This window comes from Myodes glareolus, chromosome 25 (genome assembly GCF_982192425.1).
Source record: "Myodes glareolus chromosome 25, mMyoGla1.1, whole genome shotgun sequence".
NCBI lineage: Eukaryota > Metazoa > Chordata > Mammalia > Rodentia > Cricetidae > Myodes > Myodes glareolus.
The window spans coordinates 1,955,764-2,244,121 of NC_142050.1; the positions used below are offsets into that span (position 1 = coordinate 1,955,764).

At 38.8% G+C, this 288,358-nt stretch overlaps 2 protein-coding genes across 6 annotated transcripts; one reads left to right on the forward strand and one right to left on the reverse strand.

Annotated features, from left to right (window-relative positions):
* Positions 1-26,295: 26,295 nt before the first annotated feature.
* On the reverse strand, positions 26,296-62,742 carry Hepacam2 (HEPACAM family member 2). Of its 4 annotated transcripts, none has more exons than XM_085683963.2 (10): positions 62,556-62,741; positions 55,238-55,588; positions 50,886-51,170; positions 42,181-42,477; positions 34,275-34,400; positions 34,157-34,181; positions 34,030-34,067; positions 32,737-32,810; positions 31,316-31,425; positions 26,296-27,058 (listed from the first exon to the last, which is right to left on the reverse strand). In XM_085683963.2, exons 1-10 carry the CDS (start codon positions 62,632-62,634, stop codon positions 27,055-27,057), a joined length of 1,389 nt encoding a protein of 462 aa, XP_085540089.2. In that variant the 5' UTR covers positions 62,635-62,741; the 3' UTR covers positions 26,296-27,054. The 4 variants fall into 4 exon arrangements, with proteins under 4 accessions (XP_085540089.2, XP_048292692.3, XP_085540090.2 ...); XM_048436735.3 differs by having other exon boundaries at positions 55,238-55,591; positions 62,556-62,740; XM_085683964.2 differs by lacking the exon at positions 26,296-27,058 and having other exon boundaries at positions 31,312-31,425; positions 62,556-62,742.
* Positions 62,743-67,215: 4,473 nt separating this feature from the next.
* Vps50 (VPS50 subunit of EARP/GARPII complex) lies at positions 67,216-197,659 on the forward strand. 2 transcript variants are annotated; one of them, XM_087901847.1, is made up of 29 exons: positions 67,216-67,375; positions 73,868-73,936; positions 83,735-83,857; positions 85,138-85,209; positions 86,433-86,486; positions 87,780-87,850; positions 88,571-88,688; positions 88,996-89,031; positions 91,203-91,285; positions 106,353-106,395; positions 108,064-108,162; positions 110,743-110,883; positions 110,997-111,017; positions 124,522-124,654; positions 128,061-128,152; positions 131,550-131,644; positions 131,921-132,019; positions 134,471-134,561; positions 136,929-137,105; positions 153,765-153,883; positions 156,917-157,023; positions 170,708-170,829; positions 172,567-172,647; positions 187,169-187,317; positions 188,579-188,675; positions 189,138-189,296; positions 192,517-192,638; positions 194,041-194,230; positions 197,019-197,659. In XM_087901847.1, the coding sequence occupies exons 1-29, from the start codon at positions 67,343-67,345 to the stop codon at positions 197,136-197,138; spliced, it is 2,916 nt and encodes a 971-aa protein (XP_087757973.1). In that variant the 5' UTR covers positions 67,216-67,342; the 3' UTR covers positions 197,139-197,659. The 2 variants fall into 2 exon arrangements, with proteins under 2 accessions (XP_087757973.1, XP_087757974.1); XM_087901848.1 differs by lacking the exon at positions 110,997-111,017.
* Positions 197,660-288,358: the final 90,699 nt, after the last annotated feature.

Genomic DNA, 288,358 nt, shown 5'->3' on the forward strand with positions numbered 1-288,358 from the left:
AGAAACCGAATCCCAAAACCGGAAAAGAGAGGCCGGAAAAGATGCTGGACACATGCTCTACATCAGCATATATAGAATAAGAGGCCACGCCCCGTGGGCTGGTAACCACTGGCTGTAAGACTTTCTACAGCACCTCCTCTCCCTTTTGTTTAAATAAGAGAGTTCTAAGCCTAATACAAAATTATATATAATAAGAACAAATATATTCAATAATTATCCTATCCTAACTAGTTTAAGTCTTGTATAATAAATAACTTGGCCAAGTCAAGAGAGGAAAGTGACTGCAGCTATCTAGTCTTTAACCCCATCAAAGATCCAAGAAGGGAAATAATACTACTTGAGTAAGCAGGAAGCACAATTAAACAACTTCCAAAATGTGCAACAAATGACAGAGACAAGTGGCTACTTGGGCAATCACCCAAAGTCTCATTTGCAACGTTGAAACAACAAACTTTGGCTAAGGCATAGAATAACTGACAGACCATTTTCAGAGGCAGGAAATTTTTGAAAACCATCTTTCCCTGTCTTGGCAAGATTTGTCAGTTCTGTTTATGCATTTCCAGATACCATGTGTCTTGTCAGTGGTAGAAGCATGGGCATTTCTTTGACCAAAGGCCAGTTTTGCCAAGAAGAAAACAAGCTCCAAATAGAATGTCTTCAGTGCTCAACATTCTGTCGGGAATAGATCAGTGCTGTCAGGAGCAATCATATCTCACTACAACAGAACTCAAAGTTATTTAAATGCCATATTCTAAAGCTCTTTGTAATGGTTGAAGATTACCTATCTATGTAGAATATAATCTCTATGTGTCTAAAGAACCTGATTAGTCTAACTGTAAGTATGACAAATTTAGATGACTATTGATATTCTTAATACCTATATAGCTTAAAGACTAAGACTTTATATTAAAATATTACACAATAAACACATGTGCAACAAGTGAGGACAATGACCTCAAAATGTAAACAATGTATAAGTATGTTGATCAGAGGTAGAAATGTGCATTGCAATATGATAAATATATATCAGTATATAAAACTGTTTTAAGCAGAGGTAGAAGGATGCATGCACACAATATTCAATATAATTTAACTTTGCATCAATATGCAAGAATCTATACAAATGCAATTGCCTATAAATAATAACTCACAAGTGTTCACTCTATTACTCACTATTATTATGAGTGTGAGTAAGCTCATACTAATCTATTATTCCATCAAATTTTCCTTTTTTTTCAAAGAGATCCCTGAGTCTATAAAATTTCCCAACACCCAACCCTATACCAATTATAATCAACCCCTAAATGCTGTCCCTAACCCTGAGGACAAACTTTTTTAGGAGAGGGGACGTTATCTTCTAGAATTACTTCCAGCTGTCATGGGGGCGATATTCTTTCTATGGGATTCTGTGAAAGTAAAATGATGGTTAAGTTCCAAGATTACTGTCTGGTATAATTGCAAATAGTCTCTGAGAATTTCGTAGGGTTTTTCTGAGGTTCCTATTTGTAGGTCTAGTCTGAACATTGTAAAAATGTACACCATTTCAGCTAGCCAAGTTGGAATCATCTTGTACAACTAGTACCCAAAACAGGTCTTGTAGTAGGGATATCAGCATCATGACATCATATCAACCAGGTGGAGTTGTTGCTGTGGGGCCCCAACTTCTTCCTGGAAACTTCGAAGATTACTGCAGGGAAATTTATTGTTCATTGTGGAAAATTTAAACATTATTTATATAGACATATACAGACATATGCACTCAATGAAAGATATGATAGAGACAAAATAGATATGAAGAAGAGTAAAATTTTTTCTAAATTTTTTTCTTTCTGTCCCATACCAAATGGCTCTTGACATGAGACAGAAACTCTGAATTTTTCTTTTAACAACATGCTTGGATTTAGAGAAGGACAGAGCCATTGTCCAACTCCAAAACACTATATATGTTTAAATGTATGTATATCAATTACCTGATGTCAAAAATTTTGATCTCTTTTCTCAATGATTCTTAGTGGATAGTTATTTTTCCATCTGTCAGCATTCAAACATCCAGGGTCTCTTGAATTTTTTAAGATGAGTATTTTCCTACAAAGACAAGAACAGAACCCTGCCCCAACCCTTATGAAGTTTCCTTACCACCTGTATGGTTGTCACCATTGTGGATGAGCTGTCATTTCTCTTTTTCAAGAGGTTTCTCCTTTTCAAACCAAATCTTTATTAATTTTGATGAAAAATTTTCTTCTCCTATGGAAATAAGAGCAAAACCCCTTCCGCAACATAATACTTCTCCTGGCTTTCATTGTGAGGTCAACACATCCTTGAAATAAACCGGTTGATTTAATTAAGAAGACTTTTCTATTATCTAATGTCTCTTCGCTGTTGTTGTCCCTTTCTCATTAGCGTTAAGAAAATTCAAGGTTAATAAAGCATTATGTAATCTATTTCTGGGGGTATTTTCCACCCCATTCTGTTTGTTTAACATATCCTTTATAGTCCAATTTAATCTTTCTATAACTGCCTGACATGCAGGATTGTGTGGTATACCTGTAATATGCTTTGTTAAGCAAAAAACTATTTCATTTTCCTAGAGACATATGCTGGATTATTATCTATCTTTATTTGTACAGGTATACCCATGATGGCCATAACTTCTAATAAATGTGTGATCACTAAATCAGCCTTTTCCGAGCTTAAAGCAATTACCCACTGAATTATTGAATAAGTGTCAATGGTGTAGTGTACATATTTTAATTTTCAGAATTCTGCAAAGTGGAACACATCCTTTTGCCAGATTTCATTCCTTTGAGTGCCCTTTGGGTTAGTCCCTGCAGGTAGCAGTGTTTAGTTATAGAAAGAGCAAGTAGGACACCTCTTTATAATCTCCTTAGCTTGATTTGATGTAATAAAAAACTCTTTCTTTAAACCTTTGCTATTGACATGACGTTTTTTATGAAATTCTGAGGCCTACAACACACTTCCAATCAATAATTGATCAATTTCTAGCACAATTACCTTGTGCTAGAGGACCTGGCAGACCCATATGGGATCGGATGTATGTTATGTATATGGGACAAAGCCTATTCCTGATTATGTCTTAAACCTGTATGAATAATAAAGTCAATTCTGTATCATATGGCATAAATTCAATGATTTAAATTATGCAAGATAATTCTTTCTGCATATTGTATATCAGTAACTATATTAAGAGGTTCTTTAAAATCCCTTAGCACCATTGGAATAACATAATTCTACCTTCTGGACAGAATTATAAGGGCTTTGTTCTACCTTACTTAATTCTTCTGATCTGTAGCCTGCTTTCCCTGATTTATTTGTATCAGTATAAAATGTTTGGGCTCCAGTATTTGGAGCATCATGTAAAATTCTTCTTGGGGAAGAATCCAAGAAGTTCTCTTTATAAGGTTAAGTCTATCACTTTTTGGATAATTCCTATTAATTTCTCCCAAAAATTTAGCACAAGCTCTTTGCCATGATTCATTGTCTTCCCATAACTTTTTTTAAATATCATCAGTAGTGAAAGGCCTAAATCTCTGGTGGGTCTATACCTGCTAATTGATGAAGTCTCAATTAACCTTTTATAATTAATTCAGATACTTTTTCCACATAAGTTTTTATTTTTTTACTTGATTTATGTGTTAAAAAGATCCATTCTAAGATAATATCCCTCTGCATTAAAATTACTGTAGGAGAAATTCCAGAAAGCAATATAACTAAAATACAATTAAGATTTGGTTTCACCCTATGCACATGTGCCTCCTGTAATTTCTACTCAACAATTGTCCATTCCTTTTCTGCTTCAGCTGTTAATTCTCTGGGGCTATTCAAGTCTTTATCACCATCTAAGGTTTTGTTTAAATGAATTATTAGATCAGGTGTTATCCCAACAGCTGGTCATAGACTGGAAGTGTCTCCTAACAATCTTTGAAAGTCATTAAGAGTTCGCAACTGGTCTCTCCTAATTTGTGCCTTTTGTGTCCTAATTTTCTGCAAACATATTTTGTAACCTAGGTAATTGACAGAATGGCCTCTGTATTTTTTTCAAGAGCAATTTGTAACCCCCATGTTGGCAAAACTTTCTTTACTTATTCAAACATTCTTTCTAAAGTATCCATGTTTGAATCAGATAGCAAAATATCATCCATGTAATGGTAAATTATAGACTTAGCAAATTGCTCACGTATTATTTCCAGTGGTTGTCTTAAAAAGTATTTGCCCAGTGTGAGGCTATTGAGCATTCCTTGTGGGAGGATAGTCCACCGGTATTTCCTAGTAGGTTGAGAATTATTATAAGTAGGCACTGTGAAGGTAAATTTTTCTCTCTTCTTTTCTTGTAGAGGTATAGTGAAGAAACAATCTTTCAAATCAACAACTATAAGAGGCTATCCTCTTGGTAATAGAGAAGGCAGATAAATTTTAGATTGTAGAGGGCCCATAGGCTGAATTACCTTATTGACAGCTCTTAGATCTATCACCATTCTCCATTTACCAGATTTTTTTTTTACAACAAATACAGAATTCCAAGGGCTGGTTGATTCTTCAATATGGTGAGCATTTAGTTGCTCTTGTACCAGCTGTTCTAAAGCCTGCAAGTTATCTTCAGCTAGAGGCCACTGCTTAACCCATATAGGTTTCTCAGTTAACCATTTTAAAGGTAGGGCTGTTAGTACCTCTAAAGGTTTGCTTGTTGCTTTATGTTCTTGTACAACCTGAATGGCTGGTGACCTTTGTGTATAGTGCCTTATAATATCCTTCCCAGAATTGCGAGTTCCTGGGACTGCAGGAATGTTAATCTGGATATTCCATTGCTGCAGCAGGTAATGACCCCATAAATTTATTGCAATATTAGCCACATATGGCCTCAGCTTCCCTCTTTGACCTTTTGGCCCAATACAGTCAACCCATCTCATGCTTTGTTTAACTTTAGATATGATTCCAATTTCTAGTAATTGAACATCTGCCTCTTGAAGAGGCCAGTTTGGATGTTAAGATTCGGAAGTAATGATACTCACATTTACACCTGTGTCTATCAAACCAACAATTACAATGCCATTAATACACACTCTTAGCTTTGGTCTTTGATCATTTATAGAAGTCTGCCAGAATCTACATTTCCTATTTCCTATTAGAATTTTTGACTTATCCTCCATGTTTATGCCATCATCTAGAACAGTATGACCTTTTACAGAAGACTCTGGATTTTTTAAATTTTTCTGGTGAGACATGTCCTCCACAGTTACTGGGAATGACTGTGCCACTTTTGGCTTGGGGGTCTGTGAGAGGTCCCTCAAGGAGTTTTCCAATGGTATCAGGTTGCCCTGTCTGTCTTTTGTTGATCTGCATTCATTGGTCCAATGCTGGCCTTTGCTACACCTTATGCTATACTCTACATATACCTGAACACTGAGTCATCTTATTTTTGCCATTCCCAGAGGAGATATTATTCCTAGGAATCCCTTGTCCACAATCCCTTCTCAGATGTTCTAGTCTACCACAATTAAAACATTTGGCATTTTGATGTCTCCTCATTCCTTTGGAAATTTTTTTTCTCCTACCCAAGATTTAGTATTATAGTCAAATGTCTCAATGTTCATTGTATGCAGGATCCATTCATCCATAGGTGTTGATCTAACCTTTAAAGGCCCAAATATCTTTCTACATTCTATGTTGACATTTTTGAAAGTCAGAGATTCAATAAGTACTCATCTAGCATCTGGGTCTGTTACTGCTATTTGTACAGTCTTAGTTAATCTTTGTAAAAAGTCAGTAAAGTGTTCTCTCTGACCCTGTTTAAGCCTGGTATATGATTCAATTTGCTTTCCTAGTTCTTCAATCCTGTCCCAAGCATTTAAGGCTGCTTTGTGGCAAGATTTCTTCATTGTAAAGAGCTTGAACTTCTGGGTCAGCATAAGGGCCTTCACCAAGAATTTAATCTTGAGAAGTCTCAAGGACTTTTGCTTTTTCCTGTTGTTCTAAAATTTTTATCTCTTCTCTGAAATAAATTTTAAATATTTATTGAGGTTCATAATCCAGGACTGCTGAAACTAACTGAATCCAGTCATGTGACATTGATGCTAGAAGACCATGTCTTTATCATCTCCCTAAAAAATGCAGACTGCAAGCGATAAGTTACATCAGCTTGTTTAATTTCTTTTAGATCATTCATTCTCATAGGTATCCTTCTACCTTTTATGGATCTTTTTGGACCTTTAGAACTTGATGCTTTGTCAGAGTAGATTATAGGGTAGAAAGCTAAAACCTTGGGTAAGTCATCTCTGACAGCTACTGGCAATCTTGAATCCTGTCCTGTGCCTTCTTTCCCTGTTCATCAGCTCCAATAATCCTCAATTATTTTAAATCTTTTTATTATTGTCTTTTGTAAAGCCTGAATCTCCTGGTTTGTATATATTTCTAGTGATTTCATTGAGGCATCTAGCCTCTGGTCCTCATTCTGCACATGTGATTCCAAAGTTATCTCCTTCAATGATAACATCTCATCTTTGGACATTACTTGAATAGGGTGTAGATTGCCATCCTGAAGAGATAGTCTATCTGCTAACTTATCATAACTTTTAAACAAATTTTGATTGCTAAATTCAACAGTATGAATTCTTTCAGATAATTTCTTAGTACCCTTAGATATGGATTCAATTTTGTCTGTCAAATTAATGTTATCCTTTTTAATAGTATTAATTTTTTTCAGGTAACTTTTGATTTTTTTGATGGTATTAATCCTGTCAACTAGCTGTTCATTATTAATCTGTAACAACTGTATCATTCCTAAAAGTGTCATATCATTTCTTAATGATAGAATATGGAGAAGAAAACTGAGTCCCAATACCCAATAAATTGAGGTATCACTATAACCATAATAACCATATAAGCCTCGCATAATACAATCCATAGTATTAGCAAAAAAGTTACTAAAAGTTTCAATATTAATGTAGTCTGCCATATTTATTTATTAATTACCTGCTATGTGATTCGGTAAACTGTAATTTTTATTTTCCAGCAGATGTGGTTGCAGAGTTGTGACTAGAAGCAATGCAACCTGTGATGAATGGTCCTGGGCTGCTTTAGTTTCCAAGCCGCTTTAGTTTCCCATTTTGGTACTGATTAAATACTGAGAAATATGATTTGCTTGATAAATTAAAAACAATTAAATCAATTCCATACATGGAGCAAGAAACCCAGAACTCACGGGCAGAGTGAGAAACTGGAAACTATACAAGTCGCCACACAGCAAGGAACTGTGCCAGGGAATGTGGGAGTAATGCATATGCTTGGGAAATTTCCAAGTTACCGCATTCATTAAACTCCACTGTGCCAGGGGTTCTACAAAAAACCTCTTAGGTAAAAGCAAGCCAAGCGGACAGGGTTGGGAGACTGTCTAGGCCTGGTAGGCATGGAGTCCGAATCCATGTGCATGCCAAATGTGGCAGGATGCTTAAAAGGAATCTCACACTAGCTCAGAATTGAGAAATAGACAGTTATTTACTTAGAGGTAGAGTCACAAATCAGAATCCACCGCTTACAAGGAAATCAGAAACCGAATCCTGCAACTGGAAAAGAGAGGCCGGAAAAGAGGCATTCCATCGGCATATATATTATAAGAGGCGTTTGTGCACTACATGCTTGCCTGGTGCCAATAAATTCCAAAAAAGAGTTTCAGATCCCTTGGAACTAGAGTTACAGGAAATTGTGAGGCACCACATGAGTTCTGGTTATCAAACCTAGGTCTTCTGGAAGAGCAGCCACTGCTCTTAACCACTGCGCAATCCCTCCAGTCCCTCACAAGTTTTTGCCAAGCAAAAGCTATGATGGTGATGATGATGATGATGATGGTGATGATGATGGTGGTGATGATGGTGGTGATGATTAGCACCACTGACTAACAGTAACAAACCACAGAAAACCATTAGAGACGCTCTTGTTTCTGTTCACTGCCACATTGTTGTATCTTTTTTTTAGTGAGTCCATATCAATAAACACAACCCAAACCAAACTTTATCTTTTTGCCACCAGTTTCTTCTCTAATTGTCCACGCCAACCTATGTCGCAGAGGTTTCTATCTTCACAAAGTCTATTTAAAGGTGTATACTCAGTCACAGTGAATACTAGCTGTAAAGTAAAGCAGAAGCAGGCTGCAACCCACAGACCCAGAAAAGTTAAGTCACAAGGAGGACTCAAGAGGGGAACGAATGAATCTCACTTTGATGAGAAAATAGAATAGGCATTGCCCTTGGGTGGGGAGAAGGACCTGGAAGAGGGAATAGAGGTGGGAATGGGAGCAATCAGCTTGGAGGAGGATGGAGGGAGGGAGTACTGGGGGAGAAACAACTGGAATCTGGGGGCATCTCTGGGATGAGCTAGAAACCTAGTGCAATGGACTCTCCCAGGAATCCGTGAGAGCGACCCTGGCTAAGACTCCAAACAATGGGGATATGGAGTCTGAACCTGACCCTGCCTAAGACTCCTAATAATGGGGATATGGAGTCTGAACCAGCCATCTCCTGCAACCAGGCAAGACTTCCAGTGGAGGGACTGAGACCTCAACCCAATCACATAACTTTTGACCTATAAATTGTGCTGGGGAAAAAGGTCACACAGAAATTGTGGGAGTGACCAACTAATGATTGGCACAACTAGAGACTCATACCCTGAGAGGGAGCTCACCCCTTAGGGCCAGGACCCAGAGGCAGGATACCCCAGAGACCTAAGATAGAACCAAACAGGACTGGCAAAAATAAAGTCAATAAAGTTATTCCTAATGATATTCTGTTGTATTTATAGACTGATGCTTAGCCCAAGTGTTGTCAAAGAGCTTTGCCCAGCAACTGATAGAAACAGGTGTCACAGCCAAACATTAGACAGAGCTCTGGGAATCCTGTGGAAGAGGAGGAGGAGGAGGAAGGATTTGTAAAAGCCAGAGGGATCAAGGAAACCACAAGAAAAACCCACAGAATCAGAAAAAAAGCCACCAAACAAAAAAGTACACTAACCTGGGTTTATTGGGGCTCACAGATACTGAACTGACAACCAAGAAACGTACATGGGACTGGCCTATCTCCTCTGCATATTATATTACATTTCTGTAACTTGGTCTTCATCTGAGACCCTAACAGTGAAAGCAAGGGTTGTCTCTAACTCTGTTGCCTGCTTTTGGGACCCATTCCTCCTACTGAATTGTCTCATCCAGCTTTAATAGAAGAGGAGGAGCCTAGTCTCACAACAATTTGATATACTTTTGCTGACTGATGAGACCCACCTGTATCTGAGGAGAAACAGTGGAGGAAGAGTGGATATAGTGGTGGGGAGTAGAAACTAGGAAGAGGGGAAGGAGGGAAAACTTTGATTGGGGCGTAAAAACAACAGCAGCAACAAATCTATTTAAAGGCATTGGAGCATGATGTGAACATCACAGAATATAAACTCAGATAGGATAAATTCATTGCCAAGGAGACATTCTTTCATGATTCTAGATTTAATGTCCTGGCCCTGATATATAATGTCTTAAAATATGTCAACATTATGGAGCTGCCTTGGAACAATGTTTAAAAAATGATTTCAAGACTCAGAGAGAAGAATAATTTAGAAGAGACACATTTTATCCCATTGCCCTCAGAAATTCTGATAACCCCTCAGAGAATATTCTACAGCAATTGGAGAAGCTAAGTGAATGTCAGTGTCAGTGTCAGTTGTGGGAGATACAGGCATAGAATTAGCCAAGTAAGGATAAGAGTGGCTTAGAATGGCAGTGTCCAAAGTAAGTAAGCTGTGTAGAACAGAGTGAATCACAAGAGCAGATTGGCATCAACAAGCTCGTGGTTTTCTGAGGTTCTACTGTGTTCCTAGAAATAAGAGGCATACAAATCAAAACACATACAAAATCTTTTGAATGAAAAAATGTACAAAAATACAACCAAATTTACTTGATTAAAAAGATTAAAAATTAAAAGTCATTTGACAGAAGTGATGCTATAGCCATTTACAAAATCTAAACTAGTTAATAGACCCAGATTCCATGCCCCAGGAAATCAATATGATTAGACTTGGGACCATAGAAGAGTGGGTAGTGGAGTGCTGGTACCAGTTCATCTCATGGTTGAGATCAATTCACAAATTCACATTGGTTGTTTTTCCTGTTCCTAAGTATGCTGTTGTGACAGATATCATTATTGGCTCACAATATTCTTACTTGATTTTACCACTTATGGGACCAGAGTCATCATAGTAGACAAGACCAAGCAGAAGCTTCTGGAAGCTGAATAGAAGCATCATAACTTCTATTACCAATACAATAAATTAGAAGTAATTCTTCATTCTGAAAAGATGCAAATGTTAGAATTCTTTAAAAAAAAAACCTCCGAGGAAGTGATTATGCTTATAGTATTCCCACTCAAATCACCCATGTAGCTACTGCAAAAATAGGCGAATCAATCATATGATAGTGGGCTACCATCACTGCCATTAATGAAATGGCAGTCTAAGTCACAGCTGCTATGCCTGGTTTGGTATCAGCGTTGAAATTGCTAAAGCATTTAGTTGACCCTCTATCACTAAAGACAGTCAAAACCAGATTGCTTTCACTCTGGGGTGAGCTCATACAAATCCACATAGGTGATAGAGATGCCTGACATATCTTAGTACAGTCTAAAATAATCTAGATCATGTTAACATCCACAGGATGTCACATTTGTCAACTATTAGGTTAGATACATGCTAGATGATATATCACACAAATCCAACATCACCCCAGTGTTGTGTTTAGAAACCTTAAGATCTATGAAGTCCAGGATTTAAAGAGCTCTGTAGAGCCAAATAAGTTGCTTTGATAGTGGATCAGACCTCATGATACCCACTGCGAATGCAAATGCTGTGCACGTTCACCAGAAATGAGACAAGTTGACAATTCTCCAGGAATCTGGAGTAACAACAGCATTTTAATGTAAAAACAAAACAAAACAAAACAAAAACCCACCCCCCAAAACAACAACAACAAAAAATGCTACTTGTTTGGCAAAAGACCTAGAAGAAAAGAAATTAAGTGCCTAACCACAAGGAGTGAGTGATAATTTGTTTAGAGCATCCTAACAAACAGGATATTACCTGTTTTAGAATGTATGCTGTTAGAGTGAGCACAAGACAGAATATTATCAGACCAATGAATCATGAGGTCAATCAGATGAAGTGGCAGCCTGTAAAATAACAGAATGATGTGTCCACGTCACATATGAGCAAGTCCAGAGGTCACAAGCAATGTCAACAACAGGTGGCATGGAGTTCCACATAATTTATTTCAGCTGTCTCTCTCTCAAAGTATTTTTATAGCATCACAGATATCCCTCATGACGACATGAGATAGAAACTAAGAGTAGATTCATAAATAGGTCACCTCCGTGTGTTGACATTGACAGAAATTAAATTATTCTGTGTGAACTATACTTAACAATAATCTTGACAAAAATGAAACAGAATCTTTCCAATGATAGAGTATTGACAGTAATCATTCATTCATATGAAGGAATAAATTATTCAAGATATAAATATTCATAAGATCTTGAGTAATGGTTCTTCAGGAATTTTGAATGAACAAAATGGAAATAGTAAAAATAAAGACATTTAGGAAAAAGGCATACAGAAATGGGGTTTTTGGAATGACTACCCACTTTGAGAATCCCTTTACCTTGTGCTATACTCAGGCAACATCTCCTAAGAAAAGGTGTGGGAACTGGGGAGATGACTTAGTTCTGAGCCCCAAGACACACAGAAAAGTTGGCACTACAGCATGCTTTATTAAGCACTGTACTGGGTTTCTTACAAGGTTCTTTAGATGAGAAGGTATGCAGACTGGGAAATTAAAAGTAGAATTATTAATGTGATTTAAACTAATAAGACTGTTGAGAGCTAATAGTGACCCAGTCCAGTGGAGACTGGAGGGGATGATGATGGTAGTGGAGATATAGAGGGGATGTATCTGAGATGTGTAGAGCAAAATCGACAGAGTTGAAAGATGAATTAAATAATCACAGGAAGACAGGGAGTTGTAGACTTTTCATATTTGGGTTGTATGGTTTGATTGTTATTGAGGTCATTTATAAAATTGGAAGGGCACACTGAAAGAATGTATTTGGAAGGGAAATAAGTTATCATGTGGATTCACAGAAGTGAAGTCTTTAGTACAGTGTGTGTGTGTGTGAAATTATAGTTTAAAACTTATTTGCAATTAATAATTGAAATAATTTCTACAGAGAAGCTACCTAGAAAACGCTTACAGAGCTAAGGAGTCTAGACAGACGTCTCATCAGTTTAGTGTACTTGTTCCTCTCACAGAAGACCTGACTTTGTTCCCAGCACCCACATGATTACATGTGGAGAACAGTGACTTGTAACTCCAGTTAGAGGGGTTACAGTACTGTCTTCTGGATTCTAGGTGCCAGGTATGCTTGCAATGCACTTGCATACATGTCCACAAACGACTCATTCACATAAAATGAAATAAATAAACCTTAAAACAAAGGAGAGGAAGAGTGCCTGAGACTTAACTGATTATTTTATGCCCAATGAAAAGAAGTATAGCCGGGAACACACAGGAGGTCCAAGTCTGGGAGTGTAGACTGCATCTGAGGCACAATATACTGAACGTGAGTTTATACATTGATTTAGTTTATTTAGCTTTTAATACACCTTTATTATTTATTTCTGAGACAGTGTGTTGCAGATCTCAGGCCTGATGGTAGCCAAGACTGATTTTGAACTTCTGATGTTCCTGCTTTCCCCTCCCGAGTGTTGGGATTGTAAATGTGTGCCACCAAATTCGGTTTATGTAGTGCTGGGGATTAGACCCAGGACAGTTGCTAGGTGTACTGTGCTGGGGGTTAGACCCAGGACAGTCATGCTGGGTGTGCTGTACTGGAGATTAGACCCAGGACAGTTGCTAGGTGTGCTGTACTGGAGATTAGACCCAGTTGCTAGGTGTGCTGTGCTGGGGATTAGACCCAGGTCAGTTGCTAGGTGTGCTGGCTAGTTTTATGTCAACTGATACAAACTAGAGTCATCTAGAAAGAGGAAACCTCAACTGAGAAAATGCCTCCATGAGATCTAGATTTAAGGCATTTTGTTAATTAGTGATTTATTCGGGAGTGCCCAATCCTTTGTCGGTGGTGCCTTCCCTGGACTGGTGGTTCTGGGTTCTATAAAGGGTAGAATGAACAAGCCGTGGAAAGCAAGCCAGTAAGCAGCACCTCTCCATGGCCTCTGCATCAGTTCCTGTCTCCAGGTTCCTGCTGTGTTTGAGTTCCTGCCCTTACTGCTTTTGATGATGAACTGGCATAGGCATATGGAACTGTGAGTGACATAAACCCTGTGCTTCCCAGGTTGTTTTGGTCGTGGTGTTTTATCACAGCAATCGTGATCCTAATTAAGGAGCACACTAGGCAAACATTGTACCGACGGAGCCACACACCTGACCAGTCCATATATTTATGGAGATTGACAGAGGCTTTTCAGAAGCTGTGTTGGTGGAGTGATGGAGCCATGTGACACACTAGAATGAATCTAAGGTTGAGTAGAAGGCATGAAAATTGTGACACTAAATAGACAAAATTAACAAGTTCAAACATGATATAAGTTATAGGAATAGGATTATAGTTTGCCAGAAGTGTGGGAGATGGGGATTTGAATGATGAATTCTTTATATTTATTTAAAATGCATTCTCTACAGTGTGTTTTAAGGCAATGGTAAACAGTGAATTGAGAGTAGTGGTTATGCAAAGGAGAGCAGAAGGAATTATGGGTTGTGAAAAGTTCTGGTCAGGTAACAGGACAGAATTTAAAGTTGGGGTACAGCCATCAGCCCCATCTATGCAATAATCAGAAAGGAGGTACAAAGCACAATGTTTTATTTGAAGAAGATGGAATTTCTTCTGGGAGTTGTGTTTTCCTTTTCTTTTCTGATTTTTTTATTATTTAAAACAATTTTAAAATTTAAATATATTGATCATGTTCTTTCCCTCCCTCGAGTCTTCCCAGATCCTCTTCCCTTCCCTACCCACCCAACATTAAGGCGTTTCTAAAATAAATAAACCAAAACAAAAACTCAACACAACAACAAAATCTCTAAACCTACAAAATAAAGAAGCAGTCTCCCAAAAGACCAAACTGTAACCAAATAAAAACCCCATCTCCCACACTTCTGGCTCATGAACACACACACAAAATTGTGAAGTCCATTATTTGTTGGTCAACTACTGAACATAAATTCCTGTCCTGGAGTGGTTGATAGACCCATTATCATTCTGTTGGAATAAACTGATTTTTCCTTCTTTCAGTAGGTATAAATGACAGTTGTGTTGCTAATAGTTACCTTAGTAGCTATTTTTTCTTTTATTCATTAATTCATTTTATTTTAAATATAATAAAATAAAATATAGTAAGATAAAACAAAATCTATCACATACAAATTGAACAAAAATAAACCAAGAGAGGGAAAAAAAGCCCAAGAGAAGGCACAACAGTCATAGATTCACTTCTTCACACACTCAGGAATCCCATATAACAATAAACTGAAAACAATAATATAAACACAGAGAACCTGGTGTAGACTCACGCAAGCCCTGTCTGCCCCAGTCTCTGTGAGTTCATATGAGCTCTGCTCACCTGATTTAGAAGGCCTTGTTCTCTTGGTGTCTGCCACCCCTTCTGGCTCTTACACTGCTTTTGCCTCCTTTTTCCATAGGGTTCCCTGAGCTCTGAGGGGCAGAATTTGATGGAGACATCCTGTTTAGGACTGAGTGTCCCAAAGTCAATCACTCTCTTCACAATCTCTGTGTTTCTTCACATCTGTTATAGGAGGAAGCATCTCTGATGATGTCTGAGCAAGGCACCTGTTCTATGAGTAGAACAGATTGCCACTAGGGCTCATTTGATCATTACGTTTTTTTCTTTTCTTTTGTTCCTTTCCTTTCCCTCTCCCTCTTCCTTCCTTTTTCTTTCTTCCCTTTTTAAAGAACAGTCTTGTTTGTCTTTTCCCTAGGACCTTGGACTATCTAGTCTTGTTTGTCACCCAAACAATTTCGGGTATGGGTTCCATATTGTGCAGTGAACCTTAAGTCAAATTAGTTGGTTACTCCCACAAACTTCTTGCAGGCAGGACACTACCTTAGACAAAGGGTTTGTGGCTGCCTTTGTGTTTACATTTCTCTTCTGATAGCATGTAGAGTAGATTTCTGTAACAAAGATACTGAGACACAGGAATGGAACATTCTATATAGGAATCAACTCAGAATCTCCATATTCAATGAATGGAGAAGAAATTTTCTTTGCAATGGGGCTTTGCTGTTAGTTTCTGAAAGGGCAACCTATAGTCTTTGTAACAGTTTGAATTATTTGGGGATTCCCCTGGTGGCTATTTTGGTCGATAACTATATTAGATGTAACTCAAACCTGGTACTGGAAACTTCATTTGGTGAGAAGAGATGGCCAGTTGGGTCTCCCCCATTATTTGGTGATTTCATTTAGATCACCTTCATATATATATGAAGGTTTCTACAGTATTTGGTTTTCTTTCTTTCATTTTTATTTTATTTTTTAAAAAAACAAATTATCTTTCTACTTTTTACATATATATCCCAGTTTCCACTCCCATCCCTCCTCCCATTCCCTCCACATATCCCCCTCTTACCCCCCCATGCAATCCTCAGAGAGGGTAAGACACATTGCTTTGAGAAAAGACCAAGGCACTCCTGTAGCTCAGTGGTAGAGTGTTAGTCTGTATAAAATGTCCCTTAATTTTAGCTCCTCATCATTGCTGCTCTCGTCAATAATATTTCAGAAACTGGAAACAACCCTTTGGAGGGCGTTGCTGCTTAAAATTACAGTCTGCCATGTCCGAACAGCTCTGAGCTCCATGTGATATGGAGGACTCTCTTGCAGCAGGGCTCCTCCCTCCCCTGTTTGGATAGTGTCTGTAGGTCTAGGTGCCTGACCTTATTTGGAAGCTGTCCCTGAACCTGGATGCCTGACTTTTGACACAGTTTCCCAGACCCCCCAACAACACAAATGTGTCTCAACAGAAGAATGGATAAAGAAAGTGTGCTACATTTACACAATGGAACATTATTCAAACATTAAAAAGAATAACACCATGAAATTTGCAGGCAAATGAAGAGAACTAGAAAAAAAAATATCCTGAGTGAGGTATCCCCGACCCAGAAAGACAAATATAGTATGTACTCACTTACATATGGATATTGGCAGTTAAATCGACCATCATCAAGCTATAATCTATAGAACCATAGAGGGTAGGTACAGAGTAAAGAACTAGAGGGAATAGATAGATCTTTTAGGAAATGGAAAGAGAATAGATTCTTATGGATGAATGGGGCCTCTGCAATGGGAGTTTCAAATGGCTCTGGAGAGGTTAGGAAGAAGGTGTGTGGGAGGGAATAGGGGAAGAGATCTGTGTTTTCTATGTAAGGGACTTTATATCATCTATCTTGAATGGTCAGTATGTCAAACACTACAGTCTCTTCCAGCAATACGAATATTCTACTTCTTGAGCATGCTCCTGTCTTGTTTTGAGGTCATGAACTGTATTGTTCTGAGGTGCTACCGTGTATTGTAGAACTAGATGTGATTTTAACTTTCGATGTTTATAATAGACCTAACATCTTTCTATAAGGAGAAAAATAAGTGATTACAACTGAGTGGATTTTCTTTCTTACAACAAATTTTGAAGAGGTTATGCCATGTTTCATAATTAGTCATTTGTTCTAGATAATACTGTACCAAATGTTTTTGTGCCTCCATCATTTTCTAGACATCTAATAACTGGGTCAAAGAGTCTAAGTACCTTCAAATTTCGTACTGTCAAATCACCTTCCTGAATGTTGTCCAGTTCATTGAATTAAAGCCAAAAGGCAAAATATAATCAAGTGATAAAGTTATTAATTTCAGGCCAGGAGACCTCACAGTATTTATAATTGGCCTCACACAAACCCTTTCTAAGTTGGGACCCTAGGTGGCACTAAAAGATTAAGGAAAGTGAACATCTGGACCTAAGGTTATCTCAGACACTCCTTTAAAGCAGGGAAGCCAGCAGCCATTCCAGAGAAAGATGTTTTTAACGTTGTATCTAGTCTTGGATACACTGTAACTCTTTTCAAGAAAGAAACACATAGGTCACCAGTCAGAAAGGCAAGCCACTCCATCTGGTCATAAAGCTTAGCACTATGATACTGGCCTTGAATCTACATGACATACTTAACTTGGTAAGTTGTCCTGGTTTAGCTTGAAATAAAAATTGGACAGTAGCTTTCATTTTGATTTTGTAATTCCCCTCACTAATAAGTCTAGAAAAAATTTAAACTTTAAAAATGTTCTAATTGACACCAAAGTATATATTTTTATGGGTACAGTATAATAATATTATGTGTATGTAATATATAATGATCAAATCAGGGCAATTAGCATATCCTTTTTAAAGTTCTATTATTTTCTTATACTGAGGATTTTTGAACTCTTTGAAATTCTCAAAAGTTAATTGAAAGTAATAAAATACAAATCTTGAGTACTTGCCACTTACAGTAAAGTTTTTTTGTTTGTTTGTTTTGTTTTTGTTTTTTTCTTAGATGCATAGGCCAAAAGAGTTGGGTCAACTCATTAAAACTGGTTTACACTAATTTAAACATCCATTGCTTCAGAAATCTTTCAGATGCTTCCCCTTGCAGCACACACACACTTCCTCCAGACCTTCAAGTATAAATAAACATTGACTGTCGGTATTTTTGAAACATTTTTGTAGTAGAGACAGGAGCTGAAATCCTGCCTGTTTAATTCTAGAAATGTAAAGACCGTCGTACTCACCTTCGTCTGCGGAAAGAGAAGTTTCTGATTGCTTCACACCCATGAAAACATCATGTGAATGTAGAAAACGTGTGTATATATGTTTATATAAGAGAACAAATGTATGCATATGCATAAATTGAGAGTTTGCCAGCAGAGACATGCATACTCTTTTACAGAAGCATGATTCTGAAAAAGTCCGTCACCTTTGTTCCTTCCACACAGTTGAGGTGTTCTGAGCCTCAGACAAAATAGCACTTGACACAAATTTAGATAGTGGAGAGGCTCCAGGGGCCTTTGTCAGAAAACTTCCAGCTTCAGAAGATGCAACTGTAACTACATTAAACAGAGCATTCTGAAAATGGCTGGCAGGAGCTGAGAGTGGAGCACATATTGTTCGCTAGTTGGTGATGCCTTATGGTTCCCTGGCCTCCAAGAACCTCAGTTCTTCATTTATAAATAGGGATAATTCTACAAACCAATTTAAGGGTTAAAAGAAAAGATTTTCTTTTTAGTACTTGGCAGAGTTTGTTCGTTACTGCATATGAAATTGCAACAATAAGTCAATTAAATAAATTCACGACAAGTCCTTGCATTTTGTGCTTCCATTCAATGTAGTTCAAGACAGTTCAGTGCAATTTCAAGTCATAAGACACAAGACTCCCCAGTTCTTTCTACTGTTCACTAACCCTTTGGGAACACAGAAATAGATGCTGTACCCCAAGGCTAGTTTTTCTTGTGGAAGCTTACTTATTCCAAGTTTCACTTTTTCTTTCTATAGTCCAGTGGGACAGACAACTACAGCATTAAAGCCAATATCTGATGAAGATCAAATATTCTGAATTTTAGTTGAGAGCTTTGTTTTAAACGTCTGTGACCAGCTACTGAATCTTCCTGGCTACGCAGCTCAGAATTCTTCATCCGAGGATTGCTGGCCCTGACCTGTGTCTGACTCTGAGAAACCAGTCAACCAAATGCCACCTACTTACACTCTCAGATTTTAACTTTTCAGGCATTCAGCTTAGGGCATAGAGAAAGGAAATGAAAACACTGTGTAATGCAGGAGAAATTAAACCAGGGCAAAGGGAAAATAAGGAGGAAAGGGATTAGAAAAATGCCGAGAAAACAAAAGAATGTAGATGAAAAGGAAGAAAATACACACACACACACACACACACACACACACATACGAGATGCATGCTTTATAATGCCAAATATCCATTTTATATTTTATTATAGATATGTTCATAACAATGCACTTTAACTTTTTATTTTTTCTTTGGTGATTTCATATAGGAACACAATGTATTTAGATAATATCCACATTCCCCTATCTCCAGCTCCTCTAAGACTCTGCTTCCACATCCCCTCCAATTTTATATTTCTCCACCACACCCATCACTTCTCTCCCTCCTACTCCCCCTTAGAATCCGCTGTACCCAATTACTAATGTCCATATGTGCCTGGGGGTTCAGCACCCTCCACTGGAGCACTGGCAATCTGTCACAGACTACATCACTTGAGAAAACTGACTCCCCCTTAGCACCCATCAGCTGCCAATAGCATGTCAGTTAGGGGTGGGTGTGGTCAGAGGCTGCTCGTTTGTGCCCTGCCACCCAGACTTGAAATAACCACACAGAAACTGTATTAATTAAATCACTGCTTGGCCTATTAGTGTATGTATATCTCTAGCTAGCTCTTACATCTTAAATTAACCCATTTCTATTATTTTATATTGTACCATGAGGCTTGTGGCCTCCTGGCAAGGTTGCAACTAGCAGCCTGCGTCTTTCTCCTTGGGCAGCTATATGGCATCTCATTGATTCCGCCTTCTTTCTCCCTTTAGTTTAATTTTCCTCACCTAACTCTATTCTGCCCTGCTGCAGGCCAAAGGAGATTCTTTACTCATTAAACAATAAAAGCAACACATATACAGAAGGAATTCCCACACAATTTCCCCTTTTCTATCTAAATGGAAATGAAGGTTTTAACTTTAACATAGCAAGATTGCATACAACAAAACAGTTGTCAAGAAATAATTATAGTTACAATATTTATATCTACTTTATATTTTATCATAACTAAGAAAAACTAATTATAACTATCTATTCTTCAACCCCATCAAAGACTCCAGGAGGATATACTATTACCTGAGTAAACAGAAAGTGCATTGTAAACAACTTCCAAAACTCTAGAGTTGACAGAGACATCTTGCTGCTTGAACAGTCACCCAAAGTTCTTCTCTAATATTGGGGTACCCATCCTCAGCCCACAGGCCCATAGTATCTGGCAGATATTTTCATAAAGCAGGAAATATCAAAGACAATTCCACCTATATTGGCAATCTGTCAGTCACTTTCTTCTGTGTCCTGCAGAATGTCTGGCAGACTCTTATGAAGCAGGAACCCTGAAGAACAGTCTCACCTTTTGGTAAGTTCAGCAGTCATTCTCTGTGGGTCCTGCACGTCCAGTTCATACAGCGTAGTATCAAGCAGTCCAGGCCAGAGCAGTTTCTTGGCTAGCAAACTCCGTAAGGAGCCTCCTCGACGCACATCTTCCTCTTGAGGTAGACTGTGTTGCTAGGAGCAGATGTGTCTCATTGTCATGAAAAGTCTTAAGTTCTTAAAACATTTAAATGCCATATTCTGTTAGTCTTTGGAAGATTTGAAGAATAACTGTCCATCTGAAATATATCTCTGTACATTGAAAAAACCTATGCAGAAGGATTTCCCACACAGGTGGGGACTTCTCCATCCTAGAGAACTTAGTGTCAGCACAATTTTCTGTAAAATCAAACTGAAAAGTGGCTAAGCCTCCTCCCTGTTTCTCCTTTATTATTCTTAGAGGTTTTTTGGAATATTTTCTGTGTATATAGAAATAAAATTTTAAGATTCAATGTAAAACTGATCCATGATATTGTTTGATACAAACATTGTTACAATCAAATTTGCCTCTTTCGTTTTAATAGCTGGAGTTTCTTGACTTTATCTAATTGGACCCCAGTTGAAATCAGTTTGCTTTGGTCTCTTCTCTCCTTCCTTTAAACATATACATTTGATGTGTGTTGTATTTAGGAAAAGATATCTGGTAGCGATTATTTATGTGTAATGACTTGATGGTGTCTAGAGTAATCGGTGTTGTTTTGGAATGGGAAAGTACCAGTGAGGTTCTGTGTTAGCCCTCCTTGGGAAAGCTAACCTTTTACATCCAGGTCCTGGTTCAGCTCCTTAAGCAGAGCCTGGAGTTTGGGTAGTATGTGCTTGCTGAGAAGACACTGATCATTTTAGAAATGTAGTCACAGGCTATGGAACTTTGAGGAACTAGAGCATATGTGATCTTCCCACTCTAGTTAGATCAGCACCCAAGAGTGTTTGGGTTTACATGCACATTTACGTTGTTATGGGGATAATGAAATTTATAGGTTTGTAATATTGTAGCTCATATATTATTTTAAATTTATTTTGTAAAATAGGGGGAAATAGACCCATGACTAGCAGTCTAAGGAAGCTTTATAGCGTCAATATGTCATCTCAAATATTTCTGAAGATGCTGTACAACAAAGGTGACCATGGCACAGATGATCTCAAAGAATAAACAAGGGTTTTTCAAATGGAAAAGGAGACAAAAGAAAGTTTTCATGCATTGTCATGATGCAATTTATTGTCCAAATTGGAACACTTCTGGTGGTGAAGGTTTGAATTGCTTTAAGCTTTTCTGTTGGAGCAGTAAGAGGATGGTAGGCAATTTCCTCCACAGTGTGGGAAACTAGGTGAGGTCAGAAGTTATCTGATGGACAAGAGATCAAGCAAACATACTTGTTAGCATCCAGTTATGATTGCCTTCCAGGTCAGCTTCTATTGTCATAGCATTTTTTTCTGAAATATTGAATCAAAATTTCTAGTTGTTACTATTTCTTAATGTGGAAAAATAATGGTCTTAACAAAAGTAATTCTATAATATACATGTATTTATTAAACTAACAAAATCTCACTAAAAAAATACTTGCCTAAGAAAATGGCTTTGCGCGACCAGTGCAAACAGAGGAACCTTATTTTCCTTAAGTATTTATGGCTGCACAGTACCAAAATCAGTATCCCTCCCTGATCTCACTTTAGGTTTCTTCCCAAACTTCTCTCTTGCTCATTTAACTACGACTCCTTAAGCTTTCCTCATTCACTTGGATTTTTGTTGATTTATTCAAGGGTACTTAGGTGTTTCCTTATGACTTGATTTCCACCTCATCCTCTCACATGTGTTTATTCCCTTTCCTTATTTCCATAAAAACACATCCAACTTATCTGTTATTCTACTCCCCAGCACTGGCCACGCACTTCTGGGGATGTTGGCTTTATCTTCATCTCCAAGGACTAAATTCTGACTATTGTTTTAAGCAAATTTGTCCCAATCCTTTGCCACCAGTTGCTTTGGGGAAGGACATTTAACTAGTTTGGTCAAGAAAATACTACTGGAATTCTAGCAGAGGCTGCTGGGAAAAGTTTGCTCATACCCAAGAAAGTAACATAGAGAAAGGTTGAGCATGCCAGTGCCATTGTAATGAGGGCAGTTACAGGACGCCAGTTTCTCCCATTGGTCTTTGCTTTTCTATGCCCCACTTCACTCCCCATCACTATGGTATTATTGACAGTTATTCAGCTGGACCGCCATGCTACTCCAAGACCAAGACTTTACCCAAGCAGTTCTCTTTCCTTCAAAGCTTCCCTCACAAATCCTCACCTGGCTGATTCTTGGTCCTTGGAGATTCCGCTAAACTTTCTTCAGGACTCCATGTTTGAATCTTCTGGACTCTATCTGAGGCACTCATAGAAGTTTCCATGGTGTGTTCTATGTTATTCTTTCGTAGTTAGTATGCCATGTTGTATGTTTATTATTCCTGGTATTACTATCAAACACCCTGCTATTTCTATGATTGATTTTAAGTTTTTAGAAGATAAAGAGTGAACCATAGTTGATCTTTCTCTTTCTTTTGACACATGGAAAATAGTTAACAGAATATTATCAATATAATTAAGATTACATTTCTTACCAGACTTATTTTCCAAATACCTTTCCACATGTTCCTTGCATTGCATATCTGCCTGGAATATTTTCTCATCATATATGACAAACAGTGCTTCATGTCACATGCTCTAAAGCCGATTGACTCTTCTTTAACTGTGATATCATGCATGAGAAAGTTTCCTGATTATCTTGCTATTCTTACATAGTCTTATAGCCATATTTAGAGCACAGCATTGTAATGAACTCTTTATGTCACTGATTTACAGTACAATTGCAGTAAGGTGGCAAGGACTTCAATAGATGGCAATGAGAGCAAAAGAAAGCACATGGTCACTTGGAGCCCTCGAAATGACCAGTTCACTGCGAGGGAAAGCTACTGTTCCTGCTGGTGCCGTGCAGGGTTTTTCACATACCCAGTCGGTATTATACCAGTGAATCATGACCCCAGCTCACAGTATGATAAATTCAAGCAAGGGGGAGACCTTTTAACTTATTTCCTGCGTGTTTTGAGAGCAAAACTGAGGCCCAGTGTATCCGAGTCTCAGTTTTACTATCCATAAAATGCCTGGTGACCAGCAATCTGTATCCTCCAAAGCAGTAAAAGTTATTTTGTAAGTAATGAAAATGACATATATAGATGCAATAACACTTTCAAAATTCCACTTAAAGAACAAACAACTTGAATAGGGTCTTGGTGAACTCTAAGAAAAAAACAGCTCTCACTATTATTAAGTGACCTTGGGAGTCAAAGGAGCTTGGCTTTTGGAAACAAGGTAATTTATCTGTCTCATACAGATGACATTTTTATTAAACATACAGAAGAGATGGCATGCAATTCAGCTCAGTGAAGTTCAAAAGGTACTTAGTGTGTGGGTTCTAAAATGTGTATGTCAGAAAAGAGGCCACAGCCAGCTCTCAGAAGGGCAGGCCTGCAGTGGGCCGCTGAAGCTCCAGCTCCTGAGACAATTATTTACGTTAAATGTGAGAAGAGCTCTGCTGGAAATTTTCTCAGGCATGAAAACAATCTATCAGTTTACCCTCTGTCAAAGGAAAGCACTTGGGCTGTCATCTTTCCTGGGAACATATTGAAATGTGAAAGTTCTTAGACATAAACAAATAAACAAGAGAGTAAACTGTTTCCCAGAAACCCAATTTGATTGCAAGCTAATACAGTTCTTAAGGCAAGGCTGGCAGAAGATAAATTGCTTTGTGCTCTGCTTGTGGATGCCACGTCCAGAGAAACATGTGGTGCCTTGGAAAAAGGCTGTTGCCCCAGGCTGGGAGCCAGACAGAGAGTTACAAGATCAGCTCTGTCACTCATTGTCATTGGGGAATCACTGAACTCCTCAGTCTCAGTTTCTTTCACTGTAAAGTGAACATACTTTAGTCCACAGGTTTGAAGAGCAAGGACATTATGTCTGCAAAAGTGCTTAGGGATATCAAGGTTAAGGGATTGAGGTTGAGTGACAGAGCATTTCCCTAGCATGTACAAGGTCTGGATGTTATTCCCAGCACAGGGCTAAAATAAAAGAAAAAAAGAAAAAAAATCAAGGCTAACATTGTAGTCACAATACACAGTGCATTATAATATGAGAAGATGGATAATAGTCAAATCCACAGCTAATTCCTGTGTCTTTGCCTTTGCTTTCTTATTACCTCATGAAACTAAAACATATTTATGCATGTTTGAATGTCACCTATAGGTGAACAAAAAGAATGACACGAATAAACATGATTATGTACAATAATGTAGAAGCAGAAAACAAGGACTTTCTTAAAAAGAAACTTAGAGAAACACAGTAAAAATAGCTACTCCCTTGTCCAGTATTTACTGTTATTATTCAAATTTTATTATTGTAACAAAACTTTTGAAGTGATGTCATCTGGATTGAAGGTTCATGTGGATCTGATTTCTGAGACTGTGCCAATTTAATTGAAACTGCCTTATTCACATGGAAATACAAACAGAAAACTTTATTTCATATATTTCTACTTTTTTTTGCTTGGAATCCACTCCTAGAAAGTGCCATTTGAAAAACAGTAAGCACTGAGGTCAGGACTCTTCCAAATGATCAGTGGTAACATTAGCTAAAATTCAGAAAGAGTTAAGATTGTGTTTAGTAATAAGAGGAGAACTTTTGACTGTTTTTTAAAGATTAATTTGTTAATTACATGAACATCTGGATTTTGGCTCATCACTTCCCTTGAAAACCTTGATTAATTTATGAGATTTTTATCCCCATTTACTAAAAAAGCAGCAAGTTGTCGTTGGGCGTTCCACACCAGTGAAGGCAAAAGTTAATTGAATTCGAGATCTTTTCCCATTTCTCCCTTCAGCAGTTCCTTGTTGCTGCTTTGAGTGGAACCAGGCACTAAGGGATTCTGTCTGCTTGTGTGTATGTGTGAGAGAGATACAGAAATGAGAATTACAAGTGACTGGAAAGAGAGTTTGAAAAAAGTATTATTTGGTTTGGGTCAGAAAATGTCAAAAGATGAACAAACAAGCTAACTTCAGAATTAGTAAACACATTTTCTTGGTGCACACTTATGAAAAAAAGATTTGATTTGGATATCATGTGTATGCATTACAAGAAAGCTGTTTAAGATTTTCTGTGGATTAAAATGTTCAGGATTTAGAAAGAGGAAGCCAGAAACACACAGAACTCACAGTCTGCTCTCCCACTGGGAGATGTTTCAGCAGATAACAGAAACCCACCACCTTTACACACACACGCCAGGAAGAGGGAGCAGGAGACTGAGGAGGGGGTGGGGCAGAGGTGGCAAGAGCTAAGCTGGCTACGCGACTGCCAGCTGAGAATGCCATTGTGAGGCACGCCTGCGTTTGTCTCTTGACAATCCTCAGGGAAAGGGAAATTCAATGAACCGGTTATAGCCTCACTTCTGCTTTTACTTTGCATCTCATCGCTCCTCTGCTTTTCTTTACAGCATTATTTTCTGAGTTACAGTTGACCTTGTAACCTGCGCATTTATATGAACTATTAGAAACCTTTTCTGGGGCTTGGAGGAATATGATACACATATGAATAATTCAGGGTAGTTCTGAGAAGTTGTTTCTGGAAGGTAAGACAGGGACTTTAATTTCTCCATAACCAGCTGTATGCTTATGTTTGGTGACCATGCATTCATTTTCTAATCAGATAGAATAATTCATGTTTTTACTAAGTACAAAAGAAAGTATTTGTGGTAGCAAGGACTAACTTTTTCATCAGAAAGACCTGTAAATGTTGCAGGGCTAGAAGACAGAAAGGAACTGTGAGATTCAGTTTTCGTCTTACTTTCACCATCTGCCTTCATGAAAATATAGGACGGGGTAGGTATAGGTGTTCACTTCTAATGTTTTAAAAAGATTTTCTATTAGAATGTTTTTTCTGCATAAAGTAGACAACCATGAGAGAATAGGGTTTGATTTTTAATAATTTTCCACAATGTCCATTTTATTTGTACAATGGTAAATAAGAATAAAAAATCTGTACTCTTATCTGACTATAAAGTAGGACCTTACAATCTAAATAATCAAGGTCATGTAAAACCAAAGCAGAATAATTTACTTCAGTTTATTCCTTCTTTGAACAAAAATGAAAATGAGATTCTACCAAGCCTTTTCCTTAAACATTTTGCCTGTCCTTTCAGAAACAGCAATGATAACTAAGTTCATTGCCAACTAGGGAGAAGGCATAGGCTTACCTTTGTGTTAAGCATCCTTAATTTTTTTTGACACAAATAGCAAGGAATCAATTTGGGACAAAAATGGTGTTTGGCTATCATAATAGTAACGAACATTTAACAAAACAAAGCTTATCATGACATTTACAAGATAAAGTCTCCTAGTTCCTGGTGGCACAGGGCAGTATCAGTGTGGAGCATAGGTGAACGCGACTGGGATGTCTGAAAGCCTTCACATACAGAGCACCTGGGAAGTTTCATTGTCTTTTTCCTCCCAGTCTGGCTGATAAGCAGTGTCCACATTCCTCTGTCACACAGCCCTTTGCGTGTGTGTCAGAAAACCTACCATTCAGTTGGCACAGGTGTCTCTACTCTGCATTTAAAAGTGTGACTGAGGGGTGCTGGGGTTTTATTTCTTCACAGATTCCAGATGTTTTCTCTCAAAATGTTCCTTCATTATTTCACTCCAATACACCGTTGTGCCGTAGAATCTCACCTGGTGAAGACACACATGAGCTTTATTAAGTGTTCTGTAGATTTCTAGCTTTGTGGGTAAATGAACTTTAACTGCTTTCTCTTCTTTCTATAGCTGTGAAGATGAGGAGTGTGAGTATTTGAGCTGATCCAAGAAAACTCTGTCACTCAATAGTAGACAGGGTAAGCAATCATTTTGCAAATAATTACATTTTAGAACTCAGGGTTTAAATATTTAGATGTCTAGTTTTCAAGATGATAATAACCATGTGAATAACCAACCACATTTTGAATGGTTTTAAGGTCCACTCCATGAGGCACTGCTAAAGTAGCTAAGAACTTGATACTACATAGATGATGGGCCTGGGGGATAACCTATTACTATTATTCTGCTAAAGGAACATAGCAATAAAATGTATCCTAATTATATATCATTATATCCAAACACAGAACATTGTTCACCCTCATCAGAGATGCTTCCTCTTGCACTAGATGGTAATTAACACAGAGATCCACAAGAGGACACTTGGCACATGGGCGTCAGAGACTTTGAAGAACTCAGTCCTAACTCGGGTGTCTTTATCAAACCCCTTCTCTCCTGGCTCATGGAACGAAGCAGAAGAGGGGACAGAAAGAGTCTAAGAGCCAGAGATGATGAGGCAAACAGTGTCTACCGGACACAGCAGGACTGATGCCTGTAAAAACAGGACCTGCACATGTTCAAACCAGAGGAAATTCTAGCCCTGAGAAGGAAAAGGGGACACAAAGTCCCACCTCTAACCAAGACCGAGAAGCTCTTTGTCACTGATACTGGCTGGAAAGGAATTTCGGTTTTCTCCAATTGTGTGTCAGGAGTGTATTAACCACACTCCATGCCGATGCCCAGAGGTAGTGGTTGGCCAACACAAAACAGTCTTGGTTTTTATTTATTTGTTTATTTTTTTGTCCTATGGATTTTCTATCTTTTTACTTAATTCTTTGTTTTATTGTTTTTTTTTCTTTTTTTTCTGAGAGAGAGAGATTGAGTGATCATGAATTTGGATGTGTAGGGAGGTTGAGAGACTCTAGAAGGGGTTGGAAAGAATATAATTAAGATATATTATGCAAAAACTGAATAAAAAATTTGAAGATAAGAACAATCAAACTTGAGTTCAAAATATTCTGGGCCAGGTCACTTAATGGCATCAATGAATAATATTTCAGTAAATGCAACTCTGTGTTCAATAAGCGAATCATTGTGCCGAGTGCTGGCATATGAACAGAGACCAGTTTACTGATTTGTTAAACAGGAGTCCAATTTGCCACCACGTACTAAAAAACAAACACACATACACACACACACACAAATAATTTAAAGATCAAAGAATGAAATTACTTTCAGTAAAGGTTAGAGAAAGCAGTAAGTTAGAGTTCTTCCCTCAGAACTACCTCATTCACTTTGGGAGAGGAGGATGGCACAGAGTCAGCAGCTTATATGCTCATTATTCATGAAACTGATCTTCAAATGTAATAGGACATAGAGCAAACCATAAATAATCAGAAGACAAAAATCATTCGTGCAGCTACAGGCAACATTTATCCTATGAAATAATATTTACTTTATGAAAGATCTTTCATGCAAAAAGGAGTCTACAAAATTATGAAATTCTTAAAAGACTGGGTGTTATTTAATCCTGCTCATTGGAACACAGCAAAGACCCTGATAATATCTGTGGATTTATGTAAATAGTTATAAGACAATTTTTGATGAATAACCCAAAGTATTCTATTTGTTTTTAAAATTTAAGATAGGTAGCATAAACCTGTGTTAAAAAGAAAATACAAATTTGCAATGTTGGCTTCCCGATTGTATGATTCAGAAGGGAAAACTTAAAAGGGATAATTTATTACTTTGTGTGGTAGAGATGCTGTTTATGTTTGCATCCTTTAAAAAGGAATTATGTGTGGGAGGGGATGATCTTAATGTCTTAGAGAGAGGGGGGCAAAGTCAAAGGTCAAGGGGAGAGAAAGCCATCGGATGACACACAGAGAAACAAAACAAATGACCAGGTCTCAGAAGATGGGGATGTGAGGGGATCCATGGGCAGGGCTGGGGTCTGGGTGGGGCGGTGTAAAGGGTGAGCACAGGCATTGGAGTGAGGGACAGATCTGATGCCCTGCAATTTAGAATAGTTCTTTGCTTGAGAAAGAGTTTTGCTTTGTTTTCAACCAGCAGAAGTTGTTTCTGAAATAAACTTTTATTGGACTGAGTATTTTTGAGGCTCTTTTTCATTTCAGACAGGCATCAAAAAAACTATTTTTTTTGAGAAATTAGTTTTTTGAGATGCAAATTTAACTCATTGACTTTATTTTGTATCCTGGAGTTGTCCTGCTATAATCACAACTTTCCATTTATTTCAGTGTTAGGAGACTTTCTTAAATGACAAACCTTGAGTCTTCATTGCTTTTTTGGCATACTAGTAGTAAAAGTAGATATTTATAACACAGGTTATGTAGACAAACAAGTGAATTTAAATAAGAGAGATTTCAAAATTATCTTAATAATTTTTATGTGTGTGTGTATATGCATGTATGTGACATGTAAATGTGATGTGTTTCTGTGTGTGCACTTGTATATGGGTGCATGTGTAAGTATATGTGTGTGCATGTGTGCCTGCGTGTGTGTGTGTGTGTGTGTGTGTGATCATCAGGTGTCTTCCTCAATTGTTTGCTCTCTCTCTCTCTCTCTCTCATCTTTTATTTGAGACAAGATCTCTCTGAACCTGGAGCTTGCTGATTGGCCCACAAACTCCTGGGATTTTCCTGTCTCTGGTTCGCAGCCCTGTGTCTCCCGGTGCTTGCGGCTCTATCAGGTTTTCTACATGGGCTCTGGGATCCAAACTTAGGCCCTCACACTTTCATGGAAAGAGCTTTAGAAACTGAATCATTCCCCCAGCTCCAAGACAAGTTTTATGTTTACTGATTAATTTATTTATTTACTGGATTCAGTCTTAGAAAGCAGACAGACATGATCTCAGGAGTTCTGGTGAGAAATATGCTAATTAACCTGATTTGATCAATACACAATGTATACATGGGCTAAAACATTATATTGTACTTCATAACTATGTCCAACTAATATTTATTAGCCAAAAAGGAAGGATTAAAAACACACCATTCCCTCACTTTTGCTCCAGAAACAAAGAGGGACAGGGATGAATTTAGTGTTTTATTTTCCAAGAGTCATGGTATTGTGCCTCCTCCTTGAACTGTCTAGCAATACATTGTTTCAAATCATAACTTTTTTTAAAATTTCAAACTAGAAATTCTTAGTTCCACTAGGAAGTATTTCATCTCCCTGACTTCGTGTGTGTTTTCCTTTGATGAGGTTCTCTGAGGGTTCTCGTCACAGCTTTAACAACTGCTGTGTTCCTTGTGTGCTCCTCCTCGTCAGAGGATGCTCACTGCTCTGATGTACTCTCGGTTGCTAGTCTGAACATTCACCCAGGAACTACTTTGTTGGAACTGCTCCATTTGCCAGAGGGGAAGTTCCTGTGTGTGGTTTTTGATGTTCTTTTTAAAGTCAACAAATGACAGCTAAAGAAAGGGTGAAAGGTGATTTGTGGCAGTTAGGCCTCAGGCAGCCACACACACATAAACAGAAGTTGATTCCATTATTTCAAAAAACTATGGGCTTAGCTCCTACATGGCAAAGAGGCAGATCTTCTGGTAATGACCTTGAGTTCAACTGGGTAAGTGGGTTGCTGCCTTTATTCTCAAAACAGGGTTTGTCCTCAGAGGGACCAATTTTATGTACCCGGAAATAGTCTTGAATGGGAGGATGCTAGGCCTTGGATGTGACTGGGCATTCTCCTCTGGTAGGCTTTTGCTGGCCTTTTCTTTAGTCATGGAGGCTTGTGGCCATGACTACGGTCGCTGCAAAGTCGTGATGATGAATAAGATGGCTTGAGTCCTGGCTTGACTGAGCCTTTCATGCCCAAATGTGGATTCCTCTGAGACGTACTGGACATACGCAAACATTCGCAACAGACAGGCAATTCCAGAGCTCTGCCTCTGTCTACCTGCCCACATGCATCTCTCTAGGTGATATTTATATTCTTACCTGTTTCATTTTTCAAAATTATTTTCAAATGAGGATGTATCTTGAAGAATTTTCATGTTTTGAAGCTATCATTTCTTGTGTTAGTATTTTTGGGTTGCTTCACATAAATCCTCAGGAAAGCAGGAGCTAACCTCTGAGATCCTCCACTGCACTCCCCAAATGCAGATTCAGACTTACTGTGGGTTTTCTTGCTGTTGAGCAGGGATGTGCTGAATAACCTCATAAACGGTGCCATGAAAATCTGGCCCTGTCACACCATCAGAGGCTGGGCCGGACCTATTTGGCATCTAGAAAACACAGAACATTAAAAGAAAAAACTTAGCCTGAGATTAGCTGGAAATATACTGCAGCTTGAGGGTGACCGAAGACGGGTGGGCGTTCTCCACCGCTGGAATGTGACTTCCTCCTTGCTACACCTCCTGCTCTCAAGCTATGCTGCTTATTTACTTCAGAAATAGCTGGGAGATCCCATCACACTTTTCATCTTTTAAGAAGAAAGCTGGAAATACTGTACAGGAAAAAAAGGAGGAAGAAAAGTAGCAGAAAGGGAGATGTAAAAACAAACAAACAAACAAACAAACAAAACCAGCCTTACAGTTTAGAACTAGCCAGCACATATAACTGTTACATTATATCTTAATTGCTCTTTTGGACAGATTTTGTCAATCACACGTGCAAGGGTGACTTAGCAGAAAGAATATTGTGAAGCCAAAATCTCCTTACATCTCAAGCTAGTAAAAAGACATTCCATTTCTGCAATAAAGTCTGCAGCCACGAACCTCACTGGATGAAGCACACAGGGTGATAGAATGCTGAGAACAAAGGGACCATTTTCTAATCGCAAGCAGTTCTTTTCTAAAACGTGGAAGAAAGAACACCCAGAAGCAAGCAATTCATTTTTGGTCCCATCCAAGTGGACTATTATAGGGCAACAAGGAGACAAAGGATAACCTGTTGCTTTATAAATCTATGAGTGCTTACAAATTAATAATTCATGAACACATTTTGCGTCAAACTGATTATCTGCAATGTTTTTAAAAAAAGACTGACTGAAAACAAATGGTTTCAACTGTAAAAGACCCTACATTTAGCCTTTGTTTAGAGTAATAAAGATATATACCTGTATATTACTAGGTTTTTACTATACAATAACTCCCTATGACAACCAGGTAGCCTCAAGGATGAAAAAATATTGGGAATTATGAGGAAGAAAGGAAGGAAACTGAGGAACAGAGTGAATTCTGTGAACTAAAAGACTGAGGTCACTGAAACAACATGGAATAATTTGTTAGGGACTCCTGGTCCCCTGTTCTTCTTTTCTCTCTATATTCAACCTAGTTACTTCTTTATTCATAGACTGTATCAGGTAAAGAGTATTTTTTTAACTAGTGTAACTTCCTTATTTGTGTCAGTTTTACTATCTCTATAAGAGAAGAAAACGAGAAAAACACCTTAGCTCCACAAATCTCAGTATAGAGTGAGTCAGCATTGTGGGATGCCTTTAGACATCACCGCCCTCGTTCTTAAATGAATGCTGCTTACACCTCTGGGAAAGCAGAATTCTACTTCTTGGCTAATCAGCCACTAGGAAAACCAACCCTGGGAATACCAGACGCATCTGGAAAAGCCACAAATTCGTATATTCCGAAGTCACCCAGAGCATCTTCGTGGCCTGAAAGGAAAAATAACACTGCTTACAAAAGCAATTCTTTCCTCTGATATTTAAAAATGCATGCATTTATTTTTGTTTCATGGGAATAGCCACAGAACTTATCTTTATTGTCCCTTTTAAGTGATATTTGCAAGAAACCATTTAATATTTCCTAGTACCATATGTTCATATTGGCATTGAATGGTTTTGGGAATAACTTTATCTCAAAAGGAAAAATGAAACTGAACTTGACCAATTATTCTTAAGGTCTGATGTGGACTATTGTTTTCCATATTCAAAAACACATATGTGGACAGGATCATGGATTCAAGATCACTGAGGCCTTAGCCTGGATGTCACAGAAACCTTTGATCCACCTATAATATCTACTGTGCTGTGATAGATCCTACAGAGAACACTAGAAAAGGATGAGCAATAACAGCAGCTGCACAGACACATAAAACCCGCGGCAGCATAATAGGAACATCACCCAAACTTTATCTAGGAAACGAAGAGGGTGAAGGCAGCTGGGAGGAGCCAGATGGTTTGGGACCCTTCCCTCCTGTGAGGCTCAATTACTGTAAGAGAGCAAGGACCGGAGGTGAGTCACACTAGGCTCTTCAAATCGTTTTATCTTAATTCTCTTAGCAGTCCCAGGAGGAAGTTTGTGTCACTGTTATATAGATAAGGAATTTGAGGTCAAGAAAAGTAATTTTCCCAAGAGTAATGTGGCAGATAAAGGACTGAAACCTGGCTCTTGGTGACACCACCATCCTCAAAATAAGCTCCATTGTTAACTGAGAAGAGCTCAGTACAAAATCAACACTGAAGGCAGTGAGGACTGGCTGTGCACACAGAACAGGCCACCCCATCACACTTCCATCCTTGCTCTTCTGCGGACAGGGCTATTGTACATCCTCCAGAAACTACAAAGGCTCCTTTTGCTTTGACAGACTAACGATGAGAGGGCCAATGAGTGAGAATGGAGCAGAACTCACCTTCATTTCTCTGATTTCTAGTTGCCTTGTCTGTATATGGAGTTGAGAGTCTTTCCCTAGCTTATCCTCCAGACCTTGCAGAGGGAAGACACTGAGCAATATAGGGATTGTGACTGTGCTAATATCAGCTTCTATTCATTTTGTTACATTGACAGTCCTATCTGTAAACATCCCTGGTAAACACTGATGATTAGTTAATATACATCGCTATGGATAACAGTCCTTTTCAGTCTGACCATTACCTGAAAAAGTTTGAGCTTTTCTGTATTCTGACTCTGGTCTGAAAAAAAAAACAAGCAGACATATTAATCAAAGGTTATGAATGAGGGAAAATGTTTTTCTTATTTTTCACAGAAACATATACATTACCGGCCTTCTAGCTTCTGCCTTATAGCTAAAAGCAAGAGAGGGGAAAATAGAGTAAGATGATTTTGAAAATTTTTTGCACTGTTTTTAAAATGTGTTTTTTTTTCTAATTTTAACTTACCTTTGTAAGGTTGGTATTTTTTCCACAGAAAAAGAAGACACATGGATATAATCAAAAACAGTGATATTCCAGTTATACTTGCTAATGGGGACAGTGACTTTCCTTTTTGTGCGAGCTTCTCCAGTCCTAAAAAATAGTAATAAATTACTACACAATCTGAAGTGCTTAGACTATTCTCTAATTAAATAAGACACCATTGCCTGTCCCTCTCTCCCTTATTCTTGCCTTCATCCCCAAATGGATGGCATACAGTGATTTAAAAATTAATCTCCAAATGCCCTGGGTACATTTGTGCTTGGAGATGTGGTGGGAAACTTGGGAAATACTGACATGAAGTACTAATCACAGAAAGTTGTTTCTGTCACACTTCACTTGTGTTTGCCACCTTCCTGTATCCGTCTCAGCTCATTGTCTCTACACCCTCGGATACAGGGTGCCCTCTCTGCCTCCAGGCTCTCTACACCCTCAGACACAGGGTGTCCTCTTTCTGTTTTAGTATGATTCAGGGGCGTGATCTTTTCTGGGACACTATGGTATATATTTAAGGATGTGAGAAGAAGGGTGTTTATTTTAAATACACTTTACTATCTTTTTATAACCAATCAAGAAATTCCAATTCCCAAATAACATGTAAATGCAAGTTTCAATAAAATATTTAGTTAGTCCTACCAGATGGCTTGACTCATCTAGTAAAAGGACTCAGAACAGTACAAACTTGAAGACCTAACTAAGATTGATACTGAAACCCACTGTGGAAGGAAAAACTTGTCTCCTGAAAATCATCTTCTGACATCCACGTGTGCACTGTGCGACATGTGCAGCACCACAAACACATATGCACACACACACACGCATGCACATACCCACACACACCAATAAAATAAAATTTAATGCTAATAGCTATAATACACATATTGAGTTCTTACAGTATACTAAATTCTGTACTCAGGATGCATGTTCCATAGTAATTGCTGGATCACCTTGGTAATCTTATTAGAGTGCAATTATATTATCACTTCTTCTGAATGAGGAAGCTGAGGCTTGGAAAAGTCACTTAGGCTATAATGGTGGGGATAATCCCAGGTTTTTAGGATTTTGTTCTGACCCTTTCCAGTGCTGTTTGACACAACTACTTATTGACTGTGATTATGCTACACTATCAGTTTGGGCTCTGATATGCTTAGTCATATATTAACCTATGTAGGAGGAAGTAGTTGCGACCTTTGTCTGCCCAGACTGATGTGGACTAAATCCAGGTAATGCCACTTTTATTTCAGACGTAGCCTGAGAATCTGGGTGTGATGAGGAACAGAGTGGCTAATCAGTTCTGAAATAAATGCTGAGCCAGCGTCCCTTTCTTCTTCCTCCATAAAGGTGTTCAGGTCTCCAGGAGTTAAAATAAGTGAGAGCCTTTTATCACCCCCTTTTCCAAATATGGGGATATCTAAAAATCTCTTGACTTTTCCCTTGTAGAATACTATCATTTAAAATAATTTAGTCTTTTTCTACTCAATATGGCTGGTAAATACCAGGCTCCAGTAGAGAGGTTACGGAAAACCCTCTAATTTGACCATACACTCCTGTTGTCATATTCCCTTTGAGTCTGAGAGACAAGGATGGTTTCTACTAAGAAAAAATCTGTGCCATTTTGGGGTCACTGTGATCCTTTTAACTCTCTACCATTGTTTTTATTAATACCATACTTGTTCATCAGTGATGCAAACAATTTCTCTACTGAACTGGATTTTAATCAAACATTTATCTGGTCTAATTTTCTCACATCATAACTGAATATCTCTATTAACTCACCAAAGTAGAAGTATTCTGTTGGAGGGAGCACTGTCCCTTTGGGAGACTTATTAGCTAGTACTAAGGCCTTAACTTCTTCTTTTGCCATGAGACCCTGGGAAAATTCCAATTAAAAAAAAGATATGTATGTGTGTGTGTGTGTGTGTGTGTGTGTGTGTGAGAGAGAGAGAGAGAGAGAGAGAGAGAGAGAGAGAGAGAGAGAGTCCCACTTCTGTGCAAGGCTCCGTGGAGGCCAGTAAAGGCATCAGATCCCCTGGAGTTGGAGTTACAGGCAGTTGTGAGCTTTCTGGTCTGAACTTGGGTTCTCTGGAAGAGCAGCGAGTGTTCTTAACAGCCAAATCATCTCTTCAACCACAGAAACCTCCAAATTTAACTATCAAACATTAGATGCTTCAACTCTTTCACTTCACAATAGCCATGCTATTATCCTGTTCCAAAAATAATAAATAATATAAATAAATAGAAAAATCCAGCACCTCTAAACGTAATTAAGTGATTATTTTATTATGCAGAAAAACATTTTGGTCTTAGCTGGTTTTAACATCTTCCTTAAAATTGAAAATACGCCAATGACAACTTTCAGACCACTCTTGTTTCACTCTGGCAGCCAAGTTTCTTAAACTTGGCAACAAGCTTACTACAAAATAATTGGCCATCTTACCCTGAGACACAAAGGACACATTTCTCTGTCCTTCATGTTATCTTTTCCTTCCTTTGATAAGTAACCAAGTCTGCAAATCCCCTTCCACAGAGGGTCACAACCTTCCTGTTCCTCATTCCTCCTGTGTCCTTGCTTGCCCTTTCCTCCGGCTTGCCCTTCAACATGTCCCTTTGACTTCTATTCTTCTGCACTCAGAGACCCACCTCATGATGACCAATTCCTGTCACTCTAAAAGCTTGGCTGTAGTGAAGGCCAGCACCCTCTCCACAGAGACTGAGGATGCAAATGGCCCTTTTCTGAAAACAAATGATCTTTCCTTTCTCCCTCATTTAGAGTGCTGTGGGTCTGTTCTTGTCCCTGTTTCTCCATCTAGAATGCATATCAAAGGGCACCGTTGCTGTGGTCTCAGCCCTAAACAAGTGTGTTTTTGGACAGCTAAGCTTCTAGAATTCTGACTTGAAAATAGTAGAGAAATTCTAGTCTTACTGCTCAGAGAATATATTTGGGACGACGAACTTGTTTACCAAAGCTGGAGTGCAAATGGTATTTGCCCCCTCCTTAAGCAAACAAATAAAATGGAATAACATGCCAAGTGTAAATATAGGCAAGAGGCGTGGTATCCATGGTATCGCTACCCTGCTGTTCGAGGCTGCACCCCAACAGTACAGCCATATGCTACACAGGCAGTGTGTCTATTTCTAGAAGAGGATGGGGCCCCGAGAACTCTTCCATCCAATCTGCTCACTACTGATGGCAGCTGCCTCAGGTCCCCACAGAGATGGAGATGACACACTCTGGGCTGTGTGACCGACACACTTCTCATGCCCACTTGACAGACACAGGTGTGACGGGGCAGCTTCTCAAGCAGCTATCATCAAAGGGCTCAAGATCCAGACGTCAAGGCTAATGTTGTATCTCAGTCTGTATCTTAATTTACCCAAAGCTAAGAAACTTGTAGCAACATAGGGGAAATCAATCAATTTCTCTTCCTAGTTCATGCTCTTTCCTACTTTTTAAATGAAAAGATTTGGATTATAATTTTTAATGATTGATTTATCCACATTACATTTACATTTAAAACACTTCTATTCTAGATACCTCTTAAACCTATGTCCACATGCCCTCAGGGAATTTTGAATATTGAATTTTGAAATACACTTTAATATCTTCATTAAATACAAACCTTTAAATTTCAAGCAGATGGCTAAATTTCTATATATATCTCACAGTAGTAATTTAGGTTCAGTTAATACTTTAAAATATGGATATGTGTATTTAAAGATGTTCTTACTTGAGGTGGTAAAATCATCACTTTCAAATATAAACGCTAGTTTATTATTTTAATGCCTATTATTTTCTTGAAACAACTAGACATTACTTTTAGCTATAGATGTTTTTCTGTAAATATGAAATAGTATAGCTTGTGGACAAAGTACCTGCATATTTTTACATTAAATTACCTGAGAAATTATTCAAAGAAAACTTCTTTGAATACAGATACCCATATTTTGAAGTATTTACTGAACCTAAATCACTACTGTGAATTGCACTAAACACGCACTGCTTTATACTCATAATCCTGTATGTGTTGATTAGAAGGGCAATATCCACATCAATAGCTTAATGACCTAAAACGCATAGAATTTTTGAGATTGTTAAAAAGAAAGTCTTTGAATTCAGAAGCTATTTTGTCATTCATTTGCTGTGTGACTCTTTCAATTACCTCTGTTTTCTTTAGATATCTCCACTGAATTACAAAAAGGTCAATTATAAATATCTCAAACTAGCTGTGAATCATAGCCCACAGAGGTGGGAGTCCCCATCTGTCCTGCTTCACGCAGGCTGAAGACAGAGAGTTAATTGTCACCTTCTCCAGTTTTCCTCTCAACTGAAAGCCACCAATAAAACTTTTGATTATTTCCCGACCTTGTTATTTTCTTTCGTGTCTGTGACCCTGAGTCATCTTTGACTGCCTTTCCCTTCCCCCTCTATGTCTTATTCCTGAGACTTCAAAGCAGTTACATAGTTTTGCCTCATTAAAAATAAGGAGATCCATCTATTTTCTGCAAGTTGTGTCTGGTGACACAAAACTTCAACTTGATTCTAGAAATATCTTACAAACTATTTCAAATTCCCTACAAGTCTTAATGCAGCTTGTTTGTCAGAATACATATTCTATAAGTGTTTGGCTGGCCTTGCAAGCAACGGTCATGTGTGTCAGTTCATGCTGCAGAAATTCATTAATCTTTGTCACAGAAATTCATTCATTTTGAAACAGAAACAGTGAACACAACACATCACATCTGCACTAGTGATTTTTCTCCTTTTTTTACTTTTGTTGGAGACAAGGCTCGGTGAGCCTTGAATATTGGAAAACAGCTATGAAAAGCCACAATGAGGCCACGAATGTTGACAATCCAGGCTCACTCTGGAAAATGAGCACCTGCTCTCCTTGTTTACTACAACAGCAAATGCCAGACTTTGTACAGGTCTAACAGGTTTTTGAGTCTTTGCTAAGGACAATTATCTGACATGAAAACTGTATCTGTCTCGGGTAATAAAATCTTGGTCAAACACCGGGGGCTTCTGATATTATGAACACTTACTGACTGAATATTAATGCAGAAAGTTTAATAAGTAGGGAAGTCTCTATTGTAATATACTACTACATAATATACTTATATTTCCACTTGCAGTGAGCATAAAGAACAAGTCTCACCTGATACTAAGATCCCACCAAACAATCCCATATGTGCTTTGGTATTCTCTCTCTCTCTCTCTCTCTCTCTCGCTCTCGCTCTCGCTCTCGCTCCCCCCACACACACACAACACAAAACCTTGTTCTAAACTAAATTTCAGTTAGTTACATGGTGAAAAGCTGCTTGAGCCTATGAAAATATAGTAAATTATAAGGCAAAAGATGTTCTTTAGTTGTCTGTAGGTTTGATATATTACATTTTGGTTAGTGGTTATTATCAGGGGTTGCTTGAGTCTCAGTGCCTAGCTCTTACTTGTCCCATAATAGGTGACAAATAATGCATGCGTGCTAAATTTTAACCATTTTGAACACATGCTTTGGGGGGGTCTACAAAGAAAATATATTACCTTATACTGCCCCAAAAGGGCACAATTTGGGTAAGAAATTTGTAACTACACTGGGCAATAGAAAGATATAGTTATGTAAAATTTAAATTCAAGTGAATAAAGATAAAATAAAATTGAAACTTTAATCCTCAGTTGCATAGCTATGTTTGAATCACTGAAAAGCTAAGCAAGGTTAGTGGCCTCCATGTTGAAAGTGATGGTATTGACAATTTCCTCCTTGCGTAAAATTCTATTGAACAACAATATTACAGGCAGGGTTATCTCCCTCATTAAAATGTTCATCAAGATAGTATATGAATTGCAATATACTTAATTTTACAAATATGGATACCTTAAATCTCAAATAGTTCTAAGACAACACACTTTTCTTCATTACACTGTAGGCTTTGGCTTTGTCCAGTTTGATATGCCTTTGTGACTCTCTAAGATGTTCTTATTGAATTATAAATTCACAGGAGGAACAGCCATTAAATCAGCAGTTGTCATACTTGTACTAAGTGTTATTTGAGACCAAATATCATAGTTCAAGCTCCTGATTCAGCAGGTCTGGGGTGTCTTAAAAATTGGTTTGTTCATCTGTTTATTTGGAGATAAGTTCTTGATTTGTACTCCATGCTGACATTGACAGAGGATTCATTCTGCCTTGGTCACTTGAGCAACTACATTTCAAACTGCCTAGGTGATTTTGATGCAGGCAGCTAAATGACTGTAGTTGGCATGTTTTAGCCTAAGGATTAAAAATATATAAGTATAGTCAGGCAGTGATGGTGCATGCCTTTATTCCCAGCACTTGGGAGGCAGAGGCAGGTGGCTGTCTGTGAGCTTGAGGCCAGCCTGGTCTACAGATCTGGTGCCAAGATAGGCTCCAAAGCTACACAGAATCCCTGTCTAAAAAGCAAGCAAACAGACAAACAAATATCTGTGTAAATTGGAATTTTACAAAGCTAGTGCCAAGACAGGCTCCAAAGCTACACAGAAACCCTGTCTCGAAAACAAACAAACAAACAAACAAACAAATATCTATGTAAATTAGCATTTAGTTTTGCTTCCTTTATTGAACACAATGCACTGAGCTTCTCTGTGCTATGTGTCTTATTCTAGGCACCAGGGATGATGCTATGGACCACAGGCATCTGTGGACTCATGGTTGTGATGCTTCGTGCACTTGTTCCTTCACCAAGGCATCTAAGTCATTGTTTCCTATTCAGACTGTGGGCTTTTCCTCAAGTTGTATCTGGACTGTCTTTTCTCTGTATGCAAGGATAGTGAATGTAACAGAAGAAATAACAATGGAAGATTAAAAACAGGACTAGTGCAGGAGGAAGAGGTAGAAGGGCAATAAGAGGAAAGACAAAGAAAATGTAGGAAAGGAGGAAAGTAGGTAGATTTTGGAGCTAGAAATGTAGACTAGACAGAGTTTGGTGGTTGAGTGTAGTACAGGGCACAAGGATCAGGAAAAAGGAGTTTGAGGTGATACTTAGATTTTGCTAAGCTGGTAGATTATAGGGAAATTCACTGAAAAGTGGGGGCATACAGACAAAATAGGTATGTAAGAAGAAGGAAAGTGGTTCGGTCCTGCTAATTCAGACTTATCTTCTGCTTTTAGAACCTCTGGGAGGCAGATGTGGGTCCACCTGTAGAGCTTTGAAGACAATGATGTGAGTAGGCCAGTGTTGCAAGATACCGTGGGCCTGAGTAGAACGGCACAGGAATGATTCTAGAGAGCAGAACCAAGTTCCACAGAGAAGTTCATGGGATGGAAATTCGCTATGTGTCCCTAACAAGCTGCGGTTAACCTTTTGGGCCATGACATTTCTAAGATGCAAATTTTAGAGCATGCTGAATTTTATAGACTTATAAAAGTTGTTTACAAGTCCATTAGGTTCTTGATAAACACTTCTATTGATTGCAGGTAAGTCAAGAATGAAAAAAGAAGAGGAACCAATGAACACCAAGGAGCAAGCAGAAAAATGGAAACCCAAGACCCCAACTTCTCCGTATTTGTTCTTTTACCCTGATTTAATGGTACACATAAACTTTTAACTGAGAAGTCTATTCCCTTTATGCATCTGATCATAAAATTAGGAATGAAATAACACACCTAGAAGTAATTTACTGACTCTTCATAGCTTCCCAAAGCTGTCATTTAAATTTCGCTCCATTTTGTTTTGAGTTTTCATTCTTGGGTCCTCAAAACTCATGGCTTACTTGACTGAGAAAAGAGACCATTCAAACAACAGTAAAATTATGTTGTCTTCTTCACAGGCATTTGGGAGACTAAGGCTATCAAACCTTTATGTTTTATAAAGGTTTGCTCTTTCACACACTTACCTACAGAAGTGATGACGACAGTAAAGCGAGCTTCATCTCGCCTTCCCGTCATGTTGTTGTAAGCACAACACACGTAGTCAGCAGTCTTCTGGGCCACTTTCTCAGACGTGACTTCTAGACGAGGCCCATGTTTAATGACATATGTTGTATTGTCAGATCTTTGGATCCAGGAGTAGGTGTTGGGGGGATAAGAATCAGCAGAACAATCAAATAGGATGGCTTCACCTAGGTCAACAGTGAACACTTCTCCCAACTTTTGCCCTTTATCAGAATTAACTTGAAGTCCGTAAGGTCCATCTGTATTAAAGCAAAGAAGAGATGGAGGGTGTGTGTCATATGAAGAGTCACAGCACAGTTTCAGGGCTTGAGGAGTTTATGTCTTCATGTAGACTTGAGAAAAGAGAGCCTCACTTAAACCCTCAATTAGATCTTGAGGTTTCATCCTGATATTCTCAAAACTGAAAAGTACTTGATTGGACATATTTGCAATAGTTAAGACTTGAAACTTAGTCTGCAGATTTACAGACACTGACATCAACAGTGTGGGGCTACGCTTTTTGTGCCATATTGATAAATGCACACGGTCACTAGGCAACCTCTGTCTTTCTGAAATAAGAATTACACTTGAAAATACTTTTACAACAAATAGGTACTATTTTCTTCTCGGCAAGCATACTTTAAGAAGAGTCTGTTTTTCTTCTTAATGTCAGGTCATGCAAATATTTATCAAAGAGCATTTCAGAAGGAACAGAGATTTGTACAAATAGGTGTTTCAGATTTTCTTAAGATTTTAACAGATTAAAAAAGTTCTTCTAGCTGGTGGTGGTGGCGTATGTCATTAATCCCAGAACTAGGGTTTCAGAGTCAGGCAGACATCTCAGTTCAAGGCCAGCATGGTCCACAGAGTGAGTTCCAGGACAGCCATGGCTACACAGGGAAACCCTGTTTTGAGAAAAAAAAAATAAAAGAAATCCTTCTAAGCCTTAGATTCCATTTGGAATACACACACACACACACACACACACACACATCACATACCACTGACACATACTCACACACACAGTCACACACACTCACACACACCACATAAACCACATGCACCACACATACACCATACACACACACACACACACACACACACACACACACACACACACACCTTGCACACAATCACACACACACCACACACGCACTCACTCTCACACAGCACACACACCCACTAACTCATCTTCATTGAAAAATTAAAAAGCTACTTAACTATGGCTGTTTGGCTGTGTTTTCCCACACTTCTGCATCTATGAGAATCACTATGGTATTAGACCAGTTGAAGATACATGCCACAGGCCTTCTTGTAGAGAATGAGAACAATATTAAAAATACTTCCCAGATATGAGGTTTCTCCTCTAGTTTAAGTTATTTTGGGCATGGCTATACTCACTTTTCACACGACATTAACTGACACTTACTTGACACTGGCCACAGGAAGGAGCTCCAGGTAATCAGACACATAGATCACATTTTATCTTAAATAAGTTTCACGAGACAAATGTTATTATTTTCATTATTATAGTTTTAAATGTAATTTCCCAGAGTCACATAGCTATTAGACAGCAGTATTGAGACATTTAAAGCAATAAGGTTTATGTTATATACTTTTTCTATGTCAGAATATTGTTGGCTAACCATATTGCTTTATGATAAATTACCATCTCATGTAATTAGTCAAGCAACCATTTAATTGTCAAAGGTTTAAGAGATAATAAGTATAAAATGATTTGCATTTAAATATTTAGGAATATGTGTGTATGTTTGTGACCATTTAACAAACAGGCCATGAATTTTGAAAGGGATCAAGGAGGTGTAGGGGAGAGATTGGAGGTAGGAAAGGAAAATGGGAAGTAATATAATTATAAGAATTATAGTTAGTATGCAAGAGATAAACACTTCACATTGTTAAGAAATTTACAAACTGTATTAACTGCTCAGTATTTTCATTTCCTTTTAAAAGCTGCCATAACTTTCTCTATATGTGTAATCATGTGATGTAAGGATAACACTTTTAGGGTAACATTTTTCTCAGTCATGAATTAAGTGTTCTCTCGAAGTTATTTATACTTTTGGGATCTCTTCATCTTTTAATATGAAAATATAGATTAGCTAACTGCCAAAATTATTATGCTTTTAAAATTATGACAAAATTCTTAATATTGCGCTCTAGCATTTGGGGCTATTGTCAAACCGATCTTAGTTAAGTTTGTAGATTCTCGGAGTAATTCTTCATTGTGCCATAATTTTCTGATCCATCTGCCATCATGAAGACAAGTTTCATAAGATATAACAAAAATTGGAAATAGTGTTTTATAGGTTATATTTAGTTATATAGCCCATTTTCTTTCTGAAGACATAGGAAAATGTGAAGTGTCCCACAGCATTATGTTGCTATGGTTATATCAGTAAACCTACTATCAGGAGGAAAGCAGAAGCTAACTTAGTCAGTCATTGCTATCCTGAGGAATTGGTTACAGGATCCACTCTGGATAGCAAATTGCTAGATGCTCAATTTCCCTATAGAGGACGGAGTGCTAACTGTATGTTATTTACATATATCCCCTTGTAAAATTTAAACATGCTTAAATATGGTTAGATTACTTATAACACTGAATACGATGTAAATGTTCTATAGATAGTTGTATATCAGGAATGAAAAATTGTTCTAATGATTCAGAAAAAAATCAACATCAAGGTTACTTATGCACGATACTGTTCTAGGCATCATGGGAGGAACTGGGATGTTGAAGATAGTGCCTAAGACTGTGTCTTCTGCTCTGTGCTGTAATGGGGGCTCTTTCTTTAGGTTGCCAGCACTTATGAGATATATAAGACAGTGCAGTCAGGGACCACTAACTGCTTCACTTAGAGGAGAGGCAATGGAACAAATGGTGTGTAATTTGGAAGTTCAAGAGACCTCTGTTCATGTGAACAATATAAAATCTGAGAGTTGTTTTAGAGCAATACAGATGTGAAAGGGAACACAGGAGTGACCATAAAAACAGGTTTCTATTCTTATCTTCCCACTGACTTCCACTTCCAGGGTTTACAGAACATGCCTATAATGACACGCTGCTGCGTAATTGATCTCACATGGGAACAACTGTGGTGCCTTTCAAAGTGGACCATGTTCTTCCCAGCTCCAGCAGAAACTCCTCTGGAATTTCCTCAAGATCTTGCAATATATTTGAGTATTCCCAATTAACATTTCTCTAATCTTGGATGGTGGGTTTGACTCTATGGAGGAAGTACATATTTAGAGTCATGGTTGATGAGTAATACCAATAATATAAAAATAACTTGTTGTAAATAAAACATCCTTTGAAAGAAGAGAATCTGATAATGCAGTTTTCTTTGCTCACATGTCTGTTGATTTTGCTACTTCCTTATTTGTTGGGTTTCATGACTGACATCACCTTTCTCTCTGTCATACACCACATCTGGCTCTCTCTGTCATATGCCACATCTATCTCCCCAAAGTTAGTTTCATGTCTCTCAAACCTCTATGCACCCTCCCTGTCAAGCATTTCTTCCAGTTCCCAGAAACTAATACTGTGAGGCATTTGAATTGATTACTTCTGATACAATTTTATAAAATTTATATTTTATCTGATTATAAAAAGGAAATGCATATTCATTGTAAAAAATATAAATTAAAGAAGCACACCAATGAAAAGTTATCTTTTTAAAAATGTTTTTTTATTTTATGACCTTTGGTGCTTTGCCTGCATTTTAAGTCTGTATGAACTTGTCAAATCACTTGAAACTGGACTACAGACAGTTGTGAGCTTCCATGTGGGTGCTGGGAATTGAACTCAGGTCCTCTGAAAGAGCAGCCAGGGCTCTGAACTGCTGAGTCACCTCTCCAGCTCCAAAAAGTTATCATTTATTTTCCTAGAAACCCAACATCTGTACATCTGTATAATCATCTCTTTCTCTTGAGACAGCTCCCTCTTTCCCACTATTCTCTTCCACCTCCTGTTTTTTCCTACTTCTGTTCCTCCCTCACCCCTTTCTCTGTTCCTGTGTTTGGGTCTGTGCCTGTCTTTTCTGTGTGTTTCACCCTCTTACACACAGGCACACACCTTCGTCTTACAGTCTACACACTGTTCACATTCTCTTCTCCCCTGACTGGACTGTGGTATTATTTTCTTTACACTGCTCAGCACTTCAGAGTGAAGATTCTTCTATTTTGAGCTATCACATAGCACATTAGTCAAGTCAATGGGCAGTCCTGTAGGAGACATTTGCAATGACTCAACTAGCTTGACCTCTGATTCAGATAAAAAAAGATGGATAATTCCATTTGGCTTTGGATTATAGTTCACTGTCTTGCCTATGGCTCTGCCTTAGGGATGGCTGTTTACTAAATGACTTGTAAAATCACATGTCATCTGTTCTCTTTAACCATTTATGAGTGGGTGTGAACAGTAGCTAAGTTTCCATCATGGTACTGCTTGCCACCCTGCAAGGGAACAGATGGTAAGTAAGTGTTTACTGTAAATGTTCCTTTTTTCCTTTAATTTTTATCACTTAGAGTACTCCCTGCAGCAGTGTCATGTGTTTCACAGACAATGAAGTGGTTATTGAGTAATTATTTACAGTTGGAGCTAGAGGGCATTTACATTTTGTAAACAATAAATAGATATTTGATGACTTTTTACTTGGCATGGTATTTCATTAAGGTTAACCCCAGATTATGACATCATGGTCAAATGAATATATAGTCAGTCTTGGTAGATTTTGTTATAACTTTATTAGCAATAAAAATAATTCCTGTTCTACATGAAAAAATGTCAGGGAAACAATAAAAACAGAATAGATAATTCATGAAGATATTCTAAATGATGATGTGGATATCTATGGAAGAATATTAGAATGTGATGGCCACTTGATTATTATCTTTGTCTGATCACAGTCATGGAGTAAAAGTGGGATTGGAAGAATGATATGAACAAAATAGTCTCTTCCATTTTAGTCAGGTTAAACTGAGTTCTTAACTGTGTCAAATATTGCCCTATAAAATTAAAGATGCTTAGCAACATAGAGCTCCTATGAGAGTTTATTGTACTGATACTTAGGAGGAGAGAGAGTCAAGGAAGACATAGTGTAGTGGGGAGCAGAGACAGATAGGTACAGGGTACTGTCTTTGCTCAGAGACTTGAGTGTCTCAGTGACACTGAGGATGTGAGAACAGGCAGGACAGATGGGCCTTGAGGTGGGAGATAATGAAGGAAGAGGAGTAGTTACATACAAATGGAGCATTGGGGAATGCATCAAACTAGGCAAATATTCCCAGTGTACAGGGAATGAGAAAACTCCAAACACTTTGATGCCACATCAATAGAAGATCAGTGACAAACTCTTATGCATGCTATTTAAACCTTGTCACTTGAAACCAAGGAAACAAAGCAAAACAAAAGCAAGTAATAAAACAGGGCTGAAGTTGCGATAGCAAAAGAAACTAATAATGAAATTAGTAGATTATTGCCAAGAAAATCCTGATGATATGACTTGCCTTTGATTCAATTTGTTCATATTTTCTTTTCCCTGTGTTAACATATCTTACATATTTAGGTTTGTGCTGCTTGTGTTTGAACTGAAGTTTTAACTTTTGAAAATAACCTGCTTAGTAAAGAAGTACACCTAAAAATGGGTTGCACTCTTTCCAAATCTTCCCTACAGCTCCACCATGGTTGTGCAGCATTGCCGCAGCTTAGACTTTCTTTGTCTCTGCTTTAAAGGCAGACAGAATATTCTCACAAGGCTATCTGAAAATACTTTTTAAAACCTTTAAAAATATAGTTATAAATTAAGCTATAAAAATAATTTGCCACTGGGCAGTGGTGGTGCACACCTTTAATCCCAGCACTCGGGAGGCAGAGGCAGGTGGATTTCTCTGAGTTCGAGGCCAGCCTGGTCTACAAGAACTAGTTCCAGGACAGGCTCCAGAGCTACAGTGAAACCCTGTCTCAGAAAAAAAGGGGGGGAGAGATTTGTCATAGTTAAATACAAATCAGGCATCGTGGTTCATGCCTGTGGTCTCAGTGCACAGGAGGCTGACCCTAAACTCTAGCCTGGGCTATGTATTGAGTACCAGGCCAGCCTGGGATGTGGAACGGGACACTGACTCTAAAACAGATGAGCAAACAAAGCAAGCAATGATTTGTTTCAGTCCTTGGAAAATACATTTACTTCCTCTTTGGGTCTGGTCTCTTGTTACTGTCTGTGCAGGTGATGGTTTTCCAGACCTTTCCACTTGCTCAACCATGCTCACTGTAACACATTCACTCAAATGTAACTTTATGAAAGGAGGCTTTTCTTCAGTAACAGGCAATGTTTCCCACCTTTGTATTCATGCGGGATAACAACTTTATAATGAAATACTGGCGAACTATTCTACAGCGCTGACTATGGGCCAGTCAAGTGTTCTCTCACTTCTCATCCAGAGACAGTTCATTCGCACAATTGCTCCATGAAGTAGGTTCCCGAGGTCAGCACTGATGATGAAGAGAGTATTGCACAGAGAGGAGCTTGCCAGTCCAGGATTTGAATGCTGGCCCATGACTCCGCAGTTCCTCCTCCTATCTGCTCTGCTTCTTGTGACACATATCTAAAACAGCCACGGCATTTGACTCCATACATATTATCATGTATAGTTTCCCCTACTAAAAACATAGGATTCATGGCCAATTTTAAGATCCAGTAATTCGATTTCCTTTAATTGAATTTTGCAGGTTTTCAAGCAAAGCCACCGTGCATATGTGTATCAGTCCTCTGTTCTCCTCCTGGCCCAAGCAGCTCTCTTCTCTGCCTCAGTGCTGCTATTCAGTTTTAATTTAAGCATCATCTGGTTGCAGAAGACCATACTTTATTCACATGCTAGTGCTTTTCTCTAAAGTTTTTTATTTTTTATTTTTGATGCATGTGCTCGAGAGGGCTCTGCCAGTATTCTAGTGGCGAAAGTATGCACATTTATGAAGTAGATGCACATATATGAAGTAGATGCACATTTATGAAGTAGATGCACATATATGAAGCAGATGAAAACAAATGTGTCCATAATAGCACCATATTCTCTTTAGTGAGAGCTTGTTTATATGCTTCTTTTCTTATTTTTAGGACAATATCTCATTTAATCTCAGTAATACCGTGAGGTAATTTCAAATATCTCCTTTTTATAAATGAGGCCCAGAAAGACCAGGGGACTTACTGAGACCACATAGGCCATTATCAACCCCATTTATCACTCCTGTTGTCTGACTTGTGAGCAATAGGTGCAAGATTTAGTGCCTCTTCCACTATTATGAAGACATATTTAATGAGTGAATAGATTTATGTTCCAGGCTCAGTTGTGTTAGAAGGTGAAAACTTCATCCCCATGCCAGACATAACAAGTTTTCCGTTGTCACATCTCACTTTTCCTAGCCTCATAGTTGTTCTTGCAATCTTACATTAAGGCTTCCCAAAGAGGTAGCTGTCAGTTTTCAGCTGAAGAGATGCTGCCCCATCTTCAGAGGTCATACAGTGATGTTCAAAGATAGGTTTTAGTTAGTGCTGGTGTGCTCTGATGGAGGACAGTGAGGCTTCTGAGTACCCTAAATTGTCCAGAACACTCCTATAGCAGAGTTTTCCAATCTTCCAATGTCACTGTTCTAAACAGTGAACAATTTCCATTTTACATTAAACTTTGCATGCAATATTAAGTATATTAAAGGGTAGGTGAGATAATTCAGTGAGTAAAGCAAATTTCTTTCAAACCTGACAGTTTGATTTTCCTCCCCTAGGGAAGAGAGAATTGACTCTTGAAAGTAGCCCTCTGACTTCTACAGACATGCTGTATGCATACCAAAACACACACACATACACACACACTCTAAATAAATAAATAAATGAGATTTAATCATATTAGAGGTAGTGCTATGACCCTAATGACTAGAAAAATACTAGAATAAAGAAAATGAGGGACCTTGTTGGGGCTGTGATTGGAGCCTGACACAAGCTGAAGAGTTAGATACACTTTACTTGTACATGAGATTCCATCTCAACAACGAAAACAACTGAAGGGAATTAGAATTCCGAAGTAATTACTGATCTTCTTGGGAAAACACTTGAGATTGTTCTGTGTAGAATCCTTCCTGAACCCTCCTTTCAGAAATGGGAGGATCACTTTTCAGCCTTCGGCTAAGATCAAATGTAGAAATGGTGAAGAGAAAGGCAAGGGGAGCACCTGTCCTTCAAAGTACTCTCCCACACATAACCCAGGAGTACTCCTTTCTCATGCAGTCTACAGAACATATCCCATCCCTGGATCTCCATCATTTCCTCTTCCTTCTCGGAGATGAATGAATCAGCACCTCTTTGTGGTACTGGATTTTTGGGATTGAGAATTTCACTACACATGAAATCACCCAGTGCTTAGAATCACAAATAACACTTTGAATGCCCTGTGATTAATGTTTCAAGTTGGTCTTCAAAAGGGAAAGTTGTGTCAGTAGATGTATTTCTGGACCAGACAATGCCTAGACCATGTGACTTTGACAGTTACTGAGTTATAATACTGATAAATACCAAATGACCTCTAGGGCTAATATTATCTATATCTACCCCTGTGGGACCTTGTCATAAATATAGACATAAGACAAAGCAAAACTTACAGTATATGGTAGGCATAATGACGTCACTTTCCATCTCACTGACAGGGTTGGACACAAGGCAGCTATAGTTTCCAATGTCCTCCTTTGTCACTGGAACAATCCAAAGGGTGTTGTTTTGGGGAGAAAATGAGTGGCTGGAGTTGATGCAAACAGGTTTCCCATTTTTTCGCCACTGGTAAACTAGCCTGGTACCCCCTTTCACCTGGCAGATCAAGGTAATGTTGCCCACATATTCCACAGCCCCAGAATCAGGATGTGACTGAACCACTGGCTTCATGACGGGATCTGCAAGATCAAGAGACATAGAAACGACTCTTTTCCATTCATGGGACTGCAGTAAAACTATAAGAAGCCTTTCCAATATAGAGTCCTGGGGAAATTATTCCAACATTTTCATATTTTGTAAATGTAGACAGCTTGGGTAACCGAGGACATTAGAAAGTCATAGAAGTTTAAAAATGGTAAAACATGAAATATATTTACACAGGTACAGCTAATAAAATTCTAGAACTTGAATTCAAGAATTGACAATCAATCTGTTACTTTATATATCGTTAGTTTTTGGAAGCCCAGAGTTCCACTTTTGTATTCATCAAGTTTTCTCCACCATCACGCTTCCCCCCTCTTTCTCTCTGAACTTAACGAGTTCACGCAAGTTAAGCAATTGCTTGTCTGCCATGAAGGTACACTCTTACAGGCAAATGCTTGTCTGCCGTGAAGGTACACTCTTACAGGCAAATGCTTGTCTGCCGTGAAGGTACACTCTTACAGGCAAATGCTTGTCTGCCGTGAAGGTACACTCTTACAGGCAAATGCTTGTCTGCCACGAAGGTACACTCTTACAGGCAAATGCTTGTCTGCCATGTCTGCCGTGAAGGTACACTCTTACAGGCAAATGCTTGTCTGCCACGAAGGTACACTCTTACAGGCAAATGCTTGTCTGCCGTGAAGGTACACTCTTACACGCAAATGCTTGTCTGCCATGAAGGTACACTCTTACAGGCAAATGCTTGTCTGCCGTGAAGGTACACTCTTACAGGCAAATGCTTGTCTGCCGTGAAGGTACACTCTTACAGGCAAATGCTTGTCTGCCGTGAAGGTACACTCTTACAGGCAAATGCTTGTCTGCCACGAAGGTACACTCTTACAGGCAAATGCTTGTCTGCCGTGAAGGTACACTCTTACAGGCAAAGCAAAATGTATGCAGTTATTCCCTTTTTGACTTGTAGTGTACCAAAAGCACTTGGCAAGAAGGAATGTGTCAACCTCAAATTTTTAGCCATCATCTGAAAAGTAAATTATAGAGCTCATGTGGGGCATACATTTGAAAGCGTGTTGGGGCATTTTTAAAGAGGGGCATATACACAATTTCATTAACAAATTAAAGTCTACATTTCAGTCAACATTGAATTAATTTGACAGTTGTATATTATATATTATTGAGATTTTATTAAAGTTGGAATATAAAAGGCAAATCCAATAGACGTTCCTGTTAGAAGGTGAAGTAATGAGAAACTAGCTTTATTTTATAAATTTGGCACTCAGTAGGCAAATGGATCAACATAGAAAACAAGAAGACCACATTTCTTCCCTGACTTTTATCTCTAAGTACACAGATAATGTTGGTAATTACATATGCATCCACTATCATTTCAACAAATATCCACCAATCTTCAAAGTTTTCTCCTCTGTTTGATAAAATAGCAACTTGGAAGTCAGCAAGATGGCTCAGTGATAAAGGCAATTGCTGTCAAGCTAGAATTTGATCTCCAGATCCTACATGGTGGAAAGAGAGAAACTACTCTAGTAAGTTACTTCTGATCTGCACATGTGCTCTGAAGCGTGTTCTGGAACACACTCACACACATGTAAGTAAACAGACAACAGACATAAGGAAATAGTTACTGATCTGCACATGTGCTCTGAGGCAAGTTCTGGAACAAACTCACACACATGTAAGTAAACAGACAACAGAAATAAGGAAATAGTTACTGATCTGCATGTGTGCTCTGAGGCGAGTTCTGGAACACACTCACACACATGTAAGTAAACAGAAATAAGGAAATAGTTACTTGTTCAGAGTTAAATGTCCTACACTGGCAAAGAGAAGAGGCCTTTACACTTGTCAATGTATTTTTCCTGCACTTTGGAGAGACAGACATTTAATAGTCTTCATCTCTGTAAGATCACAGAGTACGCAGAGGCCAAGGTTGTAACACATAGGCAGCCTGTGACTGGATCCAGCACTTTAAGCTTTGATTTCTCATCAAGCGTCCAGTCAAGTTTGAAGCTTCTTCCTTAGGCAAATATATCGTGTATTATCCTACAAGGGAAATTGCATCAGGGTGCAAACAGACCTCATTTTCCAGCCCAGGGGAAAAGGAAACAAATGAAAGATTAGGAAAAATGAGGTTGAAGCAACTTGGAGGGGAGCTGAACAACTTGAGAACATCTGGCATTTGTTCCTTTAATTCAATCCTTTGTCTTCTGTGGCAAAAGCAACGGGTTTGCAATAGCAACTTGTGTATGTTATTATGTTTTAAAAAGAAAAATGAACTGTGTACACTGGTCAAGATAAACGCATCACATTCATCTCTGTGTGGGGATGCATGTGGTCGGGATAACTAGGCATCATAGTAACTGAGGAAAGCCAATCACTGGACTTGGCTTTCCGTATCCGTCATCCGTATCAAACACAAAGCTGACATTCCCCTTTTGAAAAGGTTTTTGCTTAGGTTCTTAAAGCATGTTTATTACAGGTTTTGGTTTCATTTCCTTGAATAAATTCAATGCTACAATCCAAGTAAGGGCTGTCCTATTAAAACTTGTATGAAAAACTGTTGAGGGAAAAATTATGAAAATTCTCCTTAGGTATTTCGTCCCTGTCCGTACAATTGCTCTGCAGACACCTGGTCTGGCAGTCACTGTTTTAGTCCCCTGTAGCCTCTTTTGTCTCTCCCCTCCCTCCTTGCTCCATAGGAGTTACTGAGTTTACTATGGCCAGCACAGCTCTGAGCACTGAGAAGAAAGCAGCAAGAATACAGACAGTGCTCATCTTCCCACAGACCTCATGTTCAAGTCAGGAAGAGAAACACTAAAAGTTAAATACAAATACTATTTACAGGTGATGGTAAGTTCGATGGAAGTTTGATGAACAAAGCAGAATTAAAGTCAGTGAACAGTGTGTGTGTGTGTGTGTGTGTGTGTGTGTGTGTGTGTGTGTGTGTTTGGGACTAAGATGATATTTTTATATAGAGTGGAGAGAGGTCAGAAAAGACTTCAGAAATACAACAATTGAGATGCCTAAAAGAAATAAAGAAAGTGATATTTGGGATAGAAACTGTCTAGATATAGTGAAGAGTGAGAACAGAGGACCTGAGACATGAGTGTATCTGTCCTGTTCAAGAAAAAACAAGAGACCATTGTGGCCAGAACAGAGAGTATATTGGACAGAGGTAGAGAATGGAATCAGATGGATTCTAGGTATGCTGGGGTCTGAACATTATTGCTAGTACTTTGACGCCCATTTGAGTGCACTAGGAAGCTGTGACAAGTGTTTGCCATGACAGGAGGAAGCAAGAGCAGAAGCACAGATGGTAGGGAGCAAACTATTGCAAATCTCAGGTCAGGACACAGTTAGAGGCAGAGCAATGCAGCGCCGGAAGCACCTGGAGTGTTTTTTAGGTTTACTGCAGATGGGGTGTATGTGATGAGAGATGGGATTGTGTGAGATGTATGCAAAGCCTTGGCCTGAGGAAGCAATAGACTCAATGTAACACTTAGTAAAATGAGATATTATTATCAAATAAAGAGGACAAAGAAAAAGAAGAAGTTGAATTTTGTGCATAGTATGTTCAAGGTATGCCACTTACAAAATTTCATAAGAAAAAACAAATGCCCGAAGGTTAGTCAACTCAAATCTCCTTTGGGGTGCATTTCCGCAAACTTCTATTGTCCTTACATAGAGTCCTTGGCTCATCTTCCCTTAAATGTTGTACCAAATAAAAATCTTCAAGTGGTAAAAAAAATATGAACCTTCTCAGGATGCAGCCTACAAATAAAATAAGATGTCCATACCTCATTCTCGAGGCAGATTTATTTAAATCTAAGAAAACAGCATGTTTCTCTTATTGCTTAAAGGTTTGTTGCTGGGCACTGGGCACCTCCTTTCCATACAGATATAATTAAATCTCAGGAAACCTTATAGATAGGTAATGGTATTAAGAAAACTTTGAACATTAATTAATTCACTTGGAGTTGGAAGAGCCAGGACTTCAGAGCCTAGGAACCTTGGTATTCTGAGCCTCCACTGCCTTGTCCTAGCCTCTTCCCCACTGTCACAGAGGACTCACCATCAACGGTGACTTGTATCTTCTGACTTGAGGACAGAGTTCCATTTCCCTGAATGTTGACCTTCACAATGTAATTGCCCTCATCAGCGAACTGCAGCGGACTGATCAGGAGAGATGCGTTGGGTGGCATCATGGTGAACTTGTGTTGGTATTCCAAGTCGGGAACGACAGACTTGTTCACAGAGCCCAGCAAGTATTTGGGCATTGTGTGTGGCCTCTCAAACAGCCAAATGATCTGGATGTCAGATGCTGGAATGTGGAAGCCATAGTGCACGGGGAGGTAGAGGGCCTGTCCCCTGATGCCATGGACAGTGTGTGAAGGCACGGTCACCTTCAGCCCCGAACAAACACCTGCTACAAAGAGAAGGAAAACTGTGAGTACCCTGAGCCACATTTCATAATAAAAAGGTACAGTTTCAGTGGGTACTCAGTCAGATGATAATCCCTTTCAAAGAAGAAGGCTTCTAAGTATTGACTATTCCAGTACCAGTTACAGGTAGAAGTAAATATTTGTCTCTGAAACCTTCTGCATTTGAAAGACTACACCCAGTGAGTATACTCGCTGCATGACTTCCCTAAGACAAGGCAAAAAGGAGAAGCAGAAGCTATTATCTCCTATCATTACAGAGTAACAGAGAAAGAAGAACTAAGAAAGATTATGAGCTCTAAAGTTCAATAAATCTATTAAAACAAATTTGAAATTAAACAATGTCAATTTCATATTCTGACGAAACTGCAGTTCCTGAAATATGATGGGATACTTCCCTGCAACAAATTTTTGCAAAGTCTTCTGAAGTAGCTCAATATTCGATTTTTGGAAGTCCCTCCCTGCTTTAGTCAAATCTGAGTAACCTAGTAAATGTCACAATAAACTACATTCAGTTAAAACCAGCACTTCCTTGTCCACAGAGGACTCTGACTGCTGTGTGAGGAACAAGGGGCAGACCTGGATGTAACAGAGTGGAGGAGGAGGAGCTCATAGAGATATGAGGGCAGTGATAACCAGGAAAAATGGGGAACGATGCTAAGACCGTGGGACTTGTGGGCAATTTTACTCTATGCAAAATGAAAATGTAACTGGAGTTTTGATATCAGAGGAGGGATATGACTTTTTAATGATTTATTTGTCTTCCACCAGCTGGAAGGAGAAGGGGCTGAGCAAAGAGAAAAGCAGGAACACCAAGGTATCTCAGGAAATGACTACATCAAAGTAGGCAAGAGATGGGGCTGTACTGAGCCATGGTGTACTGGGAAACATGAGAAAAGACTGGTTCTACCAAACAACAATAACAACAACAAAACCAAAAACACCACACACTAGAGAACTGCTAGTTTTGGCACTGCGGTGTGGAAATCAGAAGTTCGTATAGGACACAAGTACTTTTAGATGCTCACTAGACATCCAAATGGCAATGCTGGATGAATGTAGTGATCACGTTTTTATTATTAACTCATTAATGGTAGTTTAGGACAGAATTAGAGGCCTGAACTGATGTGAAGCATGGAGCTCTTCCCATGTACAGTCTTATGCAGTGCTTGTGTTGTTTGGGTCCATGAACTCACTGCTATGGCTAATCTTAATCTTGTGTTTGTATATTGCCTCTTAGCTTCTGTAACTTGGAGCTCTCTCTCTCTCTCTCTCTCTCTCTCTCTCTCTCTCTCTCTCTCTCCATATATATATATATATATATATATATATATATATACATACATATACACATATTTACCATTTGTAATTTAAAAAAGTCCTTTCAGGATACCATACTTTTAGAATTCTAGTTGAAATCTCTTTGCTTCATTTTATAAGTGGGTGGCGTGGTATGAAATCACCATCAGAGGAACATTTAGATTGATAGGGTTACGTGTATATCTTAAATGTAGACTATCTTGAACACGGAGAGATAAAAAACAATGGAAGAGGGTCAGTGAGGCAGACTAGTGAGTAAAGGTACCTGCCACTGAGCCTAATAACCTGAGTTCAATCCCCAAGACTCAGATGGTGGAAAAGAGAACTAACTCCCTGTGTCATGTTGTCCTCTGGCCCACTCTCACACTGTAGCGCGCTCTCTCTCTCTCTCTCTTTCTCTCTCTCTCTCTCTCTCTCTCTCTCACACACACACACACACACACACACACACACACACACACAGAGAGAGAGAGAGAGAGAGAGAGAGAGAGAGAGAGAGTCAGAGACAGAGAGACAGAGAGACAGAGACAGAGAGGGGGGTCAAAACAAATTTTTAAAGAAGTAATGGTGTAGAAACAGTAATTATAGATTCTTTGAGTAACTTTGTAAAGGGGACAAAAGAAGTGGATGGAGGCTGGACAGGAATGTAGAATGTAAAATCACATCTGCAGGCATTGGGTATGAATCTGTGAGATATGGACGTGGGGAAATAGAAGAGCGGTAGATGCTGGGGGATTGAAACTGAGTAGGCGAGAGAAGATGGGAACTGGAGCCAAACAAAAGGGTGTTTTTTTTTTACTTCCGTTTTCTAAGACACATAAAATGATTATCCTCTTCAATTGCTTCCCATTTTCACTGTTTCCAGGAAGTCTCATCTAAATCAACTTATGGAAGGCAGTTGGAACAAAGAAGGAAAAGGTCTGTTTGTCTTTCATGGTGATTTCCATGGAGAAGCTCAAGCATGCTGCCCCAACCCCATGAGAAATCAAATTCTACCAGCACTAAGTGATCTCACCATTCCCCAGAGCAGTGTGGTCAGGCTCCTGGACCTTTACACGTGCCTGAGATAAACACACACCATACGCTTGCTTTAGGTCACCCATGTCGAAGGTATTATAAGGTGTATGATTTGATTCTGTATGGAAAAGTACAAGAATGTTAAATTTGGAATTTTCTAGTTTGAGAGATTAAAAAGAGAGAATTAGATGCTGGAATATGTAAATCATAGAGTTGCTTGAAGCAAAGGAGAAGTGGAAATTTTGCAAGGAAATTGAAGGAGGGAAAAAGGAATATTGATGAATAAACCAATGTCTTAAGACTAGTGACATCAAAGTTGCATAAAGCAGAGGCTGAGAGGACAGCAGCTCTAACAGCCAAATATTTCTAAAGACACTGGACTAGGAGTGGGAGCTGGAGCAGGAGTAGGTCTCTCCTTGGAGATGCATTTTCTGGGCAAACGATAATGCACTTCTGGGCCTTCAGCTGAAACCAGAGAGACATAGTTTCTTGACAAGCAATAAATAAAAACCAGTTTTTAGCTCAGTATTTCTATTTTTAGGTATGCAAAACGTAACTTTCACTGTGTCTGCTGTGCAGCTCTGTTCATTTTTTTTTTTAAAAAAAAACCCGACTTATGTATGAAAATATCTGCTAGCTATGTGTCAGGCAGGGTTCATGACTAATCTTAGACTCCCTTGTAACTATATTTACCAGTAATTCTTAGATTCACGTTAACCCGAAGTGAATATGGTCAGAATCATGTGCATTTTCTAAACTTGCAGAGGGGATATTTTATTTAACATTTTGATAAAGTTGGAAACGTGAAGTTGTAGCAAAGGACACATATTTATCTTAAAACAGTGTTTAGTCAGCATCCGGAGGTATTTTCTCCGAGTAGCCATTATGTATATTTCAAGAGGAAAGGTTCAAAGGTTTTGAAATAGCGAGTTGCAGCGTTTAGTCGATGAAGTAAGTTGTCTCTAACAAATTGACAAATCTGTGTTTGTTCTAAGCGATCAAGGGGCTATGGTGGGAATCACATCACTGCCTTGAGAATGCACTGGGACGACTTGCATGGCTGCTGACATGAAGTGCAGCGATCGCCTCTGGCACAGAGCAGCAGCATCGCTGACTTACTGTGCAAAATATTTAAGACGTTTCCCAGCGTAGCCCAGGAGTCCCTGCTGGACTGAGGTGGGGATGTGAAGCTTGAATGCAATTTTAGCTGATCCATTTTTCTAATTGGGGAGAGGTTCTTGCTCTTCTGTTTTTGTAATTTAGTCTATGCAATTGTAGTTGGGAAAAAATTAGTTGAGATTACATTAATATGCTGGAGGTGGTTGCTAGGCTGGTGACACTGTCCCTAGAGTGGAAATGTTACTGACTTTTGATCTGGATTTGAATGTTGACTCTCAGTTATGAGCAGGACTCTGAATAAGTTAGGAGGAGAGAATTTTATTTCATAAGACATTAACTGTAATGCAGATATTGCAGCCTGGAGACAAATAAAGCTACTTCCGTAGATCTGCAGTGGTGACACACGACTTTAATCCCAGCACTTGGGAGGTGGAGTGCAGTCTGAGTCGCATAAGTGTAAAGCCAGCCAAGGCTACATAGTGAGACTCTGTCTAAAAACAAACAAACCGACCAACAAACAACTAACCAGCTTGCTATCTAAGCAAGTAACTAACTAACTAACTAACTGCTTTAGTGGAAAAAATTTCTTTTAAGACACAGGTTGCTAAATGGACCTCACTAAAATGCCTTTGCTCATCTGGAACTCAGGGATCTCCTTCCTCAGCTTCCTGAGTGCAGAGGTTGGAGTTGTGCATCACAACAGCAGGTGAAGGTAACAAATTTTTTACATGGCATTTACACTCACCATACAAATGGGGAAAACTAATTCACTGGACTATTTAAAAGAATTAACAATATATTAACGTCTTAAATAATATATATGCCAACCATATTTCTGAATATATTCAATAATTTAATATAAAATGAAAATTCTTTAACAAATATGTCTGGTTATTTTTTTAAAATATGTACAGCATAGAGAGACATAGTGCAACTATTAGATAGTAGTTTGCTTGGAGGTTGCCTATATCATTATTATTATTATTATTATTATTATTATTATTACTACTACTACTACTACTACTACTATTATTATTGACGGGGTTTCACTATGACTAGTATGTAGATCAGGTTGGCCTAGAAATCACAAAGATATGCTTCTTGTCTATGCCTTCCAAGTGCTGGGATTAAGGGCAGGCGTCACCACACCCAATGCCTGTATTATTCTTATGGGACAGTTTATAGGTAACAGGTGTCAGCAAGGAATGAGTTTCCTTGTGTCAGCACCTAAAATCGTCCTGTCGGGAAAGGCACGAATCCACTGTGTGATTCTGAGACTAAACAGCTAACATTATGGGTTTTTTTTGTGATTTTAGAAGCGCACATTCTTTTCATTGATGTGTTTCTTGCTAAAAATGTACCAAACCTATGTCTTCAAACACAGTGGTTTACTAATTTAGAAAAATGAGGTTCACCTTGAAAAAATTTGCTCTTTTCTAATTGCATGAGAAACATAAAGGATAGCACTTTCTCCACTCTCTCTCTTCAACAAAGTTCAGTGATAGAAATATTCATGGACTTTCAGTTTTCTTTTGCTATTCCAAATGTTTGCACATAAATGAAAATTTTGTATTTACTGGATTGATGAATACTTGCTGAGTTTAAGAGAGCCGTCCAGACTGTCTGCTTTTGAGGCACTAGCAGCAACTGGGGAGAGGATTAAAAATACTACTCATAAGCCAGCATCCACAACTGCAGCAATAGCTTCACTTCAGAGAGCCTTAAGATCTGCAATAGCAGTGCCTTTAAAAAGCTAGTAAAGTAAGGGATCCTTGAAAAGACTCTGAAAAAATTACCCATGTTCCAGCAACAGAGGACTCCTGCGAGCAGTTTTACTGTATTGAATACAAACATTAGGTTTTACAAAGTGACCTCTACAGCAGCTCAAACAGTTGGTATTTATTTCCTCACTATCACACACAGTATTAGCAAACATAACACAACTATTGTTGACTGAAAACAAACATTTGCATCTTTAGAAAAAATAGAAATTGGGAATCTGTATTTTGAAGAGACAATTTAATCATTCATTTGGAGTTTATTTTTAAAATATTTTAAAAAGAAAATTCAGTACTTCAAAATTTACAGAGAAAATTCAGTCCTTTAAAGTAAAAGGATCTGCATAGTCCTTGTGTCCTTTTCCACCGCCATCTTCAGAGAAAGTGAATTTCCGCAAGGAGAGGAATCACAATCTATTATATCAGTTTTATTTTTGAACTTGTGATTTATCCCAAGTATATCTTACTTTTCTTTTAGTCAAATTTCTCAAGTGAATTAGTTCCTGAGTTCTTCTTAAGGCCAACTATAAAACATTATTTGTGAAAAGCTAGTAGTTCCACTGTTTGAAAATGAAAAACAAACAATAAACCAATGTAGGATCACTTAATAGGTAAGGATGATATTTAAATATTGTCAGCAGATGTTTTAATAACAATTTAAAAATGTAGACTATATTATAGGCTTGTATTTTATAATATGAACATATAGTAACTGAGATGACTACAGTTTTGGGGAACAGATACCTTAAAAATTTACGGATGGTAGTTTTATTTCAGTGAGATTTATACATATGTGAGTAATAGTCATGTTTATAAAGAAAGCTAACAAACTATATTCGTGAAGATAAAGCTTTAAATACCCCCAAAGCCCAAAGCTCAAACTGCTTTATGTATCTAAGTTAGTCTTTAAGGAATAAAGCCCCCTTTAAGGTACTAAGAGACCAATGTAAACAAACCAAGAAACTAACTTGACCTTTTAGACCATAATAGCAAGGGTGGAAAATGAAATATTCTGTGAAAAGAATATTGAGGGATAAAAGCACTGGTGATATAGAGAGGCAAAGTGTGACAAAAGAGAATGAGAGAAAAATATTAAGATACAGCAAAAACATAGGACTAGTTACTGACGAAGAGAAAACCTAAAGTCATTTTCGGAGCTCCAATCCTCTTAAATATGTGTATTTGTTTTGTCAGTTTAGCTAGAACTTCATGTTGCCCCAATTTATATCAAAGAAGAACAGTTTGTATATGAGCGTTAATTTAAGCAATATCTTTAATTAAAAGAAAACCACTACTATGATTTGCTCTGAATTCATTGTGTGTTTTTAATTTAATGCACTATTATAACATTTTCCAATTACAGCATTCCCTATCAAAGATTATTCAGCCTATCTGTAAGACCGGGAAAAGAAAAAATTCACAAGCTTTTTATACTGCCTTAACTTTCTTCGCAAATTCCATTGACTAAAGCTGTTGCTCCAAGGAAACAAAAGCAATCATTTCTTGAACTTCATTGCTTCTACACGATCCTGTTTCTTTGCTGGAACAGTGTGTTCTTGTTAAAAGGTTCTCAACTGTTCTTCAATTATCTGAGAAAATCTACAGTCCAAAGCAAATATTTACCTTATGCTTACAAAAAATGAGCCACAAAGAAAACCAACAAAACCCCATAACCCAAACCCCACATACCTCAAAGTCAGTTCATGTAGGGCCTTACCTATAAGAAGAAAGTATATTTTGCAAAGAAAGATCCCAACCGTGCTGCTGAGAGGCTCCATGAAAGCATCCTGTCCCATGCACACGGCACCCTGTGCTTAGTGGCAAGTTGGTTCATAGACCAGCAGCTGCTGGTTTATTTGCTAGGGAAATTAGCAGTGAGGTAACAGACCCTATCCTGCCTCTCGCTTCTGTGATTTGAATACAGAATGAATGTGTATACAAAGAACACAGGGCGTAGGAACACCTGTTATATGCTTTGCAAGAACACAGGGCTGTGGCTTTCAAAATAGTTTCTTAGGGATTCTCAGTAATTTTTCAGTATAACTTTATAAATCATACTGAGTTATTAATAATCAGAAGGAGGAGGACAATCTCTTTGGGTGACCTCACGATAAATAAACCCAAATCTGGTTTTCTATCATGAAAAATTATGTAATTGTTTTGAAATTTGAAAAATTACTTTCTACTGAAAATTGAAGTACTTCACGAATTTTCTATGTAGCTATTCATCTTTATGAAGTTACTGATTATCATGTAAAGTATGTACCAAAGAACCAACGCAGATCACTAAAGTATATTTTAAATTTATTTTTTCTTTGTTATATTTTCTATTAAATATGGCTATGATAGTTTTACTGACTCTATTAATTTATATATTTAAAAATAAATCACAGGTATATTTCCAAGTGGGGATGAGACTTGCACTGTGTATAGTTATAATGTACAGAATACACCTGAGGCCACATTTTCTCAGTGGAATCTTAGAAGCAACAAATCAGTAATCCACAAAAATCTTACCTGTGTTCCTCCTTCATCTTCCCTTCTGAGTTCCTTTCATTGCTATAGAATTAGATGGCCTGAGAATCTCTGCTTAATTTGGTAAGTTACAAGTGAGCTACCATTTGTACAAAGGCTCTGGTCCAAGCTTTCTGCACGAAATAGTATATTCATGCATATATATATATGCCTTAAATTAAGTAGAATTTCCAGTATGAACCATTTTTACCAGTGAAGTTCCGCTGAATTCAATGACAAGAGGAGTTAGGAAGGCATAGGATTTCATTTTAACTGCCTAAACGAAGACTGTTGTCCAAGTGTTGTTAAAGACAAAAAGGGGCAGTGTCCATTCTGGAAACCAGCTTTGGAAATACTCTTTGAATAAAGTCTACCAACTTGCTTAGAAAGTGTCTAAAGTCAAAGGAACTCCTGTTGGGAAATCCAATTCCTTTATACAGGTCAGTTACTTTACAATGCTCCATACCTTATTGACAATTGGTACCTAAGCATAATGCTCATTTCTCTTAACATATTTCCACAGAAATAAACTCCTTGTGCTCTTTAGCCTAGCTTCCTTAAGAAATGCACACAAATTTTCATATTAGCTGATGCAACAAACAATTGGAAAGAAACAGGACTTGAAACAGATTATCACACAAACTCTCTTACTCTGGTTAGATCAGTCTCAACAAAGCTGCTCCTATTAAATAAGATCTTTATAGTGTCCTCAAACTAAAGGATGACTTGTTATGAGGGCTCAAAGATTCTAAGCAAAATGTGAGAAACAAAGACAGTACAGTGAGTTTTCCTAGGGTCAAATGTACAGCATTTAAAGAATTTATAAAATTCCAGTATTTTCCTCAGTTTATATATATATATATATATATATATATATATATATATATATATATATATATAGTGATCAGAATAAAATAGTAGGTGTTGTGATAAGAATCGAAATACCAGAAATGAGCCATTCTTGTGCTCTTTTTTCCTGTCATATCCACTAAAAAAATTGCAGTACTTGTTTGATTTAGACAAGTGCCCTCTAGTGGAAGATTCCTAAATATAACTGCTTGCAAGAGTAAATTGTGAATTCAGGAAATTTACATTGAAATCATACAAGCAAATTTAACTTCAAGAGGTGCCAAACTGACAGAATTCTTTTAAAACATAGCTCCAAAGAGTTTTGTTAGTGTAAGAAAATTCTCCCAGACACAGCATCACTTGGAGGCAGAGGTTGAGGCCAACCTAGGCTATAAAGTGAGACCTTGCCTGGGGCTGGGGGCAATGGTGGCATGGGATTGTCTCACTAATGACTTTTATAGCAAGTTGATAATGTACTAAGTGTTTTGGTCTAAAATAGGGGGTCGCATCCTTCCTGTTTACTGGTCTTAGTTATAGTTGCGTTAAAAGTGATTAACCTAAAACAATATCTGTCTATGATTGCATTTCTAGGAATACAAGAAGTCACTGGGAGTGTGTGTGTGGTGTGTGGTGTGTGTGTGTGTGTGTGTGTGTGTGTGTGTGTGTGTGTGTTTGTGGTGTGTGTGGTGTGTGTGTGATGGGGGGATTAGGGCACAACTGCTTTCTAACCTCTCCAGTCACACATAGTTTATTGTCTGTTCCATTTAAATTATTAGGCTACCTTTGTTTTACATAATGAACATCTAATTCTTCCTTCTTTCTTTCTTTTTTCCAAGACAGAGTTTCTCTGTAGGTAACCCCTCCCACCCAAGACAGAGTTCTCTGTAGCTTTGGAGCCTGTTCTAGAACTTGCTCTGTAGACTAGGCTAGCCTCAACTCACAGAGATTCACCTGCCTCTGCCTCCCAAGTGCTGGGATTAAAGGCATGCGCCACCACTGCCTGGCCAACTAATTCTTTAATATAGATGCCTTCAAGGAATTATTTACAATAGCAAAAACAATAGAGGAGAATTGGCGACATACTCAAGAAGACACAAATGGTTGTATATAGGATGAACTGGGGGGGGGCATTTACTATTATAATTAACATGAATTATTTGATTCTGAGGAGCTGTACGGTCTACAGGAAAAGGAGGTTAAACTGCATATGCAGATTTGTGTGTTAATGGGCAAGCTTTTGCACAGTCAGGTTGATGACTGCTGCCTCCCAGAGGACCTAGGCTGTATTTTCCTAATAAATGTTAAACTGATATAGTTAAAAGGCACTGGTGTAATGTTGAGGACAGCCTTGACAAAAATATTTCTTACCAGGGTAGGGGTGTGGGAATTGAAGAAATAAAAATAAGGAATTTGAAGACGTATATTAAATAATAAGAAAATATAGAAAGTATCAGGAGAGCATTTCAGGGATTACTCAGACCCTGAAATCACCTGTGTTTATTTTTCCACAGTTTTCATACCCAAAGTAAATGGGGGGGGTGGGAGAAGGTAACAAAAGACTTTATTAACATGGTACAAAAGGTTAACTCACACAGTCAACTCTGAGACATCCGATCATTAACATTCTGTTTTCCATGTAGCTAGGTGCCCCAAGTCAAGCACTCTAGGTCATCTACACTGAAGACCACCCTTCCTTAGGTGACTTCACAAAAGAAAGGAGCAGAAGTACACTTGCATATACTGACTACCTGTCAGGATGGCATTGGGCTATCTTAAGTTCGAGGCCAGCTGGTCTACAAGAGCTAGTTCTAGGACAGATTCCAAAGCTACAGAGAAACCCTGTCTTGAAAAACAAAACAAAACAAAACAGAACCAAGCAATCACCTCCTGAGTTGGGACATGCAACTATGCCTGTCAATCTCCAAATTCTCTGACTCTCAAGAGAAAGTGGAAATGGGCCTGCATTTTTCAGCCTCCACAGTGTCATGATTTAGGAATCACTCAACACAATACACAAAACCGTTAAGTATAATCAGTTCACACATCAGCAATAGTGTTAGTTAGGCAAGTTCCTTAATTTCTTCACACCTGATTCATCATTTTTAACATGGAGATAATAGCGACTCCATATGGTGCTCATCCATATAGTCTTGGATCTGTGTTTCTTTCTTATTTTTATTTATTTTGCATGTTTGTTTTCTAGAGAGAGAAAGAAAGAAAAAAACGTGGAATTGGTGGGTCCGATCTAGGATGAGCTGGGGGTGGGGAAATCTGACCAGAAAACATTGTATGAAAAAGAATTTGTAATTAAAAAAAGGAGAAAGATTCTCATGTAGCTCCATGAGGTCATACACATAAACTCATTAACAGAGTTCCTTCCAGTTTGTAAAGTTTCAGTGTTATCTATCATTATTATTAGCCCTGAGTTTGCTGCCCCCATAGTCTCATCATATGAAATCCTTACAAAAGCTCCCGTTACTTTCTCCTTTGTAACCACTAATGACAAGAGATGACTTTAAGGTGACACATGCTCCCACAACTTCTGACATCTGTGACGACCTGCCTTTGCTTAAGCAGGTAGAAAAATGACAGTTGGGGATTAGAAGAAATCCTTTGATTTTTATTGGAGCTTGTTTCAGGCAATGGCAAGAAAGAAAAAAGACCCCACGGCTGACCGTCAGCCTCTTAGAGTACCTGCCTCCCACTTCCCCAGGCCATACCCAGCGGCCCAAGCGCTCTTTCCGGAGGCGTCTCCCGGGTCTCATCCCCCCCCCCCCCCCCCCATACTCCCGCTCCAGCCCAGCCCTTCCTCTCCCGCTCGCCAGTCTGGACAGAACACCTAGGTCTCATGTATCAGCCTCGCCTAAGCCGTTTCCGGTACAGGTGTCCACTCGGACCAACAAGATTTGCTGTTCGTTGAAGCATTGCTTCTTGGGAAATGCAGTACTCAGGCTGCCCTCCTTCTTCGACTGCAGCCGGAAGACTACACTTCCCAGCATGCCCAGCAAAAGGAAGGCGGACCCAGGCGGTCAGCTCCACGTGACTTCTCACTATGGCTTCACTGTGTTGTGGCCGGCTGTCTGGTGGTCTTGTGTGATTTGGTACTTGTCTGTGGCAGGGTAATCGTCTCTCGACATCGACATGCAAAAAATCAAATCTCTAATGACCCGGCAGGTGAGTCCTGTAGTCTGAAGCGAAGAGTTCCGTCCTCGGCTGAGGAGCGAAGCGCCCAGTCCCCGGGCAGCGGTGGGCGGAGGCTTAAGTTATAGGGGTTGGCGGGTCTCAGGGGCTCCGGGCAGCTAAATAGAAGCCTGGAAGACTCACTTGATCCCACCTCGACTCTTTGTGGGTACTGTTCACTTAGACACAGTCATTTAGACGAGGCTAGCCAGAGACTTGGGCTGTCTTTGTCTCCCCTCCTTTGCTTTTGCTTCCTTTCCAGGACAGCCCCAGCTGCTTTGCAGCATCCCCGCTTCCTGACGAGCGGCTTTTTGCCAGTAGGTGTCCTGGAAAGGAAGGTGAGGTCTGTACAGTAGTCCTGGAAAGAAAGGTGAGGTCTGTACAGTAGAGAAGATTGGAAAAGAGAGAGGGTGAAGGAACAGGGCTATTTGTAGAGAACATTGGTAGCATTGTGGTTCGGGGGCAACTGTCCAAACCTTGTAGATGTTTTCTGGATGTGAAAATGAGAGTGACAGTTGCTTTTCTGTTCCTCCTATCTTAATGTACCACTGTGAAGGTCATCAGTAAACAAAATAGGCGAGTATATTGCTACTTTAAAAAATTATTGTTTTGGCAAACTGTGTTCTTTTTTGTTTTTGCCAGAATGATAATTTACGAATAAGACAGCTCTGTATCCTGTCTCACATATGTTAGGGTTTCCTAATACTGTCTCTGCTTTTCCCAAGAAGCTGCAGAAACTTATTTTTTAGGTATTTATTGGTCATTTTATTTCAGAAACGTTTGACTGTAGCATATAAATAGAATTTGCTATTTTTTCTTTGTTTTATTAAGAAACAAGCATAGTTAGGTGATCATAGTGGCTTAAAATGTTGATGGAATCCTTTCACTAAAATTTCACTTGTAATTTTTTTCTTAACAAAAGAGAACAGGAATACAGATGACTTCCTTACATACTTGAGAATTAAGAATTTTAGCAATAGTGGGACAGTTTCACATTAGTTCTGATAGGCAGTACATACATGATCCTGGTATAATTGTTTTCCTCTTTCAAGGAAAATATGATTGGTATCAAGAAAATAAGAAAACTGTTCTGTTAATATTACAAAAACAAGTAGGTAAGTAGAGGCACTTAGCAGTCCTTCACACTTGAACGCTGTGGCTGTGCTTCCTGCTGCTTCTTACTCTAAAAGGAGTTTGTGGGCTGCTCCATCTGAGGTGGGAGGGGAGAGAACAGACAGACTAGGAGCTAAATTTCAGCCCCTCAAGTGCTAGACCGTTTTAAGATTACAAGCTGGTTGTAATCTTAAGCTGCTTGGTCTTGTTTGTTTGCAGTGCGCTCATTTGTCTATTGTGCCACTTGTAAGCTGCCTTGGGGCTGTCGACTTTTTGTCCCTAAGGTTGGTGCCCACTTTCATTTGGTGACTGTGTTACCATGGTGTACAGGAACTTTGGTGATTTGATTTTGAACCTTGCCTGAGGAAAATGAATGGGAGAGAAGAACCAACAAATTCTGAATAAGTGATGCTGATATATTTACCGTGTTTGTAAATGCAATGCAGACTGCACTGAAAGTGCTGATTCTTAAGCCTCAGTCAGCTTTTTGAATTATAGTGGGTTATATCTGTGTTTAATGGGAGAGGAAAAAAAAATCTTCAGAACATATACTGGAAGCGGAAGCTATACTTAAAAAAAAGTACGGTAAAGTTAGGAGGTTTATACAAATGTGTAGCCCTCCTAATGATCCATGTTTAAAGCTATACATATCTAAGGTTTCTACATACTTTCTTATTATGTTATTAATGGATATGAAAGTGAAATGAAATTCTGGTTTATGAAATTTCAATTTTATTTGTGTTCTCTCTCTGGCTGTTTTGATCTTTCTTTGCAAAAGATTCACAGGGAAGGATGCGCTCTGTGAGCTGGCCTTATTCAGATGAGATCTGTTACTCATTCCCTGTTACGCTGGCCTCCGTTCTTTCAGTTCAGTCAACAAATTGAATCGAGCATTATGTGCCAGGCACTATTCCAGGTTTGGGAGAGGCATCAGTGAATAGAATAGACAAGTGCTAAAGCAGACATGGTGAGCCGTGCCTGAGGGAAAGAAGGTAAAGGAGTTTTGACAGTTTAGGATCAATTATATCTTTACATACAGGGTGGACATAGAAAGCTTCAGTGGGAAGTTGGGTGGTGGTGGCACACGCCTTTAATCCCAGCACTTGGGAGGCAGAGGCAGGCTCTGTGAGTTCGAGGCCAGGCTGGTCTACAGAGCAATTTCCAGGACAGGCTCCAAAGCTGCAGGAAAAAAACCCAAAAAACAAAAAACAACAAGCTTGAGTGGGCCCGTGGGAAGATGATGCAGAAGACCTGACAGAGAGGATGGCCAGGGAACAGACTGCCATCAGAAGAGCTCATTCAGATGTCTGAGTGAGGAACTCTTGTGATCCAATGTAGGCAGAGTAAAGGGAGTAAGGGAAAGGTCTCAGGAGATGAGGTCAGGATGAGAGCCCAGAGCTGAAGTAGGAAGCAGGATCACACTGAACATTACAGGTTCTAGAAATACCATGACTTTCATTCTGAGTGAATTGACAGAGGAGCCATGTAGTCTGATAGAGCATTCCAGAAAAACCATTTTACTCCTGCTTTAGTCATACACTGAAGAAGGAAAAGAGCAAGAATTGAGGGGCTACTGCAATGACCCACGTGGTGAAGCGTGTGGGCCTTACCAGAGTGCTCGTGTTGGAGGTGACCAAAGAAGTGAACAATTTCCTCATGTGTTGTGTAAATGTTAAAGATGACCCAAGTTGATTGAGAATGACACTCTGAGATGGAGAAAAGTTCACACTAGAGGGGAGTGATTTGAGAGGACGTTTTAAAACCTGATATATGAAGGCTGCCTAGATATTTAATTAGAGAAAAAGTAGAGACTTCACCAAATGTGTCTGAGTTTGTGGGCAGGAATCTGAAGCATAGATAAAACTTGAGGAGTTACAACTCTATAACTGACAAACAGCATTGGCTGAAGTCAAGTGGGGCTGTTGTAGATGTATGAAAAGCCTGGACTGCCTTTTTCACTCAATGTTCAGAGATGGATTGTGCAGAGTAGAATATGAAGGAGCTGTCAGTCTTATGGAGTCTTAGCAGTATGAGTGACCACCAGCATGTAGCAGATGCTTAATAAATGGATGGGGAGAACACATAAAAGCCAAGGGTTGGAAAGCTGCAGTAGACCCACCAGGTAAGACTTGGCTGAGAATCAGCTTTGGGACCTGACAGTAGCGCTTCTTGTTTACTTGCGTTCATAAAAATTATTTAATTTTTATTTTATGTCCGTTGATGTTTTGCCTGTATTCATTCTGTGTGAGAGTGTCAGATTTCCCTGGAACTGGAGCTACAGACAGTTGTGGCTGCTGAGAACTGAACCTGGGTTCTCTCGAAGAGAAGCCTGTGCTTTTACTACTGAGCTGTCTCTCCAGCCTTGACAACAGAACTTAAGAAGTCGTGGGGGAGAAATTCTGGCTAGGGTAGGCTCAAGACAAACATGTGAGGGAGAGAGATGGAGAGAAATAAGTCATAAACATGCAGGTCTTGCTCAGAAGAAAGGAACACAAGTAGCTGCGCTGTCCTTTTGTTCTGGCAGAGCATAGATTGCTGGTCCCATAAGGGGAACACGTTCACATAGCTGATCTGATTTGAACAAAGTGCAAAAACAGGCTTAGTGATGCTGAATTTTATATATGTTTAAATTCTAAAAAAACATTAGAAAAAAATCAAATACTGGATAATGATGATAACAAATGTTATTGTTTATTAAAAGTAGAGCACCAAAGTTACAACAAAGAATTTGTGCCTTAAATGAAAACAACAGAAAACTGACTTCATTTTGAACTTAAAAAAAAACCTTATAATGAAAGGATTAGCAACCTGTGGTCTTACATGACAGTTGAGTGCCAAATATATTTATAGACATCTAGGTTCTTACTTTTTCTTCATTTCTGTTTTCAAAGAAAAGTCATTTCTCTGTGATCCTAATAGTTCTAAGAATAATGATTAAGACTCAAGGAATGTTTACCAGTTTCAAGCTTTCTGGCCCGCTTTGGTTTCTCATGGGGGCTGTCATTCTTTATTACAACCCCTGGCCTGGAGTATATCACAAAGGAAGGCTGGGTAGGATGTGCCAGGCTGCCAGTCAGGGTACAAACCAGGTGGTTTCTTCTGGAATCCACTCCACTCTGCTGGCTCCTGACAGAGTGCTTCCAACTTTTATTATTCGTATTTTGTACATTTGGGAGAATGCTGCCATGCTTACTGTTGATAATTGTATGGTAATTTAGAGGCGAAACCTTTTTCTAGTTACAGGTATGTATCATACTTACATTACAGTCTAGCATCTAGAGAAAGAGAAAGACATGCTGTATTCACTCAAGGATTTCTGTCACATTAGTTAACCTTCAAAACATGTTTAAAGAAATGCTAATTATGGGCTGGAGAGATGGCTCAGCGGTTAAGAGCGCTGGCTGCTTTTCCAGAGAACCTGAGTTCAATTCCCAGCACCCACATGACAGCTAACAACTGTCTGTTTCAGGGCACCTGACACCTTCACACCAATGCACATAAAATGAATTAAAATTTTAAAAAAAAGGAAAAAAATGCTAATTACACTATGAAAATGGTATTTGAGTAACAGTATCATTCATTAATGCTGCTTTTCTTTCCTATATGTATGCTGTATATCTAATATATGTGTTATGGCAGTTTAGTTGTCTAAGTCAGCCTTGCCATTTTTGATGCTGTGCCATCATGTGAGCTGCTGGGGAGAAGTCCAAGATAGGACAAACAGCCCAAGCCTTGCAGCAGATCCCACATACTCCATTGCAAGTCATACTAGACAACTAGACTTGAGCCTACCTAGTAAGTGTCCGGAAGCTGCAGGCTGCAGGCAGGGACGTGCTGCCCTGAGAACAAAGTAGTTGGAGACTGGAGCCCACCCAATAACTCTCATTCTCTCTCTCTCCCTCTCTCCCTCTCCCTATCTCTCCCTCTTTCCTCCCCCCTGTCTGTTTTTTCCTGCCTCCCTCCCTCCTCCTCTCCCCCATCCCTCCCCCCCATCTGTTCGTTCTCCCTTCTCCCTTCCCCCCTTCCTTGTCTGTGCTCTCCTTGGGAACTTTGCTAGCCATTGGGCAACAGAGGCAAATACCATTTGCTTTTTCCTTTTTCCCCGAGACTTAACGTGTGAAAGAAGTGTGTGCACTTAGTATTTAAACTTCACTGATTTGGCCCAGAGATTGTTTTGAAAATGTCTAACTGTGTTTCTGAAGCATTTACAATCTTTGGACTTGAGGTGCTAGTTAAAATGCAAATTACTGATCCTAATCCAGAAGTACCTATTTATTAGATTCATGGTAGGGCCTTGGGATCTTTAAAAGTTCCCTGGATAATATTACTAGTCACAGGCTTTAGTTATGCTGTGAAGTACTGTGTGTCTGAAGCTGATAGTATGTTGGTTTTCTATTTCTTGGAGACAGGAGGGAGAGTGGTAACAGGAAAAAAGGACAAGTGGGGTGGATAGTCTGGGTACAATGGTAGAAAACTTGGTTGTAAACCTGCAGATGTGGCAGGTGCTGCTTCATAGCAAGCGCGGTAAGCGTCCTGCATCTTCCATAGAACAGCGGTTAAGCCTCAAGTAACTGACAGAAGTACACTGTATAGTTCAGTGTGTAAGGAGTCCAAAAGGGCAATGTGGCTATGTTGTAAATTTCTCTTCAAAATAGTGTCTACTTTTCCTAAAGACTATTGTCCACTTCTTTAAATAGCATATTTTTAAGATGAGTCTTTGAAATGGAGTTTAAATGCTGAGTTCTTTCTGTCTTCCTAGTTTTGTTTTTTTTTTTTGGTATATGTAAGGCTTTCAGAATCCTTCAACCAATGTGCATATAGAAGGTACCTCAGTGCAATGAGACATGGAGTTTCTATCTTATCTTAGGCAACATGAATTAGCTACATTAGTGAGAAATAGTCAAGGTTAACAAAGGTCTTATGTTTTAATTAACATTTTTAAAAGGGTTGAACTAGATCAGTTGGTTAGTGTATTTTTTATCTGTAAACCATACAGCTTGGGTCCTTTTAAAGGTGAATTTGTTAATGATTTAAATAAATGTGTGTTTGTAGGAGTCTTTGTTATGATTCCTTTCTCTTGCTTGTTTTAAGGTTGTGGCTAAATTAGGCTTCTGGTTCTGTGCTGACAGTGCCGCTGATACTCTCTTACTTTAAAATACTCAAAGCGCAAACTTACTTGATTTCATAGCAGGCCGTATGCGTCAAGGGATGGTTGTTCTTAGAGTGTATGTTCTCTGTATTTTGAAGAAGGAAAATCTCATTTTAAAACTGTCATGTCTGTATCACTAGGTGTGTTCTAGCCTTTTACGGTTCTTTAGCACATTTAAATTGTGTTTGTCTCATTTTGTTTTTGTTTTTGTTTTTTTTTTAAAGGGTCTGAAAAGCCCTCCAGAGAGCCTCAGTGATCTTGGTGCCTTTGAGAGTCTTCGGGTCCCTGGAAAGGTATTGATCTACATATATGGTGTGACTTTTTACTTCCTCAAGAGCAGACTGACTGCCTCTGGGTACTAATTGCTTTCCTGAAGCTCTGCTTCCCACAGCAGGTGGATACTGGGATAAGCTAGGTGATGTTTTTGCTTTCATTATGAGGGGGATGCAGTATGAGTCACTAGTAAACACTACAGAATTAATAAAGTTAGGGTTTATTATATCAAATTCTTGACTTGAAGGCAAATATATATGTATATTATACTTTTTGCTATAATTTGACAGTGTAAGGCAAAATAATTTACTAACTGACTTTTTAATGCTAAGCATCCCGAGCCCCAAAGTATATTTAATTATGTTTTTCCTTTGGGCAGAGGATTTTGAATAAATAAGTGAAACCCAACTTATACTAAGTCTGATATATTTCAGATTCTAATTTTTTAATCTTCATGTGAACATCTCAGTTTACAAGTTTAATGCATGCCACTTGAAAGCTAGCTGGTTTTCTTTCCCTAGAGACTGTCAGGCATTGTTAACCTTGCCATCAGTGTCTGTGGATTGCGGCTCTGCCACAGATAAAGGCTTGCAAATCTTTTTAATTTGAGGATCATTGTATGGGTCTGATTTTTTTTTAAACAGCTGTTTTTTTTTTTTTTTTTAAATTGAAACCAGGGTCCCCTGCTTGCTCCGAAAGTAATCTACCACTGAATTAAACCTCCAGCCCCTGAGTATTGTAATTAAAAACACTCTTCTGCTGTGTCTGGCATCTCAATACAAGAAGCTTTTGTTTTCTTACTAGAATTTCTTTTATATTTTTAATTTATTATATGGGACTATGTAAGGGTATTTTCGTACACCTTTATAATGTACTTGAGCGAGCACACTCCTCTCCACACCCCATTATCTGCTCCCTCTGCGCCTTCACCCTCCCTGGTTGTCCCTTTTCTTATCCAGATAGTTTAGCTTCTACTTTCATGTCATCTGTGTGCACCCAGTTTTATCTCTTGTTAGTCTTGGACTGTAAGCGAGAGAGTACGCACGAGCCATCTTTGAGACTGAGTTATTGTGCTTAATATGATCATTTTGTCTGGGTTCCTGTAAATTACATCATGACTGAAGAACATTCTTTTATGTACATAAACCACATTTTCTTCATCCATTCCTTGTTGGAAACATCTGTTAGTTCCATAGCTTAGCTGTAGTGACTAATGTTGCAGTGAACATTGATGTGCAAGTGTGTATGTGCTATGTTGCCAGGAGTCTTTTGGGTAAATGCACAGGACTGACACGGGATTGCATGGTAGGTCAGTTTCTAGTTAATTACAGTCCCACCACAGCAGTTCGCACCCTTGTCAGCCTCTGTGCTGTTTCCTTAATACAGGATTTTTCTTGTTCAGTTATTTTTCTTGTTCAGTTGGGGTGTGAGGCTTCTTACACGCCAGTGTTGGTTCCCATCTCCTTCACAGACTTTCACCAATGGAGTAAATTTTGCACTTATTGTTTAACCTTTTTTGGAGTTGAGACACAGCATAGTGTCACAATATGATAAAATGCTAATAAACCTTTTTTATTTACTTATTTATTTATTTATAAAAATTTCCACATCCTCCCCTCCTCCCCATACCCTCCCATCCCCCCTACTCCCTCTCCTCCCCCCCATCCAGTCCTAAGAGCAGTCAGGGTTTCCTGCCCTGTGGGAAGTTCAAGTTCCTCCCCCCTCCCTCCAGGTCTAGGAAGGTGAGCATCCAAACAACTAGGATCCCAAAAAGCCAGTACATGCAGACGAAACAAGACCCAGTGCCATTGTCAATGGCTTCTCAGTCAGCCCCCATGTCAACCACATTCAGAGAATCCGGTTTGATCACATGCTCGTTCAGTCCCAGTCCAGCTGGCCTTGGTGAGCTCTCATTCGATCAGTCCCCTTGTATCAGTGGGTGAACGCACCCCTCGCGGTCCTGAGTTTGTTTTTCATGTTGTCCCTCCTTCTGCTCCTCATTTGGACCTTGGGGGTTCAGTCCAGTGCTCCATTGTGGGTCTCCATCTCTATCTCCATCTATCGTCAGATGAAGGTTCCCTCTGGTCTTGCCTTCCTTGCTCACGTTCTCCCTCCTTCTGCTTCTCGTTTGGACCTAGGGAGTTAAGTCCAGTGTTCCAATGTGTGTCCTGTCTCTATCTCCATCCATCGCCAGATGAAGGTTCTTGCTGCAGGCAGGCTATTAAAACAAAGGAACTCCCTCCTGCCCGGTTGCACTCACCGCCCTGTCCCGGTGCCCACCCAGGCTGGGCTGGGGGATTTTAGGCCCCGAAAAAGGGAGGGGGAAGGAAAGGGTTCCTGGCTCACTAATAAACCTTTTGCATGAAGTAATTCAGACAGAGACTTAGGCATCTATATATGTGTATATGAAATTATAAAATATGTTATGAATGGATGTGGTACAGTTAGGAAGTGAGAACTAACCGTACATTCTAACTGATAGCAGTTGTCTTTATTTGATGCAGAATAAAAGATGATTATACATTGTGGACATACATTGAATTTGATTGTATTACATGCTACAGAATCAATATCATATTGATGAGTGAATCTCATTAAATATACATGAATTTCTTAATAGGAATGGTCTGTTGTCTTTAAACCTCAAGACCTGATGTTTCTTGCAACAGTGGTGGCAGAGGATTTATGCATAGTTTTCCAATGGACCTTTTACTGTATTTCTTTGAGATATTCGGCTCTGGGTAGAGTATACTGTCTGGGGTCACAGGATCAGCAAGTGAAAATGGTTCAGGTAAATGTCTTATCTAAGCACTGGTCTTTTTGGCACATACTGAGGAGTTACTGGATGGTAAAGTAGCTAATAGGAAGTGCTGTCTCTGATGTAAGCTGCAGCTGGTCTTATAGTAAGACAGCTTCCCAAGCGCCTCATGCCTGTTCATTATCTGCTTGCTGACAACATTCCAAGGAGACTGCAGTGCTGCTACGCTCTCTCTGCGTGGCTCTGACACCTAAGAGCCATGCAGTTGAGAATGGTGGTACTCTGGTATCACTGAGTTTGATGTGAATCTGCTGCTGAGCCTGATCACTAAGAGAGCGCGAGTTCTGTGATTGCGCACTCACTGTGGCTTACTTTAACTTCAGTGCAGAGTGAATATATACATCCTGCATTCTGAAGGTTGATGCTTTCTTCTTCTAGTCTCCCCGCGAATTTTCAGTAACAATTTTGAGCACTGACTGTGTGCTAGACACACTCTAGGAGATGGCCTACAGCAGTGGTAAGGCAGGGTCCTCGGCGAAGCACTGACTGTGTGCTAGACACACTCTAGGAGATGGCCTACAGCAGTGGTAAGGCAGGGTCCTTGGCGAAGCTTGTCTTTCCTCTGCTGCATTCACATCAGGGAAGGCCCATGGGAAATGAGGCGATTGTAAATTATGACAAAAACCTTGAAAGAGGTTAGCTGGTGAGTACCCAGTGCGTCTGGGTACTCTACTTGAAGTGTGTTCCCCTCATGTTGTTTTACAGAGGTGATATATGTTCCAGAGATGATTTTGAAATTTGGATTGTGAATTTAGTAATCTGTTGTATGGAAAATACAGTATATTACTGGAATTAAACTTTGAGAATGCAGGATATAGATATTCATTCTGCATTAGAGCTAAAGTAAACTGCACTGAGTGAGCATTCACAGAACTCCAGTTAGAAGCTACTCAATGGTGGGTTAAGATGGATATATCGATACTTACTTATGCTACTTATACAATTTAAATGCAGTGAAGAACCACCTAAATGCTTCCATTTAATGGCCTCCTCACACTCATCAGAATATAGGTAGAACATTGAAAATAATCCCTCTGTTCATGAATGAGCTCATTTCTTTTTGTTTTTTAACACTGTAGCATTCCAAGCCTCAAAGTATATTTAATTGTGTTTTTTCTTTGGACAGAGAATTTGAATAAGCAAGTGAAAATCAATTTATACTAAGTCTGATCTATTGTAGATTTTAATTCCATAATATTCATGTGAACAGTTCAGTTTGCAAATTTAATGCAGGAAATGTTTTCTTCTTTTTCTTTATTATACTATCTTTTAGTTTGGAAGAAGGAACTCTCAACTCAGGAAAGAAATAGATTAGCTTAAGTTGTGGCATACTGGAGGGCTCTAGAATAAAGAACAATGTGTACAGGAGTGGATTATTAGGATGGAACATACTGTCGTTGGTTAGGTTAAAATGATTACTATTTACAGATTTCATGCTGCTAGGAAAAGGAGGGCAGTGAGGGGGAACTGAAGAACAGTGTGTCGCTGTGTATGTCTGATGAGCCAGAGGGCCTTCTTTTTGTTTTTGTTTATTAATTGTATTTTGAGACATGTTAAGTACTGGGTGGTTGGCTGGGAGTCATCTTCATGGTGGAGGAGTGCAGGGTCCTCTGGAATGGTTCAGAAAAGCGATGGTGTTGGTGCGACTGTGTTGGACGGGTGACAGACATGACGTGGAGAAATGCAGAAGTGCTGACTTTGAGGGACATTTAAAATGCAGAGTCGGCGACTGAAGATTGTCCTGGACGTGGGAGCTAAAAGAATCTGGAAAGCACTGAGGCTAGGGGTGCTCTGATGACTTTCCTTGGCACAGATCTTATTATTTTGGAAGGGTCTAGAAAGACATTAAAACTAAAGAAAAACAAGGAAGGTACATTGGATTTTCTCTGATTCTCTGTCTTGTGTCTTCTCTCCAGCATTAGTATCTCAGCAGTGGCAGACAGTTTAATATTCATTGAAGCTGAGAATCATTTTTAAAGATAGCTTAAAAATTTTAATGTGTCTGTCAGGCGGTGGCGGCAAATGCCTTTAATTCCAACATTTGGGGGACAGAGGCAGGTGGATGTCTGTGAGTTCAAGGCCAGCCAGGTCTACAGAGTGAGTTCTAGGACCGTCAGAGCTGTTACACAGAGAAACCCTGCTTTCAAAAACCAAAAAAGATAGAAAGAAAGAAAAAAAAGGAATATTTTATGTTTTCATTGTCATTATCTTCAGTGTTTTTCATCAGTAAATCTAGAAATATAATAAAATCAAAGACTTAGGTTGTCTTTTCTTTTCTTTTTTGGAGTTTCAAAACAGGGTTTCTCCGTAGTCCTGGCTGTCCTGGAACTTGCTCTGTTGATCAATCAGGCTGGTCTTGAATTGGACTACCTCCTGAGCGCTGGGATTAAAGGTGTGCGCTACCACTGACCATGTCTCAACATTAGGTTGACATTTTAACTGTACAAGATATAAGTACAAATGTTTGGCAAAGGGTCAAATATAAAATTGTATGATTGTATGATGTCTCATTTTTGTGATTTTCTTTAAACTATCAAATGCAATACATTTGTATCGTTAAAATCATTTTTATTCATTGCTTGCTTTTTGTATAAAATGATTACAATTCTTTTGTTACCTAATTTTATTGTAAGTCTGGATAAAATAGTCTTATATTAGCAGCCTGGTACAAATGTTCATAAATTATTTAGGTGAGCCCTCCTTTTAAATTGTAATGTAATCAGCACTCCACAAGATGGCGCCGAGAACCCGGAGAAAACGGTTTAAAAGCCTGCTTTATTTAAAGCACAGAAACAAACTGAGGAAGCCACTGCATTTGATAGATTATTACTGTTGTTCTAGTGGGAATATAAGAAATTGTGCCATTTCCCTCTGTAATCAGACGTCTTGCAGTTCATTATAATCTTACGTGGTACATGGTTTTAGGGTATCTGAGATCTGAAAATAGGTTTTGAATTGTTTTATTTGGAAGTAGATCACACCTCTCTCTATCTGTTCAGTGATTTATGACTTTAATAATACTGATCGAATATTGAAAATCGTATTTTTTCTTCCTATTCTCTGTGTATAGGTTTTGGTAACTAAGTTTATTTATTTTTTGCTTTCAGTTAGAGGTTTACCACAATGTTAGCTTTATTAGACTGTAGCTTCTGGCTGCAGCAGTTATAAAAGAATGCCATTGTTGTGTTGCCGTCCTGGCTGGTGAGAGAATGCTGACAGATTAAAGAAAGCAAAGCAAGACAGGGAAACACACGGCAAATGTCTCCTTCCCACTGTCCTTCCAAAATACACGCAGTCTCTTTCCCTCTCCCCGTCTCTCTCTCTCTATCTCTAGTCTCTCTGCCATCTAGGTAGATAATCAAACATAATGTAAACTGTGGTGTAATAAAATACTGAGGTTCCAGTATTTATTCTACTAATTTTTTGCAATTTTGATCCTGACCTATGAACTGAAGAGTTTTATGTCAATTTCCATGACATAAATTATGTAATTTGTTAGAATAAAAGCCTCAAACTGACTGCTAGGTTTTTAGCCCTTGTGTGTTTTAGCTGCGAGGGGGTGTTATGTAAGTACATCTACTTACTTTTGGATTCACCTTGACTCAATTAGTATGGAGTTTTGGATAATTTAAAAGTAGTTGCTGAATGCAAAATTTATAGGTTTTTTTTTTAAGCACAGATTCATTTTCTTAAGAGATGAATCCTTAGTATGAAATTGCTTTGTAAAGTGATTGTTTTGTTCCTTAGAAACCATAAACATCCTGGAAATGTTTTCATAACATCTTTCGAGGGCTTAAATTGTTTATGTATTTGAATCCCCATAAAATCTTTTGTTTTTATGTTGAATGAGATAAGAAGTAGCCTGGCTAAAGCAGAGGTATTGACTGAAATACCTGTTACGATCATTTTTCATAAACTTATATTCATATGCGCATTTCGTGTGTTTGCTCACGCAGCTTTATCTACCTCAGGTAATAAAGTGGAAGAGCAGCTTGGGTGGTAATGTATTCAAGCTGTGTGAGGCTGGGGATGCAGCTCTAAAACATCAAGTACCTGTTTCCTGACAGTCTGCTAAAATAATCCTGCCTGCTGTATTCGGTTAATAAAATATGGAACATTTATGCTTATTGTGGATACAGTGTGGAACACAATGGCATATGTTATTTATTTTAACTAGAGGAAAACAGAATTCTAATGCATGTACATGTATGTTTTGCTTCCTGGTGAGTGCTTTTTTTTTTTTTTTTAAATCAAGGCTCTTTATTGCTTGGTCATGCTGCATAATTTCAGAATTGCATTTTGTTTTGTTCCTTGGTTTAAACTTGCATTTCTCTCTGTTCTTCTGTCCTCTGAGAATGCCTCTTTCTTCTGCCAGGTTGAGAGCACTTATGCCTTGGTGTCTTTGTCTCTTTCCTTCCCTCCAGTCTGCCTTGCCTTGCTGTTTCACTGTTGAGGGTGATGCTGAATTTCACTAATCTCGGATGCTGTCATCTGTGTAGCTCCACTGCCTGAGCAAGGGAAAGCAGTGGAGCTTGTGAGGCAGGCTAGCAAGCTCCTGACGGCAGTGTCGGGCGATTTGATTTGTTCTTCTGCCTTCTCTCCCTGCGTTTCCTCTGTCTGCAGTTAAATCCATGACTTTAATTGTTTCTTTGCACCTTTAATTCTGAGGTACACTGATGTACATTTTCTCTATTTTCAGTGATTAGCAGTTAAGTGTTGTTGCATTTCATAGCCTTGTTGACAGATTAGTTTTGGATTTTCATATTTTAGACAGCATTTACACTACATTAATTTTAATACTCATTTAATCATATACTATAAACTAGAACACTTACTATAAAATAAATCCTTTAAACACTTCATTAATAATATAACAGCTGATAAGACTGAACTATTTAATTCTAAACTTAGTTTAACTATCTCATTATTGTAACCCTTTTTCTTAACATATTTTGAAGAATTTTATTTGGTTCTATTTTTTCCCCAAGTTTGCCTTAAATTTTTTTGTAGGAACTATTTTGTTCATTTGTTAAATTACCTTGTTAGATTCTGTTCTAGATAAATAATTGCATATTTTTACATATCTTCAAGGCTAGAAAGTGAGTTTTTAATTCTAGCAAAATTATGCATCAGTTACATTAAAATATGAAGCTTCTTCTGTTTATTATTCTCATTTGTATACATAAAATACTCTCAAGTCGTCTAATATTTTCGTTCTTTCTTACTAATAGAAGCATTATGTTGCCTACCAAAACCGTTTTTGTTTCCTATTCCTTTTGAATACAGCTGACTGGTCTGTAATTACCGAGTGCTGTGAATCCTGGCCCTGCAGAGCACGGTGACGGAGAGTAGGGAGCGGCTGCAGTCTGAAGTGTGGGGTCTGTCTAAACAGGCAGCCTGATGCTGTGGCAGCTTAGGGGTGGCTGGGGAAACAGAGCCTGACAGACTGCACATGCAGCCGCTGCCTCAGCAGTCTGAGTGAGCTCACCAGCTGGGCTGCAAGGGGGCTATTGTACTGGACTAGGGTGGTGTATCAGGGTATTGGGTTTGGGTGGAGTCCTCCATTGTATGTTCCGTATCTTTTCCTGCCTTTCTAGGTTTCATCCCTGCCCTTCATTTAGGATTGTCATATTAAAGTATGAGGTCCTTCATGTTAGTTCTTCGTGTTCTCTGATGTTGACTGAGTAGATCTCTAGGAAGGAATAGCAGCTGACCTTTGTGTTTATACAGATTGTACTATTCTTATAAATTCATCAAATTTTGAAATTACATTTCTGAGATATTTTTAAATGAAATCACATTTTCCCTTTGGCAATTTTAATAACTTTAAAACAGATGAAAAATTAAAATCATAGGTTTGAAGAGGCTAAATCAAATTTTCAAGGTTGTAGAGATGCAGCGAAAGCTGGAGAGTCCTTGGCCTCAGGTCAGTCTATCTGGTGCTGATGCTGGAGAGCATCAGCATGTTGTTAGTGCTGGTGCCAGTTAAACCCATAAGATGCTACCCTTGATCACTGCATGCATTTGGATTTCTGGCTGAGCTACAAATGGTAGTTTCTAATATTTCTGATTTTGTAATGTTAAATATTTCTTTTTGAATAGTACCAACTGTATTTATTTGTGGCGCTTTGACAATGTCACCTTGAGGCTGGTATTTTAAATTAAATTTAAATTCTTTTTAAAGAATTATTTTAATTTTACATACTAGACCCAGTTCCTCCTCCCTCCTCTTCTTCCCCCTCCCCTATTCTATCCCTCATCATTCCTCAGAGGAGATAAGGCCTCCCTTGGGGAGTCAACAAAGTCTGATATATCAGTTGAAGTGGGACCAAGCCCCTTCCCCCTGTGTGTATCCTTTTAAGGGAGGGAGGTTTGTCAGAGGATTCTGAGGTTCCCTTTCCTCATTTTGTCTCTCTCATTATATTTGCATCGAATGAATGGAAATGGCCTGTCCTCCATAGGTGATGTGAGCAGCACCACACTGTTGAGGTCCTAAGTGCATTATAGTTCCCATCCTCTACCACCACACAAGTGCAGCTGCCCTCCCTCTCTGCCTCCTAGCAGACTGGATGCTTGCTGCAGGCCTTACAAAGCGCTGACTGAGTCCCAGAGGTCACTGAGATGGTGTTTTGTTATGTGTGCTCTGACAGATCGTAGAGTATTATTGACGGTAAAACGTGAGTCTGAGGTGTATGCCCATGACAGGTTCAGGGAGTTACTTGCATTTCTTGCATTTCTTTTCTTAAACATTTAAGCTCTTCTAGCCTTTCTGGTATTCAAACACTGCAGAATACAATCTGAATTCTTTTTTTTCCTCCCTTCAGAAAAGCAGTGTTTTAGTGTTTGGCTATTTCCAACTTTTCTGGTTTCTAATTAGCTTGTGTCCTTGGTCAGAATGGCTCTCAGAAGGTGCATGACTGAAGACACAGGTCATTTGTTTCTGTGTAGATGGATTTTAACAGTTACACATATTATAATTATGACTTTTTTTTTTTTGAAGGAGGAATTCAGGGAGCTTCGAGAACAGCCAAGCGACCCTCAAGTTGAACAAGAGCTAATTAATAGTATCGAGCAAGTCTATTTTTCTGCGGACCCATTTGATATTGTTAAATATGAGCTGGAGGTAAAAAGAAATTTTGATTAAAACACATCTAAAACTTATTTTCTCAGTACATATGAATGAATTTGTGAGATCTGAAGTTTGGAGGGAACTTATACTTTTTAATAACACCAATAGGTCTGTGATTATCACAGTATGAACTTTTAATGAACTGTCAGCCAGTGTTTTGCAGCTTGAGAGTGCTGGCTAGGGAAGCTCGTCTGTGCACTGGGTTTTAATTGCTACTGTGCAGCTTGTTGCTTCACTGCTTCTCATCATATTTCCATATTACCTAAACATGTTCAGAAAATACTAACGAAAATAAAATTTAAAATTTGATTGTTTAAAACTTATATCCTTAGAGAAGCTATGTAGGACTTTTTGTTTGTACACGGGGCCTGACTTGTGTACCTGGCTTCAACTCCTAGGTTTAAGTGACCCTCTGACTTCAGCCTCCTGGGTATGCAACTCTAGCTTGCCTAGAACACCAACTCTTTTGATCAGGAATGTGTATTGTGCTAAAAACTCTTCTGTACAAACTGTCTGAATGCTGACAGTATAAACTTAAGGGGACTCCATAAGAAAAGTCAGAAGAGCAAAATGCATTTAAACGTGGAATCCGTTTCCCAGTGTACACAATTTGCTGCTTCTCTGTGCTGACTTAATTTAGAGTGTTGTCATTGTAGTATTCTGTTTATTCATAAGATCCAGAGGGAAAAGTCCATGATGAGATTTCTTATAATTGAGGTAGCAGGTAGAGTGGGGGATCAACATCAGATTCTTAATTTCTCCTGACCCAAATCATTTGTAAACACTCCCTGTTGAGAGGCCAGGTGGAGTCTGACTTCCTAGAGGAAGAGTGGCAGCAGTGGTGTAGCTGCTACACCAGAGAGAGGATTGTGTACCACAGATCCACAGACTTTTGAGACTGGAGTTGAGGAAGGGAGGTTGTACAGAACCATTGAAGGGGAGTGGGATGTGCTACTGTTGCATGTATGATTTGTATTCTCCACTTAGAAGTGCTCTGGGGGGGCTGGAGAGATGGCTCAGAGGTTAAGAGAACTGACTGCTGTTTTGGAGGTCCTGAGTTCAATTCCCATAATGAGATCTGAGATCTGGTGCCTAGAACACTATATACATAATCAATAAATTTAAAAAAGTGTTTTGGGAAATGAAACCAAATTTAATTTAGTTTTTAGTCTTCATTTATACACACACACATGTACAAACACGTACACACATATATATGACACACAGACACATACATACACACATATAAATATTTTTTTCCTTTTTTGCTATAGAAGCTTCCTCCTGTTCTCAATCTGCAAGAATTGGAGGAATACAGAGATAAATTAAAGCAACAACAAGCTGCAGTAAGTAGAAACATTTCTTTTTGATGAAATTATACATGAAAACATATAATATTTACAGAGATACTGTACATTAATATATACACATTCTGTTGTCTATCATGATTTATATGATATATTTGTATTGTTTTATGTTGTTATACTTTTCTTGCTGTTGCTTTGATAGGTGTCCTGGATGTAACTGAAGCTTTTAGAGTTTACTTTCAGTCTTGTAAGCACCTGTAGATTCCTGCCTTGTGTATATGACTTCCCTACCCAGGATTTTGTAGTGGAGCATTTTTAAATCTCAAAGTAAAAGGCTCACAGTTAAAATATATCTAAAGAGAATGTCGAACTAATCAGAAAGTCATAGTTGTTACTGTATGATAATGGGCAGCTTGCTTAACTTCACTGATTCTTGTTTTACTTTTGTACAATGATAGGTGGGCCCACATTTCCTTTAATGCTATGAACTTTTTCAATTGTAACATGAAGGGGCCTGCGTGTTGAGGGTTTCTGTCCTGCCCGGTTCCCACAGCCGTTTAGCCCCAAAGAAAATCACACAGAAGTCTCCATAAGTTATAAGCTGATTGGCCCATCAGGTCAGGCTTCTTATTAGCTCTTATGACTTATATTAACCCATTATTCTGATCTATTTTAGCCATATGGCTCGGTACCTTTTTTCAGCTGGCAGGTCACATCCTGCTTCCTCTGTGGTCTGCGCAGGACTGGGAGGAATCAGCTTCCTCCTTCCCAGAATTCTCCTGTTTTGATTGCATCACCTCTACTTCCTGCCTGGTTTTCCCGCCTATACTACTTCCTGCCTGGCCAATCAGCATTTATTTAAAACATGATTAACAGAATACAGACGATTCTCTCACACCACTCAATTTCATATTTCCTTTGTGTGATGCAGAACTTAATTCTATGAAGTTCACTGGGAGATTAGTTAATGATAAAGTGGTCTCATTAATTGTTTTAAACTAGAGGAGCATTACTAACAGCCCTCAAGTCCATGGCATAAATGGCTCTCTTCTCTTCCGTGCAGAGAAGCACTAGGAAGTCTTGTTGGGAATAGGATAGCAGTGTTGTATACAGTTCAGACTAACAGCAACTATACCCTCTGTTTTCCTTGAACTCATCTGAGTAGTTAGATGGTTTCTTTCTGCACATTGCACACATTTCTGGCAGATTTTGTGATGTAGAGCTAGAATTTCCTGACTTCATTTAATTGTATGTTCTTTTAGGTTTCTAAAAAAGTAGCAGATTTGATTCTTGAAAAACAGCCTGCTTATGTAAAGGTAGGTAATTCTTTGCCACTTATTGTAGTAAAGTTTTAAAATTGGTTAAGTAATTTACCTGAAACTTAAGATATTACAATTATTCTTTTGTCTGTATTCTATAGCAATATAAGTGTGTCCATGTGTACACATGTGTGTATGTGTATATTTGTGACATTTTACTAAGTTGAATATCGAAGAGCCAAGGAAAGTTGCTTTAATGAACTTTGTGCCAGTTGTATACATTTGTATTCAGTCTGGGTCATTGTAAAAGTATGTTGCTACTGGAACTCAGTCTATATAGCTGGATCTCTGTGCTCACCAGAAACAGAGAGCCTTACATCGGAGAGGTGGTTTGGTTGGTAAGAATACTTTAGGCATATACACAAATTTGGATTCTAGTACCCATGTGAAGAGTTGGGTGTGTTTATGTATGTGCCTGTAACTCCGCTGCTGTGGGACTTGGAGACAGAAGGATCGCTGCAACTTGCTGGTTGCCAGCCTAGCTCTGAGTTCAGTGAGAGACTCTGCCTAAAAGGGACATGGATGAGTGACCGAGCAGCCCACTCAGTGTCCTCTGGCTTCTGTATGCATGCAGTTTCTCATAGTGCACACATACACCGCATTATCCTCTGGCTTCTGTATACATGCAGTTTCTCATAGTGCACACAGACATCGCAGTGTCCTCTGGCTTCTGTATGCATGCAGTTTCTCATAGTGCACACATACACCGCAGTGTCCTCTGGCTTCTGTATGCATGCAGTTTCTCATAGTGCACACATACACCGCAGTGTCCTCTGGCTTCTGTATACATGCAGTTTCTCATAGTGCACACATACACCACAGTGTCCTCTGGCTTCTGTATGCATGCAGTTTCTCATAGTGCACACATACACCGCAAAGGGAAGGAAAAAAAGAAATGAAAAGCTTTCAAAATTCATGGAAACCCCTTAGCAAACAGAAGTCAGGTTTGTCATATTCTTAATTATACTGTAAGGTTTTGTTGGGTAGAAGCAGACATAAGTGGCTGTATTGCTGGTATGCTTTCCTGCCTGAAACAGATTGGGTTTAGATTTCCTTACAATACTGAGTAAATATTTTGTCATTTGTCATTGTGGAAATCAATTGGAAGTAGATATTTTAAACTACTTTTTATGTAATATACTAACAGTTTTCAAGTTGAAGTATCTTTGTTACTGGTTTGTTTCCAAAGCTGACTTTTCTTTGAGAACACTAGAGCCATTGGTAGTGTGTCATATGAATAGGGAGAGAGTAAATCCCTGAGACCATAACCTGTATTTCCTCTTGGCACAGGAGCTCGAGAGAGTTACATCATTGCAGACAGGCCTGCAGCTGGCTGCTGTTATCTGCACAAACGGGAGGAGGTACTGCTTCCATGTGTTTGTTTGCTAATCTCATAGCCTTTGCAAGAGCAGTTGTGAAATCTACTGTGACCATAATTATGTAGAGTACCTTTCAGTGAGCAGAGCGTATATGCCGCATACCCACAGATCTCCTTGTAGGTTAGAAAACTGATGAGACTAGCACTCCCTGCACTGTTCGTAGTGAAGAACCAGTGCTCCCTCTCTTTCTTCTCTCTGTTATAGGCTGTCTTTGAGCATCTGATGGGTTGGCACCAGTGCACCTACCATGTATGAGTGCTACACATCATTTCAGTGGTGACCTAGGCCTCGGCTCATTGCACACCTAACTGCAGTGTGTGGGCGGTACTCCTGTGGTATAGGAAGCTCTCACTGCACACCTAACTGCAGTGTGTGGGCGGTACTCCTGTGGTATAGGAAGCTCTCACTGCACACCTCACTGCAGTGTGTGGGCGGTACTCCTGTGGTATAGGAAGCTCTCATTGCACACCTAACTGCAGTGTGTGGGCGGTACTCCTGTGGTATAGGAAGCTCTCATTGCACACCTAACTGCAGTGTGTGGGCGGTACTCCTGTGGTATAGGAAGCTCTCATTGCACACCTAACTGCAGTGTTTGGGCGATACTCCTGTGGTATAGGAAGCTCTCATTGCACACATAGCTGCAGTGTGTGGGCGGTACTCTTGTGGTATAGGAAGCTCTCACACTGTTGTTCCCACCCGCAGACAATTGAATATTGCAAAGGAAGGTTTTACTCAGGCCAGCTTAGGCCTTCTTGCAAATCAAAGGAAACGTCAGTTGTTGATTGGACTTCTGAAGTCGTTGAGAACTATAAAAACATTGGTATGTATGAATTGCTTTTTAAAAATTAAATCTTGCAGACTAAAGAGATGGTTCACCAGTTAAGAGTGTAAACTGCTTTTCTAGAAGACCCGAGTTCAATTCCCAGCACCCACTTTAGGGGCCTCACATCTGACTGTGACTCCAGGTCATATGGGGTCTAGCGCCTCTAGGTTCTTCAAGCACCTGCACTCACATGCTCATACTGTCCCATTCCTACATACACATAATTTAAATAATAAAAATAAATCTTAAAAAAATAGTAGTTTTGTAGTTGAAACAGATTTGACCTTTGACTTTTCCTTTTCAGCAAAGGACCGATGTACGTTTAAGTGAAATGCTAGAGGTGAGCTAACAAAATTTGTAAATTTCTTGATGCTACAATAATATTAAAAGAAAAATCATAAAGGACAAAATTCTAATCTGTGTTTTCCTTTGATTGTATCTGTCATAAGGAGAATATTTAACAGGAAAGATACTTGAGCTTCCTTTGTTGATAAATTTCCAAAATTTCATTTTGGAAATGAAATTTGGAAAACATTTACTTTTTAGCAGTCTTTGAGTGCTGACTTTTAGGCTTTTGACTTCATCCAAATAGTCAATTTAAATTTCACAATTAACACAGAACTGACTTGTGAAATGGGTAATGTTTTCCTTATATATGGCATCTCATATAGTAATTAGTTCCTAAGCTAGTCATATGTTTCTCTGATATTCTCTGTCACAGTAAAGCTTACTAAAGCATAATGACATATAAAATTAAATATTATTGGAAACTTATTCTTGATCTCTGGGGTGGGTACTTTCATTATCTCAGCGTCCATGGTGTTTGCGTTATTGTTGTGGTTTGTTTTACTCTTGGCTTTTGGGGGTACCCACCAACCAGCTCCCAAATAAATCACAAATGGAGGTTTACTCTTAGTTATGAATGCCCAATCTTAGCTTGCCTTGTTTCTTGCCAGCTTTCCTTAACTTAAATTATCCCGATTACTTTTTGCCTCTGGACTTTTCCCTTTTTTTACTTCTGTATATCTTATTTTCAGTCTTACTCTATGGCTGGCTGGGTGCCTGGGTGCCTGGGTGGCCCCTTGATGTCCTCTTCCCCTCGTTCTCTTGTTGCTCCTTCTCGTCCTCGTTTCTCTTTCTATTTATTCTTTCTGCTGCCAGCCCTGCCTATCCTTGCTCCTGCCTCACTGTTGGCCATTCAGCTCTTTAATAGACCTATTAGGTGTTTTATCCAGGCAAAGAATCACAGCTTCACAGAGTTAAACAAATGCAGCATAAACAAAAGTAACACACTTTACATCATTAAACAAATGTTCCACAGCATCAACAAAAGTAGCACACCTTAAAATAATATTCTCCAACAAATTATCCCTTTTGGATTTATATACATGCATAAAGAAATATTTTTCTGGTTTTCTGTGTAATCAGTGTTACTTCTAAACTGTAACTACTAAACTAAGGTCTGGGTCATCTATGGGAAATACTCATTTGATATTAAATTCCTATTTGGGTAACAACATGCTCTTAAGTTGCTTTGTTAGTTAGTTACTATGACAAAATACCTTAGGATGTAAACTAATAGAGGGATCCCCCAGAGTTTCAGAGGAATACCTTAGGATGTAAACTCGTAGAGGGGGTCCCCCAGGGTTTCAGAAGAATACCTGAGGACGTAAACTAAACTAATAGGGGGGTCCCCCACGGTTTCAGAGGAATACCTGAGGACGTAAACTAATAGAGGGGGTCCCCCAGGGTTTCAGAGCAATACCTGAGAATGTAAACTCATAGAGGGGAGGGCCCCTAGGGTGTCAGAGGAATACCTGAGGGCACAAACTAATGGAAGGGAGGGCCTCCAGGGTTTCAGAGGTCTCAGTTCATGGTCACTTGGATCTGTTGTTTTTAAGGCTGCGGTGCGGCAGTTCATCATGGCAGAGGACTAGCAGATAAATGTCACTCAGCAAGGGGACAGGGGTGGTGAGGGGAGAAGCCGGGGATGGGGGTTCAGTATATGCCTCAGGCACATCCTCAGTGACCAGCTTCCTTTCAATTGGTCCTGCTTTTTGAAGACTGTATTACAGGCTGGCCACCAAGACTGTCACATGGGTTTTTGGGAGACAGTTCAGTTTTAAGCTTGTTTACAGTTACCAGTATTTATTCAGGAATATTTATTGATTGCTTGGTGGTAAAATAATTGAACCTTACTTGTGAATAGAATGTGGGCTGTTGGCACATTTTAGAAACATTCTGAGAAGAAACCATGACATCTAGGGAAACTCTCTGACTTGGTAAGCCATGCTCTTGGGGAAGTCACCAAGGATTTGAAGGTGCAGAGTTGTTGCAGTTATTTTCTACACATACTTTAGGCCTGAGGTTAGCGGTCTCTGTTTTGTCTTATTAGTTATTAGCATTCTGATAGTTGTTAAAGAGGTATATTGTTAGCTTATCAACAACAATGTTTTTATAAGGCCTTTGAGGGACTTGTTTTTAGTCTAAATGGCTTCTATTCTGTCTTAGGAGGAGGACTATCCAGGAGCTATTCAGCTGTGCCTGGAATGTCAGAAGGCCGCCAGCACTTTTAAACACTACAGCTGTATAAGGTATGGCAGTATACAAATTTTAACCTGGTTCTATTTATGTATTTATTTATTTATTTATTAAAAATTTTCACCTCCCATCCTTCCATTTCCCTCCCATTCCCCCTACTCCCCCTCCCCCTCGCTCTCCAGTCCTAAGAGAAGTCAGGGTGCCCTACCCTGTGAGAAGTGCAAGGCCCTCCCTCTGCCATCCAGGTCTAGGAAGGTGAGCATCCAAACAGATTAGGCTCCCAAAAAGCCAGTACATGCAGTAGAATCCAAATCCGGTGTCATTATCATTGGCTTCTCAGTCCGCCCTCTTTGTCAGCCACATTCAGAGAGTCCGATTTGATCACATGCTTGTTCAGTCCCATTGCAGCTGGCCTTGGTGAGCTCCCATTAGATCAGTCCCACCGTCTCTGGGTGGACGCACCCCTCACGGTCCTGACTTCCTTGCTCATGTTCTCCCTCCTTCTGCTCTTCTTCTGGGCCTTGGGAGCTCAGTCCAGTGCTCCAATGTGGGTCTCTTATCTCTTTCTCTGTCCATAGCCAGATGAAGGTTCTTTACCAATGGCTTCTCAATCAGCCCCCCATTTCAGCCACATTCAGACGGTCCGGTTTGGTCGCATGCTCATTCAGTTTCAGTCCAGCTGGATTTGGTGAGCTCTCATTAGAACAGGCACACTGTCTCAGTGGGTGGACTCAGCCCTCGCAGTCCAGACTTCCTCTCTCATCTCCCTCCTTCTGCTCTTCAACTGGACCTTGGGAGCTCAGTCTGTTGCTCTGATGAGGGACTTTGTCTCTATCTCCATCCGTCGCCAGATGAAGATTCTATTTAACCTGATTGTTTTGTCAGTACTTTTTGTTTAGGGCTTGTTCAGCATATGATTTTAGTAAGCATTGAGTCTCAATATGGAGTGCGTGGTTTAACATTGGTGTTCGCTGGGCGTATAGTAAAATCGTGCGCAGCTGTTATGGTGTGCAGAGCAGAGAAGAAGCGTTCATCCTGCCCCTTGTCACCTCTGGAAACTCTTTCCTGTCTTTCCCGTCTGAGTGATGCGAGTTTTGTGCACTAATAGGGTGACAGTAAATCCGCACCCATCCTTCTTGTGTCCTTAAGGACTATTCCTCTAAGCCAGTGGTTCTCAACTTAGGGTCATAACATTTCACAGTGCATATAAGATGCTATGTATCAGATACTTATACTGTAGTTTATTACAGTAACAGCATTCCAGGTAGGAAGTAGCAATGGAGAAATTTTATGGTGGGGTCACCACACCATAAGGAGCTTTGTACTAACGGGTTGCAGCATTGGGGCTAAGCTTTGCCCATCATAGAAATATATGACACTGGGACTTGTTTCCTCTGCATATACTGGATTTTGCGGATCCAGTCTGTCTGGACACTCACCTTCCTGGACCTGGAGGGAGGGGGGAGGAACTTGAACTTCCCACAGGGCAGGAAACCCTGACTGCTCTTAGGGATGGAGAGGGAGGAGGAGGGGGAGTGGGAGGGTGGTGGGAGGAGGGGTGGAAATGAAAACTTTTATAATTTAATAAAATTAAAAAAAAAGAAATTGAGAGTATTATTGCAGTTTGTTTTAAAGGTTCAGATGGTTCAAATAATTGGTCTCTTGGGAATTTTAAATATTATTTCAGTTTATATAATAATCATCTTTGTGGTACTTAATAACTGTATCTTTACCATGTTTTTCCTTTTGCTTGAAGTGGATATTTTAAAATATACAATATTGAACTGACTGGCAACTGTCACTATTAAAAAGTTTGACAACAGTGCTTATACTTCACTTGATTAAGTGAATATAGAATTTCTCTAGTATGTTTACTATAATCCGGAAGGACCTAGAGCCTTGCACAGATACTTGAAAATTTCAAATGTGTTCTAAGTTGCAGATAGAGCCTAGAGCACTTTTCTGGTGTGTTTGTTATGATGGGAATAACTTGGCTTTGGGAGTGAATTATCAAGGCAGTTGTGTGGTTACTGAGTGTTTATACCAGGTTCTTTCTTTTGACTGTAACAGAACTGTGGGGAACCATCCAGAGTGCGGTCAGAGAGTACAGACCTTTCGTGTGCTCTTGCATGGAGCAGCTAGAACTAGAACTGGGCGTGTAAAAGAAGACAATTGCCCGTGCACTAGAAGCACTGAGATCTCACGTTCCTCTGAGAGTCACCTTTGGGGATCTCCTGAGGACCTGAAGGGAGAAGTGGGTGGGAGGTAGTTAGGCCAAAATAAAAGAGTCATGGATGAGAAATTACTGCACCATGAGTGAAATCTTAGTTTTGGAAATGCCAGGCAAAACGAGGACTGAGAATATCTGTTGTATTTATCAACAGAGAAATTATGACCAACCATTTTGAGGTCACATTTAGGGAGGGCTGGCTAAGGGTAGGTGTAAAATGAGTAAATTTTGTGAAAACACATGGAATTAAGAAAGAAACTTGAATATTTGAAAGTTGATGGAAAAGAGTAAGAATTGGAAAGTAAAATAGAACATAAAATGCCAAGACTTGGCGAAAATTGACTTTGCAAAGGTCACTGTCTATTACAGGAGGGAAGAGCCAGCATAGCGTTTGGAAGCAGGAAATTGAAGAAGCTGGTTAGCTGTTGAAACTATACTTTAATTAAATTTTTTTTTTAGTGATGCTAAAGTAAATGTCTTATATAACAAGATTAGGCTGTAAAATGCCTGAAAGTAATTCAGATTCAGGCTTTTTAAAGTTAGCAGGAAGTGCCTTCCAAGAACTTTTATATATTAATGGTTATTGTGATACAGGGAAGAGGTGTTACCAGACATGAAACTGAATGTGATCTGAGTAACAATCTAAGTTACCTTGCTTTGTCTTAGATGATGCGGTGTTTAGAAAGCACACATTGTTTATAGACTTGAGTGCCGGTGATGTGTGGGAGGCTCATCTTTTTCTCTGGATGGGTAGGGGTGCACAGCTCGCTCTAGGTTCCCTGAGAACACTGATGAATGTTCTTGGTTGTTGCCATTTGTAGTTTATCTAAATGTGCAGTTCCGTGGGGCTGTGCTGGTGAGGCAGGCCCTCTGCCCTGTAGCAGCCCGGTCTGCTGTGTCCTGCCCAGCTCTGCCAGGCCTCCGTTTCACTTCATCTCCTTATGCTACTCCTTGTCCTGCTTGGGAAACATGTACGTTTCTTTTTAAGAAAAAGTTGCTCAGTTTTGAGGTTCATTTATAGTTTTATATATTAAACAGTTATATATTCATTGAGTATAAAGTGATATTATGATTCTTTTATATAGCATGTAATGACTAAATCAATCAACTAACTTGTCATGACCTCAAATATCTGAGTTTTATTCCTATAGCAATATTGAAATAGACTGTCTTCAGTTATTAGTGTCATTCAGTCTTTTGTGCAGCAGATCCCTAAAATGCAGAACTTTCTCTATGTTACTAAGGCTTTGAGTTCTGTGATGATTCCATGAATCCCCAGTTTTTGGACCTGAGATTCAGTAAAAAACCATTTGACACTCTGTTAATTTTAGGAATTGTATTTAGTTTACAATTGAATCTTCATACTTGAATTTTAAGTACATGTAAGTTTTTCAATCTTGTTGAATATTAGAGAATACTAATACTGCCATATATATATATATTTCTCTCTCTCTCTCTCTCTCTCTCTCTGTATATATATATATATATATATATATATATATATATATATATATATATATATGATAATTGACCTGGAACTTGCCATGTATGTAGGCTGGCTTCAGACTTGTGCTTCTGTCTCCTTAGTGCTGGGATTGAAGGTGTGTGCCACACACCTGCCCCCTCCCCCAGTAGAAATGTCTTTAAGAGAACTACTTCTTTATTTAAAAACATTTCTGCATTATGGTGGATTTTATTTAAATTTCAATGACATTTGTATGAACCGTGTATCTACTTGGTCATGTCTTAATTTGGTCTTAATTGGTTGAGGGTTCTAGTCACATGACTCCTTTATTTGAAATAAAATGGAAAGGTTGAGGTTGAGCTAAGAGGTCTGCTGGTCTGAGAGGAGGTACTCAGTAACTTTGGGATGAAAGCAGGAAAACTAGAATTCAGACAGCGGCCCTCACCTAAGATACCTGCAGTTTAACATTCACTGTTCCAAGTGACACTCGGCTCTCAGTTGGCTAGCTACAGAAGAAAGGCTACAGGCGTCTCTCCTGTGTTTTTGTTGAGATTTGCTATGTTTCAGCGTCCTTAATAAAATAAACCATAATATCAATTTTGTTCACTTTATGACTGACAGTGAACATTTGCAATGTTATTTGAAATTCTCAAGTTGATTGATTGACATGGAGTCATATAGTTGAAATTTACTGGGAATAAGATTCAGAGTGTATTTATGTTAAAGTGTATCTGAATGAAGCATGAAGCATTTAATTTCTGTTTCACTTGAAATTTATCTAAATTAGTTTCAAGGAAAGTTATCCCAAAAGTCATAACTACTTTATTACTTTTTATTTCATTGGAGAGAAACTTCTTGACAGATTCAGAGAGCTCTGTCTTATGTGCTGGAAAGTTTGTGAGTTTTCAGAACTAGTTTGTTGAGTCCTGTATTTTCATCATAGCACAATGTTTAAAGAATTCTTTATTTTTTTTTTCTCAGACAATGATCTTAAAGGATTTGTGTACTTAAGTTATACAGTCAGTGTCCTTAGTTCTTAGCTTTGGACACATCTGTGCTGAGTTTTTTTTTCTTCTTTGTTTTTCCAAATTTGCTATGATTAAGAACTCATAAAGTTTGGAGATGTTTGAATATTTAGCATCCATAGGCGTGGACTCCAAGCTTTGTGCTGATTGATTGTTAAGTTAGGCAGGGGACTTCTGAACAAATTGAAGACAGAGAGATCCCTATAACCAAAGTCATCTTACTAGTTCTGCTCTCATCCTACCTGCTGTGGAAGGTTGTGGAGACACTCCATGGCATCTCAGGGTTGTTGGTTTGGAAGTTAGGTCTTTGAGGTCTGTGGATAAATTCTCTTTCCCATGAGCAGATTGGAACCCTCCAGGGTGACTGTAAGCTAAGCAGACTAGTATTTTTATGGATCATGGATATAAACTATAAATTAGGAATTTGATTTACTCATATTCATTCCGAAAGTTTTAGCATTTGCCCAAACCATATAGAAAGATGTGATAAATTGAGAAACAGATGGTTGACATGTGTTAGACTTGGGAAATCTTAGAACTGGAAGAAGTCTTTTGGAGTTAGCCTACCTTATCTACAAACTGATGCCCAGAGATCTTAAGGGAATTGACTTGAAACATCTAGTTGTACTACTAGATCAGGCAAGATTCAGCACAATGCTAATTGTCTGTTTTGTATCATCAGATTTGTACATAGGTTTGATTTATTTGCAGTCTTCTAAGAGCAATTTGTGTGTGTGTGTGTGTGTGTGTGTGTGTGTGTGTGTGTGTGTGTGTGTGTCTAGAGCGGTTACATAAAAGCACTTAATTAGTTATTTATGGGTGCATTATCTTTACATTTTCTCCAGTGATGCCTGGACTCACTAGAAGCATTCCTTCATTCTGTTGGGCTTGAAGATAGCTTTTAAAAGCTCTTAGCCTTCCATCTCAGAACTAGTGATTTTTTTTCACCACAATGTAGCTTTTATTTTTCAAAATGTTTATGGGTAAATCTTTTTAATATTCTTTAAGTAACTAAAGTGGCTTGAACTCAACATTTCTAAGTGATACCCGAGGACTTCTTTAAAAGCTGCATAGCTAATTCCCAGTCCTTTATCACTAATTTCTCTCTGTTTATATTTAATTAACAGTCAGTTGTGGTCAAACTGCAGTTGGAGATTTTGAGAGCCTCTAATAAAATGAAATTGATTTCTAGATTTTATATTTATAGTCTTCTACATGCTGTTCATTGGTTAGAGGAGAGTGTCTGGGTTTAGCTCTGTGTATTTCTCTATTGCTGAAGCACCTGCAGACCCAGAGTTTAATGTGACTGTTGTTCTCCTTCTATCTTTATGATTGTAGTTATTAAAGTAGAAACTGGGGGATAATTAATGAGTTTTCTTTGCATTACAGATTTGACGCACAGATTTTTGTTACTGGATGTCCTAGTCAGGTAGTGAGTTTAGTCCTGGGGAGTCACTGAGGAATGACTGTCTCCTGGAGGCTTGCCCCTTGAAGACACAGTCACAGATTCCATTCTTAAGTACCCTTGGGGACGGGAAGTGAGCAGAAGAGGCTCTTTGAGAGAGGACCACCTTACGGTCTGACAACTAGGTGGGTGTTTGCAGAAGAGGTATTCTAGTTGTGAACCCTGCAAGCGGAAATAGAGGTTGGGAAAGTCTGGGGTTTCGTTAGGGAAGTGCATGCAGTCCATATGGATAAAGGACAAAGCATTGAAAGGTGAATGAGAAGTCAAGGGTCTCACACTCCATGCTGACTTTTGCTTTGTCCTTATTTTTCGGGATGTTACCAAAGTGTTTATTGAAAGTGCTGCAATAATGTGATTTTACTTCTGCATTAGGTCCTGCAAACTTCGCTGTGCTTAAGAACCAGGCAGGCAACAGTAATGTGAAAGTGCAGATAAATACCACAGGGCGTAGGGCAGGAGGGTTCATGGGCTTGGGAAAACTTGGCTCTTGAGTGTGCATGTGGTTTTTTTCTTTTAGAAAAATGTACATTTTCCTGTAAGTATTTCTTTAAGCTGTCTTTGTGGGCTCTGCTGTATGTCATCTGTCAGTTCTGGCTAAAGATCTGAACACTTCTAAGTCATCAGCTGGGGGCCTAAAGATCTAGTTTTGCTTCCTGGTTTTTACCAGAAAATTTAACTGCCAGAACAACTAACTTCAGATGAAAATCTACATATGATAAACATTATATGTTTTTTATTTTTTTTTATTTATTTATTTTTTATTAAATTATAAAAGTTTCCATTTCAGCCCCTCCTCCCAACACCCTCCCACTCCCCCCACTCCCTCTCCTCCTCCCTTTCCATCCCTTAGAGCAGTCAGGGTTTCCTGCCCTGTGGGAAGTTCAAGTTCCTCCCCCCTCCCTCCAGGTCCAGGAAAGGTGAGAGTCCAAACAGACTGGAGCGCCAAAATCCAGTATATGCAGAGGAAGCAAGTCCCAGTGTCATTGTCAATGGCTTTTCAAAAAGGCTCCGGGCCAGCCACATTCAGAGAATCTGGTTGGATCACGTCCTCGTTCAGTCCCAGTCCAACAGGCCTTGGTGAACTCTCATTATATCAGTTCCCTTGTATCAGTGGGTGCTCGCATCCCTCGCAGTCCTGATTACTTTTTTAATTTTCTTCATCTTTCTGTTCCTCATTTGGACCGTGGAGTGCTCAGTTCGGTGTTCCAATATGGGTCTCCATCTGTATCACCATCCAACGTCGGATGAAGGTTTCCTCTGCCCTTGCCTTCTTTGCTCACGTTCTCTTTCCTTCTGCCTCTTATTTGGACCTAGGGAGCTAGGTCCAGTGTTCCGCCTCCATCTCCATCCATCGCCAGATGAGGGTTCTATGGTGACATGCAAAATATTCATCAGTATGGTTGTGGGCCAAGGCCGGTTCAGGCACCCTCTCCTCTGTCCAGAGAACCATCTGGGGATCTCTCCTTGGACCGGGGATCCCCTTTATAATCAAGTCTCTTGTAAACCCTAAAATGATTCCCTTAGTTGAGGTATATACTTGCCTGATCCCATATCCATCCTTCCTCCCTCCCCCCCATCCCAGTCCCCCGATCTTTCCCCAATCCTCCCCTACTCCCTTCTCTCTAACCCTCTCCCTTTCCGACAACCCTCCCCCCACCCATGCACCCGAGGTTACCTGGGACTCTTGTCTATTTCCTACCTCCTGGCGGATAGCTAAATAATCTTCATCAGGTTCATCTTCTTATTTAGCTTCTCTAGGATCACGAATAATAGGCTCAAAGACCTTTAATTATGGTTAGAATCCACTTATGAGTGAATACATACCATGTTCCTATTTTTGGGTCTGGCTTACCTCACTCAGTAAAGCGTTTTCTATTTCCATCCATTTGCATGCAAAATTCAAGATGTCATTGTTTTTTACCGCTGAGTAAAACTCTAATGTGTATATGTTCCACACCTTTTTTAACCATTCTTCTATTGAGGGGCACCTAGGCTGTTTCCAGGTTCTGGCTATTACAAATAGTGCTGCTATGAACATAGTAGAACAAATGCTTTTGTAGTATGTTAAGGAATCTCTAGGGTATATTCCCAAGAGTGGAATTGCTGGGTCCTGAGGGAGGTTGACTCCCAGTTTCCTGAGAAACCGCCACACTGATTTCCACAGTGGCTGCACAAGTTTGCATTCCCACCAACAATGGATGAGTGTTCCCCTCATTCCACATCCTCTCCAGCATAGGCTATCATTGGTGTTTTTGAGTTTGGCTATTCTGACAGGTGTAAGATGATATCTCAAAGTTGTTTTGATTTGCATTTCCCTGATTGCTAAGGAGGTTGAGCATGACCTTAAGTGCTTTTTAGCCCTTCGAAGTTCATCTGTAGTGAATTCTCTGTTCAGTTCAGTACCCCATTTTTTAATTGGGTTAATTAGAGTTTTAGTGTCTAGTTTCTTGAGTTCTTTGTATATTTTGGAGATCAGACCTTTATCTGTTGCAGGGTTTGTGAAGATCTTTTCCCAGTCAGAAGGTAGCCTTTTTGTCTTACTGACAGGGTCCTTTGCTTTACAGAAGCTTCTCAGTTTCAGTAGGTCCCATTTATTTATTGTTTCTCTTATTGTCTGTGCTACTGGGGTCCTACTTAGGAAGAGGCCTCCTGTGCCTATATCTTGTAGATTACTTCCCACTTTCTCTTCTATCAGGTTCAAAGTGGATGGATTAATGTTGATGTCGTTAATCCATTTGGACCTGAGTTTTGCGCATGGTGATAGATATGGATCTACTTTCATCCTTCTACAGGTTGACATCCAGTTATGCCAGCACCATTTGTTAAAGATGCTATCTTTCTTCCATTGTATAGCTTTAGCTCCCTTGTCAAAAATCAGGTGTTCATAAGTTTGTGGGTTAATACCCGGGTCTTCTATTCAATTCCATAGGTCGACTTCTCTGTTGTTATGCCAATACCAAGCTGTTTTCAATACTGTTGCTCTGTAATACAGTTTGAAGTCAGGGATGGTAATGCCTCCAGAGGTTCCTTTATTGTATAAGATTGTTTTGGCTATCCTGGGTTTTTTGTTTTGCCATATAAACTTGATTATTGTTCTCTCAAGGTCTGTAAAGAAGTTTGATGGGATTTTGATGGGAATTGCATTGAATCTATAGATTGCTTTTGGTAGAATTGCCATTTTTACTATGTTGATTCTCCCTATCCAAGAGCAGGGAAGGTCTTTCCATTTTCTGGTATCCTCCTCAATGTCTTTCTTCAAAGACTTAAAGTTTTGTCAAATAGGTCTTTCACTTCCTTGGTTAGAGTTACCCCAAGATATTTTATGCTATTTGTGGCTATCATGAAAGGTGATGTTTCTCTGATTTCCCTCTCTGCTTCTTTATCCTTTGTATATAGGAGGGCAACCGATTTTTTGGAGTTGATCTTGTATCCTGCCACATTACTAAAGGTGTTTATCAACTGTAGGAGTTCTTTGGAAGAGTTTATGGGGTCGCTGATGTACACTATCATATCGTCTGCAAATAACGAAAGTTTAACTTCATCTTTTCCAATTCGAATCCCCTTGATCCCCTTATGTTGTCTTATTGCTATTGCTAGAACTTCAAGCACTATATTGAAGAGGTATGGTGAGAGTGGACAGCCTTGTCGTGTTCCTGATTTTAGTGGAAAGGCTTTGAGTTTCTCTCCGTTCAATTTGATGTTAGCTGACGGTTTGCTGTATATTGCTTTTATTATATTTAGGTATGATCCTTGTATCCCCAGTCTCTCCAACACCTTTATCATAAATGGGTGTTGAATTTTGTCAAATGCTTTTTCCGCATCCAATGAAATGATCATATGGTTTTTTTCTTTCAGTTTATTTATATGATGGATTACATTGATAGATTTGCGTATGTTGAACCAGCCCTGCATCTCTGGGATGAAGCCCACTTGATCATAATGAATAATTTTTCTAATGTATTCTTGGATTCGGTTTGCCAGTATTTTATTGAGTATTTTTGCATCAATGTTCATGAATGATATTGGTCTGTAATTCTCTTTCCTGGTTGTGTCTTTGTGTGGTTTTGGTATCAGGGTTACTGTAGCTTCATAAAAAGAGTTTGGCAGTGATTCTTCTGTTTCTATATTGTGAAATACATTAAGGAGTATAGGTATTAGCTCTTCCTGGAAGTTCCGGTAGAATTCTGCATTGAAACCATCTGGTCCTGGGCTTTTTTTGGTAGGGAGATTTTTAATAACAGCTTCTAATTCTTCACGACTGACAGGTCTATTTAGATTGTTCACCTGTTCTTGGTTCAACTTTGGTATATGGTACTTATCTAAAAAAATGTCCATTTCTTTTACATTTTCCAACTTTGTGGCATATAAATTTTCGTAGTAAGATCTAATGATTCTCTGAATTTCCTCTGTGTCTGTGGTTATGTCCCCCTTTTCATTTCTGATCTTATTAATTTGCATGTTCTCTCTCTGCCGTTTGATTAATTTGGATAGGGGTTTGTCGATCTTGTTGATTTTCTCCAAGAACCAGCTTTTTGATTCATTGATTCTTTGGATTGTTTTCTGTGTTTCTATTTTGTTGATTTCAGCCCTCAGTTTGATTATTTCCAGTCTTCTACTCCTCCTGGGTGAATCAGCTTCTTTTTTTTCTAGAGCTTTCAAGTGTGCTGTTAAGTCTCCAATGTGTGCTTTCTCCGTTTTCTTTAATTGGGCACTTAGTGCTATGAACTTTCCTCTTAGCACTGCTTTCATAGTGTCCCATAGGTTTGAGTATGTTGTGTCTTTATTTTCATTAAATTCAAGGAAGACTTTAATTTCTTTCTTTATTTCTTCCTTGACCCAGGGGTGATTCAGTAGTTGACTGTTCAACTTCCATGACTTTGTTGGCTTCCTGGGGGTAGCACTGTTCTTGAATTCTAACTTTAATCCATGGTGGTCTGATAAGACACAAGTGGTTACTAATATTTTTTTGTATCTGTGGAAGTTTGCTTTGTTACCCAGTATGTGGTCAATTTTCGAGAAGGTTCCATGAGCTGCAGTGAAAAAGGTATATTCTTTCCTATTTGGGTGGAATGTTCTATAGATGTCTGTTAAGTCCATTTGATTCAATACCTCCAGTAATTCTCTTAATTCTCTGTTAGGTTTCTGTCTGATTGACCTATCCATTGGAGAGAGAGGAGTGTTGAAGTCTCCTACTATTAGTGTGTGTGGTTTGATGACTGCCTTGAGTTCTAGAAGTGTTTCTTTTACATAAGTAGGAGGCTTTATATTAGGGGCGTAGATATTCAGGATTGAGACTTCCTCCTGATGAATTGTTCCTGTTATGAGTATAAAATGTCCATCTCCATCTCTTCTGATTGATTTTAGTTTGAAGTCAATTTTGTTGGAGATTAGAATGGCCACGCCTGCTTGTTTCTTAGGTCCGTTTGCTTGAAAAACCTTTTCCCAACCCTTTACTCTGAGTAAATGTCTGTCTTTGTGGTTGAGGTGTGTTTCTTGTAAACAGCAGAATGTTGGATCCTGTTTTCGTAACCAGTCTCTTAGTCTGTGCCTTTTTATAGGTGAATTGAGTCCATTAATATTAAGTGATATTAATGACCAGTGGTTGTTGACTCCAGTTATTATTATTTTTTGTTTGTTTGATTAATAGAGTTTGTATGTGTCCCTTCTTTGAGTCAAGCTCGTGAAGGGTCGCTAGATGTCTGAGTTATTGTAAGCAGTGCTGGCAATGTTGGACTCCTTTGGTTGCAATTTTCCTTCTATTACTTTCTGTAAGGCTGGGTTTGTGGCTGCAAATTGTTTAAATTTGTTCTTATCCTGGAATATTTTGTTTTCTCCATCGATAGTGAATGATAGCTTGGCTGGGTATATTAGTCTGGGCTTGCATCCATGGTCTCTTAGTTTCTGCAGTACCTCTATCCAGGACCTTCTGGCTTTCATGGTTTCCATAGAGAAGTCCGGTGTGAGTCTGATAGGTTTACCTTTATAAGTTACTTGCCCTTTTTCCCTTGCAGCTCTTAATATTCTTTCTTTAATCTGTATGTTTTGTGTTTTGATTATTATATGGCGAGGGGATGTTTTTTTTTGATCAAGCCTATTCGGTGTTCTGTATGCTTCTTGAACCTTCATAGGAATATCATTCTTTATGTTGGGAAAGTTTTCTTCTATAATTTTGCTGAATATATTTTCTGGTCCTTTGATCTGCAGTTCTTCTCCTTCTTCAATCCCTATTATTCTTAGATTTGGTTTTTTTATTGTGTCCCAGATTTCTTGAATGTTTTGTGATGAGAATTTATTGGATTTGCTGTTTTCTTTGATCAGAGCATTTATTTTCTCTATGGTATCTTCAGACTCTGAGATTCGTTCTTCCATCTCTTGTATCCTATTGGTTATGCTTGATTCTGTAGTCTCTGTTCGTTTACCTAGATTTTCCATATCCAGCCGGCCCTCGTTTTGTGTTTTCTTCATTGCCTCTATTTCAGTTTTCAATTCTTGAACTGTTTCAATTACCTGTTTGATTGTTTTTTCTTGGTTTCCCAATATATCATTCATGGATTTACTCCTTTCTTCGATGTTTTTTTTTATATTTTTCATCCATTTCTTTACTCATTTCTTCAATCTTTTTGTTATACTTCTCATCCAGTTCTTTAAGGGAGTTATTCATATCCTGTTTAAGGGACTCTATTGCTTTCATAATGGCATTTTTTCCCGCTTCTTCTGAATTAAGAGGTTCAAGTCCTTCTATTGTAGGGTCATTGGGTTCTGGTGTTTTCATGTTGTTTTTTAGATTGTTGGAGGAGTTCTTGCCTTGGCGTCTGCCCATCTCTTCCTTCAAATGCTCTCTACTGGATCTTCTAGTACCAGGTCAGGTTCCCTTGTTGGGCAGGGAATTCACTGACAGAAGGCCTACCTTTCCTCAGGCAGTCTATTGACACACAGACACTCCCTACTACCGGGTTGTACTCACAACCCAGGTCCAGCGAGCAAGGGAGTTGCTCTGGGGAGATTTTGTGGCCCCAGAGGGAAGGGGGGAAGAGAGGAAGGTGTACCTGGATAAAGGCTGGGACGGGATTCGGGAGAACTCCGCAGGGAGGAGTCGCCTCTGCCTGGTGACCAGATTGTCGAGGGGGGCGGGGAAAGGCTGAATTCCTCCTAGAGGAAGCCCTCTGGCCAGGGGAAAACTCACCCCTCCTCCAATGGAAGTCTGCTAGAAGTTCACTCTCTCTTGCTGGCCAGGAATGTGATTGAGCTGAGACAGGGCTTGCCTGTCCTCAGACAGGCTCTCAAAGCACCTGAGCTGCCCCTGCCGGACTGAGCCCACAGTCCAGGCCCAGCGTGCAAGGGAGCAGCTCTGGGGAGATCTTGTGTCTCCAGAGGGGAGGGGGGGAAGAAGAAGCCATTATATGTTTTTTAAAAGGTAAATTTCTTCTATGGGTTTGAACCTTTTTTCTTTAGACCATCAAAGACTTCATGATGCTGGGTTTCCTTTCTTATGAATTGCTTTGTACCAGTATACTTGGCTCCCTGTGGTGTTAACTCCTTAGCTTGCTTTGAGAGACTCTGTAAGGAACTAGAGAAGGAGCCCATGGAGGTCTATAGTATGAGCTTAGGATTGTCAAGGGTGCTTTGCCAATGACAAAAAAAAAAAAAAATTATGAAAATTTCTTCTAGAAGCTTATGACATCAGAAGTAAACTTTCTTCTTCTTTTTTTAAAATATGTTTTTCCTCCCTTAAGCTACTAAAGTGTTTTTTGATCTTATGGATGGTGAACTGTGCATTGTGATCCTCCCTGTTGCCATGGGTTACTAGGAATTTGAGAGTCAAGTTTATCATTAGCAGATAACATTGAAAAGAACCTAAGATTTCAATGTGTTGAGCTAAATCTTTTACTCATTCTTATTTCTTCAAAACGTTTGTCAGTGTTCTTTGAGACTGAATTTATTTTATTGGACTTCAGAGACCTTTTTTGGTAATATATAATTTAAATCGTATCAATTTTAAGTTTTGTCTGTTACAAATAGGTTCCAAGAATTGTGTGCACACGTTGACTAGATGTGTGCACAGCCTTGGAACTGCTGTGAGGTAGCCTGAATGTGAACCACAGTCACATATATAGCTTTCCAAAGAGCTCGTTGGACTGTCCCCTCCCTCGAGCATTGCTTTAGTTTTCCCATTTGTTTTACATCCAGCTAGAGTTTGAAGAGTCAATCTGGATTTAAAATATCTTTTGGCCATTTTGCTTGTTTGCTTTGCTGTTTTTCATAGGTACTTTTACAGAATGACTAATGGACTCAAGTGCCCCCCCCCTTTAAAAATTTTGTTTATTTACATTTGAATATCCCCTTTGCCAGGTGTCTGTTGGAGCCACTTGCCATATGTTCCCTTAATTCTGAGTCCTGTCAGCATCTCAGTCTCCTTGCTGTAACTTTACAGTAAGGCATTTCTAACCTTGTTCTATGAGATTTTCTCAGCTGCTCTTAGCTCTTAAGTTGCCACAGAGATTTAGAAGTCACTTATTAGTTCCTCCAAATAAAAAAGAGTGCTTGCTTGGATTTTGATTGGAGTCGGTTGTTAGAGGATATCACTTTGGTGAGCACAGCATGGTAACAGATAAAATCTCCAACAATATGCATTTCATTGTATTTTTAAAACATTCAATTTCTATTTCTTCATCCCATGTTGTAGAAATTAACTTGTGAAGTTTTACATTTTATTTTAATTATTCCTCTTAATTTTGAAAATGTACCATGAACTTTTGGTTCTTAATTCTCTATAGGTTCTTCTATTACTTCTTTTCTTGTCTAACTGTATTGCTTGTCATCAGTAGCCATATCACTGCACATGCTAAGGGCACTGGCTGGCTGTTTATTCATCACCCATGGTTATTTAGCATTTACTCTTAAAGATTGGCACGTCTAACTCTCTTCTGTTTGATAGTGAGCTGAATTCAAAGCTGCAGGATACTTTGGAACAAATTGAGGTAAGGAGCTTTAAAATAGGTTAAGCAGAACTTTTCCTTTGTGGGTGTTGGTCTAGGCAGGCCCAACATAATTTCTATGTTTGTTTTATTTTTCTTGCTCTAGATCACTATATTCAGATCACTTGTGTTTCATTTGAAATGTCTGTGTATAGTCAGATTAATCTACATGTAAACTAGATAATGTTCTTAGAATTAGGGTGGCTTAAAGGAGAATCTGAAAACATCACTATTTCTAGAAATAGTGACTCTTTAAACTCAAGATAAATGTGTTGTCATGTTGTAGTATAATAGAGACACTTTACAAATAATTGAATTTTATAAATTACTTTTATTTTTGGATCAGTAAGTTGATTTCATTATGATTATTAACTGATAAAAACTTGAAATTGAAATTTATGCACTGACAGTGCTAAAGCATGGATGGGGAGCCTGTATATGGCGGTTCTGTTCAACTTGTCTAAGATGAGGATGACTGACCAGGTCTCTTCCTCAAGAGGGCACCAGTTCTCATTATAGATGGTTGTGAGCCACCATGTGGTTGCTGGGAATTGAACTCAGGACCTTTGAAAGAGCAGGCATCTCTTCAGCCCCTCCTAATATCATGCTCAGATCATTGAAAATGTAGAGGTGAGAAGAAAAAGGTTTATCCTGAAGCTTTCTCCTCCTCCTGTTTATATTCAGAATCTTCCTGCCTTGTTGGCAGTCTTTCCAAAGGAGGGGCTCATTTTAATAAGCAATAAGTTACTGGATTCCCTTCACACCTTTTGCTTTCTTGATTTGGGTACTGTTAATTGTAAAAGTTAGAGTTAGACAATCAAATGACCTTTTGTGAAAGGAGTCCCTGTTGCTAAATGCAGTTGTTTGCTAATTATAACAGTATATGGTTGCCTATCACAGAAGCAACTGACTTGAATTCTGTAAGTAAATAGTGCTCTGAATATTTTTTTAATGAGGGCTTTCTGTTGAGAATTCAGTGTTTATTCAGTTGTTTGGTTTTTTTTTTGTTGTTGTTTTTTTGCTTTTTATGTTTTTTGGTATTTTGACTCAAGGTTTCTCTGTGTATCCCTGGCTGTTCTGGCACTTGTTCTGTGGACCAGACTGGCCTCTAACTCAGTGATCTGCCTGCCTCTTCCTCCTGAGTACTGGGAATAAAGGCTGCACCACCACTGCTGAGCTCTTTATTAATTCTTAGTATAAGATTTTTTTTCTGTGCATGTGGAAAGTTATTTAAAAATGAAATCATTGAAATAGAAACCCGAAGTTCATTAAAGATGGAAAAGCTTAATTCGGTGTATGTTTTCAAAGTCGATGTTTGGTTGAGAATTACTTTTTCTTGATTGTAAAATGATTGTTGTATTATTTTTTGTAATTCCACACATTCAGTTTACATAACTATGCAATTTTAGAAGATGTTTGAGGAAATATAAAGCTAGACGTAGGTTTTAAAGCAGATAAATTGGTAATAATGCTAATTATTTGTATAAAACTTAAATATAAAACTTAATTATAGTGGATAATTTTAATTTACTTATACTTGTTTTGACTGATCTAGTATAATGGTAAATAGATATTAATTATAAATGAAGGGAAGGCAGTTTTAATATTTTTTTCCTTAGCCTTAAAAACAGTTTCCTCATTACCTCTTAACTTTTTCTGTTGATTGCATAGGAACAGCTGGATGTAGCTCTTTCCAAAATCTGCAAGAATTTTGATATTAATCATTATACCAAAGTTCAGCAAGCTTATCGACTTCTTGGAAAAACACAGGTTAGTTCTTGTTGTCAGAGGCTTTTTGTTCATTCCTGGCTGCCCGGATCCAAAATAACCACTTAGAAACTATATTATATAAATTACTGCTTGGCCAGTCACTTAAGCGTATTGCTAACTAGCTCTTCTATCTTTGGTTAACCCCTTTCTATTAATCTGTGTATCGCCTTGTGTCTGTGGCTTACCAGGTAAAGTTCTTTCCCGCATCCAGCATCTGTCTCCTGTGGTGCTACATGGTTTCTCCTTGACTCTGCCTGCTCTCTTCCAGCCTGGCTATATCTGTTAAGCCATTGGCTGAAAGCAGCTTCTTTATTCATTAGCCAATACAAGCAGCACATATACAGAAGGACTTCCCATAGCAAGTTCTGAGCAGATGTAGTTCATAATTAGGAACCTGTCAACCTTCATGATCGAGTGAATATTACCAATGTGATGACCTTACAAAATTTCACTTAACAAAGTGCATTTTAGTGCTTAATTTATAAGGGTAGCATATTCTTAACAGAGTCTCAGGGTGTAAATAATGTAACTGAAACATCCCAAAACTTTGCCAGGTTTGATATTTTCACAATTTTATGTAAGAGTTTTTGAAAAGTTAAGAGGTTGAGACAGGAAGATTGCAAACCCAAGGGAACTTGGGGCTACATAACAAAATATCATACCTGTTTTCAAACAATCAGACAATCACAAAGGAAGGGAAGAAAAGTACAAACTAATTCAGAGTCAATGAGAGATTACATGCAGTGTTCTATACCTTGAGTCTTGGTCCTGTGATGTAGATCTTAATATGGGATGTTGTTTGTTCCTAGACAGGCTAGCCTGATTCCCTCAAATGCTGTATAAACTGTTGCTCATTGGGTATGTTTATCTGCCAGATAGCAGATTTCCCCAATGTTGACGCTTGCCATGTAATGTGCACTTATCATCCACAGTCTCCATGGAAAACACGGAACAAGGGTTGTGTTGTCCATGTCTAGAATTATACATTTATTCACCTAACATTTAAACATGATAGACACAAACTTTTTTCTTTCTTTTAAATGGTGCTATGTTTTGGAAGGAAATTTAAGACTTTTCCAAATGTTTTGAATTGTTTACCATTTAAAATGCCTACTTTTTGTATAGTTAATTTCTGTATCTTAAGCTGTGTTTTGGGAAAACTGTAAGAAGAAAGTCACTTGGCATTTCTCAGTGGCACGTGTAAAGACCTTTGGAAATAGGGTTATGACTTTTAATTGAGTACATAATTGCGGGGGGCGCATCCTGACCAGCAGGAATGAACGCCACCAAAAACGAGAATTCCTTCCCTGGTCACATCTTTATTCGGAGCCCTTTGATTGAGGAAAATTGGGGGAAGGGAAGATAGAGCAGGGACGAGAGAAAGCTTAGAGAGAGGAAGTAGAGTCCCGAGGCAGCTGCTTTTAAACGGTGGAGAGGCTTGAATGCTGTCCTGATTGGTTAATGCCATTCTGCTGTTCTGAGCATGTGCAAGCAAGGGTGCAGGCAAGGGTGCTCAGCCCCACATGGCTAAGCCAGGTATACCTCCAAACTGCAGGACGAACCTGTGCCTCCAGGTGGCTCCCAACACATAATATTGTTTTTGTTCATTAAATATACATTTGTACCTACCTACTATATTGCTCTAGGTGCCAGAATATGGACTATCATATGTGTTCTGTTCTGGTGAGGGATGCTGTCTTAGTTAGGGTTTTTATTGCTGTGAAGAAACACCGTGACCAAGGCAACTCTTACAAGGAAAACATTTAATTGAGGGTTTGTTTACAGTTTCAGATGGTTAGTTCATTATTATCATGGTGAGAATGACAGCACACAGACAGGCATGGTGCTAGAGAAATAGCTGAGAACTTTTCATCCTGATCTGTAGAAGGCAAGCAGAGGGAGGGAGGGGGGAGAGAGAGAGAGAGAGAGAGAGAGAGAGAGAGAATATGAATGACAATGCACCCAGGCCTCAAACCTCACCCCCAGTAACACACCTCTAAGACTACACAAAACCACACCTACGCCAGCAAGGCCAAACCTTCTGATTAGTCTAATCCTTTCAAACAGTTCCACTCCCTAGTGACTAAGATATGAGTCCATGGGGGCCATTCTTAATTCAGACAGCACAGATGCACATGTGAAGTTTGTAGTTTGTAGGGAAAGTGCTGTCGGTGCTGTAGGAAGTGCTTTAGAGGGCTCTACCCAGGGAAAGCGAAAGGTGTGCTGAAATGTACAGGCTTAAATAGGTTAGTCAGGAAGCTGACCCTTGAGAATTCCTGAACAATGTAAGGGGACAAGTACCAGGCAGGACAGGGAACACAGAGATACAACTGTATTTGTTGAGAATGAACAAGAATACCAGAATAAAACAGAACAGGAGTTTCACACTCAGCCTGAGTGGGATGATGCCATGGTTATGTGAAAGTTTTTTTGCAAACAGTCTATACTATAGACTATGACAGTTAGTTGTAAGGATGATAATGATCTATATGTTATAGTTGATGAAGTTTTTCTTCTGTGTTTTGTGAAATCATTTGAAATTTATTTAGTCTATAAAATTACACTGTTTTCTTTTCCTAGACTGCAATGGACCAGCTTCATATGCACTTCACTCAAGCCATTCACAACACCGTGTTCCAGGTTGTGCTCGGCTATGTGGAGCTGTGTGCGGGAAACACAGATACAAAATTCCAGAAGCTGCAGTACAAAGATCTCTGTACGGTGTGCATTACTTTTATTATTGGTCATCTCTCCCCATTTCCTTGTACCTACTGTCTGAAGATGCCACTAAAATAGAAACAAAACATGTTTATCTTTTTTTTTTTCTTTTCCAGTATAGTTCTTATACAGAACAGGTGAGTAGTAGATATATTAGGGTATGCTTTAGTATGAGCTTGACTGACAGGTAGCTCAGAGTGTGAAGAGCCGAGGCTGACAGCTGGAAATGGTAGTGTGATTTGTTTTTTCTGAACAGGCTGGGGAGCAGCAGTACCACAGACAGAAACCAGGCATCTCTTTGCTCCTCGTCCTTTTGGTTTTTTGAAGCTTCTCACTCTCTTAGTCTCCCAAGTACCAAAACTGTGGACACATGCTACCATCAACTTGTTGGACCCTGTTAAACATCAAGTGGCGTTCTTTCTTTCTTTCTTTCTGTCTGTCTTTCTCTTTCTTTCTTTCTTTCTTTCTTTCTTTCTTTCTTTCTTTCTTTCTTTCTTTCTTTAAAATTTCCACCTCCTCCTCACCTCCCTTTTCCGTCTCTCTCCCCTCCTCTCCCTACCTCTCTAGTCCTAACAGCAGTCAGGGTTCCCTGCCCTGTGGGAAGTCCAAGGTCCTCCCCCCTCCATCAGGTCTATAAAGGTGAGCATCAAAACAAACCAGGCTCACACAAAGTCAGTCCATGCGGTAGAATCAAAACACAGTGCTTTTGTCATTGGCTTCTAAGTCAGCCTTCATTGCCAGCCACATTCAGAGTGTCCAGTTTGATCACATGCTCCATCACTCCCAGTCCAGCTGGCCTTGGTGAGCTCCCATTAGATCAGTCCAACTGTCTCAGTGGGTAGACGCACCCCTCATGGTCCTGACTTCTTTGTATATTTTGGAGATCAGACCTCTGTCTGATGAGGGATTGGTGAAGATCTTCTCCCAATCAGTAGGTTGCCTTTTTGTCTTAATGACAGTGTCCTTTGCTTTACAGAAGCTTCTCAGTTTCAGGAGGTCCCATTTATTCATTGTTGCTCTTATTGTCTGTGCTACTGGGGTTCTACCTAGGAAGTGGTCTCCTGTGCCCATGTCTTGTAGACTAACTTTCCACTTTCTCTTCTATCAGGTTCAATGTGGTCAGATTAATATTGAGGTCGTTAATCCATTTGGACTTGAGTTTTGTGCATGGTGATAGATATGGGTCTATTTCCATTCTTCTACAGGTTGACATCCAATTATGCCAGCACCATTTCTTAAAGATGCTTTTTTTCTTCCATTGTATAGTCTTATCTCCTTTGTCGAAAATCAGGTGTTCATAGATTTGTGGATTAATATCTGGGTCTTCAATTCGATTCCACTGGTCAACATCTCTGTTTTTGTGCCAGTACCAAGCAGTTTTCATTACTGTAGCTCTGTAATAGAGTTTGAAGTCAGGGATGGTAATGCCTCCAGAAGTACTTTTATTGTCTATGATTGTTTGGGCTATCCTGGGTTTTTTGTTTTGCCATATAAACTTTATTATTGTTCTCTCAAGGTCTGTGAAGAATTTCGCTAGGATTTTGATGGGGATTGCATTAAATCTATAGATTTCTTTTGGTAGAATAGCCATTTTTACTGTGTTGATCCTCCCAATCCAAGAGCATGGGAGATCCTTCCATTTTCTGGTATCCTCTTCAATTTCTTTCTTCAAAACCTTAAAGTTCTTGTCAAATAGATCTTTCACTTCCTTTGTTAGAGTTACCCCAAGATACTTTATGCTACTTGTGGCTATCGTGAAAGGTGATGTTTCTCTGATTTCCCTCTCTGCATCTTTTTTCTTTGTGTATAGGAGGGCTACTGATTTTTTGGAGTTGATCTTGTATCCTGCCACAGTACTAAAGGAGTAGGAGTTCTTTGGTAGAGTTTTTGGGGTCACTTATGTACACTGTCATATCATCTGCAAATAATGAAAGTTTGACTTCTTCCTTTCCAATTTCAATCCCCTTGACCTCTTTATGCTGTCTTATTGCTATTGCTAGAACTTCAAGCACTATATTGATGAGGTATGGAGAGAGTGGATGTAAGAGTCTGCACTTTCCAATGGATACCCACGCCCTACCCAGGCTGCGCGCTTCCTGAACTCGGGCCCACGAGAAAGGACGATTGTCCTGAGGGTTGGAAAAGAGACACAGACAAAAGAGACCTGGCTCATCTACAAGAGTAAATGGCAACTTTATTAAACTCAAGTCAGGTATTTATACCAGTGGGCAAGAAAGACCGAAAATGCAAAGCCTCCTCCAATCCAGAAGCAGGAGAAGAAGATTAAAGCCTTCCCGGCGCCTGGGGCAGGGTCAGCTGGGGGAGGCAGGCTATCGGCCCACTGCTAAGACCTTGAATACAAGTGGAATCACCATAACAAAGAGAACCAGGTTCTAGCTAGGTTATCCCCTCAAGCCAGAGCTAGTGCAGAGACTCCAGGAAGCTGGAGGTCACACGGCCCTGCGAATCGCCAGGAGAGAAGGGAAGAAACTTTGGTAGCTACAAGTGGACAGCCTTGTCTTGTTCCGGATTTTAGTGGGATCGCTTTGAGTTTCTCTCCATTTAATTTAATGTTAGCTGTCGGCTTGCTGTATATTGCCTTTATTATATGTAGGAATGAACCTTGTATCCCTAATCTCTCCAAGACCTTTATCATAAAGGGGTGTTGAATTTTGTCAAATGCTTTCTCAGCATCTAATGAAATGATCATATGTTTTTTTTTCAGTTTATTTATATGATGGATTACGTTGATAGATTTTCGTATGTTGATCCAGCCCTGCCTCTCTGGAATGAAGCCTACTTGATCATATTGTATAATTTTTTGGATGTATTCTTGGATTCTGTTTGGCAGTATCTTATTGAGATTTTTTGCATCAATGTTCATGAGTGAGATTAGTCTGTAATTCTCTTTTTTGATTAAGTCTTTGTGTGGTTTTGGTATCAGGGTGACTGTAGCATCATTAAAGGAGTTAGACAATGACTCTTCTGTTTCTATTTTGTGAAACACAGTAAGGAGTATAGGTATTAATTCTTCTTGGAAGTTCTGATAGAATTCTGCATTGAAACCATCTGGGCCAGGGCTTTTTTTTGTAGGGAGGTTTCTGATGACAGCTTCTATTTCCTCACGACTTGCAGGTCTATTGAAGCTGCTCACCTGGTCTTGACTTAATTTTGGTATATGGTATTTATCTTAAAAAGTGTCCATTTCTTTCACATTTTCCAATTTTGTGGCATACAGGCTTTTGTAGTAAGTTCTAATGATTCTCTGAATTTCCTCTGTTTTCTCTGAATTTCTGATCTTGTTAATTTGCGTGTTCTCTCTCTGCCATATGATTAGTTTGGCTAGGGGTTTGTCAATCTTGTTGATTTTCTCCAGGAACCAGCTTTTTGTTTCATTGATTCTTTGGATTGTTTTCAATTGAAAATTTTGTTTCAATTTTGTTGATTTCAGCCCTTAGTTTGATTATTTCCAGTCTTCTACTCCTCCTGGGTGAGTCTGCTTCTTTTTTTTCTAGAGCTTTCAGGTATGCTGTTAAGTCTCTAATGTGTGCTCCATGAGTTTGTAGGCTTTCTCGGGTTAGAATTGTTGTTGAGTTCTAACTTTATTCCATGGTGATCTGATAGTACACAGGTGATTACTACAATTTCTTTATATCTATGGATGTTTACTTGTTACCAATTATGTGATCAGTTTTCGAGAAGGTTCCATGAGATGCTGAGAAGAAGGTAAATTCTTTTCTGTTTTGGTGGAATGTTCTATAGATGTCAGGTCCATTTGGTTCATTACAACTGTTAGTTCTCTTATTTCTCTGTTAAGTTTCTGTCTGGTTGACCTGTCCATTGGTGAGAGAGGAATGTTGAAATCACCCACTATTAGAGTGTGGGTTTGATGTATGTTCTGAGTTCTAGTAATATTTCTTTTACATATGTCGGTGTTTTTATATTAGGGGCGTAGATATTCAGGATTGAGGCTTCCTCCTGATGAATTGTTCCTGATATGAGTATATAGTGTCCATCTCCATCTCTTCTGATTGATTTTAGTTTGAAATTAATTTTGTTAGATATTAGTATGGCCACACCCACACACCCACTTGTTTCTCTGGTCCATTTGATTGGAAAACCTTTTCCCAACCCTTTACTCTGAGGTAGTGTCTGTCTTTGAGTTTGAGGTGTGTTTCTTGTAAATAGCAGAATGTTGGATCCTGATTTCGTATCCATTCTCTTAACCTGTGCCTTTTTATAGGTGAGTTGAGTCCATTGATATTAAGCGATATTAATCACCAGTTGTTGTTGGCTCCGGTTATTTTTCCTGGTGGTAGTTTTTGTGTGTTTCCCTTCTTTGAGTTGTGCTGGTGGAGGGTTGTCTGATGCTTGTGTTATTATGGGTGTTTTCTGTAAGGCTGGGTTTGTGGCTTCATATTGTTTAAATCTTTTTTTGTCATGGAATATCTTGTTTTCTCTATTGATGGTAAATGCAAGCTTTGCTGGGTATAGTAGTCTAGGCTTGCATCCTTGGTCTCCTAGTTTCTGCAGCACCTCTATCCAAGACTTTCTCGCTTTCATTGTATCCATTGAGAAGTCAGGTGTAATTCTGATAGGTTTCCCTTTATATGTTTCTTGACCTTTTTCCCTTGCAGCTCTTAATATTTGTTCTTTATTCTGTATGTTTTGTGTTTTGATTATTATATGGTGAGGGATTTTTTTTTTGATCCAGTCTATTTGGTGTTCTGTATGCTTCTTGTACCTTCATAGGAATATTCTTCTTTAGATTGGGAAAGTTTTTGTCTATAATTTTGTTAAATATATTTTCTGGGCCTTTGAGTTGTAAATCTTCTCATTCTTCTACACCTATTATTCTTAGGTTTGACCTTTTCATGGTGTCCCAGATTTCCTGGATGTTTTGTGTTAAGAATTTGTTGGATTTGCTTTGTTCTTTAATCAGTGAGTTTATTTCCTCTACAGTATCTTCAGTGTCTGATATTCTTTCTTCTATCTCTTGCATTCTCTTGGTAATACTTGTCTCTGCAGTTCCTATTCGTTTACCCAGATTTTCCATATCCAGCCTTCCCTCGGTTTGTGTTTTCTTCATTACTTTCATTTCATTTTTCAAGTCTTGAACTGTTTCCCTTTCCTGTTTTATTGCTTTTTCTTGGTTTTCTTGTTTTTCTTGGGTATCTTTGAGAGATTTACTCATTTCATCTACTTTTTGGTTTGTTATCTCCATTTCTTTACACCAGTTTTTCACCTGTTTTCGTTCCTCTATTATTTACATATAGTTCCATTTAGAGTCAATTTCTTGTATTTCTTATGGAGTAGGGTGTTAAATTCTTCTAGTTTCGTGATCCCTGTATTCTGGTGATGTCATGTTGCCTTTTAGGTTGTTGGAGGAATCCTTGCATTGGCGCCTGCCCATCTCTTCCTTCAAATGGAACCAGGAGAGTCTTGGTGTCTTGGTTCAGTCTTTGCTGTGACTGACTCTCTGGGTGGATCTCTTCAGTGCAGGAGCAGGAACTGTTCCTGTCTGGGTAGAACTCCTCAGCACAGACACAGGGTCTCCTGGTAGTCCAAGGACACCAGAGACAAAAGGGCAATTGTGGGGGCAGGGCAGGTCAGGTCAAGTAGAACACAGAAGACCATTCAGCAGGAGCTGGGAAGAGGGGGCTGTGCTCTCTTCCGGGACAGTCTGCCTGGGATAGCACACACTCACCCCTCTGGATGGAACTCCTCAGCACTGAAACAGGGATAGCTGGTAGTCCAAGGACACTGGAGACAAAAGGGCGATCTTTGGGGCCGGGCAGGATCCAGTGGAACACAGAAGACCCAGTGGCAGGAGCTGGGGGTAGGGGGCTGTGCTCTCTTCCAGGACAAAAGGGTGACCGTGGGGGCAGGGTAGGGGCGAGTCTCAAGTGGCCTTCTTGAGGGCACTGGATGAATGATCTTGGGCAGGTCAGGTCTCTAGCTACAGAATTGAAAGTTATATGAATCTGTTTATACTAGAGCCATGAGACCAGATAGGAAGATTGGGGCAAGGGTGAAGGGGAGATAAAACATTAAGCTGTTGGCTTGTGGCATTCTGGCTTAGACTATGGGGAAGAGGATAAAGAGTCTGAAAAAGTAGCTGGCAGTGTAGGAGTCCCACCAAGAAAGGGTGGTGTCCCAGCACTGAGCAGGAAGGGTTTAGAGGATGGCCTAGGGCTAAATGCAGTGACACTTCATGGGCCACATGGTCACTCATTCCAGTTGGCCTCTTTTGGGACATCGTAATCTTCTTCAGACTTTAGGTAAGGAATTGCAAACGCTTCTAGAAAGTAGATAGCAGCTACTTTCCAGGAATTAGCATGAAGAATCAGTTAATCTTCATGTTTCAACAAGTTTGTGAAACCTACAAGACACTCTCTCACACATGCCTGTTGGGAGCTGGAGAACTTTTCTTACTTTTGAATATTCTAGAATAGTGATTCTGAATCTCTCTAATGCTTCAATCTTTTAATACAGTTCCACATAGTGTGGTGACCCCAACCATAAAATTATTTTTATTGCTGCTTCATAATTTTGCTACTGTTGTAAATTAAAGCACTGTTGCGATTGTAATGTAAATATCTGTTTTCTGATGGCCTTAGGTGACCCTTGTGAAAGATTTCTTCTAACCCCCAAAGAGACCTCAGCCCAGCGGTTGAGAATAGCCAGCTGTTTTAGGAGACATATTCGATACACTAGGAAGTTGATAATGACAAGTGTTAATGTATCTGAAATATCTTTTTAAAATAATTTTCTAAATCAGGACTGTTTTACCTATTTTTTGAGTCTGATACAGTTACATGATTATATACTTGTCTACTTTTAAATAAAGCCATCATTTGATATTTCTTAACTTTGAAACATTAATTTTTTTAAATCATGTTTATTTTATTACCAAAATTGTCACCTTTGTTTGTGATTTTATTAGTGTGGCTCTAATTGATAGATGCCTTTAAGTGATGAAGCAAGTTAAAATATTTTGCAATTTCTATTAAGCAGAAAATCTTACTAACTGAAAAGGGTGTTTTAGACAAACATTTAGATGTCTTTTATACTGGTTAGCTATGTTGTTTGTATCCGTTTGTGTATATTGTGTGTTTTTATATGCTTTTTAAAGTCAAGACTCCATGAGATGGTTCGCGACATTCAGTTTATCTAAGGCTGCAGTTTGGGGTAGGCTTATGGATTTTGATGAATGAAAAGTTATACTTAATGTATTCCTTATTGTGTTTCTTCTGGATTATTTTCACTTAAAAACAAGCTGATGAGAGTGATTTTTTTGAAATAGCTGTATGTTTTAAAATTACTAGATAACAAATAACTTATTGTGTATTGCCTCTTGAGTCAATGCTTTTTAAAATTGTTAGTCATAGAAAGCACACACATGTGAAATATTTCTCAATATCCTGTTAGTAGAAATGAAATAATCTACTGGTAAAAAACTGTTTGAAAACTGCCATTCTTAATTCAACAGTGTTCTTATATTTAAATAATTGCTTTTATGGTCATTTCAAACATCATAACACATAACGTAACTTTCTCATTTGAAACTTTGAAAAAAATATATACAAAATGATGCATGCTTTGCCTACCTTATAATACTGGTATCTCTTTAATTAAGACTATTATCAGTAATTAGAAACACTCGAGTCACTTGCTGTGCCACAGTTGTTATTTAAGCAGTACACTCTTATGTTGCTTTTGTTTGTATACCTATGTAACACTAATGACCAAGTGCTTGAGGGTTGAGAATAGCAGTTTTTGTGTTCAAGGCAGGAATATTGTCAGGTGCTGGGAATATTTGTCAAATGTTCTATTTAAAAAAAAAATCTATTGAGTGTCATATTGTTTCTGATGTTGTGTAGGAGTCATGGCTCCAAGCCCAGGCATGTCCTGTCCAGTTCTGTGCATTGTCTGCAACTGCTCACATTGCTGGTGGTTAAAAAGTAAATGTACAGCCTGGCACATGCAAAATCATTAGAGATTTGCAGCTGGCTGGGGTGGGGAAGCATGTCTTTTAACCATGATTCCACTTAGAGACAGTGTTCAGCCCATAAATGATACTTTTAGCTCACTGAGTCTAGTGCTATTTTGACCAAGATTGTCAGTGCGGCAGCATTTTTCAAGTGGCACTAATGACCTTGTGGCTCCAGAGTTTAAGTCTGAATCTCTCTCTCTCTCTCTCTCTCTGTGTGTGTGTGTGTGTGTGTGTGTGTGTGTGTGTGTATGTGTATTTTGGGTCTCTTTAAGGTACCAGAGCATCTGTTCTCTGCATGTTTGTTAGGATGTGAGTAGAGTGCTAAATATAAATATGAACCAACAAAATTGCTGTAAGGCCCCCTAAGAATTCCTGATGCTGTGCTTTAATAGTAAAGCATCTTTCTGATTTTTTTGGTAATAAAACTTAATAATAGAATTTTCTTATACAACTATAAAATAAATCAGAGACTGTCAGTGTCTTTCATATTTATCACTTTACTTTTCACTGTAGCAACTTGGAAAGGATGATATTCTTCCATTGTATAGTTCAAGTTCAGAAAGGTTGCTTATATTTATGGCTGGATTTGCACTCTGCTTTGGAAATCACCTAAGTCACCATTTCTATTTAAGGCTAGCATGTCACTGCTTTTGAGAAGTTGGTGTCTTCATTTGCATTCTGATCAGGTAGGCTACTGGCAGTGGTTAGTAGAAGAGATGGGAGGTCCCAGGCTTTCTCTGAACTGATTGTGGTAGCATAGGAGGCCAGATCTGTGGAATTTAAGCCATTAATCAAGATTAGATTAAGGAGCCTTCATGGTGTTGAGATTGTGTTCACACTTGTGCACTGTGAGAGCCAGGTTTCCAGATCTGGATCCCAGGACAGGGTGCTTATTGCCACTGTGCTGACCTAAGTTAGGAGACATTATCGTTTCTGTGGATGTGCACGTTTTCCTTTAAAGTTATTTAGAATGATCCTCTTCTGTATTAACCCCTGTTTCTCAAGAGACTGCACTGCACCTCTCTTTCCCCTCCCTGTACCACTTTCACTGAAGGTGAATGTGGAAAATAACTGTAGCAGTAAAGAGATACTGAGGATTGCACTTCTGTTTCCTGTCCTTAGGACAGTTCAAGAGGAGGTGTTTTATTGTGTTAGTATTTTCTGAATTGATTCATTCATGATTAATTGCACTTTTCCATCTATGAACATAGAACTGGAATTGCAATGTGGAGTCACACACTGTATACCTGGCCTAATGCAAATGAGCCCTTCAGTCAGAACTTGAGCCAAGCTTCCTTGTTAGACATTTAGTAACTGATGACTGTCTTAAGCAAATGATGCGGTGGGAGGTCTGGGCACCTCTATCTCCTTTATGGAAGGTGAAACAGATCCAAAGTTGTTTCTTGTGTAAGAAGTGACTGGCCAGATGCGGAACTAGTTCCATCTGGAACCAGGGCCTCCATTTCTTTGGCTGGGTCTTTCCTGTCATGCTTTGTAAGGCTGAAGATTTGATTTCTATGTGGAAGTTTTATAGGCTTTTAATCTAGACAGTAATTTTGTCTGGCCATTTTCTTTGCCTGCCTGTTTTATGATAGTATGTAATTATGTCGTTATCTATTCAATTTTCCATTTTGACTATCTTTGGTCATGGTTTATCCATGCCTGTGTAATATAATAAGGTTTCCTGTGAAATCTGGAAATGCTTTTTAGAAACATTTATTCTTTGTCAATTTCATAATATATACAATGTATCTTAGTCATTTACTCACTCCCTTGCTTCCCCCAGACCTCCATTATAAGCCCCCTTTCATATTCTCTCCTCACCACACTCTTGTTTGTGATAATTTGAGGAGTCTGAGTAGTGCTGACTGTGTGCATATGGCCGTCTATTCGTGGCCACAGCCTTGAAGATAAAGGATTTCCTTCCCTAGCAGCAATTAGCCAATGGCCCCTTCCAAAGTTACTTTTCTGTTGCTTTGAATAGACACCATGACCAAGGAAGGCAACGTATGAAAGAAAGCATTTAATGGTGGCTTGTTTAGTGTTTCAGAGGGGACCATCACAGTGGAGAGTATGGTAGCAAGCGGGCAGACATGGCATGGAGTAGTAGCTGAGAGTTTACATCACATTCATAAGTTGGAGGCAGAGAGAAAGCTAACTGGGTTGGGTTTTTGAAACTTCAAACACCCTTCTTATCATGACACATCTCCAACAAGGCCATATCTCTTAATTCTTTCCAGATAGTTTTAGCAAATGTAGGTCAAGCCTTCCAATATGTGGTCTATGGGGATCAATATTATTCCGATTACTACAGCCACTCAGCTAAGGTTGGAAGTCTGTGTGTCCCTCCTTCTGTCCATGTGGGATTATTGACTGATTTGGCTTGCGCAGGCCTTCTATAGCTAATTCTGGCTGCTGCGAGTTTGGTAGTGAAGCAGCCATGTCATGTTCAAAAGTAGCATTTCATACTGAGATCTTTCATCCTGTCTACCCCCTCTCCTGTGATATTCCTTTCAGCCTCTCAGGAATGAATGTAGATGTACCATTTTGTTCTGAGCACTCAGAGTCACTTTTTAGCTCTTTGACCATTTATGAATCTCTCTGTTAACTGCTGCCAGTACAAAACTGAAGCTTCTTTGACCTAGGTCAAATATCTAGAAGGCAAATTGATGACATTCCCAGTTAACAAAACAGCAGTCCTGTGACCTACCTAGCCGTGGGCTTTTGTGTAGGTTCACGGTATCAGGCATGAACTCCTGTGGAACAGGCTCACGTCTAATCAGAAAGCAGTTGGTTACTCTGATAACTGTACTGTCACTATTACTTCTATGGGCACATCTTGCTTGGTAGGTCTTTATACCGGCATGCAGATTTGAGCACAGAATAAGTTCATTGATGACTTTTCTCCCTCAGTGACCGGCATAACACCTTTCAACTCAGTGATATCTAGTCAGTAGACAAGATGTTTTCATATCAATTCCAGTTTAGTTTTAGAAGTACTTTTCATAAACTAATTAGAATATTCAGGTTACAAGTGAATTTTAATTTTTTAATTTTTATTTTTTTACATTTACTGACTGATTTGTGGTTTGAAGACCAGGTCTCGCTATGTAGCTGGAGCTGGTCTTGAACTTGTAACACACTTGCTGCTGTCTCTTTTGTGTTCGGTTATAGGTGTGTGCCACTATACCTGACTTTTAAGTACATGGCTAAGAAGCAGGTTTTTTATTTTTAGAGTAGATGCTAATTGCTTGCACAGTATAGTGGAAATGAATCAATTTTATTGCAAAATGAATCTTATTCCCAGCATATTATAAACATGGAGATTAATATGTCAGAATTTATATACACTGGAAACACCATATATATATATATATATATATATATATATATATATATAAAAATGGTCTCAATTGTTGATATTTTAGAATATAAGCTTAGATGAGAATTGTTTTGCTATGTGGTGTTACATTTATTATTCTTATATGCTTGTAGACATTGATGTATTGGGTTATAATAAAATTTGAGTTCTTTTGGGAGACTTTTAGACAAAATCAGTGGTTTAGTTAGATCTGTGAATTATCTATACCTGAATCAGTGACAAGCAGGTTTACTATAATTTCAGTTGTTTTTGAGAAATATAATAGATATATTATCTCTTGCTTCATGTATCTGTTAAACAGTAAGCTCCTAAGCATAGTATTAGGAGAGGAGACACTCCTCACATCGTGTAGAGCAAAAGGTAGTAGACTTAAGTTTTAATTTTGTGGTTTGATAAACTATGATGTGATGTAGAAATTCATTGCTGGATGGTAATAATTATTTGTGTAGTTCTATTTTTTTCTTTTGGGGTCAAAATTCTTTTTTAATTAATTAATTAATTTATTTAAAAGTTTTTTTTTTTCACTTTACATACCAACCACAGTTCCTCTTCCCTCCCCTTCTCTCTCCTCCACCACCTTCTACTTACCCAGTCCCTCATTCACACCTCAGAAAGGGTAAGTCCTCCCATGGAGAGTCAACCAAGTCTGGTATATCTAGTTCAGGCAGGCCAAGCCCCTACCCTCTATATCAAGGCTGAGCAAGGTGTTCCACCACAGGGAATGGGCTCCATAAAGCCAGTTCATGCACCAGGGGTGGATTCTGATCCCATTGTCAGTGACCCCACAAACTTCCCAAGACACAGAAATGTCACCCACATTAAGAGGGACTAGTTTGGTCTTATGCGGGTTCCCCAGCTATCAGTCCAGAGTCAGTGGGCTCCCACTAGCTCAGGTCAGCAGTCTGTATAAGTTTCCCCATCATGGTCTTGACCCCTTTGCTCATACAATCCCTCTCCCTCTTTTCACCTGGACTCCCCGAGCTTGGCCCAGTGCTTGGCTGTTGATCTCTGTATCTGCTTCAGTCAGTTACTGGATGAAAGTTCTATGAAGACAATTAAGGTAGCCATCAGTCTGTTTCCAGGGGAAGACTAGTCAGAATGTGAGCATCCAGGGCAGCAGCCTGCTGTATCTATGTAACTGCAGCTCTGCTCTGCTAGCCCTCCCCCTTGAGGACCACTCACTCCAGTCCTGATCTTTCTATGCTTGTCGGCAGAGTATTTTCTGGTGGCTCGATCATAAACTTAAAGGATCTAGAAAATCTAACAATGGAGCGAATGCTTTATGCCAGGTGGGAATTTTGCAAGGTAAACTAGGAAAAAGAATGCAGAAAGCCCATTTTTGTAGAATAAAAATATGGGGGCAGGGCCCTCATGCATGTTTCTTAGAGCTTTGCTGTGTTCCATAATCTGTATACCTTGCATTAAAATGTTTTACGGAATATCTGTGAATTCTGGAGCATCTATAGAAGTCAGAGAATGTGAAAGTGTTTACTCATTTTCCACAGATGAAATAATCGAATGATAAGTCCAGCCTCCGTTATGTCACTTGTGACTCTGGTCCAAGAACAAATATAAAGCCACATCTACATGTTTAGACGTGTGTTTGGAAAAGTATATATAGCTGGTTATTTACCATTCTAGTTAGCGTGAACCTGGGAATGGGGCCTGAAATGATGTGGACTAATGTCTCATACAATAGCTAACTGTATCCACAGAATTAGACAGTTTATACTCTGAGGGTTAAGAAAATCATGGGTAAGGTAGTAAGTCACAAGGACAAGCCGCATTAATAACAACAGCTGAAGTGAACTCACTCCTATCCTACACCGTGAAGGACGTGAGAGCATGTTCCAAGAATAACCCATGTTATTCCATGGAGGACTAGAGGTTACAAGGCTGGTTCACTTGGACTTTTCTCATAAGGTCTCAGAAATCTCACATGACTCCATTCTTGGACTGTGTTCTGACACTTGGGGAAGTTAAATGTATGATATGAGAACACTTATCAGTTCAGTAATTTCTTGGATTGGTTCAGGAACTAAAATGGATTAGGACTGTATGGACTGTTAATACTAATGAGTAATAAAGGAACTATGTTGAAATGGGAATTCTTATATTGATTTACTTCTTATGCTACTCCAGTAGAAGAGATTTCCTTACTTGTAGTTTTGCTTGTACTTGATTAATAATAGAACATTTCATTTTGATTAGCTGTGAGTACTTAAGAAAATATCATTCTTAGGAATTGACTTCTTTTCTTCAGCATGTAACACCAGACAGCTATATTCCATGCCTGGCGGACCTGTGCAAAGCACTGTGGGAAGTCATGCTCAGCTACTACAGGACCATGGAGTGGCACGGGAAGCACGACAGTGAGGAGACAGCTGCAGCATCTGGTAGGAATCGGTTTGGATTGCTTTCTCAGAGCTCAGCTGTAACATCGGCCGCACTTCTCACGTAGTGGTGAGAAGGGACAAGGTCCACTTTAGGATTGAGGCATTTTAGTGGCCATAGCTTAAAGGTTCAGCCAAGAAGGTCATTCAGACACTGCAAAAGCTCAGTTTTCTTTGGGGATTAACTGGTCCAAAGAACTTTTCAAGTGGCACTTAATTCCTTTTTTGTGGGTACATGCTGATGACCCTGGTGCTTAATTGTTTTGAAAAAGCATTTTAAACAATATTCTTGTAGTGTTATTGATTGTAAACCTGGTAAGACACTGGTGGTCTCAGATTTGTTAGGAAATACTCCATACTCACTTTAATTTGCAAATTATGAAAATAAAGTTAGGTTCTGAGAATTAATAATTATAATGGTATTTTCCATTTTGAAAATACAGGAAGACAGTGTCATAAGAGATTTAAAACAGGGCTGGATAGATGACTTAGCAGTTAAGAACACATACTGCTCTTCCAAGGACCTGTGTTTAATTTCCAGCAACCACATGGCAGTTCACAATTCTCTGTAAACCCAGTTCCAGGAGATTCAACACCCTCACACAAATATATGTGCAAGCGAAAACCAATGCACATGAAATTAAAAAAAAAAAGACTTTTAAAGCATTCGTTTTTGTAAGGAAAATATACTCTTAAGTAGTTACGATACAATACTAAGTAATAAAGTGGGAACTTCTAATTTTACTAGGTATTCTTTTAAAATCTATGTCTTAAGTGATCCTCTTCAAACAGTAGCCAAGCTTAAGGATTTCAGATAATGGGAGGTTTGTGAGGTGTCTCGACCAGTAGAGGACTTGCCACTCAAGCGCGAGGACCTGCGTTTGGATCCCTGTAACTGTAAAAAGCTATGTGTGTAGCTGTAGTCCCTAGATCATAGTTGGAGTTACTGGCCAGTCAGCTTAGCCAGGTCAACAAATTCAAGGACAGTGAGAGACAAAAAACAAGGTGGAAAACAATTGAGGAAGTTACCAGGTATCTTAGTTACTGTTCTGTTGCTATGGAGAGACACCATGACCAAAGCAGTTCTTATGGAAGAAAGCATCTAATTGGGGAGCTGCTTACCAGTTTTAGAAGGGTAGTCTTTTGTCATCATGGTGAGCATAGTGGCAAGTAGGAAAGTTCTGGAGCAGTAGCTTGAGAGCTATACCTGATGTGAGAAATCCTAGGCCTGACACGCACGTTCCCCACCACGACCATACGTCTTCCACCGAGGCCGCACCACTTATTTCTTCTAATTCTTTTCAAGAGTTCACTCCCTAGTGACTGAACATTCAGATATAGTAGCCTATGGGGCCCGTTCGTATTTAAACCACCATACCACAACAACCTGTGGTTTTCACAAGTACATGCACATGCGTACATGTGCACCTGCACACCCATCCACATTCACTTACATACAGAGTTAGTTTTAAAACATAATTTATTAGCATTTGTTTAATACAGCATAAATCATGCTATGTCATGCAGTTTAATTTTGATGGCCTTTTTGCTGAACTTATTTTTGATAACTTCTAGTCTCTGGGTGCCTGGTTTCTGTGATTGGGTAAAGCAGGAAATACCTAAACCTTCTGTTAAACAGAATTTTGAAGCCATGTTAGAAGACATGTCTTAATCATACATGTAAACAGTAAAATTAAGATGCCAAAAAAAAAATGTCTCATTAGGTAGAAATGTTGTTGAAGAAGGTAAAGGGAGAAGGAGGAAAGGGGAGAGGGCATTGAGGTAAACCAGTATTGCAAACCAGTGCAGCTCAGTGGTCGAGTGCCTGCTGAGTATGTGCAGGATGGGGTGCAGTCAAAACTGGAATTCCTAGGCCCACTGAGCCAGGCTTCATGACACGTATTCTGCTTTGTTACTCTTTTACATTTTTCCAGGTATGGGCAGTGGTAAGATACTTCAGCACTTTTTTTTTAAATTTTCTAATACATTATTTAATGATAAACTAAAGGACAGGTTTCAGGTAGAATCAACATATACATTAGATAAAGAACTGCTAAATATGCATACTTACAGGTCCAATACAAATGTTAAAACAAAAAATATAGAGAATAAGATATGACCTTTGTGGCGATGGACCTTACATATTTAGACTGTTTTGTTAAAATTCCCTGCTCTAACTATATCTTAAGAGAATTTAAGTTCTCTGACTAATCCAGCGGTCCATCAGCCATGTGTAGGCCTAGATAGTTAAATGCAGACATGCAAGAATTCAATGGTAAGAACTGGTGATAGGAAATTCTTCCCAGTCCCTTTGTAAAGCTAAGGACCTTTAGAATTCACTTTCTGTAGTTCTCTAGTGGTACTGTTTGCCGTCCTAACACTTTAAGTCCTAGACAAACCACTAAAGTTACAGTTCAGATGCGTGGCTCAGCTGCTGGTCCACTGCTGGGTCACCACTGCAGTCAGGCTCTGGCAGCGCCCCTAGGTATTTCTGTGGACGGGCAAGGGTGGCCTTCTCCGAGTCTCCAGCCTGGAGAAGACAGAGCACTAAGAGCAGCACACGGAGCTGCGGCCCTTTAGACAGGGTGTGCTTGTATTTCCAGAAGGAAAAGGGTTTTGAGGAACAGTATTGATTTTGCTTGTTGGACTGGATATTGTTAAATATTTTGTGTAGAATGGTTGCTATTATAGTTCATTATAAAAATATAATATGAATTATAAAAATAAAATAAAACATGCAGATATATCTCCTTTTGTCTTCTAGTCTTGTTGGCATGCATCTTACCTTATAGTTGAATTAACAAGTTTTCTAGGGCCCTGGCACCAGCCTGCCACATGGTCGTGAAGTATGGGGCAATACTGCCTTCATTGGACTCCTAGGCCCATTCACATGTATAGTGCATAGCCTTGGGTTTATTTAGCATTTCTCTGTGTTACCTATGTGTCAAAGGGATTTAATCATAATACCTGATCTTACTATTATTTTGAATGCATGTATATTGAGCATATTTTCTTTTTTTTATTTTATGTGTATGTGTGCCTGTACATCACATGCATACCTGGTGCCTGTATATACCAGAAGAGGGTGTGGGATTCCCCCAGGACCAAAGTTGCAGAAGGTTGTGAGAACCATGTAGTTGCTAGGACCCTAACTCTCTGGCAGAGTAGCTCGTGCTCTGAACTATTGAGCCATATCTCATGCCCTGAAATTAATTAATTCTTCCTTCCTTCCTTCCTTCCTTCCTTCCTTCCTTCCTTCCTTCCTTCCTTCCTTCCTTCCTTCCTTCCTTTCTTTCTCTCCTTATTTTTTTTTATCTTGGGTTGGCTTATAAAAATGAGAGAACAGTAACAACAAAAAATTTAGGAAAAAAATATACTAAATTAAAAACATTCTATTTTTTGTTTTCAGAAGGAAGTAATGTGATGAGCACAGAAGAAACCAATTTTGATCGTAGCTATGTAAAAAAGAAGCTGGAGCACGGCCTTACGCGAATATGGCAGGTTTGGTTTATTTTCATGTCTACTTTCGTAGAAGCTGTGATCCAAGCATTCATGTTGTAGTTGTCATAGGCATTGTTTTTTTGAAACTTTGTGTGTTTGTACTCTCTGCAGGATTAATCATATGCTTGCTTATCTTTAGAACAAGGCTATCATTTAACTTAATTTCTATAATTAGTTGATAATTATATCGACTACAATGAGCAATAGAAAAAAAGTCTTAGTTTGAAATTTTCCACTGGGAATATTCATGTGATCCATGACTAAGGAAATTTCCTAAAGAATAATGCCTTTTTTTTTTAAATTGAGCTGTCCTGTTTATTTCTATTTAGTTTTCTTGAATTCCTCTTTTCTTAATTTTAGGAAAAAAGTAAGTAGGTATCATTTGGATCAAAATATAAGGCAGAATAAATAATTTAGTTTTCTGCAAGCTTCTTTGAGGAAAATTGTGTGTGTGTGTGTAGAATTTGGACTGCTGTCAGTGTGCTCCGTTTGAACTACTATAATGACTGGACTATTTCAAGAGAATACGAATTGTTTCTTATAGTTCTGAGTCTGGGAAGTTTAAGGTCAGAATTCTTACAGAGTTTGTGCTGAGTGAGGCTCTGCCTCCTATTTCACAGACGCTGCCTTCTGCTGTGCTTTCCCTTGTGGGACTGGAAAGCCACGTCCCTCGGGCACCAGTCCCAGGGACCCCACCTGCGTGACCTTAAAGCCCTTTTGAGGGCCCTGCTCTCTCTTGCTGTCACCTTTTAGTTTCATGTGAATTATAAATAGACCCAACTGTGAGACTGTAATGCAGCCTTTTTACATTTTCTTTCAGTTGGCTGTTTCAGCGGTGATCGGAAACTTACTTAAGATATGGTTCTTCCTAGATCAAAATTTCTTTGGAATCTTTGAAACCTTGAAAAACTCTACCCACCCCAGTTAGGTTGCCCTTCAGTTTGATTATCTCCTGTAAGGTTCTCTTAAAAAAATTATTTAGGGAAACATCCTAAAAATGTAAATTCCTCAAGAATCATTTATCTTTATAACTTAGTGCTCTGGTTTATGACAGCCATATATTGGGTTACACAATTTGGTTTATTTAACATTTAAATATATTTATGTTGTAGTTATAATTGTTTTGACTTCCTTATTTTCTCTTATGACAATATTAATCTGTTATGTTTTTATCAAATAATTGTGATTTGGGGCTCTTTTTGTTTGAGCATTATATTTGGATATATTTACTCATGCTCATTAAATATACACCCAGGGCCAGTCTCCTGATAGACCTTCATTGTACTTAATTGAAACTAGCATGTTCACGGTAGAGTTTCTGGTATTCAGTGTTGCCATTTACAATGCCTGGCCTCTTATGTAATTAGCCCGTCTGACATGGCAACCTGATGGCATTCCTGGTACATAGAAATCTATTCAATGAGAAATTTAGTATACCATTCCAATTTAAGCATTTGGCCCGTTTGTGGAAGTCATCATACCTTTAAGTATAATTGTTGTGTTCCTTTGAATTGATTGTCATACTCCAGGCTTCAAGTTTAATGTGTTGTTTCCACTGCCCCTTGCTAGCCCCCACATCCTCTACTCCGGTATTCAACCTGTTCTATATTATTTTAATTTGTTTTGTTGAATTATTTGGTTTTTTATTTGTTTTCATAGATTCTCAGAGACTCGTGGTAATGAGTAACCCTTTATCTGTTGTTTTTCTTTTTTTCTTACTTTAAGTGCAGATAGTATTTTTTCTGCCGAATTATGATTTGTGTCTTTTTATCTTATGCTGTACATATAGCCTTTCTCCATGTAGAGCTCAGCTTAGTGCCCTCCTGGCATCTGTTCATCTGTATCTAAACTGCATATTAGCTGTTGTATCCATAGTGCCGAGAATATTATCTGAACTGTTTCATAGACACTCAGGAATGGTTTTGTTTTTTTAAATTATTCTATAATTTCTAACTTTTGCATTTTTGAAAAAATATAGGAATCATTAATTCATTGTGTATTTTGCTTTATATTTGAACAGTAAATGTTTTCCTTCTATTAGTTAAGTTTCTTCTTCACCACTTTCTGGATGATTCTACTTTTGTCTACTTCCTTTGTTCCAGGGTATTTAGAAAAAAATGTGACTTTGAAGGAAGATAGACCTCCATTCAAGACTTAGCTTTGCCGTGAAACAGGCACAGGAGTTTAGAGAAAGTAGTGCTTGACCCTGGTTCTCGTTCCTCTGCAGGGACGTACATGCCTGCTGAACAAGGATCGTTTTAGCCCATAGAGAAAATCATTAGCATAGTGTTTTTGACATGGTTAAATAATCAAAAAAGCAGGATTTTTTTTAATTCAGCAATTGTAAATGTTATATGTATACTGTTTTCTTTTATTGAATTATTTGGATTATTTATCTGAACATTTCATTCTTTTATTTTAAATAGTTTATAATATATTTAATGTATTACAAGTTTTTCGGGTTTACTCAGAACTTTTATTCCATCCTTACACAGTTTCACTTTTTAAAAAGCAATTACTGCCTGTAGGCGAATTTTCGGATAATTGTTCAGAAAAAAATTCTTGTGATTTTGGCTGGAATTTCATGAATTTGGAAAATTGGTCTCTACTGATCATTCATCCGCTCAGTGCCATTACTGTCAATTTACTGGTTTCTTTAAAAAAGAACTACATGATATAATTTCATTAGGGTTTTTTTTTTTATCCTACTAGTGTAGATTTTTTATAGGCCTGTTCAGGATTTAGTGTATTTTCCAGTGAAAGTTCTCCATTTTATAACATTTATGTAGATGATTGTGAAAACTATTAATTTTTATATGATGCTTATTTTACAGTTATTCATTCTTAAATGCATTATAGCTGGGTTTCAAATGAACCAGAGCCATAATAATTTTTCCCCATCTCTCATAAGAATATAATATTTGAATAAAGATTTTATTTACTATTTACTTATGTATTTGTGTGTATATGTAGTTATGTGTATCTGAGAACAGGCATCTTCAGAGGTCAGAGACATAGGCTGTCTTGAAGCTAGAGTCATAGGCAGTTGTGAGCCATTAGAGCACTGGGAATAGAACTTGAGTTCTCTGCAAGAGTAGTGTGTGCTCTTAACTGCTGAATCATCTCTTCAGCCCAAGACACTATTCTTAAGAATTATGTACATATATATGTGTCTTTACATTAAGTATAATTTAGCATAATTATGTCAAGTTTTAGTGAGATTGTAGCCATTACTATTTCTTAAAACATTCATGGGGCTATCCCTATTAGGTTAGTCTTAAAGATACTTGGCTATTGGTCTGTGTAGATAGATGTTATCAGACTAAGAATGATCACTATCTCATTTTAATGTGTACTACAGAATACATTGACTTATTTGTTTATTTGTGTCTTACAGGATGTCCAACTAAAAGTAAAAACCTACTTACTTGGAACTGATTTATCTATATTCAAATACGATGACTTTATCTTTGTTTTGGATATAGTAAGCAGGTAGTGTTTGAGATTCTGTCTTCTGTGGCTTTATTCATTCAACCATAAACATAAAAAAATTAGAAATTAATGAGTTTTCTGTTAACTTCCTAGGAGAGGATATACTTACTCATGGCCAATGGACCGGGCTTGTAGAATCTTTTTAATTGTTTTTTCAAATACCCAAATTTAAATTTCTATGGGTTATACTTGTTGAAGAAAGTACCTGAGCTATTTTTGTTCTTGTTTTCTGTAAGGATCCTCCTGAAACTTACATAGACCTTTCTGTCCAACTAGGTTGATGCAAGTTGGAGAAGAATTTTGTGGCAGCAAATCTGAAGTTTTGCAGGAATCCATTAGAAAACAAAGTATCAATTATTTCAAGAACCACCACAGGTAAAAATTCAAGAAGATATGAATAAATGCAGTAGGTGGTGAGACTATTTATCTAAGGCCTACTTGTATAAAGTTAGCTGATTTAAAGCCATTTTTAACTTTTAATAAATAAATTTATTATATCTCTGTCGGACAGTTGGGGATAGTTCATCACAAATATACTAGAAAGTATTGTCATTATTCATTGTAAATCTTAAATTCTTTGTTTTGAATGTGTTAATTATAGGCAGAATTTCTCTGTGTGCTGGTAGCCACTTCCCAAACAACCACTCAGAGATTTACTACTAATTATAAATACTTGACCAATTGCTCAGGCTTATTACCACCTAGTTCTTACAACTTAAATTATCCCATTTCTATTAACTCTGTGTGCTGCCCCAAGGCTCTTGGCTTTTACTGCTCCTGCGTGTCCTGCTTTCTTTTTGTCTGACATAATTTCTTTATGTTCATGTACTAACAGTTTGCACTCACCCAGAGCTCTCATTCTTCTGCCAGATGTTATGGATAGTCCAAGTATTCTAGCTGAGGCAGTAACAGTCTAGAATGATCTAGTAATGTGTGGTTATCAAAATATCCTAGTTAATAACACATTCATGTGATTTCATCATTGCACTGTCAAAGTTATAAAACATTTCCAAGGACCCTGATAGTGCTTTGAGTGGTATCAGGAAAATTGACACCTTTTTAGAAGAAATAAACTTCTCCCATACCTAAGAAAGGTTTATTGTTTTCAAGATTATGATAAGGGACTGGACAGATGGCTCAGCAGTTAAAAGTATGTACTGTTCTGCAGAGGACCTGGGTTTGGGTTCCTAGCATCTGTTTGTTGGCTCACAGCCTTCTGACCTCTGAGATTATTGTGCACATCTGATGCATATATACATACAATTAAAGGAATTAATATTTTTATGTTTTATGTTATCTGTGTTTGTTCTTTATCCTATCAACTATGGGAATACCTATAACTTGAAGTTAGGGTGCTGATATCCCCAGCAGAACAAGTTCCTGGATGTTTTGTATTTTCGTATGAAATTTAATATCTTTTAAATTTCTGTGAAGAATTATGTTGGAATTTTCATGGGGGTTGTGTAGAATCTTAGATTGCTTTTGGTAGGATGACCAGTTTCACAATATTAGTCATCCAGTTCAGGACCTTGGGACATCTTCCATTTCCTGGAATCTTTTTCAGTTTCCTTTTCAGCATCTTAATTTTTTCATTGTATAAAGTATTCTTCACCTCTTTGGTTAGATTTATTACAATTTTTTTTTGTGTGTGTGTGTTCGGGGTGAGGACAGTGAGTAGTATGTTTTCCTTGATTTCTCCTCGATATTTTTGTCATGTGTATATGTGAAGGCTCATGGTTTTTAAGTGTTAATTTTATAACCTATAACTTTGCTAAGTATATTTATGAGCTGTAGTCCCTGCTTAGTTGTCCCAATATTTGGAAGTGTTCCTTTTTTTTTTATTTATCTTTTTACTCATTCTTTGTCTTCGAATTTCAATTTACTAAAAAGAAGGTCTAGGTTTTGCTTTTAGCATGGTAGCAATCAATATCTGGTGGCATATTAAAGAAAAAGAGGGACTCACCAGGTTTTTATTCATGTGGAAGTAAAGCTTTGTTTTTCTGCATGTTCTGTATAATTTAGCAATGACTTGGAACATGCAGTGAGAGCAGCTGTATGGAAACCACCCCTGTAGTGCAGATACAGGAGACTGCTGCAGTGGGCGTGCTGGTCTGCTCAGCTTCAGTGCATTGTGGAGATAGACACTGCTGAGGACCTTTGCAGAATGACAGTCATCTTGGTATCATCACTTAGCAGCCTGACATATTATGATACACTAATACATAAATATTTCTGATTTTGTATAATCTACTAGTTGTTTCTTTTGGCACTGGTATATGAATAGTTAGGATAAAGTTAAGTATGTTGGTAACAGGATTTAATTTAGTTCTTTAGTAAAAATTGTATTTGCATTTCTTTCTTTTTTCTTTTCTTCTTTTTTTTTTTTGGTTTTTGTTTTTGGTATTTTGAGACAGGGTTTCTCGGTGTAACAAACAGCTCTAGTTGTTCTGGAACTCCCTCTCTGTAAACCAGGCTGGCCTCAGACTCACAGAGATATGCTTGCCTCTGTCTCCTGAGTGCTGGAATTAAAGGCGTGTGCCTGCCACTACTGCCTGGCTAAAAATTGTATTTTTTATACACCACTTTTACACTTTTAAAAATATTTAACTAAGTAAACATTTGACATATGTTTATTATGTTTCTCTCAAGGATCATGGTATAGCTAACAGAATCAAGCTTTTGTAGTTTATTGTGCTAATCTGAATGCTTCAAAAGGGGATTATGATGATGATAATTCTGTTGTTATACCATATTTTGTTTCCTCAGTCCTTGTATTTTCTTCCCTTTTTTTGTTTAGACTGTTTGTTTTCTTTTCTTTTGTTTAAGAATACGACTTGACGAACTGAGAATGTTCTTAGAGAATGAGACATGGGAACTTTGCCCTGTTAAATCAAATTTCAGCATCTTGCAGCTTCATGTAAGTTTTTCTTAAGAACAAAGAAATATGTCTTCTAGTAACTATTTTGAATTTTTTCTTTTAATAACAAAGACATGTATGTGAGAGCTCCTTGAAAGGGATTCCTAACAGATTCTTTACTAAGAATTTACTGCTTATGAACTTGAAGTCTATCTTATAATATTCATCTTACATGCTTAAGTAAATTCTTTTGACTAAAGAAAGTAACAATTACACTGAATTTGCTTTTGAATTCAAAAAAGAACCCAATGTTTTATTGAAGTTTTTCAGAAAGTGAGTCAGTTTTTGTTATCATTAACTTAAAATGCTTATTTGTATATGTTAAGTATTAGCAATTTCCTGAAGGCATGGATGGGCACTTAAGTTATAGCTCAGTTACAGATTTGCTTCTATTGACAAAATGCTTGATAAATGAAAGGCATTTGTGAGAAATACTAATTATTATTAGTTAGTTGGAATCTTTGGAAAGAACAGTTTGGGAAAAACTCTTTAATTGGTTTGATTGAGATGCAATCTAGTAAATATTCCTATGATTATGTTGTGGTTCATGGCCTGAAAGTACATTTTATTTAGTGAGTTTCTTCAGGTGGAATGGCTTTCTAGAATAAGAAAAAAAAATCTGATTATACTTAATATTATTAAGCATATAATATTAAGTATACAATATACTTGATTATTACTATTTTTAAATTTAAATTTTATGTTTGGGTGGTTTGCCTTCATGTTTGTTGGTATACCACCAGCGTACATTGCTAGTGGCAGCAAATGGGAGCATGAACTTCCCTGGATGTGGAATTACAGACAGTGATTAGCTGCCACGTGTGTACTGGGAATTGAACCTAGGTCCTCCAGAATATCAGCTAGTGCTCTTCACTGCTGAGCTGTCTCCCTATGTTTAATTTAATAGAAAGATAGTTTTTATGTTATGTAGTTTCATATCCAGTCCTCTCCTAATATGGTAATACTAAAAACACTTAACAGTGATCATCAGTACATGTTCAAGGACAACAAAAGTAGCATAAATTTTAATTAGCATAATGAAATAACATTAAATTAGCAGTCTGACTTCTAAAGTAGTTGTAATTCCTTAACATTTAAAATTTTTAAGCTTAATATTTTAGAGTATATTTAAATAAGTTTATTGAATTTTATTCATTAGGTTAACTGTTAATAGATTGATTACATGTATTTTAATGTGTACTTGGTATGCTTATAAGAGCACTTTTAATAGAAAGATTTTATTTCTGACTATGCAAGCTTTACTTTTTAAAAAATGGTTGCCTTGAAAACTATTTACAACCTCAGTATTCAAATGTTTTCCTTTAGAATTGTAAAAACAGTCATGTTGTTATATTAAACACTTGTTTAGAGTTATAAAAACAGTGTCATGATTTTCAGGCATTGTGTCAGATCTGATTTAACATGTAGTTGAAGAAAACCTCCTGGGGCTGACATGGTGAAATGGTAGAGTGGACAAGTCAGTGCACTTTGTAGAAATGTAAGATGCGTTTTCATACTGCCCGTGGACCTTTTCAGACTCATACTGTATGACAGAGACTTAAATTTGTTATCAATATTGTTAGGTATAAAAAAATGTTTATTTTTGTGGTAAGTTGTCAAGTCAAGAGTTTTGTGATTCAGATGAACTTTAGAGATTATTTGGACCTTTTCTCCAGTTAGCTATAACCTTGAACTTGGCACCCAGTCTTTCCAGAATCTCTCAGTATGTTCATCTTTTTGATGTGGAAGTTGGGTTAGGTATTGCATCTTTTTAGATCTTTTTAGATTTTTCTTTTTAAAAATAATTTTTTATTTCCGCAGTCTAGATTGTTCCTCCCATTTTAAAGATGAGGAAATTGAAGCAAAGAGATGGCAGGTGACATTTCATAATGTCTTGAATATAGCAGTCTAGGAGCAGAAGACACAGCTGACCCAAATGTAGTGCTTTATGCTTCTTGGTCTCTAAAGGAAATGAAATGATAGTTACAAATACCAATATAATAAAGGTACATATGTACTTGATACTCTTCATGTGTCTGTAAGGATGTCTTACGGCAGCAGACTTCTCAGGACTTCTGCTGTGTCAACAGAAAATGTATCTCTGCCTTTCCTTCCAGGAAGGCCAGAGTTGCTTGACCAGGCCAAGCTGTTGACTAAGCTTTTTTTTTTTTTTTTTAAGAATGGTTACGTGTTTCTAAGATTGTGATCTCAGATGACTTGTAAGATGTAAGGGTGAATAACTTGAAGATCATTCTTTCCCCACTCTTCTAACTCTTTATTTACATTAAAGGGATGTATTTGTATGCTTGGATTTTATTATTTTTATTACTCTTTCTAACAGCTATTTGCTCCTTTCTCAATGTGTAGGAATTTAAATTTCTGGAACAGTCTCGCTCCCCGTCAGTCTCACCTAGTAAGCAGCCATTGGTGACTACTTCAAAACCCATGACTTTGTTTGAGCAGTACTGTAGTGCTGGAAATCCATTTGAAATTCAAGCTAACCATAAAGATGAAGAAACAGAAGATGTATTGGCTTCTAATGGGGTATGTGATGTTTTTAAAATGCTTTGTGAAGCAGAAGTAAGTTTTGCTTTTTAAAAGTATGCTGACGTGAACTGGTAATTTGCTGGAGTGCATGTTCTTTCCACATACTGTGTCTCTACAGAATGACTCTATACTATGCTTCATTCACCGTGGCGTTCTGAAATTCTAGTTTATTCTTGTTGACTTCATATTCCTTTTAGCGTATTTACCTAGTCATGTTTTTTTTATTCTCATTGAAATATTTTGGTGACTAACACAGAGAGACGGCTGAGGGACTAGTGCACCTATTCTTTTGTCATGACTCCACTTCTGAATAACTAAGTTGGTATTCCCAAATTCCATGTCTTTTATCTGAGAGTAGGGCTGTCTTAGTTGTTGTTCTATTGTGAAGATACACCATGATCAGAACAACTCTGATAAAGGGAACATTTCACTGGGGCCGGGTGACAGTCCAGTATCATCCTGGTGTGCAGCATGGTGGCACACAGGCAGACATGGTGCTGGAGAAATTTCTGAGAGTTCTATATCTGGCTCTATACAGGCAACAGGAAGAGAGAGATACTGTGCCTGACATGAACTTTTGAAACTCCAAAGCCCATCCCCAGTGACAGGCTTTCTCCAACAAGTCCACGCCTCCTAGTACCTCTCAAATAGTGCCACACCCTGGTGACTAAGCATTTAAATATATGGGGCTATTCATATTCAAACCACCACAAAACTTTTGTTCAGTAGCCTGACAGGGTATTTAGAATTTAGAGGTATGTTCTGTTAACAGCCCTTTGAGCAGCTTGAGACTATAGGAAATGTAGGGACTGCTTCGTTGGTAGGAAGGGTTTAAGTGCAGTGACGTTACATTGGTAGTTACTTTACATTGTACCTTCTGCTGTGTCTGTATGTACAGGAGAGAGCAGTGCCCTGCCTCACAGTCTTCTGTAGCGTATTTTTGTCTTTTGACCCAGGGTATTATTACCCTTTGCTCTCTGTAATTTTCGGGGGAACACACTGACTTTTAATTTTAGACTTGATATAACCAAATGAGAATTGTTTATGCTTGAGAAAATCTATCTCTTTTATTTTTCTGTTTTAGTTTTAAAGCCTATGTTTTGGGCAGTTTTTTAAAGTTGATTTTATTGAGCTATATATTTTTCTTTTCTCCCCTTCCCTCCTCTCCCCTCCTTCTATACTCTCCTATGATCCTCATGCTCCCAGTTTACTCAGGAGATCTTGTCTTTTTCTACTTCCCATGTAGATTAGATCCATGTATGTCTCTCTTGGGTCCTCATTGCTGTCTAGATTCTCTGGGATTGTGATTTGTAGGCTTTTTTTTGCTTTATGTCCAAAAACTAGTTATGAGTGAGTACATATTATATTTGTCTTTCTGGGTCTGAGTTACCTCACTCAATAGAATGTTTTCTAGATCTATCCATTTGCCTGCAAATCTCAAGATATCATTTTTTTTTTTTTTGGCTGTGTAGCACTCCATTGTGTAAATGTATCACATTCTCCTTATCCATTCTTCAGTTGAGGGGCATTTAGGTTGTTCCCAAGTTCTGGCTATGACAAACAAAGCTGCTATGAACATAGTTGAGCACATTTTCTTGGGGTACAATTGAGCATCCTTTGGGTATATACCCCAAAGTGGTATTACTAGGTCTTGAGGAAGGTTGTTTCCTAATTTTCTGAGAAATCTCTATACTGATATCCAAAGTGGCTGTACCAGCTTGCACTCCCACTAGCAATGTAAGAGTGTCCACTTTACCGTACATCCTCTCCAGCATAAGTTGTCATCAGTGTTTTTGATCTTGTCCATTCTTACAAGTGTAAGATAAAAATCTCAAAGTTGTTTTGATTTGCATTTCTCTGATGCCTAAGGATGTTGAGCATTTCCTTAAGTGTCTTTCAGCCATTTTAGATTCCTCTGTTGAGAGTTCTCTGTTTATGTAACCCCCCTTTTTTTATTGGATTATTTTTTCTTTTGATGAACAATTCTTGAGTTCTTTGTATATTTTGGAGATCAGCCCTCTGTCTGATATGAGATTTGTGAAGATCTTTTTCCCATTCTGAAGGCTTCCGTTTTATCTTGTTGAATGTGTCCTTTACTTTACAGAAGCTTCTCAGTTTCCGGAGGTCCCATTTATTGTTTCTCTCAGGGTCTCTGCTACTGGGGTTATGTTTAGAAAGTGATCTCCTGTGCCAATGCATTCAAGTGTTCTTCCTACTTTCTCTTCTATGAGGTTCAGTGTGGTTGGTTTGATCCATTTGGATTTGAGTTTTGTGCATGGTGATAGATATGAACCTATTTTCATTCTTCTACATATTGACATCCAGTTATGCCAGCAACCATTTGTTGAATATGCTTTCTTTTTTCCATTTGATATTTTTTGCTTCTTTGTCAAAAATCAGGTGTTTGTAGGTATGTGAATTGATGTCCAGGTCTTCTATTCGGTTTCTACTGGTCCTGCTGTCTGTTCTTATGCCAATACCAGGCTGTTTTCAGTACTGTAGCTCAGTAGTAGAATTTGAAGTTGGGGATTGTGATGCCTCCGAAAGTTCCTTTATTGTACAGAATTGTTCTGGCTATTTTGAGTTTTTTGCTTTTCCATATGAAGTTGAGTATTGTTCTTTTGAAGTCTGTAAAGAGTTTTTCTGGTATTTTCATGGCCATTGCATTGAAATCTATATGTAATGTTTTAGGGATGTCTATTAAGTTCATTTGATTCATAACATCTGTTAGTTTTTTTATTTCTCTGTTAATTTTCTGTCTGACAGATCTGTCTATTGATGAGAATGGGCTGTTGAAGTCTCTCACTATTAGTGTGTGGGGTTTAATATGTGATTTAAGCTTTAGAAGTGTTTCTTTTACATATGAGGGTGCCCTTGTATTTGGGGCATAGATGTTCAGTATTGAGATTTCCTCTTGATTGATTTTTCCTGTGACTTATATGAAATATTCTTTTTTGTTTCTTTTGATTTTTTTTTAATTTGAAGTCTATTTTGTTAGATATTAGAATAACTACACTAGCTTGTTTCTTAGGTTCATTTGATTGGAAAATTTGTTCCCAACCCTTTACTCTGAGGTGATATCTGTCTGTGAGCTTTGTAGAAGGAGAGAATTGCTTGTTTGTTCCTGGCCGCCTGATTAGCTTAGACCTGAAATAATCACACATAAACTGTATTAATTAAATCATTGCTTGGGCCATTAGCTCTAGCTTCTTATTGGCTAACTCTTACATATTAATTTAACCCATTTTTATTAATCTGTGTATAGCTACGTGGCTTACCGGCTAAAATTACCAGTGTCTATCTCTAGAGGCTCCATGGCTTATCTCTGACTCTGCCCTTCTTTCTCCCACCATACAACCTTGCTTTCCCTACCTGGTTCTGTTCTTCCCTACCATAGGCTCTAAGCAGTTCTTTATTAATTAGCCAGTAAAAGAACACACAGACAGAAGGACCTCCCACACCATTTCCCGTTTTCTGTTTAAACAAAAAGGAAGGCTTTAACTTTAAAATAGTAAAATTACATATAATAAAACAGTTATCAAGCAAGGATTACAGTTACAATATTTATATCTACTTCCTATCCTTCAGCTCCCTCAAAGACTCCAGAAGGATATAATATTAAGTAAGTAAAAAGGAGGTGCATTGTAAGCAACTTCCAAAACTCTAGAATTGACAGAGACATCTCACTGACTGGACAGTCAGAAAGATTCGAAGAATGCCTATCTAACTGAAATATATCTCTATACATCTAGAAAATCTAACAAAAATGACTACAAGCTTGACTATTATAAACGAGTATTTCTTAACTTATATTTTTAAATTATATGTTACATTTTTAAATGAGCTACACAAACACAATACCTTAATCAAGATCAGAAATACACATACATATAACAACATTGACCTTAAATTTGAATCAATAACAAGATCCATACCATTGCAAATTATTCATATCTATTTCCTATCCTCCTTTAAATGTAAACAAATATTTATAGACAGTGTTTGGGAATATGGGCATAGTTTTCTCCATACTGCTTTGAAGGCGTAAGTCACAGACAATCCCACACCAGTTTGGAATTATGATTAATAGAATGGTTATTTATTCAAAGGGGAAAAAACTTACAGATTACCGTCCCAGACAACAGCCCCTCCGCGCGAACAGGAAAGGAGTCCAGGGGCCGGAAACGGAGCCGGAAGACAAAGAAAGAGTGGAGGACAGCCGCTGCTTTTTTTAAAGGGAGAGACCACGCCCCAATGGGCTGGTAACTCAGCGGCGATTGGCTGAAGGAGCTGAAGGAACTCCCACAGCATCTCCCCCTTTTGTTTAAGTAAGAGAGTTCTAAGCCTACTACGCAATTATATACAATAAGTACAAACCTACGAAATTATATACAATAAATACAAATATCCTATTCTAACTAGCTTAAGTCTTGTATAACAAATAACTTGGCCAAGTCATGAAAGGAAAGTAACTATATTTATATAATCTTCAATCCCATCGAAGATCTGAGAAGGGAAATAATGTTATCTGAGTAATTAGGAAGTGCAATCAAACAACTTCCAGAACATGTAACAAATCGCAGAGACAACTGGCTACCTGGACAAACACCCAAAGTCACATTTGCAGCGTTGAAGCAACCAACTTTGGCTAAGGCCTGATGTAACTGACATACCATTTTCAAAGGCAAGAAACTTCAAAACTATCTTACCCTGTCTTGGCAGGATATGACAGTCTTGTTTTATCCATTTACGGATATTCTGTAACTCTGTCAGTAGTTGAGGTATGAGCATTTCTTTACCCAAAGGCCAGTTCTGCCAAGAAGAAAGGCTCCAGGTGGAGTGTCTTTGGTGCTCAACATTCTCTCGGGCATAGATCAGTGTTGCCAGGAGTGATTGTATCTCCCTACCATAGAACTCTGAATTAGATTAAAGGCCATTTTCTACAGCTCTTTGAAGAGGTTGAAGATTATCTATCTATACTGAATATAATCTCTATATATCTAAAGAACCTGATTAGTCTAATTATAAATGACAAACTTAGATGACTGTTGATCTATATAATTCTCAATATCTATCTAACTTAAAGACTGAGATAATAAACAAGTGTGCAATAAATGAGGACAATGAGACCTCCAAATATAAACAATGTGCAAGTATACATTGCAATATGGTAAATATATATCAATACATAAACAATATATAAGTATCTTAATCAGAGGTAGAAGTGTACAATGCAATATGGTAAATATACATATATCAATACAATATATATATACAAATACATAAAAATGTTTTAAACAGAGGTAGAAGCATGAAGCATGCATGCATAAAATAGTCAACATAATTTAACTTTGTATCAATATATAAGAATCGATACCAATATGTTTGTCTAAAAGCAATAACTCACAAGTACAAATCTATTTATCCCATAATCCAATTATCCCTCTTTTTTTTTTTTTAAGATTCCTGTGCTTATAAAATTCCTCCCCCAACCCTCAACCGTATACTAATTATAACCAACCCCTAAATGATGTCCCTAAACCCAAGGACAAACTTTATTGGGAGAGGGGACGTCGTTCTCTAGAATTACTTCCAGCTGTCATGGGGGCGACGTTCTTTCTGGGGGATCCTGTGAAAGTAAAATGATGGTTAAATTTCAAGATCAATGTCTTTTAAAATTGCAAATAGTCTCTGAGTATTTTGTGGAGGTCTGGCCAGAATGTTGTACAAGATGTGCACCATTTCAGCACGTTGGAACCGTCTTGTGCAGCTGGTACCCAAAACAGGTCTTGTAGTAGCGCTATCAGTATCATGACGTCATATCAACCAGGTGGAGTTGTTGTTATGGGGCCCCATCTTCTTCCTGGAAACTTCAAATGTCACTGTAGGAAAAACTCATTGTTCATTGTGGAAAACTTAAACATTAATTATATAGACATATACATGAATACCTATATTCAATGAGAGACATGATAGATATATTTAATGAAGGTATGATAGATATGAAGAAAAGTAAAGATGTTTTCTAAACTCATATTTCTTTCTGTCCCATATCATGGCTCTTGACATGAGACAGAAACTCCAGAAACTCTGGGTTTTTCTTTAAACAACAGGCTTGAAATTAGAGAGGGACTGAGCCAGAGTCCAACTCTAAAACCAGCTCTATAAATTTAGAAATATGATTTAGTATATGGTACTTACAGAACCTATTCAGTTTTCTTGATAGTCCCTATTGGGCCGTTATTTTCCATCTGTCAGTATTCAAATATCCAGGGTCCCTTGAACTTTTCAAAGATCAGTGTTTTCCTGTGGAGATAAGAACAGAACCCTGCCCCCATTCTATATGCTTTTCTTACCACCTGTATGGTTATCATCATTGTAGATGCTGTCATTTCTCCTTTCCAAGAGGTTTCTCCTCTTCAAATCGAACCTTTATTAATTTTGATGGTATCCACAATTTTTCTTCTCCTGTGGAAACAAGAGCAAAACCCCTTCCCCAACGTAGCACATCTCCTGGCTTCCATTGAGAGGTCAGCACGTCTTTGAAATAAACAGGTTGGTTTAGTTCAGAAGTTTTTTCCATTATCCAATGCCTCTCTGCTGCTGTTGTTCCTTTCTCATTAGCATTAAGAAAATTCAAGGTTAATAAAGCATTATGCAATCTATTTCTGGGGGTATCTTTCATCCCTTTCTGTTTGTTTAGCATATCCTTTATAGTACGATTTGATCTTTCTATAACTGCCTGACCTGTAGGATTATTTGGTATACCTGTAACGTGTTTTATATTACAATAAGCAAAGAAGCGTTTCATTTTCTTAGATACATATGCTGGACCATTGTCTGTCTTTATTTGTGCAGGTATACCCATGATGGCCATAACTTCCAATAAATGTGTGATTACCGAATCAGCCTTTTCTGAGCTCAGGGCAGTTGCCCATTGAAAACCTGAATACGTGTCTATGGTGTGGTGTACATATTTTAATTTACCAAATTCCATAAAGTGGAACACATCCATCTGCCAGATTTCATTCCTTTGAGTACCCTTTGGGTTACTCCCTGCAGGCAACGGTGTTTGATTATAGAAAGAACAAGTAGGACATCTCTTTATAATGTCCTTAGCTTGTTGCCATGTAATGGAAAACTCTTTCTTTAAGCCTTTACTATTGACATGATGTTTTTTATGAAATTCTGAGGCCTGCAGAACGCTTCCAATCAATAATTGGTCAATTTCAGCGTTACCTTGTGCTAGAGGCCCAGGCAGACCGGTATGGGACCGGATGTGTGTTATGTACATTGGACAAAGCCTATTCCTAATTATGTCCTGTACCTCGATAAACAATGAAGTCAACTCTGTGTCATCTGGTATGAATTCAGCGGTTTCAATATGCAAGATAACTCTTTCTGCATATTGTGAATCTGTAACTATATTAAGAGGTTCTTTAAAATCCCTTAGCACCATAAGAATGGCATATAATTCTGCCTTCTGGACAGAATTATAAGGGCTTTGTTCCACCTTACTCAATTCTTCCGATTTATAACCTGCTTTCCCTGATTTATTTGCATCGGTATAAAATGTCCGAGCTCCAGTTATTGGAGCATCACGTACAATTCTAGGAAGAATCCAAGAAGTTCTCTTTATGAGGTTAAGTCTATCACTTTTGGGATAGTTGCTGCTAATTTCTCCCAAAAAATTAGCACAAGCTCTTTGCCATGGTTCATTATCTTCCCATAACTTTCTTATTTCCTCAGTAGTAAAAGGCACTATAATTTCTGCTGGGTCTATACCTGCTAGTTGACGAAGTCTCAGTTTACCTTTTATAATTAATTCTGAAACCTTTTCTACATAAGTTTTTAATTTTTTACTTGGTTTATGAGGTATAAATATCCACTCTAAAATAATATCTTCCCTCTGCATTAAAATCCCTGTAGGAGAAATTCTGGAAGGCAGTATGACTAGGATGGAACTAAGATTCGGGTTGACCCTATCCACATGTGCCTCCTGTAATTTTTCCTCAATCATTGTCAGTTCCTTTTCTGCTTCAACTGTCAATTTTCTGGGACTATTCAAATCCTTATCACCATCTAAGGTTTTGTTTAAATGAACTATTAGATCAGGTGTTATCCCAACAGCTGGTCGTAGACTGGAAATATCTCCTAACAATCTTTGGAAGTCATTAAGAGTCCGTAACCGGTCTCTCCTAATTTGTGCCTTTTGTGTTCGAATTTTCTCTAACCCTATTCTGTAGCCTAGGTAATTAATAGAATCTCCTCTTTGAATCTTTTCAGGGGCAATTTGTAATCCCCACCTAGGCAAAACTTTCTTTACTTCTTCAAACATACTTTCCAAAATATCTTTATTTGAATCAGATAATAAAATGTCATCCATGTAATGATAAATTATGGACTTGGGAAATTGCTTACGAATTATTTCCAGTGGCTTATTAACAAAATATTGACACAATGTGGGACTATTGAGCATCCCCTGTGGGAGGACAGTCCATTGATATCTCCTAGTAGGCTGAGAATTATTATAAGTAGGCACTGTGAAGGCAAATTTTTCTCTATCCTTTTTTTGCAAAGGTATAGTGAAAAAACAATCTTTCAAATCAATAACTATAAGAGGCCATCCTCTTGGTAATAGAGAAGGCAAAGGAATTCCAGATTGTAGTGGACCCATAGGCTGAATTACCTTGTTGACAGCTCTTAGATCTGTCACCATTCTCCATTTACCAGATTTCTTTTTTTACAACAAACACAGGAGAATTCCAAGGGCTGGTTGATTCTTCAATATGGTTAGCATCTAGTTGCTCTTGTACCAGCTGTTCCAAAGCCTGTAACTTATCTTCAGCTAGAGGCCACTGCTTGATCCATATTGGCTTCTCAGTTAGCCATTTTAAAGGTAGGGCTGTTGGTACCTCTAAAGGTTTGCTATTGGCTGTGTGTTCTTGTACAGCCTGAATGGCTGGTGACCTTTTTCCATAATACCTCATTATATCCTTCCCAGAATTGTGAGTTCCTGGAACTACAGGAATGTTAATCTGGGTATTCCATTGCTGTAGCAGGTCACGGCCCCATAAATTTATTGCAATATTTGCTATATATGGCCTTAATCTTCCTATTTGCCCTTCAGGCCCTATGCATTCCACCCATCTTGTGCTTTGTTTTACACGAGATAGGGTTCCAATTCCCAGGAACTGAACATCTACCTCATGAAGAGGCCAATTCGGATGCCAGGATTCTGGAGTAATTATACTTACATCCGCACCTGTGTCTAATAAGCCTTCAATAAAAATGCCATTTATACAGACTCTTAGCTTTGGTCTTTGATCGTTAATATACGTTTGCCAAAATATACGTTTACTCTGTCCTCCTGAATTTTTTGACTCATTCTCCACATGTAATTCATCATTTAGACCAGTATTACTTTTTACGGCAGACATTGGAGTTTTTAATTTTCTTGGTGAGACACATTTTCGACTGTAACTGGGAATGACTGGGCCACTTTTGGCTTGGGGGCCTGCGAGAGGCCCCTCAAGGAGTTTCCCGATGGTATCGGGTTGCCTTGTCTGTCTGTTGTTGACCTGCATTCGTTGGACCGATGTCGGCCTTTACCGCATCTTCTGCATATACCTGAAGGCTGAGATCTCCTACTTTTGTCATTCCCAGAGGAGATATTATTCCTAGGATTTCTTTGCCTGCAATCCCTTTTCAGATGTCCTAATTTACCACAATTAAAACACCTGGTAGTTTGATGTCTCCTCATAGCTTTGGAAATCGCTTCTCCTACCCAGGATTCATCGTTATAGCTAAACATCTCAACATTCATTGTATGCTGTATCCATTCTTCCATTGGTGCTGATCTAGATCTTAAAGGCCCAATTATCTTTTTACATTCAGTATTTGCATTTTCAAAAGCTAGAGATTCAAGAAGTATTCGTCTAGCTTCTGGGTCTGTTACCCCTATGTCCAGAGCCTTAATTAATCTTTGCACAAAGTCAGTAAAGGGTTCTCTCTGTCCCTGCCTAACCCTGGTATATGATTCGACCCTTTTTGCTGGATCTTGTATTCTATTCAAAGCATTCAAGGCTGCTTTGTGACATAAGGACAGCACTTCTTCATCATAAAGAGCTTGGACCTGTGGATCAGCATATGCTCCTACACCAAGAATTTGATCTTGGGAAACCTCCACACCTTTTGCTCTTCCTTGCTGTTCCATATGTTTGGATTCTTCTCTGAAATAAATTCCAAACATCAAGGAAGGCCCATCATCTAAAACTGCAGACACTAGCTGAGAGAAATCATGGGGGGTAGCTCTGACATTAGAAGCCCAAGTCCTTATCATTTCCTTAACAAATGCAGAGTGCAAGCCAAAGTTAACGACAGCTTGCTTAATTTCTTTTAAATCATTCATTGCTATTGGTGTCCATCTAGCTTCTTTAACTCCCTTTGAGCCTTTGGAAGTTAACCCTTTGTCAGAATAAATTACAGGGTATGTTGTTAGGACCCTGGGTAAGCCAGTTCTAACAGCTGGTGGTGGCATTGTATCCTGTCCTTGTGCCTTCTTACTCTGTTCACCAGCTCCAATAGTTTCTTCAATCATTTCTAATCTTTTTATCATTGTATCCCTTAAATCCTGAATCTCCTGACCTACCCGTGTTTCTAGTAATTTCACTAAGGTATCAGTTTTTTGGTTCCCATTCTGGAGGTTCATTCTATCTGTTACCTTATCAAAACTTTGTGGTAACATCTGAACGTCAAATTCAACAGCCTGTACCCTTTCAGGTAACTTCCTAGTACCCTTGGACATGGAGTCAATTTTGTCTATCATAGTATCCACTTGTTCAGATAACCCCTGATTTTCAATAATTTTAATCCTTTCAACTAGTTGTTCAATATTAGTCCGTAAAAATCGTATCTTTCTTAATGATAAAATATTGAAAAGAAAACTGAAACCTAGTAACAAGTAAATTAATATATTCCCATAGTCATATAAACCTTGCATGACATAATCCATTGTATTAATAAAGAAAACAGTAAAATTGGCATTGGAAACAAAAACTGCCATATTACCTCTTGTCTAGTTGGTGGCGCTGTTGCCAAGTTGCGACTAGAACCACTGCAAAGGTGACTTAAACAGGTCCTGTTTCAGTGTCTGCCTTAGTATTTGTTAAAAACTAGGAAATATAAGTTGCTCAAGAAAGAAAGTTTAATTAAATCAATTCCATACACGGAACCAGAAACCCAGAATCCAGGGGTAGAAAAGAGCAACCCGGAAGCCGCGTATGCCTCCACGTGACCGAGTCGTTCTGATTCACGCCACTAAAGTGCCGCACTTACAAGGGAAATTTGAAAACAACTCAGAAAAGAGCAAACCAGGCAGGCAGAGACTGTCCCGAGCCTGTGGAGCTTGGGAGGCGTGGGGTTTAACTGAACTGCTGGCTCCACACACAGGGCACAGGCCGCAGCTGAGGGAGGTCTCGTGACTAGCCGAGCTGGTAGCAAGCAGTTGAGTGGGGGGGAAGGGGGAGTTCTACAACCAAACGTGGGGCGCCAGATGAAGGCGTAAGTCACAGACAATCCCACACCAGTTTGGAATTATGATTAATAGAATGGTTATTTATTCAAAGGGGAAAAAACTTACAGATTACCATCCCAGACAACAGCCCCTCCGCGCGAACAGGAAAGGAGTCCAGGGGCCGGAAACGGAGCCGGAAGACAAAGAAAGAGTGGAGGACAGCCGCTGCTTTTTTTAAAGGGAGAGACCACGCCCCAATGGGCTGGTAACTCAGCGGCGATTGGCTGAAGGAGCTGAAGGAACTCCCACAGCACTGCTTCCTGCTGATTGTTTGGGGTTGTTCATGACAACCTTTGGGGGTGCGGTGTCTTTTTTCCATGAGACCACACCAGTCTGGAAGCAATCCACAGTCTTTCATCCTCTGTGGAAACAAGAGAAGAACCTCTTTTCCAAAGCAACATATCCTTAGACTTAAATTTGGAAGTCATGATACCTTTATAATATACATTCTGGTTTAGCTTAGCAGCCCATACAATGAATTGTCTCTCTGTACTTAGCTCCTTCACAGTCAAAAAATTAAAAGATAACACAATAATCTACATAATCCAGACTCTGTGAATTTTCCATTTTTACTTGGCTTATTTTTCTTTACTCTTTTTAATCTATGACTATCTGTACTCTGTCTCTTTAAAGACTTTACCCTTTTCCTTAAAGCATTAACTTTATGACTCTCTATACTCTTTTTTTTTCTTCCAAGCCTACGTATATTTCTCCAACACTATGACTTATTTGAATTTGTCTTTATTGTGAATCTGTAATTCTTTGCTGTTCAAGAACACTTTTTAAAATGCTAAGCCCTTCTTAAAGCTTAAGTAGTGCCATTACTATGCTATATATGGCCCGCCCAGTCCAGCATGGTGGAGCCTCTGAGTGCCATGCACACAGCCCCATTCTCAGACACACAGCCAGTCCATGGTGCTGTTAAGCATGCTGTAGCAGTCTACTCATAAACCCCATCCAAATCGTTTGTCTCCTGAAAGAGCCAGAAGTCACGCTGGCAGCAAGGCCCAGAAAGCTGGCATTTATAATTGGTCATGGATGAGTCAGGAAAACCTTTCTTAAGGGAGCTGTGACATGCCGCCAGCAAACACCAAGAAGCTGTGTTGAACTCTGTATTTTTGTGTCTAGAATTCCTTTTCAAGCTTTCTCAGGTTTCACATGGATTTTAGCCAACCACATTCACTCCAATTTGTATAAGGAGAGAGCCACTTGTTAGTTCCTGACTGCCTGACTAGGTCAGACCCGAAATAATCACACAGAAAGTGTATTCATTAAATCACTGCTTGGTCCATTAGTTCTTGCTTCTTATTGGCTAACTCATATATTAATTTAACCCATCTCCATTAATCTGTGTATCACTATGTGGCAGTGGTTTACCAGCTAAAAGTTCTAGCATCTGTGTCCAGTGGATCTACATGGTATCTCTCTAACTCCACCCTTCTTTCTCCCAGCATACAGCCTAGCTTTCCGTGCCTAGTTCTGTTCTTCCCTGCCATAGGCGCAAAGCAGTTCTTTATTCATTAACCAACAACAACAACAACAAAAAAACCACACAGACAGAAGAAACTCCCACACCAGAGGTTAAAGTGTGTTTCTTGTATGCAGCAGTAGGTTATATTGTGTTTTCTTATAGAATCTGTTAGCCTGTCTTTTTATAGGTGAGTTGAGTCCATTTATATTAAGGGATGTTAATAACAAGTGATTGCTAGTTCCTGTTATTTTAGTTTTTTTGTTGTTGGTAATGTTATTGTGTAAGTTTTTCACTTCTTTGGGATTTACTGCTGTGAGAGCATTTATTGTGTATGTTTTTGTGGATGTAGCTAACTTCATCGGGTTAGAGTTTTCCTTCTAGTACTTTGGTTACGGCTGGGTTTGTGGCTAGGTATTGGTTAAATCTGGTTCTGTCATGGAATATCTTGTTTTGTGTGTCTATAGAGATTGAAAGTTTTGCTGGATATAGTAGTCTGGGCTGGCATCCATGGTCTGTTAATGTCTGCATAACACTTGACCAGGACCTTCTGCCTTTCATTGTCTCCAATGAGAAGTCAGTTGTAATTCTGATAGGTCTGCCTTAATATGTTACTTGGCCTTTTCCCTTTGCAGCTCTTAATATTCTTTCTTTCTTCTGTATTGTGTAGTGCTTTGATTATTATGTGTTGAGGAGACTTTTATTTTTGATCCTGTCTCTTTGCTGTTCTGTAAGCTTCTTGTGTCTTCATATACATATCTTTCTTTAAGTTGGAAAAGTCTTCTGTGATATTTTTTTGAATATATTTTCTGTGCTTTTGAGTTGAACTTCTTTTTCTACTATCTCTATTATTCTTAGGTTTGGTCTTTTCATGGTTTCCTATATTTTCTGGATATTTTGTGTTAAGCTTTGTTAGATTTTATTGGTTTTTTTTTTTTTTTTTTTTGGGACCGGTAAGTCTGTTTCCTCTATTGTATCTTCATTGATTGAGATTCTCTTGTATTCTGCTCTTTATGCTTGTATTTGTGGTTCCTGATCATTTTCCCCATTATTTCCATTTCCATAAATGATGTGGGACGTCCCTTCTGTCCATGTGTTGCTTTTGTTGGTTAATGAATAAAGAACTGCTTTGTGCCTATGGCAGGGAAGAACTGAACTAGGCGGGCAAAGCTAGGCTGTGTGCTGGGAGAAAGGTTAGTCAGAGAGGCACCATGGAGCCGCTGCCAGAGTCAGACATGCCGGAACTTTGCTGGTAAGCCACGACCTCATAGTGATATACAGATTAATAGAAATGAGTTAAATTAAGATGTAAGAGTTAGCAATAAGAAACTAGAGATAATGGGCCAAGCAGTGATTTAATACAGTTTCTGTGTGGTTATTTTTAGTCCCTAGTCCTACACAGAATTCCATTGGTTTGTGTTTATTTATTGTCTCTATTTTGGTTTTCAGGTCTTGAATCGTTTCTTTTACCTGTTTGATTGTTTTTTTTTTTTTTTTTTTTTGGCTTTCTTTAAGGGATTTGTTGATTTCTTCCTTTTTTTTATGTCTTTTTCTCCATTTCTTTGAGGGAATTTTTCCTTTCCTCTTTAAGGGCCTCAAACATTCTCCTAAAGTTATTTTTAGGTCATTTTCTTCTGCTTCATCTATATTTGGGTATTCAAGTCTTGCTATTGTAGGCCTACTAGTTTTTTGGTTCCATGTTTCTCTTTGTGGTATTGAGTGTGTTCTTACCTTGTCTACCCATCTTCTCCTCTGATTGGTGTAATTGGGGCTGTGTCTCAGTTGCCAGTGGATCCAAGGCTCAGATGGTTGTTCCTTGTGGTCCATTCAGGGCCATGTTTCCAGTTACCCCTAAGGTCTTCTGGTGTTCCCAGGGTTCACTCAGTGCTCCTGGGTGTTACTCTGCAATTCTGGGGTTGTTCAGCCCTGCTCCCATGGAGCTTGCTTGCTTGGGGTTGTTTTTGCTGAGGTCACTGGCTCAGTCCTGCTCTAGTGTAGGTCCCTGATTGATGCCCAGTCAGCAGAGGTCTCTTGCTCAGGCCTGTTCCCTCAGTGTTGGTTCTTTTGTACCTGCTCCTGTGGAAGTCCTTGCCTCAGGCGTGCTCTGTCAGAGGTCACTGGTTCAGACCTGCTGTGGTGAAGGTTGTTACCTCAAGCCTGTTCCCACAGATGTCCCCGGCTTGGGGCCGGTCCTGCCAAGGTCTCTGGCTCAGGCCTGCTACCTTGGATGTCCCTGACTTGCACCCAGTTTGCAGAGGTCTCTGGCTCAGGTCTTAGATCCCTTGTACCTGCTCCTTTGGAGGTTGCTATTTCAGGTCTGCTCTGGTGGAGGTCGCTAGCTCAGGCATGCTTTGGAGGAGCCTGCTGGCTCAGGCCTGTTTCTGCAGCTGTCCCTGGCTTGGGCCTGCTCCCCTGGAGGTCCCTGGTTTGGGCCTTGTCCCACAGAGGTCTCTGGATTTGGCCTGCTCTCTCAGTGGTCACTCCCTGCCTTGGTCATTAGCTTAGGCTTGCTCTGGCAGAGATCGTTCGTTCAGTCCTTGTCAAATTTTTGAGACAGGGTTTCTCTCCATGGTTTTGACTGACCTGGAACTCACTATATAGACCAGACTGGTCTCAAACTCACAGTGATATACCTGCTTCTGCATTCTGAATAGAATTCTTGTGTTGATAGGATCACCGTGTATCTAAATACCGGGAAATGTAATGAATTTTTTAAAAAATAATTATTAGTGTAAAATCTAATCTTTCTAGATACAATATAAATACTTAAGTCTGTGGTTCATATCTGAATGAGGCCTGACATTATCCAAAAGTAGAATTTAGGGCAGAAACTTCTTTCCATGTTGTCATCATGTTTGTCTCCTCAGCTACATATGGGGTTAAGATGTATTTGGAGGCTTAAGGATTCAAGAGATAATTTCTGAGAGATAATTTTTGGCATAGTACATGGTCACAACTGCAGAGAATACCAGCAAATATTTAGTCAGGGTTTGCCTGACACTGATGATGATGAGGTGGTGCTACCTTGCTTTGCAACTTCCTTTCTCTGCTGGCATTGGTCCATAGTGCCATAACAGCAAGAAGGATGTTAGGAAGGAACCCTTCAGGAGTGAGCCTCTCAGGAGGCCTCTTGGTGCTAGTGTTACCTTTTTAGCTGTTTATGCAGCTAAACATCCTCACAGTTAGACGAGTAGTCTGTATGCTGAGTGTATTTATTAAGCCAAAGTAGTAGTTCTAGGACTAGAATGGGATCCTCAACCTTTTAAAGAAGTAACAACTTGAAAATAAATATTGCAAAACCACCAGAAGATCTTTTTAAGTCTTCATTCTTTGCGATCCAGTGGGGTATTAGTTGTGGGTGCTAATATTTGGTTTGTTTTCGTTTGCAAATATACAACACTAATGATATTTTCATTTTTCTTTCTTTTTGAGCTATTTAAAGTAAGATTTTAAAAAAAAATGGAAGGAAATTTGATTCTTCATGGTAAATTTAAAACTAAATTAAGAATTTTCCTTTAGCCATTTCTTTGAAATTATGTATATTTTTGTGCTGAGCGATTACAATGAAGTGATCCTGTGTTCCATTGCTGCATCCCTCACTGTGTCTCTTCAGTATGAATCTGACGAGCAGGAGAAGAGCGCCTACCAGGAGTACGACAGTGACAGTGATGTTCCTGAAGAGCTGAAGCAGGATTATGTGGATGAGCAGACAGGCGATGTGCCTGTGAAAAGGTGACTGCTGTGGGGCTGGGTGGTTCCTTTGATGGTTAAGAGATAACAAAATTAAAAATTTTAAGTGTTTATTGATATGGCAGTAATTAATGTACCTTAAAAAATAATTTCTGAAAGGCTTGAATGTGTAGGTTTCCCCCATAACAGTGAAATTTTAAGAAAAAACAATGTTTATATGAAAAACTTGAGTTAAACAAAGCCTAACTTGGTGTTCCACAAATCAATTAAGTTAATGGAAATTTACTGTTATTGGTTCAGAAAATATTAGTCGATTCTACTTGGGCCTACTGGCTTAAATGTAGCTTTTCTTTTGATTTATACAACATATTTGACATTATAAACATTGCTCTGAAATTCGCTCATTCAGTCAGTGATATTATGGATTCTTCTGTCCCACAGAACACTTTTTTCCACCAATCTGTATTCTTTCTTTTGTACATTAATTCCTCAGAGTAATACACTTTATTATGATTTTTTTTGTGTATGTTTATCATTGCCATTGATTTTTGCAGCACTATTCTAATTTCTTTTTAATTTTTATTTTGTTTTATTGAGAATTTCATATATGAATACATTTGCATCATTTTTAGCTCATCCTCTTTCAACTCTCATGTCCCTTTCTACTCCCTCTCAAATCCATGACCTCTTTTCAGTACTGTTGTCACGCATACTCACCATGCACACATGTACGCAGTACAGTCTGCTCAGTCCATTTAATGTTGGTCATGGGGTTACATCCCTGAGACAGACTGATTTCACTCTCTTAGCACCCGTTAATTGCCTGTAGCAATGGGGTCTCAAAATTTTATTCTTCCATGTTCTCATTTTATTATAAAAGTTACAGTGTCATGCACTGGTGGAATGCCTTAATGGATGAAGGCGTTCGTCACCAAGTGTGATGACCTGGGTTTGAGCCCCAGCTTCCACTTGATCAGAAAGAACCTGCGCCCATTATTGCCCTGTGACGTCCACACATGCACCTTGGCACTCAACGTCACTGCCACCCCAACTCCCAAAAAATGTAATTTAGCGAATAGAAAAATACTATCACAAGCTAATATCTTCTAAAGTCATAAGAGTTACTTTATCTTCTCCTAAAAATATGGAGCCTAATCAAAGAGCTTTCAGTTTGGAGATCAATCATTTCTGCACTGGTCTTGCTTTTCTAGTCTTTTGGTTTTATATTTGTTTTTTTTTTTTATTAAGGCTCCCTGCCAGTAATTAGGTTCTGTTTTATGATAAACTTTACTCTTTAAAATTATGATAATTTTATTAAGAATTATTGTCACTATCCAATTAAATGGGCCTGATATGCTGAAGTGATTAATGTCAGATATTTTTAGTTAATACACACATTTATTTAAATGATAGATTTAAGTATACTTTACACTTAGTTAATAATTGATTAACTTGGAACCTTAGCTGAGGTAATGCTTTCCCCAAGAGTGAAAATCCATATAGTTGTAAATATATTGATTGTAAAGGTTTGATTTTATTGGGTTTCGCATATTTAAGACATTAACATATCTTTGAGCTGAACAGGATGGTTTGTTGTATTTATTAGATATGTTTAAGAAATATTTTGGTGAAAGGAAAGCTTTGTTTTAATTGAAATGTAAGGTCGTGTGGGCTACGCATGGATGTGAATCTTCGTTTTTGTTAGAGTTACTGTAGCTTCTTCCCTCCAGAACTATTCTTACTGTACACTGAGGTTTTTTCTTAGATACGAATTTGATGCAATTCCTGGTGTTTTCCTTGCTTATGTTTTATTGGCTCACCTTTGCAGGTAGAGAGTCCCACAGTCCTTACTTAGGCTGATGCTTTTGGTGGCCCTGTCTCTGCTTGCCTCTTTCCTGGCACTGTCCTCTGCCCACGTATTGTGCATGGCAGCAGACTCTGTTTGCTCTGCCTGATCCATAACCACACCCTTTCTAAAATATTTTTACTGATTTTTCTGAGAATTTCATTCATTTTGATCATACTCATCTTATCATGTTATACCCTTCAAAAAAATGGCATATATATATATATATATATATATATATATATATATATAATTTCTGTTTCTCTTTTGGAAATTGTGTTAACCTGTTAACCTCATACTAAGTCATTATATCTTCTTTTAATTCCAGTTTCATAGAGTTTGCTTTTCTCATAAATTTCTGAAATCCATAGATTTGATACATTTGTGCCTAGGTGTATAACTTCTATAGGAAAATCCTGTGTTTCAGAAGTGTTAACAGATTTTAGAAGGGTTACCACTCCCAGGCCCAGTACACAGCTCCTGTGCTGGCTCAGCCTCACATCAGATACAAATGCTAAGGGCGGATCACAGAAACAGCTGGAATCATCTAGATGAACTTGAAAGAACACTCACTTCATCAGGGGATCCAGATAAGGAACTTAAAGAAGAGAGTTCCCACACAACCACACTGAGACCTAATGTTAATTATGAATGCTAGGTCTGTAGCTTAGTGTTGCTACTAACCAGTTCTTACAACTTAAATTAATGCATAATTCTTATCTAAGTTTTTTCACCTGGCTCATAGGTGATGATAAACCTCATTTTCTGCATTTTCCTCTGCATCTGGCTTGAAACTCCTAAGACTCAGTCGGCCCTTCTTCCCAGTCCTCTTAGCCTGGCTCTCCTGTCCAGTCTTTCTGCCCAGCTATAGGCTATATACCCCCAATGAGAGTAATACATATTTATAGTATACAAAGATTGTTCCACAGCAGAGTGGTGACCAAGAAAACACAGACATAAGTGGAATAAAATAGCTGACTATTTGGGATTTGACAACTGAATTCAGTAGAGATAGAAATGTTGACAAGCAATTAAGGTAGAGTTTTCAGAATGCCTAGACTCAAAGAACTACATTTCTAGAAATTTATTTCTTTGTTTACTGTTTCTCCTCTCACTGGGCTCTGTGTTCGCATATGCATAGGATATATGTAATGGGAGCTAGATGATAAGCTGAATAACTGTTTACTAGTCTGCAGTCTAAGGGCATTTCTTTTGTTTTCCATGTGAAGTGTTTCACGAGAGACCCTTAAGAGCAGGAAGAAATCAGATTACAGTCTAAATAAAGTGAACGCACCAATCTTAACAAATACAACGTTGAATGTAATAAGACTTGTTGGTGAGTAGCCGTATCTTTCTATTTTTAAAAAATTATGTCAGTTATAGCTCGCTTTAGTTGCTGAGTTATTTTTATCTAAATTTCTTTGCATGATTAGAGTCTGCTGCAGTGAAGGATTTAAGCGTCTTCTGTGTCCGCGCCTCTTATCTTGTAAATGTTCCACATAGTAGTATACAAATATCAGTGTCAGTTTCATCTTTCCAGTTAGCTACTTAAGTTATTGTATCTTCTAATTTTTCTGAAGCATTCCAGTTGATAGAGTTAGAGGTCTATATATAAGGGTGATAGTGCCAATTTTACAGCACAATGTTTTTCTGTTTAATTGCCTCATGGAGCTTCCCAGCCACTGTCAGAGAAGCGGAGTGCGGAGTGCCTTCTGCCCTTCTCAGACAGGGTTTCACAGAGGAAACCTTCCAATTGCAGGATGTGTCTTGTTACAGATAAAACGTTTAGGTGAAACAAATGCCATCCTAAACATACAGCGCCAAGGGGGATGTCGATTTTTAATGTTGGTATTTCAGCATCTTGTATTCTTTCAGGCTTTATATTTCACAAATAGATCCATACATTTGAGAGCTAAGTTAAGAGAGCTTCTCTCACACTGCTGGCCACACCAAGCACGGATGTTAGCAGCTGGCTGCAGGATCTCTGTGTTCTATTTGTGAGGTTGCCTTTTATCTACTGCTTTGTTTGAGTAACTTCAGCTTTCATGAAATGCTCTGTTATCTAAGATAATCTCTAAGCATCATCAGTGAATATGATAAAATATACAAAATGCCTTAGTCCTACTTTCTCTAGAGAAAAATATGCAAAAGTCATATTGAAATGAGAAGAAAAGGTATACATTTTCAAGCCCCAGAAAAAAAGACAGATTCAAAAAGCTATTCTGTAGCTAATTATTGTCAGAATAATTAGCTTTTCTTCTTTTATCCAAGAGAGGTAGCAGAACAGTGGCATGAATAACTCTTTAGAATTTGCAGAATCAGAATTGAAAGGGTGCTAAGAGGTCGTCTGGTATAAGTTTCCCCAAATGAGATTTCTTTCAGAGGTGTCTGGAATATGTGGCACCTATCATGCTTTTGTCTCATGACTCAGAGTTGCTCAAAGCGTACTGTAGCACAGAACTACTTACTCTGCTGTAAAACTGAGCTCCTTGCCAGGAATCCCTTCCCATGTTCAATTAGAATAGTTCTCAATTCTGTGTGTCAGAATTAGGCCCCTAAAAGATAGAGCATTACCTGTACTTTTTGTGATCTAGTTTTTCCACTGTCATTGCCAGCTGTGAAGGTAGCTTTCTGGCTGTCCTTTCCTCATGCTTTCCACCCCCAGCCCTGTCTCTCACTTCTGTGATCCTCACTGACAGATACTCTGAACCTTGTAGGGCCTTGTCATCTCTCTCAACCTCATGGGACGTAGAAGTATTTGATGTTTTGAATACACTACTTGAGATAGTTTGTCTGATTTTGTTAAATGTGTTAAATTAGAAGCAACTGTGACATATCAATGACTTTAGCCACATGAAGTGTCTGGGGGCAGTGCCAAGAAATGTAGATACATGATATTCTGATAGGGAATGAGGAAACAGATAATGAAAATAATGCAGCTGGCCACATATAAATAGTCTTTTATTTTTAAACCATACCCACTTCAAGTGACTAGAGGAGTCATATCTTAGTTTGAATGTTTTATTACATTAAAACAAAATGAACAAGGCTGTCATGTTTCCTTTTGTTAAATCCAACACCAAATACAACTCTTAATTTCTTGGTTAGTGTAGAAGTTTGGAGGTTTGTATTCTTCTGTGTCTATTAGAAAACAGTCCTATTCTTATTGCCCCACCCCCATCTCCACTCTGTGGACTTTTCTGTCTCCCTGGGGGTGCCTTTCTCATCAGTTTGTGAATATACATAAAGTAGAATTTGAAGAGAGCCACTCAAGGCTGAGGCAGGAGGTGGAGGGTGAGAGGCAAGAGGTGGGGCTTAGGAGGTAGGGAGGTGAGGAATGTCTTTAACTACTGAATACTTAAGGACTGAATGGCAAAAGTAGTGCTTCTCCTTGTGTAAATAAGAGAAAAATGTTAATGGGGCTCTCAATTTCAGAGGCTGGGAGACTTCCCTCTGATACTCTGTGAGCAGAAAGGCATGAGAGCCCATCTGTCCTACTGGGGATTAGCTTTGGCACTCAAGGGTCTGCTCCTTGAGGCAGGTTTTATTTGAACATGGTTGATAGGTTTGAAGGACAGCAGATACATTAGCAGAGGCCATATTTCTAATAGCTACAGAGCTTACAACAACAAATACACTCAGATCTCTACACTTAAAATGAAAGCAACATATCCTGGTTTAAGAGATCCGGAGGCAGAGCATAGCTGTGGTGTGCATATAGGGGAGGAGATCCCTTCCTTTATTGATACTTTTCTTTTTCTCTGACTTCATTATTTATTCATTTTACTACTGAGAGGCTTAAAATTAAAATGCTTCCAAGTTAAGCAAAGCCTTTGTAGTCCAGATCCCCTTCCTTGGAGAAAGCACCTTTCCTTTGGAAGTCCCCCTATAATTTTCCAAGTGTGTTTAGTGTGTGCCTCCTCATTTGGTTGGTTTTACTTTGGGTTTAAGACTCGCCTTACACTGTGCAGAGTATTCTTTATCATGCCTTTTTCCCATTTCGCATTTCATTGGAAACATATTTGGTGTGGTATATTGCAGTGTGTTCCATTCTCTCTTCTTCATAGTCCTGACGTGTAGTTGCGTGCAGCTTAGCTTTCCACTCTCTGACTTTGAACATTTGTTGTTTCGTTTGACATGACATGATAAACAGGGGCACAACAAATATTCTGGAAGAAATAATTTTGCTCATGTGAAAATATGACTTTAGAACACATTTTCTGAGTGCTTCCCCTGTGTGGATTAAAGAGTGTACACATTGTCCATTTGATAGTCATTCTCCATTCCACTGCACAGGTTCTGTTAGTTTGCCCTGCTGCCAACAATTTGGGAGGATCGGTTTCTCAGTCTCACTACCACATATCTTATAGATTGAGATGCCTGTCTGATAGGCTAAATGACATCTCTTTCAGATATGGATTTGATAATGTTTGCGTTCAAGCATCTTTTCATATGATTAAACTACACTTCTATTTTTGAACTCCTCTCTAACTCATTTTTTTGTTTTAACTTTCGTTCTCTTCTTTTGAGCCTCTCTGCTTTGTTTCAGGCAGTCTGCCTTCTACTGAATATAAGAGTCATGGAAAGGACTACATGGAAAGGTCCTTGCCCTTAAGGAGACCAACATAGGAAATAACACACCAAACAGCAAACAGGCTATCTTAGCTCCATAAATACGCAGAGAAGAGACTGGGAGAAAGAATGATTAATGTTTCCCCTTTTGTTTAATGACTAATTGGCTTGTTGGGAATGGGGTAGACATCCTGATGGACTTTGACAATTGAATATATCTTATAGATGAGGAAGTAGATAAAGTTGTTCTCGATAGAAAGAATGTGTGTGTACAGCACATGGTATGTTTAGCGAGCATGGTGGTTCAGGGAAGATGGTACTGAAAGGTAGGCAGGAACTACTGAAAAAGACCTCATGAAGTGCCCTGTGGAGACATGGGTCTCATTTTAAATTAGAAAGCAGTATTTTCATACATGGTGTGTAAGGAAAAATGTATGATCTTTTTAGGTTGTGTACAATATTAACATTAATGCTGATATTTCATACATGTTATAATATATAAATTTGCTTTATAAATTTGCTTTAAAACAAGTTTAAATTACTTTCAGAGTTGCTAGCTCCATATATAGCCATGTGTATTAAGAGGTTGGCCAAGAAACACAGTCTTTTAGTATCTCTCTCTAGGAAATAATACTGGATCTTTAAGGGACTGAGCTAGAATATTCCAACAACAGAATTAAAATTTACCAGACACACAGGTAATAGACCTGTTAAGTTTTACTCCAGTTCTTGTTGGGTACTTTGAATACATCGCCCAGGTTGGATTCTCTTTGTTTCCTTTATGCCTTATTTATTAGCCTTTCCGTTTTGCCTTTGTATATGCTTCCTACACACACACACACACACACACACACACACACACACACACACACACTGATGACCTTTCAAATAAATGAGGCAGGATAATGAGCATTATCTTAGCTTATATTTTATTCTTGCATATGCTGTCTTATACTATAAGCTCCAACCAATGAGAAAGAAAACAGGTTTTGCAGTAACTATGTATAGCACCCAGCCAAGTAGATCTCCAATATCTATAGAACCTTAATGTTAAAGATATTGTCTCTCAGGGTAACCTTTTCCCAATGGTCATTACTGCAGTGCCAGCAATTCCCTCCACCCTGGGTGCTTCCTTTCACCTGTGTATTTCCTAATCCATATGGGAGGTGTAGATATTGCTTGAGGAAATTCTGTGTTCCTTGACTATGTCATTCAGGAGGTAGCCATGTCCTTCTCTGTGTCTTCTACTGATGAGTTGGCCACGGCAGATGACTTAGGTGTCTTAATTTTTAGGTTCTGTCCATGACTGATATTTGGTTTCTTTTCTGTTCTTCTGTGTCTCTTCTCCAGGTCTGGAGTTGTGAAGAAAAGCTTTTAATTGTTTCTGTGAAAGTTTTCCTTATCTTTAGATTGGACTAGATTTCCATTATACAGTATCCCATGCTCCCTTCAATACATTCATAATAATTGTAATTTTCTTAAGATAACACAACAGATGAGATTTATACTTGTGTATCAACTGTAAATGTTTGATGTCTTGTGAATTTTTTTTAATATCTTTTTTAAATACCTGGAACTCAGAGACCCTATGAGATGCACCTGGAAGGTGGGAGAATCCAGGCTGTCCTTTCCTAAAGCTAACAAGCTCTTCACTTTGGTGAGGAGAAGTTATGAATACTAATTCCCATTTGTGGACAGAGTTAAGTTATCAAAGACTAGAAAGGAGATCATATAGCTTGGCAGAAGACATAAGACTTTCCTGTAATGCATGGCATGGCCTTTCCTGGTCACCTGGGTTGTGTTAGCTAACTGTTCTGTGGCTATCAGAAGCAATGTCCACACTTTCTAAAGCTGGCATGCTAAGTTCAGAGCTGTATTTTCTGCTTCTCTCAAGGTATTAAATCTCACAAGAGTACACTACATACTGTAGCTCCTGAGAAAGAGCAGGAGGTACCTCATTGCTCTCTGACAGCAGTGCAGAGGATTGCACAGGCAGGAGAGCATGGCGGATTCCTGCCTGAGATATTTCCAGGCCACATAGTGCGCTGCATGGCAGATTTAACTTTTACTCAGATAAAAAGGGTTTATATACTGCTTCCCAGAGTTGAGGTGGTGAGGATGGCTCCCACCTGACAGTCTCAGAGATAATGAACATGCCTCTACCATGTTGGATTATTCAGAGCCAAAAGGCAAAGCAGCCTTAGTCTTTCCATACTAATGTGGTTTGATAGACCAAGACTCCCTCCCCCCCGAAAGGTTGCCAAAAACATCCCCCAAAATTACTTCGCCCAACAAAAAGCAGGAAGCAGTTTGGAGAGAACTGTAACATGATGGGCTGGCTTACTTGTTGAGGTTTCTGTCCCGCCCGATACCCCACAGCTGGCAAGCCCCCCCAAAAAAATCACACAGAGTCTACATTAGGTTATAAACTGCTTGGCCCATTAGCTCAGTCTTCTTATTAACTAATTCTTACATCTTATGGTAACCCATAATTCTTGTCTGTGTTAGCCATGTGGCTCAGTACCTTTTTCAGCTGACAGCTCACATGTTGCTTCTTCGGTGGTCTGGGCAGGAATGGGAAAGGAGCTTCCTGCTTCCCAGAATACTCCCGTTCTCTTTGCCCCACCTCTACTTCCTGTCTGGTTTTCCCGCCTATACTTCCTGCCTGGCCAATCAGCATTTATTTAAAATATGATTGACAGAATACAGACAATTCTCCTGCACCAGAGAACTATGCCCAAATTCCCAAATATTGTTTATAAATGTTTGTTTACTTTTAAAGGGGGATATGCTATAGAGATTTTCATTGGTATGGATCTTGGTTTATTGATACAAATTTAAGGTCAATTTCATTATATGTATATTTCTGCTCTTGATTAAGGTATTATATTTGTGTATCTCATTTTAAACTGTAATATATAATTAAATATAGGCTAATAGAGAGTCATCTTTAATAGTCAAGCTTGCAGTTATGTTTGTTAGGTTTTTTAGATGTTCAGAAATGTATTTCAGATGGATAGATATTCTTTAGATCTTTCAAAGACTACAGAATATGGCATTTAAAATATTTTAAGAACTTAGAACTTTTCATGAAAAAGAGACACATCTGCTCCTGGTAGCACGAATTTACTTCCAGAGGATGGGCATCAAAGAGACCTCTCATGGAGTTTGTTAGCCATTTGAGCAAGAAACTGCTCTTGCCTGGACTGTTTGATGTTATGCTCTGTGAACTGGACATGCAGGACCCACAGAGAAATGACTGTTGAACTTGCCTAAAGGTGAGACAATCTTTTAGGGTTCCTGCTTCATGAAAGAGTCTGCCAGACATTCTGCAGGCCACAGAAGAAAACAACTGATGGACTTTGCCATCACAAGGCAGAACAGATCTTCAGATTTTCTGCTTCATGGAAAAGTTTGCTGGATAATATGTGCCTGTGGTCTGAAGATGGGTGCCTGCAATATTACAGAAGAACTTTGGGTGACTGTCCAGGCAGCAAAATGTCTCTGTCAATTCTAGGGTTTTGGAAATTGTTTACAATGCGTTTTCTGTTAATTTAGGTAATATTATATCCTTCTGGAGTCTTTGATGGAGTTGAAAAATAGATAGTTATAGTTTTTCTTAGTTGGTGTGGGAGAATTGTCTGTATTCTGTCAATCATATTTTAATAAAACGCTGATTGGCCAGCAGGCAGTATAGGCGGGAAAGCCAGACAGGAAGTAGAGGTGGAGTAAAGAGACTGGGAGTATTCTGGAAAGCAGGAAGCTCCCTCCGCAGTTTTGCCCAGCCCACCAGAAAGGAAAGATGTAAGCTGCCCCGCTGGAAAAAGGTACTGAGCCATGTAGCTAACGTAGATAAGGATAATGGGGTAACATAAGTTATAAGAGCTAATAAATAGCCTGACCTAATGGGCCAATCAGCTTTATAACTTATAGAGATCTCTGTGTGATTGATTTTCCTTGGGGTATGCCGGCTGTGGGGTACTGGGTGGGACAGATACCCCAACAAGCTGGCCCTCATGTTACACCTTAGTTATGATCAAAAAGTAGCTCTAAATATTGTAACTATAATTCTTGTTTGATACTTGTTTTGTAATGTGTAATTTTGCTACATTAAAGTTAAAACCTTCCTTTTCATTTAGACAAAAAGGGGAAATGGCATGGGAAGTCTTTTTGTATATGTGTTGCTTTTATTGGTTAATAAGGAAGCTGCTTTTGGCCAATGGCTTAACAGAATATAGCCAGACTGGAAGATATACATACATACATACATACATACACACATGTATGCACATACATATATGTATGTATATATCTATCTATGTATAGATATATCTATAGCTATTTATATATCTATATAGATATATGTGTAGAGAGAGATATATCTATATATCTTATATGGGCACCAATTTGTTAGTGGAGGCTGCTTGTTTGTTCCCAGCCATCCAGACTCGAAACAATCACATAGAAACTATATTATTTGCAATACTGTTTGGACAATAGCTTAAGCGAATTTCTAGCTAGCTGTTAAATCCTAAACTAACCCATTTCCATTAATCTCTGAATTACCATGTAGCTGTGACTTAACAGCAAGGTTCCAGTGGACTCCCGAGGAGATGTCTGCCTCCTGTTGGTGACTATATGGCTTCTCACTGACTCCGCCTTCTTTCTCCCAGCATTTAGTTTAGTTTTCCTGCCTAGCTTGATTCTGCTAAGCCACTGGCTGAAAGAGCTTTATTCATTAACCAGTAAAAGCAACAGTTTACAGAAGGGCTTCCCACATCACTCTTGGTCTATTGGCTTTGTCATTTCTCAGAAAAGAAATATGAGAGGTAAATATTTTTCATTCCTGTTAGTCTGAAAATTTCTGTGTTCTGCTTTTGTTTGAATGATAATTCAACTGTGAATAGAACTATAGACTTAAAGTTTGTTTTCTTTGGAACTTTGAACTTCAAGTGTTCTCTTGTTCCTGTGTAGATGAACCCCTATTTCCCACTGTTGTACTAGTGCTCAGCCTCTTTAATTGGTCCTTTAGTTGTACTTTTCCCTTCAGTAATCTCCCACATTCTTATCTGTTTTCAGTACCCTCTAGGAGATTTCTTTTGTCCATTTCATTTGTTCATTTGTTTTTAAAATTATACTTTTATTTCCTAAGAACCATGATTTTCATGGTTATTATTCATCTTCTGTGGCCATATAACCTACTCTTATTTCCTCTGTCACCAGCTTCTCTGTAGTGTCACTCCCTTTATCCTCCTGTGCTTGGTGGTATTTGATTATCTGTTTGTGTCTAAATGTCTAGACAGCTGTCATGGGAATCTTCCCTGTGAATTTGAACTTGTTTTAGCCTAGTTACTGCTACTTAGTAAAATCTGTGCTTCTGCATCGTGCAGAATACAGTGGTCTCAGCTGACTTCCTGCCAGCCTTTGCTTTATGGAAACAACCCTGACCAAGGTAAGGTAGAATGTTATCTAGTGCTTGTATCCATTTCATAAGCCTTAGCTTTCTTAATTTAATATTTTCATAAGTTCAGTTGCTCAGCTGGTTATTTGTCTTGCTTGAGTTTAGATAAGTTTATTATAGACCCAAATTGGGAGCTTAAGATGAAGAAAGAGTCATAATGTTTGGGTTAGACACGGATATCATTCATATGGGAGTTAATCAGCCACATGGAGTGCAAAGGCACTTTAGAGAAAGCGTGAAAAAGTCCAAAAGGTAAACAGGAGAGATAAAAAGAAAAACTTACCTCTTTCTGAGGTAGGGTTCAGAAATGTGGGTGGGGTCCTAGAGCCTCGTGATAGTCCTGAAGTGGCTGTGCTGGGGCATGTGCAGGAGTCATGGAAAGAGAAGTGCATCCTCAGTAAAAGGCTCACAGTCCTCCTGTCTCATTAGCAGTGATTAAAGTGAACCTGCCTTCTTGCAGGATGGGCCCCTTAGCCAAATGATTGGATTAATTCTTATGTTTGGGTGGCTTGTACTATTGGGTCCACACTCAGGCAAGAGAAAGCTTTCCCTTACAGGCCTTCGTAGAGCCCTGATCAAGCCAACTACTACTTCTTCCTTTTGGAGAGGTAACACTGAAATAACTATGAATAGACAGAACCTATTTCCACCATGAAAATCTGGAGATTCAGTTCCAGCACTGCCCACCAGTTCCAGCTATGACAAAGAGCCTCTAGACAGGGTCCTCATTTAGGGGAGACAAGGAAATAGCTCTCGTCTGACTTTCCTGCCCATAGAACCAAAAACATCCATGGAACTGCTGCTCTGGGGGACCCCTTCACCAAATCTGCCTGTCCGGTTTTTAGCCCCTGTTCTCATAAGTCTCCCCTCTGAAGATTTCCTAACTGATTTAGGTGGTCCATCTATCTTGTTTCTTCAAGCTGAGTGGGGTTGTCAGATGTGGCATTTGGGGTACCCTCCAGTGAGGCTGTCTAGGTAACCCTGAAAGTTAGTCATTAGTCCTATTTGTATAATGAGCTGTGTAGGGAACAAAGGAAGCTGTTGACTGGTGCCTGGATGGAGATCTGAGGGGAAGAAAAGGCAAAAGAGGAGTTAGGAGAACTGAAGTTGGAGCCCTTTGCGCAGACACATCACATACACCACGTCACACAATTAGGCATGTGTTAAGACTGCGGCGGAGAACCAGGAGATACCAGAGCTTCCCACATGTCTTAATTAAAGTCTATTCAGATCTCTGGGTGTGCTAGGACACTACCCATTGGGTTCCTTGTCAGGGTAATTTTTCTTTTGACTTCCAAAGTTGTAACTAGTCTGAGAGTGTTAATCTACTTTCAGGCACTTTGGTAGAGTGGCCAGAATCAGAGTAAGATCCCTCAGATGGCATGAAGGGGAGGGGGAGGGGCAGGTTGAGTCATCATTTGAGTTTTAGGTTAAAACAACACAGGCCATGTCTCTTAACTTCAGATGGTATGTAGTGAAATTGAACCAAGGAGCTGATACCCTATATCTCTACAACGTTTTCCTTATCAAAAAGATATTCATTATAATAGTCCCCCCCCCCGCCGTGAATTTAAGCCTCTGTCTACAGAGTGCAGTCCCTTTGTTTTTAAAAATCATAACAATCATTTTAATTTTTGGTTTTACTTTCCTGTTGGGAAAAATTAACATTTCCTTTTTTCTCTTTCTTTTTGTATGCCTGCCTGCCTCCCTTTTCTGTCAAAGTCATTTAAGGGTCTGATTTTCAGGACCCTCTTAGGGTTAGGAAGAACCCCTGGTTTCTCTAGCCTTTTTGTTTGTTTAACCAGTTATTTCATCTACAGAGATTTTCACCTGCTATTTACTTTAATTTTTTTTGTTTGTTTAACCAGTTATTTCATCTACAGATATTATCACCTGCTGTTTACTTTAATTTTTTTTTGTTTTGTTTTTAAGTGAGAAATTTTAAGGACATTGGCTTTATTAGGTGGTTAAACTTGGCATCCTGTTCCTCTACTGCCCACTAGGAGGACATTGCGGGTGTGGACATAGACTAGTGCAGTTGGTCTCACATGGGGCTCTATTTCATCTTTCTCAGCCTGTTCCTCAGTTTTTGTGCCAGCTGGATTCTGAGTAGCTGCTGCCTGGCTGAGTGACTTTTTGACATCTTAATGTTTTCTATCAACCTGTTTCTATCATTTTTAAGATTTATTTTTATTTGCGTGTGTGCGTGTGTGCGTGTGCTCTTGTTTGTGCAAGTGCCTACAGAGGATGTTGGAGTCTCTCTGGGACTGGATTTACAGGTGGTTTTGAGTCTACTGACATGTGTCCTTGGAACTGAACTCTAGCACTTTATATGAGCAGTGCTCACTATTAACCATTAAGCCATTAATCTAGCCTTGGCCATCCATCATCTTTTTTTTTTCTGAAACAGGAATTGGCAAATTCTCACGTGTAAGCCATGTTTATTTTGTAAATAAAGTTTTATTCGAATGTAGACATACGCGTTTGCTTATACATTGTCAACTGTTTCCCCCCCCCCACCTTTTGTAGTAGCAAAATTAAGTGGATAAAAAAGAGAGAGAGGGAAGACTAGTGACATAGTACAGTTGCCATAGAGACTGTGTGGTGTGCAAAGGTGAAATATCTGCCACTCGGTCCTTTGTGGCAACAATTTACCAACCCATTCTGATATTTCCCTCGTCGCTGTGTATGTCTGTTTGTATTTCTTTTCTTCAAACTTACTTTCTTTTGCTTCCTACTCCCTTCTCTTCATAGACATGGGCTTAATTCATTGTAAAGGCTTTAATTTCATTAGATTTGAAGATATATGTTAGCCTCCACAAGAACCCAAACACCATGGGCCTGCTCCGCCCCTTGAATTGGAAAGACAAGAATTTTCCCTGTTAGACACTGGACCACTCTGGTGGACTGCTGGTTCATGCTACCTTTCACTTTCAGCCTTTTGAGATGTAAGGGCTGGGACTCTGTGTGATTCTTAGATTTTAACACAAGGCCCAATGTGTTGTTGTATTTAAAAGGGTTTTGTTGAATTAATGCTTTTTTACATTTTCAGTATTGAAAAAAAAAAGTCGTTTTGCTTTTTTTAGGCATGCATTTAAAATTGCTTTTACCCACCTATGTGTCTTCAGATTATGTGAACACTGTTTCGTGTTAGTAGAAATGAAGAGAAGCTGTTTCTATAGATGTGTGTGCACCCTGATTTTCTAATGAAGCACCTAGGATTTTCTTTAAATGACTGGAGTAATATTCTGTTTTTATACTTTTCATTCCTGTGGTCATGCTGCTTTACTTGTAAACAAGTTGTGGTTTAGGAAATTGTGTGTTTGTACCTGAGTAGATGCTGGCAGAGCGACCTCAGAATGTTCAAGGAGCAAGTCTTTCACGTATTTTTCAAATGTGACTTTTAGGGAAAGGTCTGGATATATGAAATGATTGCAGAGTTATTTTTAAACAAAAGAGTTGCGGACAGGCATAAGAATAGATTGATGGATTTTATTTTACTTTGATATATTTGCATTGTTTCTTCCTGACCATCTGATTTTTAGAACTTTATGTCATAAAAGTTGAGGTAATATTCTCTCGCTTTGAAGAAATGTCATCGAGAATTTAGATGTTAATACCTAACATTTTCTTTTCTTCTACTTCAATTAATATGTGGTTTTTGCTTTTTGATGTTTTTTTTAAATCATGTCATCTTTAATAGTGACAGTTTCAATTTATAGCTAGCTATAGGTTACATGGAGTTGAGCCAAGACCTGAGTTTTTATGAAATTCAACGCATGGTCTGGGTTAACAATTTATATCCACAAAAGAAGTATGGATAAAGCATTTCTCATGGGCATACATATTTCTTGTTAGAAATGAAATATAACTAGAGACTTGGAGTTGTATACTTGATAGTTAAAACTTTCCTTCACACAAATTGGTAAATGTTATTCGTCTCTTAATTTTGAGGGGAAACTCAATCTGATTGTATGTTTAGAAGAGAACATAGGACTCTATCAAAGGAGAGAGTAAGAAGTATGTATTATTGACCCTTTGAGGGTATTGAACTTCTGTATATGTGACATGATAAATGTTCTTGGCTTTTGATATATGATTTCACAGAGCTAAAGTTGAAGGGCATTGTAGTAAGGGGGGGCCGCTAGTTAGTTCCTGGCCGCTTAGCCCCAAAATAGTCACACAGAAACTGTATTAATTAAATCACAGCTTGTCCCATTAGTTCTAGCTCCTTATTGGCTCTTTCATCTTAATGTAACCCATCACCATTAATCTGTGCATCACCATGAGTTTGTGGCCTCCCAGCAACGTTTCAGGTGTCTGTTTCTGGCAGAGGCTCCATGGCTTCTCCTTGACTCCACCAATCTTCCTCCCAGCATTCAGCTTACTTTTCCCCACCTACCTAAGTTCTGCCCTGCTATAGGTCCAAAGCAGTTTATTTATTTATTAATGGTAATCACAGCACACGGGGAAATCCCACATCAGGGCATGGCATTGCTTTCCTTGTAGTTTTCCCTCGCTCAGCTTTCTCAGTTTCCTCACGTTTGCTGTGTGTATGGGATTTTCAAACAAACAAACAAACCTAATGTTATTCTCACAAGTATACTGTATATTACCTTATTGCGGTTAAATATTTCTGAAAAAAATATTTTTAAGTAGAAGCATCTAGAACAAGACTTGTGTGTTTATACAGTGTCATCTGCTCTGCAGAAGAGTGAAGGAGTTCCATCAGAATTTGACAAGCAAGCAATCCAGTGTAACAGTAGGGAAACATGGCAGTAGGAGTGTTCTGAGTGCTGCCTTGGAGGACATTCCAGTGGGTTTTGGAGCTGTTTGAATTCCTGCCAACTACTAGAAATGCAACTCGCGTGACGAGAAATGCAGTATTTCACTATTTAAATTTTGATATGACATTCTTACTTTCAAGAATTATATAGTAACAATTTAATTTTGTTCTAATTAATCTTTGGTTCTCTTTTCTTTTCAGGGAAGTACATGCAGATGATGAACATTCTTAAGCCGATCGCCTTTGACGTTATCCATTTTATGTCCCAGCTATTTGATTATTACTTGTATGCAATATATACCTTTTTTGGTCGGAATGATTCAGTAAGTCAACTTTTGGAGAAAAAAAATTTCTTTTCAAATGTATTCATTTCCTCAAATTTGAAGTTTTTTATTCTGTATGTATACTTAATTTGTGTGTGTGTGTAAGTTTTATATTCTGTAAAACTGGGTAAAACTATCGAGAATTTTTCATCAGATATAGAATTGTTGTGAGATGTCTGTTTGAATGTGTGGTTTATACATTAATTTTAAGCTTTGATATGATAATTGCATATTGTTCACATCTTTGATGGAAAAAGTGAAACAGGCATTTCTAACCTTGATATATTTTGGCAATGAAAAATATTCAGGCTTCTTTATTTAAACCTGGATCTATGTGCAATTATTGCATAGTAATTGAGACAACTTTTTAATATTGGCTCACAACCTTAGCACAGATATTTATTAAGTAATTAGTTTTGCTAACTGGTCCATGTGCCTTCTTCAGAATTATGTCTCCTATACTTACCATACTAATGAGGGATGGGGAAGTGGGGAAAAATGCTCAGTTCATGACATGGAACAACTAGAATTCCTATGCTTCCCTTGTAGGGGGAAAAAGACATAGCTTATTTAGAAATTGTCATGACAGTAACTTATAGAATTACCTTAATTATATGACCCAGGAATTTCACTTTCAGAAATTTACCCAAGAAAATGAAAATTAATGTAACGGTCAAAGACTGGAATGCTCATGGTAGTATTAAACAGCAGCCCACACTGGTGCTCAGATGTTCAGTTAGAGATTGTGTTATGTTTATACTCTCAGATAGAATTAAACAACACAGAATACCAACAGTCTCACACCACAGATGAGACTTAAAGGCACACTAAGTTTTAAAAAGTCTACAAAAATAAAATTCATTCTAATTCTTTTCAGAAAAACCCAAACCATAGTGATACAGGGAGGTCAGAGGTTAAAGGTTGGTGGAGATAGGTGTATAACGTGTGGTGGCATTTTCAAGGGAAGAGAACTCTGCACCTTAGCTTAATTGCGTTGGTTGAAAGATCATCATGGTATTGGATATCACATACTTGCATTGACTGATATATAGTTCATATAAATTTTAAAAGGGGAGAGATGAATTAATGAAGTGTATAAAGCCTAAATAAATAAATCAACTCACATAGTGTGTCATCATCTGCTTTAGTTTGAGCCTTTTTATTCTTGTACTTTGGGTGGGAGGAAGTAAGAATAAAAATGTGTGCATGTTTGTATATGTTCACATAATCACACACTCATCATATCTATGATAGTGACATTGTATTTTATAGTTTACTACTAATAACATTTCAGTTTCTTGGGTCATAGAGGATGGTTTGATTTATTTTTTCCCCAAATACCTGTATGTATTTATTATCTTTAATTAAATTTAATTTCATCAATTCATCATATAATTTCATATGATTCATACAAGTGACTGACTAACTTCATGTTTCAACATTTAAGCGTTCTCATTTCTGGACTGTGGCATGGCATCTGTGAATGCTTTGACTTGTTTTGTAATTCAATGCTGTGAAATGTTTGATAGACCTAAGAGAACCTTCTTTCAGAAACAAAATCTTAACTTTTGTTACTAAGAATACTAACTTGTAGGAAAGAAGTTATGTTGGCATTTTAAAATTTTAAATTCTGGAAACCCGCAGAAGCTAAGTATCTGAGCTAATAAGCTCCACACTTCTTTAGTCTTCTGCAACAGTTCCTGCAGAGCTACATAATGTGGATTTCTTTATTTTCAGCTGGAATCCACAGGACTTGGCCTCAGTAGTAGCCGACTAAGAACAACGCTAAACAGAATACAAGAAAGCCTTATTGACCTGGTAAGTAATGAGCTGGAATTAATTCACTGTAGTTTTTGAAACAGATACTCATAAGTCAACTGTAATAAATGTGCATCTGTACACTCGTGGAGTGTCTGAGTTCTTCAGTGTTACTGGTTTTTAGTATCACAGAAAGTAGGAATCTGTTGGAATAGATTAATCTCTGATTGGGTAAAGACCGAAGATCTGTGTTCAGGGAATGTCAGACTTCACTTTATACTTGAAATTCAAGAGCAAAGTTTGGGTGTGATTTGCTTTGTGGCAGGAGCTACTGGTTCGTGACTGGTCTGTTAGATGGTGGCTTGAGTGGTTTAAGTTATACATTAATATAAAGGTGAGCCTCAGTGGTTTTTAGGCTGTCATAAACATTGAAAACTAGAAAGTAACTTTTTTCTTCTGATTGAAGTCACCGTGGTGAGAAACCACTTGCCAAGACTTCTGTCTGCTTCTACATCGATTCACCTCTTTTTAAACAAGTGTCCACATTCCTGTTTTTTTCATGTTGTATACATCACATGCATACTATTGTTATGGAGATTTTTATAAAGCAATGGTAATATATCTTTTAAGAAACAATAACTTAGTATGGTGTGGAGATGCATGCCTATGATCCCAGCCCTTGGAAGCTGAGTGAGGGCTATTGAGACTCTTTCTTGGAAAGTATTTAGGTGTGTACGTAATGAAATAGTAAAACAATGGAAGAAGAAAAATTGAAATGTTATCTTGCCAAACATTGTTATTGTATTATGATTTTGTCAGTATACAAAAGGAGCAATTCTTATCTCTTGTTCTTGAATTGTATATTTTATTGTTGTGGAGCGGCATTTAGACGAATGTGTTCTATGGTGTATAATTTCATGCTGGGCCCTGATGAATGCGGTGATGAAATGGAATGGACAGTGCTAAGATAGTGCTTTGAGCAGTGAGGGAGTCTCTGATGATCGCTGCTGCAGTAGAAGACATAACTAGTGTCTACTTTTGGGGGATAATTTGGTCCCACATATCTATATCTTGAAGTATTTGTAGGTCATTGGTTACAGGATTCCATATATACCACCTACGTTCATATCCCTTACGTAAAAATAGCATTATATGTGTATATAACCTACACATAGCTATGTACTGTATATCATGTCTATATTACTTATATACCTAGCACAATATAAATGTTTTATAAATGGTAGTATGTGTGTCTTTAGAAATAATGACATTCAGTACAGGTGTGTGTTCTACCCCTTAAGTATTTTTGAACTGTGATTAGCTGAATGCATAGGCACAGACCTGTGGATGTGGAGGGCTGACAGCGTAACTGTAGTATTGCACTTACCTGGACTTCTGGAAGTGTGCATAGACTATCCTAGGGTCTTTGTATCCTGGACTTCTGGAAGTGCGCATAGACTATCCTAGGGTCTTTGTATCCTGGACTTCTGGAAGTGTGCATAGACTATCCTAGGGTCTTTGTATCCTGGTTTAAGCTTGACTTCTTTAGGTTTTGCAGTTTATTAATCTTTAATCTTCATTTTCAGATAATGCCTCCTTTTTGACCTAGCATTTATTTCCTTCCTTCCTTTCTTCTAACCTGCTTCCCTTTGTTTTTGAAAATCCATTAGCTTTTGACTACTTTGATACTTTCCCATGTTTCATTATGCATTCTCTTTGTCTTTGAATAGTGGCTATCAAATCTTATTCTATGTAGATCTTAGGACTCAACTAAAATTTTTCTTTTTTCTGATAGAATGTCTCAAAATCAGTGGTGGTTTGAACATCATCATTAAAATTATTCTGGTATTTCTCTATCGTTCCTGTTTGTTACTAGACTATGATTGCCAAACTATAGTTTTGGATTTGACCCTTAAGGCATGGCTTTATGCTTCAGGTTTTGCCATAAGGTGTATTATGGGATCACACAAAAAGCAGACAATGGTCCCACGCTACTCAGCTTCCGGACACTAAATTGCTCTTGACAATTGCCTAACTCTTGTGGGGATAACTGGGTGAATTTGTGTCCCCAAGTGGTGAAATTGTCAAATTCACAGTCTTATTTCAAAAACCACTATGCTTTCCTTTCTTCCTTCCTATTTTTTGAGCACATTTCTTTCTAAGCTTGTGTTGTTTTATCTTTGGTTGCACCTTATTCTGCTGCTATTTCCGTCAGCCGTTGTGACTCCTTAGGTACTGGATAGCTTCTGTGGCAATGGTCTGGCTTTTCAGGCCATAGCCTGACAGAAATTCTGTTCCCAGAGGCACCGGCTCTGTCATTGATGCTAATGGCCGCTTTAACTAACCTCTATCTTTCTATTTATATATAAGACTTGAGATCCATAGGCTGGGGTGAAAACCTGCTAGCTCAGAAAGGCTGAGTAGCGAGTAGCTAACCTTCTCTCCTTGCTGATGTCTCCTGAAAGGGCCGTTCTTCTGCTCTGGAGAAAGAAAAAACCTACAAGAAAAGAGCCTGGCGGTGTGGTGTCTTTAATCCCAGCCTTTGGCAGGCAGATGCAGGGCCAGCTTAGTCTACAAGAGCAAGTTCCAGAACAGCTAGGACTGTTAGAGAAACCCTGTCTCGAAAAACAAGCAACAATCAAACACACACACACAAACCAAAACCAGAAATAGCTGTACCACTCGAAGACCCTCCCTACTCCTTCTGGTGTGTTTCTCTCTCTTCCAGATGCCCTCTGGTGCTCTGTGATTACTTTCTGTCAACCAGTTGGTAACTCAACCTCCTAACATAAGGATAATTTTATTTAATTAATGCAAATGCCAGTTCACAGTATGATTTATCCCCCAACAAACATGTCTCAACTTTAAGTGTCAGCCTTACCATCTCTCAACAGCAGACTGACTGTAGGGTATGAAAACCACCAAGCCAGCATTTGTTCTTCAGCTGCTAAGGATTGATTGAGAATGCTCTGTTCCCACTTCGGTAGAGCGCTCACTAGAATACAATCAAAGTTTTCAAGACAGTTTATATTTGTTTCTGAGTGTTTTTTTTTCTCTCCCTGTTAGTGTTTATATTTATCTTTGCACTGATAAGCCTTGATTTAATGTTTTAGAAAATCTGGTTTGCAATTTACTATACCTCAATCTAAGATTGCTTTAAGTTAGCATATAAACTTTAATTCACTTCCATGGTGACAGAAAACACAATGGAGTCACTACATTGTTTGGATAGGCAAGTAATAAATAGCTTAATCCATATGGAACTAAGTAGACATACTTTTTATTACATTACTCTTACATGTCAGTTAAAACCTTTGACTTTTTTAGTTTTATTTCTCTATATGTATCTTCTGATTTTCACTTTTAAGTTATAAATGGCAAATGAAACCATTTTGATCCTTAAAAATGCTTCCTGAAGTAACTTATCATACGAATTCAGTTTAAATTTTAGAAAATGTTTTTTACATCAAGGGAAAGTCCTAATAGAGGGAAAGTACATGAGGAAGCAGCAGGTGCTGTTGATGTCCTGCCAGAAATAAGTCTTTAGTCTCCTGTTTAGTGACTGTCTTAGTCACTGTGCTAATGCTGTTAAGAGACACCATTTCCAAGGTAACTCTTACAAAAGAAAGCATTTAATTGGGACATCCTCACAGTTATAGAAGTTTACTCCATTATCATTATGGTAGGGAGCATGGTGTCAGGGAGCATGGCAGCAGGAGGCATGGGGCTGAAGAAATAGCTGAGAGCTACATCTTGACCCACAAGTCAGGAAGAACATGCAGAGAGACAGAGGGGGAGGACAGAGAGAGTCAGAGAGACAGATACTGGCATAGGCTTTTGAAAACTGAGTCCCCCCACCCCTTGTGATACACTTCCTCCAAGGCCACACCTCCTAATCCTTCCAATCCTAGCAAAGAGTTCCACTCCGCGGCATTCACATAAGAGCTTATGAGAGCCGTTCTTATTTAAACCACCACAGCAATGATAACTAAATTGCTTAAAACTTTTGGTCCACTTTCAGTGTTTGCTTGAGACAGGGTCTTGCTGTTAGCCCAGGCTAGTCCCAGACTAGTGATCTAGTCTTCAGCCTCTTAAATCTGAGATTACAGGTGTGCAGTACGACATGCAGCTTAAACATTGTTTTAAAGATTAAAAACATTATTTTCAACTTGCCCAGAAAATCTTTTCATTTAAGTTCTTTTTATAGTAGTGGGGTAATGGCAGCAAATAAGAAAAAAATCTGCTTTATGCTCCTCTGCTCATTGGGCTGCCATAAGCTGCTGCCCCAGTGCATGGTAAACACTCCATTCATTTGTATCAGCCTGACATGTTTTGGGGCCGATGAGTGCAGTTAGTATAATTTCTTTTATGTAAACTCAGTATAAACAAATAATTTCCAGAACTTGATGCCTAATACATCATCATTAACAGGAGCAATGGAAAATGCTTGCATAAAACCCTTTCAGGCAGCAATTCCAGTGCTCTTTGAATTTATCTGTGGGTGCTTTGTAACTGAATGGTGATGTTGTTGGGTTTTCTTTTAGTCTAGCCCACGTTGGAATGCCAAATCGTTGTGTGATTTTTTTTTTTTACCCCTTTGGGGACCCACCACCAAGCTCCCAAATAAATCACACACAGTCATATTTTTTCCTATAAATGCCCACCTTAGATTGGCTTGTTCTTTTTTCTTAATTTATTAAAAACTTTCACTTCTTTCCCACCTCCCTTTTCCCTCTCCCTCACCTCCTCCCCCTCCTGTTCCAGTCCTAAAAGCAGTCAGGGTTCCCTGCCCCATGGGAAGTCCAGGGTCCTCCCCCCTCCATCCAGGTCTAGAAAGGTGAGCATCCAAACAAACCAGGCTCCCACAAAGCCAGTCCATGCAGTAGAATCCAAACCCAGTGCCATTGTCCTTGGCTTCTCAGTTAGCCCTCATTGTCAGCAACTTTCAGAGTGTCCAGTTTGATCACATGCCCCATCAGTCCCAGTCCAGCTGTCCTTGGTGAGCTTCCATTAGATCAGTCCCACCGTCTCAGTGGGTGGATGCACCCCTCGTGGTCCTGACTTCCTTGCTCATGTTCTCCCTCCTTCTGCTCCTCATTTGGACCTTGGGAGCTCAGTCCAGTGCTCCAGTGTGGGTCTCTGTCTCTATCTCCATCCATCGCCAGATGAAGGTTCTATGGTGATATGCAAGATATTCATCAGTGTGGCTATGGGACAAGGCCAGTTCAGGCACCCTCTGCTCTGCTGCCCAAGGAACAAGCTGAGGACATCTCCTTGGACCTGGAAACCCCTCTAAAGTCAAGTCTCTTGCAAACCCTAAAATGACTCCCTTAATTAAGATATTTACTTCCCTGCTCCCATAACTAGCCTTCCTCCATCCCATCAAGCTCTCCCCAATTCTCCCCTTCTCCCTTCTCTATACCCATCTCCCCTTACACCTACCCCACCGCTCACCCCGACTGCACTTAACTTTTGCCTGGCAATCTTGTCTACTTCCAAATTCCAGGAGGATAACTATATGATTTTCTTAGGGTTCACCTTCTGATTTAGCTTCTCTACAATCACGAATTATAGGCTAAATGTCTTTTAATTATGACTAGAATCCACTTATGAGTGAGTACATACCATGTTTATCTTTTTAGGTCTGGGTTACCTCACTCAGTGAAGGGTTATTTATTTCCATCCATCTGCATGCAAAATTCAAGATGTCATTGTTTTTTACCGCTGAGTAAAATTCTAAAATGTATATGTTCCACACCTTCTGTAACCATTCTTCTATTGAGGGGCACCTAGGTTGTTTCCAGGTTCTGGCTATTACAAATAGTGCTGCTATGAACATAGTTGAACAAATGCTTTTGTAGTATGATTGGGCATCTCTTGGGTTTATTACCCAGAGTGGAATTGCTGGGTCCTGAGGGAGGTTGACTCCCAGTTTCCTGAGAAACCATCACACTGATTTCCACAGTGACTGCACAAGTTTGCATTCCCACCAACAATGGATGAGTGTTCCCCTCACTCCACATCCTCTCCAGTATAGGCTATCATTGGTGTTTTTGATTTTAGCTATTCTGACAGGTGTAAGATGGTATCTCAAAGTTGTTTTTTTTTGGGGGGGTAGGTCTCCCTCCATACTCATTACTATTGATTTAGACACATCTTTTTCTTTCTTTATGATTTCTAAAGAATTTTTAAAAAGCCAAAAGATATATGGGAAAATGAAAATGTGTGTTCTAATTGGACTGATTAGATCATGAGAGAAAGTACTGTAGGTATTTTATTTTTTTTTATTTTTTGTATCTTTTTTTTAAAAGTTTATTAATTTATAAAAGTTTCCATTTCCGCCCCTCCTCCCAACACCCTCCCACTCCCCCCACTCCCTCTCCTCCTCCCTCTCCATTCCTAAGAGCAGTCAGCGTTTCCTGCCCTGTGGGAAGTTCCTCCCCCCTCCCTCCAGGTCTAGGAAGGTGAGTGTCCAGACAGACTGGATCCCAAAAATCCAATATATGCAGAAGAAACAAGTCCCAGTGTCATTTTCAATGGCTTTACAGAAAGACCCCATGGCCGCCACATTCGGAGAATCCAGCCACATTCAGAGAATCTGGTTGGATCACATGCTCGTTCAGACCCAGTCCAACTGGTCTTGGTGAGCTCTCATTAGATCAGTCCCCTTGTATCAGTGAGTGAACGCACTCCTCATGGTCCTGCCTTTCTTGTTCATGTTCTCGTTCCTTCTGCTCCTCATTTAGACCTTGGGGGCTCAGTCCAGTGCTCCAATGTGGGTCTCTGTCTCAATCTCCATCCATCAACGGGTGAAGGTTCCCTCTGGTCTTGCCTTCTTTGTTCATGTTCTCTTTCCTTCTGCTTCTCGTTTGGACCTAAGGAGTTAAGTCCAGTGTTCCAATGTGGATCTCTGTCTCTATCTCCATCCATCGCCAGATGAAGGTTCTATGGTGATATACAAAATATTCATCAGTATGGTTATGGGCCAAGGCCGATTCAGGGACCCTCTCCTCTGTCCAGAGAACAATCTGGGGATCTCTCCTTGGACCTGGGATCCCCTTTATAATCAAGTCTCTTGTAAACCCTAAAATGACTCCCTTAGTTGAGATATATTCTTCCCTGATCCCATATCCATCCTTCCTCCCCCCCCACCCCAATCACCCGAGCTTTCCCCATTCCTCCCCTACTCCCTTCTCTCTAACCCTCTCCCCTTCCAACAACCCTACTCCCACCCCCCCCCCCATGCACCCGAGGTTGCCTGGGACTCTTGTCTACTTCCAATCTCCAGGAGGATAACTACATGATTTTCTTCAGGTTCACCTTCTTATTTAGCTTCTCTAGGATCACAAATAAAAGGCTCAAAAACCTTTAATTATGGCTAGAATCCACATATGAGTGAATACATACCATATTCCTCTTTTTGGGTCTGGGTTACCTCACTCAGTAAAGCGTTTTCTATGTCCATCCATTTGCATGCAAAATTCAAGATGTCATTGTTTTTTACCGCTGAGTAAGACTCTAATGTATATATGTTCCACACCTTTTTTAACCATTCTTCTATTGAGGGGCACCTAGGTTGTTTCCAGGTTCTGGCTATTACAAATAGTGCTGCTATGAACATAGTTGAACAATTGCTTTTGTGGTATGATAGGGCATCTCTTGGGTATATTCCCAAGAGTGTAATTACTGGGTCTTGAGGGAAGTTGACTCTCAGTTTCCTGACAAACCGCCACATTGATTTCCACAGTGGCTGCACAAATTTGCATTCCCACCAACAATGGATGAGTGTTCCCCTCACTCCACATCCTCTCCAGCATAGGCTATCATTGGTGTTTTTGACTTTAGCTAATCTGACCGGTGTAAAATGGTATCTCAAAGTTGTCTTGATTTGCATTTCCGTGATCGCTAAGGATGTTGAACATGACCTTAAGTGTCTTTTGGCCATTCGAAGTTCTTCTGTTGAGAATTCTCTGTTCAGATCAGCACCCCATTTTTTAATTGGGTTAATTAGAGTTTTAGTGTCTAGTTTCTTGAGTTCTTTGTATATTTTGGAGATCAGACCTTTGTCTGATGAGGGGTTGGTGAAGATCTTCCAGTCAGAAGGTAGCCTTTTTGTCTTACTGGCAGTGTCCTTTGCTTTACAGAAGCTTCTCAGTTTCAGTAGGTCCCATTTATTCATTGATTCTCTTATTGTCTGTGCTACTGAAGTTCTACCTAGGAAGTGGTCTCCTGTGCCCATGTCTTGTTGACTACTTCCTACTTTCTATTCTATCAGGTTCAATGTGGTCAGATTAATATTGAGGTCTTTAATCCATTTGGACTTGAGTTTTGTGCATGGTGATAGATATGGGTCTATTTTCATTCTTCTACAGGTTGACATCCAGTTATGCCAGCACCATTTGTTAAAGATGCTTTCTTTCTTCCATTGTATAATTTTATCTCCTTTGTTGAAAATCAGGTGTTCATAGGTTTGTGGGTTAATATGTGGGTCTTCGATTCGATTCCACTGGTCAACATCTCTGTTTTTGTGCCAATACCAAGCAGTTTTCATTACTGTAGCTCTGTAATAGAGTTTGAAGTCAGGGATGGTAATGCCTCCAGAAGTACTTTTATTGTATATGATTGTTTTGGGTATCTTGGGTTTTTTGTTATTCCATATACACTTGATTATTGTTCTCTCAAGGTCTGTGAACAATTTCGCTAGGATTTTGATGGGAATTGCATTGATTCTTTAGATTTCTTTTGGTAGAATTGCCATTTTTGCTATGTTGATCCTCCCAATCCAAGAGCATGGGAGATCCTTCCATTTTCTGGTATCCTCTTCAATTTCTTTCTTCAAAACCTTAAAGTTCTTGTCAAATAAATCTTTCACTTCCTTTGTTAGAGTTACCCCAAGATACTTTATGCTATTTGTGGCTATCGTGAAAGGTGATGTTTCTCTGATTTCCCTCTCTGCGTCTTTGTTCTTTGTGTATAGGAGGGCAACTGATTTTTTGGAGTTGATCTTGTATCCTGCCACAGTACTAAAGGAGTAGGAGGTCTTTGGTAGAGTTTTTGGGGTCGCTTATGTACACTATCATATCATCTGCAAATAATAAAAGTTTGATTTCTTCCTTTCCAATTTCAATCCCCTTGACCTCTTTATGCTGTCTTATTGCTATTGCTACAACTTCAAGCACTATATTGAAGAGGTATGGAGAGAGTGGACAGCCTTGTCTTGTTCCGGATTTTAGTGGGATGGCTTTGAGTTTCTCTCCATTTAATTTAATGTTAGCTGTCGGCTTGCTGTATATTGCCTTTATTATATGTAGGAATGAACCTTGTATCCCTAATCTCTCCAAGACCTTTATCATAAAGGGGTGTTGTATTTTGTCAAATGCTTTCTCAGCATCTAATGAAATGATCATATTTTTTTTCCTTCAGTTTATTTATATGATGGATTACGTTAATAGATTTTGGTATGTTGACCCAGCCTTGCCTTTCTGGGATGAAGCCTACTTGATCATAATGTATAATTTTTTGGATGTGTTCTTGAATTCTGTTTGCCAGTATTTTATTGAGATTTTTTTTGCATCGATGTTCATGAGTGTGTAATTCTCTTTCTTGATTAAGTCTTTGTGTGGTTTTGGTATCAGTGTGACTGTAGCTTCATAAGTGGAGTTAGGCAATGACTCTTCTGTTTCAATTTTGTGAAACACATTAAGGTGTATAGGTATTAGCTCCTGTTGGAAGTTCTGGTGGAATTCTGCATTTAAACCATCTGCTAGTAGATTTTTTCTTTTGGTAGGGAGGTTTCTGATGACAGCTTCTATTTCCTCGCGACTTACAGGTCTATTTAAATTGCTCACCTTGTCTTGACTTCATTATGGTATCTAAAAAAGTGTCCATTTCTTTCACATTTTCCAATTTTGTGGCATACAGGCTTTTGTAGTAAGATCTAATGATTCTCTGAATTTCCTCTGTATCTGTGGTTATGTCCCCCTTTTCATTTCTGATCTTGTTAATTTGCGTGTTCTCTCTCTGCCGTTGATTAGTTTGGATAGGAGTTTGTCAATCTTGTTGATTTTTCTCCAGGAACCAACTTTTTGTTTCATTGATTCTTTGGATTGTTTTCTGTGTTTCTATTTTGTTGATTTCAGCCCTTAATTTGATTATTTCCAGTCTTCTACTCCTCCTGGGTGAGTCTGTTGTTTTTTTTTTTTTTCTAGAGCTTTCAGGTATGCTGTTATGTCTCTAATGTGTGCTTTCTCCATTTTCTTTATGTGGGCACTTAGTGCTATGAACTTTCCTCTTAGCACTGCTTTCACAGTGTCCCATTGGTTTGGGCATGTTGTGTCTTTATTTTCATTGAATTCAAGGAAGACTTTAATTTCTTTCTTTATTACTTCCTTGACCCAGGGATGTTTCAGTAGTTGACTGTTCAGTTTCCATGAGTACAAGCTTTCTGGGGTTAGAATTGTTGTTGAATTCTAACTTTATTCCATGGTGATCTGATAATACACAGGTGATTACTACAATTTCTTTATATCTATGGATGTTTACTTTGTTACCAATTATGTGATCAGTTTTTGAGAAGGTTCCATGAGATGCTGAGAAGAAGGTAAATTCTTTTCTGTTTTGGTGGAATGTTCTATAGATGTCAGTGAGGTCCATTTGGTTCATTACAACTGTTAGTTCTCTTATTTCTCTGTTAAGTTTCTGTCTGGTTGACCTGTCCATTGGTGAGAGAGGAGTGTTGAAATCACCCACTATTAGAGTGTGGGGTTTGATGTATGTTCTGAGTACTAGTAATGTTTCTTTTACATAAGTGGGTGCTTTTATATTAGGGGCATAGATATTCAGGATTGAGACTTCCTCCTGATGAATTGTTCCTGATATGAGTATTAAGTGTCTATCTCCATCTCTTCTGATTGATTTTAGTTTGAAATTAATTTTCTTAGATATTAGTATGGCCACACCCACTTGTTTCTCTGGTCCGTTTGATTGCAAAGCCTTTTCCCAACCCTTTACTCTGAGATAGTGTCTGTCTTTGTGTTTGAGGTGTGTTTCTTATTGGCAGCAGAATGTTGGATCCTGATTTCGTATCCATTCTCTTAACCTGTGCCTTTTTTATAGGTTAATTGAGTTCATTGATATTAAGTGATATTAATGACCAGTGGTTGTTAACAACGGTTATTTTTCCTGGTGATAGTTTTTGTGTGTTTCCCTTCTTTGAGTTGTGCTGGTGGAGGGTTGTCAGATGCTTGTGTTATGATGGGTGTTGTTGGCTTCCTTGGTTTGTGATTTTCCTTCTCGTATTTTCTGTAAGGCTGGGTTTGTAACTACGTATTGTTTAAATCTGTTTTTGTCCTGGAATATCTTGTTTTTTCCATCGGTGGTGAATGCAAGCTTTGCTGGATATAGTAGTCTGAACTTGCATCCATGGTCTCTTAGAGTCTGCAGCACATCTATCCAGGACCTTCTGGCTTTCATGGTTTCCATTGAGAAGTCAGGTGTAATTCTGATAGGTTTCCCTTTATATGTTACTTGACCTTTTTCCCTTGCAGCTCTTAGTATTTGTTCTTTATTCTGTATGTTTTGTGTTTTGATTATTATATGGCGAGGGGATGCTTTTATTTTTATTCAGTCTATTTGATGTTCTGTATGCTTCTTGTACCTTCATAGGAATATTCTTTTTTAGGTTGGGAAAGGTTTCGTCTATAATTTTGTTAAATATATTTTCTGTATATCTGTAAATCTTCTGCTTCTTCTACGCCTATTATTCTCCGGTTTGGTCTTTTCACGGTGTCCCAGATTTCCTGTATGTTTGTGTTAAGAATTTTTAAAATTTGTTTTGTTCTTTATTCAGTGAGTTTATTTTCTTTATAGTATCTTCAGTGTCTGAGATTCTTTCCTCTATCTCTTGTTCTGTTGGTATTACTTGTCTCTGTAGTTCCTGTTCGTTTACCCAAATTTTCCATATCCAGCATTCCCTCGCTTTGTGTTTTCTTCATTGCTTCCATTTCATTTTTCAAGTCTTGAACTGTTTCCCTGACCTGTTTGATTGCTTTTTCTTGGTTTTCTTGGTTATCTTTGAGAGATTTATTCATTTAATCTACCTTTTTGTTTGTCATCTCCATTTCTTTATGGCAGATTTTCACCTCCTGTTTAAGGTCCTCTATTATTTTCATAATGTTCTGTTTAAAGTCGATTTCTTCTATTTCTTCTGGAGTAGGGTGTTCAATTCTTCTTGTTGCATGATCCCTAGATTCTGGTGATGTCATGTTGCCTTTCAGGTGTTGGAGGGATTCTTGCATTGACACCTGCCCATCTCTTCCTTCAAATGCAGCCAGGAGAGTCTTGGCGTCTTGGTCTAATCTTTGCTGTGACTGACTCTGGGTGGATCTCCTCAGTGCCGGAGCAGGAACTGTTCCCTGTTCCCTCTGGGTGGGTAGCCTCAGTGCAGGAGCAGGAACTCTTCCTGGGCCAAGGACCTTGGAGACAATAGGGCAGGCTCGTGGGGATGGGCAGGGAAGTGTGAAACAAAGAAGCCCCTGCAGCAGGAGCTTAAAGGGGCCCAGTGCTTCTTTCCTGGATGTTCTGCCCCGCCCCAGGATGGCACCCACTCAAGGGTCTGAAAGGTTGTCCTCAGGACAGGGACAGGACTCTTGGAGGTCGAAGGACCCCGCAGACTGCTTGGCTTGTTTTTAGCCAGCTTCCTTAATTTAAATTGTCCCATCTACCTTTTGCCTCTGAGCTTTTACCTCTTCTTCTGTATCTTACTTTTCACTCTTACTCCGTGGCTGGCTTGGTGGCTAAGTGGCTGTCCCCTTGCATCCTCCTCTCCTTGTTTAAACCTCTTGCTCTTATCTCCTGACAGATTTCTCCTTCAGTTTATCCTCTCCCTGCCAGCCCTGCCAATCCTTTCTCCTGCCTCACTTTTGGCTGTTCAGGTATTTTTAGACCATCAGATGTTTTAGACAGGCAAAGAATCACAGCTTCACAGAGTTGAACAAATGCAACCTAATCAAAAGCAACACATTTTTCATCATTAAACTAATGGAACCCACTTTAAAATAATACTCCACAACAGATGACACTAACACATTTGTGTTGATGAGACCAAGGAAGCAGTTAGGCAAGCATTTTAGCTCCTCCTCACAGTGCTTTGCAATTGTTCATTTATACAGCATATGTTCTATTAAACTATTCTGAATTTCTCTTCTAGGAGCTTTTTCAAGATGTAATAGATGCATGCTATTGCCAAGTCATTGCTAGAAAAGGTACTATAAGCCAGACAAAGGTTATGATTAATTAATACCAGTAACATTGGTGGGTATTATTTGTGAGCCAGGGAGTTCTTTTTAATGCAATTGTAATGTTACTCCCTTGACATCCCCTCAAAAGTACTAAGTGAAATGATCTATCTTTGACATTGAATGTTATGACTACCTAAGTGACTGGTGTGAGGACAGTATTCTCAGCGACAGTTTTTCGTGATTGTCTCATAAAGCTTGTCTACCCAGATGTAACTCTGTTCAACTATTTGGAGTGATAAGAATCCAGGAGAGCCAACTTCTGGTCTCCAGCTACTCCAGGCTGCCAGTCAAGCACTCCCCAGCTAAGCTCTCAAGGCACTTCCCCTCTAGATTGCTTATGATATGCGGTGTATTTCTCTGATGTTGAGGAATGTGTGTAGCTTGTACACCGCTTACTCTGCCTGGCACCTGAGTGCTGGTGAAGATCAGTTAGTAACGAGGAGAAGACTGCTAGTGAGCATGGTGTCAGGTGAAAGTGAAAAGAATTTGAAACCTGAGTGTTTTCCTGAGCACAGATGAACTGTGTCAGTGCTTAGGCTCCAGCGCTGTTTGTCTGTCTTCTGGACAGGGCTGAGGAGTGCAGCATGTCCATTGCCATCCCTTACCTAGATCCACACTGACCATCTTTGTTCTCATAACAGTCTGAACCAGATGTGTACAGTGCTGTTAGTTTGGTTTAGGTTTATAAATGCATTCTAGTCCTACCTTCTTGAGATTGTGCAAAGATTACTTTGGTTAAGTCTTGATTTTGAAGTGATTAATGCATCACAATGTTATCTTTGGTTCTTTTCGTTTGTTTGTTTTTGTTTTTTTGAGACAGGGTTTCTCTGTGTAGCTGTGGTGCCTGTCCTAGATCTAGCTCTTGTAGACCAGGCTGGCCTCGAACTCATAGAGATCCACATACCTCTGCCTCCCAATCGCTGGGATTAAAGGTGTGTGCCACCACCACCCAGTGTTATCTTTGGTTCTTAAGGATCAGTCCTTCATCTTCCAGATTTTGAGAGATAATTCTGTGTGAAGCAGCTGTTAGCTAATGAAGATTCCCCGCATTGACTCACTTTAGGCCATGTGCATATGGTGCCATGCATTTAAATTTAGTATAAAAAGGACAGTTCCAATAGTTGCAAAGCATAAGAAGAAAGAAGGGCTGAAGCTAAGTATGTATCCGATGCGTGTTTGTGCCTGTGAGTGTGCTCTCTGTGTCACCATTGTTAGAGCCGTGCTTTAGTTTATGGCTTGCTGAGACTGCTGTTTCAGGTGCTGTGTGTGTATTGCCTTTCTAGGAGGTTTCAACTGATCCTACTGCCACACTCACAGCAGCAGAAGAAAGAAAGGAGAAGGTACCCAGCCCACACCTCAATCAACTAGTGATTTTGACATCTGGGGATACATTATATGGGTTGGCAGAGAGAGTGGTAGCCACAGAATCCTTGTAAGTTGTTGAAAGCAGTTGCTTTGCCATAACTATTTAAGGAAAATTATAAAAAGTAAGCCTTGTGTAATTATACTTATTGCTATATAATACTACTACTCCTAAACCACTTAACCACTTAAGCATTGTTGTGAAATATGTTAGCATAAACTACTAATTGATTATTTTAATTGCATGGTTGGGTGTGTGGGTGTGTGTATTTATGTTCATGTGTATGGAAGCTTTCATGTTTGTGCAAGTATATGTCTTCGTACATATGAGTGCCAGATAATTATCTGCGGTATTACTCTTCTGATGCTGCTGCTTTTGACACAGGATTTCTCATTAGCATCAAGGAGAAGAGTGAGCCCCAGGGATCCACCTGCCTTTGCCTCACCAGACTGAGATTACAGTGCACCATCACCCCTATCCTTATATGGTTAGCTTTAATCACATAAATGAATGTAATTAAATATGTTACATTTTGATAGTTAATAGATGATCTTGTTAAGTCAAACTTTAAATAGTGAATGATATATTTCTATTTCTCCCTTGGCCATAGAATCTGTGGTACCTATCATTGTTATTGTTACATAGAACTCATTTTTGGCATCAGCAAGAATGCCTCTTGATCTTTCTAAACCCCCAAGTTAATTCAGTTAAAGCATATAACTTGTTCTATAAGGTGCATCCCAGTATAAGGTAAATATTCTCTCATACATAACAGAAATCAAAGGAGAGCAATATTCAGTGTTAGTGTATCTATAGGCAACAATCCAGGTGTACTTACCGCCTGTCACACCTGCATCCAGAATAGATGTGTCTGCCTATACTGAGCCTGTGTGTTGTGTGTTAGGAATGTTTGGTTATTTAAGACAAGTATTCCTTTTGAATCTCTTGAGTTTGAGTCTTTTGTGTATATTTATTTATTGAGTGGAATCTTTAAAAGAAATTCTCTAAAAGACAAGTCATGAACTGGAGAGTTGGCCCAGTGATTAAGAACACTTGTTGCTTTTGCGGAGGATCCGGCTTTAATTCCCAGCATTAAATTCCCAACATCCCACATGGTGGCTCAAAATCATCCATAACCCCAGTCCCAAGGGATCCGATGCCAAAATGCTTCTTCCACTTACTGATAAATGAGCATCTGCTGCTGTGTGGTGTTAAAGAACGTGAAAGCAGTTTTCAGTTGGCTTTTGATCTTAACAGACTCACTACACAGCAGCAGTGACTGGTTCTGAAGCCTGTGATTGCTTATGCCGTGGTTATTTATTCTCTTTAGGGTGTTCCTGGCTGAACAGTTTGAGTTTCTTCAGCCACACTTGGATGCTGTGATGCCTGCAGCCAAAAAGCCCTTTCTTCAGCAGTTTTATTCTCAGGTCAGTGACGATGTGATCTGTTATTTCAACTGGGAACGAGGTAGAGCTGCCACCATCATTTCGGTTGATAGTTTTATCATGAGAGATTGAGTTCCAGGGGAGCTGAATAAAATATCTTTCTATTTATGTATGGCTTCCTATGGTAAATAAACATCTTAGTAAACATTACAAATTTTAGTCTGGAGAGAGAGAGAGCGCGCAAGAGATAGATGATAGAAAGGCGGTATCCCTAGTGGTGGGGGTGGGGCAGTGAGTGAGTGTGGAATCCCAAACTAAGGTAACAGGAGGAGAGGGGAAGTGGAAAGAAGGCCTTTATCTCATGGTAAGATATTTTCTGAATTGAAATCTGCAAATGTATAATTTATATTTTTGTATATAGAACATACTAGGAAAGGACAAAACATTCTTTTTAGGTGTAGCACTTTTAGAAGTAATTGCTTTTGTTTCTGTGTAACTTTCCAGACTGTCTCAACTGCCAGTGAACTACGCAAACCCATTTACTGGATTGTGGCTGGTAAAGCTATTGATTATGAACAGATGCTTCTCCTCATGACTAATGTGAAATGGGATGTCAAAGAGATCATGTCACAACACAATATATATGTAGATGCATTGCTGAAGGCAAGTGCTCTGGGAACTGTCCTTGCTGTAGATCACTGTAAGAGACATGGGCTCTAAAATGTGGGGTTCTATTTGGTTGATACTCATTTCTGGGATGGGGGCATAGAGTTGAATTGAGGTACACAGACTGAATTTTGTGCCTGTTTTGAGTTGTGATACTTACAGATTTGTGGTTTTGTGGGGTTTTTGTTGGTGTTATTTTAATTTTGCTCCCTCGTTTCTAACGTTGAATTAGTTTGAATGTTGCATGCTATGGATGACTTCCTGATAGGACCCCAGTAGCCACAGATCTAAACCTAAGGTGTTTTTACGTAGTCATTTCTACAGCTCCATGTGTATTTTTTTGACAAGGTCATGTTCCTCACTTTAGGTTTGGTTTTCACATTCCTTTTGCAAGGTCTTCTGTGATATTCTCTGTGTGAATGATACCTGCTTTTTAAGTTCCCTAACGAGAGTTGCAGTTCACTTTTTTTCACTTGTAAACCAGGTGATATTTATGACCACTTGACTTGTACTCACCTGATAGAAATCTGCCGGTGTAGTTGTTCATTAAGGAGCTTGTGTGACTTTGAGGAATAGCCCTGTCAGTGGAGGTAAGAGCTGAGTGGAGGCAGTTACTATCCAGTGGTGTCTATGTGAACAAAGCAAAACCACCAAAGAGGAGTATAGGAAGTAGGTGGGAGGTGCCACTTGACTGTCCTGGTCATAGGAGTCTAATAATGAAACAAAGAAAAGGAATATCTAATAAAGAGTGTCTGGGAAAAGCAACTTTCAGAAATACTTCATTTTCCTTTTTGTCAACATAGAGGAGTTGACCTGTAGAGTCCTGGTTTTTATCTCATTTATAATCATTCTTAGTAGCTGGCATACCTGAGAACCAGTGAAGCCATAGTTTGGAACATAGGTTAGGTAGGGTTTATTTGCCATGCCTAACCATCACTTATGATGCTCCTCTGCAGGGCTAGCAGGTTGTCTCCAGACAGACTCAAAGGCTATGCTTAGTGTATCTTGGAGTGCTATTGGGATCTGAGTGGTGAATGACAGGTGTGGAGCTTCTGCTTTTGCTTTCCTGGAATTGAGAGATTCCTGTTTTTGCAATCTCAATTGCCACTTTTAATTGGAATGTAAAAATTAAATGCAGTTTTTAAATAATGATGTCTGCTCATTTCAAAACAAGTTGGCAATTTTATTTTTATGTCATGTTTTCTTGGTTTATTGAGGCAGGTAAGTGCTTTTTGGTATTGTGTTGTGTTGTATTTGTCAGAATCCAGATGCCTAGAAAGTACAGTGTCACGGCTCATACAGATTATTGCCTGTGGGCTGGGGCTGATTCCCACCAATCTCATTCCTGTTGTGTGCCCATGTGATGGAAAGGGGCGGAGCAGCTGCCAGGGCGTCTCTGTCCTCATGCTCAGTGACTTTTCAAAGACCCCACTTCCAACACTGTCATTCTGGGGATTGGGTTTTCAGAAGATGAACGTGAGGTAACAAAACTTTGGAACCATTGTCCATGCCAAATATCAGACCCAGGGGATAAAGGAAAAGACTTCTGTGCTCAGGAAGTACAATGCTGGAAGGCACTGCTTGCTCTCACATCTTAATGCCTTGAAAAATGATTATTCTGAAGAAAAGCCAATATTATTCAGATTATTTATCTGAATCCATCCTTTTTAGTGGCCCATGGCCATCTTTAAATGTACAGGTTAACTTTCTGATACTTTCTGTTCTTTGTGTTACTTTCCTGAATTTAAATTGTGCAAGAACAAAAGCTGATGTTCTTGTTCTCATGTAATCCTGAGTAAAATGCAGTAGTTTGTTTAACAAGTCATACTCGTGAACACTAAACTTAGCAATAAATAGTAAGTTTGTGTATTAAACCTATAGCTTTCTAAAGTAAAATATTAATAAAAGTTACCAAAGTATGACTTGAAATCCAGAGTGGTTTTACTATAGCAAATGCATGAATAAATGCCACAGTCAGTGCTGCTCTTCTGTGAGGGAGCAATTACTTATTTAGCTTTGATTTTAAAAAGTAAGTTTAGTGAATTGGAGATACATTTCTTTTTAAAAATAATTAAAAGCAATGAACTTAAAAAATAAATCACCAAGAAAAGTTATTATTTGAGAAGTAGCCAAGAAGCAGTGAGTGGTGCAGCCATCATGTGTGCAGCTCACCTGACCTGATCCAGGTGATTTCCTCCTATGTCTCATTAGGACTTGTGATTGCAGGTTGGTCTCAACTTGCTAAACATTATGTCATTTCTCTGTTCAGAAAAGTTGCACCTTAATCCTTCTTAAGTTTATGTGAAATACGTTGCCAGGGAAGAGCCAGTGGCCTTCCCTCTGTGTTGTGAGCATTTGGCTGACAGCAGCCCATAGCCGTCCACGGAAAGATGAATACTTACTGCTATTGTAAGGCCGCTCATGTGTCCTAAATTAGTTTTTTATGTTTTCATTATTGATATAATCTTGTTGTGAAAGTTAAGACAATAAAAATGCTTAGTTTTTTCTTTAACCAATAAAAATATTTAATGTTGGTTTTCTTTTGTACTGAAGTTTTGTGACTATGACATAACTTTCAAATCATTTTGTATATATGTAATAGTGTATTTAATGTTAAATAATGATTATGGAAGAAAACCGTTAATTAGTTACTCTTAAGGGAATGTAAATACTGACAAGCTTCAAATAATTAATTTTGAGTTGAAAGTTTATTAAAATAAATTTAAAAATTATGTTTCTTCAAATTAAGTCAGTCAGGTTTTTTAGTCCACAGTAGACAATCAAAAATTTTTGACATGTAAAAATATTTAATTATAATTAAAATTGTTTAGTCAAGCATATTTCTTCTTAGATAAATGTGACATGTTCTGTGCTATAGTGTAGTCTATGTGCTTTCTGAAAATGTTTATTTACTTATTGCGTGTGTGTGAGAGCGAAAGAGATCTGCATGGCATGAGGTCAGAAGATGGCTGTGTTCCTGACTGTATTCTGCAACAAGGGCCTTTACCTATGGAGCCATTTTGCCAGCCCTGATTATATTTTTAAAAACTTTTACACTAAATCCAATTTGCCTATGTCATTAATTCCCACCCATCCCCGTTTTGGCTTCATTTAGTTAAAGTCTATGTCTTTGGATCTTTTTATTTTTTTAAATAATTTTTTTTGTGGGGAAATATTGTGGCATTAAAATTATAGCCATGACTTTTGTTCCCCTTAGGAATTTGAGCAGTTTAACAAGCAGTTAAATGAAGTTTCTAAGAGAGTTCGGATACCCTTGCCTGTCTCAAATATACTTTGGGAACATTGTATACGGTTAGCTAACAGGACTATTGTCGAAGGGTAAGTTTCAAGAAAGCATTGTTTCTTTAATGTACTTTATGAATGACATGTATGGTTACTAATAAATGGAAAGCATAGATGGAGATAATGATCAGTAGGTTACATGCTTGAGACCAACTTTGAGAGGGAACCATAGCTTACACTGTGCCTATCTCTTGTGGGTTATTTTGTTGATTTTGATATTGGGCTAAGATAAGCAATACAGAACCACTAGATTATCTGAAAATAAAACTGACAATTATTATCTAATAAGTTTTATGAGTATTTATAACATTTACTGAATATTATTTACTGAGCCAAAGATTTCACAGATTTTGTTGGTAAATCCTGACTTGCCTGTGTTTGTAATTATTACTGGCTCACAGCGTTCAGATGCAAAGAGAGCTCCTGAACTCTTGGTGTTCTCATGGCAAAGTCTGTCTTCAGATTGCCGGTGTCATTGCTCATTCCTGTCTTCGTCTTCCATGGACTCCTAGTTTGTACATGGTAGCATAGAAGAAAATGTGCTCAATATGCAAACAGCTATTTCAAAGACCGTGTACACAGTGAATTTTATACCATCTTTCATCTGATTTCTCTTTCTTTGTGTCTCGTTGTGAAAAGAATATCTTAGAAAGTGGGAAAGTCATGGAGATGACCTATTAGAAGCATAGTACTTTGTGAAAGATGGCCATGTCAACAGCCACAGCTTAGAAGTATTAGAAATAAATTTGTTTAAATAAAAAATGATAAATATATGTTAAACTTCCACATAAGGCACATTATTTAAAAAATAAACCACAAAAATCCATTGATTATTAAATAATATAAGCTATGATTTTTCTGGTCATTTTTTAAAAGGAAATGGTTCATTTCCTAACATTGAATATATCACTGATTTAGGAGTAGTAAAATATTGTACTGTGGAATTATATATATATGTCATTATTAGGCATCCACCTTAAAATCTAGTATTTCAGTAGTGAGGTGTATCAGAATATATCCATGAATCATTTTATTATGGAAAATATGAATAGTGTTGATGGAAGAATTCTATCATCTGTTCCTTTTTCATTGAATTGCTACAATACTGAAGTGTTTTCTAACCTGAATATGACTTTGGAGTATCTGAACAGTTTTAAGAATAATTTTTGGTAGCCAGAGTACCTGATTGAGTCTATTTGTCTTTCAGACAGTTGTGTTAACTGAATGCAGAAAACTAGTCCATAGACCAAAAGAGAACCTTTGAGCGACTTACTTTCTTTATTTTGCAAGTGAGGAAGTAAAGAATAGATGGGAATAATACTACAGACTAAATAGATAGGTAAAGGACTAGCAGGGGCACAGCCCATTCCTGGGACACAAGACTGTACTATTTTTCTCAGCATCTCATCACTTGCTATCTTATTGTTGTGTCTCTTAGATACGCCAATGTCAAGAAGTGCAGTAATGAGGGTCGTGCCTTGATGCAATTGGATTTTCAACAATTTTTAACGAAACTTGAAAAACTAACTGATATTAGACCCATTCCTGATAAAGAGTTTGTGGAAACATATATAAAAGCATACTACCTAACTGAGAACGACATGGAGCGCTGGATCAAAGAGCATAGGGTGAGTGGGGGTCAGCGTGTGCTCTTTTCCGTGTGCTTCTCTTGTCTGGTGTGTTGTGTAACTCAGAATCATGAGGTCAATACGAAGAAGCACTACTTAGGTGGCTTTCTCCACATTCACAGTAGCTATGAGATGGCTTACCTTGTCACATTCTTCCTGTTGATCCTAGAATTAGAATGTGAGCCATGGGTTTCCCATTCTGTATCACAGGAAGAGACTGAAGGCGATTTGTATCAAAATAAATTGAGTGTAGCAACATTGAAATGATTCATAAGCTGTAGAACCTAAGTTTTGTACTCTTAAACAGTGAAATCCTCATCATGGTATGAATGATTTGAAAATATTAATACATATGGCTACACTCTTACAAAGCATTAGATTTTGCCTTTAAAGTAGATTTGATTGATTTTCTTCAGTTATTTAGAATGCTAAAATTCTACACCTTAAACACGCGCGCGCGCGCACACACACACACACACACACACACAAACATTCTCAGCAGAGTGCAGTCTGTCTAACCCTTGGATCATTTATCCAGATAGACAGTGTTTGAAGGGGTCTTGAGGAGAGCGTGGAGTTTTAAAATTAGCTGCAACCAAGCAGGAATATCCTAATTTCAGGACCAACCTTGGTTTTACAGTGAGTTTAGGACCAACTTTGTCTACATAAGGTTCTGTCTCCAAGAGAACAAAATAAAAGCAACCAAACTAAACTTACAAAAAGAAGAAAGAAGGGGCGGGGGGAGGAAAGAAAACCACCAAATCTTAATGCTTGTAGTAACTTCAGTGTTCACTTGGGCATTAAAAATGGGTAATAGCTGAGTAACGTTTTATGTAAAAGGAACGGCGGGCTGCTTTCCCGCCTGGATCCCGGCTAGCTGTACCCGAAATAATTACACAGAAACTGTATTCTTTGAAACACTGCCAGGCCCGTTAGCTCTAGCCTCTTATTGGCTAATTCTTACATATTGATTCAACCCATTTCTAATAGTCTATATGCCACCACGAGGTCATGGCTTACCAGGAGGATTCTAACCTGCGTCTGTCTTGGAGAGGAGAGTCATGGCGGCTGCCTCACTGCCTTCTTCCTCCCAGAATTCTGTTCTGTCTTCCCCCATCTACCTATGTTCTGACCTATCAGGCCAGGCAGTTTTCTTTATTAATTAACCAATAAAAGCAACAGATAGATAGAAGACTCTCCTACATCAGTTTTATTCATTTGGGTAAGGAAATGAGTTATCACTTGTATTTAACTTATTTGACTTACCTTTTTGAGTTTTAACATTGTACAAAGATGAAATGAACCTTAGTATGATTTTTATAAATGTCTAGTGTTGGGGAAAGAGTTGAGATGTACATGCTATTTTTAAGGACTTTTTGATAAATTAGCCAGAATTGAGAAAAACCTCAGGACTCGTCTTCCTCCTGATATTTGAGCACCAGAATATTCACCCTTTATCTATAGGCTGCTGTGAGTTCACGTACTCAGCAGAGTGAGCTGCCAGTGCTCAGTGTTGGTGCTGAGGGAGGGCTGTGAGGGTGTCCAGACCTAAGGAAAGATGCAGAGCACCACTCTTAGGTGTCTATTACGTGATGCAGAAATGATGTCCCCTTTAGGGTTTATTCTTTTAATATAGTAAGTCAGCTTTGCAGCTTAGTGCTGTAGAAGTTTAACTGACAGTATTTGCAGTTCAGTGACATTTTTCAGCACAGCAGGGAATATTCTACAGGTTCTGAACCGAACAGTGGGGAGCTTCTAAAACTGCTCATCACCAGAGCAAGTCCAGTGATGATGGATACTGAATGCTGAGCAGACAGAAGATGCTTTGTTAGGTGGTGCCAGGCACTTAAATGAAGCCATCTGCTGGGTTTAGAAGGATCTCTTCCTTTTAGCGTGCTGCTCTCTTCAGCAGCGCCTTCCGTACAAGGAGGCTTTCTGTTCTCTTAGAAGGTGAAAGTGCACAATTGTCCCTCCCTGTCTTAATGCCTATTCCCGAAGAACAATTTACCCATCCTCCCAGTGAGCTGGTGGACACCTAAACTAGATAGGTATGGACAGTGAAAGATATTTAGTATTCATTTTACTAATTGCCTGATAGTTGTAATATGAGCAGTTGTAAAGAGTGACTTGGGCTGCAGAGATGACTCAGCAGTTAGAGCAGTTTTATTGCTTCTGCAGATTTGACTCCCAGCACCTACGTGGTGGCTGACAACTTCGGTAACTCAAGTGTGGGAATCCAGTACCCTCTTCTGATCTCTGCAGACACCAAACTCGTGTACATATACATATATAAAGACAAAATACTTATATACATAAAAATAAAATAAATAAATCCTTCACATCTTCTAGGGTGTCTTTCTGATTCATTGCCTTGTTTTTATGTCATAAAGGAATCGTTGTTATGTTGGAGATTTTTAACTGAAGTGTAAAATGTAGAGTGCATTTTAAAAATTGAAATGGCAATATATTTTGATAACTTAAAGACTACCACAGAAACAGGTATGAAGTCTGTGTGGGCTTTACAGAGATAAATAGCACATTTCATCACTTTGTAGTATTTGAACAGATTCTATGCTGCCAGCCTCCAGTATATTCTGCCCCAGCTCCCCGCCTGTACAGCACAGTAGACACTTTGCCTTTATGTTCCAGCTATAATGTTTACTGCTCACCCTGGCTTACAGTGCTCAGAACCATCCAGTGGCATCAGATACCTGCCTGCTCACCTGCTGTATTGATCAGATGAATCTGTACATTGAGTGCTAAACTTGGATTTTCTTTCTTTGGGCAGGAATATTCAACAAAGCAGCTGACCAACCTGGTGAATGTATGCCTGGGATCTCATATCAATAAAAAAGCAAGACAAAAGCTCCTTGCAGCTATAGATGATACAGACAGGCCGAAAAGATAATGAGCAGAACTCTGTTTCCTCAGAGGCGTTGGTCTTCTCTCAGCCTGTAGACATGAAAGACAGTTCTTCTTGCACTCCTGACAATTCTTTGCTAAGAAAACTTGGACAATGTTCTTTTGAACTGGAAAATAGAAAATACTCAAGTGTATATGGTGTACTTAAGTGACTTGATATGCTTCAGTCTCTTCAAAATTTGCTCTATTTGTTGTAACCTTTTCCTGAAAGTTATCTTTCTGTCAAAATTATTATTATGTGGCTACAATTATTCACTTTATAGAAGTACATATGAGAAGGAGCAGTGACTAGTGTGTCTGTAGAGGGGTCTTAATAAGCATGAGAGGGCGAATGAACAATACTTCCTAATTATGAGCTTTGCATGAGAATTTTAAAAGATGTGTAAGTAAAGCAGTTGAAAATCACTATGTTCTCTATTTTTAACTGTCAGAGCTTCTGCCGGAGTTAATTTGGTTATAACAGTGATTATAAATGATGAGATTTAATAAATGTCACCCTCAATGATCGATTGTGTGAGCTGTACTCTGGTGTTTCCACCTGGCGGGAAGGTTTCAGGAAGCAGGAATGTGATGTTTTTAGTGTGCTATTATTTTAGTTCCCTAGAATCCCAGAACACCTGGTGGGAGGTCATTTCATTGCATGTGCTTTTCCCAGGCATGGGGAGCAGATTAAACAAGCGTTACAAATTTCCATATCTTTTTGTGAAATAATATACAAGCTTTGCTGTCTCTGAATTCAACTTTTAGGGCAGCAAAAACTGGGATGAATGGCTGAAGTTAAAACTGGTGTTAGTCATACATATGCCTTCCTTAAGTATTTGTTTGGTAACCAGGTGTGAAATCTTTCAGTGTATCAGTGTGGAGCTTCAGAACCCAACTAATTACTGTATGATGCTGCTCTGAACTGTTGGAGTTGTGCACCTCCTGATAATTGAGTCGGTATCAAATGTGTGTTCTTTCTGACCTGGAATAGCAGTTACCTGAGCTGGGTGGTGTTGGGGCAGGGATGACTGTGTAGGATCTGTGACATTAGTGGCCCCCAGGACCCTGAGGAACTTCATTAGAAATTGGCCTTTTGTCTACTGAGTCTGAGGGGATGAGGTGAAGAACAATGGTTGCCATGTGGTTGGGCATGGAACTGATAAGAAAGTGGCCACTCATTTTTCTCAGCCAAGAGGCAAAGCAGTATAATGTGAACGAACCCCTTTCCACACTTGCTGTGTATTGGGAGTCACTGATGAGTTTTATTTGTATTCAGCCTTTAGCCCTACAGTTCATCCTTCATCAATGTTAAACTTTCTTCATAAAATAAGATGAATGTGGTACTTTATGCTTGCCTTGTGATAGGGAGTTGTGTACTCTTAAAGTATATTCCCCTCTAGCCTTCATTTATTTGTAGCCACTTAAAACAAGCCTGAGATACCCTTGGTCCTTATGTTTAAATGGTGTATTCAGTTAGATACATAAAGAACTGATCGATCCTATTTCTTTCTTAATTGACTAGGAGCTGCTAATTATTTTAAGCAGGGATTTTATTTTTGATTTCTGTTCATTTCTACTTTAGTTACCTCTTTGTAAAATGAATCGCAATTACCTGCCTATTAGAGCCTGGTTCTTTCTAGGCACTAGGACTGATACAAAAGAAATGGTTTCTTAGATGAGAGACTCAGCTGCATGCTCTGCAGACCTGTAAGTCCACCTTCACTCCCCTCTTTCCATCTGCAGAATAAAAACAGAACATTTTCTTAGTGCTTTTGGTAAAGGTTTTGTTTTGTTTTTGCATTGAAAGGTACCATAATAAGTTCAACATCAAAACAGTAACAGGAGGCTCGAATCACAAAATTACCTGATAACAGAAGAGCTACCAGACATTTCTGGAATACATTATACAGTGACATCGAATGACAACACGATAGTATTTTGTGAACTATGGTAAAAAGAATTGAAAAGCTGGGAACGTAAATGGAATTAATTTGCTCTTTAAAAAAGTAATTGCAGGAACCCCTACCCTTGAGAGTATAAGTTTTTCTTAATTCAAACATTTTATGTGAAAGTGTCTTGCAGAATTCAGAATCTTATGTTCATATGGGAGCTTGATATCCTTTGAGAAATTATAATTATCCAAATTTATTGCATCACATTTTAAAACGCTAGGAAGATGTACACCAGCCCAAAGAAACTAATTTGTTTCCATTTATTTAGAAAGACCCTTAGAGCACTCAATGTCCACCTTAATCATCTCAGTAATCTGCTTTCAAGCCAGATTTCTGTTGAGGAAAAGCTGTGTGGTGACTTATCAAATCTTGAGGAAGAACCTCCTCTTAATTTTTTTATTTAACTAAATGCTAAAGTGAAACTTTAAACTGCTTTCTTTTGCTTGTCCATTGGAAAGTACCATAAAAAAGACTTGTAATTCAATTCCTTTGAAAGTTATTTTCTGTAATGGAAAAAAAAATTTGAACCTGAAGATGAATTCCGTTTGTACCAAAAGCAAACAGAAGTGGTACAGGGGAAAGGAGACATAAGCGTGTATCATATTACTTTGAAAATTAACTTTGATATAGACTTTACAGTTGATAAAATGGCATTTAGTGCTTGTCAGTGATTAATGGTTAGTGAATTGTTATTGGTCTGTGTAATAATTGTAGATATTAATACTAGTTTATCTTCTCATAGGTTTTTCCCTTGTGGAAAATATTGTCTTCATTTTTAATGTTCCACAGATTTTGAAGGCTATCAAAAAGCTTGTTTGGTTTTAGACTATATCTTTTATTATACAGCCCAGGAAAACTTCCAACTGAGGCCCTTACTGCCTGTGCCTACCCAGTACTAGCATTACAGGTTAGCGGTTTTGTTTGCCGAAACTCAATTCCTTTCAAAGCCTTTCCAAGTGTATGTATGTATGATGTATGTACTTCATATGTATCAGAAGACAGGATTTTGACTCCCTACTGCCTACTTCACCTTACTTTTGTATAGTGATATTTTATTATGTTTTAATTAATAAAGTTTGCCTGAAGATGAGAGGCTAAAACTAAGCTACCAGGGCCAGGCAGTGGTGGCACACACCTTTAATCCCAGGATTTAGGAGACAGAGGCACCCTGGGCTACACAAAATCAATGCAGAAACAGATCCAGGTGGTGGTGGTGGCTCTCTCCTTTAATCCGAGTACTGTGGAGTCACACACCTTTAATCCCAGCACTAAAGAGTAATATAAAGTGGGAGGAGACAGAGGCTTGGGACTCAGTCTGCAGCCACCCAGCTTTGGTAGAAGTAAGACTTTTCTAGTGGCTTGGCTGTTTTGCTTTTCTGATCTTCATCTTGAACCCTAATATCTGTCTCTGGGTTTTTATTGTTCATACTACAATTGAGAGATCCATCTGCCTCTGTCTCCCAGATCTTGGGATTAAAGGTGTGTGCCACCACTGCCTGGGCCCTGGTAGCTTAGTTGTACCCTCTGATCTTCAGGCAAACTTTATTTATTAAAACATAAATAAAATACTACTATGCCTACTGTCTTGTGTTACTAATAGAGACACTGACCAAAATGTGCCATTTCTATGAAACTTCCCTACTCAAGGACAGGTGTGATGGAGTAAAATGGGTAGGGAGATTAGTGGGTACTGTGGCAGTCCACTTTTAATGAGGGTAGAAAGCCTTGTGGAAGGGGCTGATGATGCCCCTGGAAAGTTGGGTAGATTGTGGTAGACTGAGAGAACATGATTGGGATGCTCTGTAGGGAACAGCAAGGAGCCCTGTGGCTGGCAGAGTAAGAGAATGAGCAGGAAGGATGTGACAGGAAGGACCCCATGTGAAACTTCGTAGAGAACAGAAAGAGACAGGCTGGGATTTGACTGAAATGTGAAACACCTGACCAGAGAGGCAGTGACTTCATTTTTTAGCAAATCATTGTTTTCTAGAAGGTCACAGAAGTAAGAAGTCTAAGGTTGAGTCTGGCCACAGTAGTGGTGGGGATAGTGAGATGCTCTCAGACTTCAGATATATTTGGAAGTCAGAGACAGAATCTGTAGATGCCTGAGGGGAAGAGTTAAACTTGTTTTAAGATTTGCTCAAGAAAATCGAAGTCTTTGAGGACTGGGTTTGTGAAGATCAAATGGGCTTGGAAGCTTGAGCTACCTTAAGGTAGAGGTGTTGAGGTGGCTGAAGACACCTGAGGCAGTTGACAGGCAATGAATGAGCTGCCATTACAAACGTGAGTTAGAGTGTGGCGCAGAGCTGAGCATGCTTTATGAACTGGGACAATGTACTGCAGCCAGGAATGCTCATGATGCTGGACAAGGTGATGCTCGTGAGCTAACCGTTTTCTGCCAGGTTTCTGATCAGGAGAAATTCCACATCATGTAGGAATGGTTAAGCAAAAGTGTTTTGGGGGAAATGGTGGGAAGAAGGAGAAAACAGGAGGGTGGAGATAGGAAATTGGGAGAAAGGAGAGCAGGAGGGAGACTTTTGGGTTTTTTGTTTTGTTTGCTGAGCAAATATGAGTATGAGAGCAATTTCACCACCTATGGCCCACCTGGTTTCTCAGGCCTTGTAGCTTTCACTAGGAAGAAGTCATTGTTTCTGGGTAGATGTGTTTCCAGGCAACCAGGTGAAGTCCAGGGCTCCAATCCTAGAACATCGCTGTTGGGTACTGTCTGGGTTGAGTTGGTCTTGCATCTGAGCAGCTCCTGCCTTCACTCCTATATCTGGTAGGATAAACAGAAAATCCCCATTGCTTTAGGGGTCATATATTGAAATGTGTGAGCTGTGAGTCAGGAACGCTCCTATTCAGGTGGAGACTGGGCACAAATTGGACTTAGGTGAAAAGATTGTCTCCCCCCCCCCAAAAAAAAAAGTCTTGAGGATCAGGATGACCAGTGTCCTGGCCCAAGAGAGGTACCGCGCTGGATGGAGGCTGTATTGAGAATGTCTTGTGCAGTCAAGGAGGAAGCAAGAGTCTAGAAAGAGCAGAAGTAGACCAGTACTGAGTGACAGGCGTGCATTTAGAGAAGTGGACAGTGCAGGCCAGTCCACATCTAAAACATGGAATTGCCCCTTAATGCTGCATCCACAGAAGGAGCCTGCATCCACAGAAGGAGCTGTCAGCTGGGGTGCTCGGGGCAGTAGCGCCTGCAAGAGAGAGTGGCCCACTTCCATGGGTGTGTTTCAAGGTACACCTGAAGCAGCATCCAGCACAGAATCTTACTTCACTGAGAACTCCAGGGTGGATGAAATGCATGCACCCAGGCCCTTGGATAGGAGCTTCTGCCTACCTGGCTTGAGTAGCTGGTCTGTCCCTTTGGGGTGGGTGGCCAGCTGCATACTTCCACAGCACCTATCCTGGATCTAACAATGGTTGGACTCTGTTTATTGACTTCTCAACATTTTGGAACAACATTGTGAAAAAAAAGATTAATCCTCTCCTGTGTGTGTAACTTGAGACAAATATTGACAACTTTAAAAGAAACAATAACTAACTTTGATTTCTTAACTTTTAAAATCACCTGTGGGCTGCAGGACATAAAGCTTGACTTGTTTTAATAGACTGTCCAAGACCAGCAGTCCTTCAAAGCAGTTACCCAGCAGTTCGGATTACCTGTGGGAAGAAGCTGCGTTATCAAGCCCTAAGGCACACTGTGTTCGAGAGCCATCACATTCGGCTTTATTGCTTGTGCTGATCAGCTTCTGTCGTTTTGAGAAAACACCTGAATTAAATAAAGGATGAAGTAAACACCATAACCCCTCCCAGCTGTCCTCACCCTGCTGCCTGGCTGCCTGACGGACTTAGGGTTGTTCACCTGGAACTTCCATCCAATGACAAGTGCAGTCCAGCTATTTTATCAGACTGCTGCTAGGCTTTTCTTTCTGTTTTTAGACAATAGTTCTTTCTATCTTGCCCACATCAATATAATAAAATTTTTGTTGGGTTTTTTGTTTGTGTTTTGGGACAGGGTTTCTCTGTGACACAATACTGGCTGTCCTGGAACTCGCTTTGTAGAGCAGGGTGGCCTTGAACTCACAGAGATCCACCTGCCTCTGGCTCTAGAGTGCTGGAATTAATTAAAGGTGTGCACCACCAGCACCCAGCCAGGATCATAAATGTGAGTTTTACATAAGATGTGTCTCAGAACCCTGTGACCTGTGTTTGGATGGGCTGCCATGTCCACAGACTGCAGTGGAGTGGGAAAGCTACATCTGCTTCTGGGGGAGTCTCAACTAGTGCTTGAGTTCTGAGCAGTGAGACAAGTGGACCGGTGAGGATAGCTGGTGTGATGTACCTTGCTTTACAGCAATTCAGTCTTTGATTCGCTGATTAAGTGAATCGGACAGAGATAGAAACCATGAGGTGGTGGAGGTTTGTAAATCAGCTGGTTGCAAACTTTCCTGATAGTCTTGAAATCTAGGAAGGACTCAAACATCTGGCAGGATTGGTTCGTCTACAATTGTCCTTACAAATCCCGCAACATTCGAGGAGGCACAATTGGGCTCTGCAGGAGGGATTCATGCTCCATTGAAGTACTTTTAGTTCCTAAAGTAAAAAAGCTGGGTTGCTAAACTAAGGTTTAGCAAGAGTTCCATAAAGCTCTCTATGCACACTATGCATGCACGCACGCACGCACGCACACACACACACACACACACACACACACACACACAGAGAGAGAGAGAGAGAGAGAGAGAGATTTTGCTAGGGTATTTTTCCTGACAGAGTACATCATGATGATCATCTTCACCCATTCACCAGCCAAAATTCCAAGGACTAAAGGATTATGGGACAAGTGACTCCTGAAAATGCCTCAGTTACATCCTGTTTTGTGTTATATTCCTTCCGAAACAAATTGGAAGAGCTATACTTTCTGAGGACTTTTAAATATGTATCCCTTTTCCAAAAGAATATGCATACCATTTATTTTACAATTGATAGTAACAATCTAAATGTAAGTTTCCGATCCATTTTACCCTAAAATCTGCATGCTGCTACTACTATTATCTTCTCCAAACTCTATGAGGGAAGAAACTGGGTGATTCACTTACTTTCTGTTTAATTCTTACAGAATTAGTTAAATGCAGAAGTGGATTTAGGTAAGATATGTAGTAATCTATTTTGATTCCATAACCTCTGTATTTGCCAACTACCTATAAATCACCCCAAGTATGTAAATTTTGTTTGATTAATTTTGGAAAATATATTTCTTATCTATGCAAAGTTAATACAGATTTTCTCCAATTTGCTTCTGCCTCTGACTTACTGAGAGCTGGATGTGTGTTGATGACATTCTCATGCCCTTGCCTGCTTCTGGTCACCTTTCTGTACCATCATATGAGGGAGCATTTCATTTGCTCTAACATGGGAGTGGTAGTGCCTGCCCCCTCGGGATAAGAAAGGAGATATGAAAACAGTCTTAGAACAGGGCTTAGTATGTAAGTAAATGGTACATATCATTAACCTCATTTGTGGACAGGGAAATCACATCTGGAATATTATGCATTTAGTCACTCTGCAAACATGGAAGCAGAACTTAAATTCAGTGCTCTTTCTCTCTGCATCTGTAGCCACGTGACTCACAATTGTCATTGTCAGGCTTCATCACATTTCCACAGGGCACTGGTGTGCTTGAATTGCATGGCCAAATTCACTTTCCTGCTGGCTCTTTGTCTTCTTCCCAAAGGGTTCGTTGGCACAGTACATAGTGCCTGTAGATCCTTGGTGAGATTCCTTCAAGTGTGTGTGCCTCTACATTTCATATCAGAGCCTATTGCTAGTAGAAAATAACAGACCTTGCTTTGCAAATGTACGAATCCATGGTTACATCATGTACAGGCAAGTACTCGAGAGTATTTTCTTTTATGCATTTTTTTGGAAAATTCCCTAAAGGGCCCTCTTCTGACTGAAGAAATCCACATGACACTGTCACTGTTTCTAGTCATACCAGCTTCAAAGGAAATTCCAACTGTTGTGCTCAGTCCTGCGCCAGTTGTGGAAAACATTTTGTCTTTGAGGTATATACTCGTCTCCTGACCTCCATTCATGGGTTGAAACATTACTGTTGAGTGAAAGATCTACAAGGGATAGACCTACAAGGGATAGCAATGTCATACGGGGGCAACTTAGCAATGAGTTCCTTCCACTCTGTCCCCTTGTCCCCAGCTCCTGCTATGTTTTCTCTATCTATCCTCCTTCCAAGACATATTATTGCATCCTGGGTTTCTGACCCCACCCTATTTGATGATCGGAGGACCAGAAGAAGCAGGTGGCATGAGAGCATATTTTAACTCACACTTAGATCAACAATGTCTCAGATTCATTGTTTCAAATTCTTCAAAAGTTGAACCAAAAAATCAACACTGAATGTTAATGAGAAGCAAAGAAGTTGGAAATGTGCAGAGAGTGAGCAGATGCGCCCACATGATGGAGAAACAGTGCTGATGTTGGTTGATGTTGGTAGGAGTCTTTGTGGTTGAAAATGTATAACTCTAAAGTCGTGATACTTCCCCTCCAGTCTGATAGGTCTACATACCTCCTTCTCTCTGCTTCACTGACTAAACAAACAAATGTGCTGCCTGCTGTCTGCTTCTCTAGATAATGGGGTGGTTATTTGAAAATTTATTTAGGCTGAGATTCATCATTTACCACTTCTGAGTCATTAATCTTTGTGACAAGGCTTGTGGTAAGCAAAATAGTTGCAGTTCATGTCACTGAGATTGAAATGTGTGTCGATAAAATTCTAAATGAGATTATAGTTAGTGACCATCCACACATACAGGGCTGATAGCACCCAATGCGCTCAGTGAGGACCTCACCATTAGAAACTGGCGTACTCAGTAGTAACATAAGATGATTTTTATAATTTAAATTTCATTAATCACTTGGAACATAATAGAGAATTATGTGTGTCTTTTTAGTGTGAAACATTTGACTGATGTTTAAACACACTGATAAGAATTTGGATTTTGTGTTTAAAATGGTCAAAACATCATTTTAGTTTTTAAATTATTTTAAGCCCAGATACATTTTGTCAACTCTTTTCCTTCTCCTCCCTGCCTCCCACCATCACTGCTACTTTCAGAACTTAAGGTTTATGTTAGGGATTATGAACAGTCGAACTTTTGTTTTCCCTGCTTTGGGAACAATGTGTAAATGTATGTAGAAGGCACAGGTTTAGCAGTGATAGTATTGCACTAAAATTATCTATTTGGTAAGTTCATGTGGAAAGTCAACAGTATTTTACCCAAATCAGATTTCTTGTGAATATAGAAAAGGACAAGATATTTTCTCTGTGCTTTGAGAACTCCATGATGAATCTTCATAGAGGCGGGAGTGGTGAAGGGCAGGTGGTGTTGGCTGTCTTTTGTGAAGTGAAAGTTCAGTATCAGTGTTCATCAACATCAGTGATGATGGAGATAGCACAAGAAAAGGTGTTGAGAAGCTTCCAGAGAAATAGGCTTTGGAGCAAGTAAAAAACTTAGCAATCAGATATCCAGTGTCTATATGCCATGGCCAGGAAAAAAAAGGTGTTTTCTGCAGGAGCGCTGGTTACTTTCTGGGTTTTCCAGAGCTAGCAAGCTTTCTTCTTTTCGGCCATTCAGGCTTTTGGGGGTAGCTCTGATCATCAGAGGTCTTCCTTGATATAAAATTGCACTTCATAGACCCAACACTAATTGGTTGTGTTCTACCTTCTGTCCAGAAGTAGGTTCCTTTCATTAATGCATCTACAAATGAAATGACTATTGGCCCACAAATCACATGCAGAATTTTAACCATTTTGATCAAATGGTCAACTACATATCTTAATCAGAGCTTTTAAAATCTATCTCTTAGTGTTTATTTGTAGAGTGAATTATCATAAGTTTACATTTAAAGTAATTTTCTTCTAAATACTATTTTGTTTTTTGAATGGTTAATCTTCATTGTCAACCTGATTGGATTTGGAGCAGCCTAGGAGTTGCTAACATTCGAGAGAATTTTAATTGAAGCGTGATGAATTTCGGCATGAGCCGCACAGTTTGGACTGATGCCCTAGACTAGGGGTAAAGACTAAGTAGGCTGAGCACCCACGTTCATCACTCTCCATTGTCTGACTGGAGTGCAGTGTGGTCAGCTGACTTATACTCTGACCATTATATATGTTCTGCCATGATGAACTGTATTCATCAAACTGTAAACAACAATCAACAGTTCCTCTTTTAACTTACCTTTATCAGGTATTTGGTCATAGTGATGAGAAAGGTAACTACTTTTGTTAGGTTGCAAACTCTCTAGGATGCTTTAAATTTACATCATTCAAAATATGAAATATGAGCCATTTTTATACCTAGGACTTCATTCAAATAGATGAATATTATTTATCTAAAATAAAGTGCTCATCATATCCTCTAGATGAAAATTGGAACTATTTTTGTGAGGTTTATTGAAGGGCTGCAGAGGTTTTGAGAGATTCTCAGGGTGCAGCCCAGGCCTGCCTGAGCCTCCTGAGGGTTGAGGTCACAAGCGTGAGCTCCTGGGCCTCACCTAATATTCTGTCATTAGAATATTCGTAAGTTTTTAATTACGAAATTGACTTCTCATTTTTATTACTTTAATTTATTTTTATAAAGCTATCTTTTCTCATTTTACATGCCAACTCCATTTCCCACTCCCTCCTGCCCTTCTGCTCCCTCCAACTTCCACCCTCCCATTCCCCATCCCACCCCCATCTACTCCTCAGAGGCGGTAAGGCTTCCTTCCCATGGAGAGTCAACAAAGTCTAGCACATTGCTTTGAGGCAGTACCCTCCCTACTATATCTAGGCTGAGCAAGGTATCCCTCCAGAGAGAATGGGTTCCAAACTGCCAGAACAACCAGTAGGGATAAATCCTGGTCTCACTGCCAGTAGGCCCACAGTCTGCCCCAGTCATACAACTATCGTTAACATTCAGAGGGCCTAGTTTTGTCCTATGCTGGTTTCCTCACTTTTAGGCCAGAGTTGGAAGACTTCCATTAACTCAGGTAGTCTGTTTCAGTGGGTATCCCCTCATAGTCTTGCCTCTTTGCGTGTATTCTCACTCCTCTCAATTTTTGACTGGACTTTGGGAGCTCAGCCCAATGCTTTGCTGTAGTTCTCTGCATTTGTTCTCATCAGTTGCTGGATGTAAGTTCTATGATGACATTTAAGATAGTCATCAACCTGACTATAGGGCAAGGCCAGTTTAGGCACTGTAGATGGAGGCTGCTTGTTCGTTCCTGGCTTCCCAGACTTGAAATAACCACACAGAAGCTATATTAATTACAATACTGTTTGGCCAATAGCTTAAGCATCTTTCTAGTTAACTCTTATATCTTAACCCATTTCCATTATTCTATAGCCACAAGGCTCATGGTTTACATCTGTCTCTGGCGGTGGGTACATGGCTTTTTACTGACTCCACCTACTTTCTTCCAGCATTCAGTTTAGGTTTCCAGCCTAATTCTATTCCGCCCTATCAGAGGCCAAAGTAGTTTCTTTATTCATTAACCAATAAAAGCAATACTCATACAGAAGGGAATCCCAAAACACCTCCCCCTTTCTGGCTAAATGAAGGTTTTTTTTTTTCTAAAGGAAGGTTTTAATTTTGACAGAGTAAAATTACATAAAACATGCATCAAGCAATAATTACAGTTATGGTATTTATATCTACCTTATCTTTATCATAGCTAAGGTAAACTATAGCTATCTATTCTTCAACTCCATCAAAGATCTAAGTAAACAGGAAGTGCATTGTAAGTAACTTCCAAAACTCTAGAATTGACAGAGACATCTTGCTGCCTGAACAGTCACCCAAAGTTCTTCTGTAACATTTGGGTACCCATCTTCAATCTAAAGACCCATAGTATCCAGCAGACTTTTCCATGAAGCATGAAAGACAGTTCCACCTATATTGACAGTTTGTCAGTCACATTTTTCTGTGTCCTGCAGAATGTCTGGCAGACTCTTTCATGAAGTAGGAACCTCAAAGGATCATCTCACCTTTAGGCAAGTTCAGCAGTCATTTTCTGTGGGTCCTGTATGTCCAGTTCATACAGCATAATATCAAGCAGTCCAGGCAAGAGCAGTTTTTTTGCCCAAATGGCTAACAAATTCTGTAAGGAACCTAGTTCTACTCTGCCCTATCACAGGCCAAAGTAGTTTCTTTATTCATTAAACAATAAAAGCAACACATATACAGAAGGGAATCCCACATCAAGGCACCCTCTCTGCTATTGCTTAGGGTTTTAATTGGGGTCTTCCTTGTGGATTCCTGGGAATTTCTCTACTACTAGGTTTCTTGCTAGCTTAATAATGGCTCCCTCAATCAAGTTATCTCTTTCCCTGTTCTCCATCTCTGTCTTTCTTCCATCTCTATCATCTCATTCCTTCTAGTTCTACCCTCTTCCCTTCTCTCCTTCTGCCTTCCCTTATCCTATCAAACCACACTCCCAATTCTCTCAGGAGATCTTATCTATTTCCCCATCCCCGGGGAATCTACGTATGTTTCTCATAGGGTTCTCCTTGTTACTTAACTTCTCTGGGGTCGTGGACTATAGGCTCCTTATACTTTGCTTTACAGTATCACCTATGAGTGGGTACATACCATGCAAATCATTCTGGGTCTGGGTTACCTCACTCAGGATGTTTTTTCTTCTTCTAGTTTCATCCATCCATTTGGATGCAAATTTCAAGATCTAGGTTTTTTCCAAGTTCTGGCTAATACTAATAATGCTGCTTTGAACATAATTGAACAAATGTCCTTTTAGTGTGATTGAGCATCCTTGATATATACCCAAGTCATAAGGTAGGCTGCTTCCCCATATTTTGAGAAACCACCACACTGATTTCCAGAGTGGTTGTATAAGTTTGCATTCCCATCAGCAATGAGGATGCTCCCCTTACTCCACATCCTCTCCAGCATAAGCTATTATTGGTGTCTTTGATCTTAGTCGTTCTGGCAGGTTTAGGATGGTATCTCAGAGTCATTTTGATTTGCATTTCCCTGATGGCGAAGGATGTTGAGCAATTCCCTAAATGTCTTTTCAGACATTTGAAATTCTTCTGTTGAGAATTCTCTGTTTAGAACTGTACCCCATATTTTAACTGAATTATTTGATGTTTTGATGTCTAATTTCCTGAGTTCTTATATATTTTGGAGATTAGGCCTCTGTCTGATGTAGGGTTGCTGAAGATCTTTTCCTATTTTGTAAGCTGCTGTTTGTCTTATTGACTACATCCTTTGCTTTACAGAAGCTTCTCAGTTTCAGGGGGTCCCATTTATTTATTGTTCCTCTTAGTGACTGTGCTGCTGGGGTTATATTTAGGAAGTGATCTCCTGTGCTTATGTGTTGAAGGCTACTTCCCACTTTTTCTTTTATCAAGTTCAGTGTGGTCAGATTTATATTGAGATCTTTAATCCATTTGGACTTGAATTTTGTGCATGGAGATAGGTATGGATGTATTTGCATTCTTCTACATGCTGACATCTAGTTATGCCAACACCATTTGTTGAAGATGCTTTCTTTTTTCCATTGTATAATTTTAGCTTCTTTGTCTAAAATCAGATGTTCATATGTGTCTGGATTAATATCCGGATCTTTGAGTCATTTCTATTGGTCAACATATCTGTTTTATGCAAATACCAAGGTGTTTCCATTACTGTAGTTCTATAATAGAGCTTAATGTCAGGGATGGTGAGGCCTCCAAAAGTTTATTTATTGTACGGATTGTTTTGGCTATCCTGGGCTTTTTGTTTTTCCACATGAAGTTGAGTATTATTCTTTCAAGGTCCATTAAAAATCATGTTGAGAGTTTGATGGAGATTGCATTGAATCTGTAGATTGCTTTTGGTAGGATTACCATTTTTATTATATTGATCCTACCTATCCAAGAGCATGGGAGATCTTCCTATTTTCTGGTATCTTCTTCAATTTCTTTCTTCAAAGACTTAAAGTTCTTGTTGAACAGGCCTTCACTTGTTTGGTTAGTGTTACCCCAAGATACTTTATGTTATTTGTGGATATTGTGATGGGTGATGTTTATCTGATTTCTTTCTCAGCTTCTTTATCATTTTTTTATAGGAGGACTACTGATTTTTTTCATTGATCTTGCTTCCTGCCACATTACTGAAGGTGTTTATCACCTATAGGAGTTCCCTGGTAGAATTCTTGGGGTCACTTATGAATACTGTCATATCATCTGCGAGTAGTGAATGTTTGATTTTGTTTCCTTTCCAATTTGTATCCCTTTGATCTCCTTTTGTTGTGTTATTGCTCTAGCTAAAACTTCATGAACTATGTTGAATAGATTTGGAGAGAATGGACAACCTTGTCTTGTGGAATTGCTCTGTTTCTCTCCATTTAATTTTATGTTGGTTGTTGATTTGCTGTATATTGCTTCTATTATGTTTAGATATGTTCCTTGTATACCTGATCTCTCCAAAACCTTTATCATGAAGGGATGTTGGATTTTGTCAAATGCATTTTCAGCATCTAATGAGATGAGCATGTGTTTTTTTTCCTTTCAGTTTATTTATATAGTGGATTACATTGATAGAGTTTTGTATGTTGAACCATCTTTGCATCTCTGGAATGAAGCCGACTTGATCATGGTGGATGATTTTTTAAATGTGTTCTTGGATTCGGTTTGCCAGTATTTATTCAGTATTTTTGCATCAAAGTTAGTGAGGGAGATTGGTCTGTAATTTTTTTTCCTGGTTGAGTCTTTGTTTGGTTTTGGTATCAGGGTAACTGTAACTTCATAGACAGTGTTTGGCAATGTTCCATCTGTTTCTATTATATAGAACAATTTGAAGAGTGTTGAGCATTGGTATTAGCTCTTCTTTGAAGTTCTGGTAAAATTTTGTTCTAAAACCATTGGTCCCTGGGCATTTTTTTTTTTTTGAGCTTGGAGGCTTTTAATGATGGATTCTATTTCTTTGTAGGTTATACATTTATTTAAATAGTTTACATGGTCTTGATTTAATCTTGGTATATGGTACCTATCCAGAAAAATTTCCATTTCTTTTACATTTTTCAATTTTGTGGAGTACAGGTTTTTTGTAGTATGATCTAGTGAGTCTCTGGATTTCCTCAGTGTCTGTTGTTTTCTCCCACTTTTCATTTCTGGTTTTGTTAATTAGGATGTTCTATTTCTGCCTTTTGATTAGTTTGAATAAGGTTTGTCAATCTTGTTAATTTTCTCAAAGAAGTAGTTCTTGGTTTCATTGGATTTTTTTGTATTGTTTTCTTTGTTTCTATTTTATTTATTTTGGCCCTCAGTTTGATTATTTCATGTCATCTACTTCTCCTGGGTGAGTCTGCTTCTTTTTGTTCTAGAGCTTTCAGGTGTGCTGTTAAGTCACTAGTATGGAATATCTCCACTTTCTTTATATAGGCACTTAGTGCTATGAACTTTCCTTTTAACACTGGTTTCAATAGTGTACCATAGGTTTGGGTATGTTGTGACTTCATTTTCATTGAATTCTAGGAAGTTTTTAATTTCTTTCTTATTTCTTCCGTGACTCAGGGGTGATATAATTGAGCACTGTTCAATTTCCATGAGTTTATACATTTTCTGCAATCAGTATTATTGTTGTATTCTAACTATAAACTATGGCGATCTGATAATACACAGGTGGTTAGTCCAATTTTTTTGTGTCTGTTAAAGTTTGCTTTGTTACATTTGTAAAATATAGTCAATTTTTGAGAAGGTTCCATGAAGTGCTGAGAAGAAAGTATATTCTTTTGTGTTTGGGTGAAATGTTCTATTGATGTCTATTAAGTCCATTTGAGTCATGACATTTGTTACTTGTCTTTTTTCTCTGTTAAATTTCTGTTTGGTTGACCTGTCTATTGAAGAGAATGGGGTGTTGAAGTCGCCTGCTATTAGTGTGTGGGACTTGATGTGAGATTTAAGCTTTGGTAATGTTTCTTTTACATGTGTGGGTTTTCCTTTATTTGGGGCATATATATTCAGGATTGAGCCTTCATCTCGATGGATTTTTTTCCCTGATTGATTTTAGTTTGACGTCTATTTTGTTAAATATTAGGAAAGTAACACCCACTTGTTTCTTAGGTCCACTTGATTGGGAAATCTTTTCCCACCCCTTTATTCTGAGTTAATGTCTGTCTTTGAGGTTGAGGTGTGTTTTTGTATACAGCAGAATGATGGATTCTGCTTTCATATTGAGGTGAATTGAGTCCACTGATATTAAGAGATATTAGTAACAAGTAATTGTCAATTCTTGTTATTTTTTGGTGGTAGTGTTTGTGTGTTTCCCTTCTTTAGGGTTTGCTGGTGGGAGGTTATCTGTTGCCTTTTTTTGTGGGTACAGTTAATTTCCTTAGGTTGGAGTTTTCTAGTGCTTTCTGTAAGGTTGGGTTTGTAAATAGGTATTATTTTTTTATTTTTTATTTTATTTATTTTTCTTAGTAAATCCTTAAGTTTTATTTTCTCTTAAAAACTAAGTGTGCTTGCATGCTATACAGGTTTTGAAAATATCAGTCACTATTCATATATTTAAAAGATCATATTAAAATGAATTTTTCTTATAAAAACTTGTTCTTGAGCCAACAGTGCACTCTGATTTAACAAACGCTCAATATCTGTCTATTTGACAGTGAGTAAGTGTGTGAATACTGCAAACAACAGATTGCTTCTCTGTTCTGAAAAAAAAACAGGGATGACTAGAGGAGCTGGATTGACTTCTGATAGAAGAGTACCTTTTAGGAAGTTTTTAGTCATAGTTCAATAACTCCACCAACTATAAGGTACATTTCTTTTACATTTTTCAATTTTGTGGAGTACAGGTTTGTGTTTTCTTTACTGTCTCTATTTCAGTTTTCAAGTCTTGAACTGTTTTTTTTACCTGTTTTATTGATTTTTCTTGGTTTTCTTGAGTTTCTTTAAGAGTTATTGATTTTTTTCAACTTTTTGTTTGTCTTTTTCTCTGATTCTTTAAGGGAATTTTTTATTTCCTCTTTAAGCGTCTCTATCATCTTCATAAAGTTATATTTGAGATCATTTGCTTATGCTTCTTTTAGGTTAGAATGATCAGTTCTTCCTAATGTATGACCACGGAGTTCTGACATTACCATGTTGTTTTTTAGGTTGTTGAATGAATTTTTGCTTTGGCGCCTACCTGTCTTTTCCTCCAATTGGTGCAGTAGTGTTTTTGCCTCTTGCTCCAATCCTTGGAGTTGTTGTCTGTGTCTTAGGGAGCTGCTCTTAGTCTACTCTGTGAAATCACTGTTTCTGTCTCAGGGAGTTACTGAGGTCTCTCTTAGCCCATTCTCTTAGTTCCCTCTGTGCAGTTGCAGCCTGTGGTTCAGAGTTCCTCTGAGGTCACAGGGGATGAATGAGTTTGGGGGTGGAGTGGGCCTTGTAGCTTACAGAGTCTGATCAATGTAGTGGGTGTTGGAGTAGCCTACTAGCAGGAAGTTTGCCTGCTGACTGGCTAGTGATGCTGAGACAGGTCAGGGAGGGTTCTGGAAGTTTTGTCCTGTACTGAGGGCCTAGAGAGTGGCCTGCACAACTAGCTGGTTGATCATTCACCTCTTGGTCTGCTGTGTGCAGTTGCAGCCTGTCTTTCATTCTTATTATTTGAAACCATGTTTACTTTTAGTGGTGACCATGTATTTTTTTATACACGCTCATGAACTATTCTTTAATTTTTATTTCACTTTTAACGTCTGACAAGTATGCCATAATTAGGTCACAAGGTAGTTGGACAGGAAGCCTAATTCCTCTTAATAAATTGGACATAATTTATTAATCTCAAATTTTGGGAAAGTCTCTTCCATTCATATAATTGTTAAAAAGTTTATGCTAGCTCTCATTTCTAGTTTTTTTTTTATGAGTACAAGAAGATTTGAATTCATGTAAAGTAGTCAATGGTTTATTGACTTAATAAAATGGTATTAACATCTGACTTTCATTTATCTTAGTTGCATTTTATTCTCTTTCTGATTATTAGTTTTCATTTTTAAATAAACCCTAGTTGGTATGAGTCCATAAAGCTTCAGCAATGACTTATGACTTATTTATCTTTTTTTTTCCTTCTTGCTCTACATGTAGTTGCTGTGGGAGATCCTTCTGTTCCTTTAAGATACCAGCACACTTGGGCGTAGTCCCTTATACTATAAGTACAACTGTAAAGTCTGCACTTGCTCTTTTGCTTCTGGCTCTCACTTCAGTTCCTGTTCCCTGTTCATGCAGAAGACTGTTATCTAGGACAGTGATCTATGAGTCTCCCCTAAATAAATAACCCTTTATTATATGTAATTCTAAACTAGTGCGGATTATTTTGTATCTTTTGCCACTTTTTGGGATTGGTCTGCCATCTGCATGGAGTCTTGGGCACTGACCCTCCCACCTATGGCTTCAGTGTCCCTCAGATGTAGCCAGGCTGCTGCTTAGCACTCCCTGGCTGACAACCAACATGCCAGCCCATACACTGCTGCCTGCCATCCCTGTGGTACACACAGTCTGCAATTTGCAATGAGTGAAAACTTTGGATTTTCTCTTTATCCTGGGTCCCAAACTCTTGAAATAATTTGATCACCCTAATAACTGTTCTTAATTTGTTAAGCAAAGCATATTTTTCAGTACCTAAGTAAGCAATACGTGTTGTTTACTGTTGCTAGTGTTTCTTGGCCATATGGCTGCAACTGTGACACCTGCTGGTCGATAACAATTATTACACCTACTCCAATTCATTGTAATTACATTACAAAAGGTAAGATCAGAAAAACTACAAAAAAAATAACTGATAACATTCAAGAATTCAATAATTATTTTTTTCTTATATTATGAAAGGTATTGTGTAAGACTTATGCTCTTTTCCTTTCTATTATTTGATTCTAGGCATTAGCTTTGTTTTCAATATTATCTCATTAAAAATGGTTTAATACTATGGAGAGGGATAGCATCAAGTTGACAAATTTACCTGAAACAATTTGTGCTGTTGAATATAACTGTCAGAATCTGTTGAAAAGTTATGATATGTCCAAGGATGAGACATTATCTTTACTGAACAAGTTGGAATCCTTAGTTGAGGATATTGGAACAGAACACTGGACAGGAGATTCAGACTTTTAAAATAAAGGCAGTAGTAAAAGATTTGACAATGACTCTTCTGTTTCTATATTGTGGAATACATTAAGGAGTATAGGTATTAGCACTTCCTGGAAGTTCTGGTAGAATTCTGCATTGAAACCATCTGGTCCTGGGCTTTTTTTGGTAGGGAGATTTCTGATAACAGCTTCAAATTCTTCACGACTAACAGATCTATTTAGATTGTTCACCTGTTCTTGGTTCAACTTTGGTATATGGTACTTATCTAAAAAAATGTCCATTTCTTTTACATTTTCCAACTTTGTGGCATATAAACTTTTGTAGTAAGATCTAATGATTCTCTGAATTTCCTCTGTATTCCACAATATAGAAACAGAAGAGTCATTGCCAAACTCCTTTTATGAAGCTACAGTTACCCTAATACCAAAACCACACAAACACACAACCAAGAAAGAGAATTACAGGCCAATCCCACTCATGAACATCGATGCGAAAATTCTCAATAAAATCCTGGCAAACCGAATCCAGGAACACATTAGAAAAATTATCCATAATGATCAAGTAGGCTTCATCCCAGAGAGGCAGGGCTGGTTCAACATACGCAAATCTATCAATGTAATCCATCATATAAATAAACTGAAAGAAAAAACCATATGATCATTTCATTGGATGCTGAAAAAGCATTTGACAAAATTCAACACCCCTTTATGATAAAGGTGTTGGAGAGACTGGGGATACAAGGATCATACCTAAATATAGTAAAAGCAATATACAGCAAGCCGTCACCTAACATCAAATTGAATGGAGAGAAACTCAAAGCCTTTCCACTAAAATCAGGAACACGACAAGGCTGTCCACTCTCTCCATACCTCTTCAATATAGTGCTTGAAGTTCTAGCAATAGCAATAAGACAACATAAGGAGATCAAGGGGATTCGAATTGGAAAGGATGAAATTAAACTCTCGTTATTTGCAGACGATATGATAGTGTACATAAGTGACTACAAAAACTCTACCAAAGAACTCCTACAGCTGATAAACACCTTTAGTAACGTGGCAGGACACAAGATCAACTCCAAAAAATCAGTGGCCCTCCTATACACAAAGGATAAAGAAGCAGGGAGGGAAACCAGAGAAACATCACCTTTCATGATAGCCACAAATAGCATAAAATATCTTGGGGTTACTCTAACCAAGGAAGTGAAAGACCTATTTGACAAGAACTTTAAGTCTTTGAAGAAAGAAACTGAGGAGGATACCAGAAAATGGAAAGACCTCCCCTGCTCTTGGATTGGGAGAATCAACATAGTAAAAATGGCAATTCTACCAAAAGCAATCTATAGATTCAATGCAATCCCCATCAAAATCCTATCAAACTTCTTCACAGACCTTGAGAGAACAATAATCAAGTTTATATGGCAAAACAAAAAACCCAGGATAGCCAAAACAATCTTATACAATAAAGGAACTTCAGGAGGCATTACCATCCCTGACTTCAAACTCTATTACAGAGCTACAGTATTGAAAACAGCTTGGTATTGGCATAAGAACAGAGAAATCGACCTTTGGAATCGAATAGAAGACCTGGATATTAACCCACAAACCTATGAGCACCTAATTTTTGACAAGGGAGCTAAAGGTATACAATGGAAGAAGGAAAGCATCTTTAACAAATGGTGCTGGCATAACTGGATGTCAACCTGTAGAAGGATGAAAGTAGATCCATATCTATCACCATGCGCAAAACTCAGGTCCAAATGGATTAACGACATCAACATTAATCCATCCACTTTGAACCTGATAGAAGAGAAAGTGGGAAGTAATCTACAAGATATAGGCACAGGAGGCCTCTTCCTAAGTAGGACCCCTGTAGCACAGACAATAAGAGAAACAATGAATAAATGGGATCTACTGAAACTGAGAAGCTTCTGTAAAGCAAAGGACACTGTCAGTAAGACAAAAGGCTGCCTTCTGACTGGGAGAAGATCTTCACCAACCCCTCATCAGACAAAGGTCTGATCTCCAAAATATACAAAGAACTCAAGAAACTAGACACTAAAACTCTAATTAACCCAATTAAAAAGTGGGGTACTGAACTAAACAGAGAATTCACAACAGATGAACTTCGAATGGCCAGAAGACACTTAAGGTCATGTTCAACCTCCTTAGCGATCAGGGAAATGAAAATCAAAACCACTTTGAGATACCATCTTTCACCTGTCAGAATAGCTAAAGTCTAAAACACCAAGAATGGTTAAAAAAGGTGTGGAACATATACACATTAGAGTTTTACTCAGCGGTAAAAAACAATGACATCTTGAATTTTGCATGCAAATGGATGGAAATAGAAAACGCTTTACTGAGTGAGTTAACCCAGACCCAAAAAGAGGAACACGGTATGTATTCACTCATAAGTGGATTCTAACCATAATTAAAGGTCTTGAGCCTATTATTCGTGATCCTAGAGAAGCTAAATAAGAAGATGAACCTGATGAAGATTATTTAGCTATCCGCCAGGAGGCAGGAAATAGTCAAGAGTCCCAGGTAACCTCGGGTGCATGGGGGGGGGGGGTGGGAGGGTTGTTTGAAGGGGAGAGGGTTAGAGAGAAGGGAGTAGGGGAGGAATGGGGAAAGCTCGGTTGACCGGGATGGGGGGGATGGAGGAAGGATGAATATGGGATCAGGAAGAATATATTTCAACTAAGGGAGTCATTTTAGGGTTTACAGGAGACTTGATTATATATGGGATCCCAGGCCCAAGGAGAGATCCCCAGATTGTTCTCTGGACAGAGGAGAGGGTGCCTGAACCGGCCTTGGCCCATAACCATACTGATGAATATTTTGCTTATCACCATAGATCCTTCATCTGGCAATGGATGGCGATACAGACGGAGACCCACATTGGAGCACCGGACTGAGCCCCCCAAGGTCCAAATGAGGAGCAGAAGGACGAAGAAAATGAAAAAGGAAATAAGGACTGCGAGGGATGCTATCACCCACTGATACAAGGGGACTGATCTAATGAGAGTTTACCAAGGCCAGTTGGACTGGGACTGAATGAGGAAGTGATCCAACCAGATTCTCTGAATGTGGCCGGATTCTTTGAATGTGGCTGGCCCGGAGTCTTTCTGAAAAGCCATTGACAATGACACCGAGACTTGTTTCCTCTGCATATACTGGATTTTGGGGATCCAGTCTGTTTGGATACTCGCCTTCCTGGACCTGGAGGGAGGGGGGAGGAACTTGAACTTCCCACAGGGCAGGAAACCCTGACTGCCCTTAGGGACTAAGAGGGAGGAGGAGAGGGAGTGGGAGGAGTGGGAGGGTGTTGGGAAGAGGGACATAAATGGAAACTTTTATAATTTAATAAAATTACTTTCAAAAAAAAAGATTTGAAAAGTGTAGAAGGCCGCAACCACACTCTCCACCATAGATGGCGCTGCACCGCCAGGTGAGCTAGAAAGCTCACACGTGTTGGTATTTTTCCACTACTCCCAAGGTATCACCTGGGACTGGGAGCAGTTGACCAATCCAAGAGCGACACGTCCAAAGCAGGGTCTGTTTCCTATATAAGGGATGGGTTCCATCTTATCTGGGTCTCCGCCATGTGGCTTATGCTCTAGTTCCCAAGAGGATTAAAGCCTTTCTGCAGAAGTATCCTATGTGTACCGCGTGGTTCTTGCTGGCGAGACGGTAGCGCGGGACATCTGGTGCTGAAACCCGGGAAAAAGAAGAACTTTGCACCGCCGGAGGCCCCTTGGACACAAGGAGGATTCAGAACTGCAGGCATGCATACTCAGAGAGGTACGCTCTAAAGTCCAGAGAGCATATCAGAAACTGAGCAGCAGTGGGAGGTTGTGCGCGCGCACCCAAATAGGTTAAAAAGGACTCCCCAGTGATTTTAAAAAAGTAAAAATTGGGGAGAAGGCTGATTTACAAGGTCAAAAGCTTTATGTTATGTTGTTCGTGTTGTTTTTTATGTACTGGACAGGAGAAAGATATTTAAATTTAGGAACTGCTAAAAAAGGTAGTTTAAGTTTAAAACATGGGCTTAAGAATATGATGTTTTGGAGGAGAGGTTCTGTTTTCGCCTCCACGGAGGATGGGAGCCTAAGTATGTGCTTGAGATCCATGTGGTTTGAATCACCGAGACCTCCTGAATGTTATAGTGTATACCCCTGAAATTCAGCGGCCCAATAACAGCAGGAAGCAGCCAAAGAGACTAACGACGCCCAAATTCCCTAAAAGATTAAATGAGGTCCTTTCAAGCCTGCGTCTCTGAGTTCTGCTTTGCTCCGTACACCGGTTTGGGCTCGGAATGGGTGGAGCTGGGGCTGGAGGGCAGCTGGAGCGGAGCTTTGCTCTGTGGCTATGGTGGGGAGCATGTTGCGCCGGCTCAATTGGTGCGGCTCGGTTGGTGCCTGGCCTGGAGGATGTCACAGCGGTGCCACAGGCAGCCGGGCCAAAAGGCTTACAATGTACCTAAAACTGTGCTGGTCTCTGAGGATAAAATGGCTTTGATTCCATTTGGCTATGCTAAACGATGCTGACTTCAGGCAGGGCTGGTCGTATTTATCATAATAAAAGCGCAATTAAGGTTTAGCCGCAGTAAACAGGCAGTACCGTACTACATCTACATAGTGCGACTTAAGTTTTTAAGAACTGCTTAGCATTTTAAGAACTCAAGTCCTCCTGAAAGATTGCTATGTATACGCTTGGCTTGTCTGGTGTTTCAGGATCCGCAGGGAGGTGGATGCGAAGGGCCCTTGGATTTTGGGGTGATTGGGCCGTTGGCTGGATCTGTGAGAGTTTATAGCCGCTTTTGCTGTGGCACCGGTGTTGAGAGTTTGCTAGTAGGGAAGCGGCCCTGTTCGCTGCCTCTCCCATCGGCCCCTTGAGCCATAACGGCTCTGGCGCAGACCTTGAGATGTTGCCGCCTGTGCCGCCTTGGTCTGAGTGTCGGCTCCCGCCACACTCTGCCACCAACACAGCCTCAGAGAACTAGGCTAGCCCCGCGGGGAAGGCAGGGGCGCCTGGGGGTGGAGCCGCCACTTCCTGGCCTGGGACACGGGGAGCCGCGCAGCGAACAGGCCCAGGGCCGCACACAGCCCTTGGATGGCGGGCAGGCTCTGGAACCCAAGGCCACCATACCGGCAAGAAATACGGGAGCCAATAAATCTTAAATCTAATATCAACAAACAGAGACCTGTAGATCTCTAAATTCAAGACCAGCTTACTTCCAGTACTGACTGTGCTAAATTTTTACACTGAGTTTTTTAATACTCTTAAATGTTATTTTGGGAGAAGAGTTTGTTTATATTTTTTTCTAGAAATGCTACTATTCATGCTGTGGATTCATCTGTCCAGAGGCCTGAGGACAAAGCCTCTGCTATGGAGCTGTCTGGCCTGATTGCTGCGGAGCTGGCGGGTTCCTGAGGGATGGTCCAGCTCCTGCCCTTGGTCTGTCAGTTATTGCTGTGCTGTTGTTGCTGTACATTGCAATGTTATTGTTGCTGTGCCATTGCTATGTTGCTGGATTTCCCCTTGTTTTGTCAGTTATTGCTTGCTATCAGTTTCCCTTATCCTGTCAGTTATTTCTGCTAAACACTATGGGTATCTTCAAGACAGGTTACAAAATGCCATGGTTATTCAAATTAAAAATTGGATAAATATCTATTTAAATAAAAAAGGGGGGAATAATAAAGGAACTGCCCCCGATGCTCTGTTCATTATACATTTTTTTAAATGGCAGCACAGCCTATACCATGGAAAACAGAGACCCTCAATCAGTTATCTACCACAGTGGCTACAGCCCTAGATCAGCAGGTTACCATAGATACATCTATTAGAGGTAAAATAATGGTTCTTAATCAAATAATTGACCTAATGCAAGAACAGGTGGATATCTTATGGCAGCTTGCCCAATTGGGCTATAAATGGAAAACTCCAGCCTTATGTGTGACCAGTGTACCATATGAGAACTTTATAAAAATGGCTAACTTGTCCCGAGAATTGTCTTTGTATCTTACAGGAGAATTTTGATGATTTGCTGTCCTCCTTGAGATGGTCCATCGTGACAATCAACTCCACGCGAGTGGGCATAAGCCTGGCCAAAGAATTCCAGTCCTGGATTGTGTCCTTCATCCCCTACTTCAAAGAATGGGTGGGGGTGGAAATGTTTTGGAACAATCCTATGCTATGGAATAGTGTTTCTCCTCTGGATGGTCTGCTGACTCAAATCCCAAAGTCATAGGGACAAAGTGGTTTTTGCAACAGCGCTGGCTGCCCTGGAACAGGGAGCCTCTGCTTATATGTGGTTATCTATGTTAAAGCAGTAAGGTTTAAGCCAACCAGCTCCTGCACCCCTAGGACTGTGGTCCATGGCACAGGGTGGAGTGCTTGGCTTAGCTAGCCCTGAAGGTTGTCGAGCTGAAGAGCATCGCACAGAGAATGGCCCTCTCTGAGAGATATGTCGTCCTGCATAAGGGTTTCTTGCCGTATATTCCCTTTCCCAGAAAAATGGCAGAGGGCAGGCCGGATAGGTTCCAGGTGTCATGAGCCTAGGGACAGATTCCGTGTAAGCCCATTTTAATGTTTTCATTTTGGGAAGTGCGACCTCTATCTTTACCTTTTGAGGGAGTTGCCTTTCTGCAAAGAAGTAAAATTAGGGGGAGATGTAGAAGGCCGCAACCACACTCTCCACCATAGATGGTGCTGCACCGCCAGGTGAGCTAGAAAGCTCACACGTGTTGGTATTTTTCCACTACTCCCAAGGTATCACCTGGGACTGGGAGCAGTTGACCAATCCAAGAGCGACACGTCCAAAGCAGGGTCTGTTTCCTATATAAGGGATGGGTTCCATCTTATCTGGGTCTCTGCCATGTGGCTTATGCTCTAGCTCCCAAGAGGATTAAAGCCTTTCTGCAGAAGTATCCTATGTGTACCGCGTGGTTCTTGCTGGTGAGACGGTAGCGCGGGACAGAAAAGATTGAGGAATTTATTGAAATTGATTGTTGGAAGAAGGAGGCCATTTATTGGTTCCCAGCTGCTCAGCCCTGAAATAATCACACAGAAACTGTATTAAATAAATCACTGCTTGACCCATAAGCTCTAGCTTCTTATTGGTTAACTCATATTAATTTAACACATTTCTATTAATCTGTGTATTGCCACATGGCTGTGGTTTAGTGACAAGATTCCAACCAGCATCTGTCTCCTGCAGCTCCATGGCTTCCCTCTGACTCCACCCTTCTTTCTCACAGCATACAGCCTAGCTTTCCCTGCCTAGTTCTTTTTTTTCTGCCATAGGCTCAAAGCAGTTCTTTATTAATTAACCAGTAGAAGCAAAGCATAGACAGAAGGACCTCCCACACCATTTCTCCTTTTCTGTTTAAACAAAAAGAAAGGCTTTAACTTTAACACAGTAAAATTACATATAACAAAGAAGGTCTCAAGCAAGAATTATAGTTACAATATTTATATCTACTTTATCTTTTATCTTAACTAAGAAAAATATAACTAAATTCTTCAACTCCATCAAAGACCCCAGAAGTATATAATATTACCTAAGTAAATAGGAAGTGCATTGTAAGCAACTTCCAAAACTCTAGAATTGACAGAGACATCTCTCTCTGCCTGGACAGCCACACAAAGTTCTTCTGTACTTTTGGGACATCCATCTTCAGCCCACAGGCCCACAGTATCCAGCAGACTTTTCCACAAATCAGGAAATTTCAAATATAGTTCCACCTATATTGGCAGCTTGTTTGTAACAATTTTTTGTGTCCTGCAGAATGTTTGGCAGACTCTTTCATGTAGCAAGAACCCCAAAGGATCGTCTGACCTTTAGGCAAGTTCAGTAGTCATTTCTCTGTGGGTCTTGTATGCCCAGTTTATCAAGAAGTTCAGGCAAGAGAAGTTTCTTGCCCACATGGCTAACAAACTCCATAAGGAGCCTCTTCTATGCCCATATTCCTCTTGAACATGACTACAAGCTTGACTATTATAGATGATTCTTAATTTGCCTATACTTCTTAATTAAGCATTACATTTTAAAATGGGCTTCACAATACCTTAATCAAGAGCAGAAATATGTATATATATGTATATACATATATATATGCAGAATAACAAAATTGATCTTAATTTTGTATTAATAAACCAGGATCCCATACCAATGCAAATTATTCATATCTATATCATATCCCCCTTTAAATGGAAACAAGCATTTATAGACAATATTTGGGAATATGGGCATAGTTTTCTCCATACTGCTTCCTGCTGATTGTTGGGCATAGTAATTTTGGGGGGTGATCATGGCAACCTTTGGCAAGTCTTGTTCCGTCAAACCACACCAGTCTGAAAGCAATCCACTGGTTCTCATCCTCTGTGGAAAAAAAGAAGAACCTTTTCCAAAGCAACATATCTTTAGATTCAAATTTTAAAGTCAAGATACCTTTATGTTGGTTTAGCTTAGCAGGCTATATAATGAAATGTCTGTCTATACTTATCTCCTTCACAGTCAAAAATATTCAAAGAAAACACAATAATATACAGAATCTAGACTTTCTGTGTATAGTCCATCTGTACATGGCTTATTTTTCTTTACTCCTTTTAACCTATCTATACTCTGTCTCTTTAAAGACTTTACCCTTTTTTTAAACTTTATTTTATGAAACTCTATACTCTTTTTCTTCTCTCTTCCAAGCCTAGATACATTTATCCAACACCATGACTCATTTGGATTTGTCTTTATTGGATATCTGTAATTCTTTACTGTCAAGAAGCACTTTTTAAAATGCTAATCACTTCTTAAAACTTAAGCAGTTCCATTACTATGGTATATACAGTACTTTCTGCTTGCCTGCCCAGTCCAGCATGGTGGAGCTGCTCGCTTCTGAGAGCCATGCACACAGTCCCATTTTCAGGCACATAGCCAGTCCATGTCACTAATAAGCAAACTGCAAAGTCTGCTCACAAATCTCACTCAAATGCTCTGTATCTGGACCTCCTGCTCGAAAGAGACAGATTTCATGCTGGTAGCATGGCCCAGAAAGCCAGAATTTCAAATAGCATGGCTTTTTCTTGCTACCACTGAACCAGGAAAACCTCTTAAAGAAACTTCAGCATGCCACCAGCAAACAGCAAGAAGCTGTGTTAAAGTCTGTATTTTTGTGTCTAGAATTCCTTTTCAAGCTCTCTCAGATTTTAAGTGAATTTTGGCACCAATCTGTTGGAAGAAGGGGGCTCCTTGTTGGTTCCTGGCTGCTCAACCCCAAAACAATTACACAGAAACTGTATTAATTCAATCACTATTTGGCCCATCAGCTCTAGCTTCTTATTGGCTAACTCTCATATTAATTTAACCAATTTCTATTAATCTACATATTAATATGATTTCTGTGTGATTTTTTTGGTCTGAGCTTGCTGGGTGGCTGGGAATCAACAAGTGGCCACCTCCTCCAACAGTTGATGAGCAGGGACAGAAGGTAACAAGGAAAGGATTTAGCCTCATCAGTACATGCCAGATTCATGGATGACTTATACAGAGTTTCAACTGCATATCTGGTAATTTCCTCAGAAAGACCATCTGGTACAAAGTACCCTAAGGTAGTCAAAGAACATGCATGGGAACCAATATGTATGAGTGATCGAAAAGAAATAAAACAAGCAATACTTTCTTATGGGCTACATTCACCATTTGTCAGGGAAATGGTGAAACCGTGGGATTCAAGCACTAACACTACCCCACACAATTGGCTTCAATTAATCTCAGTGGTCCTACAAAAATGGACCTCGGCTGTTTTGAAAGTGTTATTGGAGAGAGGTAAAAATTTTAGAGAAACAGGGAAAGCAAAGGATTTGAGACTTTTCAAGATCAAATTCTCAGCAAGGGTCATTACTCTGATCCTCAGGAATAGGCTTGCTATGACAAACACACCTTATACCTATATAGTATTGCAGCTTTAAATGCTTAGGCCAGGATTCAGGAACCAAGAAAGAGGAGTGAGGTATATATTAGGACTAAACAGGGCCAGAGAAAACCCTTTACTGACTTCTTACAAAGATTAACTAAGGTTGTACAATTAGGAGTGACAGACCCTGAAGCAAGACATGTACTAATTGAATCCTTGGCTTTTGAAAATGTCAACTTATAATGTAAGAAGATCCTTGGGCCTTTAAAGGTTAGATCAGCACCTATAGTTGAATGGATCCTGCATACAATAAATGTTGAAACATTTGACTATGGTACTGAAGCTTGGGTAGGAGAGATTTCCAATGGTATGAGGAGACACCAAAATGCCAAATTTTTTAATTGTGGAAAAATAGGACATATAAAAAGGGACTGTAGATAAGGAATTCCTAGGAATAATGTCTCCTCTAGGAATGACAAGAATAAGAGGACTCAGCCTTCTAGTATATGTAGAAGGTATGGCAAAGACTGACATTGAACTAATGAATATATGTCAATGAGATATGGACAAGGCAACTTGATACCACTGGAAAACTCCTTGGGGGGCTTCTTTCAGTCCCTAATGTCAAACAAGGCCCAGTCATTCCCAGTCACTGTGGAGAGCATGTCTCACCAGGAAAATTAAACAATCCAGTACCTACTGTAAAAAAGCATACTGATTTGGATGATGGACCTGGAGGATGAGTAAAAACTCCAGTAGGAAATATGAAACTTATATTTTGAGAGACTTCTATAAGTGATCAAAGACCAAAGCTAAGAGTGTGTATAAATGACATTGTAATTGAGGGTTTACTAGATGTAGGTGCAGATGTGGTTATCATTACTCCAGAATCTTAGCATTCAGTTTGGTCTCTTCAAGAGGCATATATTCAATTCCTAGAAATTGGAACCCTATCTCAAGTAAAATGAAGCATGAGGTGGGTTTAATGCATAGGACCAGAAGGACAGAAAGGAAGGCTGAGGCCATATGTAGCTAATATTGTAGTGAACTTACAGGGCCATGACCTACTGCAGCAATAGAATACCCAGGTTAACATTCCTGCAGTGCCCAAAACTTCTGTTTCTGGGAAGATATTATAAACAAAGGTCACCAGCCATTCAGGTTGTACAAGAACACAAAGCAACTAGCAAACCTTCAGAGGTACTAACAGCCTTACCTTTAAAATGGCTAACTGAGAAACCCATATGGGTTAAACAATGATCTTTAATGAAAGACAAACTTCAGGTTTTAGAGCAACTGGTACAGGAGTAATTAGATGCTCACAATATTAAAGAATCAACTAGTCCTTAGAATTCTCCAGTATTTGTTGCTAAAAAGAAATCTTGAAAATGGAGAATGGTGACAGATCTAAGAGTTATCAACAAGGTTATCCAACCTATGGACCCTCTACAGTCTGGAATTCCTCTACCTTCTCTATTATCACAAAGATGGCCTATTACAGTTATTGATTTAAAGGGTTATTTCTTCACTATACCTTTACACAAAAAGGATAGAGGAAAAATTTGCTTTTACAGTGCCTACTTATTATAATTCTCAGCCTACTAAGAGATACCAGTAGACTGTCCTCCCACAAGGAATGCTCAATAGTCCCACCCTGCAAATCATCCATTGGAAATAATATGCAAGCAACTTCCTATGTCTATAATTTATCATTACATGAATGACTTTTTTTTGAGTGGGATCCAGCAGTTTTAATCAGTTTCACTCTGGGTATCCAGGGAAGGGAGACGTAAGAGGCCAGAAAGTGGGAAAAGAAAAGAACAAAGAAGTTAACATCAAATGAAGGGAACTCCTGGTCCCATCATCATCTACAGCCATTTTTCTTTCTTTTTTTTCAAATTTATTTATTTATTTGTTTATAAAAATTTCCACTTCCTCCCCTACTCCCCATACTCTCCCATTCCCCCCACTCCCTCTCTTCTTCCCCCCACTCCCTCTCCTCCTCCCTCTCCAGGCCTAAGCGCAGTCAGGGTTTCATGCCCTGTGGGAAGTTCAAGTTCCTCCCCTCTCCCTCCAGGTCTAGGAATGTGACCATCCAAACAGAATAGGATCCCAAAAAGCCAGTACATGCAGACAAAACAAGATCCAGTCCCATTGTCTATGGCTTCTCAGTCAGCCCCCATGTAAGCCACATTCAGAGACTCTGGTTTGATCACATGCTCATTCAGTCCCAGTCCAGCTAGCCTTGGTGAGCTCTCATTCGATCAGTCCCCTTGTATCAGAAGAAGATGAACGCACCCGTCACGGTCCTGATTTCCTTTTTCATGGTCTCCCTCCTTCTGCTCCTCATTTGGACCTTGGGGGCTCAGTCCAGTGCTCCAATGTGGGTCTCCATCTCTATCTCCATCTATCGTCAGATGAGGGTTCCCTCTGGTCCTGCCTTTCTTGCTCACGTTCTCCCTCCTTCTGCTTCTCATTTGGACCTAGGGAGTTAAGTCCAGTGTTCCAATATGTGTCTCTGTCTCTATCTCCATCCATCGCCAGATGAAGGTTCTATGGTGATAAGCAAAATATTCATCAGTATGGTTATGGGCCAAGGCCAGTTCAGGCACCCTCTTCTCTTCTGCCCAGGGAACAATCTGGGGACCTCTCCTTGGGTCTGGGAACCCCTCTAGAATCAAGTCTCTTGCAAACCCTAAAATGGCTTCCTTAGTTGAGATATATACTTCCCTGCTCCCATATCCATCCTTCCTCCCTCCCCCATCCCATTCCCCCAAGCCATCCTCAATCCTCCCCCTCTCCCTTCTCCCTAACCATCTCCCCTTACTTCCACCCCCACCCCACCCCCCGTGCACCCAAGTTTGCCTGGCAATCTTGCCTACTTCCAATATCCAGGAGGATAACCATATGATTTTCTTCAGATTCACCTTCTTATTTAGCTTTTCTAGGATCACTAATTATAGGCTCAAAGACCTTTAATTATGGCTAGAATCCACTTATGAGTGTGTACATACCATATTCCTCTTTTTGGGTCTGGGTTACCTCACTCAGTAAAGCGTTTTCTATTTCCATCCATTTGCATGCAAAATTCAAGATGTCATTGTTTTTAACTGCTGAGTAAAACTCTAATGTGTATATGTCCCACACCTTTTTTTAACTGTTCTTCTACTGAGGGGCACCTAGGTTGTTTCCATGTTCTGGCTATTACAAATAGTGGAGCTATGAAGATAGTTGAACAAATGCTTTTGTAGTATGATAGGGCATCTCTTGGGTATATTCCCAAAAGTGGAAATACAGTCATTTTTCTCACCAGCCTTATGACTTGGAATGTGGGATTTGTAGGAGGAAGGGACTGTGTTGAGGCACAGGCTGGCCTCAAATTTGCAATATAGACAAGGATGGCCTTGAGCTCTTACTCCTTCTGCCTCCATCTCCCTGTGTTGAACAAGTATGTACTACCATTCCTGGCTTATGAAATATAATATTGGACATACTCTGTAGACATCTAAAAGGTGGGCCTATGAATTGGGCTCCCAGCCTCTTGACAAGATTCAATTTCTACAAACATCTGGAAGACCCCAGCACGGGTGCCTCTGCAATCTCACCTGGGAATTGGTGACTAGGTTCTAGAAATGACATTTTGTTATCTGACTCAAATGCAGATACTTTAGAAAGAATGTTTGAGGAAGTAAAAATGTTGTGCCTAAATGAGGATTACAAATTGCTACTGAAAAAATATAAAGAGGAGAATCTGTCAATTACCTAGGTTACAAAATAGCTTTACAGAAAATTAGAACACAAAAGGCACAGATTAGAGGAGACTGATCACAGACTCTTAATGACTTTTAAAGATTGTTAGGAGATACTTCTAGTCTACCACTGGCTGTTGGGATAACACATGATCTAATAGTTCATTTAAACAAAACCTTAGATGGTGACAAAGACTTAAATAGTCCCAGAGAATTAACAGCTGAAACAGAAAAAGAATTGATGGTCATTGAAGAGAAATTACAGGAGGTACATGTAGATAGAGTGAATTAAATTCTTTATTATATTCTAGTGATATTGCCTTTCAGAATTTCTTCTACAGGAATTTTAATGCAGAGGGAAGATATTATCTCAGAGTGTATCTTTTACCACATAAACCAAATAAAAAATTAAAAAACTTATGTGGAAAAAGTCTCTGTATTAATTATAAAAGGAAAATTGAGACTTCATCAACTAGGAGGTATAGACCCAGCAGAGATTATAGTTTCTTTTACTGCTGATGAAATTTAAAAAAAATATGGGAGGACAATATGACCCTTGGCAAAGAGTTTGTGTTATTTTGGGGGGAGAAATAATAGCAATTATCCCAGAAATGATAGAATTAACCTTATAAAGAGACTTCTTGAATTCTTCCCTAAATTGTACATGGTGTACCAATAACTAAAGCTCATACATTTTTTACAGAAGCAAATAAATCAGGAAATGCAGGTTATAAATCAGGAGAATTAAGTAAAATGGAACAAAGCCCCTATAATTCTGCCTCTTGGCATTATATGGCATTATATGCTATTCTCATGGTACTAAGGGATTTTAATGAACCTCTCAATATAGTCACTGATTCACAATATGCAGAAAGAGTTGTCTTGCATATTGAAACTGCTTAATTTATACCAGATGATAATGAATTGACTTCATTACTCATACAGGTTCAAGACATAATCAGAAATAGGCTTTGTCCCATATACATAACACACATCTGCTCTTATATGGGTCTGCCAGATCCTATAGCACAAGGTAACATAGAAATTGATCAATTATTGATTGGAAGTGTGTTGAAGGCCTCAGAATTTCATAAGAAACATCATGTCAATAGCAAAAGATTAAAGAGTTTTCTATTACATGGTAACAAGCTACGGAGAGTATAAAGATATGTTCTAATTGTTCTTTCTATAACCAAACACAATTACCAGCAGGGAGTCACCCAAAGGATACTGAGAGGAATGAGATCTGGCAGATGGATGTGTTCTACTTTACAGAATTTGGAAAATTAAAATATGTACACCACATCATTGGCACTTATTCAGGTTTTCAATGGGCAACTGCCTTGAGCTCAGAAAAGGCTGATTCAGTAATGTTTTTATTAAAGCTATAGTCATCATGGGCATACCTGCACAATTAAAGGCAGACAATGGTTCAGCATATATGTCTAAGAAAATGAAACAGTATTTTGCTTATTATAATATAAAGCATATTACAGGTAAACCAAACAATCCTATAGGTCAGGCAGTTATAGAAAGATCAAATTGAGCTATAAAGGATATGCTAAACAAACAGAAAAGAATGGAAAATACCCTCAGAAACAGATTGCATAATGCTTTATTAACCTTGAATTTTCTTAACGCTAATGAGAAAGAAACAGCAGCAGCAGTGAGACCCTGATAATAGAAAGTCTTCTGAATTAAATCAGCCAGTATATTTCAAGGATATGCTGACCTCACAATGGAAATCAGGAGATGTGCTATGTTGGGGAAGGGGTTTCTTTCTTGTTTCCACAGGAGGAAAAAAAGGTATGGATACCATCAAAATTGATAAAGATTTAGTTTGAAAAGGAGAAACCTCTTGAGAAAGAGAAATGACATCTACAGAGGTGACAATCAGAGGCGGTAAGAAACCCTCATAAGGGTTGGGGCAGGGTTCTCTTGTCTTTGCAGGAAAATATTCATCTTCAAAGATTGTAGAGATCTTGGACATCTAGATGCCTAAACTTAAAAAAGATAGCTATCCAGAAAGAATAAATGAGCAAAGAGAAATCTGTCTTATGATGCTGTGTTATCTGCATGGTAAAATTTGATTATTTTGACAAGTATGGCTTTGGAGATGGACAATGGCTATCCTCTAAATTGAAGCATGCTGTTAAAAAAATAGGGTTTCTGTCTCATGTCAGGTGTTATCTGGTATGGGACAGAAAGAAACAAATTTTAAAATTTTAAAATTTTATTTTACTTTTCTCCATGCCTATTCTGTTTATATAATATCTTTCACTGAATATATGTCTACATGAATAATGCTTAAGTTTTCCACAATGGACAGTAGATTTTCCTGCAGTAATCTTTGAATCTTCCAGGAAGAACTCGGGGCTCTACAACAATGACTCCACCTGCTTGATATGACTTCATGATGCTGATAGCACTACTATGAGACCAGTTTTGGGGAACCAGCAAAGTTTGTCCTCACAGTTAGAGACACCATTTAGGGGTCAATTATTACTCACATAGGGATGAGGGCTGGGGTGGAAATTATGTAGCTCTAGACATCTAAAAAAAGGAAAGATTGAATTTAGTGTAAACTTATTCACACTAGTAATAATAATAATAGTGACTAATAGAGTGAATACTTGTAAGGTATTATTTATGGACAATTTACACTGGTATATTGATACAAGTTTAAATTGTATTTCTTATTTCTGTTTACAATATTTGTACACCTATATGAAGTTATTTTGGCATATTGTATACATGCATGTTTTTACCTCTGTTTAAGACATTTTGTATATTGACACAATTTTAGGATCTATTTATCATATTGCTTTATGTATTTTTTAACTCTGATTAAGATATTTATACATTGTTTACATTTTGATGTCATTGTTCTCCTTTATTGCACAGTTGTTTAAAGACTGTTTAATATGCTGACATGAAATCTTATTCTTTAAGTTATATAGGTATTCAGTATTATAGGTCAATAGTCATTCATGTTTGTTATACTTTTATTCAGACGAATTAGGCTCTTTAGATACATAGAGACTGTATTCTTCATAGATAGATAATCTTCAACCACTTCAAAGATCTGTAGAACATGGCATTTAAATAATTTAGGATTCTGTTGGCACGAGATACAATGGCTCCTGGAAGCACCAATCTATTCTCTAGAGAGTGTTGAGTACCAAAGACACTCCACTTGAAACTTGTCTTCTTCTTGGCACAACTGGTCTTTGGGCAAGAAACTGCCCATGCCTTGACCACTGACAAAGTGCACGATGTCTGGACTGGACAAGGGGATACAAGTAAAAAAGATTGTCAAATCTTGCCAAGACATGGTAAGATGGTTTTAAAAAATTTCTTGCCTCTGAAAATGATCTGTCAGTTACTCTAGGCCTTAGCCAAGGCTGGTTACTTCAACATTGCAAATGAGATTTTGGGTGATTGCTCAGGCAACCAGTTGTCTCTGTCATATACTGCACATTTTGGAAGCTGCTTGATTGTACTTCCTGCCTATTCAAGTAATATTATCTCCCTTCTCAGGTCTTTGATGGGGTTGAAGATTAGATAGTCATAATTACAATCTTCTTATGATTTAGCCAAGCCATTTCCAATACAAGACTTAGACTCCTTAGGATAGAATGTCTATTAAAACACTTAGCATATGTTCCTTGCTTAATATTATTTGTGCTGGTTGTAATTCTAATCTTATACTTGATATCTGTTCCTAGTGGATATAGTTTTGTATTGGGTTTGGAACTCTCTTATTTAAACAAAAGGGGAAGGTGCTGTGGGAGCTCCTTCCACTCCTTCAGTCAATAGCATTTAAGATACCAGCCCACTTCGGTGTGGTTTCTTATCCTATAAATGCAAATGAAAAGCTGACACTTGCTCTCTTGCTGCAGGCTTTCACTTCTGGCTGCTATACTCTTGTTTCTGTTCCCCGTTTGTGCAGAGGATTGTGATCTAGGACAGTGATCTGTAAGTCTCCCCTAAATAAATTACTCTTTATTATATGTAATTCTGAACTAGTGTGGGATTATTTTGTATCTTTTGCCACCACATAATCCCCTTGAGAACTGCACTGTCTTCCTGTATCATATACATTTCTATACATTCTAGTCCCCTGGAGGGTCTCTGTCACTCATTTGTGTTTAACATGGACTCAGGTAGGCACTTCTCATTATCTCTTGTCATTCCTAAGGTAGACAACCTGTAGAGCCACTCTGCCTTCTACTGATTCTAATTATTCAGAGTGATTGTTTGGAACCCTGCATGTAGAAGAGAGAATGTAAGAAAGAGAGAGAGAAAAAGAGAGAGTTAATATGTGTGTGAGAGAGTATGTTGATGTGTGTATGTGAATGTGTGAGAGTGTGTGTAAATTTGTGTTTGTGTGTGAGTGAGTGTGAGTATGAGGGAGTGTCTGAGTGTATGTGTGTGTATGTTTGCAAATGTATGTGTATGTGAGTGTGTGAGAAAGTATCTGTGCATGTGTGTACATGTGTGTATGAGTTTGTATGTATGAAAAAGTGAGTTTATATTTGGGTGTAAGTATGAGTGTGTATGAGAGAATGTGTGTGTGTATGTGTGAGAGAAAGAAAGAGAGAGAGAGAGACTGTGTATATGTGTGTGTGAGAGAGAGTGACTCTGTGTGTGTGTGTGTGTGTGTTTCATTGGGAGTTGAATTTTTAAAGAAAGTCCTTGACCTGAAGTTGGCACTTACCTATGACTTGTGTCATTATGGAATTTTCCTTTTGTAAGTTTTCCTAAGCATGCTTCTTATATCTATAATATAAAAATTATGATACCTGTGTCTAAGACCTTGAGAGCAATGTATGTGAAGGTACTCCAGGGTTAATGCATGAATGCACAAGGTGAAACTGATTTCCTTCTGTCCAGTGATCCTTGTTTGACATTGTCTGCACACCCAATGCCACTCTTTCCATGCTTGTAGACATTCTCTTCAGAAAGACACATCACCTCCCATTGTTTTCTCTCCTCACCTGTCTCACTCTCCCAGTTGCAATGTTACTTCAGAGTCATGACTTCCTCAGCTGCCATGACTGATGTGTGTCTGAAGCTTCTTAGTGATTTCTGTTTTACTGAGAACTGTTATGAACCTCTTTTCTTCAGGCTGAACATAGTGGAACTCTGTGGAGAGCATGGTGGTTTGGTGGTTTTGTGGTAGTAGAGTGTTGAGAGCAGGTTGTGGCCTGCTTTAAGTTACTCCATATTTGTACAGCCTGGTATATAATGTCCATCAGTGATCCATAGGCATAGGGTTATGAGAAAATATATTCATTACATAAATAAAAACCTTTATGAGTCTGAATACCTTCACCTATATAGACTGATGGACAGAAATACAAGAAGCAGACTTACAGATCTGCCAAGAGTTAACCTTGTTCTCTCCAAATATAGATGGCGGGGGAATTCTTTTCACCTGATTAAGGTAATTTTATCATGTGCAATTTTTATGTATTTGTTTTAATGTAATTTTTGTATGTCATTCTATGCTAAGACAGAATGAACAAACCACATTCTACCCCCAAAATTTCACCTAAATGAGTGCAAAATCTGTGATCACTTCCACTTTTCCCCATTCCTTCTATCTTATGCTGAAATTGTTATTTATTATTTATTATCTTTGGCATGCCTGTTTTAAAAATCTGTGTATGCATGTATGTGTGAACATGGATATTATGAGGATACATGTATTTAAAGGCCTCATAATTGCATACTTATAAACTTAGGCACTCCTAATGTCTTAATATCCTATTAAAATGAAATTTGAGAGTTACTTAGAAGCTTCATAAAACCTTAAATTGCTACTTGTTCATATAAAACAGTCAAAAGGTAAATGTTTCACTAAGTCATGAAGTCTTACAACTGCTTCATAGATTTTAATATGAATTTCCTTCTGAACAAGTTTTAATAAAAATTAATTTAAAATATATTTCATCCTTTAAAGTCAAGAGTAACAAACAAATTTGGTGTATTAAAATATTTTGTGCTAATTAAGCTACCTAGAAGTAATATACATGAAATTTCTTTTATTAGATTAATTGCTATGGATTTCTTTTTATGAAGTCATAATTACCCTGCTACCAAAACCACATAAAGACACAATGGAAAAGGAATAGAAAATTACAGACCAATCTTTGTGATGAACACAGATTCAAAATTGTTTTGTTGTTGTTGTTGTTTTGTTTTGTTTTGCAACAGAATCTCTCTGTGTAACAGTCTTGGCTGTTTTGGAACTCACTTTATAGACCAGACTGGCTGCACATTTACAGAGATGTGCCAGTCTCTGCCTCTAGAGAGCTGGGATTCAAGCAGTGTGCCACTATGCCCAACTCTGGTGAAAAATTCTTAATAAAATACTTGCAAACTGAATTGAAGATAACATTAAAAGATCATTCATATGACCAATTAGACTCCATTCCAGAGATGGTTTGAAAAACATGAATCAATAAATGTAACTTGTTACATAAATAGACAAAAGACAAAATTTTCATAATCATCTCAACAGATGCACAAATGGCCTTTGACAGAATCCAACTTCCCCTTTGATCTCAAAGTCCTGAAGATGCAGGGATGGAGGTAGCACACCTAAACACAAGAAAGTTATATGTTATGAACTGATGGCCAACGTCATGTAAATGAAGAAAAAGTTGAAACATTTCCAAAAGATTAGGACAAGACTTCTACTGCGATGATCCTGTGGTTTTTGTCTGCACATTTCTTTATGTAAGGAGTTACACTGCTGTTCAACACAGTGCTGTATGTCTAAGCTGGAGCAACAAAGCAAGAGAAAGAAATAATTGGCAATTAGAAAAAGGAGTCAAAATACCCTTATTTGCAGATTCTATGATTCAAATAATTAGAGACCCTAAGCATGCCACTGAAAACATTTAGAACTGATAAACATCTCCTGCAAAGTAGCAGGTTACAATGTCAACAGACTGAAGTCACCTTCCTATACACCAATGACATGTTAAAAAAGAAATCTGTAAACAATGCCCTTTATACAGACACACACACACACACACACACACACACACACACACACACACACCTCTGAAATAAAGCTAACCAAGGAAACTAAAGAGCTCTAAAATAAAAACTTGAAGGTGCTGAAGTAAGTATTTGAGGAAGACAGAAAGATGTTCCACACTCATGCATTGAATTAATATTGTAAAAATAGTCACTCTGCCAGAAGGAATTCACGGATTCAATGCGATTCCAAGGAAAATTGCTGTTATTCTCTATGGATACAGGGGTGTGGTGGTGGGGGGAAACAACTTCAAATTTTTTACAGATCCACCAAAGCCCATGGATCATCAAACACTTCTGAACAAAAAGAACACTGGAGGAGGTATGACCATAACTGATTTTCCAATACTGGAGTCATAGTTACACAAAGAGCATGGCACTGGCAGCACGCTAGGCTCATGAATAGATGGGTACAGATTCCACACAACTAGTGCTACTTGATTTCTGAAAAGATGAAAAAATATACACTGGAAAAAAGACAGCACTTTCAATAAGCAATGCTGGGAAGCCTCGATTTCAACATGCAACAAAATGAAACTAGATCCTATCTTTCACCATGAAACTGAGCTCCAAATGAAGCAAGGACCTCAAAATAAGACCTGATATCATGAAAGTGCACGAGGTAAAAGTAGGAATCAGCTTACAGGTACATGTAAGGACTTTCTAGCAAGACTCCAGTGCACAGGAGCTCTCCCGAATCCTGTCCTAGCCTTTATCCAGGTACACCTTCCTCTCTTCCCCCCTCCCCTCTGGGGCCACAAGATCTTGCCAGAGCTGCTCCCTTGCACGCTGGGCCTGGACTGTGGGCTCAGGCCGGCAGGGGCATTTCCTTTGCTTTGAGAGCCTGCCTGAGGACAGGCAAGCTCTGTCTCAGCTCAGCCACACTCCTGGCCAGCAAGAGACAGTGATCTTCTAGCAGACATCCATTGGAGGAGGGGTGAGTTTTCTCCTATCCCGAGGGCTTTGGCTGGGAGGAATTCAGACTTTCCCTGCCCCCCTCGACTTTCTGATCACCAGGCAGAGGCGGGTTCCCTGCGGAGCTCTCCCGAATCCTGTCCCAGTCTTTATCCAGGCACACCTTCCTCTCTTCCCCCCCTTCCCTCTGGGGCCACAAGATCTCCCCAGAGCAGCTCCCTTGCGTGCTGGGCCGGGGCTGTGAGTGCAACTCGGCAGGAGGGAGTACCTGTGTTTCAATAGACTACCTGCCGAAAGGTAGACCTTCTGTCAGTGAAGTCCCTGCCCAACAAGGAAACCTGACCTGGTACCAGAAGATCCAATAGAGAGCATTTGAAGGAAGAGATGGGCAGGTGCCAAGGCAAGAACTCCTCCCAACAATCTAAAAAACAACATGAAAGCACCAGATACCAATGACCCTGCAATAGAAGGTCTTGAACCTCTTAATTCAGAAGAAGTGGACAAAAATTCCATTATGAAAGCAATAGAGTCCCCTTAAACAGGATATGAATAACTCCCTTAAAGAACTGGATGAGAAGTACAACAAAAAGATTGAAGAAATGAGTAAAGAAATGGATGAAAAATATAAAAAAACATCGAAGAAATGAGTAAATCCATGAATGATACACTGGGAAACCAAGAAAAAACAATCAAACAGGTAATGGAAACAGTTCAAGAATTGAAAACTGAAATGGAGTCAATGAAGAAAACACAAAACGAGGGCCGGCTGGATATGGAAAATCTAGGTAAACGAACAGAGACTACAGAATCAAGCATAACCAATAGGATACAAGAGATGGAAGAACGAATCTCAGAGTCTGAAGATACTACAGAGAAAATAAATGCTCTGATCAAAGAAAACAGCAAATCCAATAAATTCTCATCACAAAACATTCAAGAAATCTGGGACACAATTAAAAAACCAAATCCAAGAATAATAGGGATCAAAGAAGGAGAAGAACTGCAGATCAAAGGACCAGAAAATATATTCAACAAAATTATAGAAGAAAACTTTCCCAACATAAAGAATGATATTCCTATGAAGGTTCAAGAAGCATACAGAACACCGAATAGACTTGATCAAAAAAAAAACCATCCCCTCGCCATATAATAATCAAAACACAAAACATACAGATTAAAGAAAGAATATTAAGATCTGCAAAGGAAAAAGGGTAAGTAACTTATAAAGGTAAACCTATCAGACTTACCCCGGACTTCTCTATGGAAACCATGAAAGCCAAAAGGTCCTGGATAGAGGTACTGCAGAAACTAAGAAAGCATGGATGCAAACCCAGACTACTATACCCAGCCAAGCTATCGTTCACTATCAATGGAGAAAACAAAATATTCCAAGATAAGAACAAATTTAAACAATTCGTAGCCACAAACCCAGCCTTAATGAAAGTAATAGAAGGAAAATTGCAACCCAAGGAATCCAACATTGCCAACATTACCTACAATAACACAGACATCTAGCGACCCTTCATGAGCTTAACTCAAAAAAGGGACACATACAAACTCTATTAAACAAATAAACAAAAAATAATAATAACCGGAGTCAACAACCACTGGTCATTAATATCACTTAATATTAATGGACTCAATTCACCTATAAAAAGGCACAGACTAAGAGATTGGATACGAAAACAGGATCCAACATTCTGCTGTTTACAAGAAACACACCTCAACCACAAAGACAGACATCTACTCAGAGTAAAGGGCTGGGAAAAGGTTTTTCAAGCAAACGGACCTAAGAAACAAGCAGGTGTGGCCATTTTAATTTCCAACAAAATTGACTTCAAACTAAAATCAATCAGAAGAGATGGAGATGGACATTTTATACTTATAAAAGGAACAATTCATCAGGAGGAAGTCTCAATCCTGAATATCTATGCCCCTAATATAAAGCCTCCTACTTATGTAAAAGAAACACTTCTAGAACTCAAGGCAGTTATCAAACCACACACACTAATAGTAGGAGACTTCAACACTCCTCTCTCACCAATGGACAGGTCAATCAGACAGAAACCCAACAGAGAAATAAGAGAATTATTGGAGGTATTGAATCAAATGGACTTAACAGACATCTATAGAACGTTCCACCCAAATAGGAAAGAATATACCTTCTTCTCTGCAGCTCATGGAACCTTCTCGAAAATTGACCACATACTGGGTAACAAAGCAAACTTCCACAGATACAAAAAAATATTAGTAACCACCTGTGTCTTGTCAGATCACCATGGATTAAAGTTAGAATTCAACAACAATGCTACCCCCAGGAAGCCAACAAACTCATGGAAGTTGAACAGTCAACTACTGAATCACCCCTGGGTCAAGGAAGAAATAAAGAAAGAAATTAAAGTCTTCCTTGAATTTAATGAAAATAAAGACACAACATACTCAAACCTATGGGACACTATGAAAGCAGTGCTAAGAGGAAAGTTCATAGCACTAAGTGCCCAATTAAAGAAAATGGAGAAAGCACACATTGGAGACTTAACAGCACACTTGAAAGCTCTAGAAAAAAAAGAAGCTGATTCACTCAGGAGGAGTAGAAGACCGGAAATAATCAAACTGAGGGCTGAAATCAACAAAATAGAAACACAGAAAACAATCCAAAGAATCAATGAAACCAAAAGCTGGTTCTTGGAGAAAATCAACAAGATCGACAAACCCCTATCCAAATTAATCAAATGGCAGAGAGAGAACATGCAAACTAATAAGATCAGAAATGAAAAAGGGGACATAACCACAGACGCAGAGGAAATTCAGAGAATCATTAGATCTTACTATGAAGATTTATATGCCACAAAGTTGGAAAATGTACAAGAAATGGACATTTTTTTTAGATAAGTACCATATACCAAAGTTGAACCAAGACCAGGTGAACAATCTAAACAGACCTGTCAGTCGTGAAGAATTAGAAGCTGTTATTAAAAATCTCCCTAACAAAAAAAGCCCAGGGCCTGATGGTTTCAATGCAGAAATCTACCAGAACTTCCAGGAAGAGCTAATACCAATACTCCTTAATGTATTTCACAATATAGAAACAGAAGAATCATTGCCAAATTCTTTTTATGAGGCTACAGTTACCCTGATACCAAAACCACAGAAAGACACGGCCAAGAAAGAGAATTACAGACCAATCTCACTCATGAACATTGACGCAAAAATACTCAATAAATACTGGCAAACCGAATCCAAGAATACATTAGAAAAATTATCCATTATGATCAAGTGGGCTTTATCCCAGAGATGCAGGGCTGGTTCAACATATGCAAATCTATCAATGTAATCCATCATATAAATAAACTGAAAGAAAAAAACCATATGATCATTTCATTGGATGCTGAAAAAGCATTTGACAAAATTCAACACCCATTTATGATAAAGGTGTTGGAGAGACTGGGGATACAAGGATCATACCTAAATATAATAAAAGCAATATACAGCAAGCCGTCAGCTAACATCATATTGAATGGAGAGAAACTCAAAGCCTTTCCTCTAAAATCAGGAACACGACAAGGCTGTCCACTCTCTCCATACCTCTTCAATATAGTGCTTGAAGTTCTAGCAATAGCAATAAGACAACATAAGGGGATCAAAGGGATACGAATTGGAAAGGATGAAGTTAAACTTTCGTTATTTGCAGACGATATGATAGTGTACATAAGCGATCCCAAAAACTCTACCAAAGAATTCCTACAGTTGATAAACACCTTTAGTAATGTGGCAGGATACAAGATCAACTCCAAAAAAATCGGTAGCCCTCCTATACACAAAGGATAAAGAAGCAGAGAGGGAAATCAGAGAAACATCACCTTTCATGATAGCCACAAATAGCATAAAGTATCTTGGGGTAACTCTAACCAAGGAAGTGAAAGACCTATTTGACAAGAACTTTAAGTCTTTGAAGAAAGAAATTGAGGAGGATACCAGAAAATGGAAAGACCTCCCCTGCTCTTGGATTGGGAGAATCAACATAGTAAAAATGGCAATTCTACCAAAAGCAATCTATAGATTCAATGCAATCCCCATCAAAATCCCATTAAACTTCTTCACAGACCTGGAGAGAACAATAATCAAGTTTATATGGAAAAACAAAAAAACCAGGATAGCCAAAACAATCTTATACAATAAAGGAATTTCTGGAGGCATTACCATCCCTGACTTCAAACTCTATTACAGAGCAACAGTATTGAAAACAGCTTGGTATTGGCATAAGAACAGAGAAGTAGACCTATGGAATCGAATAGAAGACCCAGGTATTAACCCACAAATGTATGAACACCTGATTTTTGACAAGGGAGCTAAAGCTATACAATGGAAGAAGGATAGCATCTTTAACAAATGGTGCTGGCATAACTGGATGTCAACCTGTAGAAGAATGAAAATAGATCCATATCTATCACCATGCACAAAACTCAGGTCCAAATGGATTAAAGACATCAACATTAATCCGACCACTTTGAACCTGATAGAAGAGAAAGTAGGAAGTAGTCTACAAGACATAGGCACAGGAGACCACTTCCTAAGCAGATCCCCAGGAGCGCAGACAATAAGAGAAACAATAAATAAATGGGACCTACTGAAACTGAGAAGATTCTGTAAAGCAAAGGACACTGTCAGTAAGACAAAAAGGCTATCTTCTGACTGGGAGAAGATCTTCACCAACCCCTCATCAGACAAAGGTCTGATCTCCAAAATATACAAAGAACTCAAGAAACAAGACACTAAAACTCTAATTAACCCAATTAAAAAATGGGGTACTGAACTGAACAGAGAATTCACAACAGATGAACTTCGAATGGCTAAAAAGCACTTAAGGTCATGCTCAACCTCCTTAGCGATCAGGGAAATGCAAATCAAAACAACTTTGAGGTATCATCTTACACCTGTCAGAATAGCCAAACTCAAAAACACCAATGATAGCCTATGCTGGAGAGGATGTGGAATGAGGGGAACACTCATCCATTGTTGGTGGGAATGCAAGCTTGTGCAGCCACTGTGGAAATCAGTGTGGCGGTTTCTCAGGAAACTGGGAGTCAACCTCCCTCAGGACCCAGCAATTCCACTCTTGGGAATATACCCAAGAGATGCCCTAACATACTACAAAAGCATTTGTTCAACTATGTTCATAGCTCCACTATTTGTAATAGCCAGAACCTGGAAACAACCTAGGTGTCCCTCAATAGAAGAATGGTTAAAAAAGGTGTGGAACATATATACATTAGAGTTTTACTCAGCGGTAAAAAACAATGACATCTTGACTTTTGCATGGAAATGGATGGAAATAGAAAACGCTTTACTGAGTGAATTAACCCAGACCCAAAAAGAGGATATGGTATGTATTCACTCATATGTGGATTCTAACCGTAATTAAAGGTCTTTGAGCCTATTATTCGTGATCCTAGAGAAGCTAAATAAGAAGGTGAACCTGACGAAAATCATGTAGCTATCCTCCTGGAGATTGGAAATAGACAAGAGTGCCAGGTCCAAACGAGAGGCAGAAGGAAGGAGAACGTGAACAAGGAGGGCAATAGCAGAGGAAACCTTCATCCGAGGTTGGATGGCGATACAGACGGAGACCCATATTGGAGCACCGGATGGAACCCTCTACGGTCCAAATGAGGAGCAGAAGGATGAAGAAAATGAAAAAAGAAATCAGGACTGCGACGCGCGCCATCACCCGATACAAGGAGACTGATCTAATGAGAGTTCACCAAGGCCAGCTGGACTGGAACTGAATGATCACGTGATCTAACCAGATTCTCTGAATGTGGCCGGATTCCCTGGATGTGGCGGGCCCGGAGCCTTTCTGAAAAGCCATTGACAATGACACTGGGACTTGTTTCCTCTGCATATACTGGATTTTGGGGATCCAGTCTGTTTGGATACTCACCTTCCTGGACCTGGAGGGAGGGTGGAGGAACTTGAACTTCTCACAGGGCAGGAAACCCTGACTACTCTTAGGGATGGAGAGGAGGAGGAGAGGGAGTGGGGGAAGAGGGAGGGTGTTGGGAGGAGGGGCGGAAATGGAAACTTTTATAATTTAATAAACTTTTAAAAAAAAAGGACAAGTAAAAAAAAAAAAACAAAAACAAAAACTAAAAAAAGACTCCAGTGCACAGGAAATAAGACCCAGTAATCATCAAATGGGATCTCATGAATTACAAAAAGCTCTGGAAAGCAAAAGAGACTTATCAACTGGCAGAAAAGGTGGCACACAAAATAAAAATGCACACTTTGCCAGTTAGTTATACACCTGACAGAGAAATAGTGGCATTACTGTTATCAGCATAACTGACTTCCCTCTGATTGCATTGGAGAACCACTTCATAAGAGATAATCCATGCTTAGATCTGTTCCCTCTGGATCTGGTCTTGCCCTCCAACTCTGCAGTCTCTGTGGTCCAATACTTGGCACTGGGTATTTGACTTGACCTTGATGCTCAGCTTAACTCTCACCCTGCAATTTAACTCTGGAGGTGTCTCCAGTAGACTCCTAGTAAGATCTGTTTTACTAGCTATCTTACTTGCTATCTGATCTATCCAGATATTCCCTTCACATCCCTGTCAGCTTCCTGCTTCTACCCCACTGAAACTCCTTAGACTCTTTCTGAAGACTAACTCTTGGAGACACACTTTAACCTATATATGTGTGGACAGCTCGTCAGGCAGTATGTGGGCAGAAAGAAGATAAACATGGTAAAGTAGTTAGATAAGTTTGTTTATTGAGTTATGTGCAAAAGTTTTGGATGAAAAACTTACCCAGGTTTATGATGCAATTTGTCTCCGACCAGGGAGGGCCTGTAGTCCTCGCATTATTTCCTGTTTAGATTATTGCTCTACAGACTGATTGCCTTTTAAAGTATTGAGATATTACATGCTTGGAATAAACTGTACTTTGTCATGGTACACTATTTCTCCCATTCTTTGCCAAGCTAATTTGAGGATATTGGTAAGGGTTTTCTATCTATATTCAAGAGGAATATTCCTGAATTCCGAACAGTTCTGATGTCAGTTTATAGCTCAAAAAAATAATGAAGAAGGGATTGTTTTTTTATTTTCTAGAAGAACTTGCTTGCTAGAAGAGTTGGTGTGAACTCTCCTTTAAGCATTTGCTACAATGCTTAAAGTCAGAGAAGCAAACTGGGTCTCTGAATTTCTTCTTTGGCACGACTTTAACTCTACAAATTCAGTTTCCTTCTTAATACACAGAGGGATTTCAACTGATTTAATTATGCAGAATCATTTGTGATATCATCTTATCCTTTTCATAGCAACAAGGTCTGGACTATATCCATTTTATTGGTAATGTTACCATATACTTGGTAGCTTTTCTCTTGTTTGGTAACCCTTGCTAGAGCTTAGTCAGCCTTATTGAGCCAGTCTTGTTAGTCGCCTTGACTTTTATTGCATGAACTTACTCAATTATTGTAATGCATTCAGTTTTGTTAATTTTTGTTTTAATTTTAATATTCTTTCCTTTATTTATTTGATCTTCTACTTTGTTGGTCACAAAACAATTAACATGAGATGTCCTTTCCTTTTTTAATGGAGACATTTAGTGTTATAAGTTTCACTCAGCACCACTTTGCCTCCTACCCACAAGTTTTATTATGTTTGATTTTCACTTTCGCTCAACTCAATTGTTCTTCTGATTTTCCTCAAAGCTTCTTCTTTGACCTATATATTATTTATGTGTGCTGCTTAGCTTTCAAGTGGTTAGAGATAGTTCCATTATTGTTCTGTTATTGATTTCATTAATATCAATTCAACACAGAAAGAATGCCAGAAAAACAATTTGAAAAAAAAGTCAGTACCCATTTGTGACAGAAATGCCAAGAGAAGGGAGTAGAAGGAACCTACTCAAGTTGACCTTAAAAATGCTGCTAGTGATGCTGCTGTTGGTTGTGACAGGTTGAGTTCTTTTTTTTCCCCTTAATACTGGGAAGAAAGCAAGTAAACACTTGTACTCACTTTTACCCTGGGATTTCTTATAAAGTTGTAGTCATCAAGATGGTTTGGTTGTATTATCAGTGTAGGCATAATTGAAAGTACAGGGATAGGCCCACATATATGTACTAAATGGGTTTTCAACAAAGCCCAAAGACAATTTACTGGAAAAAGAATAAAACCCTTTTACAAGTGTTTTCAGAGGAGTGGGCATCTGTACACTAACATAGAACACCCATACACACACACACACACACACACACACACACACACACACCACTTTTTTTCCAACACACCTCAAGCAGAAATTATAGGGCTTAATCCACAGTGTATATTACATATAAAAATCCACTTTTAATGAATCTTAGGCCCAATTCAAAGAAGGAAATATTGTAATTTTTTTCCTAAAAGTTAAAAACTTGTGCTCTCTTTAAAAACAAAGGGAGCAAGAAGACCATGAGTTTGCTAAAGGAATTTCAATTAGACTTATATAGAAGCAGGTTCTCTAATAAAGGAACCAAAATCCAATTAAATCAGCAAAATATTTAATAAACTGTAGTTCACTCTAAAAGATACACTGGCTGACAACAAGGCCATAAAAAGACACTGAACATCTGCCCTGTCCTCAGCCCCCACCCCTCCATTAAAACTTGAAAGAATTATAAGGATCTTCAGGGCTCCTGCAAAATGGGCAAAGGACTTGGTCTCTACCATTCACTCTGACCGTCGCCAATATGAACTCTACTGCAGAATTTACATCTGTGTCTTCCCTTGAGACCTTACACTAGAGTTTACCTTGGAGACAATCTGCTTGCTGTCTTTTATGAATCCAAAAAACTTACAGTCCTCCAGAATGTCACAGGGCTCCACAGATACCAATCCAAGGCACTTTGCTGTGCTTCACCATTGTGTATCCTGAACAAAAACAGGCTCTACAAAGACAATACCCAGTATTGTCCTGATACACAAAACCTTGAAGAATCTCCTTGAGAAAGTCAATCCATCATCAATCCTTTACAGAGTATTTTTCCCACACCTTGTTGGACAAAGCACAAAGAGCCCCTGAATTGCCATTGTTGATATTATGCTGTCCTCTACAGCTCTTAAACTTAAGCTTCATCTCTAAGCCTGTTGGGCTTAGAGAATATTTCTAAACTCTCTCAGGTCAGGCTGGAAGATGGCTCAGCAGTGAAGAGCATTAGCAGCTCTTGCAGAGGACCTGGATTCTGTTCCCGGAGCCCATATTGGCCAGTTGACAACAACCTATAAGTCCAGTTCCAAGGGATCATTTTGGTCTCTGTCATCGCCTGCCACACACACACACACACACACACACACACACACACACACACACACACCTTAAAAATACATAAAAGTAAAATTCATTTAGTCCAGCTATTTCGTGCAATTGGTAAATGACATGGTTAATGGAGACTATCTTTGTGTTTTCTGTTTGACAATAACTGAAGACTATATTCTCAAAATTAATTCTCAGTATTCAAACCTGTCACTCAAGATACCAGAGATCAACTGTGTCTGTTCTCTATTGGTGGCTGGTATTTTAACTAAGTTTTATAATTTGATGATCTGTGCTTCTTTAAATATACCTGTTTCTCCCAAATGATGGGTTGGAGAGAGATGGTGATGGGATTAGAGGTGATGGTTGAGATTTCATTATTATTCTCAAGTGATCAACTGATATGTAGGCTTTTTGATCCTTAACAGAGGAAGTTTATAATACAGTTTCTTAATGTTAGACACAATATAAAGAGAATCTGTAGCTTCAAATAATATCAATAAATTCTAATTGTGCAAAAATGTTCGTAGCACATATGCAGACTTGTAACACAAAGCTACTGTTTTCAGTCAGAATCCTGGTCTTTATGTTTAGCTATTCTGACAGGTGTAAGATGGTATCTCAAAGTTGTTTTGATTTGCATTTCCCTGATCGATAAGGAGGTTGAGCATGACCTTAAGTGTCTTTTGGCCATTCAAAGTTCATCTGTTGTGAATTCTCTGTTCAGTTCAGTACCCCATTTGTTAATTGGGTTAATTAGAGATTTAGTGTCTAGTTTCTTTTTTTTTGAAAATAATTTTATTAAATTATAAAAGTTTCTATTTCCGCCCCTCCTCTCACCACCCTCCCACTCCACCCATTCCCTCTCCTCCTCCCTCTCCATCCCTAAGAGCAGTCAGGGTTTCCTGCCCTGTGGGAAGTTCAAGCTCCTCCACCCTCCTTCCAGGTCCAGGAAGGTGAGTGTCCAGACAGACTGGATCCGATAAATCCAGTATATGCAGAGGAAACAAGTCCCAGTGTCATTGTCAATGACTTTTCAGAAAGACTCCGGGCCAGCCACATTCAGAGAATCTGGTAGGATCGAGTCCTCGTTCAATCCCAGTCCAACTGGCCTTGGTAAACTCTCATTAGATCCGTCCCCTTGTATCAGTGGGTGATCGCATCCCTCGCAGTCCTTATTTCCTTTTTCATTTTCTTCATCCTTCTGCTCCTCATTTGGACCTTGGGGGTCTCAGTCCGGTGCTCCAATGTGGGTCTCCGTCTGTATCGCCATCCATTGTCGGATGAAGGTTCCCACTGGTCTTGCCTTCTTTGCTCACGTTCTCTTTCTTTCTGCTTCTCGTTTGGACCTAGGGAGTTAAGTCCAGTGTTCCGATGTGGGTCTCTGTCTCTGTCTCCATCCATCGCCAGATGAAGGTTCAATGTTAATAAGCAAAATATTCATTAGTATGGTTATGGGCCAAGGCCATTTCAGGCACCCTCTCTTCTGTCCAGAGAACAATCTGGGAATCTCTCCTTGGACCTGGTATCCCATTTATAATCGAGTCTCCTGTAAACCCTAAAATGACTCCCTTAGTTGTAATATATTCTTCCCTGATCCCATATCCGTCCTTCCTCCCTCCCCCCCATCCCAGTCCACCGAGCTTTCCCCATTCCTCCCCTACTCCCTTCTCTCTAACCCTCTCCCCTTCCAACAACCCTCCCACCCCCCCATGCACCCGAGGTTACCTGGGACTCTTGTCTATTTCCAATCTCCAGGAGGATAGCTACATGATTTTCGTCAGGTTCACCTTCTTATTTAGCTTCTCTAGGATCACGAATAATAGGCTCAAAGACCTTTAATTATGGTTAGAATCCACATATGAGTGAATACATACCATATTCCTCTTTTTGGGTCTGGGTTAACTCACTCAGTAAAGCGTTTTCTATTTCCATCCATTTCCATGCAAAATTCAAGATGTCATTGTTTTTTACCGCTGAGTAAAACTCTAATGTGTATATATTCCACACCTTTTTTAACCATTCTTCTATCGAGGGGCACCTAGGTTGTTTCCAGGTTCTGGCTATTACAAATAGTGCAGCTATGAACATAGTTGAACAAATACTTTTATAGTATGATAGGGCATCTCTTGGGTATATTCCCAAGAGTGGAATTGCTGGGTCCTGAGGGAGGTTGACTCCCAGTTTCCTGAGAAACTGCCACACTGATTTCCACAGTGGCTGCACAAGTTTGCATTCCCACCAACAATGGATGAGTGTTCCCCTCATTCCACATCCTCTCCAGCATAGGCTATCATTGGTGTTTTTGACTTTAACTAATCTGACCTGTGTAAAATGGTATCTCATAGTTGTTTTGATTTGCATTTCCCTGATCGCTAAGGAGGTTGAACATGACCTTAAGTGTCTTTTGGCCATTCGAAGTTCATCTGTTGAGAATTCTCTGTTCAGATCAGCACCCCATTTTTTAATTGGGTTAATTAGAGTTTTATTGTCTAGTTTCTTGAGTTCTTTGTATATTTTGGAGATCAGACCTTTGTCTGATGAGGGGTTGGTGAAGATCTTCTCCCAGTCAGAAGGCAGCCTTTTTGTCTTACTGACAGTGTCCTTTGCTTTACAGAAGCATCTCAGTTTCAATAGGTCCCATTTATTCATTGTTTCTCTTGTTGTCTGTGCTACAGGGGTCCTACTTAGGAAGTGACCTCCTGTGCCTATATCTTGTAGAATACTTCCCACTTTCTCTTCTATCAGGTTCAAAGTGGACAGATTAATGTTGATGTCTTTAATCCATTTGGGCTTGAGTTTTGTGCATGGTGATAGATAAGGATCTACTTTCATTCTTCTACAGGTTGACATCCAGTTATGCCAGCACCATTTGTTGATGATGCTTTCCTTCTTCCATTGTATACTTTTAGCTCCCTTGTCGAAAATCAGGTGTTCATAGGTTTGTGGGTTAATACCTGGGTCTTCTATTCGATTCCATAGGTCGACTTCTCTGTTCTTATGCCAATACCAAGCTGTTTTCAATACTGTAGCTCTGTAATAGAGTTTGAAGTCAGGGATGGTAATGCCTATAGAAGTTTCTTTATTGTATAAGATTGTTCTGGCGATCCTGGGTTTTTTGTTTTTCCATATAAAGTTGATTATTGTTCTCTCAAGGTCTGTGAAGAAGTTTGATGGGATTTTGATGGGGATTGCATTGAATCTATAGATTGCTTTTAGTAGAATTGCCATTTTTACTATGATAATTCTCCCAATCCAAGAGCAGGGGAGGTCTTTCCATTTTCTGGTATCCTCCTCAATTTCTTTCTTCAAAGACTTAAAGTTCTTGTCAAATAGGTCTTTCACTTCCTTGGTTAGAGTTACCCCAAGATATTTTATGCTATTTGTGGCTATCACGAGAGGTGATGTTTCTCTGATTTCTCTCTCTGCTTCTTTATCCTTTGTGTATAGGAGGACAACTGATTTTTTGGAGTTGATCTTGTATCCTGCCACATTACTAAAGGTGTTTATCAGCTGCAGGAGTTCTTTGGTAGAGCTTTTGTAGTCACTTATGTACACTATCATATCGTCTGCAAATAACGAAAATTTAACTTCATCCTTTCCAATTCGAATCCCCTTGATCTCCTTATGTTGTCTTATTGCTATTGCTAGAACTTCAAGCACTATATTGAAGAGGTATGGAGAGAGTGGACAGCCTTGTCGTGTTCCTGATTTTAGTGGAAAGGCTTTGAGTTTCTCTCCATTCAATTTGATGTTAGCCGTCGGCTTGCTGTATATTGCTTTTATTATATTTAGGTATGATCCTTGTATCCCCAGTCTCTCCAACACCTTTATCATAAATGGGTGTTGAATTTTGTCAAATGCTTTTTCAGCATCCAATGAAATGATCATATGGTTTTTTTCTTTCAGTTTATTTATATGATGGATTACATTGATAGATTTGCGTATGTTGAACCAGCCCTGCCTCTCTGGGATGAAGCCTACTTGATCATTATGGATAATTTTTCTAATGTGTTCCTGGATTCGGTTTGCCAGGATTTTATTGAGAATTTTCACGTCGATGTTCACGAGTGAGATTGGCCTGTAATTCTCTTTCTTGTTTGTGTCTTTGTGTGGTTTTGGTATTAGGGTAACTGTAGCTTCATAAAAGGAGTTTGGCAATGATTCTTCTGTTTCTATATTGTGGAATACATTAAGGAGTATAGATATTAGCTCCTCCTGGAAGTTCTGGTAGAATTCTGCATTGAAACCATCTGGTCCTGGGCTTTTTTTGGTAGGGAGATTTTTGATAACAGCTTCTAATTCTTCATGACTAACAGGTCTATTTAGATTGTTCACCTGTTCTTGGTTCAACTTGGTATATGGTACTTAATCTAAAGAAATGTCCATTTCTTTTACATTTTCCAACTTTGTGGCATATAAGCTTTCGTAGTAAGATCTGATGATTCTCTGAATTTCCTCTGTGTCTGTGGTTATGTCCCCCTTTTCATTTCTGATCTTATTAGTTTGCATGTTCTCTCTCTGCCGTTTGATTAGTTTCGATAGGGGTTTGTCAATCTTGTTGATTTTCTCCAAGAACCAGCTTTTGGTTTCATTGATTCTTTGGATTGTTTTCTGTGTTTCTATTTTGTTGATTTCAGCCCTCAGTTTGATTATTTCCAGTCTTCTACTCCTCCTGGGTGAATGAATCAGCTTCTTTTTTTTCTAGAGCTTTCAAGTGTGCTGTTAAGTCTCCAATGTGTGCTTTCTCCATTTTCTTTAATTGGGCACTTAGTGCTATGAACTTTCCTCTTAGCACTGCTTTCATAGTGTCCCATAGGTTTGAGTATGTTGTGTCTTTATTTTCATTAAATTCAAGGAAGACTTTAATTTCTTTCTTTATTTCTTCCTTGACCCAGGGGTGATTTAATAGTTGACAGTTCAACTTCCATGAGTTTGTTGGCTTCCTGGGGGTAGCATTGTTGCTGAATTCTAACTTTAATCCATGGTGATCTGACAAGACACAGGTGGTTACTAATATTTTTTTGTATCTGTGGAAGTTTGCTTTGTTACCCAGTATGTGGTCAATTTTTGAGAAGGTTCCATGGGCAGCAGAGAAGAAGGTATATTCTTTCCTATTTGGGTGGAATGTTCTATAGATGTCTGTTAAGTCCATTTGATTCAATACCTCCAATAATTCTCTTATTTCTCTGTTGGGTTTCTGTCTGATTGATCTGTCCATTGGCGAGAGAGGTGATTGAAGTCTCCTACTATTAGTGTGTGTGGTTTGATGACTGCCTTGAGTTCTAGAAGTGTTTCTTTTACATAAGTGGGTGCCTTTGTATTAGGGGCATAGATATTCAGGATTGAGACTTCCTCCTGATGAATTGTTTCTGTTATGAGTATGAAATGTCCATCTGTATCTCTTCTGATAGGTTTTAGTTTGAAGTCAACTTTGTTAGATATTAGAATGGCCACACCTTCTTGTTTCTTTGGTCTGTTTGCTTGGAAAACCTTTTCCCAGCCCTTTACTCTGCGTAGATGTCTGTCTTTGTGGTTGAGGTGTGTTTCTTGTAAACAACAGAATGTTGGATCCTGTTTTCGTATCCAATCTCTAAGTCTGTGCCTTTTTATAGGTGAATTGAGTCCATTGATATTAAGTGATATTAATGACCAGTGGTTGTTGACTCCGGTTATTTTTTTGTTGGGGGGAGGGTAGTGGAGTGTATGTGTTTTCCTTCTTTGAGTTCTGCTTGTGAAGGGTCGCTAGATGCCTGAGTTATTGTAGGCGGTGTTAGGAATGTTGGATTCCTTGGGTTGTGATTTGCCTTCTAATACTTTCTGTAAGGCTGGATTTGTAGCGACGTATTGTTTAAATTTGTTTTTATCCTGGAATATTTAGCTTTCTCCGTTGATAGTGAACGATAGCTTGGCTGGGTAAAGTAGTCTGGGCTTGCATCCATGGTCTCTTAGTTTCTGCAGTACCTCTATCCAGGACCTTCTGGCTTTCATGGTTTCCATAGAGAAGTCTGGTGTAAGTCTGATAGGTTTACCTTTATAAGTTACTTGATTTTTGTCCTTTGCAGCTCTTAATATTCTCTCTTTAATCTGAATGTTTTGTGTTTTGATTATTATATGGCAAGGGGATTCTTTTTTTGATCCAGCCTATTCGGTGTTCTGTATGGTTCATGTGTTCACTCTTTATGTAGGAATATCAGACACCAAACATTGTTCTAACCTGTTGTGGTGTCTGGTTAAGAGTTATTTTAACATTCTAGACATATATGTATTTGAATTACAGACTTACTATTGAGATTGAAATTGCTAAAAAAACAATATAGCATCCAAATTTGAATATAACTTAGTTCACATGTACCACACCAATCGACTGTGCATCACACTGTTCATTTGCCTAATGTAGACCATGTATAATGCCATAACAATTTGAAGTTTAAATTAGGTAAAATGTTTACATAAAAGTCTACATGTTATGTTTACATAATAAACTTCATTGACTCATTGAGGGAAGTCAACAAATTAACTTCATTTTCTTACTTGTCAGATGGACACTCTCATTGTCAATTTTCTAGCACTGTTAGATAGGAATTCCTTGACAGCGGTCAGACTTAAACAGACTTTCTTCCTCAAATCTCTCACCACACCAGCTTGCTTTAATGTGACAGAGCTTGAGACATAATAGATAATTCAGGTGTACAGTCTTCTCTATTGACCATTTCTAGCTTTTAAAACGTAGTTGAGAGAGTGGAAAATGCCTTATACAGCACTCAGGTACTTTGCTGGTGCTGAGATATGTACCATACAACCTGAATAAAATAATCTGAGCTTAGAATTTTGACTAGTTAGCAAAATTATAATAATTTGAAGATCATGTAAGATTCAATCCAAAGTTCTAAGAACAGATATTAATGACTAATTTACAGAGATTAGTGTGCAGGGAACATGGTGACTGTTAAGTTCCAAAGACCACCATTAAAATATATAAACTATCTTTGTCCCCAAGATGTTCAAAATTTTTACATTTGCAGGCATTTTTAGTGACCAAAATAAAAGAAACAGTGATTTTAAAAGTTTATTTATTATGCCATGCTTGTGCGTCTATACCTCTTCGGATTACTTTTGTCATATTCATACTCACAATCTTACACATTAAAAAGAAGAAAAAGAAGCAATTGAGATTGTAGCAGAAATGAGAACTTTACTTTGTCTCTCCTTTAAGAAAGAACTGGCTGTCCAGGTATGTGATTAGTGGACAGCCAACTACTGTAAACTCCTTCAGGTTTCTTCATCATTATAGCTGAGAACACACTTTTCACCCCTGGCCAGTACACAAATGTCATTAAAGTACCTTAAAGAAGATTCTAATGGCTAACTCATAGATAAAAACCTCAAATGAGCATAAAAATCCTTATATATTTTAGCATTATTCCAATCTTCACAGTCTTCTCACATTTAATACAGCAGAATTTTTGAAGCTCCATCCTTACTGCCCAAATATTGTGTAGTCTCAGAAATGAAACAATATCTTTGCATATTTAACTTACCTTCACTTGGCAGTTATTGAGTTCTGTAATTACAATAGCAAAGGTATCAAATGACTCAAAAGTAAATCTGTCTTATACAGGTACACTCATCCAAGGGCTTCTTAAGCATGAGCATATTGATGAACAACTAGATTCTGTGAAGATGCAGGTTCTTCGTCTATGAGACTAGAGCAGGCATTCTACCACCAGGGGATCATCTGGGTCATGCTAATGCTAATTTTGTTCCTTTATCAAATCTTCTTATCTATCTTTTAGCATGCCATGAGTATTGAAAGTACTTTACAGAGAGAAAGAGGAACATGGCTTCAGAGACAAGTCAATGATGATGGCCAGAGGCTATGCTAAGTACTCTACAGCTATCATTTCATTTAATCCCCTGGAAAACTACATCAAAGAAAGTAGAGTTCCTTTTTTGTATGTCAGAAAATTAAGCCAACAACCCCTAAGTGACACGAGGTGCTGTGACTAGAGGAGAAGCAATTATTGTTTGTTCCTAATTAAGATTTTGAGAATAGACTAAATGGAACAAAACTTCACCAGGACTATGCAACTCAGGGATCATTCCCTTAAAAGGAATGAAAATAACAGAATGAGCAAAGTCCTAAATTCTTAGTCTTCTCAATATATTTGAGGTGAAATAAGCCTGTGCCACACTTTAGTTACTAAAGGCATATTGTTATCCTTCTCAATAGAAATATTGTTTATGTGTGAGATTCTGTCACGTTAATTCATAATGTTTATGAGTTTTGAATGTTCACGAACAACGTATACATGTTACATTAACCACAAGATGCAACATCAAAGGTGTTACTGGGATGGAACCTAAGCATTTACATAGTTGCTGAGTAAGTCAGTCTTTACAAAAAAAAAAAAACTCCTATAGATTCTCTTTTCTTTTAGTAAGGATGGAAATGATGAGTGACATTGATATTTCATCTCATTTAAATTACTCTCCTTGCATCTACAAGAGGAAAAAGCAGTGTGGTAAACTAGGGCCGTGAGCCAAGAACACAGAATCCAGATGTTTTCAAATTGTTTTTCTTCAACAAAAAAAGTACTAAAAGCCATTTTTAATTTAACAAAAAAACCTTCTAGTTCATTTACATTAATTACAAGTTGACAAACAGATAAGGAATGCATTAAACTTTTTAATACACTCTCACAGAAAAACATCTTGAACATTGTAATTTCTGTATTTATAACAACTCTTACTGAAACTGGCAAATTAACTGAGTATCTCCTATTGCCTTAAAATGGTACTGCATAATGAACTCTCATCTATTTTTCAGTTAGCGAAATCTAGGATTCTGCAGGCTGCCTTTAGAGTCTGGTTGTCAGTTGAATCACTTGCCTTTTCTTTAAGAAAACTAAATAGCATTGGGGAAATAAGAAAATCAAAATTTAGTTTCTCTTGTTTTTTCTTGTACATTATAAAAATTTCCTTTTGTTTTCTTTCAACTAAAAATTCAAACAAAACTAGAAGTGAAGCAGAACCTCCATCCTTAAATGTTTAAAATTTGAAAAAGAAATCGAGCCATAATTCTTTCAATTGTAAGTTATATGGTTTCTATGAACACTTTCTTTCCTATTTGATTCATTCAGTAAAACAATATTGATTATTTGGGATATTGTGTTGCATCTTTAATTGTAGAAATTGTAGAAGGAGCTGCGGACTGCTTCCCACCGCCCGCCCGGCTAGCTTTACCCGAAATAATTACACGGAAATTGTATTCATTTTAAACACTGCTTGGCTTATTAGTTTCAGCCTCTTATTGGCTAACTCTCACATCTTGATTAACTCATTTTTAATAATCTGTGTAGCACCACGAGGTGGTGGCTTACCAGGAAGGATCTTAACCAACGTCCATCTTGGAGAGGAGAGCTATAGCGTCTGTCTCACTGCCTTCTTCCTCCCAGCATTCTGTTCTGTCTTCCCCGCCTACCTATGTTTTGACCTATCAGGTCAAGCAGTCTCTTTATTAACCAATGAAAGTAACACATAGAAAGACACACCTACATCATTTCCCCTTTATTTGTTTAAATTAAAATGAAAGGCATTAACTTTATTCTCTATATTCTTTTATGCTTTCTTTAAGCCTACATATGTCTAAGTCTATGTAACATTATGACTCATTTAGAAGTCTTTTATGTATGAATCTGTCCTGTTGTGAATCTGTAATTCTTTACTGTTTAGGAGCAGTTTTTAAAATGCTAAGCGCTTTTTAAAAACTTTAGCTTGTGTCATATGGGATAATACGGTACCGCCTGTTTTTTGTCCAGTCTAAACCTTAACTGTGCTGTTATTATAATAATTACGATTGTTCTTGCTTGAGATCAGCACAGTTTAGCATGGCGGAGCAGAGCCAGAGCTGCTCCTGCCTCAGTCTTTTGGTGCCCCTGAACCAAGCACAGTTTTAGGTGCACAGCAGTCCACATTGTCATCAAGCAAGCTGTTGCACTTTACTCCAAATGCTCCATTTAAAAGCTCTGTCTCCTGCAGGAACCAGACAGAGATTGCAATGGCGGCACAGCCCAGGAAGCTGCGTTTTTAAACTGCGCAGCTTTTTTTCTGCTACGGCTGCTGAGTCAGGGAAATTTCTTTGTGGCAAGCCACCCATAAACAGCAAAAAGCTGTGTTAAACTCTCTCTCTCTCTCCTTTTTAATCGCTCTCAGGATTTTAATTGAATTTAGCCCCACATTGGGCGCCACTCTGTAGAAATTGTAGAAGGAGCTGCGGACTGCTTCCCACCGCCCGCCTGGCTAGCTTTACCCAAAATAATTACACGGAAACTGTATTCATTTTAAACACTGCTTGGCTTATTAGTTTCAGCCTCTTATTGGCTAACTCTCACATCTTGATTAACTCATTTTTAATAATCTGTGTAGCACCACGAGGTGGTGGCTTACCAGGAAGGATCTTAACCAACGTCCATCTTGGAGAGGAGAACTATATTGTGTGCCTCATTGTCTTCTTCCTCCCAGCATTCTGTTCTGTCTTCCCCGCCTACCTATGTTCTGACCTATCAGGCCAAGCAGTTTCTTTATTAACCAATGAAAGTAAAATATAGAAAGACACACTTACATCATTTAATGCGTCTTTTAATTAGAGCACATTAAAACCAGAATGTTCATTTTGTTTGGAAACAGATTTAAATAATGGAAGGTAAATGGCCCATCAAAGACTTCCAATCCTTCTACTCCCAGCCATAAATAAGAAAACTTGGTCAAGCCCACATTTTTGAAGACTGGTAGGACTAAGTTGAAGGTCCATGAATAATTGTCTCTTGGTGCCAGCCCTCTATTCTGCTCTAAGATAACAATCAGAAACTCTGAAAATTACTACACATATCCCAAATTCCCTTTACAGCTGAATTCCTATTAGGCTTCATCAGTGGGAGTACTGGCTGATGGTTTAATGGTCAATGGATACTTTCAGCATCCTCTGGTGAGCTGTGGATGACAACATCAATGCTTGCTTATCCTACTTATTTTTAAATTCTCTCAACACCCTCAGAACCATTTCTACTGAGCCCCTTCAGAACCATCAGACAGAATCTACAGCAAAGATCTAAGCACAAAGCAGGTTAGGCTTCAGTAATACCACTAACAACATCTCACTGTGTGTTTCTGCTCCCAGATCCAAGACCTCTGAGGCCCTCACCTCTAAAGGTAAGCATCAGCTCTAAAGGCAGGGAGGTTGTCTCTCCTTTGACTGCCTAGATTCCAGTAATTAACTCTACCCACCTTTTCTCCAACATGTTTCTACAAGATAGCTGAGAAAGCCTCTTCATCATCTACCTTTACAATGCCTGAGCAAATCACACATTGAATATCCTTTGAGTGACTTAAAAATGATCAAAATATTTCACATAAAATCTACCACAACAAAGTCTACTGCCATTCCCTTAATAAGAGATTTATTAATTAACATGACCACAGCTACACATCTGCAAGAATATTCTAGAATACACAATTTCTGCTCCCATTCCATGAGCATTTAGTTATATCTTTCTAAGTCAATCAATGAAGTGATCTCTTCAAATTAATACATTATCTTCAAAAATGACTGACTTTTGACTTCTTACACTTTCATCCACTTTTCTTGGGTGAAAAGACAAAGAAAATAAATAAGACAAACAATATTACTTTAAAAGAATCTCTAAGTTAATTTCTCAGGGAGTTCCCAAAAGATGTTTCAATTAGTATGACCTCTTTTACAATAACAATCAGAATACAAAATTTTTGACCATACATTCAATTTTCAGTTGTGATGTGGATTGTCACTCAAGTGAAATATAAAAGACAGATACAATCTCTCTGTCCAGGTAAAGAAAAAATTCAATATATTTCCAACATTTCCTGACAGATTCAATAGTAAATAAATAGAAGAATGTTATCAAGTCCATAAATCTGATATTAGTTTCTATAACCTTCTGATAAATTCTGAAACCTCTGAAATTCTTAAGAACATAAAAGGAACTCACCTGGATCTCAGCTGGCCTCTGGGTCCCAGGTTTATCTGTCTCAATTTATCAAGAATATAGAAGCATCTTATTTGCTTTTTTAAAAGTAATTTTCATTGTATGTTTTGGAGGCTTCTAACATACTAATGTGATGCATACAGATAGGAAAGTGGTTATAAAAATGAAACAAATTAATATATACACCATTATATATAGTCACTTTTTGTGACAAAGGCAACTGAAATCTTATTTTTGTAACCCTCAGAAACAAGAAAATTGTGTTAATTATAGTTTTCAAGTTGTGTGGGTCTTCTTTCTCATTTTCTTGAAGGGTTCAGTGTGCATGTTCCACAGTCCCCATCCTCCTCCTGTGTATACAGAATGTTCCTCAGTGTTAAGCAGAGTGGGAACCTGGCTCTGAGAAAAGGCAGAGTTGCAGTAGAGTAATAAAGTCAAGATTCCAAACAGATCACTGCAAGGTAGCTCAGTCCCCAATTTAACTCAAGTGACAAAACCTGACCTTATCATCTGCAAAACCATTTGTTAAACCTTAGGGACAAGAGGACTACATATATATTCCATCCCAAAGATGATGGACACCTCAGGCAAATCTTCCATTGTGAGCTGAAGAGAGAAGAGAAGCCCAGTCCACTCACAAGACCTGCATTCCTTTACCAGTGAGTGCAGCACCAGTCAACTCTCACAGCGCCACTGGGTGCTGCAGCTCATTGTCAAACTCATCACATCTTCTCAGTATACACTGTTAATATTTTTAAACCCTGATGAACAGGTGGGTATCTCAGCTTCTACCTTTCTGTGCTAAGGGGAAGCAAACAGGTACTGCTCAGGCATCAGCAGGAACCACTTTCCAAGCTTGAATCAATTGTTTTATTCTTTTGGGATGGAAATAGTTACATTCTCCCCAAAATTATAAAGTAAAATGTATTGTGAAATGGCTGAGATCATCTATAACTTTGCTTTTCTGTTTACTTTCAAATATTGCTTCAACTCTAAGATTCTCCCCAATTACTAGTTGCCGGTTAGATTAGTAGCTTCTGTTGATAGTTGCTTACTCACTTTAGAGTGATGACCTGATATTATTTTTAGGAAATATCTTAAATTTTTCTCACACTCAGTAAATTTAGGATAAAAGTTGCCTTATTCTACCTGCACAACAAAGAGCCATGAGAATTACAAGCTGGTTGTTCTGTCTTCATCTGTAAATTTGCTAACAGTGCTAACAAAGTGTTCATCTGAAGAAAATAGAGTTTAATTTCAGACACTTAAAAATCCCTTCATGGGTGGGAGAGATGGCTTATCAGTTAAAAGCACTAACTCTTCTTGCAGAGGACCCTCGTTCAGTTCCCAGCAACCACATAGTGTTTTACAACCTCTTGTAAATCTAGTCCTCCAGAATCCAAAACTTCTTCTGACCTCCATGGACTCCATACATGCACACAGTCATACATATAGGCAAATCACTCAAACATATACATAAAATAATACTTTAAAAAACAATTACCTGGGGCTGGAGAGATGGCTCAGAGGTTAAGAGCACTAATTGCTCTTCCAGAGGTCTTGAGTTCAATTCCCAGCAACCACATGATGGCTCACAACCATCTGTAATGAGATCTGGCGCCCTCTTCTGGTGTGTGGGCATACATGGAAGCAGAGTGTTGTACACATAATAAATAAATCTTTAAAAAAATAAAAAAAACCAATTACTTCCTGGACTGTCCCAGATCCAGTGTGTTACAAAAGGAGTAATACATGTTACATCCATTTTCTCTCTTTTTTTTTTAAGTAAGTTTTATTAAATTATAAAAGTTTCCATTTCCGCCCCTCTTCCCAACACCCTCCCACTCCCCCCACTCCCTCTCCTCCTCCCTCTTCATCCCTTAGGGCAGTCAGGGTTTCCTGCCCTGTGGGAAGTTCAAGTTCCTCCCCCCCCCCTCCAGGTCCAGGAGGTGAGTGTCCAAACTGACTTGATCTCCAAAATCCAGAATATGTAGAGGAAACAGGTCCCAGTGTCATAGTCAATGGCTTTTCAGAAAGACTCCGGGCCAGCCACATTCAGAGAATCCGGTCAAATTCCGAGAATCTGGTTATATCACTTCCTCGTTCAGTCCCAGTCCAACTGGCCTTGGTAAACTCTCATTAGATCCGTTCCGTTGTATCAGTGGGTGATAGCATCCCTCGCAGTACTGATTTCGTTTTTCATGTTCTTCCTCCTTCTGTTCCTCATTTGGACCTCGGGGTCATTTTCTCTTGATTATAGAATTTTACTGCTTTTTACTGCCTCTCTCTCTCTCTCTCTCTCTCTCTCTCTCTCTCTCTCTCTCTCTCTCTCTGTGCATGTGTGTGTGTGTGTGTGTGAGCACGCGTGCACGCTGTGATCTGTCATATAAACTAACTAAGGAGGAAAAGAACCCAATGCATAACATAGTGCTGACTTCTTCTTCATTGGTGCCATGACAAGGGTGACATCTCAGGGTTGTCTTCTTCAACTCAGATGCAATAACCCAGAGTAATTTTCAGAGCTATCTATTATTAACGATAAGTAAAGGAGACACTTAGGCACACCGTGTTATCTTTCCAAAAAGAATGTTCAACCTTAGGAGATGAATGCACTTCACACTTAATAGTACTTGTATTAATGTTAATCAAAACAAGACAAATTGTCAAAGTTCATAGCCCCAGTTCTATTCCATTCCTCCCAAAATCTAAACTTACCATTTGATTGATGTGTGGTTTGTTTTTTTGTTTTGTTTTTTGTTTTTGTTTGTTTGTTTGTTTGTTTGAGAAGGTGTCTCTCTGTGTAATCTTGACTGTCCTGCACCTCACTATGTGCGCCAGGCTCAAATTCACAAAGATCTCCCCGCCCCAGCTCTGCTAGGATTAAAGGCATGTACTAGTATCCCCAGCCTGGGTTGTGGTTCTTAACACCTAACCATCAATCAAGTACTACCAAGGCTGAAATTCTTGTCTGTCCCTTTGGCCACTTCTCTGGTATCATCTTTTGAGTATTCAAATTGAATGTGTGGTGCTTTCAAGATTTCCAGCTTATCATTAGTAAGATATTTTGAGTAACTTATTCCCTCTGTAATTAATAAAATGCATCCTAAGAGAAAACAAGGAAGTGAAATTATCTCTGTGACAAGATCTTATAAATTAAATATTAACTGTGGATAAAATTATTCGGAGAATGCAAAGAAAAAAATCCTCAACACACTATACTACAGAGAGAGAAAGAGAGAGAGAGAGACAGAGAGAGAGAGAGAGAACTAGTAGACAAATTCAGTAAAGTTATTGTGTATAAAATCAACACAAAACTCTATATGATTTCTATATATGTATAACAAACTATCCAAAAAGGATAACTGAGATGCTCAGAACACAATACCACTTACCTTAGAAACTACAAATAAAATAATTATTTTTAAATTTAACAAACAGTGAAATGCTTTTATCATGAGAAGTATTAATATTGATTTAAAAACTTTAATAATATAAATAAATGATAAGACAGCTTATGTTTGTTCATAGATCGAAAGAATTAAAGTATTTAAATGTCCATTCATGCTACTCAGAGTGAGATACCTATTTAGTGCAATCTTGATTACAATTCCAAAGTAATTTCTCACAGAAATAGTAAAACAATATTTAAATTTGTAAGACATTAACAAAATACCACAAGTAGCAAAATCAAAAACCAAAACAAAGTTGAAAGTATCACAATACCTGACTCAAAACACGAAGTAATTATAAAAAAAACACAACATGCCACTGGTATTTTTTAAAAACTCATCAAGGAATGGAGATGGAATGATAGAAACTTACACATTTTAGCCAACTGATTTTTGACAAAGGCACCAAGACACACAATACGGAAATGGTATTCAGTCAGTGAATGATGCTGAGAAGATTGGCTATTTATCTCAGAATAATGGAATTAGAACACTGTTTCAGAGCAGGCACAAAAACTCAAAATAAGTAATAACTTATACTGAAGACCTGAAATGGTAAACTAACAGACCAGAACATAGTGAGATAACTTCACAATATTGGTCTGAGAATTTTGTCTTTGACAAATAACCCTCAAAATTCAAGTAATAAAAGTAAAAACATGAAAATTTGGTTTTCTTTTCATAGCAAAGTAAGCATTCAACTGAGTAAAGAGACAAAGTACACATGAGAGAAGTGTTTGCAAAGTATATATCTGAGAGGAGGTTAGTATTTGAAATATGTAAGGAACACAAACAACCAAAAAGCAAGAAAGCAATACAACTAAAGTGGGCAAAGTATTGAACTCTAAAAAACAGTACACATTAGGGCTGGAGAGATGGCTCAGTGGTTAAGAGCAGTGGTTGCTCTCCTAGAGGTACTGAGTTCAGTCTCCAGCAACCACATGGTGGCTCACAACCATCTGTAATGAGATCTGGTGCCCTTTTCTGTCCTGCAGGTATACATGAAGGCAGAACACTGTATACATGATAATTTACAAAGAAATATTAATGTCCAACAAGTTCATTTTATGCACAGCATCATTGGTTATTAGAGAGACGCAAATTAAATCAAATGGAAAAATCACTCCACAGAATATCTCTTCTTTAAAAAAAGATGATAGATAACAACGATTAGAAAGGATGAAAGGATGTGGAGAAAAGACCTTGGTGGTGTTTGTTGGAATGTTGGAAAGCATTGAAGAAAACCATGGGGACTCTCCTCAAAAAGTAAGACTATTATATGATCCAGCAGTCCTACATCTGAGAATTCAGAGGAATTGAAATCAGTTGTGATCAATGGGATTCTCCCACTCATTTTATTATTGTTCACAAAAATAAAAATATGGAATGCAGTGTCCCTCAGCAGTTGAATAGATAAAGAAAGTGTGATACAAAAATACCATGGCAAATTACCAGACTTTGAAAAGAATGTAGTTCTATCACTTGGAACAAGATGGATAAATCTTGAGGACATAAGACTAAATGCAACTTTCACAAATCTCATCTGAATGTCAAATATGGATCAATAGAACTCATAGAAATACTTGGGAGCAGTAAAGAGAGTCTGTGAAGTTATTAGTTCAAGGCATAAAAAGTTTCAGCTAAATAGGGCAACGGTTTTGTGAGATTTATATCAGTGGGATGACTGAAACCAATATCACCCATATACTTCAAATAGATGAGCCGGGCGGTGGCAGTGCACGCCTTTAATCCCAGCACTCGGGAGGCAGAGGCAGGAGGATCTCTGTGAGTTCAAGGCCAGCTTGGGCTACAAGAGCTAGTTCCAGGACAGGCTCCAAAACACAGAGAAATCCTGTCTCAAAAAAACCAAATAGCTGAGTAAAATTTAAATGTACATTACAAATAATTTGTCCAGTAAATGAGATAATGGATCTGTTGATTTGTTTCTTTAACCATTACACATTGTATACATATATAAAGACACTAACCAATTACATTTGCCAATTAATATAATTAAGATTTTTTTAAAGATGCTATCATTGGAAAAATGGTCAGGAATATAAAGAACCCCTACATTATTCCTTACAACTACATGCCAATCTATAATTACATAAAAATGTAATATCTTTTGCTTATATATTATATATTTCTGACTATTTGGGGGGTCAGCTCCTAGAAGTCATGACCAGGGTATGTAAAGAAAATTCATGAATGTGGTAGAGGCTGGACTTCCCTTCTATCTCTGGGGTAAATAAGAAAGCACACACTTTCCTGATGGTAACCTTCTCCTACACTTTAACTTACATAGTCTCTCTTTCTTGACAATCTCTCTTAACATGCCAACATTTCTTTCCTACACAGTTACATATTTCAATATTCAGTTACAACATTTTGTTTTACATGACAACACATCTTTTTTTTTACATACATTTTTCCTCTACATCTCTTTTCTATACAGGCAAAGAACAATTTCTGCATTTTCCCAAATTTCTCCAATTCTTTCCTCAGTCATTTTTTTTCCCATAACCTGTTTTACAGCTTTAATGCCTACCTGCTCTATCAGATCAAAAAGACTCAGATTATCATACAGCATCCATATTTTTGGAAGCCACTGGTGCAGAAAGAGAAAAAAAACATGAAGAACAAGTGCACTAGTAGAACTGCTATAACCAGAATCATGGTATGCAGATGCCATAGAAGCAGCACTCTTGGCACGTAGGTTATTTCTCCTTGGCCCTCAAGTAACACGCTCCTTTAGCTGCCACTGGGTTGCCTAGGGCGAATTGCTTCCTGCATCTCAGGAACCGCACATGGAGGGGGGCTATGCTTTGCCTTCTCCGGCACTTCTTCTATATCAACCATTCATCCTTTACTCACCCGTTCGCACCCTTCCACTCTCACACTTCTCTCTCCCACAGCAGTCTCTGTCAGCATCACCTCTGACTCTTCCTTCTCTGCTCTGCCTCTCTGCTCTGCCTCTTGCCCTTTGCTCTCTGCCCCCTCCCATCTCTGCCTTCTGCTGCCTCTGCTTTCTTGCTCTGTGCCTCATTGCCTTCTTCTGTCCTGTCTCTCCTCTAATAGCCAAACCCTGGACAATAATAGGTTGTTTCACAGTACCCTACCCAAACTCAAAACTTGAGTTGAGTCATGTAGTTTCTCTCAGGTTGGAAATGTCTCAATGACCCATGCACATAGCTCTAAGTTGGTGAGGGTACATAGACAGAAAATGACATTGGAAATCAAGACTTAACAATAACAATTAGTTAGATGGATCTTGAGTGGTAAGGAATATATGCAGAGTAAAGTTGCTTCAAACACTGGCTTTGAATAAGTAAACAATATTTGGGGAAATGTCCTTGTGTATGTGTTTCTAGGGGCAATCAACCTGCTTTGAATATAATGAGGTCTTGCCTAAATGTGTAAAAGGCTGTTTTGTAGCTCAGAATTCTCCTGTCAGTATGAGTTATGAAAAATATTCTAACTTTATTTCTGTTCATCAATATTATATAACTTAAGTAGAATCATCCTCTAGATCATGCACAGATGTAGGTGTGCTCAACAGATGGAAAATATGCATGAGATAAACCCACAAACAGTGGCAATACACCCAAAACCTTTCTTAGGGAAGAAATTAAATTCTTAGGGGAGAAATGAAGTGACTCATGAGAGAAGTTACAGACAGGAGCAACTGGTTTTCATGTTCAGTGGGCCCACGGCTTTGCCAGGTGGGTCTCCACACCAGGGAATCATGTGTCTGGTGGGTCACCCTGTTGAACACTAATTGTCACCTGCAGTATACTCCCACGGCGATCTCTACAATTAAGTTTCAGATTTTATCTTAGGGATTTTCTGTGTAGGTAAATGTGTTTCTCGGTGTCTGCGTGTGTTTCTTATGCTTTTTCTTTTTGTTTTGCCTTTTTTTGGTTTGGTTTTACTTTTTATTAATATTACTTTTAGATGCCTGTTTGTCTTTTGATGAGAAAGAAAGGTGTGGATTTGGGTTGGCTGGGAAGTGAGGAGAGAAAATGTAATCAGAATATATTGTATAAAAATCTATTTTCAACTAATAAGTAAGTAAATACATCTTTAAAAAGTTTAAAATTTTTTAATGTACCACACCACTGCACAAAGTCACCAACTATAGATTATATGAGACTCTAGAAAATAAGGAGTCAAAAGCCCAGGCTATTATCAAGACTAATTGGTTGCTCTCGAGAAGCTGATAATAAGGCTCTATTGCTGAAGACAAAACCCATACAACTCATCAAACACAGAGAAGTTGAGATGGTGCCTACCTAGAACCTTTCTCCTTGTGAACTACTATTCATGGAAGGCACTCTGCACATTACCAAAAAACACCAATCCAGCTACAACTCTTCCATCTACAATGATTAGCTGCCTGTAGGATGAGCTAGTGCAATAGTGGCACAAAGCAGTAGCTGGTAAGATTTAAGCCTACTCCATGAGATGGAACCCATCCCTGACATTGCTCAAATGACCAAGAACCTGAAACCATATATTCCAGTGTTCTAGAGGAAAACTAGATACAAGTGTTCTACTAAAAGAACATATTGATACAATGACTCCTAATGACATTCTGGAATACCCACAGATCCATCATCAGAGAAGCCTTCTCCTTCAGTAAATGGGAACAAATGCAAGAAATCCACAACTGGACAATGCCTAAGAGTGAGAGATCTTGGAAAACTCAGTTCTAAATGCAATGTCTCCATCAAATCTCTCTCCCCTAGACTCAAGGAACACTGTGGAAGGGGACAAAAGACTGTAAGAGTCAGAGGGGATAGAGGACACCAAAGAAACAGCCTTCTAAACACAGCAGGACCATTGCACATGTGAACTTACAGAGACTCTGGCATTATGGATTGGGCCTCCGTGGGCTGTTTTGCTTTTCTGACCTTCAGGTTGAACTCCAATATCTGTCTCTGGAATTTTATTAATCGTGCTGTGCATTTTCTTTTCCTTTAATTAAAGCGTCTAATTTACAGTCCTTTGCATATATATTATGACTATTGGTTGTACCTTTTTTTTCTTTAAATTCTTCAAGACAGGATTTCTCTGTGTAGCTTTGCAGCTTGTCCTGGAACTTACTCTATAGACCAAGCTGGCCTCAAACTCACAAGATTTTGTCTTTTTAGATGATCCCCTTGTGTTTAAATATGTGTATCTCTGTGCCTATATGTTTTTCTCATTTTTTCCCCTTTGGCTTATTTTCTTGTTTGTTTGATTGGTTTATCCTATTCAAGTTTATTTGCTTTATCTTATTTTATTTTACTATTATTCTTTAGATGCCTGCTTGTTTCCTAAAGAGAGGCAGAAAAAAGTGTTGATTTAAATAGGAGGGTAGAAGTTAGTGGAAAGGAAACCATAATTAGAAAAAAAAACTATTTTCAACAAAAAAAAATAGAGCTGAGTGGTGGCATGCCTTTAATCCCACTACTTTGGAGGCAGAGGAAGGCAGATCTCTGTGTGAGTTTGAGGCCAGCCTGGTCTCCATAATGAGTTCCAGGACAACCAGGGATATTACACACAGAAACATGGTTTTGAAAAATGGAAACAGGAAAGAATAAAAAGTCAAGAGACCCCTCAATGTTGATGAAAAACTTAGGGACAAACAAAAGAAACAAAGCAAAACAAAAAAAAAACAAACAACAAAAAGCCATAAAACAGGAAAAAATCGGAAGATAGGAAAACTATCTTTCTATGATTTGTAGTTGTAGATTTCTCTGAAGTTGACCCCCATGTGAAAAGCTAGAAATCTAGTGATCATGTTGTACCTTGAGTACAAGGCAGATCAGAGGCCAGTTCTATCTTCCTTAATGGAATTTCATGTCTCTCTTACAGTTTTCCATTGATTAGACAAGGTCCTGCACATTGTGGAAAATGGCAATCCTTTATTCACTTTTAGTGATTTAAATACTAATCTTCTGTAGACATATGTGTAACATGAGGGCCAGCTTGCTTGGGGTATCTGTCCCTCCCAGTACCCCACAACCAGCAAGCAACAAAGAAAAATCACATGGCGAACTCTATAAGTTATAACGCAATGGTGTGGGAGAATTGTCTGTATTCTGTCAATCATATTTTAATAAAACGCTGATTGGCCAGGCAGGCAGTATAGGCGGGAAAGCCAGACAGGAAGCAGGGGTGGAACAAAGAGACTGGGAGTATTCTGGGAAGCAGGAAGATCCTCCGCATTCCTGCACAGACCACCGAAGAGGCAAGATGTAAGATGAGAAAGGTACTGAGCCATTATGGCTAACATAGATAATGATAATGGATTAATATAAGTTACAAGGACTAATAAGAAGCCTGACCTAATGGGCCAATCAGTTTATAATCTTATGGAGTCCTGTGTGTGATTTCTCTTTGGGATTTGCCGGATGTGGGGTACTGGGCGGGGCAGAAATCCCAACAAGCTGGCCCCCTCATACTACATATGGTGCCCAGACGTGGATAACTGAATCCACAGAAAGCCTGAGAAAGCTTGGGAAAGATTAGAGTAAAGCATGTTTTCTTGGTAGCAGCAATTTCTCAGGTCTGCTCTGCTTGCTAGAGGCAAGCAAATGCTCTCATCTAAGAGAGGCTTCCTGACTCAGCTTTAGCTGCAAAACTTTGTAGCTCATTAAGAGATACTGCCACGAAACACTTAAACGGTGTTGGTGAAAAACTGAATGCATGCTTTTCAGTTTTCAGCCATAGCAGGAATAAAGCTGCGCTGTTTTAAAATGCTGGTTTTCTGGACTGTCCTGCCAGGGCAATCTCTGACTCTTTCAGGCAGGCAGTCTGACTGAGTGTGGTCTGTGAGCAGAATGCTCCAGCTTGCTTGCTGGCAAGGACCTTGAAACGCCATAGAGTTGTGGCAGTGAACACAGCTCTGGCTGGTATCTCAGCCATGAGGCTGGAAAGTTAAGAAATGGGCTGGATCTAGCCATCAAAGCCATGGCTTTAATCCTCTCCTTAAAGACTCATGTGGTCAGAAAAAGAGAGATATACGGTAAAGAGAGATTCAAAGACAAAGAAAACCTCTAAATGGTTTACAGTGTGTTAAAAATATATGCAGGCTAAAGGTTAAAGTCATTAAAAATAAAAAAGAAAGAAAGAGAGAAATAGGGTGTGGTGGTACACGCCTTTAATCCCAATGCCTGGGAGGCAGAGACAGACAGATCTCTGTGAGTTCAAGGTATGGTAGCAAACACCTTTAATCCCATCACTGGGGAGGTAGAGACAGGCAGATCTCTGTGAGTTCAAGGACAGCTTGGTCTACAGAGTTATTCCAGGACAAAGATATACAGAGAACCTGTCTCAAAAAGTAAAAGTAAAAATAAAAGAAATAGAGGTTAAAATAAAGATGGAAAATACACAAAGAATCTTGATACTGTATGTTATTATGCTCTCTTTGAATTGTTTGAATGCTGAGGAAGGAGCAACAGCTGCTAAAAGACTTTTGTTTATAAATGCTGCTGAACTAATCCAAGATAGGTCTTTTGAAAATACCTTGGCTTCAAAACTGAAGTCAAAAGGTATGTTACTTTGGAGAAGAGATTGTGCTTTTGTTTCCACAGAAAATGAGAGGCTGTGGATTCATTCTGATTTAAGAAAAATCAGCTTTGATCAAGGGAGGCCACCTGAGAAATCTCCAACAGGAACAGATGGCCCAGATGTCTGAGTTCTACATCCAGAACAGATTTAAGACTGCTGCCTGAGATGATCAAGACTCACAGCATATTCCAGGACTTGATTATAACTCTAAATTTTCTTTAGGAACCCATAAGATCATCAGCGCCCCCAACCAGCAGGAAGTAGCCTGAAATACTACGCCCACATTCCCAACAAATGGACTATGGTATTTTCCTTTGTTAAAAAAATAGAGGGAAATGGTGCAGGAGAATTGTCTGTATTCTGTCAATCATATTTTAATAAAACGCTGATTGGCCAGGCAGGCAGTATAGGCAGGAAAGTCAGACAGGAAACGGGTGGAACAAAGAGACTGGGAGTATTCTGGGAAGCAGGAAGCTCCTCCGCATTCCTGCACAGACCACTGAAGAGGCAAGATGTAAGCTGCTCCAGCTGAGAAAGGTACTGAGCCATTATGGCTAACATAGATAATGATAATGGATTAATATAAGTTATAAGGACTAATAAGAAGCCTGACCTAACGGGCCAATCAGTTTATAATCTTATGGAGTCCTGTGTGTGATTTCTCTTTGGGATTTGCCGGATGTGGGGTACTGGGTGGGACAGAAACCCCAACAAGCCGGCCCCTTCATACTACACATATGTTTTTTGTCAGGACCACTAACAAGCCCCCAAATAACCACACTAAGACTTATTATTAATTATAAATTCTCAGCCAATTGCTTGGGCTTGTTACTAATTAGCTCTTATATCTTAAATTAACCCGTATTTCTTATCTACACTCTTCCACATGGTGATACCTTTCTTCAGCAAGGCATGTTTATCTTGCCTCTCTCCACATCTCCTGATAACTCCCTGTGACAATGCCCTTCTTCTTCCCATAATTTTCCCAGTTTGACTCTCCCACCTAACCTCTTTCTTCCTAGCTATAGTATAGTAGCTCTTTTATTAAACCAAGCAGAAGGTGTCTTGATAAAGACAAATCTTCATAGTGTACAAAAAGATTATTCCATAAATATTTCCCCTTTTTGTCTAACTAAAAAGAAAGGTTTTAACTTTAGCATAGTAAAATTATATATAGCAAAAAGTTACTAACTTAAAGTTACATTTATCTAGTCCATTTGCATTTCACAAAATTAGAGAATATATTATATTATCTATCTTATCTTTATTAGTCTAAAGTTTTATACTTAATTAACGTTTTATCATAACTAAGGAAAACATTAAGTCTAATTATTTAGTCTTTAATTCCATCAACAATTTCAGAAAGGTTTAATGTTCCCTAATGACAGGAATATCTGACTGCCTGGACAGTCACCCAAAGTTCTTCTGTAATGCTGGGTCATTCAACTTTGGCCTACAAGCCTCATATATCTTCTAGATATCTTCTAGATATTTTTGTGAAGCAGTGAATTTTGAAGGACTGTCCTACCTTGTCTTAGCAAAGTTTGATAATCACTTTCTTTTGCATCCTGTTTTGATGTTTGAACAGTATAAAATCAGTAATTGAGACAAGTTTAGACAGTATATAGTCAGCAATTGAAGCAAGGGCAGGTTTTTTTATGGGCTAGCCTTTATGGGCTAGCCTTTCCCATAAAGAAAAAAAAACTCCACATGGAGGTTCTTCAACACCCATCATCTCATCTGAAGGAGATTGGTGCTGCCAGGAACAAATGTGTCTCATTGTCATAAAAAGCCTTATGCTACAAAAACATCTTACATGCCATATTCTGAAGTGTTTTAAAACCACCTGTCTATCTAAAATATATGTCAGTTTAAAACCTTGAAAACATACCTAACATGATTACACGTTTGATTATCATAGATGCCTATTAACTTGCATTTCTTAATTATATATTACATTTGTAAATGAGCTGCATAAGCACAATGGCCAAAACAAGAGTAGAAATATCCATACAGTTTAACAAAAATAACTTCAAATTTATATCAATAAACATAAATCCATACCACTGTAACATATTTAAGATTAACAGTTGCTTTTGGATTAGATTCAAAAATCTATCGTTTTATCTCATCATTCCTATATTATATCCCCCTTTTCTTCTTCAGAAAGAGATCTTTTAATCTAATCCCTTTGTTTAGCTTTCTTTCCTAACTATGACCAAAAATAATTTGTAACCAACCCCACTTAAATGATGACAAACATCCATAACTCATTGTTTCAGAAGGTAAACATTGTTTTCTGTAGACTACTTCCTTTTGTCTGGGGGTGCTGAAATATTTGGGGAATCCTGAAAAAAAATAGGATAATGGTTAAGTCTTGGCTGGAGTAGTTTGTGAGGCTGACCCACCTCAGCAATCAGTCTTGAGCTGTTCTGGATGCTGAACTTGAGGAAGCTGTAACAAGAAGCATTTTGAGATGCTGGATCATCTGTGTCATTTGTTTTCATTGATGTCTGGTCTCCTTGTAAAAGTACATAAACTTTTAAAGGTAACATACATATGTATATTATTACAAGTATAGACTATGTGTACACAAGTTAGCCAAAGATGATTTTTTGTTTTATATTTGATCAGGTAAAAATATACATTATGTGTTTTGTAGTATTTCTAGATGCATTTCTTTGTCTGGAGCCAGGATTTTCAAGAGGTTTTTCTGAATCAAGCATGATCCATATCAACCTGGAATGAATTTACAGTCTCTTATTTCCTGTGGAAATAAAAGCATAGCCTCTCCCCCAACATAATACAAATTGACTTACATTTTGAAGTTACGGCACTATTAAAATATATATGTTGGTTTAATCCAGGAGCCTCCAAAATTCAATGTGTCTTAGCAGAAGTGGATCATTCTTTCACAATCAAAAAATTTAAAGACAGCACAGTAGCATACAGGATCCAGACTCCCCCTGAGTTCCCCATCTCTATATGACATTTTATTATTATTTTACTATTTTAAAGACTTTTTTGACTATTTACTTTCTTTTCTATGACTATTTATACTCTATTTTCTCTCCCAATCCTATGTACATTTTAAAACACACTGTTACCTGTTTAGTTTTTCCATCTGCATCAGTTTTCATTGTGTATCTGTAACCTTTTCTGTTCTCATAAGCAAAACCTTAAATCAGCCATGTGGTCTAGCTCATGCTATGTTGGTGGGGCTTGCACTGCCAGCTCGAAATTGCAGGCAGCACCCAGAGACACTTCCCTGTACTGCAGCCCACATGAAAGACTGCAAGATGAGGAAATTGTGGTTGGCTCTGGTTTGATGTGTTTGGAACATTTTCTTAAGTTTTTTAAGTTTGTGTGGAAATTCATGCCCAAAAGTTGTATGCCATGTGTAGGTAGAGTTTTTTGTCAGGGCCATCAACAAGCTCTTGAATAGACATAGAGAGACTAATAAGAATAAGAAATGCTCAGTCAATAGCTTAGGCTAGTTACTAACCAGTTCTTACATCTTAAATTAACCCATATTTATTATCTACATTTCTGCCACATGACAATACCTTTTCTCAACATGACATATTCATCTGGATTCTCTCCATGTCTCCTGGTAACTCTCCATGATGCTCCTCTTCTTCTTTCCAGCATCCTCTGAATTTGGCTCTCCCACCTAACTTCTTCCTGCCTAACTATTAGTCAGTCATCTCTTTTATTAAACCAATCAGAAGGCACCTTGGCAAAGACACACAGTGGGCAAAAATATTATTCCATAACAATCTCCTCTTTAAATATGTGTTCACAGAGAGATCTAGACTAGTGATTGACCACACAATCTTATCATGGCACAGACAAGAGTCATAAAACTGGCCAATAAGCTCATCTTTTGTGTTTGCGTCCATACCTTGATTCCATAGCCCCAGTCAGATTCCTATTCACCTTCAGGCAGAAAACTGTTGTCATGAATATTCCTGTGACCACATTCTTCAACCTCAATTCTTCCAGAAAGCATTTTTGTGGATTTTCTCTTGAGTTTTTAACCCTGGATCAGAAGCAGAGCTAGCATCTGCCTGTAGGAAGCACTCTGTTACACTCTGTTAGCTTCAAGCACAGGATTCCTTGCCCCATGAGACCCTATTCTGCAGGTTCCCATGTAAGATGCATACCTTTTCTCCCTGCCTTTGTTATCTATACAGTGTAACCATTCTGTTCCTTGTGATACAGTAATCAGAACTGAAGTTAACCCCATTTGAATAACTCAGGGAATACTCTACTACTCCTAAATACTTTCTAGTGACTCTCTTAAAGGCTGTGATGACCTCATGAGAATACCTATATTTATTTATAGGCAGATATTACTACAATTGGGATTCTAGTGAAACTAGACCCCAAATTATCTCCAAAGCCCAAAGTTAACATTTTGATCTAATAACACATGATTTTCATTCACTTTTGTGTCCTGTTCAAAAATTAAAAAGAGAAAAAGGGATATGGTCTAGAAACTGGTTTAACCCTGCCTTTTGTGGACTTAGGAAATGGATGTCACTGTTTTTACATCATCTTTGTATTCATTTGAATGCCTGATTTGTAAAAACAATGGCCATCATGCACTTCTATAGACATAAAATTTGGAATCTATAAATAAAAGTAGATGTGTATGACAAGATGCTGACAGTGAATATGAATATATCACCTTTGTTGGTGCAAAGGTGTTTGTTTGGCTTGAAGTATTGATTTAACTCAGCACATTTATTAGTTTTTACTCATTAAAACGAGTGAAGTTTTAAATCCCTATAAAATAAATCATGCCTTGCCTGGTTGAAACAGGTGATTGTAGTCAAGGTTGTAAACAAGGAATCCTATAGTTCCAGGAAGGATTTCCTCCTAAATAGAAAGGTACCTCAGAAAGCTCACTTTTTAAAAAAAGTGTTAGTTCTTTCAAGATTACTGTAGGTTTTTGTCTCCTACAAATCTCTGGATAAAAATCTACAAGACAAAATGTCATTTCTGTGGGCACATTAGGGTGATGATTGGCTCAAGAATTTTTCTCTTTAATAATTTCCTCCCATGTCTTCCTATTCTTTCTCACTCCCTTGGTCAAGATACCAGGACAATTTTTCTATTTTAACTCCTAAGAAACTTGAAAGTTTCAGGATCCAAAACAAACAGAAAATTGAAAAAAGAAAGCATTTAGAAAAGAGTTGACTAGAAAGTTTTGTTTCGTTTTTCTGCAAAGGATTCTATTTATTTATTTATTTATTTTTCCAAAGTTTATTAAATTATGAAAGTTTCCATTTCCGCCCCTCCTCCCAACACTCTCCCACTCTCCCCTCCCCCTCCTCCTCCCTCTCCATCCCTAAGAGCAGTCAGGGCTTCAAGCCCTGTGGGAAGTTCAAGTTCCTTCCCACTCCCTCCAGGTCCAGGAAGGTGAGTATCCAAACAGACTGGATCCCAAAAATCTAGTATATGCAGAGGAAACAAGTCCCAGTGTCATTGTCAGTGGCTTTTCAGAAAGGCTTCGGGCCAGCCACATTCAGAGAATCCGGCCACATTCAGAAAATCTTGTTGGATCACATGCTCGTTCAGTCCCAGTCCTACTGGCCTTGGTGAACTCTCATTAGATCAGTCCCCTTGTATCAGTGGGTGATCGCGGGTCCTTAGTTTTTTTTCATGTTCTTCCTCCTTCTGCCCCTCATTTGAACCATGGGGGGCTCAGTCCGGTGCTCCAATGTGGGTCTCTGTCTGTATCGCCATCCATCGTCGGATGAAGGATCTATGGTGATAAGCAAAATGTTCATCAGTATGGTTATAGGCCAAGGCCGGTTCAGGCACCCTCTCCTCTGTCTAGAGAACAGTCTGGGGATCTCTCCTTGGACCTGGGATCCCATTTATAATCAAGTCTCTTGTAAACCCTAAAATGACTCCCTTAGTTGAGATATATTCTTCCCCGATCCCATATTCATATTCATCCTTCCTCCCTCCCCCATCTCAGTCCCCCGAGTTTTCCCCATTCCTCCCCTACTCCCTTCTCTCTAACCCTCTCCCCTTCCAACAACCCTCCCACTCACGCCCCCATGCACCCGAGGTTACCTGGGACTCTCGTCTATTTCCAATCTTCAGGAGGATAAGTATATGATTTTCTTCAGGTTCACCTTCTTATTTAGCTTCTCTAGGATCACGAATAATAGGCTCAAAGACCTTTAATTATGGCTAGAATCCACTTATGAGTGAATACATACCATATTCCTCTTTTTGGGTCTGGGTTAACTCACTCAGTAAAGCGTTTTCTATTTCCATCCATTTGCATGCAAAATTCAAGATGTCATTGTTTTTTACCGCTGAGTAAAACTCTAGTGTATATATGTTCCACACCTTCTTTAACCATTCTTCTACTGAGGGACACCTAGGTTGTTTCCAGGTTCTGGCTATTACAAATAGTGGAGCTATGAACACAGTTGAACAAATGCTTTTGTAGTATGATAGGGCATCTCTAGGGTATATTCCCAAGAGTGGAATTGCTGGGTCCTGAGGGAGGTTGACTCCCAGTTTCCTGAGAAACCGCCACACTGATTTCCACAGTGGCTGCACAAGTTTGCATTCCCACCAACAATGGATGAGAGTTCCCCTCTCTCCACATCCTCTCCAGCATAGGCTATCATTGGTGTTTTTGACTTTAGCTAATCTGAGCGGTGTAAAATGGTATCTCATAGTTTTGATTTGCATTTCCCTGATCGCTAAGGAGGTTGAGCATGACCTTAAGTGTCTTTTGGCCATTCGAAGTTCTTCTGTTGAGAATTCTCTGTTCAGATCAGCACCCCATTTTTTAATTGGGTTAATTAGAGTTTTAGTGCCTAGTTTCTTGAGTTCTTTGTATATTTTGGAGATCAGGCCTTATCTGATGAGGGGTTGGTGAAGATCTTCTCCCAGACAGAAGGTAGCCTTTTTGTCTTACTGACAGTGTCCTTTGCTTTACAGAAGCTTCTCAGTTTCAGGAGGTCCCACCCCAGTAGCACAGACAATAAAAGAATTCTATTTATTATTGGACTATTTTTCCAGTATTTTAAAATTAAGTTTTTGGTTCTAATATCTCACATATGAAGACAGTGTGATATTTCAGGCCTTTAAAATAATTCATTTTAGGCTAGAATTACCTTAAATACTTTTTTGTAAATTGAACAAAAATATGAAATGTATACACAAGGAAATGCTGTGATATCTTTGTTGGTTTTGGTCCAAAAAGGTTGCACACAAAAATCGATAGCAGAATATGACCTTTGGAACATAACTGAGCTGTCTTGCTCATCAGGAGGGTCACCAACACACACAAGGTACTTGTGTCAACTATGAAAGGGTACCTGACAGGAGAGGGGGAAAACTACTTGTCCTTTGCATGTCTTCTTCAAACTGAAAACTTCTTTGTGGAAACTGATCCTGGAAGAAATGAAGAACTACTGATTTATTTATTTATTTATTTATTTTAGTTAATCTTGTATTCTGCTACATTATTGAAGGTGTTTATGAGTTGTAAAAGTTCCTTGGTAGACTTTTTGGGGTCACTTATGTAAACTATCATATCCAGGAAACAGTGAGAGTCTGACTTCTTCTTTTTCAACTTGTGTCCCCTTGATCTTTTTTTGTTGCCTTATTCAGACGATAAATGGTCTGAGAAAGAAATCAGAGAAACATCTCCCTTCACAATAGTCACAAATAGCATAAACTATCTTGGAGTAATTCTAACCAAATAAGACCTGTATGACAATAACTTCAAGTCTTTAAAGAAAGAAATAGAAGAAGACACCAGAAAATGGAAAGATCTGCCATGCTCTTGGGCAGGTGGAATTAACATAGTAAAAATGGCATTCTTGCCAAAAGAAATCTGCAGATTCAATGCAATGCCTATCAAAATCCCAGCAAAATTCTTCGCAGACCTTGGAAGAACAATAATCAAGTTGGAAGACCTTGAACAATACTCAACTTGGAAGACCTTGACAGAACAATACTCAACTTTGGAAAAGCAAAAAAACTCAGGATAGACAAAACAATCCTCTACAATAAAGAAACTTCTAGAAGCAGCAGTCCCTGACTTAAACTCTACTACAGAGCTACAGTACTGAAAACAGCCTGGTATTGTCATAAAAAAAAAAAAACAGACATAATGACCAATGAAACCAAATTAAAGACCAGGATAACAATCTACACACCTACAAACACCTGGTTTTTGACAAAGAAATAGAAAATATAAAATGGAAAAAAGAAAGCATATTCAACAATTGGTACTGGCATAACTGGATATCAACATGTAGAAGAGTGAAAGTATCTATATCCATATCTATTGCCATGCACAAAAGTCTAAATGGATCAAAGACCTCACTATAAAACCAACCACACTGAGCCTCATTTAAGAGAAAGTGGCAAATACACTTGAATGCATTAGCACAGGAGACCACTTCCTAAATATAAACCCCGTAGCACAGACACTGAGAGAAACAATTAATAAATGGGACCTCTCGAAACTGAGAAACTTTGGTAAAGCAAAGGACACAGTCAACAAGACAAAATGTCAGGCTACAAAATGGGAAAAGATCTTCACCAACCCCACATCAGACAGAGGATTAATCTACAAAATATATAAAGAACTCAAGATATTGGTCATCAAAAGAACAAACAATAAAACAATAAAACAAAACTGGGGTACAGACTTAAGCAGAGAACTCCCAATTCTCAATCCAAAATTGCTGAAAGACACTTAAGGAAATGCTCAACATTCTTAGACATCAAAGGAATGCAAATCAAACAACTCTGAGATTTCATTTTACACCTGTAAGAATGGCCAAGATAAAAATCATTCATAACAACTTATGCTTGAGAGGATGTGGGGTAAAGGGAGTGCAAATTTGTAGATCCTAAGAGAGACTTACATAGATCTAATCTATATGACAAGTAGAAAAAGACAAGATCTTAGTAAACTGGGAGTGCGTGAATCATGGGAGAGGGCAGAAGCGGAGTGAGAAGGAAGGAGGTGAGTGGAGGAAAATATGTAGTTCAATAAAAACAATTAGAAAATGAAGAGTTTATGCTTCCGAAAATAGAGTGGAGAGTAAAATAAAGCAAATTCTTCATTACAATGAGAGAATCTTACACCCCAAGTGAAAGAAACTAAGATTCTGGTCCTAAGTACAGGTTGAAGTGGTTTACTTGGCATCAGGTGTCAGAAAGGCCAATATATCTATAATGTGTAATTCTAGGTCTCATTCTCCATGTTTAATTGTTGTCTTGTCCTTCCTACAATCCCAATGAGCTCACTCTGCCTAGCTAATGAAGATAATTCTATCAACCATGTTGAAGCTTCCATGTGATTCTTCCTGTGAGTCTGCTGTTCTCAGTGTTCACACAAACTGCTCTTTCCAACCTGAACGCTCACTTTTTGCTATACCATGTGTGCAGGTCCTGGTCATGCCGGCTACTTATCTCCAAATGCCTTCTATTTTAACTCCAACTTGCAGGTAATGAGGTGGCCAAAACTGAATATGGTCCTTTTGGTGAGACACAATGCATTACCTTCCAAGACTATGGTGCAAGCCCTTGAACATTTTTTAAATGCCATAAACATCCATCTTCCATTTAATATTTAAAGGCAGTGGTGGCACACGCCTTTAATCCCAGCACTTGGGAGGCAGAGGCAGGCGGATCTCTCTGTGAGTTCAAGGCCAGCCTGGTCTGCAAAAGCTAGTTCCAGGACAGCCTCCAAAGACACAGAGAAACCCTGTCTCTGAAAACAGAAAACAAACAAACAAACAAAAAACCCTCTAAACTTATACCTACTAATTAACACAAATCGTGTTTCTATTCCTTGGGTTTGTCCTTCTAAAGAAGTGGTTCCCAACCTTCCTAAGGCTGTGAACCTTTAATACAGTTCCTCATGTTGTGGTGACCCCAACCCATAAAGTTATTTCCTTTGCTACTTTATAACTGTAATTTTGCTACGGCTGTGGGTCATAAATATTTTGGGAGATAGAGGTTTGCCAAAGGAGTCGTGATCCATAGGTTGAGAACCATTGTTCTAGAAAATTCCATATAATTTGCATTATTTAAACATTCCTAGTGTTCCCATTTTTGATATGAACATAATAGGAATTTTGTAAGTAAACAATAAAAAAGCTTTTAAAAACAAAATTCTCCAAGTTACTCTGTTTGCAGTCACTGCCCAATGTCGAAAATGCCAGGTTAAATCTATTTACATAATAAGTTCCTACAGATTGCTTTGAAAACAAAACATGATTAAAAGGCATTATAATTAACCTTTTGTTTTGACACACATCAAAATAACAAAGCATTTGCAAGCAACATTGTTTTCCAATGTATTTTGTTAAGAATATATCCTCAGATGTATCATGTCAAAGAGTAAATTTTCTGTACTACTCATTTAAATTATAGCAGTACATATATATAATTTATGACATTTAGGGAATGTGAAGCATGCAACAAAAATAATTTCTGAAAAATACCATGAATTCGAAAAGATGTATTCTTTATAATTTATATAAGAATAAAAAAATAAAATCCCTCTTATCTGAGGGATCAGAAGAAGACAGCTTGAGTCTAATTCAACAAAATAAAATGTTTTCACCCCAAAAGTAAAGAAGCACTCTGTCATTAAGTTTACTAACCACATACAAAAACAATCAAAATAAGAAGTTATGCTGTAACAAGGAAAAACTCTAATTGTTGAGTCTTAACACATTTGTCAAGTTTTCCTTTTGTCATACTGGGCATATTTATGTGCAGTATTTGAGAATAAAGTAAATATTCAGGAGATAAAATGCCAATCAAATGTTCATCTCTGAAACAGACTTCTCTTTTTTTTTTCTTTTTAAATAACTACTGTTTAAACCTTGAAATCGAAACAAAACAAAAAATAGATTCACATCACTTAACTGAAATATTGTCTAAATTTTCAGAAAATATTTAGTCTTCATTACAAAGTGTTAGATCAATTAAAAAAAGAAACTAACACCAATTATTGCCTTGCATAGACGGTAAGATAATGATGCCTTTAACACTAATGATGCAATGGATAATTACATCCTTCCCAAAGATGCATTAGGTAGCATGCTGTGATTGCAAGTGCCTTCCAGTTGACACTCTTGTTGAGGAAACTGGAAAGCATGTTCTAGTTACATATTATTGCTGTGATAAAAATATTGAACAATAACAACTAAGGGGAGGAAAGGGATTGTTTGACTTGTAGGTTAGGATAAAATTCTCCATCAAAGGAAGCCATGTAGGATAAAGTTCTCCATCAAAGGAAATCACTGCAGAAACGAGGAGGTAGGAATTTTGAGGCAAGAACTAATGCAGAGACTGTAGAAGAATGTTCCTTATGGCCTTGCTTCCATAACTTTCTCAACTTGCTCTCTTTCATTTTTTCTGCTTTTTGTTTGTTTGTTTGTTTTGAGGGGTGTGGTTAGAGACAGGGTTTCTCTGTATATCCCAGGCTGTCCTGGAATTGGCTCTGTAAACTTGGCTGGACTCAAACTCAGAAAGCTGCCTACATCTTTCTACCAAGTGCTGGGGTCAAAGGCATTCACCATACCTCCCAGCTGCTCAACTCACTTTCTTGGGCACGTGGTCCTGTGTTGTATAAGAAAAAATGAAAGAGAGCACCCTCAATTAAATGTTTTCTTCCTAAGAGTTGCCATGGTTATGGTGTCTCTTCACAGCAATAGTAAATCCTAATTAAGATTCATGCCTACAACACAATCAGATGGAAGCAATTCCACAATTGAGGTTCCTTCTTTCCAGGTCTTCTGTCATGTAGACAAAAACTAACGAGCATGAAGTATTTTTGGGAAAACATCAATCAAAAATATTTTATGTTGGACTACAATGTATTTGAATCTGTTTTTCTACCTTGCAATGACTTAATTTGAGGTTTAATAAGAAAAAGAAAATTTCTAAATTTATATATGAAGTAAAGATACCATGTGGTTTTTCTCTTCAGCAACATTGAATACAATAGGAGTAGTTTGGATGATGCTACTAAGTGAGGGTTTTAGTTGCAAGTACACCAAAACAAGTCAGTTCAAGGATAGAAACAGAGGGCATTGTCTTCCAGAGCTGAAAAGAGTGGCGTTGACCTGGCTTAGGCAGTGTGAGCTGGTGAAGCTCAGTGTCCTGTGCAAAGACTGAGAATGAAGAGAGACAATTCCCACCCTGAAACTCAAAGTATTGTCACTGGAAAAAAAAGACAAAAAACAAAGAGCACACAAAACCCTTGCAGACATCCATTAAAAGTGGGTAGATGACTTTGACTACATCTCAGCTCTACCTCAAACCAAGGGAGATATTTACTTCACAAAATTAAACCACAGACCACAGAGCAGCTGGACTTCAGGGCTCAGACTGAACCAAGGCTGTCTCCATCAAAGTCTATACAACCCTTTTGATGCTGACTTCATTATCAGACTGGATTCCTCCAGAGTGGAACCATGGGAATCTATAACTTTCAGTACTCCCAGCTCATCCAAGAAAGGATATGGGTTAGTGTTCATTGAACTCAGGTTTTAAAATCCTAGGAAAAGATTCCAATCAGTTTAGCTCAAGTTAAGTGCCATCTTGGGTCAGTTATTACATGTTCACAAGGAAACAGCGACTGTATAAAACCATGAAACCCCACAATTTGTCGAGTAGTTTATATACACTGAAGGCTGCAATGCACTAGATATGAGAATACTCTTTTCCAAACATCCTATGGCATCTTGAAATGCCTACTGCTTATGTTCATCTTTTTCAACAATGTTATTAGGTAAGAAATGGTCAAATCCATGGAAAGGTGATGTTTTCCGCTTGAAAAAGTATGGTCTTCAATTCTAAGAAGTGAGAATAAACTGATATCTAACTGAAACAGAAACTCAAATTAGTGGTGGCTGTTGCTTTTGCTGAGGACTTGTGTTGGGATTTTTATCGGTGTCCTCCTGAAAGCTTAGGCACAAGTTCTGTGTCATGTCTCTGGGGACACTTGGCACTAAGCACAAGCCTTCAATGACTTTCTCATGCCCCATGATGATGTGAGATCTACTTTAAGGAGTGGTCATTTCCTTTTCCTTTCTCCCTTTACCCCCTTTGTGTCCTGCTTGTGTAAGACATCCAATTACCACAAATTGATAGTAGACCTTCTTAGACTGTTTCAGAAAGGCACACAGAACATTTTTTTCTCCAAATCTCTGTATTTATTTTAGAATACACCTTTTGACATATTTGGTCTGGAATATCTGATATTGTCCAACTGGCCCTAGGTGATTTGTCAATCCAGGAGCTTCAAATCATGCTCAGTTTCATATTATTTTACTTATAAACTGGTTATAAAAATAAATTCCCACTTCCTGAAGCAGAATTAGAGGGTGCTATCAGTTTTATTAGATATACATTCTAAATTCTTTTTGTATTAAAAACATGTGCTGTTTTTCAGGTTTACTCATTTGGGTGGTGAGTTGTATCCTGAACAGCAACATTTTCCTGGAGCAGCATGGGAGGCAAGGCTTTAACCAGAGCAAGCACTTTTTAAAATTATGGGTCTGTTCCTGAAACAGCAAATTGCATATAAGCTAAAATTGACGGGCCCAGCATGAGAAATGAGACCAGAAAAACTAACCAATGTTGATCTCTCTTAGGGTCTAGAGGGCATATTCACACAAAGAAAATGTAGAGTTGTGACTTTCCTGAGGAACAAAAACAAGGGAAAGTGTGTGTGTGTGTGTGTGTGTGTGTGTGTGTGTGTGTGTGTGAAAGAAAGAGAGAAAGAGACAGACAGATAGACAGACAGACAGAAAGACAAAAACAGACATGCACAGAGAGAAATACACAGAAACAAAGATGGAAACAGAGCAACAAACATAAAGAGATAAAGAGTAAAGAGATAGGCCAATTTATAACAAGGAACTGATTTGTACAGTTACGGAAGGTTGCCAGATACCAAGATCTGTAGAGCTCGTCGATATGTAGAAGAGCTGCTGTTACTGCTGCAGAGTGAATGATTGCAGGTCTAACCAATATTTTAGTTCAGATCCGAAGGCAGGAAAAGCTGTTGCCTTAGACCAAAGACAATTAGGCATGAGTAATCCTGCCTTGAGACAGTTAAGCAATTTGTTCTAGTTAGGAGTGCAACTGATTGGGCAAGTGGTAATATTTTTTATAGAGAGGTATTATTTCAATATTAATCTCACCTAGAAATGCCTAGAATAATGTTTGACCAGATGTCTGGATACTTCCTCCTACCCCAACTGGGAAAATTGACAAAACTGACTCCGAAAATTAAGCATGCTATCTCTAAATACAAATATACCTTTTATCAGTCACTCAAACCAATGATTTAATGATGGTTACAAAGAAGAAGATTTCCCTTGTTCATCTAACCAATATTCACTCATGGTGTCTTCAGAAGACCAGGATTCTTTTTTTTATTATTTATTTATTTATTTATTTGTTTATAAAAATTTCCACTTCCTCCCTTCCTCCCCATATCCTCCCATTCCCCCCACTCCCTCTCCCCCCCCCCACTCCCTCTCCTCCTCCCTCTCCAGTCCTAAGAGCAGTCAGGCTTTCCTGCCCTGTGGGAAGTACAAGTTCCTCCCCTCTCCCTCCAGGTCTAAGAAGGTGAGCATCCAAACAGACTAGGATCCCAAACAGCCAGTACATGCAGACAAAACAAGACCCAGTGCCATTGTCAATGGCTTCTCAGTCAGCCTCCATGTCAGCCACATTCAGAGAATCCGGTTTGATCACATGCTCGTTCAGTCCCAGTCCAGCTGGCCTTGGTGAGCTCTCATTCGATCAGTCCCCTTGTATCAGAGGGTGAACGCACCCCTCGCGGTCCTGATTTCCTTTTTCATGTTCTCCCTCCTTCTGCTCCTCATTTGGACCTTGGGGGCTCAGTCCAGTGCTCCAATGTGGGTCTCCGTCTGTATCGCCATCCATTGTCGGATGAAGGTTGCCTTTCTTTCTCACATTCTCCCTCCTTCTGCTTCTCATTTGTACCTAGGGAGTTAAGTCCAGTGTTCCAATATGTGTCTCTGTCTCTATCTCCATCCATCGCCAGATGAAGGTTCTATGGTGATATGCAAAATATTCATCAGTATGGTTATGGGCCAAGGCCAGTTCAGGACCCTCTCCTCTGCTGCCCAGGGAACAATCTGGGAACCTATCCTTGGGCCTGGGAACCCCTCCAGAATCAAGTCTCTTACAAACCCTAAAATGGCTCCCCTAGTTGAGATATATACTTCCCTGCTCCCATATCCATCCTTCCTCCCCCCCATCTCATTCCCCCAAGCCATCCCCAATCCTCCCCCTCTCCCTTCTCCCTAACCATCTCCCCTTACTTCCACCCCCCACCCCTTGTGCGCCCAAGTTTGCCTGGCAATCTTGTCTACTTTCAATATCCAGGAAGATAACTATATGATTTTCTTCAGGTTCACCTTCTTATTTAGCTTCTCTAGGATCACAAATTATAGGCTCAAAGACCTTTAACTATGGCTAGAATCCACTTATGAGTGAGTACATACCATATTCCTCTTTTTGGGTCTGGGTTACCTCACTCAGTAAAGCGTAAACTTTACCTAAAGGTGAGATGGTCTTTTGGGGTTCCTGATTCATAAAAGAGTCTGCGAGACATTCTACAGGACACAGCAGATAGTGACTGAACTGCCTTTAAAAATTCCTACTTCAGCTGCGGAGCTCTCCTGAATCCCCTCCCAGCCTTTATCCAGCTCAATCACATTCCTGGCCAGCAAGAGAGAGTGAACTTCTAGCAGACTTCCATTGGAGGAGTGGTGAGTTTTCTCCTGGCCAGAGGGCTTCTGCTAGGAGGAATTCAGCCTTTCCCCGCCCCCCTCGACAATCTGGTCACCAGGCAGAGGCGACTCCTCCCTGCGGAGCTCTCCTGAATCCCATCCCAGCCTTTATCCAGGAGAGAGTGAACTTCTAGCAGACTCCCATTGGAGGAGGGGTGAGTTTCCTCCTGGCCAGAGGGCTTCCTCTAGGAGGAATTCAGCCTTTCCCCGCCCCCCTCGACAATCTGGTCACCAGGCAGAGGCGACTCCTCCCTGTGGAGCTCTCCTGAATCCTGTCCCAGCCTTTATCCAGGTACACCTTCCTCTCTTCCCCCCTTCCCTCTGGGGCCACAAGATCTCCCCAGAGCAACTCCCTTGCTCGCTGGGCCTGGGTTGTGAGTGCAGCCCGGTAGTAGGGAGTGCCTGTGTTTCAATAGACTGCCTGAGGAAAGGTAGGCCTTCTGTCAGTGAATTCCCTGCCCAACAAGGGAACCTGACCTGGTACTAGAAGATCCAGTAGAGAGCATTTGAAGGAAGAGATGGGCAGATGCCAAGGCAAGAACTCCTCCAACAATCTAAAAAACAACATGAAAGCACCAGATACCAATGACCCTACAATAGAAGGTCTTGAACCTCTTAATTCAGAAGAAGTGGACAAAAATTCCATTATGAAAGCAATAGAGTCCCTTAAACAGGATATGAATAACTCCCTTAAAGAACTGGATGAGAAGTACAACAAAAAGATTGAAGAAATGAGTAAAGAAATGGATGAAAAATATAAAAAAACATCGAAGAAATGAGTAAATCCATGAATGATATACTGGGAAACCAAGAAAAAACAATCAAACAGGTAATGGAAACAGTTCAAGAATTGAAAACTGAAATGGAGGCAATGAAGAAAACACAAAACGAGGGCCGGCTGGATATGGAAAATCTAGGTAAATGAACAGAGACCACAGAATCAAGCATAACCAACAGGATACAAGAGATGGAAGAACGAATCTCAGAGTCTGAAGATACCATAGAGAAAATAAATGCTCTGATCAAAGAAAACAGCAAATCCAACAAATTCTCATTACAAAACATTCAAGAAATCTGGGACACAATAAAAAAACCAAATCTAAGAATAATAGGGATTGAAGAAGGAGAAGAACTGCAGATCAAAGGACCAGAAAATATATTCAACAAAATTATAGAAGAAAACTTTCCCAATCTAAAGAATGATATCCCTATGAAGGTTCAAGAAGCATACAGAACACCGAATAGGCTTGATCAAAAAAAAAAATCCCCTCGCCATATAATAATCAAAACACAAAACATACAGATTAAAGAAAGAATATTAAGAGCTGCAAAGGAAAAAGGGCAAGTAACTTATAAAGGTAAACCTATCAGACTTACACCGGACTTCTCTATGGAAACCATGAAAGCCAGAAGGTCCTGGATAGAGGTACTGCAGAAACTAAGAGACCATGGATGCAAGCCCAGACTAATATACCCAGCCAAGCTATCATTCACTATCAATGGAGAAAACAAAATATTCCAGGATAAGAATAAATTTAAACAATTCGCAGCCACAAACCCAGCCTTACAGAAAGTAATAGAAGGAAAATCGCAACCCAAGGAGTCCAACATTGCCAGCACTGCTTACAATAACTCAGACATCTAGCGACCCTTCACGAGCTTAACTCAAAGAAAGGACACATACAAACTCTATTAATCAAACAAACAAAAAGTAATAATAACCGGAGTCAACAACCACTGGTCATTAATATCACTTAATATTAATGGACTCAATTCACCTATAAAAAGGCACAGACTAAGAGACTGGATACGAAAACAGGATCCAACATTCTGCTGTTTACAAGAAACACACCTCAACCACAAAGACAGACACCTACTCAGAGTAAAGGGATAGGAAAAGGTTTTTCAAGCAAACGGACCTAAGAAACAAGCAGGTGTGGCCATTCTAATCTCCAACAAAATTGACTTCAAACTAAAATCAATCAGAAGAGATGGAGATGGACATTTTATACTCATAACAGGAACAATTCATCAGGAGGAAGTCTCAATCCTGAATATCTACGCCCCTAATATAAAGCCTCCTACTTATGTAAAAGAAACACTTCTAGAACTCAAGGCAGTCATCAAACCACACACACTAATAGTAGGAGACTTCAACACTCCTCTCTCACCAATGGACAGGTCAATCAGACAGAAACCTAACAGAGAATTAAGAGAATTATTGGAGGTATTGAATCAAATGGACTTAACAGACATCTATAGAACATTCCACCCAAATAGGAAAGAATATACCTTCTTCTCTGCAGCTCATGGAACCTTCTCGAAAATTGACCACATACTGGG

Excerpts from the sequence above, each read along its gene's own strand:
- Hepacam2 (XM_048436735.3), bottom strand. The coding sequence starts at position 62,634 with ATGGGACAGGATGCTTTCATGGAGCCTCTCAGCAGCACGGTTGGGATC. Across the intron at positions 42,478-50,885 it reads CATTATGCCTACCATATACT|ATGGACCTTACGGACTTCAA; the intron begins GTAAGTTTTGCT and ends GCTTTAATACAG. Across the intron at positions 34,401-42,180 it reads TGTCGTCATCACTTCTGTAG|GACTGGAGAAGCTCGCACAA; the intron begins GTAAGTGTGTGA and ends ACTATTTTTTAG.
- Vps50 (XM_087901847.1), top strand. The coding sequence starts at position 67,343 with ATGCAAAAAATCAAATCTCTAATGACCCGGCAG. Across the intron at positions 106,396-108,063 it reads ATACTTTGGAACAAATTGAG|GAACAGCTGGATGTAGCTCT; the intron begins GTAAGGAGCTTT and ends TTGATTGCATAG. Across the intron at positions 134,562-136,928 it reads TCAGCATCTTGCAGCTTCAT|GAATTTAAATTTCTGGAACA; the intron begins GTAAGTTTTTCT and ends CTCAATGTGTAG.